General features: G+C 39.3%; 5 protein-coding genes across 8 annotated transcripts in view; 2 read left to right on the top strand and 3 right to left on the bottom strand.

Moving 5' to 3' along the window:
* Window positions 1-3,416: 3,416 nt before the first annotated feature.
* Window positions 3,417-39,824, bottom strand: esyt2a (extended synaptotagmin-like protein 2a). Of its 3 annotated transcripts, none has more exons than XM_052128553.1 (23): window positions 39,050-39,824; window positions 28,133-28,174; window positions 27,891-28,025; window positions 26,204-26,280; window positions 26,044-26,116; window positions 23,654-23,743; window positions 22,559-22,614; window positions 19,608-19,728; window positions 19,281-19,457; window positions 19,114-19,196; window positions 18,896-18,944; window positions 18,112-18,201; window positions 17,075-17,170; window positions 15,408-15,509; window positions 11,854-11,928; window positions 11,071-11,157; window positions 10,370-10,519; window positions 8,792-9,180; window positions 7,665-7,763; window positions 7,362-7,493; window positions 7,159-7,264; window positions 5,053-5,102; window positions 3,417-4,820 (listed from the first exon to the last, which is right to left on the bottom strand). In XM_052128553.1, exons 1-23 carry the CDS (start codon window positions 39,425-39,427, stop codon window positions 4,778-4,780), a joined length of 2,700 nt encoding a protein of 899 aa, XP_051984513.1. In that variant the 5' UTR covers window positions 39,428-39,824; the 3' UTR covers window positions 3,417-4,777. The 3 variants fall into 3 exon arrangements, with proteins under 3 accessions (XP_051984513.1, XP_051984514.1, XP_051984515.1); XM_052128554.1 differs by lacking the exon at window positions 15,408-15,509 and adding an exon at window positions 13,313-13,375 and having other exon boundaries at window positions 39,050-39,823; XM_052128555.1 differs by lacking the exon at window positions 15,408-15,509 and having other exon boundaries at window positions 39,050-39,823.
* Window positions 39,825-45,780: 5,956 nt separating this feature from the next.
* dip2cb (disco-interacting protein 2 homolog Cb) lies at window positions 45,781-98,310 on the bottom strand. 2 transcript variants are annotated; one of them, XM_052128826.1, is made up of 39 exons: window positions 97,957-98,310; window positions 79,796-79,867; window positions 78,092-78,196; window positions 76,333-76,458; window positions 76,070-76,255; window positions 75,500-75,634; window positions 74,999-75,136; window positions 74,650-74,769; window positions 72,221-72,418; window positions 72,036-72,127; window positions 71,764-71,874; window positions 70,815-70,938; window positions 70,567-70,676; window positions 69,955-70,057; window positions 69,740-69,804; window positions 68,738-68,831; window positions 68,392-68,511; window positions 66,647-66,761; window positions 65,898-66,037; window positions 65,585-65,721; window positions 62,545-62,753; window positions 62,315-62,429; window positions 61,171-61,372; window positions 60,578-60,678; window positions 60,393-60,473; window positions 60,095-60,218; window positions 59,480-59,601; window positions 58,931-59,042; window positions 57,006-57,115; window positions 56,500-56,630; window positions 55,952-56,120; window positions 55,644-55,814; window positions 55,432-55,461; window positions 52,825-52,886; window positions 52,604-52,661; window positions 52,440-52,514; window positions 52,170-52,344; window positions 48,550-48,673; window positions 45,781-46,934 (listed from the first exon to the last, which is right to left on the bottom strand). In XM_052128826.1, exons 1-39 carry the CDS (start codon window positions 98,033-98,035, stop codon window positions 46,682-46,684), a joined length of 4,794 nt encoding a protein of 1,597 aa, XP_051984786.1. In that variant the 5' UTR covers window positions 98,036-98,310; the 3' UTR covers window positions 45,781-46,681. The 2 variants fall into 2 exon arrangements, with proteins under 2 accessions (XP_051984786.1, XP_051984787.1); XM_052128827.1 differs by having other exon boundaries at window positions 76,076-76,255.
* A 7,765-nt stretch (window positions 98,311-106,075) lies between these two features.
* Window positions 106,076-110,865, top strand: marchf11 (membrane-associated ring finger (C3HC4) 11). Its single transcript, XM_052129285.1, is given in 5 exon segments — window positions 106,076-106,420; window positions 109,160-109,315; window positions 109,724-109,916; window positions 110,525-110,690; window positions 110,692-110,865. Coding segments are annotated over 5 exon segments (1,002 nt in total). The 3' UTR covers window positions 110,834-110,865.
* A 2,394-nt stretch (window positions 110,866-113,259) lies between these two features.
* myo10 (myosin X) lies at window positions 113,260-201,141 on the bottom strand. Its single transcript, XM_052129042.1, has 41 exons — window positions 200,753-201,141; window positions 190,399-190,497; window positions 188,372-188,530; window positions 170,207-170,394; window positions 168,570-168,707; window positions 168,333-168,457; window positions 167,236-167,249; window positions 167,043-167,127; window positions 166,228-166,331; window positions 163,847-163,976; window positions 159,853-159,971; window positions 159,010-159,156; window positions 158,805-158,905; window positions 158,605-158,671; window positions 158,435-158,527; window positions 158,013-158,081; window positions 153,826-153,908; window positions 153,638-153,746; window positions 152,483-152,563; window positions 142,738-142,862; window positions 140,479-140,593; window positions 139,327-139,433; window positions 138,989-139,213; window positions 137,660-137,699; window positions 136,613-137,527; window positions 135,411-135,531; window positions 134,025-134,268; window positions 133,797-133,892; window positions 133,587-133,680; window positions 133,447-133,502; window positions 131,306-131,448; window positions 130,897-131,088; window positions 130,627-130,784; window positions 130,398-130,521; window positions 129,524-129,824; window positions 127,981-128,188; window positions 127,746-127,882; window positions 127,530-127,647; window positions 126,825-127,292; window positions 114,476-114,667; window positions 113,260-114,087 (listed from the first exon to the last, which is right to left on the bottom strand). Exons 1-41 carry the CDS (start codon window positions 200,771-200,773, stop codon window positions 113,986-113,988), a joined length of 6,213 nt encoding a protein of 2,070 aa, XP_051985002.1. The 5' UTR covers window positions 200,774-201,141; the 3' UTR covers window positions 113,260-113,985.
* A 14,247-nt stretch (window positions 201,142-215,388) lies between these two features.
* basp1 (brain abundant, membrane attached signal protein 1) overlaps window positions 215,389-220,201 on the top strand; it is a 21,265-nt gene continuing 16,452 nt past the window's right edge. Inside the window, exon 1 of the mRNA XM_052129282.1 lies at window positions 215,389-215,653. Within this exon, the coding sequence (XP_051985242.1) occupies window positions 215,404-215,653 (250 nt within the window). The 5' untranslated portion in view covers window positions 215,389-215,403. The remainder of the gene's footprint in view (window positions 215,654-220,201) is intronic.

The following is a 220,201-nucleotide window of genomic DNA, read 5'->3' as shown; positions in this document are numbered from 1 at the left end:
TATTAGGCTACTTTAACTTGTATTAACATTTTCCTGTCATATTATCATTCTGATTAATCATTGTGGTGCAGATTGTCCCCCTAACCATCAATGGGTGTTTATTCAGAAAATTTTAGTTTCTTTAGAGCCAGGAGTCAATTAAATCCTTGAAGCTTCCAGCACAAAACTCCATATTTCAAATATTTGCATAAAACATTCTATATACATCCACATGAAACCAATATTCCTTTCACACAGAAAACATGTAAATTATCCCACCTTTAAAACTGTGTTGTTGTTGTTTTTTTTTAAAGCTGAACATTAAAGGTATAGTTCATCCAAAAATTAACATTCTCTCATCACTAACTCACCTCACGCCATCCCAGATGTGTATGACATTCTTTCTTCAGCAGAACACAAACGAAGATATTTTAGAAGAATATTTCAGCTCTGTAGGTCCAAACAATGCAAGTGAATGGTGGCCAGAACTTTAAAGCAACAAAAAAAAAGCACACAAAGGCAGTGTAAAAATAATCCACATGACTCCAGTGATTAAATAATGTCTTCAGAAGTGATATGATAGGTGTGTGTGAGAAACAGATCAACATTCAAGTTGGTGATTGAATGTGAAAGAATAGATTTTCAAGCAAAAAAGGCTTAAATACTGATCATTTTCTGACCCACACCTATCATATCACTTCAGTCAGGGTTGGACGGCTTACTTTAAGAAAGTATTCTGGGCTGAATACTGAATACGCTCTCTTAAATGTATTCAGTAAATTATTATGAATACATCACATAAAAAGTAATGTATTCAGAGTACAAGAATACTTTTAGAATACACATATATATATATATATATAAAGCCAAGGCACAATTGGAGGAATTAAGTGTGATATGTCCTTATTATCTTATCTGAAGTGCTACAACTTCACTTTTAACTAATCTAAATTAATCTGAATAGCTTGTGTGTTTAATGTGGAGTTGGACACTAATGTTTTTCTGTATGGAAGAAAGAAGACAAACAGAAGGCATTTTGCGGTCAGCTACAATATATTAATATTTTAACAACATTTTAATCTTTTTCTTAATCCAATATTTTATTGGACTGACAAAGAAAAAGACAGTTGGACACAAAATTAGATAAGAAATGCAAATAAACTGTATTTATTTTTGAGATGATAATATGATTATGCCATAAAGTAGTGAGGTCATGTGACAACAATGTATATTAATAATTTTTAACCACGCTTGTTTGCATATTTCCACATTTAGGCTGATTTACTAATTTAGTTTTCTATATCTTTTACTACCTTTATTTTGGGTGCTTTTGATTCTTTTGCTCATCCTTTGTTTGGAATTATTGTTTTATATATTGTTTGTGCATGACTTGGTATGAGATGTTTTAAAAACAAAAGTGAGAAATAGTTGAATCAACAAAAAAATGTTAATCACACAAACAAAGTGAGAAATAATATGAATATGCCTGTATGTTACAACATGAGGTTTTTCTGTCGACGTATGGACTGATCTAATTCAAGTCCTTTTCCTTCTTTCAGTCTTTGCAGTCGGCCTAATTTCTACCTATTCACAGTAGCCTATTATTGGCGTAAATAACTGCAATTTCTCAACAGTTCTGAAAGTTTCTGATAATGATACATGACTCACCAAATGCTTATCCTGAGCCATCAGTCTTTACTCAGCTGCATAAATGTATTCAGGGTTGGGAGGGTTACTTTTGAAATATATTGCTAATATATGCTGTAAAATGTCATTTGTAATGTATTCCGTTAGATTACTCAAAGTCAGTAACGTATTCTAAATACTTTGGATTACTTCTTCAGCACTGGTAGATTTTTTCACTTGTTTTGACTATAAATAATCTGCCAGTACAAGAAGACAAAATACACATGTTAAAAAAAACATTCTTTGAAAAACCTAAATATCTCATGCAGTGTCGTTTCTAAAACACGATAAATCAAATTTATCTTGTTTTAAGGATTTTTCGATATTTTACAGGAAAACAATGCAAAAAATATCAAGAATAAGATTTTTGCCCTAATACCAAAGGTCTTACTAGAAAAATTGAAATGATGATCCAACGTGAAAATATGATTGTGTCTGGTAACATGTGCATGTAAAATGGCTAGAAATAGCATTTTAGCTTAGCGTAAAGCTGACAATTTACACAAGGTTTATTTCTATTTCTTCTGCTCCAAACTTCAAACGTACTTCTCTGTCTGCTCATATGAATGTAACACATCATAAGAAAGTGTTTCACCGCTGTCCAAATGCACTTTGGATCGCATCATTTATATGTATAAATGTTTTCCATCTGAAAGGACTAAATATTAAATGAATCAAATGACAATAAAATGCAAAGTAATCTCTTCAGTAATCAAAATACATTTTGAATGTAACTGTATTCTAATTACCAGTGATTTAAATTGTAACTGTAGTGGAATACAGTAACTAATATTTTGTATTTTAAAATACATAATCCCGTTACTTGTATTATGTTACTCCCCATCCCTGAATGCATTTACACAGCAACAATCGCGGGAAACATAATGTATCATATGCGCGAATGTTCCATTTGAGGAAATAAGGTTGCAGACTGTATTGATACTTTTGCACAGCTGACAGTGCGCTGCTTGTTAGACATGCCAGTGCGGTTGCCAGATATTAAATCCGGGAATAGTTATACATGAATAAGATGTTGAATTTATTATTTGTATTTTTTTATGCCTACCATCAAACCTTATAATGAACGCGGTCAATTTTTTAAATATCTCAAAAGCACTACCCACAATTGTGTTTTCAATTAAGCCCAATTTTTGCACGAAACCTGGCAACACCGCACAGGCGCTGCAACAGATCTGGGAAAAAGAGAGCGAGAAGACGTGTTTGCAGCATGTATCTGCGCTGTTAAAAAAAACAATCAAGTTTCTCACTTGATTGACAAGAATTGTTTTCTTTATGCCTTATTTTGTGGTCATTATGAAAAAAGTATTCTAACAAAATTGTATAAAATAACTGTATTCTGAGGTGCTTGATGTAATGTAAATGTAACAGAGGCTGAATAGTTACTTTATTTTTGCATCCTGATTAAATAACGCTGTTACATATATTCCGTTACAGCCAAATCCTGGCTTCAGAAGATATGGATTTAACCACTGGAGTCTTATGGACTACTTTTATGCTGCCTTTATGTCCTTTTTGGACCTTCTGAGTGCTGGTCACCATTCACTTGCTTTGTTTGGAGCTACAGAGCTGAAATATACTTTTAAAAATCTTTATTTGGGTAATAAAAACTATCCCATTCCCTTTAATAATCAAAGATGAATCAAAACAGTTATCTCTGGTCAACTCTATGTGCATGGTGAAATCTAACTGCTTTTGGAAAGCCTTCAACACCAATGATTTGAATAGCTGGTATGGAATAAAATGTTTATTGAAACAAAAACTTGGACATCAGATACAGAGACTTTACAATCCTCTATCTGATGTCAAATATACTCACACATAAGTATATTGTTGGTCATAAGGCACAGGAAACCCATACACATGAATAAGGCAAGCTCAGCAGAGGGGTCCTCTGACAGCATACTTTTGTTACTTGTGATGATAAGTATAAATCATAATAATGAGCATCATAAAATCTGTCATAATATACACAATAAGTTATATATAATAAAACATTCTTGCTGACAGAAAGTCAGATCAGTTCAAGGTTAGATCACCTGCATACAATAAGCTCAACTCATTGAAAATGCAGGAGACTAAACCACAACCTTCACTTAAGATCAGACCACACACACAAGACATGCTTTTTATAAAACTCAAGAGACACAAATGATCATGGAAGGACAGCTGCTGTGGTAGTGTGTGAGGTGTGGTTTTAGAAAAGCTGTAATGTGACCGAGTGCTATAGAAAAGAAAATCAAGATCCAGAGATATGGCAGCATTTGATATCACACTGAGAATGACATACAACACACCCAGGGTCACGTGACACTGTAGCTGCCAGTGCATGTTCGAGCACTGACAGTTAGTTCTGTGATGGTGGATGCTGACACAAGCCCTGCTACACCACACCAGATAATATATACACACATACATATATACCAACACTTTTAGGTGCATATTTGGTTAAATCACACATTCGCACTTTAAAATGAGCCATGCACTTCTTTGGTAGATTTGGCTCCTGAAAGGAGCACACGTAGATATTAATTACATTATAACACTTTTCATTCAAAAGCAAGCGCAAGTTCAGTGTTTTTAACAAGAACTCTTAAAGGTTAAGATTTATTAATCTTTTCCAAATACTTTATTTTCTTACTAATATTTAATTTATATTTATTTACAGTCTGAGCTCCAATATAAATTATATAATATCTCCACCATCACTGTTTGAATAGTGGATGCTTTTAGAGTTTGCCATTTAAGAAGTTCTAATTTGAATGTGTAAACAGCTAAATCTACAGATGTTGCTTAAATGTATCCCTATTTTATTTAATTGTCTTAAGTATACAAATTTCTAAAATCTCACTCAGTCTTTCTTTCTGTCATGCTCTCATTCTCTCTAGCTTAGTCAGTGCACATTACATCCCTATCATTTTTTCTCCTTGTGTACAGTAATCTGTTTAAAGTGATAAAAACTGAATATGCAACCAGTACAAATTGTGCCCACATTCTAAAACACAAGGCTAATATATGACTGACGTTTGGAAATTGTGAAGGGATTTTGTAGTCATTTTAATATATGTAGGGTGAAGGAAGATGTTTCCTTTGATTAAGGAGACTGTCGCCTCCGTCCTTCCACTGTAAGCTCATACCTGTTATTAAAAAACACACATACAGGAATACACTTTAAAACACACATTCACTTTAATACAATATTTTTTGTGTCAGCTCAACTTCAAAAATGATGGTCTCATTTTCATGCATATTTACGATGTAAATCGATGTATTATTTGTTATACACACACTTGTATTTATGTAATATATTTGCTGATTCTTTGTAATAAAAAAATAAATATATGAATTATATATAAAAAAACATTTTACCATTGTGTTGAGTTTTTTGATAAATCCTCAGAGTTCAAGTCAACCAATACCTGAGACACACACAATCAGAATGTTGGCAATATATAATTGTTTTATATATTAAACAGGAGTATGTTAAGTACAAGTTAGGCAAAACAACAAATACTGTACAGTATGAGTGGGATGTTGTTTAAGTTATGGGATTGTGCAAGGTTGTATATGTTATGATGTGTGTGTGGAATGTTATTGAATAAAACCAAAAAAACTGACATTTATTTCTAATAAAGAAGCATGTGACTTCACTACTGTTAATATGCTCATCCATCAAAACAAAACGCTGTACATCCGGTCTTAAATAGACAGTAAAGTTTTAGCACTTGTTCTACATATCAAATGTAAATACTTGTTAATAGTACAAATAAAAAAAGGTAGGCCTAAAAATTATTATTTAAAATGTATATATATATATATATATATATATATATATATATATATATATATATATATATATATATATATATATATATATATATATATATATATATATATATATATATATATATATATATATATATATATATATATATATATGCATGTATGTATGTATGTATATATATACACACACACACATACATACATACATACATACATACATACATACATATACACATACACACACTGTCTACCAAAAATTTAGAAAAACTTTCATGGCTCATAAGGCCCAGTTTTGTTTTTTTTTAATAAATGAATAAGCATCATAAACTGCAAGCAACCTCCTCTTTTCATTTTGAATATCAGGGATATTACAATATTAATGATAACATTAAATTATATTTAGCCTTTGGTACACATCTTTAGTTTTGTTTTGATGAAGGGGTACTTGACCCTTACTGGTGTTATACATGATGTCAGACAAGCCATCCATGTTTTAAACAGCATTTAGGATGATATTATTGTTACTATATCAGTGTGTGGGATATTAGTTGTGTTGTAAACAGTGAATAAAAACCAAAATTGAAAAAGGAACAAAGTGTTTTTGCTGAATGTAACGAAAACAGGAACAAAGTGATTTTCAATGGTATCAGAGTGAAAACGTAATTTTTAAATGCTGGTAACCGGTTATAACCAGTTAATTTCATTCCGATAATTTTTTCATGAAACAAAAGTGTTTAAACACAGTAAATGTTCGGAACTACACCACTTCGTATTGCCCGTGAAAATGAAAAATGTACTGTGATCCTGAAGGAATCTGCTGCATCACACATTTCCTAATAGCCTGTTGTGGATGTAGCATTCTGTAAACGAAGACCTTTTTAATAACTCTCCAATTACTACATATACTGTTCATGCACGTCTAATCCAGATACAAGGAAAACATTATTAGAGGTAAAAAGTTCTCAGGTGTTTTCAAGTCTTCAATGAATTATTGTTAGAAATTATGTATTAATACATATTTGATGCTGCTGGGTTTTGACTGAGAAGCAGATATGTAATTAAAATATACATAACTGTTAATATAATTAACTGTTTGTTTGTTATGATTTCTATGCTGATAAATCCACCACAGAAGAAAAAACATATCGCTAGAGGCAAGTGGATTATTTTTAGCTTGTTTTTCCAGACCAGGTTGCTTGTTTCTCTAGCGAGATCTGGCAACACTCCAATTGGTATTTCACCCACCCCTTAGTGCAGAGAACTTTCATTTAAAAAAATTGTACTTTTATTTCGTTCTAACCAGTTACAATTTGGAAAGGAGGCTGCGGAACTTCTGAACCGGATGAAAAAAAAATGTATTTTGCTCAGAAAGCACATTTTGTTTTTATCCCTAGTTGCAAAGGGTGTGGCATTTTTTTTTATGTTATAAAAGGTATTTGGGATGTGTAGGTTTATGTTACGAATGGCATGTTGGATGTTATTTATGATATACATGGTGACCAGGATGTTTGGCAATGTTTGAGGGATGTCACTTATGTAATATAAACTGTATAAGGCGTGTTATTTAAATGATGTATAATACTTTAATGCCATTCATGCTATTAATCATGGGAATGCGATCTATGATATAAATGGTGTATGAGATGTTATATTTGATATGACAAATGTTTTTTCTGGTGTCAGGGATCTCACCTTTCCAAGCAGGCCTCTGTGTTTTGACAGGATTCCTCCTCCATTCTTTACAGCCACATCAAGAGTTCTTCTGTGTAACTCCACAAGTGATACGCTGAATTCAAACCTACACTCACATGCACACAAATAAAATCAACACAAAAAGAAGTTATTGCAATGAAAATTCAGAGCTGACTGGTTTTGGAGGGGGAAAGATGACTAACGTCTGATCGTAGACCGGGTTCACGGTTTTCTTTATTGTGTTTGTTTTTCTGCGTCCAGAGCGTCGTTTATCAGGCAGCAAATACAAACGGACATATGGATCAGAACCACTTCCAGTGGAAGAGATCAGATTTCTGCAAAAGCACAAACACATACAGTACTTACATACTGAAAACTTCCTACATACTGAAAACTTCCTGCATAATTCTTCAAAATGGTAAAAGTGGTGTGCTTTCTACAAGAACTTCTGTAGCACTGAAATTCTGAAAAATAAACAGTCAAATCTGTGTGTGTTTGTATTATACCTGCAGCTGTGTACCACAACAATTAGTCTGTTTCTCTGGGGACTGTGCCTAATGGTTAGCTGAATCTCACCCAATGCAGCGAAACCAGGCGAGGCACCACTGTGAACGCAAACAAATTCTACTGAAACCATCAGAAATAAAGGGTCTCGAACTGTCAACATCAATAAAACACATCTAAGAAATTTGTCTAACTATGATAACAATTTGGCAAAAATGAAAATTCTCTCATCATTTACTCACCCTCATGCCATCCCAGATGTGTATAACTTTCTTTCTTCTGTAGAACACAAATGAAGATCTTAAGAAGAATAAGCACTGTAGGTCAGTACAATGCAAGTGAATGAGTACCAAGATTTTGTCAAATAAATTCAGCATAAAAGTAATCCATAAGACTCCAGTGGTTTACTCAATGTCTTTAGAATCGATATGATAATTGTGGATGAGAAACAGATCAACATTTAATTCAATATTTTACTATAAATGTTCCTCCCTGCCCAGTAGGTGGCAACAGATGCAAATTGACAAAACACAAGAAAAAGAATATGAAAGCAGATATTTATAGTGAAAAAGGGCTTAAATATTGATCTCTTTCTTAACCACATCTATTATATCGCTTCTGAAGATATAGGTTTAACCACTGGAGTCTTAAGGATTACTTTTATGCTGCCTTTATGTGCTTTTGCAGCTTCAAAATTTTGGTCACCATTCACTTGCATTGTCAGGACCAACAGAGCTCAAATATTCTTCTAAAAATCTTTGTTTGTGTTCAGAGTAGTAAGAAAGTTATACACATCTGTGACGGCATGTGGGTTAGTAAATGATGAGAGAATTTTCTTTTTTGGATGAATTATTCCTTAGGGACAATTTTTGCATCCTTGATTTGATTTTCAGGGGCATGTTTTTTAAGAGGGCATATTTCTTCTAGCCATATCAAAATATACTTACTGTGTGTCATACTTTTACATATGAGATAAAAAATATAAATAAATAAACACAGAGGGTATTTAAAAAAAATGCTAGACATTTAGAATTTCAGTGAGACATTTTGTCTCTTTCATGGCTTTTTTGCCCCAAGCCCTCGTTATTTTTGACACTATGTGTAAGTCATGTCACAGAGCTGTACATACTTCTGTAATTGTTGTATAGTTCTCTGGAGCTCCAGGGTGGCGCTGGGATTGGAGATATCGGATGCTATGCTGGGTGTTGGCTCTTTATTATTCAGGTGCATTTGAGAACCAGAAATGGCAAGGCTAGATAAACTCCGCCCTGATTTAGCCAGACGGGCAGGCAACTCTTCCAATGGTGTGTTGTCTGTTAATGGCTCCAGCTGTGGGGAGGATGTTGGGGTTGGCTGGGTTATGGGTGCTGGGCTCAGCTGGACTCTGGGTGTTGAGGTAGGCTCTGAAACAGTGGGTTTCTGCTGAGGGGAGGGATTGGAGCTGACACTGGCGCTGGGACGGCGGATCTGGACTGAGGAGGGCTGATCCGATACAGCCAACTTCTCCAAACAGAGCACCTGAAATGAACAAACACACTTCGGTTATTGTGTTTTAGATAGACTACCAATTAAATTGTTGCATGGACAGCTGCCATGGAGCAAACATGGGAAAAAGGCAGTCAAGAGCATAATGTTAATTAGGGATTGTAGCAGTTCTCGAATTCATGAATAGCATCTACTGGGGTTTGAATGAAGACCTTGAAGTCAGAGGTGTCTTGCCCGTTAAACTGAGGAGAAAGATTTTTGAGTCAAATGGATTTTTAATGCAACTAAAAAAAAAAAAAAAAACATTGTGGACTAATAAAAATGTTGTGCCAAACTCCCATGGAGCACAAATGAATATCACATCAGCTTTTTTCCATATGCATAGTAACCACTGGCTGTCAAGTTCTGTCTAAAGTCTAAATACATTCAGTATTTCAGTAGGTCAGATTTGAACCCAGTTCCCCAAGCTCAATAAATGAAAGCTGTACCCGTAGACGGTGCTTTCACACTAGCACTTTTGGTGTGCACCTGGAGTCGAATGATGCCAAAGTTCGGTTTGTTTGGATAACGTGAATGCTGTTTTCCCAAACTCAGGTGCGCACTTGGGAACTGCACCCAAGTCCACTAGAAAAGGTGGTCTGGGGTATGGTTCATGTGAACTCCAGTATGATTCACTGCTGATATGAACACAATCACAGCAAATCACAGAAGTGAACCGCTTGTGATGACGTATAATTTGCGTCTTTGCAGGCTACAGATTGCAACTTTCATGGTATACTACATTTCTCATACCTGCTTGTGTCCAGATACACCACCTTCATAGAGCAGCTGACATTGCTAAACGCTAATATTCATCACATCATTGCACATTCAATGCATCCGTGGGAGACAAACACAAGTGTTGTTCTGTGCATGGCATGTGTTCATGGTAAATCCAAAGAGACAAACTTTAATACTTCACTTAGCACAGTGACGTCTTCTCGAGTTGCTACCAAGAACATTGATGATGTAATAGAACCGTGGTTCAGACCCAAAAAATATGATGTGAACATAGACCAGCGGGGGCAGGAGGAGGAGGGAGGAAAGGAACTCGGGTTCGGTCCAAGCAATCGAACCAAGTGTGAAAGCACCCAAACCTCTATGACTTACCATCCCAGATCTTTACCCACTATGCAACCACCCCCAATATACACATACACAAAACAGCTGCACGGTTTGTTACCCTAAGGGCCATCTTCATTTTAAGTGTAGCATTTGGCCCGGAGTTCTTGAGGGGGAATCTCTGGCTGATCGTCATCTGATCCTCCTGCAGCAGCTTAGACAGAGGAAGAGAAAACATCCCCAGAGAGCACTCGTGTTTCTCATCCTTCACCTGTGCGTGACACACACACACACACACACACACACACACACACACACACACACACACACACACACACACACACACGCACGCATTAGTGTGAATCTCACAAAAATATATTCAGGTTACCGCAAAATCGAAAGAAAACTAGAAACAAGATATGCATTTCCTGAAGGAAACACCAGTGCTTGCAAGGCACCCAAAATAGTATTACAGTTTTAGGTAAGCTTAAGTTTTAGGTTTTGATTCTGTGTAAATAAATTCTGCATCAGAGCCACTTTGCTGCCGTCATGACAATGAATATGCTTCTTGTTTTCGGCAGTCGGCAGGACACAAGAATCAACACAGAAGCACTGTGCAGTGTAAAAGTACCTTTAAATGGTTTAACATATGAAAGTAAGCAAACCAATCACAAACCAGTATGCAAATAAAAGCAAGAGAGAAGAAATTGTAATTCAATATACATGTATCATGATAACGACATCACTTTTGGTTACATTTTGAATGCTAAAATCCATTCAATGCAAGATATAAATTCCTTCAAAAGTTTTTTTTTTTTTTACCTCCACTTCAAGTTCTTGACTCTTTGGATTGTGAATCAGGAATGTGAATGCCTCCTCCCAAACCGGCTCGAGGGTTTTAAATCGTGTCTACAATTAATAGAGAATGTAAAATATTTGACCATTTAATATGTAGCAACAGTGAAAACACAAAAGGGCTGAGACCCAGGTCTCTATATTCCAATCATGAGTATAATCACAGTTCAGTTTAACTCAAATATCAGTAAAGAACTGCACAAATGGGATTTAAATGGGACCCATAACAGTAATTGTGTGGGACTCCAATAAAATGCATTATTGCCTTACACACCAAGACTCTCATTTTCTATTAATAATTGTAAAAAATATTCTGTGAGGACAATACAGCTCAAGAAATCTTACATATCTTTCTGCATTAAAAAAAAAACATGTTAAAGGACAAGTTCACCCAAAAATTTCAATTGTCACCAATTACTCAATCCTCATTCTGGTCACATGACACGAATAACAACATAAATTATGATCAGTTCATCATTCAAAGTGATTGTATGCCTTTAGAAGATTTTGAATATGATGTATGACACTTTTGGTTTCTTTATTAAGACATTATTACATTATTTTAATTAAATTAAAACTTGTGTTCTGTCAAAGAGAAAAAGTCATACAAAGTTGGAACAACATGAGGGTGAGTAAACGATAACAGAATTTTCATTCCTGGGTGAACTATTCCTTTAATACACAGTGAAATGTTTAGACATGCTTGACTGAATTTGTTGATCAATCCTGAATTTATGCAAGTGTGTTTACCTTGCTCTCGTAGGATTTGTGTCCCACAGTAAACTGGACCATTGGATTTGGATCACTCGTGACCTTCTTACCAGACTAAAAGTCATGAACACATAGTTTAATTAACATCCCTTTCACATTAAAAAAAAAAAAAAAAAAAGGAAAAAGACAGCCTCAACGAAACACTTGCTTATTAATAAATAACAATGTAGTCAAAAGGTGAACTCCAGACTCCTTTAAAAGCGGTTCTATTTTACATAAATAATTCGGCTCATGCTGAGCTCACATGAGCAGACGAATATTACTCACTTTGTCTCTGCAACCCCTCCGATATTGGACACTTCACTGGTGAGAATAAAATCAACTAAAAGGAATATTCTGGGTTCAAAACAAGTTAAGCTTAATCGACAGCATTTGTGGCATAATATTGATTACCAAAAAAAATAAATGACTTTGACATTCCTCCTTTTCTAAAGCAAAGAATCTGGGTTACAGTGAAGAACTTACAATGGAAGTGATAGGGCCAGATTTTGAACGTTAAAATACTTTTTCAAAAAGTATAGCCCAAGACATAAACAATATGCATGTAAACATGATTGTAGTGTGATAAAACCACTTACTAACCTTTTCTGTGTAAAGTTATAGCCAATTTTACCCTAAAATGACTGTAAAAGTGACAAATTAAACCACTTTACAGCTCAAATATAAACAAGTTTTAACAAAATAATGAATGTAAGTAAAAAAATAAATAAAATAAAAAGCTCCACATTTCTGCCTTTAAACCCTCCAAAAACTGTCCCCATTCACTTCCATTGTAAGTGCCTCACTGTAATCCAGATTTTTGCTATTTTTAAAGAAAAGGAGGGACAATTCAATGTTTAGTCGTACTCAAAATTATGCCACAAATGCTGTAGATTGAGTTTAACTTATATTGAACCCGGCATATTCCTTAACTGTGAATGGAGCATTTCTACAATGATGTTAGTAACTTAAAAATAATGCTTTTGCATAATGCTGCTGCATCCATGTCGCTGGGTGTCCATTCAAGTCCATGACTTATACTGCTTTATCAGCCAGCACAACATATACAACATATACTTTTAAATACTATATAACTAACAATGGACTTCAATCATACAATCAATCAAAGATTGTCATAATGACATAAAACATTGTTGAAATCAAGTACGGTCACATGTGTGTCTTGGCTGCTTAGTTGATTCATGAATTGCCTCTCATCTGTGTGTTCAGAGAACCCCTTACAGTCTGAATTCAGTGCATTTCAGACAGTCAATCACACTGTGTGTAAGATGCAGTTTTAGATCTGCATGCAGTTAATCAAAGCAGACAGACAGCACACATGGTACCTGCAGTGGGGAGATCTGCATGATTAACTTAATAATCATCCTGGTAGTCTTTCAACACCTGTCTATTGGATGTATGTGTGCATGAACTGAGGAAATCAGTAGTGCTGTGTTACCTTTGTCGATTTACTGGCTGTACCCTTCTTCAGACCAGCATAGTTGAATTCTAAAGGATTGCGCTTATTTCCCCAAGCAGAAAAGGACAACACACACAAATACAGGCAGGATTATTAGGAGGAGGGCATGCAGAATTAAATTTGTAATTACATAAAAACACGCACAGACACCATGGAATATTCAGTCTCTCTCACACAAACAAGCACATATAACACAATGAATTGAGGGTATAGAATTAAATGCATGTTAATTTGATGAAATGATAAAAGAGGAGGTCTCTTTTATTGTTTGTAGATTAATTGGTAAATCACTCAAACTTGTACTGAAGTTAATACAACAATAATTAATGTTCAATTAATAAAGCAGTCCTAACAGAGCACATAAATCAGATCACAGAATGTAAAAAGAGGCGGAGTCTCGTTACCAGTTTGCAGCTAGTCACGCACAGCCAGACTTTTGACTTGCTGCATAAAGTCTGGTCCTCATCGCAGCTTATTTGGTTCATTTTATTGTCATGTAAACCAACCAACTACAGTTTGTTTTGTTTTACGTGCCATTTACGGGTAACTGGCAAATCCAGTGAATATTTCATCCTCAAAAGCACATGTTGTATCATTTATAGGTACAAACCCTGTGTGCAGTTACCCCCAGTTAGTTTGTGGGTGTTCCAAGGCTGAGACAACTATTATGACCTACACTTGCTCAGGTATAAAAGGGCATGAAAGTTTTTATTCATCTCTGTTTAACTACTGAAGTCTGGAGAGTGGGCACAGGATAGTACACAATTTAAATGTCAGGGAAAGTGATATAAAACATTTTGAAGACCATGATGCACAAAGATGAAAGAGAAATAAACACAGCAATCCAAAGAGAATCAACAGGAGTCCAACCCACACTTCACTGAAAATGCAACACATCTGGGTGCAGAAATATATACCAGCTCATGGGAAGCTGATGATTCAAGATGTTTGAAGCCAATTCATCCATTCAAATGACAAATGAGGATGCTAGCTGATATATAGCTGATGCATTATAATGAATGTCTTGCAGTGAAGTGCCATGTGACACCTGCTTCTTTCAACATGCACAAAAATGACATTCTACTACACCTGAAACTAAACCTCACAGTTAACCTGTCTAACTGCAGAAGTTGTCTAATAGCCCCACCCACTCCTGTCTCATTTACATGTATTCATTTAGCAGATACTTTTATCCAAAGCAACTAATCTAAGGGATGAAACGCATACAAATAGTGCTTTTATGCCATTTATATATATATATATTATATATATATATATGGTGGTGGTGTAGTGGGCTAAAGCGCATAACTGGTAATCAGAAGGTCGCTGGTTCGATCCCCACGGCCACCATTATTGTGTCCTTGAGTAAGACACTTAACTCCAGGTTGCTCCGGGGGGGTTGTCCCTGTAATAAGTGCACTGTAAGTCGCTTTGGATAAAAGCATCTGACAAATGCATAAATGTAAATGTAAAATATATATTTAGATGTATTTATTTATATTAAAAATAATATTAGAAGAAATAGATATTTTTAATCTTTAGCTACTTTATCTTAATCATTGCATATTAATGTTTTATTACATTGTATATTTCAAATTATATATTTTTTTTTTTTACATTTTCCAAATTATTTGCTTTCATTTTAACAATTAAACCATATCTCCTCATAGGTATTCATATAAAAAGTATCCCTCAGGGATAATATAGTGTTATTGTAATTGTATTGTGTTGTTAGAAATGAGATGCAAAAAGATAACAAAAATAAAAAATTGCCCGGAACTTCCTCTTATCAAAACACCTCTTTAAAAAAATATGAGGACACGTCAACAAAAGAGGAAAACAATACACACTAAAACACCTCTGATGATATTGTGAAAATGTGGGTGGGGCCTCTATGAACATAAGCATGCTGAAAACAAGAAAATAAAGCATTAGGAGGAAGATTATAAGTGCAAAAGGGAAGTAGAGATCTAACAAGAAGACTTTGTAATCAGAGAAACTGGCAGTCGAGTCACAAAATGCAGGTAAAATTCAAGGTGCAATATAATATCAACATGCCAGCAAAGTGACTCACAAACATTGTCCTGTAGAGGGCAGCAGTGTTCTCACAAAACACCAGCCCAGCAGAGCGGCGCTCTTGCAGACACCCAGTGCCCACATGCCCTTCAAAAACACTCTTCAATGACAGGAAACCAGAGAGGGGCGACAGAAAGAAACAGAGGATGAAAGAAGAAAACCAAAAACAAGTGTAGACGAAGTGATTAGTGATAGACCGATATTAGTTTTTTAATGGCCGATGCCAATATCCAGAGTGCAGGGTGGCTGACAGGCCGATATATCACACAATTTAAAATAGTAAATAACTTAAACATAAAATTGCTCAATAATGAATAAACTCTTATTAAGCACTGTATTTACTCAATTTTTCACTACACTTGAACTTAACATACAATATAACATAAAATATTGTATTTTAAAATGGTACATAGCAGTTTCTTCTGATTTCTGTTTAGTCATAACATTTTTGTAATTTTTTTGTACACTGAGAAATTGTTAATATATTAGGAAGAAGGATACAGTACACACAGTAGTCCAGCAACTATGGATGGCATGAGCGCATTAACTATCGCATTTTCAAAAAAAATACAGAATCAAACCAATTGCACATACAGTTTATAGTGAATAAGACATTTACTTATAGCACACGTGAAGTGCTTTTACTTTGAAGTTGCACTCATGCGCTCGTACGGATCCAGCAGGAGCAAAAGCAATCTACTGATGGTTTAATCGGCCTCAGTGACCAGCTTGGATTGTCACGGACTGACTCTCTTTTTTGTTTTGTTTTTAGTATTTTCTCCCCATTTCTCCCCAATTTGGAATGGCCAAATCCCAATGCGCTCTAAGTCCTCGTGGTGGCGTAGTGACTCGGCGTCAATCCATGCATCTTATCACGTGGCTGGTTCAGCACATTACCGCGGAGACGTAGCGCGTGTGGAGGCTTCACACTATTTTCCGCGGCATCCATGCACAACTCACCACATTCCCCACCAAGAGCGAGAACCACGCATTATAGCAACCGGCCAAGTGGTTGCTTAAGAAGCCTTACTGGAGTCACTCAGCAGGCCCTGGTTTCGAACTTGCGACTCCAGGTGTGGTAGTCAGTGTCTTTACTTGCTGAGCTACCCAGGCCCCTGTCATGGACTAACTCTCTTGATTCGTGAATCAGAGGAACTTTTGAACCTGATCCTTAAGTTTTGATTCTGGCTGATAGAATACACGCTTCAGAGAAAGATATTAGAGAAGTGCTCGACGGGAAGAAAATGCTGGATTTTTGTGAGGTTTGTGAATTACACCCTTTAAACGAGATACCTGCATATTTGCAGATGGTATATAATATAATGTTTATTAATATTTGCCTTTTATCATAGGAAAAGAAAGTTAAAATTTACAGGGAACTGTAGAGGAGAGACATGCTTCATATGCAAGCAGGCGATTCTCAGCACCCTCAAGAAACAAATTGGCCAAATGGGAAAATGTATCCCCGAGAATTTAAAAAAATCCAAATATCAGCCAATTTATCGGCCTTGGATATATATCGGTTGACCACTAGAAGTGATATCAGATAAAAGAGTGAACGATTCTTAGGGAGAAGGTGAAGAAAAGGTGAAAGACAGGAAAGCAAGAAGGAAAGGAAGTCTATGTAGGTGTGTTTGAACGTGAGGTTTGTATGTGTGTGCTCACTGGCAGGTTTTTGGCTGAGTCCAGGTGCACCAGTAATAAAGCTGATGACAGTCCGTCATTTGCTTGCCCCTTATCTGCTTTAATGCTGCTTAAAACCTGAAATACAAAACATTAAATCTTTATCAGCATTGAATCTGTGTGTGTGCGTGTGTGTGTTTTGTTTTGTTCACGCTGCAAACAAATCCGATTTAGTTTTTGAATATAATCTTTAGGACTGACTCTTCACACTGTTGTTTAGCAAATCTGATCAGTTCGTGCAGTAGTGATGTAGGCATTAGACTTTCTCATACAACAACTGTCAGTGAGGAAAGAGTACGAGTTTTGCCTTTGCTCATGCCAATCATGACATCTCACAAAGGAGCTGAAATCAGGTGCATGAGAGAACATAAGAACCAGAGGCATTACTGTATTTACACGTTAATGCAAATAATATATTGGGTCCAAAACAGCTGCCTCGTTCACTTCTTCACTCACAGTGAATGTCATATATTTAGGTCCACACTGATTCTGCAAACACAGAACTCAAGATCGCCCCACAATCTGAACGCCGCTCCGTATTGACCTGGATTTATGCAATGTGACACGCTATTTGACAAAAAAGTAGTGGTGTAACGATTCCCTTATCTCACGAAATGGTTCAGTTCAAGATTCTTTAAACCAAGCCTTTGAAAGTTTTTTTTTTTTTAATTATTATTGTTATTACTTTTAATGCAAAACAGTTCCTTTCCTTAAACATTAAGCTGAAAGTATTGTTCTTAAAAGTGCTAAATGATCCATCAGAGATGTACTGGGACTAAAAATCACCCCAGAACAGGGCAATGGTGACCCCAAATGGAAATATTAGCTAATAATTCTGCTCACTGAAAATACAAAATTATGTTAAATGCAAATGCAGCTTACACACAGCCATTGACTACATACATTTAAAATATTTTTAAATATTGTAAGTCTACAGTCATTTAAATTAGCTTAGAACAAATGTCCATGGGAGGTCCCCGCTATGATAGTAAAAACGAATGCATGCAAGTATAAGTTACCTCATCGAGTTTATCAGGTGTAGAGAGCAGAGAAAGCCATTCAATTTTCAAGTGAAGCTTGCCTGTAGCAATATCATCAAGTACAAACCACTACAAACACAACACACAGACTTAGAAGGGATGTGATACAATAGCACATGTATACCACAATCATGTTGTAAATCACTTTATTAAATTTGATGTCATTTTAACATTTTTGTACAAATATAAACACTCAAGAATGTATCACGCTTAATTTATGACTGCAAGGAGTAATGCTGCATCATGTCTTGTTGGACTGTTGTAATTGAGTTTCTGAAGAGTAAAAAACGCTCATGCTTTGTCGATCTTGTTATTACAAGTTGAAATCTCTGAATTAATTTTAAGCTCCAACTTCTGTAACTTGACCATCATATAAAAAAGAACCAAAAAATGGCCTGAGCAGTTCTCTGTACTTCAGTATTTCATATGTTTGACATGCCCTTTTATTATAGCCAGTGTTACTAATATTTCTTAATTATTTTGCAAGAGCATATAAAGATGAATTAACATAGCTAAAGTATTTTGCTGCCATTTACAACAAAGATGCACGTGGATCCATTTTGGCATTATGAGCATTGCCATAGAAACAAATAATTTTTATTGAATCCGAGGACATAAAAAGCTCAGAGTTTATGTTATCATCTTGCATTTACAATAAATGAGGTGAATGCAGCATCACCCTACACTTTACATTTGGAAGCATGTCTATATCTCTTCTCTAAAAAATTACAAAAGTCAACCAAACAATACATGTTACTCGTACCTCATCTACTTTCTTTTCCTTTTGCAGTTCATCGACGTTGATTGTAATGCTAGAGAGAAGGAGAAAAATCAAATGATTGAATAAAACACAAATCCTGATGATCTTTGAGGTACAATACTGAAGGATGATGTCATGTGATTGTCATGTTCAATCAGTCAAGTCAATGTTAAATCAGTCAACTCAATAAGACAATAAGCTTGATTAATCAGAGCCATTACCCTCCCAAAAAATCATCCTTATCTGGGTCCTCATCAAACAACTCTATCGACAGATTCTGTCCTGGGTGATCATATACAAATGCCTAAAACATACACAAACACATTACTTAAGAATTAAGTGAGAAAAAAAAAAAGATTCATTTAAAGAGACCCCTACACACCCTTACCTCATATACTTCATTCCATTTAGGGTTTACACACTCTTTGATGACTTTAGATCGGAAGAGCTGGTTACCAAGCTGAACAACGCCATATGGGTCAGACTTCCCTTTTATCAAACCACCCAGAAACTTGTCCTTTCCTACCAGGTCCTGTGCCTCTAAGAAGTGAATCCGCAGAATGCCCTATACCAAACACACATATATACGTACATAATGTTTACGATATATATACACAGTACAATCATTATATACATTTGTGAAGGCGGGGGTGTGATCGAGCTCCGATCGGTGTTTTGTTACAACAGTATATGCATGTGTGTGTGTGTGTGTCACCTGGGGCATAGGAAAGCGGAGTTTAGCAATCAGTGCATCTTCTACTAGTGGAATAGTGATTTTGTTTGGCAACACCAGATAACTGTAGATGATATCCTGAATGATACTGTCACACAAGCCACTGTGAGAAAGAGAGAGGTAGATAGAGAGAGATCAGGACAAATGATGTCAAATTAACAATAAAACAAATCAATTACATTAAATTCTATCTTTCATAAACATGTACATGCAGACATGTATAATATAATATAACAACAGCAAAAAGTTGAATGCTAAAAATGACAACACAATAATTACTCAAAATACTCAAAATATTTGAAAACAGAAAATGTGAACTATTAATTAGCAAGTCTGTTGGTAGATTTTGGAACAGAATCTAAAACCAACAACCATTTCTGTTTATCAGCCAAGTGGGTGCAATTATCGGCTGATAATCTCAAAATGGCAAAATATTTTTACTTGTCTATCACTAGTTGCATGGACACATGTATGTCTTTTGTCCTATTCTGAGTTTAACAGCCCCTGGTTCTCACCCAATTTTATTGAATAGAAAATAGCAGATTGAACATTGATAGAATTTTGTTTTGGGGTGAACAATTCACTTTAATGTCTGTTCTTGGGAGCTGTATGTGCACAGATTGGCAGAGTTGAACCTTTTTCTTCTTCTACAAAGACCACCAGTTGAGGTAACAGTCAACATCCCTTTTTGAAGCATTATTATGTTGGCATGCTGTTATTCTACAGACTTGGTTAAGGCTTTATCCCAAATCCCTAAATCAAGACTTAAATTATTAATTGTAACTCCTACACCTAAGTCACATCCAGCAAATTTGGCACAGACCTTCAGACTGTTCTGACTTAAGGCGCAGTCACACCTACCTTCGCACAGCGAAGTTCTGCGGGCAAAGAAAGAGTAGGTGAGCGTTGATTGCATGTGAAATAAGCAAAAAATTACTGTCAAGCAGCCTTTTTTTGATGCTGCACTTTGTACTTTGGAGAGTATATACAAAAAGAAACAATTCAGTGAAACTGTGGACAAAGCACCGACACACAGAGGTCAATGCCAAACCAAGAAACTTCCTTTTGGCTGTAAAAGTTCACCAAACCCGAACTCCACGCGAAATCCGCGAGGAGAAATTCTTTGCCTAAAACTTAAAAAAAAAACAAAAAAAAACGCACGATTGTGAATCGAGCAGATTCCCATTGAGATGACTATTTCGCCCATGGAATTTCGCCATGCGAAGGTATGTGTGACCATGCCTTTAGTGTACTATGTCTTTTCTGACTGATCCGACAAGCAGCTTTCCCGTAGCAAACAATCAAATATTCCATAGACTTACATTACAGGAATGATCAAAGGAGTCAAGAATGTTCAAACTTCAACTGTCAAAAATTGTAATGTAAACAAACACACACAAGACCTTACTTTACACTGAGCTCTCTCTTGATCAATCGATCTATTTATCTACCTGTCTATATGTCTTTCTGACTGCAGGGCCTGTAAAACCTTAGTGTTTAAAACAATTTCAAACTTTTAGGCTAGGCAACATCAAAAAAATTGACAAACTTTACCAATCTAGTATTTATATTTTTCTCTCTTTTAGATCATGTGACATCAAAAACATTTGGGATAAAGGGGACAAAAATAGTAACAAATGTGTCCTACACCATACTTACATCAGCCCTCTATTTGCACTTTAGATGTGTGAATTTGAACACATTTTGTCTTAGGTTTTATTCTACAGTCATTACGATGTTCTTTAAGGAATGTTCCTGGTTCAATACAAGTTAAGCTCAATCGACAGCAATTGTGGCATAACGATGATTACCAAACATTATTTTCCGTCTCGTCCCGCCTTTTCTTTAAAATAAGCAAAAATGGAGGTTACATTGAGGTACTTACAATTGAAGTGGGAGGCAATTTTTAGATGGTTTAAAAGGCAGATATATGACGCTTATAATTTTATAAAAGCACTTACATTCATTCTTCTGTTAAAACCTGTGTATTATTTGAGCTGTAAAGTTGTTTAAATCATAATCTTTACAGCCGTTTTAGGATTTTAGGTTTTGTTGACATCGTCATGGCTATGAAGATGAAAACTGGCTATAAATTTACACATTGTTTTATTACGATTTTTGCTTCTTTTTTTTTTAAAGGAGAGATGAGTCGAAATACATTTTTGTGGTAATTAACATTATGCCACAAACGCTGTCGATTGAGATTAACATGTATTAAACCCGGAAAGTTCCTTTAATCTAGATTATCAGATATAGAGATCAAAGAATTCATATTGAAGTTAGCTTTACCATCACCCCAGCAGAGTTTCAAATTTGACTGTTTTAGGAGGGTGTGTGTGTGTGTGTGTGTGTAAGAGAGAGAGAGAGAGAGAGAGAGAGCAAGCGAGCAAATGGACAAAATCTTATTTCACACGTCTTAACCACAAAACACACAACACCAGCTCCACCTAGGAATATGACTATAAAGAGAGAGAGAGAGAGAGAGAGAGAGAGAGAGAGAGAGAGAGAGAGAGAGAGAGAGAGAGAGAGAGAGAGAGAAATAGGAAAGATCTAAGGTTACTCCACTGGGGCAAACACATTTAACTCTGTGTTTGGACTGAAATCTCACACAAATAGTTGGTACGTGCTGATGGGTCAACTATTATGATAAAACCCATCATTACAAGAGGGCGTTTCCACGGATCCTCAGATGTTGTCAGACAGGAAGAGCAAAATTTCTGAGACTGCAGTATGCATAATGCATGTGAGAGAGAGCGTTATATGTGCCACCTCAAAGCACAAAAAACATGACAGCATGTGTATGTTGCCTAGTCTACTTCTTGGTTTTACAAAGCTGAAATAATAATTTGCTTACAAAATCATTATACACACAAATACTCATCTATACAAACACACAGAACATTCTGTACTGTAGTGTCTTGTGTGTCACTTACTTTATTCCTGGGATGTCCAGCATGTTAGTAAGACCAGTCCAGTTTATATCCAGCAACTGACAGAGACAAACACACAAAAATGATTGAGCTATGGCTGTCGGATGGTAGTTGACATGACATGTCAAGCAGTGTCCTGCTTTGCAGCATGCTACATCTAAGACTATTTAAAAAAATCAATTATTTTATAATTATTATACATACACATGAGACTACATGGAACTTGTACTTTTAAGAATAATTTTCTCACACCACCTGACTATTTATGTGAACTGCAAAAAGCTAAAAGGTGATTAAAGGTTTAAAAACTTCAGTTATAGCACCTATAATCTGCACCAGCATCCAATCAGAACCATCCAGTTAAGAATTTTTACTCCGATTGGACACAGGCAGTGTATTGAACAGCTGCTGCTCTAATGGAAGTAGGTATAATAAAACGGTTCATGACACTTAAAGGGATAGTTCAACCAAAAATGAAAATTCTCTCATCATTTACTCACCTTCATGCTATCTCAGATGTGTAAGACTTTCTTTTTTTTGCTGAACACAAACAAAGATGTTCTACTAAAAATGTTTGTTTGTGTTCTACAGAAGAAAAGTAATTTGCATCTTGGATGTCATGAGGGTGAGTAAATAATGAGAGAATTTCCATTTTTGGGTGAACGATCCCTTTAAAGATATAAAGTTACGTTCCTTTCAGATCAATACCACCGAAGACAACCAATAGAAATGCAGTTTCATTACTAGTTAAGGATCACAATTTCTGATCATTTCAATTAATAGTTTAAAGTTTTGGGACAGCTTGAATGGCTATAGATTTAGAGATCTTGTTTGATTGCAGCAGTTTCTGAAAAGCAGGTAAGAGCAGTGTTTTGAGTTTAAGGAAAGCCTAGCAGTTAAAACCACTGGAGTTAATAGGGTGCGTGTTTATTAAATAACAGGCATATTCTCATAATTTCTTTATGTTGATTAATAGTCTAATGTAAGAAAGTCAGGTATGCAGTAAAACTGATTAGATAAAGACAAAAGAGAGAAAGAGTGTTTTCATTGGTGGTGTATGTGTGTGTGTGTGTGTGTGCATATGTTGAGATTACATACCGGTTTCTTGAGGAAGAATAGAGACAGTGCTCCAACAAGAGGCATGTCTCCTAGCAATGGCTCCATGATGACCCTTAACACCCCATTAAGCTACACATAAACAAAAACAAAACAAACTTTGGCACCAGGAACAACATACGCCAATGTTAGCCATTTACACAAAATTGGTAGCATAAAATATCAGGTAAGAAAATGTATATATTCCTAACAAGAAGAAGAGCTAACAACAAGGTCACAGGTTGGATCCCCAGACAACACAGGTAATGACTTAGCTTTAAGGCTCTGATGTCACTTTGATTAATTAATGTTATTGAAATGTAAAAAGACACAAATTGGATTTAAACGTGCCTCACTGGCATTAGCACTTTGGCATAACTTGGCATAGCATGTGTGCTACCCAGGGACATCGCTAAACTTCACAGGGCCAGAATTTTTTTTTAAAGGGTTGGCCCCCTATCTTTAGGGTTCAATTGTTTCCTGTAAATTCTTAACTATCCTGTCCAATAATAGGGAAAAAACTATGAAAAACATAAAAAAATTAACCAAATAACTGCTTACAGATTTTACAGTGATGGACATTATCAATGATGTCTGACTCTGATCTAATAAATTGGAGGCGCTATTCTGATATATAATACAAAAATAACCAAAATGTAAGATGAACAGATATCAGTGGACTCTCTGAGAGTTTTTAGGGTAACACACACACACACACACACACACACTTTCCTATTAATCTAAATGAGGATATGACATAATGCCCTAAAAACAAAATACAGTAACTATGGCAATACTGAAACTGAAAAAAAAAAAGTGTCTTTAAAGCCATTTTCATAACTCAACTATGACTAAATGTGTAATTTCTGTTTTGCTCTTGCAGGGCAGCATAAACTTCTATTGCTTTTATACTGATGATCATAATTACAAAAGACTAACCCCAACCTTAAAAGTAAACCTTTTCACTTTTTTCTAATATATACGGACCACGTTTACATGTACTTAAGAAAATGGTTTATTCCAAGGTTTTTGCAGAAAGTGGCATTCTGAGACGTCATGTAAATTAGAATGCTGATTTCCTTACACCGTGTCCTAACCAGACGTGACGTGATAAGATTCCAGCGACAAGCAACCTGTCTGTACACACCAGGCGTGACGAGACACTGCACTATTCATACACTAAAATGAGGATAACTGACAATAACATTTTGAAAACAGTAGGTTTATTGAATGCAACAAATTCTCACACATAAGCGCCATAACACTTTCAACGGCAAGCCCCGTGGGGATAAATACACAATCACACACATTGAAAAGTTACTTTATGAATTGCATCCTTATTCATTCAGTTACGATTTATGTTCATGTGGTACTCCTGTTGTTATTTCGCTGATCTCCACATAATGGTGAAGCAGAGAGAAAGTTAGAATGAGCCAGTATGTCTCCCCTCTACCATTCTGAAACTGTCTGTGTGTGTGTGTGTGTGTGTGTGTGTGTGTGTGTGTGTGTGTGTGTGTGTGTGTGTGTGTGTGTGTGTGTGTGTGTGTGACAGAGCTCCGGCTGAAGAAAACAAGACCTCAAGCACAACATTTGGTAGGTGTGTGACACCCTCACCCAAAAATTAAGTTGTTGTGTACCGGCTAGTGAGATGCCAGCTTTAATATACTTCAAGAAGAAGAATTTTAGACCCATTTGTTGTCTGCGCTGTCTGGCACGACGTCGCAAAAATAGAAACCATTTCAAAAATATAGAAGCCCTTTTACTGTCATGGCTGGTTAGGACCAAAAACTCTGATTAACATGGATAAGATACTTTTTATCGTGTGTCGTGTTTGGTCAGGACACGGTGTTACGCTGCTTAAGGGATTAAGAGAAGCAGTTTAACACACCTAGGTTTCTCTTGGAGAAATATAATATGGCCATGTAAACACATAAGCTGCATTCTGGTTTTTATTTGAAGAATGCACGTGTGAGGAACAGACCGGGATAACAAACAACATAGGACGGAGACCAACAACAAGTTAACACAGTGGAAAGTATAAAACATTTCTGGGAGTCCAGATGGAAAAATCACATACACTATAAACTATACCCATTTATACCATCAATGTAAAATATTGGCTGGCCCTCATGTTTGCGTATATGCCCTCAGACATTTGGGAAATCTCTGGGATTTACGTTAGCGGGAAACCCCACTGCTGCATCGCAATTCCAATTCAGGTCGCAATAGAAAGTTAAGGAAACAAACACAGCAACAACTTTGGAATATCTGGAAATAAAGCAAATCAACTGAGAATAAAATAGCAAAGTCTCGATTCCCATGGTTGTTATTTACAACCCCCCCCCACCCCCCCACGCACACACACACACACACACACACACACACACTCTTACCTGAATGCTCTTGATTCCTGCACGGCAGTAATATCGTTTGATGTCCACATCAATTTCTGTGTTTCCAACAAAACTGCACAAACAGAACAAGGCAAAAATATGAATTTCTGAACCCCAATAATGAGTCCTAAAGGGTAACTTTATTTGTGTGTGTTTTTACCTTATCTGTAGGTCCATAATAATCTGTCGCTTATCTACATTTTCCGTATAAACTTTCACTCCATCCACCCTGAGGGGCTGCAGAAAAAAATTTAAGTGATTTCATTTTTATTTCATTTTGTATAGGAGCCAAAATGTAAACAGAATACATAAATACGTCAATCAATATGAAGGGGTAAATATGAGGGGGTCTGGTGTTGGGAGTTTGTATATAGGTCGTACAGAGTGACTCCAGCCAGCTGTCCTAAGCAACCAAATTGGCCCAGTTACTAGGGAGGGTTGAGTCAAATGGGGTAACCTCCTCGTGGTCGCTATAATGTGTGGTTCTCGCTCTCGGTGGGGCACATGGATGCCGCGGAGTATAGCGTAGGCCTCCACATGCACCATGTCTCCGCTGTAACACACTCAACAAGCCACGTGACAAGATGCGGAGGCTCAGACATGGAGGCAACCGAGTCACTACGCCACCACAAGGACTTAGAGCGCAATGGGAATTGGGCATTCCAAATTGGGGAGAAAAGGGGAGAGAAAATAAAGAAGAAAAAAAAATCATGCAAATGTGCATGGTTAGAAATATGCAAATGTTTTATTTTAGGGGAAGGGTTAAGATTAGTATGTAGTTGTTATATTTGTATTTATATAAAAATAATAAAACTCAAGATGTTTTCTCATTTCACGAGTCACGTGCCCATATCATCTATAATCTAGTTGAGGTAAGAGGTTGCTTCTATACTCTAATAATTAATTGAAAGATTAGATGGGCGTGCTCTTTCCGAATTTATATTTAGTAAATTAATGTAGGGCGCTGCCGCACTAGCACTTTTGGAGTGCACCGGAGTCCAAATGACATCAAAATTCAGTTCGTTTGGGTGGTGTGAGTTCTGTTTTCTGAACTCGGATGTGCACCCATGAACCACACCAGAGTACACTTGAAAAGGTGGTCTGGGGCAGCGGTTTTCAAACTGGGGTCTGTGGAACATTTCTGAAAAAAGTGGGTGAAAAAAGCACATTATATAGGCACAATTAATCGTATTTTAACTGCGATCACAGTTTCTGCCTCTCGTGGTTAAGTAAGCATAATCGTCTGCGATATTAATGAGCCAGCAAACAGAAATGATCAGCCAGGTAAAGTTGCAAATTGTAACTCATTTTTATTATAGGCTGTGTCTACATATGACCCAAAAATATGATGTGAACGGAGACCAGCGGGGCAGGGGGGAAAAAATAAACTCGAGTTTGGTTCAAGAAATCGAACCAAGTGTGAAATCAACCTTAGTTAATTATCTGCATATATATATATATATATATACATACATACACACACACACACACACACACACACACACACACATTGTGTTTCCATATTTCATGGGACTTTCCATAGACATAATGGTTTTATACTGTACAAACTTTATATTCTATCCATAAACCTAACCTACCACTAAACCTAACCCTCACAGAAAACTTTCTGCATTTTTACATTTTCAAAACACATAATTTAGTATGATTTATCAGCTGTTTCCTCATGGGACGACACAATGTCCCCACAAGGTCACACATTCGGTTTTACTATCCTTATGGGGACATTTGTTCCATAAAGTGATACACACACACACACACACACACACACACACATACTGTATATATATATACACACACACACACACACACAAGTTTTTTACGTGTACCTTGTCCCCCATGTCTATCTTAGAGAAGGTGAAAGTACTGAGGTGTGCATTGGCTCCCTGCACAGCTGGTTCAATGGTCTCTCTGAAGAGTTTATCTACAAACTGACAAATGTATGGCCACATCTGCTGTACAGTCTGAAAGAGAAAGACCAAAGAGAGTTAATGCTCTGGAGAAGACATTTCTGGGTTAGCATAGACCCAGATCTATTTTTAATAAACTAGCCCACCACACACACACACACCTTGTTGAGCCACTCCACTCTCTCCACATCTGGAAAATGAACCTGAAACAGAAAGTAGATTTATATATTAAGCATTTTATTTAAATGTATTATTTGAATTCTCAGGCTGATTTTAGTACAAGTGACATACTTAGGCATAGCACGTCACCAGCTCACACCTCCTCACCTCACAAAACCAGGTGACATGCAAAGCTTTCAATGATGGTGAAAAAAAACTCAATGTGGAATATATTCACACTTCAGCAGATCAGCATGTGTTGGGATCTTAGAAACTGTTGAACATGTTACAAGATTAAAGCCTTAAAGCGTTTTTCTCATGTTTTTTTGCAGGAAATATTTTCAAACTGATTTCAATACCTTGTGAAAAATTCCCTTTTTATTTTAGTGCTTTTGCCCATTTTTACTGATAGGGACAGTAGAGAGGAGACTAGGAGGAAATTATTTCTAGTAACTTGCACAAAATGTATTGTAAACTATGTGTAATGTAATATTTTCCACTAACAGCTAGGCCACAGCTCTGACAAAACACTCTTTCTTAACCTTCCAATACTGTTAAGAAACTGCACCCTTCTTTTTGCCTTTAGGTCATTTTTGAACCATTTTGAAAACCATTCAAAATGGATACATTTTTGATTCATGTAAAATCTGTTTTACATACATATATTGTGGTCCCAAAGTGTGTAATGACAGGGAATATATATAACAATATTTAATGAATAATAATACAAACAAAAAGTAAAAAACTTTTGTTGCAGTGTTATAGGGGTTTAGGAAGGTACCGTAATAGTTCTGCCATCTAATGTTTTAGGAGAAATGTATATTCAATACGTCTTATAGGGGCCTTTAGCCCCATTGCAACCTATAATATAAAAACATATTTATTAACATATTACCTGTTCAAAACTCTCTCTCTCTGTGTTTGTGTGGTCATGCGCATGTAAGCACAAAACTCAGTTTGAGAGAAAAGTATACAACTAAGATGCAGTACTTTGTGAGCTTGTGTAGACAGCTTCACGCAATTATAACACAAGCCTATTCGTTTTGTAGCTAATACGGTTGCACTGCATGCTTGCAAGGTAGACATGATTCTCTCTCTCTCTCTCTCTCTCTCTCTCTCTCTCTTTCTTTCTCTCGTTCATCTCTTCAGAGTCATTTAAACTGTGGTAAGGAGAAAAGATCTAGAAGGAACGATGCAGTGATAGAGATGCCAGGAACACCAAATGGAAAATCCCTGACTTGTTTTTGGCTTTATTTTTTCTCATATTTTATTGAGGGAGAAAGCCAGCCTATGACTCAAAGCTGTGTTATTTCCTGAATATACACACGGAGAGCAGACAGCAGCTAAAGTTAGCCCACTAATTCCCATGGCCTGTAGTCATCACTGAGCCTGATCTGATATTACACAAAGACTACAATCTGTATACATGCCTTATCTCTGTCATAAACAAGCAAAGACAAACCTCTGGCCATAAAAAAGCTTCAAAGTCTACGCTAGGGCTCAGAGTCTCTTTCAAACACACAGACATACTGTGAAATTAATCCACACACACAGTAATATTTGTTAAAATAGGGCAGTATTTATTTAATATGACACATGCAGCTAGTCTGAGCATGCAATGCTGCATAAAAAAACAGTAATGTGTGATTTATCTGCATGGGTGTGTATGCCTGTTTGTGTTTCAGATCTGATGTTAGGCAACGTTATTTCCTATTTAAGCAGATGACTTTACCATACAAGAGACCTGCTGTCCAGTTGAGAAACATACCAATGCCAACACATCCAAATACATGCATTCTGAGAGTGACTGTAGCAATCAGGAAGTACCTCATATAGATTTGACCTCATTTGATGCCCGAATGACTCAAAGAGAGCCGTCGATTTTATTGAAGGACTTACAACTATAGCTGCTTAATGATTTGGTGAAATATCTCAGGCTTGTCTCTTTGAGATGAGTCAGCATGACTGGTGAACAGGTTAGAGGGCATTTGTTGTGCTATTTTAGCTTGTGTGTGTGTGTAGTGTCTGATGTGTCAGACTCAATGTAAGAAGTTGGTTGGACAACATTATGTTTGTTATAACACATAAAATGATAAGTCTTGTGGCTGTACATACTGTGTAGTGTGTATTTTTAATGCTGATCCAGTGAAATGACTTGTCCCATAGTCTTCCACTGTAAGTGTATTACCGTTAAGAAAATGTTGCTTCTTTTTTTCAAACTGAGGGATAAGAGAAAATTATGTTCTGAAGTAATCAACCGCATGCCATAGATCCTGTCGATAGAACTTAACCCCGAAACATTCCTTTAAGACAAGTTCTGTTGACAACTTGACACCTAAAGATCTTTACTGCTCATGTGATCAATCAAAAAGTTTGAATGTTTTTTAATGAATGTGGAGGTAAACAATGGTCTCTGCTGAAGGGAAACAGACAGACAGACCCCCTCAGCATTTTACAGGCTGACAAGACGAATAAGGGAGGAGATAGAGAGATCTGCTGATGTAAGAGAGGACAGTTCCAGTTTAATCAGAACCAACCAGCAGAGAGAGCTGACATGAGGGGGAGGAGAGAAACGTTGTCCCTATGGACACAGGGTTTCCTGAGGGAAAGAGCAGGTGGGAGAGGCTGTGGGTGAATCAGTGCAGCACTAAAGAAGCTGCTTACTTGTGATTTTTAATATAAAATCAAATAAGTCACTGGTAATGACAATACAGTCTACCTCCTTTTAGATATGCAAAATTAGAGTACTGTGAACTCAACACCACAACTGTATGGGTTTCATGAGGTGATTGGCACTGCACTAAAAAGAGCATTCAATTCTCCCAGTGCAAAAACAGAAGAAACAGCAGAAGAATTATGTATACGTGCTCTGATGATGGTTTAATGGGGCCAAATTTTCTATTATTAAATTTTTTCCTCTAAGTCAACTCCCTATGTTAGAATATTTTTCCTTTTGTGCCAAAAACATTAATAATTTAGTTTTTCATGACCATTTTCCACCCTCACTGCGGCCACTTCGATTCATGCTGCCGCCTTCACATGCGAAATGAACAGAAGCTCTGCTAATACACAGTCTGTGGGTTTGCTGTTGGTCCAACTACCCCAACTTTCAATAGTAAAAAGTATATAACAAATAATTAATCAGTCAGTAGATTAAAATATTTATATTATTGGGTGCACCTGGAAAAGCCAATTTCTGTCAGCTTGAATTATTGAATATTTTAATATTATAGATCTGCTGGTTTTGGATAACGTTTGCACAATTGTTTTGTTGTTGTTATTCAATCATAAAATAAATCAAAACTTAGGCTAACGAATGCATTTTATATGCTGTTGTTATATATATATATATATATAGATATAGATATGCCATCCAAACTTGTTTTGTGCACGTGCTCTCACTCACAGATACACTTGAACGGATGAGTTAGGGGCCGTTCACACCGAACGTACTATTGCCTGCATCTGCTCTGTTTTTCCATTGTTTTCCTGTGTAAACGCACTGGATGAATGGCCAAACATGCTGCACCGCGTCTCGCTGTTTCTTCAGTGTCTCATGGAGGACTGGCACAATTTTAGACACTGTGTTAAGTTAATAAGAGCTTTAGGTTTCAAAAATGCATGCCGAGACACCTGCGTTCCATTTCAGTCTACATTGTTTCGTTTTTTTAGCACAGGTATCACAAAGTTTTACGTTCTGAACAAGTTCAGGTAGCAAAGAGGGGACTGTTACAATGTTTAACATTATTCCAGATTGTTCTGCAACAAGCAAAGTTTCACCGCTTGATAAATGGCAATGTTTTTTCCCCTTCTGCTCTGTGCTGGGGGGCCGCCGTGCTTTGTATGTTTATTGTTACAATACGAATGTTGCCTACGATGCTTACATAAAATACAGCCTCAACATCAGAATATAAACTCCAGGTGAAAGTAAAGTAAATAAGACAGTAATATATTACTATTGTATACAACAAATCCTCAAAGTAACAATAATACGATCTCATACTGATAAACCGGACAACAATATATAATTGTTGGGTTATAATTAGGGCTGTCAATCGATTACGATTAATTAATTACATGGTGTCCCGATTAATTAATCACATTTCATCGCATATACTTGCCGAGAAAGCCCCTCATATAACAATAATTCAATATATAATGATGAAATAATTATACATAGTTATCTTTAAATATTTAAAAATTACATATACATATATATATATATATATATATATATACATATACATATATATATATATATATATATATATATATATATATATATATATATATATATATATATATTAAAAAATATTCAGATAATTAAAACATATTTCATTCTTGTAACAGAAGAGTTAATCATTGATAAGACAATACAAAAAGCAGCTTTAGAATATAATGTATTGTTTACTACCATATAATTGAACATAAGCCAATCATTGGCATACAGTTTACAGCAATCCATTTCACAAGTAAATTTTTAAATCAGTTGGAGATTTATTATGAGGGCTTGTTTAAGGACCTGTCAATGAACATCTGCGTCAGACATGCTTGTGTAGCGTCTAGGGTGCATTGCGTCATAAACAACATTTTAAGGTCACTGTGTCAAGTTAAACATAGTTTAATAATTAGAACACATCTTGAGATCCCTTAGTTCAAATATGCGCTCCAAATGTTTTGAACGCAAGAATGTAATGCATGTTTGTATCGTGCTGTCTGCTGGATGGTTGTTTTCTTCACTGTATAAACTGCACATTGCCACACAGCTGAAATTTCAATTACTGCCCTCTGGAGTAAATAGGTGGTACTACAAGCTTGCATTTCTCAGGAATCTTCCTTATTACGGTCCGGAGGAATTGCAATTAATTGTGTGAATTTTTTTAACAAGTTATTTTTAATTTAATCACACTGAATTAATGTGTTATATTGACAGCCCTAGTTATAACATTAATAAATAACAACTGAATTCCAAAATGTTACTGGGTGAAATTGTAGGTTTTGCATACAAACCAAATAAAAATAAAAAAAAATTTGTAAAGTGTAGGTAAATATTGTTTTTTAATCACTGTATTGTGGAAAAATGTAAAAAATGCATTAATTAATTTTAACTAGATTTGTATGTTTCATTAAACACTTTGAATGTACTTGACTACAATGGTTGATAGGATGAATTTAAAATTATGATTTAAAATACATTTTACATAAACATAATTTTAAGCAAACATTTTCTAAATGGGGCCCCGGCTTGGTCGGTTGCTTGGGGCCTCAGAAATCGTAAATCCGCCCCTAGTCATTCAGTTGAACTCCAAGTCCGAGCATCACTGAGTCGCACCGCAGATGTCAACCTCCTGACATGAGAAACGTATGAATCGCTTCTAAAGGTCTCTGATGTGCACGCTGTCAGCAAAGTCTTGCGCCAAACTCCCGCGAAAATATAAACGAGCAAGCATAAACTGTGATAGTAAGCATCTTTAACTTGCTGAGCTACCCAGCTCCATATCAAAGATCTTTTGATGTCACAGTCATTTTTATCAAACACTCAAAAACAAACATACTGTTACCAATCCATCAACTACACTCTTAAAATGTTCTTCATCAGCATGTATGGTTTTATGAAAAACATCCATGGAACCTTTCCACTGCACAAAAGGTTCTTTGTAGTGAAAAAAGTTTCTTTAGACTAGAAAAAAGTTCTTCAAAATTGTTCTTTTAAGAACCTTGGAAAATAATTATTCATTTGCATCTTATTTTGTACAGGAAGACGGATCCATGATCCGTAGGTTTTTATGATGGCTGTCAGATGTGTTTTTACACAGTGTTGAATTTCTTTTGGCCTACTGGCAGGATTCCTATGGTTTTCAGTTACTTTAAACAAATGAGTGTGCTGTCTAACCTGAGATCAAAGTTGTGGCATATTACTTCAGCTTTAAAAGGCCTGTGTGTTGAAAGTGTCATTGAGGGATTCAAAACTCCTCTGTGTTCACTCCACTTGTCGTAATTCACTCTATGGCATTGCAAGACAGGATGTTATTGTTCCTTCCCTCAGTTTTAGGCATGGAAACACGAAACATGAACAGGTATGCTGTGAAACTCAGGTTGGCTGATTGTGATACTTTGGATTGGTTGGCTACAGTTAGTGTTTTCCACCTGTTGGACCTGAAAAGGTTGTTTGATCGTGATAAGATTTGAAAGGTTACGTCAATTATTACGCTTATACGATTGTCACATAAAAATCTGCTTTTAGGCTTTTGTCTTTAAAACACTCTTGTGTGAATAATCACATTCTTAGGCCACTGATTAAGCATCCTAGAAACAGCCCAAGCTCTGCATAGTTGGTCTGAAAATGTCACCCAAGCCACCATTACTAGTTTAAAGCATCACTTTTAAACTTGTAACAGTAGTTTTTCAGTTATTAGTGTAACACATATTACATACATTATTACATATTATAAAATATAAAAAGTATCAAACTGAATCGAACACAGCAGGTTACGAATCTAAAAGATAGAGGAAATTCATCCCAACCTGAAAGGATGAATTTGACAGGGTACAGTATAATGAAGACAACTGAGTGATGCACGGATGCCCAACTTGGCTAAGTTACTTTCCAGTTAATTCTAGTTGTGTAGATTAGCTGATTGACTAGACTATGTTCTCAACTGGGAAAATAACAGACACCCAACTTTGACATCACTCGTTTTTTGTATTTTATTGTTTTGCTTTAACTAACAAAATATATGTCTTCTTTCCATGATCTAACCACGTAATTGCTGTTGCCAGCTATGACATCACTTTGTGGTGCTGATTTAATTGTATGACTTAAATTAGAATGAGCTGACAGAACACTAATTAGTCAGAAAGTTGTTTTGAAAACAAAGTTTATTTTTACAAATTTGTAAAATGTCGTAGAAATTAGATACTTCAGCTTTAACTAATGTAAACATATACAATTTTGGATTAAAAATGTATTAGTATATATGTACAATTTTATTGTTAACATTAACCAAGATTAATAAATTCTGTAAATGTATAGTTGATTTTTAGTTCTTGTTTACTAATGTTTTTAACTAATGTTAACAATTGGAACATTATTGTAAATCGCTACCCTTTTTTTTACAAAGACAAGTAAATATCCAATATTTCTCCTAAGGGCAAGTACATAATAGTGCTTAAAGTCGAGCCCTGGGATTGTTTTTTTTTTTTTTTTTTATTACTTTTTTTACTTAAAGTTTAAACTTCAGTTTTGGCTGGGTTGGATATTATATCGGTTCCATAAAAAGCAAATTAACTGCATAGTTTGGGACCTGTTGTTAATTTTTTTAATTAAAGGAATAGTACACCCAAAAATTTACTCACCCTCATGCATCTCAGAACTGTAAGACTTTCTTCGGCAGAACACAAATTAAGATTTTTGGAAGAATATCTCAGCTCTGTTGGTCCTCACAATGCAAGTGAATGGTGACCAGAACTCAGACAGACCAAAACATTTGTTTCTCACCCACACCTGATATATCCCTTCAGAAGATATGGATTTAACCACTGCAGTCTAATAGATTACTTTTATAATGCCTTTTGGGCCTTCAGAGTTCTGGTCAACATTTACTTGCATTGTGAGGACAACAGAGATGAAATATTCTTTCAAAAATCTTTGTTTGTGTTCTGCAGAAGAAAGAAAGTCATACACATCTAGGATGGCATGAGGGTGAATAAATTATGAGAATGAGAAAATGTTAATTTTTGGGTGAACCATCACTTTAATATTTTCGGAAATGTACCAAGGTTCCCTGTATAATTTATTAGCTAAGAGAAATATTCTTAATATGCGTAGCCCAAGCATGATATAACTACCCTGAAAAACAGGATGAAATCAAAAGGTCTGTCAAAATAAAAGTCCTGCTAACATGAAACTATTCAAATGGATACGTGAAAATGAAGACATAAAATTATAATTACTGTATAAAAAATGTAATATTCAAAAAGTAGCAATAATACTCAATAGCAACTATGTAATATTAAATGGTTGTATTATTATTATTATTATTATTATTATATGTAAGCACCATCACAAGCGCAAGAAGCCTTGTGCCAAATGTAATCATGTTTTCATTGATACTGTGAATCTCTGTTGTGCAGCATTTAATTTTACCAAAAATAAAATTGCAATATTTTATATAAATATATATATATATAAAAAAAATTTATTTGATTAAAGCTGTATGTATAAATTTTATTTAAAACCATTTGATCATAACATTTCATTAAAACATTTAACATGGAATCCAGAAAAGTTCAAATGGAAAATGCATAATTTGAATCTAGAAGACTTTATGCAGTTCTTTTAATCAAGTCATTTTCTGTGTAATTTCCTAAAAAAAATCTGAAGCTTTTTATTTATTGATTATATATCGATACCAAGGTATCAGGGCTGGTATTGTACCGAAGCCAAAATGTTGGTATCAGAGCAACCCTAATTGGAAGACCCTTAATTACTTTTGTATTAAAATGTTCTGCCTCTGACAATGCAAGAAAACGTTTATCTAAGGTTAAAATAGACGCACATCTGTAAATCTGTAAACTAAAAACACAAATGAGGATTCAATAATTAGGCCTGTTGCCATTACTACATTGTCTGATATATAAATCTGACTATATAAGAACAAATATAATTAGACTTCAAGTATTTTATTCTTGGAGCATTTATGTTCAAATTTAAATTCCACAAGTGGTTAAAAAAAAATAATTTCCATATGAGAAAATTGCCATTTTTGTCATATTGTAATATATATTGCATATATCTATATGTGACCTTTATATATCAGAAGGGAAAAAAATTATTAACATTTACTTTCAGCATAAATTGCCATTTTCAGTTTCGTAGCCTACTGTACTTCAAATTCGAATCACATTTTACGACACAACTAATGGGGATTTTAAGTGAATGTTAGGGATTCTGTGTATAAACGCAGGTTTGGTCTCATTTGCAGAACGCAGGGAGAAGATTAAACCTAGCTGTGATGTGTGTGTGCTGTCAGCGGTTCCGCGAAAGTTTAGACAAGGATTTTGATAGTGAACGCCCAACGTGGAGGAGACGAGACCGAGTCGCTAACAGTTACTATGGAGATGATACAACGGCAGCTGAGCATTTTGATAAGTTGCGACTGCAACACGATTTTCAAGCATATGTTTTGCCGCTGTCAAACATGAAGTAAAGCGATGGGATTCCCTATTATTTTCGGTTTGTTTGTTTTTTTAGAAAGTTGTTTAAAAAAAAAAAAAAAAAATGCAAGCTACAGCAACGCGGAGATTGGGTGAATTTTGAAAGAATTGTTGCGATCGCAAAATCCTTGAGGGACTGAAAACCCCCCGGCACACTTTGACCTCTGTGACATGATGCGTGTTTAATAAAAATGATGGCACTTTCTCCATTGCGATCGGTTTGGTTGACGCGGATGCGCGCTCGTTTGCGCTGTGAAGTATAACGGAGACTCGTATGTGATAAAAACCAAACGGTTTTGCGAAATGCGCAGAAATACAGTACGCCACTGATTTTGAATTAATAACGTGTATACATTATAAAACAAAATAGCGGTAAAATGCAAGTTATGCTTTGGAGAGAAACAAACGGCACACGTTCTCTTTCAACTCACCGGAAACAGCTCCACCTTAAACTGTAGGATTATTATGATCTTTGAAGAGTTTATAAATTGTTCTCGTGCGCTGGACAACTTGGGTAGTGTTTTTTTCTCTGCTTCAACTTGTCTCCGTAATTTAAAAAACGAGTTTCATCATGCAACACATTTTCACTGGGCTGTAAAGTGACGTCACTGATGGAGTTTCTCTGTGGTTGCCGCATATATACAACTAATCGATAATGTTAATCGATAGTTGTTGCATCCCTAATTTTATTAATCCTTTTCAGATAAATACTCTTTCCTGAGTGGGTCTGGCATGTTACTATAGTGACAGTGTTATAATTCTGACATCAAGCTTATTATTATGACATCACCAACCCACACAGAGTCATATGCTTGAGGAAATGTTGCCATGGTGACATATCAATGGGGGGAGCACACCATGTTCCATTTCTATACAATTAGTGAGCATGTGTGTATGAGTAGATGAACTGACTCTGTACCTGGAGGGCAAGTTTTATAAAGGCAGTGATCGTGTCCAATTGTTCGCCAGTGTTTGTATGTGTCAATAACTAACAAGTGAATCATTATATCCAACTTGTAGTATAAAAGTAGTTGGGTCATGAAGTGTGTGTGTGTGCATAGCGTTTTTTGTTTGGTTCTTCCAACTCTTTATTGTAACTCATTCATAAACCAGGACAGCTCAAATTTGCTTGAAAATAATGTGATTCTGAATGCTTTCTCCGATTTATTATTTCACTATCAGATCATATTATCAGGGCTGTAAACGGGGGGCACGACCAGATCGGATCGTTGGTCAATCTACATGGGTTTTTCCAATGACGTATTCTTACATTTTTATATTTGACTCCACAATCTTGAGTATTTGGTTACATCTTTGCATAAGCTCCCTAGTAAATCTCTACCAATATTGTTTACAATTGGCTAATATTGTAACTGAGATTATTTTTTAAGGCTATAGTGTTTTATGCAACATCTACTTGTATCAAAGTGCTTGCTGGGGCAGATTTTGATTTAAGATTTGATTTGTGAGCTTGATCACATAAATAATTATTTGAGTCATTCGGATATGTAAGTAATGAAAACATGCATAAACTTCTCACAGCAGCATCCCACCCCATAGAGCGATGATATACAGGTTGAACTGGGCTATGTATTTTAGAATTGGTGATATATGTCAAGGTTGGGGTCTGAAGTCAAACTTACCAAAGTGAATCATTAGCAGAATAAGTAATGTAAAGTACAGTCTAAAGTACTGTCACTCACCCACGGCGGCAGCTCCGATGTCTGAGAAGTCTGACGAATCGCTCGGTCCTCTTGCTCCAGGAACGCCAGCGCCTGGTTCACCCGAGCGAATCTGCTGCCATGGTTCCGTTTAAGCCAAAAAAGCACGGCGATGACGATGAGGATCCAGCTGAAGCTGAACTCTAGATATCCCAGCACGTAAATGGGGAAAATAAGCAGGAATGTCTTGGCGAACTTAATTCCCATCTGCGTGGCGTCCGTCACCGAAGTCTGCGACTCTTCCTCCGGTACCACCGGCTCGGGTGTTTTAACATCTCCTGGTTTCGAAACCGGACCGGGTCCATTCTGACTGACCGTTTGTCCCGGTTTGGGGTTAACACCATTTACTGACGCACTCATCTCCGAAGTAAAAACAAACAAACAAAACTAAAAACTAACCAAAACAAATAAGCGAGTTTCTATTGAAACATCTCAAACGTTATAAAAAAAAATCACAGAAAACAAAACGCGTTGCGTCGCTCGGTTCCGGGGCTTTTCACAGGAGCACAGATGATTGGATTAGCGCTGCTCCCTAAACTGCTCCCCACCCGACCTTGCCTTGTATGGAGCGGCTTTCGGCCCGTGATTATCCGCCCTTCCAACGAACTTTTAACTCGAGCTCGAGTCCGCTGTCCGTCTCAGCGCGCGCCACGTCTCGCAGTCACACAACCGTCCCCGCGCGAGCTGAGAGCGGTACCACCTCTCTCGCGCTTACCACATCCTGCATAATAACACACACAATGACCAAACCCTCTGCTCTGGGTTTACTCAGTAAGCTTCTCTCTGGCAGATCGAGGGTGGCGCCTCGAGCGTTCTCAAACAGTCTGTAAGCGCCATCGTGTGGACTCATCTATACTTGAGGACAGAGAACACGTGCAGTTTACACTATAGGTGCGTTCCATTCCGTAGTGTCCCTACGAAGTGCTCACTGTCACTGCTCCCTACTCACTGCATATCTGTTGAAGTTCACTTCACTTGACAACATTTGTTCATTTAGAAAACCGACGCTTGAGTCGCGCTGATCAAGATGACACGAAATACTCGTAGTAATACATTTAAATGTACAGTAAACAACTATATATATATATATACATTTATATAATAGGCCTACGTTGACGTGTAGGCTTTAAAAAAAATTGTTATACATTTAAATTAACATATTTCTTTAGACTTGTAAGTTAAATGATTGTTGCTGATTAATTAAAAAAATAAATGTTATGTGGTTATTTTATAATATGTGTGTCTTAACTGTTATATGACCTACTGCCATGATAATGGATGTAACGGTCGCATCTCGTGCGCTTTGCACTCGAGCACAACCCGCATAGAAAGCACACTTGAAATTAATTAAGCTTATTTTAAATGACAGCGTCTCAAACCCCTCTCGTTTGTTTGATGTTACCGTTTATTTTAGACAAACTACGTCAGTACTCTGCTGGTTCGCAATGACTGGTGTGTGTGTCTGTCTGTATAACCTACAGTAGGCTATTAGTACAATTTCTTTTTTGTGCAGACCAAACGCAAGCTTCAAAGGGCAATACTTAAGAACTAATTTAATTACAGTTTTACAGTAATTTGGGCACAAACTTTGGTGACACTTTATGAAAATTAAATGGTTTATGGGGTTTATTTGGCTAAAACCAGCCAAAGCTTGTTGTAGCAAAGTCTTTTTAGCAAGTCAATTCACTCGGCGGCCATCTTTGGAACGCTCCCAGGGACCTATTTTTACATAATGTGGTGACCCGTTTCCGCCTTATTTAGCAGCATAAATCTAGCAAACATTTTGTATATGATAATGTTTTAAAATATTGAGTGTAAGTTTTTAACATTATGCTTTTTTGATATTACCCTTGAATTAGTTTAAATAAAAAAATTACCACAGGTAAGGTGGTTTCGATTAGGCTACATTTGCTGAGCGAGTGACAGTAAATTTGGCATCTTCTCCCATCTAACTGTCTTAATCTACCGCTCTCTATTTTTTCTTCTTCTGGAAAGTCATTCAAATGTAATAGTGGTTAGTGAAAATAATATTTTCTGTGGTCTCTCATTCACCTCTGTCGAAGTTTACCCTGGAAACGTTAATGTGCGTTCACTGATGAGACTTGGGACAAAACACGTCCTGCAATTGTAACTGCTATTAGGTTTAAAATCGAAAGTATTTTAAATTGTAGATGTTATGATGGATTAATAATAGAATGTATTTAACACAATTTTCTCATTTTATTTAATGATTATTATGTCAAATCTATGGCACTTATTGTCTTCTCACTACATCACTACATGTGTCCACAGAGAAGGGTTCAATTATTCATATGCAATAAAATGGATAAAAATATATATATATATATATATATATATATATATATATATATATATATATATATATATATATATATATATATATATATATATATATATATATATTGAAAAGCTTGTTTCATCAAAAGCAACACTTAATCATTTCTCATATAGAGCAAGGTTGTTTTTCAACAACACATGCATGTTTCATAAGGTTTAAAATTGTGTCCCCACTTTTTGTCAACACTGTCATACGTTCATTAAAATGTAATAAAATCAGGCAATATCAGGGGCAGCTGTCACTCTGAAAGACCCCTAGCCACCTTACACCTCTGCAGAGTGCATCAATGTCAGACAGGCTCTGTTAAGTTTTATAGTTTTAGAATATTTTAAATCTTAATGTTAATATTCCCTGTGTCACAACCATGATATGTCAACACCCTCTTCTGATTTCTGAGGAAATTATTTGAAATATTTAGATATTTTTATTCTCCTGAAGTAGGTTCTATTAGCATCAAGCATCAACAGAAAAAACAAAATGGCTACTACATGAACTCCATATGTTTTGTGAAAGAAATTCCTAATGTGTCAATACTGTCAGATGTCAACTCCATCAGTCTGACGGTGGTGACAGGCCAATAACGGAGTTGACATTCAATGTGAAGTCGTCATGTTTTTGTGGTTTTCAAGTACATTTTAATTATATTAAATATAGAAATAGTGTTTAGTTTTTATAATAATGTATAAATACTAAATATGTGGTATGACAGCATATATAGCTTTTTTAGATTGATAGTTATCAACACTAGCTGAGTTAGTGTTGAGGGAACAAGATTCAGGGAAGCATAATATAGTCAAATATGATAAAAAATATTCAGAGTGCTGTTGTGTGTTTCAGCCCAGCATGGCTAGGCAGCATCTCTCATTGGAGGAGCATAGAAGGAGTAACAGAGAGTATCAAAAAAAGTGAAGAGAGAAAATCAGTACACAGCCAGAATTAAAAGAGGAATGTCTAAGACAGGAGAGACAAAGGTGGAAACAGAGAGTTGAGGAAGGAATAATAAACCAAATCAAGGATTTGAGTGAAAGAGAACAGAGGAAAAGGAGAAAGAACTGGAAGCATAGCCATAGAAAATCAAGAGCGCAAAGAATGGTCCTCTCAGACACAATTAATGATTAACCTCCACAAAGAGTTCACCAAGCAACACCCAGACGTTAGTCTGAGTTATTCATTTTTCTGCACTCTTCGCCCCTTCTATGTCACAGCACCCAAGCAGTCTGATCAAAAGACCTGTCAGTGCCAATACCATGAAAATGCAAAGATGATGCTTGAGGACTTGAGAGAACAAGGGGTTACTCAGAGTAGCAAGCTTGAGGATAGGTTTGAACTTATTTACATTTACACATGTGGCAGATGCTTTTATCCAAAGCAACTTACAGTGCACTTATTACAGGAACAATCCCCCCAGAGCAACCTGGAGTTAAGGGCCTTGCTCAAGGGCCCAACAGTGGCATCTTGGTGCTGCTGGGGCTTGAACCCCCAACCTTCTGGTCAGTAACCCTGAGCCTCAACCACTGAGCCACCACTGCACCACTAGTGTTTTTGTATTTGTTATTCCTGCACGTTTGTACTCGCAAAAGAACACCTATTGCAGCACAGCTGATCAATGTTGAATGGTGGGGACGGGTAAAGGACCAAGTGGCAGGAGAACCTAACTACAACACTACACTTGTGAAGCAAACTGGGACCATAGCAGAATTCATATGGTTGAGTGGTGGTGACTTAGTGGGCTAAAGCGCTAAACTGTTAAGCAGAAGGTTGTCGGTTCGATCCCCACAGCCACCACCATTGTGTCCTTGAGCAAGGCACATTGCTCCAGGGGGATTGTCCCTGTAATAAGTGCGCTGTAAGTCGCTTTGGATAAAAGCATCTGCCAAATGCATAAATGTAAATGTAAATGGCTGTATGAACACCTGTTGCGCAATGAGACAACAACACTTGTGTGTTTGGTTAAAAATCAGTCCAGAGAATACAGGAAGATGATAGACAACTGTGATGAAAACAGTGTAATCATGCATGTTGACTTCGCAGAAGCATGGTAATGCAAATATAGCTCTGAGGTACAGTCATGCCATTTCAGTCAGAAGCTCCCTCAACTCAATCTGCACACTGGTATGTACTACACAAAAGATACAAATGGTTGGCTTTTGCACTGTTTCTGAATCCAAACGTCAGGATGCTGCCTCCATTTGGGCATACATGGATCCTGTCCTCAAAATAATGACAAGTTTCCTAGTGCTCACACCATCCACTTTTGGTCTGAAGGCCCTATCAAATAATATAAAAACAAGAATAATTTCTCTCTTCCATGTGATGTCCCTTCAAGATTTGGTTTCCAAAGAGCAACTTGGAAATTCTTTGCAACTTCTCACGGCAAGGGAGTACCAGACAGCATTGGAGGGACGGTCAAAAGAACTGCAGGTAGTCTCCTTCTGCAAGGGAATGATATTGCAAGTGGGAAAACATTCTATGACATGGTGGGGAAGAGTCTTACCAACATCTTGGTGGTATTTGGCCCATTAGGATGGAATTCTTCCATCCTAATGGGCCAAGCACTCAGTTTCATCCAAAACGAGGAGCAAAGGATGTGTGCTTCATTCCATTCAAAAAGATCCTGATGAAGCTGACTGAGCCATCGTCTCCGAGTTGTGCGAGCAACACTAGAGATATATTTCACCTCTCACCTGAGGTGATGGACTATATAGAGGGGGAGCACATTCAGTTTCGGATATTTCAGTAGTCAAAGGTTACAGATAAGCAGCATGATATCAAAGCGCATGAGATACATTTTTTCATTCAGTTGTTTAAAAAGTTTAATATTACTTTGTTAGCATAGTAGACACACTGCAGACACATCATTCTGAGATAAGATATATATATATATACATCTAAATAATACAGTTTGTTTGTATTCTGATTGAGTGTGTTCTGATAATTTTTGGATCATTTGTTATGATCCTGAGATGAGATTCAATTTAAATTGACACCTAATTGTTTTTTTTTATCTTTATACAACTGTTTTTAAGTTACTTTGTTACCATAGCAGATGCACTGCAGACATACAGATCTGAGATGAGATAAAACATCTATAGATCATTTGTGTTCCAATTATAAATATCAAAATACTTAAATGTGAATCTTGATTAAAAGGTGTATAAACAATAACATACTTACTGTTGTGTTTGTTTTAATGCAGTAATTGTGGCACCTCTGTCAGATGAATATTTTGATAATATTTTATTATGATATTTCATATGTGTTGAGGAATTTTTGGTCATATGTGAAATTTGAATCTGTCTCCTGACATGAGAATGTGTATTGAAATCTTAAAAACATCTAGATTGCTGTTAAAGGTAAAGTTAAAATTCTATTACACAGCCCAATTAAAAAAACACAGACGGAAATCTATGAAAAATATACGTATATACATATTGAAAGTAATTTTTTGTGGCCCCTGTCAGCCTTGGTTAAAATGTATGTTTACTATACTTCTTAAAGGTCTAGCATAATGGGTAAAAATGTATTTGTGTTTTTGGTGTCTGATGGCAAAGTAAAAAGCACATTTTGATAAAAAAGAGAAAAGTTGGGAGGTTGTATCAAAGCATAGCTCAGTAGCTTAGTACATGTTAGATACATACATGTAGATTAATTTGTCTGAGCACAAGGTTTTATATTTTTTAATATTGGACCCTGTTTTGTCCCATGTCTCAAGAATCAGTACATTCCAAAACCCGGAGTGTGTCAAAGGTATATTGCAGCTACTATCTACTTGAATGGGGAAAGACCGAAATTTCCAAATCAATTGGTCAAGGTTAAGATCAAACATCTTTCAAATCAGCAGTAAAATCTGACCATACTGGTATCATAATCTGTGCTTCTTTACCTCAGATTATGCTAAAAAGCATTTCTTTTACGTTTTGTGGCCAATCATTTAAAAAAGTGAGTATTTTAACGTTTAACATTTACTTCTATTGTAAGCGCCACACTGGAACCCAGATGTTAATAAGTATTATGCACCAGATTGGCACCCGCCACGCCCCCGAGGTGAGGCCAGCCTAGGCACACGCCTATGTTGCCTAATGGGTTGACTGGCCCAGGGTATTCTGCTTCCCCTGACTGTATTTTGCTCTGGATCCCTTTTTTAAAATGTTTTTCCAATTAAAAAAATACAGTTTAGAATTTGTTCCCCTAGAATTGGTACTACCTTTAGAATACAGGTACCTTACTTGATACGTTGATGAATTGTGTCCACTAGATGACAGCGTGTGTAAAATGTGAGCCCTTCTTTAACAAATGTTGGCAAGACAGCTTTCTCAATTAGAATAGTTGAAAATATTTTATTGACATATGAAAAGACATTGTGACAAAATCAAAGTGCTCTAGTTTCTTACAAGGTCATGGAAGCTTCAAAAATAAATAAAGACATAGTAAACACCCACATTGTGCACATGTCCTCTTTTTCTGTCGTTCTTTCCATTCTTCCATTTCTTTAGATATAGACATAAAACAGTAGTGATCAACTTCTGTGGGGTAATGAATCTAGAATGCAAATTCTAGTTGACATAGCTCTATATACTCAGAGCAGATATGATTTTATTCGTATACATGATAAAATGGACTCAATTACATATGTTAGTCCAAACGAGTAATCACAAACATGATACTGCAAAGGCAAGGCAATATTAAACACAAAACTGAATTTCTGTACATAATTGACAGTTATGAAATATCATAAAATTAGTGTCTGTAAAATTATGACAAACATGCTTAATGAGTCGGTATGTGGCATTCTAATACAACTTTGAAAATGCATATCAAAGACAACAACAGCATAAAACAAATAATATGCCAAGAAAGAGCACATGAAAGCCCAAATATGACATATATTTATATTCATGATTGCAGGTATAAAACACATAAAATAACATGAATTTAGTTGGCAACAGCAATATTTATAAATCCCCTGTCCTTTTAAATCAAAACTTAATACGCAACTTAAAAAAATAAGCAACACTAACGAAATAATGGGCAACATAAATAAAAACTATATTAAAACCTTATAAGATGTGCTACAGGAGTCCTTAAAGTCCATTCAAGTCCCTCTGTGAATGAATGTGCTATTTTTAGGGTGCTCAATCTACAGCTAACAGGCTGACAGAAGTGCTGACAGTAAGAGGGTAGTGCTGGAAATGATTGTTGTCATGCCTGCATTTATGACAACGAGTCTCTCTCTGATAAATTGTGTTTGCATGTTTCTACATGTTGTAAGCCACGTATATGGGGTCAAGCTGGTCGGCGAGGAAGCCGTCTCGCAGGTGCATGCGCTGCTTCTCTCCGCGAGAGTTGATGGGAATTACGCTCGAGTCCACGACCACCACCACACCCACAATCAAGTAATGTTCCTCTAGAACCACATGAGTTACCATGGGAACCAGATCTAGAGCGTCCTGCTCGGAACCGTGCAATTCCACCACCACCACCAAGAGATTTGTCCATGTGAACACCGCACTAAGAAAAAGAGAATGTGTTAGCTCAAAACAAGTTGTGTGAACGCAAACGCTTCTAGCTAGCTCGAATTCATGTGCATTTGTGTTCTAAAATGTCTAAGTATTTGCAACAATAATTTACAATTAAAAATGCAACTATGCATTGCATTCTCAAGACTTGCCCCAAGAGGCGATATAATGAGCGTAAATGGCAAAAATTGCGTAAATAGTGTTAAATGGTGAATTTTCTCTTTTTAGCTGTTGAATTAGCCATGCCCCCTCATTCCGAACCCCACCCGCCGAAGATAATTTTGAGAACAAAACCGAGCAAAAGAGCAGCATTGTTTGTTCCTGTGGCACAATAGCACCCTCAACTGACAAACATGATGAATTATAGCCTCAGTGATGCGCTTCAAATAGACAACACTAAACGCTGAAAAGTGTCAATGTCTGCGGTCCGTGAACACATATTTGTTTGTTGTTTACAAAGTCCACAGCTGAACGAGAGAGATATCTCAGGACACTTGTTTCATTAATATCTTTAAGGAAGTAGGAACATTATTTGCATAGATTTCCATGAAAAAAAAAATAATAGAGCACCTTTAAATTTAGTTGTGATGTTGTCGACATGTTCATAGTTAGCTATATTTAAAGGTATAGACCTTATTCACAGCAGCACAATCTTTGATTTTTGTTGAGAATGACAACGAGGCTATGAGGGATAGACGTTAAGTCTCTTCAATGGGGTGTACTCTAGTTTAGTGTTTTTGGATCGTTCTGCAGACAAAACATTGAAAAAAGTTATGTTCAAAAACATTCAGTAGACAAAAAACTCGACAACATGACTTGTGGTAAATCAGATGTGATCTAGGAGCTTTTTACAACTTTATTCCATGAGTGCCATTGAAGAGATGGTAAGTATATCCCTCACAGCCTCTTTGTCATTCTTATTAAAAATCAAAGATGGTGCTAGCATGAATAAGGTCACCCTCATGCTGTCACAACCTCGCATGACTTTCTTTTTCTAAAGATTTTTTTAAGGATGTATGATGTGTTTTTGTCCATACAATGTAAGTCAATGGGGTCCAAAAATTTTCAAGCTCTAAAAGGCAGTATAAAAGTAATTCATACGACTCGAGTTGTTTTACCCATGTCATCTCACTGCTTTGGGTGAGAAACACACCACAATTAAGTCACTTTTTCACTACACCTTCGCTTGGAGTACAACTAATCGCTTTAAAAGACAAGGATTAAACCACTGCCAACCAGCCAACAACTTTTATGCTGCCTTTGTGTCCTTTTTAGCTTGAAAGTTTTGAACCCCATTGACTTACATTGCATGGACAAAAACACATCATACATCCTTCAGAATGTCTTTGTTTGTGTTCCACAGAAGAAAGTGATTTGAGTTTGAGACAGCGTGAGGGTGAGTAAATGATGAGAGAATTATAATTTTTAGGTGAACTGTTCCTTTAATGGCACATCAATTTTAAGGTCACCCTGTCACCCTCTACGTCTTGTTCTTACTGTCACAGTAACAAAAGAACATGTTAAGTATGCAAAACAGGACAGCATACTGGCAATGTATTGACCAAGCATTTTGTGCAGATGTGTATACATTAAGTGTGTGTATTTACCACTCTGTGATGTTCCGGTGTGCTCTGATGATGGATGTTTCAATGTCAATAGGATGGTATTTCATCCCTCTCAGTTCCATGACTTCATCCAGCGCTCCCACCACATAAAGGGCATCATGCCTCTCTGAAAACACACACACACACACACACACGAAGCAACTATTTTAACAACTCCACAGTATTGTTTTTTTTGGTCACGAATGACTCTTTGAAGTTAAGGAATTATTCTTGTTCACTTCCACTCACTGAATCATAAAACATTTACTGCTTTGTAAAGCATTGACTGATTTGATGGCTTTTTCCTGCCTTCAAAAACTGACAAAAGCATTGGTTGGTTGAACTTACTGAACTAATATGCACCTGCACTGAGCAAGTCTGAACGAATCAGTGAGAATGGCATTTAAAGGAATAGTTCACCCAAAAATGAAAATTTGCTGATAATTTACCATCCAAAAGGCCAACCAAGATGTATCTGAGTTTCTTTCTTCATCAAAACAGAATTTAAGATTTTCAGGGTTTCATTTCATCCTCCACTAAACAATGCAAGTGAATGTACTCCATTTTTTGATGGTCCAAAACATATATTTAGGGTGCATCAAAATAATCCACATGACTCCAGTCGACAAATAAAGTTCTTCTGAACCCAAATGATTGATTATTTTTAGAACCAAAACAATACTTATATACTTTTTAACTACAAATGTTCACTTCCGACATCTCTGTGATTGCGCTCATGAGAGGGATGACTAAGCTTGTTGGTAAGGTCACGCATCATGTAGAGGAGGCAGGAAGCATTTCATAAGTATGTGTAAGTGTATTGTTCAAATTGGTCGTTTGGTTTGTGTATTCCGGAAGCTTCAACCTTCAGATAACCCAAAGAAAATGCACGCTGGGAAAAATATGAACTTTTAATTGATTACCTATACATGATTATGAGTGATTGAAGCTCTGGGTTATCACGCTGAACCGGGATATCTGTACACCCCTACATTCTCTCAAATATTGGAGGGTGTGCAGTGAACATTTTACCCCTCAGGATTTCAGACCATCGAAAGAAACAAAAGGTCGATATCTGAATTCATCGGCTGTGCCCGTGCTGTTTTTCCAGCGAACTCAGGTATGTGAAAACTTTGTCAATGTCACGCCTCCCTCGGTCTCTGCACCTCCCTCAATGCTCCGCTCCTCATCACCCGATTTCTAATTCACTGCATCTGCACTCAATTCACTCGCTCATCACTGCCTGCATAAATAACTCACCTTCACGCCACTTCACTGTCAAGTCTCACACAAAGGACTCTAGTTTGACCACGCTGCTCTCATAAAGTGTTTATTTACCTGTCTGTATTTGCTCTTGATCTTCATCGATATCTGTTTAGTGCTTACCCTGCTGTTTCACCGGTTACCTTTTCTTTAGTTCTGTGGAGATCAACCTTGTGAATCCCTCTTCAGTTTGTGAAGCTTCTCTTCTGTGAAGCTTCACAAACTGAACATGTTAAGTATCAAGGGTACAGTTCTGATATCACCTGTACCCTTGATCTCACTGTGTAAACCCTGTAAATCCTGTGAATCTCAGTAAACCCTCTAACACAGTCATATAGTCTATATATTTCTGCTAAAGTAAAAGCACAAGTAGATAACGCAACAGCATTGCTCTGAAATAAAGGATGGTTATATACTGCAGTAATGTTTTTTGTATTATTTGGAAATTCTTTTTTTTATTTTATTTTATATTGACTGTTTTGGTTTGTGAACAGTGCTTGGTCTGTTCAAGTTTCTCTTGTAAACAACGATGAGCTTCCTGCCTCCTCTACATGATGCGTGACCTTACCAACGAGCTTACGTCATCTCTCTCATGAGTGCATGTCACAGAGATGTACGGAAGCAAACATTTGTAGTTAAAAGGTATATAAGTATTGTTTTTTTTCTAAAAATAATCAATCTTTTGAGTTCAGAAGAACTTTATTTGTCGACTGGAGTCATGTGGATAATTTTGATGAACCCTAAATATAAATTTTGGACCGTCAAAAAAAATAAAAAATAAAGAGTACATTTACTTACATTGTTTAGAGGAGGAGGCCTGAAATGAAACCATTAAAATCTTAAATTCTGTTTTGATGAAGAAAGAAACTCTTGGATGGCCTGAGGGTGAGTAAATTATCAGCTAATTTTCATTTTTGGGCGACTATTCCGACATGTCGTTCACATGTCACATGGAGTATCTGTTGACGGAAAACTCTAACACTGAGGGAATGACATGCATGTTAATTTGTGTGAACATGTTGTCAAGGCACAGAATTGTTTTAAAGGTACATTCTGTCAAGTTTTAGATAAAGTGGCACATATAAAAATAAATAAAATGAAGTTAATTTAGGCAAGAAATACATACATTAAAACATAAATACAAATACATTTTTAAAAGGACAAAGATGATTCCAGTTTTGCACCGTAAATGTAAATCACAAGGAGGTTAACCCATTTGACTACCCTCCCTAGCAAACGGGCCAATTTGATTGCTTAGGAGACCTGGCTGGAGTCACTCCGCACACCCTGAATTCAAACTTGCGATTCCAGGGGTTGTAGTCCCAAGGGAAATGAATTCAGTTCCAAGGGAAATGAATATCAGACCAAAGAAGGTAGCAGAATATTTTTTACAGATGTTAACTGCAGGTGCTGCACAACTACTGTAGTTCAAAAGCTTCCTGCACAACCAGTGAGGTGCAAAGTTTGTCAACCTGGTGTTCAGATAACAAACTCCACCTGGAAAAAGCTGAGGTGATTTTATTTGGGTCTAGAGATCAATAAAGGAAATATCCAACAAATTTCCTTAAGGTTGGAGATATGTTAATTGCATCCAAACCAGTCGTAAATTTGGGATGTTTAATAGATAATAAATTAACAGGGAAAGTACTACTGTGAAAGCCCTTACAAAGATTTGTAATAAGATTACATTTCTGGCCAGAAAGTCAACGTTACTAGATGTTCAGATTTTAAAAATCTTAGCTGGTGCTTTGGATATTATGACTATGCTACTTCCTTTTGGTACGGCAGCATTTCTCAACATACTGAAGTAAAAGCATGTTAACTACAGAAAGCATGTTAACATGTGTGTGTGTATATATATATATATATATATATATATATATATATATATATATATATATAAATATATATTAGATTTAGTTTTTTAAGAATGTATTATTTGTGGACTATGTTTGATTAGCCTCTGACACTGAAGTTTCCATATTTTAAGCTCACAGAGGACCACAATTTTAAATAAGCCTTTTGCTTCATTGTGTTTATTTATCCTTAACGACATTTTATTATTATTCATGTATATTTTGGTATATTTTTTTTTTTATAAATAAAAATGCAGCTATTCCTATTGGTGTGATGATGTAACCAACAGAAAGAGTCAGAATCAGTTAGCGAATCTGGAGTTATTTTTGCTGAATGGATTCAAAAGATTTGAGTAACTGGAATGAATCAAAATCCCCACTACTGTCCCACTGCTCAAACAAAATAAACATCTACATCTACATTCCCTCCATCTATGACAAAAAGAACAATAAACATTGAGCACCCAAACATACATACACACACACACACACACACACACACACCTCCACTTGCATCAGTGAGGTCGGTTCTGCGCAGGAACCCCAGGTATCCGGTTCTGGCCCAACCAGTCTGAGTGTCTCCAAAGCTCAACCTGGCTCCAAAATGATCTGAACGCACATTTTCCTCTCCGAATACAGTGAAGTATCCACTTGCATTCTGTGGACTATGGACCCAGATCTGCACCACAGATACACATTTCACAATAACTGTGAGAATAGAGACAGACACAAGACATTCTTTGATCTGCTAGATAAGAAAGAATATGGCCTAACCTCCCCTAAATGAGAGTCTCCAATTGGTCCCTTTGTCTCTGGGTTAGCAATGATGATGCGTACACCTGGTAAAATCTGTTCATGAAATGAAAAGAAACAAATCCTTAATACTGTTATGTTTATTTCTTTATGGACACCAATAAGGGATTGATTACCTGCCTTACCTTCCCTGATTCCATGAGAGGTAGGCTGTGTGGAGATCCTCTTTCAACCAGTCTCACCCTACAAACACAGGGGCGGTAACATTGACAGTGATTGCATCAGCTGGCAATACAATGGCACTTTGATATAAATTAACTGACAATGGTTCCAAAGAATACCAAGATACTATTTTCTGACTGGTAATTAAATTAATTATGTTCGTGTGTGTGTGTGTGTGCCTTGCCTGTCATGTCTCAGAGCTCTCATGTCCACATAGACAGTTGTGGGATCAGGTCCTGATGTCCCCTGCACAAACACACAAATCACCTTCGATAAATTACACTTAAATATCCCGTAACACGTACACCATCATGCTCATCTAACTTAATCAAAAGCGCAGGTAGTCCACATGTATAGTGCTTGGAGAGGATTCATCCAATCAGCAGATGGTGGAAGGTAGAGGATCTATAGCATGTTGAAATTTAATAATTTATCTAATTTAGCCAGGCTTGTCTATAAACTTGTGTTTCTTCATTCAACACTGTCCGGTTGTGTGCATTCATTGGGGTGATTCTCATGAAACCAGTCAAGAAAACGTCCTGGCTATAGTTATCCCAAAATCAACACAAAACATACAAAATGATAAAAAGCCTAAATTTAAAACCATTAAGATTGTCTGCATTGTGACATTATTTTCTGAACACAAACATATTTTGCAACATAATTATCATTACAGCAACACATCCGAAAGTTTAACTCTAACAATTCCCATTATTTTCAATGATGAGTCTCATGATTTTAAAGGGATTAAAGACTGTATTAAAAAGATGCTATTATACAATTATTTTTTTTTTAATTTAAAATAAGCAAAAAGGAAAGGCAGTTCCAAGGGAGTACTACTACAATGTATAAATACTTCACAATTTAAATACTATAACTTTTTAACGTTGCAGTATTGAGAAGTACATAACGACATTTTTTCCTGTTGTGGTAATGAGAATTAGGTGGAAAAATGTGTACATATCTGTCATGAAAATAATATATATATATATATATATATATATATATATATATATATATATATATATATACATATATATATATAAAATGTTAAAAAAGTTTCTTTTGATTTTGGAGTAAAATAGTACAAGGACGTTTTCTTCAGGTTTCGTCTGAATAATGCCATTATTCAAAGTAAAGACTACTTTATAATTTTTTAACGTTCCCAAAGCAACAATACTGTAAAAATGTGATCAGTGTTTTCTTACTAACTATTTCTTTGTTTGATTTCTTGTTAAACACATGCTTTATGTTGTTTAATTTATCTATTCATGTACTAAAACACCTTGGTTAAGGGAGCTTTTTGTATTGTGTTCTTTTTTCATATAAAAGAACAAAATATGTATGTGTGCACACCAATACATTATGTTCACAATACAGAGAGAGCACGCTGTTTAAAAGCAGTAACTTATACAGTAGCACATAAAAAATGGCAATATGTTGATGACGATTTATTAAAAATGCCTGAAAGATAATACATATTCAACTGCAAAAATTACTTTGGTTGGTCAAATGTAGCTAACATATAGATTTAAAGCAATATTCCGGGTTTAATACAAGTTAAGCTCAGTCGACAGCGTTTGTGGCATGTTGATCACCACAAAAATGTATTTACAATCGTCCCTCTTTTTATAAAAAAAAATAAAGCAAACGTATGTCAAGGTTAGAGTGAATCACTTACAATAGAAGTGAATGGGGCAGATTTTGGGAGGTTTTAAAAGGCAGAAATGCGAATCTTATAATTTTATAAAAGCACTTACATTAATTATTCCGTAAATATTTATTTATTATTTGAGCTGTAAAGTTTTTTAGGGTTTTAGGGTATGTTGACATTACAGCGTCATGGCAACAAAGTTGTAAAATTGTCTATAACTTAACACAGAAAAGGTTAGTAAGTGATTTTATCATACTAAAAGCATGTTTACATGCATATCCTTTCTATCTTGTGGCTATACTTTTGAAAAATGTAGTATTTTAACATTTTAACACCCCATTCAATTCCATTGTAAGTCCCTCACTGTCACCTCCATTTTTGTTTTTTTAAAGAAAAGAATACATTTTATTGGTAATCATTATTTTGCTACAATCAAATGCTGTTAATTGAGCTTAATTTGTATTGAACCCGGAATATTCCTTTAACTGTCAGCATTTATGTTGCTTGTTTACAGCTGTGAGACACCTAAATGTTGCTGTGGTAATCGCTACAGTAGATAGACAATCAGAATGACCATACTGTTGCAAGGATTAACGTAAAAACACACAAGCCACACGTAAAACACATTCACAAAATCGCCGCTAGGAGGCACAAATGGACAGGGTTTTTTGCCCCTTCGTTAGTCAGAACGACAGGCTAGAATAGTGACATGAATTTTAAAAGATGATTAAACAATGCAATAAATAAACTGTAACACTTAAGTTAAAAAATTATAACATTCTTATTTAATATTAACAAATTATTTATCATACAAAGGTGTGAAAGAATCCATCTTCAAGATTTGACCACTGTTTCAGGTTAGAAATTTGAATGATAGTAATTTCTTATATGTTTGTTTGGAATATACATCAAACATGAAAAACTATGTTTGATATGGTGCTCTGGTTGAGTACCAACTGTATGTCAACCATGGCAAGATGATGAACAGAAAATGATAAATTAGATGATTTACTCCCATTTTAAGTATTGCCCCCCCCCAAACATTGCAGTGTACATGCAGCCAATGATGCATGTCATTAATAGAAATCAAATCAAGTCTGGGGTTTGATATGATGATCAGTTGAAGATCAGCCATACCTGCTCAGTAAGCTTCCCCAACCTGTGAGGCTACATGAGAGAGGAGGAAGAGGAGAGGCAGATGTGATGCATTAATATGATGTTAAAAAAAAGAAGACAGAACAAAATTCACTACATGAAAAATGTTGCCAAATAAATAAAAAAAGAAAACTGGGGGTGTAATGAAAAATTGACATCAGATTTGGTTCAATATGAATATCTTCAGCTCTGACCTGTAAGCAGATTGCGAGATTGACCCTGCAGCCGAATGCAGTGCTGACCGCACGGGGGTGCAGCCCCACATCCTTAAAAAGCTTACAGAATGACTGAGTCAGAGAAACACGAGGCCTCTCCTCTGCCACAACCACACATGAACGCACACGGGTAAGATCCAGCCCACGGGCCTAAGAGAGAGCACACACAGCGGTATAATAAGAAGTAGATTTAATGTAAAACTGTCCCCTGGAACATTCAACTGGAAAATCAATTAATAAATAAACCAAATACTGAACATTGTAAAAATTTAGGTGTGAATACACACCTTTAGAGAGTCCGTGAGAGAGCTGAGTGATCTTGTGCAGAGCTCCATCACAGAGTATGAACAGAATGAGTCTCGGACTTTAAACTGACTGACGGCCTGCAACCACAGAGCTGGATTCACCTCTAGATCCATTGGAGATATGAGAACAGACTGCTGCCCTGCATACACACTATACACACACACAAACCACACAGATTTATATAAAAACAGAATGTTTTTTTGTTAGTGATTTAATGCCATGCCAGCTTCCGTGGCTATTTTCATGGCAAAACACAAGTAAAAATAAAACCTAGATAAGGTTTGTAAGATCTATTTTCGATAAAAACTGAAACCGATTCGGACAATGAATTCACCTGACTTTGTTAAAAAAAAATAAACAACATAATCCAATAAAAAATACTTTAGACACTGTCGACTCTGCCATGAGGCACATAATGGTGAATCTCCTCCTAAACAGAGGGTAATGCACAAAATATTTTGATCTTCAACATAATTTTTTTTTTAATATATCACTCAGGTGATGCAGAAGGTAATAAGGTGGGCCGTACCTGCAGAGACACCAAAGGACAAAGCCGAGGCCACAGTAGGGGTCAAGACAGACGGCCACCTCACGAGAGGGATACAACTCACATTGCAGTTTAACGGAGTGACACAGAGCACTGGTGGCACTGTGAGACATCTTCAGAGAGAGTGAAAGAAACAGATATATCTCCACTTCAATAGACAGATACATAGTGAAGGGTGGATGGGAATGGGTGCTAACTGCTGCACTACAGCTCTGGTTTATTAAAACATATTTAACAATTATAATTTAAATATTGATTTATTTAGAATTATAACATTATATAAATTAAGTCTAGTTCTACTAATTCAATTCTAGTTTTTAAAAGAACCTCAATTAAAATGGTAATTTCCAAAAATGACCACGCACTGAAAGACAGGTGAACATTGTGAATATTTCTGAAATCAATTCTGACACACCTACAGCCTATACATTAAATAACACCACCACCACCTCTTCCTTACACATTAGTAGGAGGTAAAAAAGCCAAACCTTTATTCCAGCGAGCATGCCAGTAGTGGACACACTGAAGTCCAGGTAGGCCAATGAGTCTGGGTCACATGGCTTATACAGAAGGGGACAGCGCCTTTTTGGCAAGTCATCTAACAAATATACAAATAAGCATATCTCCTTAGAAATTCTGTGTGGAGTGGAGTTTTCTAGTTATGGCATTTTCACCCACAGAACACCCTGCACCCTGTGCCCACCAAGTGCAAGCACCAAAACAAAAAAACAGCTTCATTGGTTATAACAGGCGTGATCCGGTTGTCCTTTCATGCCACTCACTCACAATTTACGAGCGGCGAAGGGGCCTTTCAGACTGTGTACCGTGAACAGGCCTGTTCTTCACACATTTATTAGGGATTTATATGGATTTCATGGTTGAGGATTTACACTTTCCTGGATTGTTACGTTCTTTGAAGAACATCTCTGAGTTGCTGTCATGGCAACAGGTCTGTAAGCTCAAACCTGTTTGGGAGCAGGCATTTTTACCCGTAAACAGGATTAGATTGCACCTTTATGCCCATTATAAACAAATATGATACATGAAGACTCACAAAATATTGCATTCTTACAAAAGCACCATTTTGATACACAGGCAATGATATATTTAGTATAAATATATATGAACAATTTCAAATAAAATAAAATAATAATATTGTAGATAATAATAGGTAAAGCCCATTCTGCTCATTTAGAGGGACCACTTTATTCAAGAGGGAGTATTATATACAAGATTATTTGTTTCATAGTCTTTTTCAAGAATGTTTTTCAAAAATGTTCAACATTTTATTTTCGCATACACTTTAGGGTTTTCTGTCTGCACTGCGCTAAGTAACATTATAAATTATAAAGTACATGATGGCCCTCTTACATAATAAGAAATCTTTCACGATTTCCCTCGTCATATTTTTTAAATGGAAAATAATGTTACACATTTAATTTATTCACGACTCTTAAGCCTTTTCTCCACTTTGGCCGTGTTACTTTTTTTAAGATTACTTTCTGTTTGGCCGGGGTTAACATTAATGTTACATCTTTTCATAAATTTTATACATTTTCATGGAAAGTTATGCAAAAAATGTCCTACTTCCTGAAATATATTAATGAAATAAGTGTTGTGAGATATCTCACTGGTCTCTGAAACAGATCTAGACTCTGTAAAAAACAAACAAAAATGTGTCTCTGGCACTTTCTGCCTGTCAATCATCTTGGGCGTTCTCATCCTGTTGTAGTTGACATGAATTATTGAGGTTTAATGCCATTTTTATGCCATGTTGCTCATAACAGTTGTCAGTTGAGGGCGCTATTTTGCTGCTGTTGTTTTTGACAACCGTTTCTGCTCGTTCTCAATAAAGCTCATTTGGTATCTTTGATGTGTGGGGATTTGGAAAGAGGGGACGTGGCTAATATAATATCTCAGATTGTGGAAATTCTTTGCTTACAACACCTTTAATTAATACAGAAATATGTTGCAGTATAAACTACTTTATTGGCCTATATATTTTATGCATATATTTACAATGCTATATATATACAAAAAGCAAATCTCTTATATACGTGTACTGTTAATCAAGAAATAAATACACAGTATAATGGTTTATATTGCATTCATATTTTTACTAAAGTTTATGACATCATTACATTGGCCTGTAATGTCAACGACCAATCACTGCATTACTGATCGTGGTTTTGAATATTAATACATGTGCCCTTGTCAGTACATACAAGAAAGTGCAATTATCTCAGAAAACTCAATCCAGATATAATCAAGTCCACGAATGTCTTTGAAGAACCGAATTATCACGATTAGAAGATCTAGAATACATCATATTATCTATAAGTTACAAATTAGATCTCTTCTGACCAGCACCTGACAGGTGTAACCTCTGAATAAAGACCTCTTAAATACTCACCGGTTTCCAGGATCGGAGGCCATGATTTAAAGTCCACAGCCACTGATGCATCTCTGGATCTCAAAAGTTTAGAGATTGCTTGGGTGGTCATAACATACACTGAACGACTCACCTACACACACGCACAGTAAATAGAATATATTATATATTTATTTTAAAAATTAATACATTATCAATCTACAAATAATGTAATTTTCTGGTATGGTTTGAGCCCCTTTCTACTGTTCTGCACTTACATTTATGCTCCAACATTGCATTCTAGGATTCTACTGTCATTTGGTATAGTAGCTCTACTTGTATTGTTTTCTCCCTTTGATTAATTATTCATGAATATGAATAATTGCTCATACTAGAATTCTAATTTTGTAAGCCACTATGGATAAACGTGTCTGTTGAATGAATCATTTATGTCTCACTTTTATAATATCAATAATCACCATTGTATTAATATTTTAATTAATTTAAAAATAAGACAGGATCACTTCTTAAATCATTTCATTTCTTTAATTATATGTGTGTCCGAATGAGTGAATAAAAAAGTGTTCTTACCTCTAGGATCATTTTAACTGTAGGTAGTGTGGTTGAGATATTCTGAGAGTGTGGTGGCCGTACAGTGATTGGAATACAGCCTGCATACAGACAGCCATAAAATGCAGCAATCAAATCTAGACCTGAAACACAGAAACATAAAATTAGTATGAAATGGGATTCCATTTGTAATCAAACAGAATTTAGAACATATTTACTCATCCTGGTTTGATGAAATTGTAACAGTACAGATGGAATGACATTTCATTGATATATAAAGTTTTAATACCAACAAGCCATGTTCAGAATGCATTGCTTTCATCAAGTTCATTTACAAATAGGATTTGATGTGTGTGCACAATAAACTGGAGTGAGTGGCTCTTGAATGTGTAACGGAGGAACAGGTCTGACTGCTCTAGCTGATATAATTTAAATGAGGTGGAACATTACAATTACCAGCAGCACAGAAAAACAACTACAGGAGGGATTTCTATTTTGAACTAGAGGTCAGCACAAAAACTGTGATAAATCACTTACTCCTTTAGTTAGTTCAAATAAAGGCATAAGTGATTAATGGCAGATTTCGTAGAGGTTCATTTGTAAATACAGGTGGATAGAGTGTGTGAGGTTGGATACCTGGAGGGAACACTAAAGCTACATGATCTCCATATCGAAGTTGTCCTCTCTCATACAGCAAAGTGGCAATTTTTTCAGCTCTTTTATGAAGTTGTAGACAGGTCAGAGAGCTTCCTATTGTCCCCTGAAAACACACACATTCATATCAACATAACCACACACACACACACACACACACACACACACACACACACAAGCACACACACGCACAAACACAAACACGCACACAAAATCCTATCAACTATGCACATACATCATGCTTTCTGTATGAGGAAACTGAGAGAACCGTGTGCATTACCCGTGAGTTGATGAGTGTGTACAGTATGTGTTCAGGTGTTGTCTGTGCTCTCCACTGTAACACTTCAGACAGAAAGAGAAACTGGAGGATATAAAAGAGAGACAAATCAGTCATCCAGTGAAAAATATATCTTTACACACACACAAAATGTCATGCCTTCATAGGCATACACACCCTGTGTTTACCTGTTCATTGTCATCTATATGACTCAAGTCTCGTCCACTGGCCTGAGCAATTCGCTTTCCTGCTACGAGATTGCCCACCATCACAGAGGCAGGACCCACCTCTGCAAAAAAAAAACCACATGTTTTGTTTTGTTTTTCAGATTAACAGTTTTTATTTATTCACATATTTGAACATAGAACAACAAAACATATATACACAGAATAAACATTAACCCCCACTCATTGCCAGGAGGTGGGTGGGGAGAGGGGTTCCAATAGAAAGGGGACCGATTAATATATAAATATGGGGTACAGCCATAAGCTTGAGGCAACATTTAGAGAAATATCCCAATTAAACACTTTGGACACTTTTGTCCATACCTAGTGCAAATGCAAGATAATGGAACCCACACATTTTTAATAATATCTGAATCCTACCCCTAAAAAGAAAACTTTTAGAACAGTATTTGCATTATTTATGAATATGTACATTTTCCAATTGAGGATGTCTCCAAATGCCCCCAAAAGGAGGTTTTGTCTGATTTAACTGGATTTTGGGGACAATTTTGTTACACATAAACACACACAATAATAAAAACAAAGTGCTTGAGTACCGGGTTGTTTCTGTCTGGGTTTGGGCAGGTTGGTTATACAGGAGTGAGGACACATGAGGATGCTGCAGGGGTGCAGCGCCCCCTCTAAGAACAGCTGTTTGGTTTCAGACAGGTGAATCCCACCCAGAGGGGTTTTTGGGAGGGTGTTAGCAGGGACCAAAGCCAGACAGTACACCCCAACCTGATGAATCCCATCTATAGCCTAAACAAACACAGAGGTTTGATCAGAAGTCTTTATAAATAGTCTTCTTAATACACAGAGAAGGAGCCCCTACTTCACACCTTCAATGACCAGCAGAACTAAGATTTGTAGACCCTCCTAAATTTAAATATACATTCCAAAAATAGTAATTTTATTTATACAGCAACATGCCACGTGTCTAAAAGGTATTTATGATCTAAAACAGGGTTGTATTGTTTGTTTTTATTTATTTAGACTTTGAACTGCTGCATGGTATAAATATAAATAAATAAATAAACAGCTAATTACAATTTATTGCAGTATGCAAATATTACAATGGCTTCACAATTAAACTAAACATACTATTAGTGCTTGGGAATTGTTTTCTAAGTCAATGGGTAATTTTAACCCTTATATCTAAAAAACGTGCAGACAGTATGAAGTTTACAAAAAAAATATATTTATGTTAAAAGGAATCATTCACCCAAAAATTACAATTCTCTCATCATTTACTCACCCTAATGAGATCCCAGATGTGTGACTGTCTTTCTTCTGCTAAACACAAACAAAGATTTTTAGAAGAATATTGGAGTTCTGTAGGTCCATACAATGCAAGTAAATGGGTATACTTATATATTGATCTGTTTCTCACATCTTATCACTTCTGAAGACATTGATTTAACCACTGGAGTCTTACTAATATTATGCTGCCTTTATGTACTTCTTGGAGCTATAAAGTATTGGCAGCCCTTTACTTGCATTGTATGGACCTACAGGACTGAGATATTTTTCTGCTGAAGAAAGAAAGTCATACATATCTGTGATGATATGAGGGTGAGGAAATTGTGAGAGAATTTTCATTTTTGGGTGAACTATCCCATTTAAGTTTCAGATTTTTTTGTCTAGGAGAGCTGTCACCTTAGCTCTGAAATTTTGCAATCCCATTTGTGTATGTGTGTTTACCTGCAGCACTCTGCTCATCCACTGATAACACTCTTCTTCAGTTGAATCTGGTCTCTGTTCAGCCACCAGCACAATCCTCTCATCATACAACACATTTACTGAGAATACCACTATCCTACACACACAAACACAGTTAGAAGAATGGGCAGTGTGTTGCTTGTAATCAGAAGTATATCAATAGTGTCACTGATCCAACCTGATATAACCCACAGTGTCATTGAAAAACAAACCTTCCCCTATAGATGAATTTCATGGGCTCCACAGCGAGAGCGGTTGCGATGATGTCATCAGCATTGTGCTTCCGTCCCCCGACCTGCATCAGTCCTTCCAGCGTCCCAGAGACAAAGATCATTCCACTCGGACCCACAAACCCCAGCAAACCCGACCGCACAAACACACAGTCACTAACTAAACCACCATCACATGACACTGGACACACCTGTATCACGGAGAGACACACACATATTTAATGACCAGCAGGGCATAAAATATAATCACAAAGTTATACCCTGCTGGAAAAATCAGGCTGTATCAGCTTACGAAGGTTATGATAGTTTTGGAACATGGCAGCTTGTTTGCAGCTGGTCCAATGTGGTCAACCGACCAACCAAGATGGCCTACTTGGTGAAAACAGCTGATTTGAACAACCATCTAGACCAGCTAATGGCAATAAATGACCAGCATGGACCCGAAGCGATGATAAAAAGTAACTTACTCTAGCAATATATTTGTTAGACACTACAATACAGTAAAGTGCAATTCTGAAAGTAAACAGTCCACCCCAATAAAAACAATAACAAGGAATTTGAATCCACAGATTTCTGCAGCACTTCCAGTATCATTAACGGATCCTTTAAATAGGGCTCTGAGTTAACATATTTTCAGCAAATAACGTGAAACGTTTATCTGATGTGACTTATCCAGACGTGTTGTTGATACTGAGCGCCTATGCGAGAGAGGCGATGAAAATGTATCATAGTTTAGATGCACATAATTATTTCCTCAGCGGAGAACTCCTGGTAAGTCAGGTCACTCAGTGGATATCTTTGGAACATCTACTTGAATGGGAAAAGACCAAAATCCATAAAACTGTTGGTCAAGATTACTATCAAAGAACATAATTAAAATCAGCAGTAAAATCTGACAAAACTGGTATCATAAATTGTGCTTCTTTACCTCAGATTATGCTAGAAAATATATTTCCCGGCTTGTATAGCTAATGTGCATGCGCGTTCTTTAACTGACAAGCGATGTTTGTATCTAAATGGTGATTGGCTTGTTTACCTGTAAGGCGGGACTTGTTCCTACATCTGTTGACCGTTTTGACATTTCGAAGACTTTACCATTCGCTGTGAGTGCTTTGAAAGGCTTAAAGGTGCTCGAAAATAAGGGTCATCCAGAACTCAATTTATAAGTAAATTTTATTGGAAATTCTGTTTGAAGTGATTTTACAGCATGACTATCATGATTGTTCTCCGTTCCAAGTGCCCTTCAGAGGGAGATTTATCACGTTTGGAACAAACAACTAGCAGGAAATGTTCAAAGAACAAAAATACTTCTTAAAATGGTCTATATGAAGATTCTGTCATCATAGCTGTTCCAAATATGTGGGATTTTTGTTTTCGCCATGGATCACAAAAAAAGATGCTAAAGATGTTCCGGGGTTCAGTACAAGTTAAGCTCAATCAACAGCGTTTCTGGCATAATGTTGATTACCACAAAACTGTATTTCTACTCGTTCCTCCTTTTCTTTAAAAACATTGAGATGACAGTGAGGCTCTTACAATGGAAGTGAATGGGGCAATTTCTGGAGGGTTTAGAAGCATAAATGTGAAGCTAGTAATTTTATAAAAGCAGTTTGTGATGAGGAGGAGGGCAGGGCCGGGCCGTGATTACGCACGCCTGGATCCCAATCGGGCTAATCAGCCAAGGAGGGGGATAAAGGCAGGCGGATGTGGCAGTTCGGGAGAGAGAGAGAGCCACATGCAGCTGCCATGTGCGTTTGTGTTTTGTCTTTATTTTTTTTATTTTACATTAAACATTACTTTGATGGTTCGTCCAGTTCCTGCCTGCTTTTTTCCCATTTGAACCCTGTTACACAGTTATTTTAATTCTTCTGTATTAACTCAATATTATTTGAGTTGTGAAGTTGTTTAAACTGTCACTTTCACAGTCATTTTTGGGTTAGTTGACATTGCATCGTCATGGCAACGAAGTTATAAAATTGGCTATATTTACACAGAAAATGTTAGTAAGTGATTTTATCACTTTAAAATCATGTTAACACACATATTGTTTACATCTTGTGGCTATTATTTTAGAAAAAGTGAGTATTTTAACATTCAAAACTGAAAATTCAACATTGGCTCACTGTAACCCAAATTTTTGCTTTTTTAAAGAAATGTAGGGGCATCACACCTGGAGTCACAAGTTCAAATCCAGGGCATGATGAGTGACTCCAGTCAGGCTTCCTAAGCAACCAATTGGCCGGTTGCTAGGGTGAGTAGAGTCACGTTGGGTTAACCTCCTCGCGGTTGCTATAATGTGGTTCTCGCTCTCGGTGGGGCGCATGGTGAGCCGTGCTTGGATGCCGCAGAGAATAGTGTGAGCCTTCACATACGCTAGGTCTCCGTGGTAATGTGCTCAACATGCCACGTGATAAGATGCATGGACTGGCTCTCTCAGGTGCGGATGCAACTGAGATTCGTCCTACGCCACCCGGATTGAGTCACTATGCCACCACGAGGACTTATGAGTGCAAAATTGGAGAGAGAAAAAGGGACAAAAAAGTAGGGGCAAGTCTAAATAAATTTTGTGGTAATAAACATTACGCCACAAAAGCTGTCGATTGAGCTTAACTGATTGAACCTGGAATATTCTTATTTTCACGCTGCTCTTTGCTATGAAATGAAAGTGAATCCACATGAACTCTGTTGAGCTCCAAAAATGACACAAACTGCTTTTTAAAGACAAATTTTATGGTGCCTTTTTGTCATTTTGTAGTTTGACAGCCCCCATCCCCCATTCAGTTTTATTGTATGTACTTGGACATTCTGCAAAATGTCTTTTGTGTTTCACAGCAAAAAGAAATAATTCGGGTTTGAAACAACATGGGTGAGTAAACGATGACAGACGTTTAATTTCTGGGTGAAGTGCTTAAGTCGAATAGTTCATAAGTTACGATGGTAAAATGCCATGTATGTCTTAAGCAGCATATTTCCCTATGGAACAGGACTTAGTGGATATATGATCTATAGGGGATTTTCACACCTCGAAAGTGTTCTTGCTCATTCCTGTCAGCCCATAATATGACGTTCCTGTGGCAACAGACGACATGCAGATCTCTCCAATCTCATCCGTTTTACACAGCTGAGGAACACCCTCTGGTTTAACAATGCACACCATCGCTGTGAGAGATGGAGAAAGTCAGTTTTACTATAATCATAAAGGTGTTTGATGAGGTCTGTGGTCACATGAGAAAAACAGCACTAAACTGCTCTCAGCTGGTTAATGAGGTTGATGTTGGAACTGAATAAAACACTTTGAGGATGTTCAATCGTTCATGCTCTCTTTGTCTCTGTACCTCCTGGCATAGCTGTGCCCACATCCTGTAGGGTGAGGACAGACAGCTTCTCTCCTGTGTCCACTCTAATGACCCCATGACTCAGATTCGTCATACTGAGGACCCCTCGTCCTGCCGGCTTAGAGCTGCCCTCCTGAGGCCTGGTTGAAAACAGATACACAAACAAATATAAAATAAACATGTCCATATTGTTATGTGTGGTTTGGCTTCCAGGAGCTGTAGAGGTTCTTGATCGTTTGTGATCAAGATCGTTGAAAATTTGTGGAAGCTTTATCATTGTTTTTTTTATCAGTACTTGAATCTATACCCACAGTAATCAAATTGTCATGAGATTCACATTTAATTGAACGGTCTTGTTATGCAATAAAATATCAGTTTGACTGTAGGATAAAAGTACAGTCTTTAAACCTAGACCACACACAAACACAATGAAATGTATTTTAATGATTGATTCACATGCAAAACCAAGCCCTTTTCACTAAATAAAAATTTGAGTCAAACCTGTTTCCTATTGGCTTTGTGTGTCCTTGTGTTTGTGTGAAGAATGTGTGTTGGCTTGGTTGTGTTGTTTGCATTATGTGACCACAAAAGGCAGAACCTCCCAAATTAATGACTTTAAACTGAAAACATATCCCTGATCCCAAAAATGACTTCCAAAAATGGCACGTGTATGTGTGCTGTCTGCCATGTTACATGCATGTGTTCGTGTGTGTCTTTACTGGGCAAACAGAGTTTGAGTGTATTTATACCTCCTGACGCTTACAGTGAGGGCCTCGGTCGAGCCAGCACATGGGCATATGACCTCTGACCTTAAGCCCATATTCTGAAACACATTGAGGAATGCGTTGCAAGAGGATATCGACCCTGAGAATGGAAGAGACACAATTTGTTAAATTAAATTTCAATTTACAGTATTTCAGTAGTGCTTTTTTACAATACAAATCATTCCAAAGTAGCTTTACAAAGGATTGAGCATTTAAATCCCTCTGCGACCACCACACCAAAGATGATAATGGCAAAGAAAAAACTCTAAGATGTTTAGGTAAGTTGAGAAAGAAATCTTAATCTTAACCCACACCCTAAACCTTACTGTGAGGTTAGGGCGGAGCCAGGCCATGACTATGCTCGCCCGGCCCCCAATCGGGCTAAACAGCCGAGGAGAGGGATAAGTGCAGCGAATGCGGCAGTTCGGGAGAGAGAGAGCCACATGCAGCTACCATGCGTGCATTTGCGTTCTGTGCTTTTTGTTAAGTTCTTATTAAATATTATTTTGACTGTTCAGCCGGTTCCCACCTCCTCCTTGCCCAACCTGTAACTGTGTTACACTTACATTAACATAAAACTTTTTGCACTATTATTCAAAGTATCAAACATTTTTCCAAATGAAGTCATTCCAAAATGTCCTCAAAGAGAAGTTTTGTCCATTTTAGCTTATTTCTGGTTAGAACTTTGTCCCCAAAATAAAGCGAAGTACACACAAACATACTTAAAGGGGTCATGACATGAGAAACCAAATTTGCCTTGATCTTTTGGTATATAAGAGGTCTTTGTATCATTAAAACGTCCTGCAAGTTTAATATTTTAAGACGTCCTCCCCATTCTAAACGAATCATTTATTTAATCAAGCTCAAAATACAGCTCGTTCTGGATTCATGGTTAGAAGTGACGTGTCGGTTAGAAGTGACGTAACAGCGTTCGCATATGACCGCCTCCAGCACAAGATAACTACGATTTAAGCGCAAGACAACTACGCTCATTTCAGTATCGCCGTGCGCCTCACAAGTGTTCAGTCGATGGACAGCGAGCTCTGACAGAGACTACTTGTGCACAGGAAAATTACGATGCCACACAGATGTGCTGTTCCTGGCTGTGGTCAAACAAAACCTCTGAATAAGCTGCCGAAAGATCCAGACGTCAGGGAAAAATGGATGCAGTTTATTTTTTGCGGACGTTCCAGTCACGGCAGTGTTAACTTAAGCGTTTGTTCTGTACATTTTAAGGATGACTGTTTTGAGAACAAATCTCAATATGATGCTGGCTTTGCCAGAAAACTGTTGCTCAAAGATAAGTCCGTGCCGACTATTCTGGGAACAACGACGACACAAACTGTAAGTAATCTATTTTAAACTTTAAACTACTTTTTAAAGCGCAATTTCATTCATTATGAATAATCACAGTGTTTTTACTTAGTTTACTTGCATATTGTTCTGGCTGGGGGCGTCAATAATTGATACATAGGCACTGACGTTAGCCAATCATAACAGTGGGCGTTAACACTGAAGTCTTAAATGGAAAACGCCCCCAAAACAGACTGTTTGAATCAGAGGATGAGAAACAGGGTGGGAAAAGGTCATAAATCACTAGATTTTAAAAGTTTTTCTTAAAAAAAAATATATTAATACTATAATTGCACCCAAAGGAACATAATAATACAATAAAAAAAACCATGTCATGACCCCTTTAAAGCTTGTAAACCAGTCACACACACACTTACAGGGATTTGATCCATCAGCGATCAGCAGCATTCTCAATGAGCTCATGTTGGTGTCAGTCTGATCTTTGTGGGCAATCAGAGCCCAGTGTAGATCCCTGCTCTTCACACACACCACCTTAGCTGCACACATACATAGAAAGACCTTAATTACAGAACAGGAAGATTATGACACAATGTGTGCCCTATTTTATTTTTGTTAACATCAGATCAGAGTGAAACATGATATTTGAACACTTACTGTAGGAGACAGGTAGCCTAGATAAACAGCCAAGAAACAAAACATCTACAGATCAACCACATACTGATGATTTAAATAGTGTTTTATGCTCTGTGTGTGTGTGTGTACCTTTGTACTGGGAGACTTTTTGAATCCAGGAGAGAGGATTCACCTTCATTAGCGCATATGGAACACTGACCACATGTAACATATTCAACACACTCTGAGAGAGAGAGAGAGAGAGAGAGAGAGAGAGAGAGAGAGAGAGAGAGTTAAGTTGAAAAAGATTTTTTTTAAGTTGAAAAAGAAAGAGATGTTTTTTAATGTAAAGAAATTAAAGGGATATTTCACCCAAAAATGAAAATTCTCACTTCATTTACTCACCCTCATACCATCGCAGATGTGTATGACTTTCTTTCTTTTGCAGAACATGAAGATTTTTTTTCTTCTCTGACTCTGTAGGTCTATACAATGTAAGTGAATGGTGACCAAAACTTTGAAACTCCAAAAAGCACATAAAGGCAGCATAAAAGTAATGCATAAGACCCCAGTGTTTAAATTCATATCTTCAAAGCAAAATGATAGGTGTGGGTGAGTAACCGATCAAAATGTAAGTCTTTAACTTAGTTCTTACTGTAAATTCCCCTCCCTACCAGGTAGGTGTTGATATGCAAGGAGAATATGAATCATCAGAAACAAAAGAAGAACTCTGAGAAGAGAAGGGAGTGCTTTGTAGGGCTGTTTGAAAGTGGAGATTTATAGTAAAACATTGACATAAATATTTATCTGTTTTTGTCCCACACCTATCAAATTGCTCCTGAAAACATTGATTAAACCACTGGAGTCGTATGGATTACATTTATGCTGCCTTTATGTGCTTTTTGGAGCTACAAAGTTCTGGTCATCATTCACTTACATTGTGAGGACCTACAGAACTGATATATTCTTCTACAACTCTTTGTTTGTGTTCAGCAGAAAAAAGAAAGTCATACACATTTGGGATGACATGAGGGTGAATATATTATGTGAGAATTTTCATTTTTGGGTGAACTATCCTTTTAATGTAAAACGTATATTGTTTTACAAAAGGCATCAGATAAATGACACATAACAAACATTAACTGATATTACCGCTTGAACACTGTGCCAAAGGCCGATGCCTTTCTTAAAATCCAACACATTCACCGTGGTCTCAGCTAAAACACACAAATGCACACAAAACCACTTAGAACATCTAGAACTTACTCATTAAGAAACAGATGAAAATGCACATTCATCGGAAGTGAGATACTTGCGCGTGATTAAGTGCATTCTAATGCGTGTGCAGGTGTGTGTGTATATCTTACCCTCGCTGTATCCGCAGGTCTGTGTGAGTGTTTGGCAGTGTGTGAGCATTGCCATCCTGGTCACAGTTGTTCCCAACACACTCCCATCCTTACTAGTCTTATACTGTGAATCAACCACGAGATAATTTAGCATATTTTATATTGTTAAATAACCACATAACACACCAACACTCTTGTAATAGCCAACACTCTTGTAATAGCTATCAGCAGAAAACTGTGCACATCTTATACAGCTAATCAACTTGAAAACACGCCCACTCTCATAATAACTCTATGAGATAATTGTGCATGTCTTATACTGTTAATTAATCACAAACATGCCCACACTCATAACTGTAAGGAGATAACTGTACACAACTTACATTATTTAATGAACGACATAAGAATGTGCACAATTATCTACTTACATAGTGGCCTTGTTTTGCGGTTTATTAATAATTTGAATAGCTAACAATGTTAACAAACAAAGTTAATTAACCACAAAGCCACTCTTATACAGTATAACTAAAAAATGTACTGTCACATCTTAAACTGTCAATCAACCACAAAAGCCAGCCACACATATTGAAAATGTAAATGACTCTGACACACACAAGAACACAAGTGTGTTACCTCTATATATGCAGTGTCATTGTTGGCATCTTTAATGAGAGGGAACCACTCTCTTGGGGGTTTAGACAAATGTTTGGAGTCAGTCAACACCCACAGCAACTTCGGCCATCCTGAACATACACACCCCAAAAACAGAGACATCCTCAATGGAAATGACTGATAACACACAAATATAACACCTAAAATTCAAATTGAATGATTTTCCACTACTGAGAATTGTGTGTAAGTGATATTGTGACGTCTCTGACCTTTGAACTGCATGACATCACCACTAGTGCTTTTGGGAAGACCTTTATGACACGCATCGCTAGTCAATGCAATGGCAACTCCACAGCTGCCCAATAGGAAGCCAATCTGTTGACTCCCAGCATCCTTTGAGTGGAAAGAGAGGGCATATTTCAGGCAAGTTCATTCTCAGTGTTCATTCCCAGTTTAAGTCCATACAATGCAAGTGAATGGTGGCCAGAACTCTGAAGTTCCAAAAAGCACATAAAGGCTTTAGTAAAGTAATCCATTCTACTCCAGGGCTACATTTACACAGTCAGTGCTTGGGATTGACAACCATATTTACTTACAGGTGAATCTTGAAAAGTCCCATTCATATAACAGCATACAGTAGCAGTTCGAATGCTGTCTGTATGAACGAACAACCGAAGTCACAACAGTATTCTAACAGCTTTAACCATTGTGACAGTGACTAAAAGATGGTGACGTCCATAACAACGGCATGTCTTTTCACAATTGCCACCACGTTATTAAATAAACGCGTGCAATCGAGTCACAAGTTCATCCATAGATCATAATTAACAGACAGTGGCAATAAATCCTTTTTAACCTTGTGCAGAGCACAGCTTTTGTGTCGCTCAGCTTGTGCCCATGAGCAGCCGGTGGAAAACAGTGGCTGAATCTTCGAATGACACGCAGCTCATTTTTCTGTATCTGTATCTGATGCCTGTATCTGTCTGTCTGAGCTTCAAAGGTCTGGCTACTATTCACTTTCATTGTATGGACCAAACGAGTTGAGATATTCTTCTAAAAATCTTTGTTTGTGTTGTGCAGAAGAAAGAAAGTTTCACACATCTGAGATGGCATGAGGGTGAATAAATGATGAGATAATTGTAATTTTTGGGTGAACGATCCCTTTAAGAAATGTTTTGAGAATTATTCAATCTTTAGAATAAAAGTAAAAGGAATTACCTTCTTTGTAAGAGGCACTTCAATTGGCACAGGAACAACTTCAGCCAAAAGACAGCCATAAAATGCCACCACGAATGCTGCTGGGTCATTATTTGGGTACACAAGTGCTACCTAACACACACACACACACATACACAGACACACAATGCATACAGAAGATATTAAGAAGTCTTCATTTTTCAGCAGTTTTTGATATATCTATATTAGTGTGCATATCTAATTTTTTATAGAGGTGCTATACTCTTATATATAAAAAAAATTATTTCTCTTACTCTGTCTCCAGGGTGGATAATTGGTTCTTGTTTGGTTCCTAGTTTGTGGAGAAGGTTATAGGCCAACTTCAAACTCTTGGACCAGAGCTTACCTAACATACACAAAATGTATAAACATGCACTGTCAACAAACCAAAAGGTTTTATTTTTCAAAGTAACTTTTATGAACATATGTCTTTGTGTACCATATGTAAGAGTGTATGGTTGTTTGGCATTGATGTGCGTGATGGTGAGACAGGGGGCTTTGGGTGCAATGGTTCCCCAACGCAGAAGGGCCGCCTCCAGGGAGGCCGGGCAGTTCTTGAGTCTGTCCAGGTCCTCTCCTTGTATAAGAGTTGACTCCTCCCTCTCTGGGCGTGGCAGAGAGGGATCAGGCTGCTGCACTGTACACGGAAAACATTCAGAAAAGGTTGGCAACGTTGCTGACATTATAAATAGATCTGTTTTCTAAATCACTGGGCATCATGCTCTAATATTATGTGAAGTTTACAGGAATAGTTCACCCAAATCATTTACTTACCTTCAAGTAGTGAGATAGTGAATTATTATCTTTCTTCCGTGAAACACAACCAAATATAATTCTCTTATCACATCACATTTTTATGTGTTTTGTGATCCATCGCCTTTGGTGTCACAACTGGCACAACTCGTCTTAAAAGAATAGTTTACCCAAAAAAGAGCTCATCATTTATTCACACTAATGGCATCTTCAACTTGTACATGTGTAACCGGTCCTAATCGACCCACTCCAAGAGGAATTCGATCAAGCGTCGCCGACATGGGAGGCGGGCACGCTAACAAGGAAGCTAAAGGCTACAGCTTCTAGTGTCAGTTGCTAGTGTGCCTTTTGAGGCCAGGGAAGTGAGGTTTACACACTGCACAGCACATAGCAACTGGCCACCGTTACACTCACCCCCCTAAACCTCACTCCCATCTGGGTCACGACACCACTGTAACCGGTCCTGCTCGACCCGCTCTGAGCGGGATTCAAACCTGGGTCTCCGGCATGGGAGCGGGTGCACTAATGAGGAGGCTAAAAGCTACAACCCCTAGTGTCAGTGGCTGGTGCACATCTTGAGGCTAGGGGAGTGAGGTTTACACATACCGCACAGCTTTCACATACCAGCTGGCTCCCATTACACTCACCACCCTAAATCTCACTCCCATCTGGGTCACAGTACCACTGTAACCAGTCCTGCTCAACCCGCTCCTAGCGGAATTAGATCCGGTGTCACTGGCATGGGAGGTGGGTGCTCTAATGAGGAGGCTAAACGAAAAAGCCTCTAGTGTGCCTCTTGAGGCCAGGGGAGTGAGGTTCATACTGCACAGCACATACCAGCCACTGTTACATGTGTACAGCACTCTGAGCATGCATCAAACACAAGGTGTAAACGAGCTTGAGAATGCACCAAGGAGATGCAGATTTACATATACTAAAAAAGGGGTTACATTTTTGTCTGTTTATCACCCAACACTGATTGCATTGTTTCAGAAGGCATGGATTAAACCATATGAGATGTTTAGATTACCTTTATATCATTTTGGAGCTTGAAAGTGTTGTACCCCATTCACTTTTGTATGGACAAACAGACATTGTATGTCCTTCCAAAAATATTAGTTTGTTTTCCGCAGAAGAAAGAAAATCATATAAGTTTGAGATGGCTTATGGGTGAGTAAATAATGAGAGAATAATTTTTGGGAGAACTATCCCTTTAAGGCTACAACTTGAATGACATTCTTCCTTTCTTTCTTCCTTTACTTTCACAAGCAAATATATCTTAATGGAGATAAGATGACTGTTTGTGCATTTTATGGACTTAGGTTAATGGTGACCAAAATGTCATGCTCCAAAAAAATTCAGTAAAGGCAGCAAAAGTTAATACATAAGACTCTAGTGGTTTAATCCATGTCCTTTGATAATATCCAATTTATTTTGGGTGAGAACAGACCAAAATGTAACTTCTTTATACTGTACATTTGGCCCATGCAGTCTCTCTGCACAATCATGATTTAACCCTCAAGCACTTTTCGGTTATTTTTGACCGAAATCAAATTTGTTTCTCAATAAAACTGGTTTCCATGGTGACTTTCCTTTCCATTTGATATCTGAACACACACCAATAAACTGGAGTTCATTCGGTCAGTCTAACTGGTAGAAATATAAATATACATATGAAATCATGATTGTCAAGAAGACAAATGATGTCAAGTTTTATAGTGAAAAATTAGCTGTATTTTGGTCTTCTCTCAAATTCGATTGATTCGCATTAGAAGACATGAATTACACTACTGGAGTCTTGTGGACTACTTTTATGCTTCCTTTATGTCCTTTTCAAGCTTTACATTTTTGTCACCATTCACTTGCATTGTATGGACAAACAGACATCATACCTCCATTGAAATATCTTCGTTTGTGTTCTGCAGAAGAAAGTCATTACTCTGAGAGTAATGAATTTCAAGGTCTTTGACCTGTCACTAACTGTGGAAGTGTAAGAACTATTTCTGTGAACTGGTGCAGGGTATTCAAACACCATTTGACATCAATATTTACATTAATTTACATTAGATTTGAAATAAAACATGCAGTCACAAAGAGAGAGAAAAACATTTCTACCTTCCAGCAGCTCTTCGAAGTCTTCCACAAAGAATTCTCTCAGGGGTTTTCGCTTGGGTCGCTTCAGTGTGTTCACTAACTGCTGGATTTTTGCAGAGACTCGGCTACTGACAGGCACACCTATATGAACACACATGTGATTGCAAGTTAATATAAATTCTCACAATGTTGATAATATTTTATCTAAAAGTAATTGATTAGCATGAACACTGAATAAAGAGTTTGTACACACTAAACACAGAGCTGCCAAACTTCTCTATGCAGAACTGTCAATACTGATAAAAAAGCCCAAATCCTAAAACAAACATAAAAACAGACACACACACACACACACACTCTCTCTCCTCACCGTCTCCTGTCTCCATCAGCTCAGCATTGCCATATTTGGGTGGAGGCTTGGTAATCATGGTAACCTGTGGGCGTTGCATAGAGATGGGGGTGGGGTCTGGCATGTAGCTGGTGATGTCAGGGGGGGCCGACAGACTGTCTGCATGGCACAAACAAACAGGTTAACAGAAATCAGTATATTACCATATTGCATAAAAAATGCTATTCCCCCCCCTGCAAAGATAATTCACAGTCAATTATTAGAAATGAGATGGAATCATTAAAAATAAAGCCACTCAGCTATAAAGTGCATACAGACATAGCTTTGATGTGTACATATCAAACAGTGCTATGAACCTCTAGACCTCTATTGACATAGATTTTAAATATGTTGATAAGAGACACATGCAAATATGTGAAAAAGAAATTAACTCTTTGTGTGAAGTGGTGTTAGTGGATGTATGTTAGCTGATGTTTGAAGTCCGTTGACAATATTTAGCCAAAAGCATTATGGTATACTGACCCTCAGAATCGAGAGATGACCAGGGCCGATCGTATTGGTAGTCACTGGAATGCCTGATGCCAACACCAATCTCAGCAGACACGCCCATTTCTCTTAAACCCCGCCTTTTCAGAGACAGATGAGACATCGGACCAACTGGGGGAGAAAGATAGAGGGGGAGTAGAAGGGTAATATAAACAATAGCAGTCATTGCAGTCATGTTAACAGTGTATTTTTAAGTAAACAACATGTGTTAGTGCATGCAGTGTTGATGGTGGCTGGAATGAGTTGATTACGAGGAGCTGATTGGCTGAAGTGAATTGAGTGGGAGGAGCTGATTGGATGGCGTAACTTTGAAACATTTTGAAAGTGGCCCAAATTGGATGTGAAAACAATCTAAATACATGTGTGTTTTTTCTGTTTCCATGCATGGAAACAACATATCTGTGACGAGACATCGATGAAAGAAAATCTGTTTTGATTGTTCACGGTACAAATGTGGCCTAAAAGACTGATTTATCACATGATATATGATTCCTGGCATTTGTGTGAACTGTATTTGCCACCATGTAAGTTTGTCTATTTACATACACTTACTGCCGTACGAGTGCATGTTCGTCTCTGCGAGTCGGACTGCTTTGGCAGAGCTGTTGCTGTGCGAAGATGATGACGATGATGTTGAAGGTGAGCAATGGAGAGCTCCCCTGATCCAGGAGTCCACACTGACACCCCCCGCCCTCCCCAGAGACCCCTCTGCGTCAGAGCCAGAGGACGAGTCTGCAGAGACAGGGTGAGAGAGCAGTCACAAACACGCATGCATACACACTCACTCTCTCACAAACACACTAACACACCTGGAGGAGTGCATGTGTCCATGGAGGTTTGACCGATGAGAGACCGTCGCTTGGATGGCAACAGCACGGGCATTTTTCTCTCATTGTGTCTCTCCAGAGCAGCCTGCACAGCTTCTGAGTGTACATCTAAAAAAGAGACATAAGAGATATAAGTTTAGAGAAATAACAGGGAAATACCTCAAATTTAACCTTAGAGGTTACCAAAGCGCTTTACACTGTGTCCCATTCACCCATTCACATTCACACTCATACACCAATGGTGGCAATCTGCTTGAGTCACAATCAGAAATCAACCACTGCTTTGAACAAGAGATTCCAGATTTGCTTGTCTATATCTGGGACAGAATTCTTAATATTCATTAATGTCAGGGCCTGGGTTGCTCAGCGAGTATTGACGCTGACTGCCATCCCTGGAGTCGCAAGATCAAATCCAGGGTGTGCTGAGTGACTCCAGCCTGATCTCCTAAGCAACCAAAATTGCCCAGTTGCTAGGGAGGGGCACATGGCGTAACCTCCTTGTGGTCGTGATTAGTGGTTCTCGCTCTCACTGGGGCATGTGGTAAGTTGTGCGTGGATTGTGGAGAGTAGCATTGAGAAGCATGTCACACACAGTGAGTCATGTGATAAGATGTGCAGATTGACTGTCTCAAAAGAGGAGCAACTGAGACTTGTCCTCCGCCACCCAGATTGAGGTGATTAACCGCACCACCACGAGGACCTAGTAAGTAGTGGGAATTAGGCATTCCAAAATTGGGAAGAAAAGGTGATACAAAAATTAAATAATAAAAAAAATTATTCATTAATATCTTGTCAAATGTGTGTTTTTGTTTTTTTGCATATCATTATTACCATTACTGACACTTTTTTTTTTTTATTAACTCTTTCCCTTTTTCTTTTTAAATTAATTGTGTGTATTTATCTTTTGGAAATGGATGGACCTTTTTCACATTTTCAGAAAATCCACTATTATGTTTCCATGACTTTTCAAAAGACTATTATGACAGTCAAAATAGAGAAAGATATCAAATTTACTGTCACCTCCTCACCAGCTGTATTTGAAACATACATGTTTTTTTTTGTTAATGCCAGGTTAGTTCGACACATATAATTATATTATGATTAAACATTAATTTAAAATTAAATATAAAAAAGATTGTATGCTAGATTAATGCTACTAAAATTAAGGTGGAAATGCATTATCACAATCTGTGAAAAGGATCTATATTGTATTTAAAAAATACAATACAATACAATCACACATTCAAGTACATTGAAATTCTTATAGAGAGAAAGAGAGGGAATGAGAGAGAGTTTATTTTTACAGTAATAGTACATCATGCTAAAAGCTTCTTAGCTTCTTAGTACGTTTATGTGTGTGTATTTATGGAATAAAGTTCAACGGTATTGGTGTTGCTCATCTGGAAATTTATTTTGAGAGATTATTTATTCAACAATGGTTTATCCATGCAGGAACACTATGTTACTATGTTCAGCACAGATTAAATCTAAACCCAACCAGCAATGCTGATGATAAATGACATCATACTGAAACATCTACACTTATTCATTAAATTAGATATAAAGAAAAACATCTTCCTGAAGACAACTTTGATTTTCAGAGTTTGCAAATCAATTTCTAACGCTTTCTAACTATATTTTATATTTAGTTGGGCGATTCTGGATCAATGGTGTAAACCATTATTATGACTCTTGGATTATGCTAACCGTATTGTGTGGCATATGTGTGTCTTTATCTCACCTGAACGGTAACGCTCATCCCTTGTGCCGGTGGACCGTCGCCGCTGGTAACGAGAGGATGAGGAAGATGATGAAGATGGTGTGACAGGGACACGGCGCTCTGCCCCTATGACAAACCAACAGGGACAAATGAAAGCTGAAAAAAGTGGTATGTGTGTACAGTAAGTGTGTGACCCGTTTTGTTAAGGCCTCTGCACACTTCCTACATAATCGAAGAATGTATGAGTGTGACGTAATTTAGAAGAAAATCTGGCCAGGAGTTTGTCTCAGTGGTTCCTAACAGCTCGTCAGGGCAACCTTTCAGGAAAACTTCTTACCGGCTACTAAACACCTTTTACTGCCATTGGTCTACGTCATCAGTAGGTGTGACCTGGAGCTCCACCTACATTGAGGCTGAGAGCTAATTCCCATTCAGTCTGTTAAGATCAGTCAACATGAACACACACTGGTGTGCAGAGTTATTTACAAGCTGGTGAAAACTTACCTACATCTGTACAATTGTTCATGCAGAGACCTTTAGCAAGAACATAAATTAGTCTGCAAAAGGAATAAAATCTACTCAAATTCTCTTAATTGCCTATTCACTGTTGTTTGATATGCTGCTTCACGCATTTGCTGTCTACACCCAAAAGCCATTCACCCAAAGTAAGATATGCCGATCACCTTTTGTCTGTATTCTACCTGTTAACACTCTTTTATACACCCATCTTTTCAGTATTATCAGTGTCATCATAAATTACAATAACAGAATATAATATGCGCATATTATGGCTGCGTATAGCGTTTTAGCGCATTGTGCCACGAATGCACAATGTAAACATTACAAATTATACATTATGTACTGCATGTTTTGTTGTTTTAAATCATTATCAAATAGAACAACTTCTTTAACCAATCTTGTGTGAATTCTACTCATACAATGAGGCTTGCAGTCATTGATAACACATTTTAATGTCATATTAGCTGATGACATGTAGTCTTGAGCATCCTCATATTTAAATGTACTTATAAACGCCTCTCCCAGCAGAGTGGCGTGTGCAGGGCTTGACATTAACGCTTGTCCGCATGTCCGGGACAAGTGGATTTTTGGAAGGGGCAAGTGAAATAGAATTTGACATCCCCGACCGGACAAGCAGACCAATTTAAACATCAACAACGAAAATATATCCAGCTATATTTGTGGTAGCCTAAGCCTATGTCACTTATTAGGACGTTTATATTCTTATTCTGCTGTTGAAAGTAATCCAGAGCACGCAATTTTATAATTCACTTTATTTTTTTATATAAAGGCTTTCCTTTATTTGACTATCATGCATAACATAAAATAAAGACCATATGACAATAGCCTCCTCCCCTACACTGTGCAGTTTACATTTCTGTTGCAGATAACTGAGTTGATTGCATAGGTACACTATTAGGTTGAGGATCGGTCATAATTTTATAAAAATTTACAACATAAACTTTGACATGTTACTTGAGCATGTAACTTAAATGTCCTTTCAAGTAACTTTTTTACTCTGACAAGTGAATGACCAATTTAATTGTCCGGAGGACAAGCACATGACAATGCTTAATGTCGAGCCTCACGGATTTCTGAATGTTCATAATCTGTATGTCGTTGCTCAGTTGTTTCAAACTTCTTTTCACCTCTGAACAAAAATCGTGGTGGGACCTTTAAGTATGATGTGAGAGATGTGAGTGTTACCTGGTGTGTGAGGTAGGTAAGCTTGTAAAAGTTTGGATCTCTTCTTCTCATAGCCCTTCTGTGTGATGTCACCTGAAACATACAAAGCCATGTTAATCGAACTAACATATAACTATACATATTATTATTCCGGGGAAACATCACAGTAATATTAATATACAGATTAAAGGTATAGGTCACCATAACATTAGAGCAACACAGATGAATAACATAACAAATCATGTTAATCTCTCTCTGTGTGTCTCAGAAATGAAGTTATAGAGGAAAAAACATTTGCATTTCATCAGGCTAGAATGACTACACTGTGTTTTTTAAGACACATACAAACACACGCTTACTGATGAAAGCAATGCATCTCAAATTAATATTTTAAACTGAATTATTAAGCATATGATTCAGGATTGTGTTTGTGTGGTTATCAAAGGGCCTTCTCTCATGTGACCCCAACTTTTTGAGCAACAGAGGGAGAGAAAGAAACTGAAAACAAATTTCAGTTGTTTGATTGCACATACACCGAGCAAGCTGGAGGGGAAAACCATAAAACCTCACTCAAAAAACTGGGTTACTGGGTCAATCTGCACTGAGCTTTACATAATATAAATACACATTCAAAGACTGGATAAAATATGCATGTGCACTGAAACCAAAGCAACACACACATATTCACAATCAAATCCCAGATAACAAACACACACATGCATGCTAACCTACACATACACACACTCTAACACAAGCTAACACACTCTCTGTGGCCACTTTGTTAGATATGGCTGCTTGTCAAAGCAAACAGCCAAACATCTGGCTGTAACTGCTTTTAGAAAGCACACAGATATCACCACAATGGTTTAGTTGCTTTTGGACTATCGGATCATTAGAACTGGCACATTATGACATGTGATCAGAGCAAATGAGCATAGAAGTATTATCAATGCAAGGATTCTTAGAAATGGAGGACCTCCTGGGATTAACATGCTTCAGTTCACAGAGAACGCTGTGTGAAATCAGCCAGATATGTGAAAGAACACCAGCTCAGAGGAGAGGATGGTAAAGCTCTCTTCATAACACTGCTTTGCAAAAAAGCATTTCTGAAATGCATGATAAATGACTGGAAGATAAGCATTCAATTGACAAGTGATCACCAATACTGGGAAAACAAGGATCAGAAAGCCATTACTTATGACAAATGTTCATGTCTGTTGCAATTATAAAGGTAAGAGGCCATAATTGGGCTGAAACTGCATGAATCCAGGCTTTCATAGCTCAGCAGACTTTTAAATAGAGCTCTCAATTATGTCTCATTCAAGTCTCAGATGTTTGTTCTAAAAAATGTAGGAGACAGAATTTACACTATTGTTTCTTTCCTTTATTGGACCTATTTTGCACAATGTGCAGTTTTTTCACATGCAAATAAAGTTAGGGCCCTACGATTTCCACGATGCAGAAAACACGGACAAGATCGCGGAAGCCACTCATAAAAATGGAACTACTATAAAACGTGGAACTTCATGGAATTTGACATATTTTGGACAAAATAAATGTATGAATGCATAATTAATCAAATATGTCCTGGTATGATTATTAAATTGAAGAAATTTTGACAGAAATATACATGTATCTACTGTAAAGTCAAATGTAATATTCAATGTATTAGTAATGATAACGATACAAAAATCAATAATAGTAATATTTAAGCAATGTATCATAAACAATAGTTCAGTTGTACTGAATATATGTTTTATTCAGTGTGGATATTTATACTTTGATACACTGTTGTGCAGAATTTTGTTTGACACAAAAAATTACTCCAATGTTTTGTTATGTATTGTGCTGTGAGGACCTGGAGTATGGAAAATGCTAATAAAAACAAAAAAGGAGCGATTTGTAAATTTTATTCACTCTGCACTACGTTGAAAGCACTACAACACATCTGTTGTTTTACCTTGTAAATGTAATTGTTTAATTTTTTCAATATACTCACATTTCAAATCAACACACTCCAAAAAAGTGCAGACAGTCAAGTGTTTACCACTGTGCAACATCACCATTTCTTCTAATAACACTTATTACGCCTTTGGGCACTGAAGACACAAGGTTTTAAGTTCAGCAAGCAGAATTTTCCCCCATTCATCCATTATGCAGGTCTTCAGCTGCGCAAATGTACAGGGTATTTGTTGTCATACTGTGTGCTTTATAATGCGCCACACATTCTCAATTGAAGATAGGTCAGGACTGCAGGCAAATCTAGCACCCACACTCTCTGCTTATGCAGCCATTCATTTGTAATCCAGGCAGTATGTGTTTAACATTGTACTGCTGGAAAATGCAGGGATGTACCAGGAAAAGACGGTGCCTTGATGTAAAAAACAAACAAAACAAAAATAATAATAATATTAATAATACTTTTACATATCTTTTTGCAGATATGCAAGTTACCTATGCCATGGGCACTGACACACCCCTATTCCATGACCGAAACTGGATTTTGGATGCTGATAACAGCTTGGATGGTCCTTTTCCTCTTTGGCCTGGAGAACAAGACGGTTGTTTTATCCAAAAACAATTTGAAATGTGAACTCATCGGACAACAAAACACGATTCCACTGTTCTATTTTCCATCTCAGGTGCCAAGAGAAGTTGTTGGTGCTTCTTGACAGTGTTGATTTATAGCTTCTGCTTTGCATAGTAAAGCCTTAACTTGCATCTGTGGATACAACGGTCAATGTTGTTGACTGACAAAGATTTACCAAAGTATTCCCAAGCCAATATCTTGATATCCATTACAGACACATGAAAGTTTTTAAGAAAATGACATTGGAGAGATTTGAGATGATGCGTATTCAGAAGTGGTTTTCCAGCAAGTCAACGGCAAACACATACTGCCCGGATTGCATGGCTGTGTAAACAGAGAGTGCAGGTGCTAGACTTGCCTACAGTCCTGAACTGTCCACAGTTGAGAATGTGTGGCACATTATGGAGTGCAAAATATGGCAAGGAAGGCCTCTTTGTAGCTGAAGACCTGCACAATGGGTGAAAATTTTGTTTTCTAAACTTGACAAACTTGTGTCTTCAGTGCCCAAAAGCTTAATAAGGGTTGTTGGAAGAAATGGTGGTTACACAGTGGTAAACACACAAATGTCCCTAATTTTTTGGAGTGCATTGCAATCATCTGTTTCGAAATGAGAGTATATTTAAAAAAAAACAAACAATTAAATTCAAAAGATAAAACATCAAACAAAGTATTGTTGTAGTGCTTTCAATATAGCAATTTACAAATGTACACTTTACAAATCACTCCTTATATTTTATTTCCATTCTGTCCAAACTTTTTAGGAATTGGGACAAATATTGACAATGTAAGAGTATATAGGCTGCAACAGTACACACAATTCATGGTTCGGTATGTACCTCGATTTTGGGGTCATGGTTCAGTACGGTTTCTTTAAATTGTTTATTTTGAAAACAGCGGCTGATGAGCAATAACTCTTATTGTGAAGGCTCATTTATACATGACTGCACTATGCATATTTCAACAAAATTACAATACAAAACTTAAGAGGCTCTTATATGGACATTGCATAAAAACATAATACAAGTTTTTATTTTTTAAGTACAATTATAATAATTTGACTTTAAAAAGACTTTAGCAGTGCAGATTTCTGTCCATTGCCTTTCAGCTCACCACATGTATTTACTCAATTTTCAATAATTTTTCAGGAAATCAGAATATCCACATTATCAGAGGAGAGGAAATTCTAGGACAATTGCTGCGTGTGCTTGTGGACACTACAGAATTCCTAAAATGCATTGTTGTAGGAACCTCATAACTGGGCTCAAGCGCATTAAGCAGATGCTTAAATCCTGTGTTCTCAACGACTGAGTATGGTCGCATATCTGCAGCAATAAATACTAAAATGGCATCCGTTTTTGCTGTCTGAGCTTGCAGTGAGAGGCTCCTTGAACGTCGTTGCAAGACTAATGCCGAGTTTACACTACACTGAAATCGTGGGCAAATTGGAGCTCGCTCCCGTGAGCAAAGATTGCAATGTATGAACTATCAAAGACGCGATTTGAGAGAATCGCCGATGCGTCGCCGATGTCAGCGAGATATCTAGAATGTTAAATATCCGGACCGGTCTGCGACTCCAAATCGTGCAGTGTGAAATGTGTTTTAACTGAATAAAACAGCAACTGAATGACCTACAGCCAATGAGAGAGAGCAAGAAGCGGGGCTCTGGAAGTTTCAGTGGGAGTAGTCCTGATGTACCTGCTACAGAACATTAACTAGCATGGCTAGTTGAGTCATTATGTTAGATATGCTTCCTACATACCCGACTTCGGACACACAGCCTTCGTCCTGTTCACTACATGTTGCCCAGTATCAATGTAGTTTACTGCAAAATTATAATGTTCCCAAACAACAGATTTTAGAGATGGTGGCCGATCTTCAATCTCTGGCTTATTTAAGTCTGACATATTTATATTTTTTTAGTTCCATCACAGTTGGGAAAAATAGCGAGCTTGCTAGTATAAAACGTATCCGTTAAGCAGTTTCTAGTGTACCGTGTTGCGCTCTGCTCTGTTAAGTTTTGGTTCCGTGCTGTCCCATGTTGCTACGCAATCTTTTTAGTCCTACTCGGTTTGTGTTGTTCGTTATATTTTGTTTTAATATTGGTTTCACGCATGCTAAGATATGTAATAATTTGTGTCACTGCGGGTACCATACCGAAGACCCTGTATCCATTCGATTCAGCACGGATACATGTACTGTTGCAGCCTTGTATATAGAGTTATGAAACACTTATGAATAACAAAGCTCAGATATTTTTACCTTGGAAAATTTTTTGAAATGGTTTTGAATTTATTTAGAAATGTTATGTTAGAAACTTTTAATTGCAAACTTTGGTATTTTGGCAAATCTGATCACAGTTTGAGACTTTGTTGAGACTGAATATAAGGCACGTGTGTGATTACTGGTAAATCAGAGAAGCACAAGGCTGAAGTAAAAGTTCTCCAATTAATCTGTTGCCAAAGGGACAAAATGAAATTTTTATTTTGCATGGGTTCTAACGTCATTTGAGTTTCATTTATCTAATTTAGCCATCATCTTGGCTGACCTTGTCCCTCTATGGTTACAGTTTACTACTGGATAATGTGAAGAGGCACAAAGTTCCCCTCAAGCATGACCCACTAACCTCACATCTGAGGATTTACATCTAGCCCTAAGCTCTCAGCATCTTTCTGAATCCAAGCTGAAAGGAATTTGGGTTGTTTTGGAAGCTAAAAGCGTGTTGCCCTGCACTAGACTGGAGGGCCTCAAAAAATGTCTGTTATAGTAATATCTTTATAAAAGCACAAATAAAATCACCACACACTCAAAAACACAAGAACAAACCAGACCTACACAAGCCCCACAATGGCCTTCGACCTCCTTTTCTGTGAGAACACTACAGCAATTCAATACCACAGTTTTCTACAGAGAGAGTTGGGACTTGCTCCCTCTGTACAAATGATCATGATACGAATGGCACGATAACATCAGCTGGATGGCCATCTGAATTTCTCTAAACCATCTTCATGACTCTGTGATTCAGTGCAGATCACATCATTCAGATATGTGACCCAACACCCATTTGACCTGAAATGCCTATGTATATTAATCATTGCATCTTTTCACCTGCCAAGGGAACCTCTAGAATTCAGACTGAGATTTATCACAGTAATAACAAAAGAACCACAGGGAATAATTACACTATAGACAAAACTAAAAGTACACTGTGTACGTCCTATTGATATTGTTTCTGGGTTTGTGTTTAAAAAAATTATTAATTTGAGTATACTGGGAACAATTATTTGACAATCACCTGTATGAGCTCTGATAAGGATCAGAAATGCAATATGAAATTATGCATGAAGACATTTGACTAGACCATTTATAATCATATCATTAACTTGAAATCTAGAAAACGATTATGATTATTATTAAAATTATGAAAGACCCCCAAATCCAAAATCCAATCCCACTCGTCCATTTTAGGAACAAAATGTAATTGCAAGATCTTTATGTTGGAGTGAAAATCACCCCTCTGGACATGAGTATTGGGATGATCCTGGTTTCCCCTTTTACAGATTTAAGACTAGCAGGTGAGAGCTTAACCCCCAAACTAATGCCAACACAATCATAAACAACATGATAAGACTGTATCTAGGTCAAGTCTTAAACACACACACACACACACACACACACACACACACACACACACACACACACACACTCTGATGCTCTGAGATAGCCTGAAGCTCTAAATGAATGCAAAAGCTTTGAAATTTTGGGAGAATCGAATGCTTGAGACTATAAATAAATATACTAGATAACATAACAAGAACAGCAATTATGGAATGATATTCCGGACATTATTCAAAAGGAATTGCAAATTGTATTTTCAATTGCGTTTTCAATTTGTGGACGCATAAAATGTGACATAATCCAAACGCAATTGCAAATCGCGCATTACGGTTTGCATTTTCGTTTAAGCGAACGCACAGTGACTGCCAGATTTCAAATGGAAAAGCAAAGTCCGTTTGCAACTGTGTTTCCCATATCTTACCAGTTTTGGCCCTGTCATATTTAAATAGCAATTTCAATTACCACATCTGCTTTTTCACTTTCTCAGCGTCGTGTATGTAGCCAGCCAAAACTCAAATGGAATACTATTTTTTATTTTTTTTTTTTTTTATTGCAATATTAACAAACAGACGATACATACAAGAAATACAAACAATCTTTCAAAACAAAAGAGAAATTATGGTTCAGAATACATTAAGAGAGGAAATGTGAAAGAAATTTAAATATATTCAACAATAGTCTAAAAAGAAAAGAGAGTAAGAGAAGAAAGAAAAAAAAAAAGAAGAAGAGGGCACAAAACTCAACTCAACTCAACTCAACTTTATTTATAGAGCACTTTCAAAACCACAAGTGGAACCAAAGTGCTGTACAGAAGGTATAAAAGTAAAAACAAAGACATAAAAACAATGCAAACATATTACATAAAAACTTACAAAGCATTGTCAAAAGCTAAAGTGAACAAGTAAGTTTTAAGCGCACTCTGAAAAGCACCCAATGAAGGACAAGTTTTTACAGACAGAGGAAGGTCATTCCAGAGCCTAGGAGCTGCAACAGAGAATGCCCGATCACCTTTACATCTTAAACATGATCGCGGAACCATGAGAAGCAGTTGATCGTTAGAGCGCAGAGATCTACTTGATTGACAACGGCTGATTAAATCACTAACATACTCAGGTGCTAGGCCATGCAGAGACTTAAAAACATACAACAAAGCTTTGTATTGGATTCTGTATCGTATGGGTAACCAATGTAATTTAATTAAAACCGGAGTAATGTGCTCTCTCTTCTTAGTGCCCGTTAAAAGTCTGGCAGCTGAATTCTGAACGAGCTGCAAGCGGAAGAGAGAAGCCTGACTCACACCCAGATACAATACATTACAATAATCCAAATGGGATGACACAAAGGCATGAACAACCTTCTCCATATCGTCAAAAGAAAGGATAGATTTCAATTTAGAAACTGATCTAAGATGGAAAAAACTATTCTTAACGACAGCATTGATTTGCCGGTCAAATTTAAGATCAGAGTCAAAAATGACACCAAGGTTCCTCACGCTAGACAATTTTTTCCCAGGAAACAACCCCAGGCAGTCATCATCCACACAGCCCTTATTTCCAAATAAAATCATCTCGGTCTTATCCTCATTTAATTGGAGAAAGTTATTCGCAAGCCAACACTTAACTTCGGCCAAACATGCACGAAGAGACTGAATGGCACATCTATGGCCATGTTTCAGTGGTAAGTAAATTTGAGAATCATCCGCATACAGGTGATACTGAATCCCAAATTTCTCAAAAATCGAGCCTAGAGGGAGCATATAAAGGGAAAATAAAATTGGTCCCAGTATAGAGCCCTGTGGAACCCCACACACAAGAGGGGCAACAGAAGAAAAATAATCCCCTAAACTGACTGAAAAAGTCCTATCCTTCAAATAGGAAGAGAACCATTTCAGGGCTAAGCCCTGAATACCAACCTGATTCCTAAGACGACCAATGAGAATGTTATGATCAACTGTATCAAATGCAGCTGTAAGATCTAACAAAAGCAGAACAACACGGTTTCCAGAATCAACACCTCGTAGGATATCATTAGAGACCCTCAAAAGAGCAGATTCTGTACTATGACCAGCTCTAAAACCTGACTGGAATCTATCGGCGATGTTATTCCTCATTAAAAAGTCATTAAGCTGTGCATGCACAATTTTTTCCAGTATCTTCGAAATAAAAGGCAATTTTGAAATCGGATCGAAAACTACTCATGTCAAAAGGGTCTAAGCCGTTTCTTTTTAGAAGGGGCTGAATAACCGCATGCTTAAAACTAACCGAACAACACCAGATGACAAACTAGTATTCATAATAGACAGAATACTTGGGCCAATGGAATCAAGTACCTTCTTAAACAGGGAAGAAGGGAGCACATCACCAGGGGACCTGGTGGGCTTCATATGAGCAGTTATATCATTAAGCTGCTGCAAAGAAACAGGCATAAAACAGGTTAATTGATTCAGTAGGGTCAACACGAGTAAAACAAACATTGAGAACAGATGAAATCTGAGATCTAATTCCATCAACTTTACCAATAAAAAAGTTTAAGAACTCTTCACACATCTTAGCAGAAGGAGTGAATGGAGGAGTAGTAGTCGGATGAAGAACAGCATTTATAGTCGAGAAAAGTACTCTAGAATTATTACAGTTTCTGGAGATGATATCAGAAAAATAATTTGATCTAGCCAATTTAACAGCTCTTTGAAATTCGTTCAAATGGTTCTTCAAAATCTCATAAGAGACTTGTAATTTATCTTTGAGCCATTTGCGTTCAGCCCTCCTACACTCCTGCCTAAGAGCGCGGGTAGTACTGTTCAACCAGGGCTGTGATTTGACTTTTTTTCCCTGACTTTAACAGGAGCCACAACATCTAAAATCTCTAAACAAGAAGAATTAAACTGATCGACCAACTCTTCCAAACCCATACAGGGAGAGTGTGACTCGGTCAAGGAAAAAAAAGAAGAGACATTAAAAGCAGCTGAAAAACTACTAGCTGTGCATGGATTGAGTATGCGGGATGGAACCGAGGCAGAAGCAATATTACTCGGCGCCACAAGGAAAGTTAGAACTTAAAATTACAGTCTTATGGTCCGAAAAAACAGTATCGACAATCTTCACGCTATCAACAGAGAATCCCTTAGATAATACAAGGTCAAGCGTATGACCACGTTCATGAGTTGGACCTAAAACACATTGCAAAAAAACAAATGACTCTATTAAATTTAAAAATTCTTTGACCAGGGGCTTTGAAGGGCAGCACACATGTATATTAAAATCCCCAAAAATTAGAATATTGTCAAAAGAAGAGACAATACCAGATAAAAGTTCAGAGAACTCTTGTATAAAATCCCCATGAAAATTTGGGGGTCTATAAATCAAAACACATAACACAGATTTAAAAAGAATTCAGCGTAATTAGCTGAGATTCAAAAGTGCAAAAGGATGCAGAAGGTAAAAGTCTACACCTAAACTTGTCTTTAAAAACAACTGCAAGACCCCGCCCGGCCAACAGACCTAGGGGTACTAAAAAAACTGCAACCAGGAGGAGAAAGTTCAGAGAGAGAAGTCATCTCACCAGCCTTAAGCCAAGTCTCAGTGACAAATAAAAAATCAATTTCATGAGAAAGAAAAAGATCGTTCAAAATAAAGGTCTTATTTGCCAGAGATCTCGCGTTAATCAACGCCATTGTCACTGGAGTAGGAGTGGTATCAGAAGAGGATTGCAGAGAGGAATCACAAAACGCCACCGGACTCCTGTCATGTAATAGAGAGCGAAGATTCCGACGATCAACTCCTCGATCTGCAGACCGTCGCCTTACGCACACCATCTGCGAAAACTGAGGCATCAACGCCGAAGACGGGAAGACAGGCACAATGTATGAACATCTCAGGTTCACGACCACGGCCTCCGCCATCGAAGAAGCAAGTCCGATGACTGGACACTTCCCGATCTTCTTCGATCTCACAAGGACTCCAGAACGCTTCCCACGCCTCCTTCGCCGTTTCCTCCACATACACAGACATCCCGGCAGGTAACACATGTTCCTCAATGCGACTGGCACATAATGCGAGTGCAAATGCCAATCATCTCTGGGATCGCAAAATAAACAATCAGACACAGCCGATCGAATATTAAATAGCGTCATGCAATCATATACCAGAGGGGAGCAAACAGAGCGCGTGATAAAACAAACAAAAAACATTACAAATAAAAGAAACAAGGACAGACTTAAGAGAGAATATTAAACATGGCACTAATTCTGGATGTTTTCATTGCTTTCTTGTTAACAGAAGTTGAAATTGTATTTAAATACATCTTCAATTCTTCTTTGAAAAAGCTAAAGTGGGGTTTACTTTTTATATATTTACATTTATGGATAAGAAACGTTCCAATATATAAAAGAAGGTTTATTCAAAAACAAGCATTAATTAGATTCTTGTTTTTAACATAAAATCCAAAAAGAATGTGTCTATATGATAAAGGACAATCAGAGCATCAATATTGTTCCAGAAAGACCGAGTAAAAAGACATTCCCAAAACAAATGATCAACAGTTTCAGAGGAGGCTTCACAAAAGAGCAGGAAGTATCAATATCATTTCTAAATTTCTTTAAAAAGTATTTAACTGGATAAAATCTATGAATAATTTTATAGGATATTTCTTTAACTTTATTAGTTAGAAAGAATTTCTGAGGATGTGACCAAACATATGACCATTTAATATCATCAAAAGGTTATTCCAATAAGAAATGGAGGAAGGAATTGAAGTAACAGGGTCCAAAAATAATGACCTAATTTTATAATTGGATTTATGTATTGAAAAACAAATAGAACCAACCACAGTAGATTCAGGGCTAGGGGAGAAACAGAAGTCACTGTAGCACTATTATTGTTTCTAAACAGCATACAGATTTCCAAAGAGATGGCCTTGAAAACTATATTGAATTCTTTACTAGATACTGGGAATTGGTATCCTGAAACAAAATCGAATAATTAAATAAATTACCTTCACTATCAAATAGCTGGTTTACTAATATCACCCCATTATTGAACCAGTTTTCAAGAAATAAAGATTTCCTCTTATGAAGAATATTACAGTTGTTACAAATTAAAAAATTGTGTGGCGAGAAATTATGCTTGTAAATAAGTTTCCAAGCCATAAGCATCTGCTGATGATAATTGGAAAGTTTGACAGGAAGTTTACTAATTGAATAATTGCACATTAAAAGAAAATGTATACCTCCTAATTGAGAAAAAATATATCTTGGGATTATACTCCAAATAGAAGATTGATTGTGAAGGAAGCGTTTAAGCCAATTAATTTTTAAGGTTGTTAAGAGAATCAAAATCAATGAAATTTAAGCCACCTTTATTATAAGAATTCAAAATAACTGATTTTCTAATACTCAAATGGAATACTAATTCCCTTAGTATTTCCATTTCCGATGCCTTACACAGAAACCTGTCAATCAGGGTCAAGGGTGGGATTATGCTATGGGGCGTGTTTGTCTTGGGAAGTGACATCACTCACAGTCGACGGTCAAGAGGTGATGCCCTGAACAGAGGCCGGTTTATCAAATCAAATCACTTTATTGTCACACTACCATGTACACAAGTGCAACAGTAGGTGAAATTCTTGTGTGCAGTTCCGAGCAACATAGCAGTCATGACAGTGACGAGACATATACCAATTACAATAAACAACATACTTACACAACACAATTTACATATCAAATTAACATATAATTACACAACACAATAATAATATACAATGTACAGTAAACAATACACACAATATACAATACAATAAGTAGGAGTATATGAAATATATATATATATATATATATCTATGAAGTAGTATATTGAGAAGAATATGTTGACAGTCCAGTGTGAGATTATAGATGAATAAAGTGCAGTGCTAATTATTGATCCTGATAGACTGTGAGTGATGTCACTTCCCAAGACAAACACGCCCCATAGCATAATCCCACCCTTGACCCTGATTGACAGGTTTCTGTGTAAGGCATCGGAAATGGAAATACTAAGGGAATTAGTATTCCATTTGAGTTTTGGCTGGCTACATACTAGTGTTGTCACGATACTAGAATTTCTTACTTCGATACGATACCTTGAAAAATATCGATATTCGATACCATTTTCGATACCACGGAGAAAAAAAACTGCCACTATATTAAGGGGGTAGAACTAAGTCTAGAACATGACAATGAGGTATATTTTACATGAACAAAATGTCCAGAGGTAGTGCACTTGTTCAAAAGCCTCTCAGATTGCCATACATTCAAAAACCAATAAAGTGCAAGTAAATAAAAAGTGCAATCTTTTGTATTTCCAAGTCAAATCAAATCCAATCTCAATGTCAACAAAAGATACTTAAACGTCAAGGGGTGGGGGTGTTGGGGTTGACTAGCTTTCATAAGGTCTCTCGCTCTCTCCCTCTCAGCCGTCACGCGCTATGTATGTTGTGTGCTGCGCTATCTATGTTATGCTGCGCAGTATGTTCTGTCTCACATGTGCTTATAGATTCCGGGAGATTTGAACTAATTTGCGGGCATCAGGGAGAAGCTATCAATATGCGGGAGACTCCGGAACTTCCGGGAGACTTGGGATGTCTGGCTTCATATCAAAAATATTTCCAGATAGCACTCCTGCTGTGTTCTTTATCAACCAAAACTGGTCGTGGGCGCGCATGCACTCGCCATCTTTACATTCACTTCACTTTTGCTATTTAACCAGAGCCGAATGAGACAAGTCGTGTGTGTGTGTGTGTGTGTGGTGTTTGTCAACGCGCCTTTGGAGAGAAGTGAAAGTGACAGCTCGGCTAGTATCGATACTTCGGGAAATTAGTATTGGTACCGTTCAGATATTTTAGTATCGATATTTGTCGAAATATCGATATTTTTGACAACACTACTACATACGCGACGCTGAGAAAGTGAAAAAGCAGACATGGTAATTGAAATTGCTATTTAAATATGACAGGGCCAAAACTCGTAAGATATGGGAAACACAGTTGCAAACGGACTTTGCTTTTCCATTTGAAATCTGGCAGTCACTGCGCGTTCGCTTAAACGAAAATGCAAACCGTAATGCGCGATTTGCAATTGCGTTTGGATTATGTCACATTTTATGCGTCCACAAATTGAAAACGCAATTGCAAATACAATTTGCAATTCCTTTTGAATAATGTCCGGAATATCATTCCATACAGCAATAATGATGTGTAATGATTAATGAACTCGTATAGTGCTCAATCACTAGTACAAAAGAAAAATACGTAAATGACTCTGATCTATTTGAGGCAGTACTGCAAGTTATGTGTGTACATGAGAGAGAAAAAGAAGAGGAGAGAATAAAAATAGCATTACGAAGGGCATTTGGACAGCTGCAGTTGCGGAAAGAGTAACTTCCCATGACAACCCAGTAATACACACACACACTCACATTAAGTATTAAAGTTTTTTGTCTTGTTTGTCACTTAAACGTTCATAGATTATTCACAATAAAAGCGCACACAACTCATATACACACACAAAACACAAGTTTTCAAAATTTTTACATTTTACAATAAGGTTCCATTTGCAAACATTAGTTAACAACAGTAGTTAACATGAACTAACAAATAAACAATACTTTTACAACATTTATTAATCTTCGTTAATCATTCAATTCAATTTCTACTAATACATATTTCAAATCAAAAGTTGTACTTATTAACATTAGTTAATGCATTACGAACTAACATTAACAATGAACAATTATATTTTCAATAACTAACATTAACTAAAGACATCTTTACACATTTGTCTTTAAGACTTTTTCATTGAAATATTGGCCTGGATATCACATGGCAACACAAAAACAGCCAACTGCCAAACCAGAGTCAGACTTTTTCCTCTTAAAGATAACTGATGATAACCATTTTAAGCTGTTTCTCAGCTCAAACAGACCTGATTTAGACTGACCTTGTTCACTGCCACCTCAGCATTCCCAGTGTCTCTGCATACTTGTCATGTCCTAACCCTTTCTTACCATTTCTTAGAAGAGAGTGCAATGATTGAAACAGGCTGCTAACTCATGAAATACCTGGATGACCTTCTACATCTGCCAAAATGTTCAGCACACAACAAAGCACACCGCACTAAATATTAGGGGTGTGCGAGACTAGTCGACAAATGGTACTAATGCTGCTAGTCGACATTGGAATTACTAGTCGTTCAACATTTTATATGTTTACGTTTGACTTTATATGTTTACAAAGGATGCACATAAATGACTGAGATGATAATGTTAGCTACATTTTAAATATAAATAGGGGACCTGTGTAGCTCAGGGAGTATTGATGCTGACTACCTCAAGACTACTCTCAAGACAAGCAAAGTAGCTTTGGAAATCACTTCGGTGGTGGTGCGGGAAGCAGATTTCCAAAACGTTGGCTTGCAAGTTGCTATGTATGTTTTCACATTTGAGTCTGCTTTAAATCTGTGTGTGCTTGTAAGTTATTTTCCCAAGGAGCGGGAAAATTTTACTAGTGCAGGATAATCGCCTCAGGTTAGTCAGGTCCGTCATCAAAAAAGTATGCTCTGAGTAAGTAGTCTAGAAAACAACAATTTTATGCTAGGTGTGCCATTTTTACCCTGCTGATCAAAAAGGCTATTTTCCCACAATGTGCTGAGTGCTTAACTGGTTAAACTATCTTTTATTCTGTGTGCACAATAAATATGTTTAGAACAATACATTAGGATTATAGTACATTTCATTTTTTACATCGTAATTGGTATTGTTTAATGCTCTTTACCGAACAGCTGTCATATTAAATCATAATGGACGTTGTGAAATACATGATGTAACAGGTAAAGGATGGGCAATGAGGAGGCGGGAACCGGCTGAATAGATTCAACTTAAAACAAACATAAACAGACACATATGCAACGTGACCGCATACATCTCTCTCTCTCAAACCGGCATCTCCAGCTGCCCCTTATCTCACTCTCCATCTGATCAGCTAATTCAGTGCCGGCCATACTCCATCACGGCCGGCCACGCCCTCCTCCTCGTCACACATGTTTTTCCGCACATTTTGCTCTCTCTTAGATTTGGCTTACCTGTTATTTATTTTATGACTGTTTTAAAAGGAATATTCAAAGTTAAATACAAGTGGAGCTCAATCCACAGCATTTGTGGTATAATGTTGATTACCACAAAAAATGTGTCTGTCCTTTTCTTTAAAAAAAAAAAATCAAATATCTGTCACAGTGAAGCACTTACAATAGAAGGGAATGGGGACCATTTTCTGAGGGTTTAAAGCTGAAATGTGAAGCTTATAATTTTATAAAAGCACTTCCATTTATTCTTCAGCAAGGACAACTGTTTGCATGTCGAGATGCTTTATCTGTTTCTGTTATGTATATTTTCTATTCATTGCTCGCAGAGTGTCTCGCTGGAACATTTATGGACTCCCATATGTAAACAGTGATAATTGTGCAGGTACCTTATGTCGATACCGTACTGACACCTGTACACATAAGGAATAAAAGTGATTGACATTCTGAAACACACAGATCACCTGTCCATTGCTGTTTCAACAAGATCCTTTTTCCTGGAAATATCAGTACTTCACTGATGCAATTCAAAACTTTGCAACAGTTTACATGGTTATATTCTACACGAGTGAATTAGCGTAAGTTTCTTTGATCAGTGAAAACCCTAATCCTCCAGGATGACTGTTCTGCCCCCCTAAGCCTTTGTCCTCAGAGCCAATCAGAACACAGCATGAGAGGCTGTAAACCAATGAAGCACTTGCCTGTAGGCAAGAAGGCCAATCAAATGGCAGCATGCGTGGAAACTAGGCCAGAAGCAAAAGCAACAGAATAGTGACAACAAACACCCACACACACACACAAATGGGATATTGTAATATATGACAAGCTTATTATTAATCCAAATGTCACACTCCCTAATTTTTTAAACAGTTCTAGTACAGAGCTAACACGGCTCTCATGCTCTTGGCGATGTTTTTTAAATTAAATAGCATTTTCAGTAAATAGCTCAAGAACAATGCATTCTTGGAAATATCTGCTCCTTATAAGTATTCAAGACCCTTTTTTGGACAGAGTCAGATGTCAACAGGAACATTCTCAATCTGAACTACTGACTATTTGTGCTGGAACAAGCATCATGATGGAGGTAAAAATTATTTAATGTCCATTTTTAGTATACAAAATAACAGAGCAGTCTATCATGCACACAGAAATGGTGGCAGATGTGCCCTAATAAGGGGAATCATCCTTGTCCATCAAATGATGCAATCTCTGTGAAACATGATGAACTCCAAAACACACACACACACTTATGCACTAATTACCCATGTGGCCCCACTGTCTTTCAGATCAGGATTATGTCCCCACTCACTGTCCTGCAGTGTGACATGCTACCCTTTTTTATAATCTCCTTATTTTATGATTATTGTAAATGCAGTTTTTAGTAATCAGATACTGATTAAGAGACAACATGCAATATTTTGTAGTCTACTTTTCAAAATAAATTTGTAACTCCACAGGACTACTTGAGAGCAAAAAGCCTAAAAAGTTATTAAAAATGGCAAAAAGCTTAAATAAAATGGTGACCAGTTAAAGCAGCTGAAATACTACATTTACACTTATAATATTCAGATTAGTGCATCAATATGTAATTTGCAATGGACAATTCTTAAAATGATGTTTTTTTTCCCATTTCCGAGTTGCCTGTCACCCCTATCAATACTTCCTTTAATACTATTTATAATAAAAATGAATATAAATGTTTGTGGTTGAGAATAAGGTTTGTTCCGGGTAAGATTAACCAAGTAATATTGCAGTTACCATGTTTTTTGTAATGAACAGTACTACAGTAATGCTACTACAGTAATATACTGTTAATATAGTAACCAAGTTACATTTTGTGGTTACTATGACTTAACCACAAAATACCACAGTGATACTATGGTTAATGTAGTAAAACCACGGTTAATTTTGTACGGTAAGATTGGGAGTAGGGGATTGTGTTGTGAATCTGTGGGAATAAACACAATAAACATACTGCAATGTTGCCCCTATACTGTATGCTAGTTTATAAATTAGGGATTTTAGTCACATTAAGAGATTAGATAAGAGACGACTCAGGGGTGCAGACATTATGGGAAGAATTGCAAAGAAAAAGGCACTTTTGAAACAGAAAACAAAAAAGAAAAGGTTAGAGTGGCAAAAGAAACAGTCATTGGACAACAGATAATTGGAAAAGAGTGTTATGGCTCTTGACCCCATTGAGCTTTTGTGGGATCAGCTAGACTGTGTAGTCAGCTAGGTGCGTGAGAAGTGCCCGAAAAGACGGGTGAAATGTCACACGAGTGTCTAGGCAAACAGACAGCTAAAATGCCAAGGATCTGCAAAGCTGTCATTGCTTCACATGGAGGATTTTTTGATGAGAACTCTTTGAAGTAGTTTAAGGAGTTCTAAAAATGTTTTCAAAGTGTAATAGTAATTTTTCACGTTATCAATGTCCAGACTATACATTGTGATCAGCTGAATGCCACTTTGGTGAATACAAGTACCAATTCCTTTCCATAGCAAAATCGGTACATTACTCCAAACTTTTGGCCGCCAGTATATATATGTATAGGCCCCACACACACACACACACACACACACACACAGACACGCACACACAGGGGGAGGGAGAGAGAGAGAGAGATTGCTTTTTGTAAATTCCAAACCACGTCTCCCTTCAAAATAGCATCCCAACAGGAGAGTGCTGTGCCACATAAAATCCATTTCTGTCACCAGAACCGCTTTGTCCGATTCTGCAAACGTAAACACAGCACACTCATGCAAATCTGGTCCAAATACGCAGCGCGCGCTCATCTCTACCTCTGTCGTTCACTCTCTCCCTCATGCTCCGGTAATCTCCGTCTAAACTGACCGGGCAAACAGGCAACTCACCCTCAGATAGCTCCAGCTCCAGTTCCGCGAGCCGCGCTCGCACCTCCAAAGGCAGCGGTAACGAATCACGGTCTGTCATTGCGATTCCTACACATCCGAGCCTCGGTTCCTGTGTGTGTCTCCCGAGCGCACGGTGTCAATCGTCTTTTACCGTGCAAAAATAGACCGCATGAGTGTACGCGCAACGCACGGAGAGCGAGCCGTTGGGTTACTGGATACGCGCCATCACCGGCGGGTTTTTCGGTAAGAGGACGTACTGGTGTCGCTCGTTACTGCTTCTAAATGTAGCGGTGAACAGGAGAGTGAAGCCGCCCGTATTTCCACTGAGGTGCCACCGTGCCCGCTGCTGCTGCCGTCGCGTTCACGTGACCTCGGTGCTCGTTCAAACCCAGACGAGGGCGACAGAGCGTGCGACTGTAACGGAAAGTGGAAGCAGATGTAACGACCTTCTCTAATATCAAAAACGTCCCGGGTGAATGTGGGGCGCTTTATGCATCATGCGTCAGTTTAAAAGTATAATATAATAATAAAGATTCACAGTTATCCATCAGTTTTATAACAAATCATGCTGTAACCGAGTGAATAAAATGACAAAAGCCACATTTAAACCTATTTAGTGACATTTGCTCTTTTTAAAGCAATGACATTACAGTACTGAAATATTTATGTAAAGATAAAATTAATCTACCCTCTTTAAATACAATATTTTAAGTATTTTTATGTTATTTACAAATTAATTTAATGCATTGTTTTCTATATTTAAATAATTATATTTGTTTGAATATATATAATAAAATAATTTAAATGTATAAAACAATTAAATTACTTTATTTGTAATATTAACATGACAAAACAAAACTGTTATTACATTTTTAATAAATTGTACAAAGAAATCGAGCAACTCGACAAACTCCCCCATCACAATGATTGCTGTCACTCACTGCAGGATTACACTGTTTGAGACCTGCACTTCGGCGCGAGCTCAGTGACGCTCGATCTGCACAAAGTTCTGCACTCTCGCGAATGCTCTCATTAAAAACAAAGTTGTCTAATCATCATAATAAATGAATTACTTCATTAGAACGTTTTAGTTTTGTCCTGTTGCTCATTTGCAGTATATTTAACACACAAGTGAGTGGTGCAATATGCAATGAGTTCGTCGGTTTTCACCATTACATAATCATGGCAGCCATAATCGTAATCAGGGCTGCATAATAAATCGAAAAACGAATCGCGATTACGGCTTTATATATATATATATATATATATATATATATATATATATATATATATATATATATATATATATATATATACATAAACAAAAACATATACACAAATCATTTAAATTGATTAAAAATACAAGAAATAAATAATATATTTTAAAATAATAAATAAGAGACTATATATACAATTTAAATGTCTAAGACTATATTTTGGTATTAGTTTTTCATTTGTTTGGAAATAAATGTAGATCTTTTCATTTGGAGTAACTATAATGCCTCCTGCAGGTGAGTGGTGTTCTGACAGCATCAAGAGTGCAGTGATGCAGTGAATGCTGAGAGGAACAAAGGCTTTTTATATTACAATGAGAACTATCCATTAGTATGATGTGACGTGTTTCTCCAGAGTATGCACCTGTCATGATCACCTGATTATCATCTTTCCCAAGACTATTGACATTAAAAACCTGTTTCTCCACTTTTCCAGTTATTGTATGTTGTTGACAGTGTTCTCAAAATCCAAGAACACACAGTTAAGGTGGAGCACAGACTACACAAATTTCCAGACTACTTTTTGGCTGATCCCAGGGTAAAGATTTTTTGTGCTCCGATCCCAGATAAGGAAGTGTTCTCCAACACTTTTGCCAAGGCAGAATGTTTGTTTCCTCTTATGTACGGCATGCTTAAAGATAGGAATTAGCAACATCTACTTTTTAGGTTCGATGTGTTTTATTGCTTTTGGTAAGCAAGTTATGTTCTAAAAGGCGTATATAGCCTCTCTGATAACCTTGTAAAAAAACACAGTATAAAGCATAGGCTAAAGTCATGAGCCAGACAGTAATAACCACCTCAGAGAAGCCATAAAACAGAGTGCACATGTGTCTGTGGCATAGAAACACCACATCAGTTCAGACCACGTGATGAACTTTGGTTCTGCACGAGCATTGCATTTATATAGGCAAATGTGGTAAAACTGCTGCACCCAGGGAGATGTGGAAACCTTTTAGGGCCCATTTGATAAAAAGAGGAGTTCAATAGTTCACAAGTTAATGTAATCCTGCAGTGAGGATAGGGTAAACATATGTGTATTGTGTCCCTGGCAGAGGGCTTGAGGCTCGAGACTTAACCTGAGCTTGAATGCCCCCCAAAAGAAGCCAAGAAACAGAACAGCAAGTCGCTGACATTGTAGCTTCATGAGACGCAGAAGTGATGTTTTGGAAGGAAAAAGAGGAGCCGACTGATTTTAACGACAGCTCCCCCTCCCAAAAAGAGAATGGAACCTGAAACTACATACAGGAAGGGAAGGGGATGCTTACCTAGACTTGTGTGCAAGATGGGCAGAGTTGCCAAGGAAGATAGAATGAATGCTTGCAGTTGCAGCCTCATGCTAGGGTCCACTTGGGGGAATTGGGGAGTAACATTTTGGCTGAAACACTGAAAGACTGTGGCAGAGAAATTAGCTTGTGGAGAGCTATTGTGTGCAGGAGGGATTGTTATGCCCTAAAGCGTGGGGCAGAAAAGGCAGGGTGTGTGTGTACGTATAACATCATTTAAGTTGGTTTGTCGTGAAATTAGAAGGCACCTAAAACTACGTACCCAGATAAATACCATAGTCTGGTGTTTATTTAACTTAGATGTATGGTTGGAATTTTGTTGATTGTTTTCCAACGTAATGCGAGTCATTTCGTTAACTCTGAATAATTTGACATGGGGTGGGATTCGCTTGTGGCCATTAATTCCTTAGGAGTATTAACACCACCTGCGGTACGATGTATGTCTTGCATATATGAAGCATCTAATAGCAATAGTTTTGTGAGGAGGGAATGCTCCACTCGACTCCCAGAAAATTGGAGCACAGGCTACGGTTGGTGCTGCGTGTTCTCCTTGAGCTCCTCCAGCTTTCACGCTGAGTTCCTCAAACTCTGGTGTGTGCGGAGTTTTCTCCGACGAGCTCGGGTGCTGCGAGGAGGCGAAACGTATGTCAAGGCGGGTGATGCTGTGGCAGTGCGTTTGTGCCAAAAATATCTGCATTGATTAGATAAGATAATCTCTAGACAGTCTATAATTAGAGTAGTGTCTTTGGAAAGGGTTTGTTTGTTGCATGATTGCCACTGAGTTCCAAATTGAAGTCATCTTCCAACATGAAATCGCTGAATAGATCATGCCCTAAACGAGCTGTGCGGCAATAATGCGGCTGACAGGAATCTCCTGTGCGGGAGGACCAGTTTGAAAAGCTCTGTTCGTGGGCAATGGTCGAGGCCGAATGCCAGAAACTCAATGCTACATAGAGGTAAGCAGCATTTATATACTCTTACTCTTGCTGTGTGATTGGTCGGATTAAATTAACTTGCTCCTCCTGAACTTTGTTAATAAAACACCATTAAGACACATTGTTAATGCACCTGAGACTCGTAGTGACGGATTAATTGACAGCTGCTGTCAGACTCTATGTTATTATTATTCCTCACACGGTCGCAAGACGACATGTAGGCCTACATGAATCTGGCGTGGTGAGCTGGAACCTGCTTACGTCAGCTGTCACCGCTTACGTCACGAAGTACCGCAACAGCCAATAGGAAAATTCAACTGCAGTAGCCACCGTTCAACCTGAAGAGGGCAGCACTCAGACGTTTTTAACACCATATATTGTAGAATTAAAACACTTTAAACACAAATGTCCAAAAAATTACTTGAATCAATGACCAGTACTAATAAAGCCCCATGCTTACAGATCATTAACTAAAAAAAGTTGGTTTAGGGTTTAGTTACCCTTTAAGTACTGCAGTGCATCTCCTCCTCATGGACTTCACCAGATTTGCCAGATCTTGCTGTGAGATGTCACCCCACTCTTCCACCAAGGCCCTTGCAAGTTCCCGGACATTTGTGGGGGAATGGCCCTAGTCCTCACTGGTCCTATCCAACAGGTCCCAGACATCCTCATGGGATTGAGATCCGGGCTCTTCGCTGGGAATGGCAGAACACTGACATTCCTGTCTTGCAGGAAATCATGCAGAGAACAAGCAGTGACATTGTCATGTTGGAGGGTCATGTCAGAATGTGCCAGCAGGAAGAGTACCACATGAGGGAGGAGGATGTATTCCCTGTAACGCACAGCATTGTGATTGCCTGCAATGACAGCAAGCTCAGTCCGATGATGCTGTGTCACACTGCCCCAGACCATGACGGACCATGACGGACAACCTCCAAATCGATCCCACTCCAGAATACAGGCCTTAGTGTAACGCTCATTACTTCGATAAACGCAAGTCTGACCATCACCCCTGTTGAGACAAAACTCACTAAACAAAATCATCAGTGAAGAGCACTTTTTGCCAGTCCTATCTGGTCCAGCGAAGGTGGGTTTGTCTCTCAGCCTATTGCGGACAGTCTGCGCATTGATGGAGGGATTGTGGATTCCTGGTGTAACTTAAGCAGTTGTTTTTGCTTTCCTGTACCTATCCCGCAGGTGTAATATTCGAATATACTGATCCTGTGCAGGCGTTGTTACATGCGGTCTGCCACTGCGAGGATGATCAGCTGTCCTTCCTCTCCCTGTAGCGCTGTCTTAGGCGTCTCACAGTACAGACATTGCATTTATTCCCCGGGCCACATCTGCATTTATGCAATTAATGAATGCATGTTCATGAATTGTTTATGGTTCATTGAACAAGCATGGAAAACATTGTTTAAACCCTTTACAATAAAGATCTGTTAAGTTATTTGGATTTTTACAAAATTATCTTTAAAATACAGTGTCCTGAAAAAGGAACGTTTCTTTTTTGCTGAGCTTATTTAATGCTTCGCTCTAATAAGGCGCTAACATCTAAATGGAAAGGTTTGACCAATCACAACGAAGTAATTTACATATACCCCACCTTGACAATTTAACCGAGTAATTTAAATCATTTCGACAAAATCATATAATAAATAGATTCAGCATACAAAATAAGTAAGGCTAAAATACATATTGTTTATATCGATGCTGTTCACGGTATGTTCTCATCTTACCACTAACGAAAATGTATTCATATATGAGAGCATACAAAGCTATAAAACAACAATCAAACAATTGAGATCTGTAGAAAACTGAAGACATCTAGTTCAGTATATTAACTACTCAAATCAGCACATCGGGGAAAAAGAGATATAATTTCTCTCAATTAAATGAAATAAGTAGCATCCAATAAACACTTGATACACATTATGGTGTTGTCGAACAACACATTGTTACTTGCTGAGTAATCAACGAATAGCACGAAGATTTTAATCTCTAAGCTTTTAAAATACTCTCCGCTCTTTTGCCTACTTAACTATATACTTGTTTTATTTGGGAAAATAACGTGTACTACGTCTACATGCCTTTAAATACACTCAGCTTTTGGTAAATTTCTGCTCGGTCTTAAGTACTTATTTCACAATGCAAATTTAAGATAATAATAATAATAATAATAAAATGCTTTTGCCAGACCTTTTCAGACTGAATCTTTATTTAATGCGGAACAGCAACTTTTGTGTTTTGATAAGTTTTGTCTTGAGAGAAATTATGATAATACTTTAAAATATAGTATACGTTAACATTAGTTTTACACTTTTACAGCATTCATTAATCTTGCAAGACTGATGTTCATTTCAACATATACTAACATTTTTTAAATCAAAAGCTGTATATGTGAACATTAGTTAGAATAATAAAGACTGTTAAATATATACAGTATATGTATATATTGTTCATTGTTAGTTTATAATACTGTACCTAATGTATTTACTAATATTAGAAAATGTAATCTTATTATAAATTGCTATTATTATACAATTACTATATATTATCATGTCTTTTTGTACTGATTGTGCCTTGAACTTAGTCAGAACTTACATATAGAATATTCAGAATTGGATGTTGAATTTACAGGTACATTTTTGGGCATTTTAGGCCTTAAAAGTTGGTGCACACTTGGAGTACATTATTATTATAGAAATAATTTTCTCAGCTCTTTGTAATATATTAATCGGACGACTGTCTGTTTATACGTAAAATCTTAAAATCATTAACATTTTAGTGCAGTAGCAGATTAAGCACCGTATTTGAAAATTACACATGAAGCTTACAAGGCTACTGGAGCAAGTTGTCTGAGTTCACCTTTGTATAAAAGGAACACCCAAAGGGCAGCCTGAACTGAAACATGTGGCCCTGCTGCACTGTTATGCCTGTAAAATCATGATAAATTATTCTGGGATATATTTCAATATAATCTGATTGATAATTGAAAAGTGGATATCTGTAGACATGTCAGAATAAAATGATCTTTCTTTCATGACAAAATAAACAATAAAACTATCAACCCTGTATAATTTATGAAGGGATGATCACAACCCAAAATAAACATTTAGCTTTAGATGGCACATTGCAGTTTTTTAACACTTAAAAAAGTTCACCCATAAATACAAAAAAAATTCATTTAATCACCCTTATGCCATCCCAAACTTGTACGACTTTCTTCTGCTGAATATTTTGAAGAATGTACAGTATGAGGTCTTTATGTGAATACAAAGTAAGTCAATGGGGTCCAAAAACTAACCTCCAAAAATGACATAAATGCAGCAGTAATGATTCGAATATGATTCGAGTGCTTTAATCCATGTCTTCAGAAGCTATATGATAACTTTGGGTGAGTAACAGGCCAAAGTTTAAATCCTTATTCAATATAAATCTTGATATCTACAGTCTCCAAAAACACGGCTTCAGTTGTGCAATTTTAAAAATGCAGACACGAGTAAAAATAAGTCGCAGGTCGAGTTTATTTTGGATAGTTTTAAAATGTACCATGGTCACCAAAAGATTGATGTGAACTCTAGAAAATGAAAAGTCTCTGATGTATATACAATGATATCAGGATTGAGTGACTGCCAACCAGTGTCAAAGCATCACCGTCTTGAAGTCTGAACTGTGTTCCAGTTGGGCCGCTTTTTAAGATTTATAGTGAATAATGACTCGTTTTTGAAACGTTTCTAACCGAAAGCAATCGTATCGCTTTAGAAGACATGGATTAAACCACTCGAGTCATATGGATGACCTCTATGCTACCTTTATGTCCTTTTTGGAGCTTAAACATTTTGGACCTCATTAACTTCATACATACTTCAAAAAGACTTTGTGTTCCACAGTAGTCGTACGAGTTTGGGACGACATGAGGGTGAGTAAATGATGGGGAAAAAAATTATTTTGTGGAGAACTATCTCTTTAAATTCATTTCCTGGTATAATATTTGAAATCTCATTTAAATTAACTTTAATCACCCTTTCATAAAGGAAGAAGTCATTTTGTTTATTTTTTTGATGGCAGTGGTGGCTATAGTATTATATTAGGTAGCTATAATACCAAGTTGCCACAGTTTTAATGTAAATGCTATGGTTACTTTGATACATCTTTTAAGGCAGTCCGTGCCGTGCGGCTCGCGGATTAAGTGGTCAATCGTATAAATCAGTTACCCAAACGACTTTCAGAAACAGCCTCGTCGCCGACCCTTGCTCGCCGTGCAACACTCACCCATTAGCACACCCAAGCTGTTTTAATCTGCACATTTCATACTTTTGTGAAGGGAGACTGTGGTTATGCGTGTTTCGTATCTCAACTGCACGGTTTTCAAGCACCGCGCCCGGGTGGAAATGTGTCTTCCGGGGAGAAGCCGCTTTCAGCCAACGAGACACGGAGCACAGCGCGCCAGACATCCTGGGCATCTGCAACTTTCAACAGAAGCTTGTTCCTTTCCAAGAATGCATGCGAGATACACGTCTATGGCCAGACGATACAACCTACGTCCCAGAGGACAGTATTGATTGAGGCCCGAGAGCACAGACTCCAGAATTTGCTGTTTCATTCTGCTTTAGTGTCGTTCTTCATGGATGTGCACGCAGGGGCGGGTCCGTTGCACGTGCAGACGGTGGAAAAGCCACCGGGAGGCGCCACGGTGACTGTCACCACCACACAGTGTCAGGTCGAAACGGTGGTGGGGCGTGACGCCGAGCTCAGCGAGGAAGCCCTACAGTCGGGCGCTGAGGCTCAAACACCGGCAGCGGTTGATCCAATCACAGAGATCGAGAGCGAGGCTGGCGCGCGTGCAGAGGCGGACAGACCGCTGGAGGAGCAGAGAGCGGGGAAATCGGAAACCGTGGGCTCCAGTTGCAGCAACGAGAGTTGCGTCCCGACCCCAGGCTGTCGGATTTGCTTCCAAGGAGCCGAGCAGGTAAGGGGTCATTCAGGCCGAGCGCGTATAACAGAACGCAGGTGTCTCGAAACGCTCTTTTAACAGTTGACGTACTTTTTTACCTAACACGACGTCTAAAAAACGAAGCGAAATGCGGCTCAACGGTCAAAGACATCCATCTAGCGCATGTTTAAATAGAAAAACTATGAATAAAGAGGGCAGACGAATGCATAGACGTGTTCGGTGTGAACGGCCCCTGACTAAAGCTAGTATTTCTTTATTGTTGGTTTATGTACACATGCGTCAGACCGATGTATTTGACAATCGTTTTTCAGCATCTCACACTATGAGCTTGCAGTAAAAACTCATTTAAAGGTTTTACTCATTTATAGCTATGTCTGTTTTAAAAAAATTTAAAAATGCGTTCTGGGGGCGTGGTGAGAATTTATTTGGTTTGTCTCTTTTTTCCCCATTTTTTTTCTGTTCAGGAAACAGCATATTAGATTCTGATGCACCACATTTTTAAACTGCCTATTTCAACATATTTAATTAGGAATGATTTTATGGTCCCTCTTTTAGGGGCCTGGGTAGGTCAGCGAGTATTGATGCTGACTACCACCCCTGGAGTCGGGAGTTCGAATCCAGTGTGTGCTGAGTGACTCCAGCCAGGTCTCCTAAGCAACCAAATTGGCCTGGTTGCATGGGGTAACCTCCTTGTGGTCGCGATTAGTGGTTCTCGCTCTCAATGGGGTGTGTGGTAATTTGTGCATGGATTGCGGAGAGTAGAATGAGCCTCCACGTGCTGGGATTCTCCGCGGCGCCATGCACAACAAGCCACGTGATAAGGCAACTTGTCCTCCGCCACCTGGATTGAGGTAAGATTGAGTAACCGCACCACCACGAGGACCTACTAAGTTGTGTGAATTGGGCATTCCAAATTGGGAGAAAAGGGGATTAAAAAAAGTGTTCCGTGTGAACAGCCCTCAACGTCTTTTATCTGTAAATTTAGCACCCTGGACAAGGTCCAAACATAAAGAAGGTGCTTCCGCTGGTAACGGTGGTCTATTATGTGGTTGTGTAGTGACTCTCCTCAATCCAGGTGGTGGAGGACAAATCTCAGTTGCCTCCGCGTCTGAGACCATCAATCTGCGCATCTTATCACGTGGCTTGTTGAGCGCGTTACCGCGGCATCCATGCACAACTCACCACGTGCCCCACCGAGAGCGAACCATATTATAGCAACCACGAGGAGATTGCCCCATGTGACTCTACCCTCCCTAGCAACCAGGACCATTTGGTTGCTTAGGAGACTTGGCTGGAGTCAATCAGCACACACTGAATTCAAACTCGTGACTCCAGGGGTGGTAGTCAGTGCCTTTACTCGCTGAGCTACCCAGGCCCCCTAAAAATGGTCTTTTGTTGCCACCTGCTGGCTAAAATCTTTAATGTCTTTTACACATCTGTGCTGCCCTTACAGTAGTTTAGAACGGCACAAGCAGAGTGATACACACAGTGAAGCGTCCCAGTGCTGATGGTGTGAGACATCAGTATTCACGGAATGTCTCTCGTCCAATCAGATTCGAGGACCGTAACTTGAACCATTGCATAATGAAAAATATGCTTAATTGACAGAATTTTTGGCATAATGTCTATTACCACAATAAATATTCTGGCTTGTCCCTCGTTTATTATTATTACTTTTATTTATCTTTTTAAATATGTGAGTTAAAGTGAGGCACTTGCGATGAAAGTTAATAGCACCAATCCGTGCTGATAACATGATTTTAGAGTGATAAAATCACTTTTCTGTCTAATGTTATATCCAATTTTACAAATTTAAAATGTTTGTAATTTTAGATTCTTTGCTGTGATGCTGTACCGCTGTAATCCTAAAACCATAAAAATGATGACAAAAAAAGTTGACAATGACTTCACATCTCAAAAAATACACAAGTTTTAATAGAATAATTACTTTGAGAGCTTTTATAAATGTATAAGTTTCACATTTCTGCCTTGAAATCCTCCAAAAATGTGACCCATTCTCTTCCATTGGATTTATTTTTAAGAAAAGTTGAGATACATTTTTGTGGTAATCAACATTTTCTTTAATGTGATTATTAGAATATCAGAAACCTCAATGATTCCTGATGCTTTGAACAGATATAGCCTACAATTTGAGTGTGTGTGTGTGTATTGATGAGGTGTCAGATCCATTAGAATACCTGCTGTTTGTTTCATCTCTAATGCTCTTCACTTCCTGCTGCTAATGTGCTTCAAGACGCCTTCTCTCTCTCTCTCTCTCTCTCTCTCTCTCTCTCTCTCTCTCTCTCTATGTGTGTGTGTGAGTGTGTGTTAATATGATCCACTCTGTCTTCAGACTCACTTTAGTTCTAAATGAGGATGTTTCTGAAATTATTCATGAATCCAATGATGAATCATTTCCTTTCCACTCATACCAAGCCAAATCTCTGTCATTATTCATATTATATTTCATTGACTTGTTCTTCTCATTCAGGAGACATACTTTGGCTTTGAAAAAAATCTCATCTGCTCTCTTGTACATGGTTCCACACCCTCAATACTCAATTTATCAGTAGTGGATGGAAAGACACACATCTCTCCTCCAATCTTAGATAACATTTTCTTTCTTTCTATTGCAAGTTAAACAGTATATGGTGATTCTCCAACCAAGCAGATGTCAATGGTCTGTCTTTAACCTCTATGTATATTATATGTGGCTGAGTGACATATCTATGTTTGTGTTGTGATTGGTTGTAGGGGGAGCTACTGAGCCCGTGCCGCTGTGCTGGTTCCGTTCGACATGCCCATCAGCAGTGTCTGCTCAAGTGGATCAGTGAAAAGGGCTCCTGGAGCTGTGAAATCTGTAACTACAGATTCAACATTCTGCCCATACATATCAAGCCACCACTGCAGGTAAACACACATGCATACACACTAAGGTGTGCACAGTATGTCTGTTATATATCTGATATTTGCATATCGATCAATATTAGCTTTATTTTTTATTGCCATAATTTTGGCGAGAGTTATATCATGGATACAAAAGCAGAGAGGAGTGGATACAGTGACACCTGGGATGGAGAGGTGCTGCTGTGTGTAGGGTGGCCAATGTGGTGGCCAGGCTTCTATGCTCGGAGCATTTTTTCCCATTCAAACAGTAAACTGATCCATCTTTTCTACTGTACATTATAATGATTTGGTGCCTGCTTTCATCTGAAGTACATCAAAGTTTATGCTTAAGCTTTATTGTGAATTATGAGGCTCTTCTGAAAAAGAGACCTGCATTGTTTAAACTAAACATTCAATGTGTGTTTTTGCCAGTGGCAGGCTGTCACCATGACGCTGGTGGAGAAAGTGCAGTTCATTGCAGTGTTGTTGGGTGGCATCTTCCTATTGACCAGTGTGTCGTGGCTGCTGTGGTCAGCACTGAGTCCTGAAGCACTATGGCAACGAAGTGACGTTCTTTTTCAAATATGCTACGGCATGTATGCCGTAATGGATCTTGTATGTATTGGTGAGACACAAATATCTACACTCAATCAGTCATATATATTCTGTGCTTATGTTTTTGTGTGCTATAGATGTGTGGTACTGCTGTTATTTGTCATACAGGGAGAGAATCTGAGCCCATTTCCACACTATTCCATTTAAGCTCCGTTTTCAGTTTCCTAACGTCATTCATTTTCCAAAGTGTACATTATGGAAAGCATTTTTAAAAGTCTCAGTTTTCGGTGGAGGAACAGGCCCTTCTAGTGTGGATGAAAGGCTTATTAGTGTGGACATGGCCTAAAAGAATGTGCAAGAAAAAGTGCAATCCCATTTGCTCTAAGAGCAAAAGCAAAAATCCACTTATGTTTCCATGACTTTCCAAAAGAGGAAAAAATAGAGAGACATAGATTATGACAGTAAGACGAGAGAAAAAATATTACAAAGCTAGCTGGATTTCTGCTTCTAAATTAAGACAGAAATGCGTCATCACAGTCTGTAAAAAGAACCCATTATCAGCAATTCTTTTTACTGAACATTTGTACTATGACTCATTCCATCCTACAGTAGTTTCCAGGAAGAAGATCTCAAATATCCCCACCAAACTGTGTTGTAAAATGTGTATCTGTGTTGCAGGTCTGATTATTCATGAAGGTGGTGCGGTGTACAATGTGCTGATGCGCTGGCGGGCAGTGAATCTTCTTTGGGACATTCAGAACTACGATAAAAGCAGAGACCTGGACAGCACACACAGTCCACACCGTAACATGTGGCTGCCTCTCACAAACACACATACAGTCTCGATCACACTCACACACAACCCGATTGGAGTCCTTGCCTCGGTGCCCCCTTCACCTCCTCTCCATGTGCCTGAACACAACCTCTGACCTCTCCCCACAGGAGAAAGGCACAGGCAAGCTTGTTGTAAGGGTTTTTTCAGTCTGACTTCAAATTAACTAATTCAGGGACCAATCCACTCTCCCTACACTGTCCAAAGATGGGTGTGACTAACAAATGGGAGGTGCCTAAGTGTTGGGAGGAGCCTCACTTGAAAAGCACTTTAGAAGTTACACAAACTGAGTTAAATATCGTATTGTTATTATGTTGTATTGTATATTGTACAAGGTTTTCAAAGTCTGGAGTTCACTGACTCTGGATCAGCCTTTGAGCATCAGAGTTCAACTGCAAAGCACACAGGCATATACTAAATTGTAATACAGGCACACGCACATAGTACCTGCAACATTTATTACTGTAGTTAAGACAAATGAATGTTTGTTTAAAACCAACTTTGGTTTTGTTTAGGTTTTTCTTATTTCAAAATTTTCAAATGCAGTGTTTTCCAAAAGATTGAACACACTCTGATATAGACATCTATAGACCAATGAGAAATTTAGACCGATGGGGCCACTATTAGAAATAGCACTTTGCTGTAAAGAACTGTTCATCTGTGAAATCAATTTGTTGGCAAACATAGAAGGCTAACTCTGTGTTGCCTCTGGAATTTCCTATGGGTTTTTATAACAGGGTTTTTCAATTTATGGTTAAAATAAAGTCTGTGGGAAAGATTTCTTGAAGATTCTTGGATGTTTTTGTGCAACATAAATTACAGTTACCGAAAACATGAATTTTATAGTCACCATGTTTTTAAAAAGGTTATGTTGCAAGATAAAGACTACAAATACCACAAGCATGTGAGTGTATGTGCCTGATGAATCTTATCTAGCAACATACTAAAAAACACAGCAGTGTTGGGATATAACATTTGGGGTATGACTGTAATTTATGTTTTAGAAGAAAACATTCAAGCATCTTAAATGAATGTTTCCCAGAGACCTTATTTTAATCATAAATCCTAAATTTCCATGATAAAAATCCATAGGAAAATCCTGAGCAATCCTTTGCTAATTTCCAAATGCTAATTCTCTTCCAGGTTTTTGTACTACAACCTGGAAAGCTCCATTCCTTCTTGATTTCTCACACAGATCATTCCTTATCGGATATGTCAGGGCTTTCTCTAGTGTGTAAGCATCTTACATCTCATGTCGTATTACAGCAAAAAACAAACTGGCTTTGTACTATTAGTCTTGACTCAAATAAAACTTATAGAGTTGTCAAATATTTCAGTAATCTTTGTGATGCTGCTAGCCTAGTGGTTTAATATCTGTGTTGGTCACACAAGGCTTATACATTTAAATTCCCACCCAGGAGCAAGTGATAATTTTAACCATTGTGGCCCATATCAACCTGAAAAATGTGAGTCTACTAAGTCCTTCTGGGTCTATTTTCTGTGTTGAGCTTAATAAACAGTTTGAAATGGCATTCACAACCCATTTTACTTTCGTAAGAGAAAATTAGGGAGGGTCTTGATTTTATCCATCTTAAATTGATTGGATTGTGAAAAGTGGTCTTTATATTACACGTGATTGGAGAAGAGGAGCTGAAAAAAAAAGGGGTTGGAGACATAAACCAAAAGTAAAGTCATTTCAGTGGCAGAGCAAGTTACTACATTGTTTTGATGAAAGATTACAAAGACAGACATTTTGAACATTTTCTCGAATAACGTGCACTGATGAATAGAGCACAATAAGATCAGGTACATATATTAAAGGAATTTTCCAGGTTCTGTACAAGTTTAGCTCAATTGACACCATTTGTGGCATAATATTGATCACCACAAAAATGTATGAATTGTCCCTACTTTAAAAAAAAGAAAATAAATAAGTCAAGGTTACAGTGAGGCACTTCCAATGGAAGTGAATGTGGCCAATATTTGGAGGGTTTAAAGGCAGAATTGTGAAGCTTATAATTTTATAAAATTACTTACATTAATTAATCTGTTAACACGTATTATTTGAGCTTTAAAGTTGTTTAAATCATCATTTTAGGGTTTGTTGACTACATCGTCATGGCAACGAAGTTATAAAATTGGCTAACTTCACAGAAAATATTAGTAATTGATTTTATCACACTGAAATCGTGTTTGCACGCATATTGTTTGCATCTTGTAACTATACTTTTGAAACAGTGAGTATTTTAACATTAAAATATTGGCCCCCATTCACTTCCATTGTAAGTGCTTCACTTGTAATCCAGATTTATTTTTAATTTGTTTAAGAAAAGAAGTGAAATTTTTGTGGTAATCAACTTTACGCCACAAATGCTGTTGATTGAGCTTAATCTCAAGAGGAGATCGGAAGTTCTTTTCCAAGTAAAGTTTCAGCTTAAATAGATCATTATTCCAAGCCATAAACATCATAATTCCTGGCCAGCACATTTGACTTGGTGCTAGCTAGTCACACAAACCTGTTCTGCACAGCACATCATTGGCTGAATAGTACAGAGAGAACACAGATGGACTGGATGTTTGTTTTAATGAATTTAAGAGACTTTTGAAATGTTGTTCCATTTATTGCCTATAAACTAATACACAGTAAAGCTACAAAATGAGAAAGATTTTCCTGTTGTTTTCATGTTTTATAGGCTTAGAGTAGAAAAATAATCAGAGGGAATTTTGGATAAATCCAATAGTATTATCACAGTCCTGCAGTTACACAGAAAAGATTTATAAAATATACAGCTCCTCAGAAATATATAACATACAATATAAACATTGCACATATTCACTGTCACATATAAAACAGACATATAGGGCACTCTGTGTGTGTGTGTGTTTGCATATGGGTGTGTATATTTGTGTGTTGAAAGGCACTACTTTATTTTTGGCTGGAGTTTCTGCCTGCAGAATTCCAAAGAAATGTGACTGGACTTCATAAAGTTACTACAACATATTAGGAATATTAAAGCAACACAAGGCCTCAGTGGAAAGACCTGAATGCATGGCACAATTTCAAGCACAACTATCTCAATGTGTGTGCATGTGGGGACATGATAGTGTCTTTTATGAAAGTGTCATGAAATTGTCTTTGGTTAACACACATGATTCTTTTGCACTTAGCATTTAAGGGTCACTCATTTTTTTGTAATTAATCTGTTTTGTTTGTTGGCATTTTACCTCAATGGCGCATTTACATATAGGTTTTGTGTGTTTAACAAACATGCTGCTGGTGGTGGTATTAAAGGTCAGGGATGAGAGATCACCAGTTGCTGTCATGGCTGCTGATGGATTGACAAGTGCTGAAGCGTTTTTTCACAATTAGACTGATGTAAGCCTTCATGAGCTTTGCAATGTCCATCACCTATACACAGATAAAAAAGGGAGAAACATATGAGCAGTGTTGAGTAAATTACTCAAAAAAGTAATCCATAACAAATTAAGAACTGTAACTGTAAAAGTAATCACATTACTAATTACTTTAAGTTACATTCTAAAACCTTTTTTTACAGATTATCCTTTGCTTTTCTGCTTAACGTCCCTTCATTAATGGTACTCTTTTGTCTGATCACTGAATAAAAAAGCTGAACTATTTGTGGTTTTTATGTCCATAGCACAAATGCTGCAGAATGAGTAACACAAAAGTGTTTAATAGTAAATAATGTATGCAATAGCAATAGTAATAGTAATGTTTGCCAAAGCAAGCACCATCCACTCATATACACACACATGGATGCAAAGAAAGTTCATACCATGTTGGTGTTGAAGAGCAGCTCACGTCCCTCCACACTGATCTTGTAGATGCTGGGCTGCGGAGCACCAAAGGACAGAATGACCTCAAATGGAAACGCCTCCAGAGGCCATGCCTCCCCACGCTTGTATACACACACACCATTGCGACTCACGCCCAACCACAGCTCTCCTGGATACACACCATCTGCACACTGACAAACAGAAAGATTGCATTCAGAACTTCTACTGACCGAAATGTGTGCGTACAGTCCAAAATTAACATTCAACAAGCATCAAATGGCCTGTTGGTAATTTTATTAGGCACTGTCATTTAATAACTGCATTGTCACAGGAGCAAAAATGTCTTATGGCTGGTAAATTTGTTTAATTCACCCACTGCTCAGTTCACGTTCTAAATTTAAGGAAGGTGTATGTGCATACATAGGGGAGACTGGGGGTGCATCTCAATCTGTGTTGTGAATCAGTAAATTATGAACACGAATTCGCACTTGCAAGGGTGTTGATCCACTGAACATTGCAACACTTATGACTCAATCGCATGTGACACGATCACAAGCTTGCACATTAAAACACAACTGTGTTAAACAACAACATCGCTGTATAAATGACACTGTCGTGCATTTTCGTTGTAGATTTTGAAAAGTACAGTGTTATTTTAAAATATAAATTACATAAATTAAGAAATAAAAATATAAAGGAGTGAATTTTTAAACTTCTAACAACTGCCACGGTATGTTTATGCATAATGACCCTTTCATGGTCATTATCGATATATGACATTACAACAACCTCTTTTAAAGAGAAAATAAGGCTTTGATTTCATTGTTTTGTACTTATGCTCATCTTAAGACATGACAATGTTTCCAGTAAGGGAATAGTGAGTAACGATGCTCCCTGGTTTTTATGGTATATCCTGGGAATTGGGAGGGAATGCTTCAGTGCACTGGAATGATTTTATGATTGAGACAGCCCTAGTAATGGCTGGCTCCGTGACCAGTGCCCTGATGGCTGAACTATGAAGCCGACTGAGATGCACCCTGGGAGTAATTATCATACGGGTAAGTTGTCACAAGGACTATATAACAGTAACAATGAGACTTGGAGTCAAAAGTCCAGTAACCGCGCCACCACGAAGACCTACAAAGTAGTGGAAATTGGGCATTCCAAATTGGGATGAAAAAAAAAAGGGTTAACTATATTATGAAGCAATGGTTTACCTAAAACCTGCTATTGGAGCATGTTGTTACAAAAGGTCAACTGTATCTTTTTTCATTGGCAATAATGGTGAAAATATTTGAAGCTTTTTTGTAGCTAAGACCTCTAGGTATGCGGCTATGCAAAAGTTGACTTTCAAAAATAAACCTACCTTGAGAAATATTCCCTGGAGTAAAATGTTCAACAACTACCCCTGGCCTCCCCTATCCACAGTTTTCTAGAGCAACCTTGAGTCTTGAAAAGCAATGTAAAAACTACCAAAGCAAAAGGTTCACGCAGAGAACAACCACCATTTAAGTAAGAGGTGGGGAATATCCAGCCACAGGACAGTATAAGGCACAAGAGACAATTTTACCCAGCCCAAGAGGCCATTTGAGTAATAATTTGAACAGCAAAAAATTGTCTTGATTCCATTAAATGTAAAATAGAATAAAAAAAAAAAATGTAATAATATTGATAACAAATTATTTGAAATAATAACAATGCAAAATATGGTTTAATAGAAAGACCTTTTTTTATTTTATTTCTTGATATGTAAACACTTTACGCATAGCCATTCATTAACGTATGTTAATTTCCATCCACAATCAGAAATTGCAAGCTACTGTATGGCCCACAAATAATTCTGTAAATACTCAAATGGCACATAGAAGAAAAAAGGTTCCCCACCCCTGATTTAAGTGTTGGAGTTGGGGTAAAAATGAATTTCAGGCTCAACTAGCTTACACTTCTTGGATTAGATTAACATCTCCTATTTATGGATCTAGCTGAACTGAAGGGGGGTGTCTTTGCTGGAAAGGTAGGACCCCCAGTTTGGGTTATATATAATTTTTTATGCGTGAACTGTGAAATAGGAGGACCACTTTATCTTAACATCATGGAAAGACGGTATTGCTTTTGCCTCTTTTAAAGGATACTGCGACTGGACTCATGAAAATACCCAAAGGCTTATTCTTGCTAATCAAAGTTGCCTATTATGTCAAAATGTGGCTGGAAAGCTTCTGATTTGTTATTTGTTTTGTTAGGACATTGATTGAAATGTAGATGCTGATTTAGTACATCCAGTCAATAAATTATCTTAAGGACGTAATGACGGGTGGGTGCTTGGAGCGCTCTTTTTTTGTTTTTCTTTTCTTGTTTATTCTTTGTTATTTTAATGCCGTTCGTTAAAGAGGTCTTATCCACCTTTTGTTCGTCTTGTATGCTTGTTTTGTATGTGGCCACATATGTGTGTGTGTGTGTGTGTGTGCGTGTGCTTGTCTTTTTTTATGTGTTCTTGGGGAAATGCTTTTTTTTTTTTTTTTACTTTTTATGGGATTTAAAGATTTGACATATGATATACATCACTGTATTGATGTTGAAAAAACATAACCTGTAAATATTACGACCCTGAGCATGTAAAATGTCTGAATATAGTAAATAATTTTTCATTTCTGCACTTAAACATAAGAAGTTTGGATAAACATCACGATGAGCTTGTCTCCCTACTCCTAAATACTAAATGCTGCTTCAACATAATTGGTTGTAGTGAGACGTGGCTAAATGACAAATCGTACATAGGTGCCTTAAACCTCGAAGACTATAAATTATATCATAAGGACAGATTTGGTAGACCTGGTGGTGGGGTATGCCTCTATGTACGTTCGAACATGCATGCCGATGTTTGCGATCTTGCTGTAAATGATAATCATACAGACTCTCTTTTTATTGAGATAAAAAATGACAAAGGTAAAAACATTATTGTGGGCGTAATTTACCGCCCCCAGATTCTGATTTAAATATTTTTAATAATAAACTAGAAGAAATTCTATTACACATAAATAAATTAAACAAAGACTGCGTCCTCCTTGGAGACTTCAATATTGATGTCTCCAAGGACGATGCAGTCAAAAACTTGATTTGTGAGTATTTGAGTCACAAATACTTCTACAACTGTTATTGACACTATTGTCACAAATATACGAAATGTTAAGCTTGAATCAGGAGTTTTACTTTCTGATATGTCTGATCATTACCCAATAATGCTGTATTTTAATTTTGATTATAAATGTTTACCCTTATGTCACCCGATAAAAATCGAACAATGTATCAACTTAAGGCAAGTCTGCAAGCTAAAGCATGGAACACTGTTTATTGTTGCTGTGATCCTGACACTGCATATGTTCTCTTACGAGAGGTTCTCTCGTATTGCGTAAGCTAGCTTACGCTACGGGAAAGATTAATCTTTTCTGAGATATTGAAGCCAAAAAATTATCCTTAATTTTGTATCATTTGTCAACGCAGTGCAGCAACTGCAGACCTTGAGCGGGCTAGCTAGCGAGCTCATTGGTTGCTCTGCGGCAACTGCTGCAGCCTATAGACGAACTTGGCGAACTCGCGTCCAATGAGAGGCGTCCGCGCGCTACTGCATTCAAAGCCCGCAAAATGGGCGTGGCTAGAGTGCATATAAGCGTAGTTCGTAGGCTGGAACCCTGATTTTCATCTCTTCAGCGAAGCTCTTTGCATCTCTGAACTGGAAGCCGCGTCGCCGTTCGAGGGGCATCTAGCAAGCTTGGACAGCGCTCGAAGAAGCCGGCCGTCTCCGCCACCTTCAGCCATCCTGCGAGCTACGCCATCCGGCGACGTATCCTTTTTTAGCGCAAGCTAGTTCTTAACGAACTTCACAAAAGAGTAACGAGCGTCTTTTTTAAGGTGCCTCACACCACTTGCGCTTCATGCCGCGCCCCTCTCAGCACCGGAGACCGCCACATCATCTGCGCTCTCTGCCTGGGACTGGGGCATGCAGAGCTCGCCCTCGCTGAAGGCGGATGCAACCTCTGCGAGGAGCTTCCGATGTCGACCCTGCGGGCTCGACTCGAAGCGCTCAGAACCGAAGCTGCCGCGCCGCCTTCCGTTCCGCCGCGCAGGAAAAAGCGCCGCTCCCAAAGGCTGCCAGAACCGGTGATAGAAGCGACTGCCTCGCCGGAGCCTCTCCCTCGAGCATCGCTCTCACCCTCCCCGCCCCGGGACGCGCAGTTGCCGCCCAGCGGCCGCACTGCGGCCATCTCGGAGGACGAGGCATAGGATAAGGGCTGTTCCATCATGGCTTCGGACAGCGAGGAGTGGTCAGGCTCCCACGCCTCCTCCTCGGCCCAGGAATCCAGCAGGACCCGCGCCGAGTCGAAGGGAACTAACACGTCTCCTCACACAGGCCGTCGACCGCCTCGGGCTCGAGTGGTCACCGCCCCTGAGCAGGCTCCCAACAGACTCGACGGCTGCTTTCTTCAGAGCCGTCGCCGCACAACACCCGCGGCCCGGGCCGCTCCCTTCCTGCCGGAACTCCACACTGAGCTTGCAAAGTCGTGGAACGCGCCTTTCTCGGCCAGGATCCGTTCCCACGTCTCCACCCCTTTCGCTTTGGTGGACGGCGCCACCGAGAAGGGCTACTCCTCCATCCCCCCGGTCGAGGATTCGGTAGCAGCACACCTTTGCCCGCCCTCCGCGAGATGGCGGTCTAAGCCAGTGCTCCCGTCTAAGGCCTGCAGAGCGACTTCCGCCTATGTTGGCCGCGCCTATTCCGCCGCCGGCCAAGCCGCATCTGCTCTGCACTCCATGGCCGTCTTACAGATCCTCCAAGCGGACCTTCTTCGGGAGTGGGATGAGAAAGGCAGGCACCCAGAGGCTGTTACAGATCTAAGAAGCACGACGGACCTCGCCCTTCGCGCCACCAAAGCTGCAGCCCAAGCTCTAGGGAAGTGCATGGCCTCGCTGACTGTGACCGAGAGACACCTGTGGCTAACGCTAGCCGACATGGGAGAAGCAGAGCGCTCCATGTTCCTCAACGCACCACTCTCTCCGACCGGTCTCTTCGGCTCCGCGGTGAGTGGCATTGTTGACCGCTTTTCAGAAGTCCAGAAAGCCACCCAAGCCATGAACCTCTTCCTGCCGCGTCGCGCTAGCTCCTCTGCAGGCCGCCCACGTGACCAGCCTCCTGCACGAGCCTCTTCACAGCGCCCAGCTCAACAAAGTCAGACTTCTCAGCGTCGACAGGGCGGCCGCCCTCAATTGCGCTCAGACAGCCGCCGCAGACCGCCGCCCCCCCGCGGGCCTCGGTCTAAGGTTGCGCTGAAACCTGACCAACCGAAGTCCTCCTAGCCTTGTTGAAAAAACGACGGCTCAGTCCGCGCCGGCCAGACCACCGTCAAAGCTTCGCCCCTGTCAGTCCCCTCTCTCAGGCTACTACAGTGGTGGATTCAGCAGCCAACAAGCCGGTGATACTGCCCGCTTGCCTGCACTCAAACGCCGTTTTCACGGCAACCCAAAGAAATCTTGTAAAGAGCAAACATGCCTTATGTGTACAAAATGTGCCCACAATCCAGTGTTCACCCCTACACACAAGCATTACACTTCCCGTGTTCCTATCAGAGCCCACTCACATAAAGCGGACACAGCCCGCTCGAGTGTTAGAGTCAATAAACGCGCCCACGAATCCGTGCGCGCGCCCCTTCTCTGGCCGCTCTGTCACACGACCAGCCTTATGTGTAGAAAATGGGCCCACAATCCAGTGTTCACACAAGCATTACACTTCCCGTGTCCCGATCAGAGCCCACTCACATAAAGCGGACACAGCCCGCTCGAGTGTTAGAGTCAATAAACGCGCTCACGAATACGTGCGCAGCACCCATTCTCTGCCCGCTCTGTCACACGGCCAGCAAACACTTCTCTGTATGTAAGTCCCGTGCCCGTGACTATGCTCGCGCATCACTTAACAGATGTGACTCTTTCCCCATTCAACTCAATCGGGAAGTCACTCACAGAACAGCCTGTCCCTGCTGTCTGCGAGCAGTCATGCATAAGCACAGTAAGCGGCTCACACATTCTGTTCAGCGGCTGTGTGCAGCAATCAGGGCGATTTGGCCAATCACCCTCTAGCTGCTACGCTTCAAAGCATGGGAAGCTATCCCAGGGATATCCAAATGGGTGTTAAGCACAATAAAACAGGGCTATTTGCTACAGTTCGATTGTCGCCCTCCCTGCTTCAGAGGGCGGCTCGAAACTATTGTGAACACGGAAGCAGCCTGCGTGCTTCGTTCAGAAATAGCAAACCTTCTGTGCAAAAGGGCCATAGAGAAAGTGCCGCCTTCGCTGAGCGAGTCGGGGTTTTACAGCCGTTATTTTCTTGTTCCCAAGAAAGACGGCGGCCTCAGACCAATATTAGATCTCAAGGGTTTGAACAAGGTGCTTGCAAAAAGACAGTTCAAAATGCTTACAATCAGGAAACTCCTCGCGCATACGCGCCAGGAGGACTGGTTTATCTCTCTCGATCTGAAAGATTCCTACTTTCAGATTCAGATAAATCCCCATCACAGGCCATTCTTGAGATTTTCCTTCGACGGCCAGGTTTATCAATACACCGTCCTTCCGTTCGGCCTGTCTTTAGCACCCCGTACTTTCACGAAGTGCATGGATGCGGCGCTCGCACCCCTGCGGAGTCAGGGCTTGTGAATTCTGAACTATTTGGACGACTGGCTGATTATGGCACAGTCACATACGGAGCTTCTGTCTCACAGAACAGTTCTCCTCAGCTATCTGAACAGTTTGGGTCTTGCAGTCAATTGGACCAAGAGCTCACTACAGTCAGGCAATTTCCTTCCTTGGAATAGAACTAGACTCCGTGGCAATGACGGCTCGCTTATCTACACAGCGCGCGCGCCGTGTTCAGCGACTAGCCGCGTCCTTTCAGATGAACAGCCTCACGCCTCTGAAAAAATTTCAGAGAGTGCTAGGTTACATGGCCTCAGCCGCAGCAGTACTTCAGCTGGGTTTACTGCACATGCGCCCGCTTCAGCATTGGCTAAACACCCGCGCGTCTCGCCGGGCTTGGGCCACAGGCCGCCAGCCAATCAAGGTGACTCAGACCTGTATTTCAGCTCTGCAGCCCTGGACAGTGGCCGAATGGTATCAGCGGGGAGTGACGATGGGAGCTGTATCTCGCCGAAAAGTCATCTCGACAGACACGTCCAACACGGGTTGGGGCGCGGTCTGCGAGGGCTCTCCGGTTTTGGCCTATGGTCAGTTCAGGAAAAGCTCCTTCATATAAATTGTCTGGAAATTATAGCGGTCGAGTGCAGCGCTATGCGCTTTCTCCGGTCATTCAGGGTCACCACGTCCTGGTCCGTTCGGACAACAGATCTGTGGTATCCTACCTAAACCGTCAGGGCGGTGTCAGATCCAGGAACCTCTTCCATCTGACGAAACGCATACTGAGTTGGTCCCAGTGCCACCTACGCTCGCTGAGGGCGACGCGCGTGCCAGGCCACCTGAGCGATGGCCCAGACAGACTGTCCAGAGACAATATTCCTCCAGGGGAATGGTCCCTGCACGCTCAAACAGTCCAGAAGTTATGGCGCATATTCGGCAGAGCAGAGATAGACCTCTTTAGCGTCAGAAGAGAACTCTCACTGCCCAATACTTTTCTCGAGCGAGGGCAGCTGGCCCAGGACTGGCCCAACTGCCCGCTTACGCCTTCCCTCCCGTCTCGCTATTGCCACAGGTAATGCAGAGGATCAGGGAAGCAGCGTCACTCAGTGCTCCTCATAGCCCCGCGTTGGGAGAATCAGACATGGTTCCCGGAGCTTACGCAGCTGTCACTGACAGCGCCGTGTCCCATCCCAGTGAGAGCAGATCTCCTCTCTCAAGCTCGCGGCACGATCTGGCATCCCCACCCAGAGCGCTGGGCGCTGCACGCGTGGGTGATCAACGACTACCCGTCGCTCTGCCAGAAGGTGTAATAAACACCATCATACACGCTAGAGCCCCTTCCACGAGAAGACTCTATGCGTCAAAATGGTCTGTGTTTTCAAAATGGTGCACCGACAGAGACCTGGACCCACGGACATGTGGGGTGTTGTCGCTGCTCGTGTTTTTACAAGAGCTGCTGGATAAGGGCAGATCCCCATCCACGCTCAAAGTGTATGTGGCGGCCGTCGCGGCATTCGCTGAACCCCTGCACGGCCAGTCACTGGGAAAAAACGAGCTGGTCATCTGCTTCCTCAAGGGAGCTAGAAGAATGAACCCCCCCGCGCCCCCCATCGGTTCCTATCTGGGATCTTTCTATAGTTCTCGAAACTATGAAAGCCCCCCTTTCGAACCGCTTCAATCCGTGGATTTGAAATACCTTTCACTCAAAACCGTTTTTCTGACTGCCCTGTCATCAGTCAAACGTGTGGGAGACCTTCACGCACTGTCTGTCAGCGCTGCGTGTCTTGAGTTCGGACCAAGTGACTCCAAGGTAATTTTAAAGCCTAGACACGGCTATGTTCCCAAGGTGATCGGTACTCCTTTCAGAGCACAGGTCATTTCCCTATCGGCGCTGCCAGCATCCGATAGCGAACGCGACGCCAAGCTCCTTTGCCCAGTCAGAGCACTGAGATTGTATACTGCGCGCTCCGCCTCTTTCAGACGCTCTGAGCAGATTTTCGTTTAGTTCGAGGGCGCACCAAAGGTCTGCCGCCTCGAAACAGACACTGTCTAGATGGATAGTGGACGCTATTGCTGCCGCATACGGCGTCAAAAGACCTGCCATGCCCGTTGGGCATTAGGGCTCACTCCACTAGAAGCATGGCCTCATCGTGGGCATGGTCCAGCGGGATTTCCATTCACGACATATGTGTGGCAGCGGGCTGGGCTTCCCTCCACCTTTGTCAGATTTTACAATCTGGAAGTGCCCGCCCTGCAGGCAAAACTACTAGCGGTTTAATACGCTACAGCTCCCCTGGTGAGCTGCACTGATGGGACTCATTCCACACAGACCGGCACCGCCGCTCTGTCGTTCCCTTCCCACTATGTGCTTATGTATTACACACACACTGGCCCGCACTCTTGCCGGCCAAATATTATTTCCCCACTCACAAGGGCTCCCCGGGTCCCCCACCCCGGGGCTCATGCAGAGGATGCTTGGCGCCGACGGTGTTGACAATGGGTTCCGTGAGCGTAAGCTAGCTTACATAATACTGAGAGAACCTCTCGTAAGAGAACGAATCGGTTACCTAACGTAACCTCGGTTCTCTCTAGATGAGGGAACAGTATTGGCGTAGCCGGCCGTGCTTCAGCGCCACCAGCGACTTTCGCTTCATTCAATGAAAACCAGGGTTCCAGCTTACGAACTACGCTTATATGCACTCTAGCCACGCCCATTTTGGCAGGCTTTGATGCAGTAAGCGCGCGGACGCCTCTCATTGGACGCGAGTTCGCCCCAGTTCGTCTATAGGCTGCAGCAGTTGCCGCAGAGCAACCAATGAGCTCGCTAGCTAGCCCGCTCAAGGTCTGCAGTTGCTGCACTGCGTTGACAAATGATACAAAATTAAGGATAATGTTTTGGCTTCAATATCTCAGAAAAGATGAATCTTTTCCGTAGCGTAAGCTATCTTACGCAATACTCGTTCCCTCATCTAGAGAGAACCGAGGTTACGTTAGGTAACCGATTAGATTTCTTGGTAAATGAAATAACCGACTCCATTCGTTGCTCCATTCCTATAAAAACTGTTACACGCAGAAGGGCAGGACACAAACCCTGGCTAACAAGGGCAATCTTAAACTCTATTAAACAAAAGAATAAACTTTACCAAATATATGTTAATAAACCACATATAGAGAATAAAACTAATTACAGTGTTTACAAGAATAAATTGGTATATATAATCAGGAAAAGCAAATATAGTCACTATTCTGAACTTATAAAAACCTCGCAGGGAGACTCTAAGAAATCATGGAAAGTGCTGAATAATGTTTTGAATAGGGACCATAAAGATACCGTGCTCCCAGATACAACAAATAATACTGATCTTGCTAATGAATTTAATAATTACGTTGTATCAATAGGGGCAAATCTCTCAAAAAACATTACGCAACCACATAGTGTCTCTTACCAACAATATATGTCAGGCAATTATCCAAACTCCTTCTTCCTAAAGCCTACTGACGCCATTGAATTGTATAATATCATAATGGCTTTGAAGAGCTCAAATTCTGCTGGAGAAGATGAAATTAGCAGTAAAATATTAAAAAGTACTGCCAAAGAAATAATTGAACCACTTACACATTGTATTAATCTTTCACTGCTCACAGGAACTGTTCCCAAAATGACAAAAATTGCAAAAATAATTCCGATTTTCAAAGCGGGTGATAAAAATGACATAATAAATTATCGTCCCATATCCATTTTACCAACTCTTTCTAAAATATTGGAAAGAGTGGTTTATAATAGACTTATTAATTATCTTAATACATTGAACATACTTAACCCATCCCAGTATGGCTTTAGGAAAAAACACACCATCTGTATGGCGATCCTTGATCTTACTGAAAAGATCAATGATGCCATTGAAAAGGGGGAATATGGTATCGGTATATTCTTAGACCTTTCAAAGGCCTTTGATACCATCGACTTTACCATATTACTGTATAAAGTGCACCATTATGGAATTAGAGGTCAACCACTGAATTGGTTCAAGAGTTAATTACACCAGAGGCAACAATATGTAACTATCCACGAACAGACATCAGAAAACAAACACATTCAATGTGGTGTTCCACAAGGATCCATATTAGGTCCTCTCCTCTTTATTATTTACATTAATGATCTGGAAAATTCCTCAAAGATCCTTCATAAAGTAATCTTTGCAGATGACACTAACTTGTTTCTATCACACAAAAAAGAATTTGAACTTCAACAACTACTTAACAAAGAGCTTCAGAATGTGGATAACTGGTTCAAAGTAAATAAACTATCTATAAACACCAGAAAAACAAACTACATAATATTCTGTCCAAACAAAAAACAACTTAATTTCGATGATCTAAATTTCCAGATTAAAATAAACGGAGAGGAACTAAAGAGAGTGAAGACGACTACATTTTTGGGTGTCTTTATAGATGATCACCTAAACTTTAAACACCATATTGAATATCTTGTCAAAAAGCTATCAAAATATGTTGGTCTGTTTTTTAAGCTTAGACATCTGCTTCCTCATGCAATATTACTTACTCTTTATAAAACCCTCTTTGAACCCCATTTAAATTATTGTAATATTATATGGTGCAATACTTATTACACTTACTTAAAAAAATCAGAAATTCTACAAAAAAAAATCATTCGTGCCATATCATGGTCTGATTCCAATGCTCCAACTCGTTCTATTTTTCTTAGGTACGGTATTTTAAGACTAACTGAATATAATATGTTTCACAATGCATGTACTATGTATCAGGTGGTCTTTGGATTGAATGGCAGTTTGTGTGAGCTTGTTCCCATCCGCTATCCCCGGCACACTTACCTCACTAGAAACAAGCATATTATTACTGGTAAAAAACGGAGATTAAAAAGCACTGGTATGAGTGTAGTGTGCCGGGGACCGCGGATTTGGAACGAGCTGGATGAAAATTTGAAAAATTCAAGCTCTTTTTTTTCTTTTAAAAAAAATCTCAAGAAACAATTATTAAGTTTGTATTCATCTTCTTGATGTATGTACTACTTCTCACTCTGCATGTATGTCAGTGTTACTCTTACAACCTCAAGGTAAACTGTCAACAAAATTGTACTTGTTAAATGGGATCCCATATTATGTGTTGTTTGAATGTCATGTATTAAATGTTTTATATGTAGGCCACACATTAATTCATTTTTTTTTTTTTTTTTTTTGATTGTCATGGCCCGCGAGCATAAGCTTTAGATAGCTTCTTTGGGGACCAGTTCACATGCATGATCAATTCTTTGTTTTTTGTTTTATCTTAAGTGCATATGAATATATGTGTATGTGAATAAAATTCTTCTTCTTCTTCTTCTAGTTGTTGGCTGTCATAACAACTTAAGGTAGTTAATCATATCAACATAAATAACCTTGGACCATCGCTTCTTGTCATCTACCCACTCAGGGGGGGGGCATCGTCTACTCAACTTTCTGAAGTATCGGCTCTATTGAGCCACATGTTTTTTGATGAGTTTTACAAATGTAGTACTTCAAACATCACATTACCCGCTAAGAATACACGTCGATGGGAAAACACTGGAGACCGTGTTTGAAAACAGGCCAATCATGGAACACTTCCGCATTCAGGAAAAGGTGGATATGTCTGTGTTTGTGTGTGTATTCTCACCTCTACATCAAAGAGGGTGGAGCCATATCCCTGCCATTCTTTGATGAGACTCATGTATTTGTTCATGGCCTGGTCCTGTTCCATACCCTGCAGCTTACGCCATTTCTCAACCAAACAACTCCTCAGCCCCGCCTTCTCATCTTGAAACCAAGCCTCTATGGATGCAGGCCCCTCCTCCGAGCGTTGTCGCCCCAGTGACCCTCGGAAGCTCCGTCTCAGCGTGCCCTCCAAGAAACTACCCCTTTTCCTTTCTGTGGAAGGAGTGGAACTGCTGTTGCCAGATGCAAAGCACCGTGCAGACTGCTGGACTCTAGCACGCAGACGGGCCATCGGGAACACCTGCTCCAACTCGGGCATGGGACTATGGGTAGTGTAGTCTCCTAATAGATACTGAAGCCGAAGAGCAGCCAGGAACTGTAGAGTCTCTTCTGGGGCTGGATACTGACACCTGATGACAGCTTCATGAGCCTGCAAGAGAGAAAAAGATTTGAGGTGTTTGGAGGTGAGCCATCACCTGTCTAAAATCTGATTTTAAGTTGACTAACCAAAGGTTAATTTATAAAAAAATATATATTTTAGAGATCAACCAATATATCGGTTTTACTGGTGCAGATATAATTTTTGAAATATCGGTTATGCTCAAAAAGGGGGTAGTTTGGAGCCACTGTATGTGTTTTTAGGGCAGATACTAAACTGAAATCTGACCTGCTCGAACATGAATGCAAACTCCACACTGTCGGTAGGAACATTCTCGGGTTCTAAGAAGCAAAAAAGTTTAAAATAGAACTTCCATCCCTCTCCTTCCTGTCCTTTATTTGCCAACCTGAGAAAAAACAGAGCGAGAGTGAGATAAACAGATTAAAGGCTATAAAAATGTAGTTAAGCTAATGCCTGACAATGGTGGTTTGGGGTGAGACTTACTTCTCAAACTTGGCGAGGATGTCAGCCACCACAGTCTTGCTCTCTATGGCTCTCTCTGTGGTGTCATTATATTCAAACAGAGCGAACATGTTCCTACAATTCTCCATGGAGAGACCTTTCAGTAGCTTCTCAACCACCTAGAGACCAGCAGACACAAATACAAAGGTTAACCTGAAATTGATTCATACTCGTAGACTTACATTGATGTGTTTATGTGTTTGGTTTGTGTGTGTACCTCTCCTGCAGTTGTATGTGAGTTAATGGTGATTTTACAAGAGCCTCCACCATGACAGTAGACTACTGATGTAATTTCCTGTCTGCTGAGAATGGCCCTCAACTCCTCCTGAGAAGGAACGTACTCACGTCCATGCACACGGCGCAAGGCGTCTTGGGAAAATGTAGCATACCGATCCATCTCTGTGCCTGGGTACAGCTCTCGTGTCCTGAGTAGAACATCACTATTGATTACAATGCTAGAAAGACTATTTTTTTGATGTTTCACATGAAATTCTGGTAAGGGTTTGTTCATGACTCCTTACTCAAAGTATTACACTTCTGCAATGAATTCAATGTACAGGTTCCATTCAAATATATAAGGTTCAGAAATGTTATGCTTTCTAGAACTTCAATCAATCTTGGCCACCGATTTAGACACACATCTCATTCCAAACCTGTGCATTCTGTCTCTCTTTAAAAATATTGTGACACCTAGTGGAGTGGATGCAGCATCACTCAAAATCAACAGTTTTCAGCTACAGATGTCATTGTAGAAATTCATTACACAATCAGCCATGATTCATTTAATCCAAGAGTGAAAGTGTCCAATAACAAGATGGTTAATGATATTAAGTAAATAGTATTCAGATGGTCTTGTGAATCTAAAATGGCAGCCCCCATGAGGGCTCCCCTCCCCCATGTAGAATAAAACAGCATTTATAAGGTTACTGATTTGACTAGTTTCATCATATCATGTGAGTGGCCATTATTTTATGTTTCATAATTACAATTTATTTCTTTATAGTACATTTTTTTAATGGGAAAAACATTACTGAGTGCACCTTTAAAGGAACATTCTGGGTTTAACACAATTTAAGCTCAATTGACAGCATTTGTGGCATAATGTTGATTAATACAAAAGATAATTTCAACTTGTCCCTCCTTTTATTTAAAAAAAGAAAAAATCAAAGTTACAGTGAGGCTCTTACAATGAAAGTTAATGGGGTCGATTTTTGGAGAGTTTAAAGGCAGAAATGTTAAGCTCATTTTTTAAAAGCAATTAATTCTTCTGTTAAGATTTGTGTATTATTTGAACTGTAAATTTGTTTAAATGGTCATGTTTGTTGTCGTTTTAGGGTATACAGTGTTACGTCCTCATAGCAACGAAGTTGTAAAATGGAATCTAACTTTACAAAGTTAGTAAGTGATATTATCACACTAAAATCATGTTAACACCACTGATCTATATATATAGATCAGTGGTTAGCACACATCTTGTTTACGTCTTATGGCTATACCTTTAAAACAGTAAGTATTTTTAAGTTTACGGATTGGCCACATTCACATTCACCTCGATTTCTGCATTTTTTTTAAATAAAAGGATGGACGAATCGAAATTCCTTCTTGTGGTAATCAGCATTATGCCACAAATGCTGTCGATTGAGCTGAACTTGTATTGAACCGGGAATATTCCTTTAAGGTAGGTTGACAGAGCAAAATACTCTAAGAACACATACTAAACACATACACTCATTTGCATACACACACACACACACACTGACCTCTTCATGTGGAATTTCAGGTATTTAAGGATGCTTCTAGAGGCGGGACTAAACGTGCAGCACATGCAAGCCATGATTTGCCAGCCACTGATATGGGCAGGCCCAGCAGGTTTTGGGGGGTGTGCAGTCTGCTTGATAAGCTGGCAGAAGAGTTCATCTCTCAAGGGTCTGAGGTCATGAACTGTCTGTATGAGACTCTGAATGTGTGGTATGGGATTAGCCTCTCCCTCCAACTGATGAAGAACACTGAAGAGCTTCAGGGCTTCAGCCTGCAGTGAGCTGTAGCTTCTCCCTTTGTCAGCTAACAATAACACACATACAGAGTGAGATTCAAGCCTTGCCATACCGGTAACAGATGCACTTTTCCATTAAGGGTTAATTTTTTTTCTCTTCTGAAGCAATATGATAGGTGTGGGTGAGAAACTGATCAATACTGAAGTCTTTTTGTACTATATTTTTCTACCTGCCCAGTAGGTGGCGATATGCGTGAAGAATGTGAGTTGCCAAAAACATAAGAAAAATGCGAAGTGAAAGATTTAGTGGAGATTTATGGTAAAACATTTCTTAAATATTAATCTGTTTCTCACTCACTCCTATTATATCACTTCTGAAGATGTGGATTTGAGTCGTATGGATTACTTTTATGCTACCTTTATGTGCTTTTTGGATCTTTAAAATTCTGGCCACCATTCACTTGAATTGAATGGAGCAACAGAGCTTAGATATTCTTCTAAAAATCTTAGTTTGTGTTCAGCATTAGAAAAAAGTCACACACTTCTGGAATGCCATGAGGGTGAGTAAATATTCTAATTCTAACTCTTTGGTATTGGACACTGGTGCACGCTGTGTATGTGTGTGTGTGTGTGTTACTCACAGCTATGCTGTGTGTCTCCATAGGGTAAGGGCAACAGTGCAGTATGTAGAGGGTGGCGTGTATAACGCAGTATTGGGTTCCTCTTGTAGATTTGCTCCACCACCTCTGAATTCAGACAGTTCTCCTGAAAGCACACATTCACATAACATAAAATACATAATTACAACAGCATATCAAGAGATTGTTACAAACTAAAAACATAAAATCTATCAGTGCATGTGTGTGATACCTTAATGTCCTGTATAAGTTGCTGTGTGTGTGTGTCCATGAGTGGTTTGCTGTCGATGACGGTCTGTACAGCACTGGCCCATCGACTAGCTTCTGTCTGCAGCTTAGAATACAGCCTGTATGAATGCTTACGACCAAATACGCTTACATTCCAGTAGCCTAGACACACACAGGACAGAGTTTAAGAGGGATTTGCTCATCTATCATGCAATGTTTTGTTGGGATACTTTTCAATGTTGTGAGTATACGTGTGATGGTTGTGTATGCTAACCGGTCTCCTTGAAGACTCTTTCGTCAGGAACAATTACAGAGCAGAGGCTGTTAAGCACTAAAGAACCCATTTTCAGAGCATTTCTTTCCGAGCTTTTATAATAATCTACAGAATTATGAGTCAGCACAAACCAACGCTTCTTCAATTTAAGATTGCCACGACTGCTGCCTCGAATCTCTTTATACAGCCAACCTGAAAACCACAAAAAGTAAGAGAGTTGACATACAGTATTTTCATATTCAAAAACTCAAGTTTTTAAAAATAGCTCGAAAGCATTTACAGGTGAAGTTGACCTTGGTGTTAAAGTAAGAGCAAACTTTTGATTCAGAAATGAACCTTTCCATTAAGTGGCTTTCCATTAAATTCAGAGCATGTCTTTTGACTTGTATATGAGTTGGTGAACTCTTACCCCTGACAATAAACTCTTGTCCCTGTACACGTGTGTCTCCTTTAGTGCGCTGCAAAAGTGTAATCCAGTGATGCATTTCTTCTGCTGATTCTGCCATGCAGTGCAGCAGTCGATGAGCTGTAATTATCACAAAAGAGTTTGGCCTGCAGAGAGAGAAAGAGTGACACATATTGTAATTTGAACACAACAAGGCAATTAGTCTCTACTTTTCTTTTCTTTCTTTCTTTTTTATCTATGGTCCTCATTCTTGGGTAATAATTATGAATTCAGTGCGCCAATTCACTTCCCATCATGCAATTCCCTTTTTACATTTTTTTGTTTTTGAAATTCAGAAATAAGATGCTCTTTTGTGCACCATTGTGGACCAAGTCCAGCATACTTATGATGTCAGATTGTTATGCTCCAAAAAGTATGTAAAAATATAAAAAAAGTATTTTGATCTTGCTCATCCCTTTTGGATTGGAAGCAGATGTGGCATCAGGAAAGTGTCAAAATAATATACAACACTGTGCAAAGGTTTCAGGCAGTGAAAAATGTTGTATAGTGAGAATGTTTTCATAAAGTTACAGTTGAAGTAAAAGTTTACATACACTTAGTTTGAAGTCATTAAAACTATTTTTTTAACCACTCAACAGATTTAATATTAGTAAATTTTAGCTCAATTCAATTGAGTAATGAAACAAAGATTTAACTGTTTGACCATATTGACCATCATTATTTTTGGAGAAAAAAGGGTGAGGCTTGCAAGCTGAAGAACACCATCCCAGCAGTGAAGAATGGGGATAGCAGCATCATGTTGTGGGGGTGCTTTGCTGCAGGAGGTACTGGTGCACTTCACAAAGTAGATGGCATCATGATGAAGGAAAATTATGTGGATATATTGAAGCAACATCTCAAGACATCAGCCATTCGCAAATGGGTCTTCCAAATGGACAATGACCCCAAGCATACCTCCGAAGTTGTGGCAAAATGGCTTAAGGACAACAAAGTCAAGATATTGGAGTGGCCATCACAAAGCCCTGACATCAATCCAATACAAAATTTGTGGGCATAAACTGAAAAAACTTGTGTGAGCAAGGAGTCCTACAAATCTAACTCAGTTACACCAGTTCTGTCTAGAGGATTGAGCCAACATTGCAGCAATTTATTGTGAGAAGCTTTTGGAAGACTACCCAAAAGGTTTGACCCAAGATAAACAATTTAAAGGCAATGATACCAAATATTAACAAAGTGTATGTAAACGTCTGACCCACTGGGAATGTGATGAAAGAAATAAAAGCTGAAATAAATAATTTTCTCTAATATTATTCTGACGTTTCCCATTCTTAAAATAAAGTAGAGATCCTAACTGGCCTAAGACAGGGAATGTTTTCTATGATTAAATGTCAGGAATTGTGAAAAACTGAGTTTAAATGTATTTGGCTAAGGTGTATGTAAACTTTTGACTTCAACTGTTTAATGATGAACTTCATAAAAAGTCCAGAAAACATAAAAAACGAAATCAATATTTTGTGTTTCCAATTATCCAAGGTACACTTGCACAGGTTGTTGGCAAATAAGTTGGCAGATAAATAGTTCCAAACGTCTTGGAGAATTTGCCACAGTTCTGTGTATTTAGGCCATCTCAGTTGCTTCTGTCTCTTCATGTAATTTTCAGACTGACACAATGATGTTGAGCTCCGGTCTCTGAGAGGGCCACACCATCTGTTGCAGGACTCCTTGATCTACATCTATTCTATTCTATTTAAAAAAGGAATGTTTGGAAATCTAAAACTGATTTTTACAATTCACACTGTTCCAGCTGAAGATATAAAATAGCCATCTTAAGACAAATGTTATTGTGAAACATCTAATGTACCTAAGACTTCTGCACAGTACTGTTTTCTCCCTTCATGTTTGAGATTAAACAAAGAAAAATCTTTAGTATTTATGCCCTGCAAATGAGAAAATCAAGCCTAAATAAGCCTCCTTTTATTGCTCATTAAAAAAGATACCAAAGATTTATTCTGCTGATGCAACATGCAAATAAAACAAATAGAGAGGGTGAGAGAGAGAAAGAAAATGATAGAAAGATAGCACGGTAACTAAAAAAACAGAGAGAAGAAAACATACGAATTGTGTATTAATCTGTGTGTGTTTACCTTTCTGGGTTGTCAGAGGCACATACAGAGTCAATCATCCCCACATCCAATGTGCCCTAAAGAAAACACACAAACACTCACGTTGTCTCATGTTCTTGTGGATAACACTCTTACTAATTGTCTTGATGAGTAATACTCACCACAGCATTATGAGGATTTGCTTGTTCATCATGCATCTCTCGTATTTCCTGTTCAGTTGACGTTTGCACCTGACTCAACATGCTGAACCAATGACTGCAGACCACACAGAGATAGCCAAACAGTATTATACATCATATATCAACTAAAAATCTGAAGGCCAGAAGCATGTAGAGATAAAAATGCACAGTGAGACACATAAACACACTTACCTGGCATCTTCTGCCGTTTCTGCAATAAGGTGGTATGTTCTCCCAGGCATTATAATGTCAATTCCATTCTCCTTTCCTGTTAAATCAATAATCTCTCTAATAGAACCAGAGAAAGAGAGAAATTGAGGCATTCATATAGTAAAATTAAATCTATCCATACATCCATTCATTAATTACTCTGATTTGGAATAGACTGAACCAGAAGCCTGGGTATCCTTCAGATCTTACTTGGTTTCGTGCATGTCCAGCATGCCTTTCATCCGCTCTTCTGTATCATTCTCGTAGTAAATTAGTTTGCTCTGTCGTAGGACGAACCAGCGGCGTCTCCAGTTGCGACGAGAGAGAGTAGAGGAGCCTCCACCTTTCTTGAGCAGCCAGCCCTGTTTGAGAGCCTCCTGTCTGCTGCGAAACCACAGAAAGGTTTCATCCTTCAACACACACCAGCGACGCTTCCAAGAATTCAACAGGCCACCTGCACACATTAAATGATGAGAAAGGTTTCAGATTTGGCTTGGATTCAAAGGCTTTGGCTTTAGAGACATCTTAAATGTTGTTGGTGTCTTGACACTCAGCAATCTTTTTTTCTGTCGGCTATGCATTAGAAACACATCATTTGACTTCTGTGCCTTTGCAGTGTAAATGTGGCTATAGATGGTTAAACCGATTAGGATAAAAAAAATATACATATATATACATTTTGTAGGTTCATTTTATAAGTGCAAATGTTACAAAGACATTTTTTGTTGTCAACTAGATTTTGAATGTAAGTATCACTGGCCACATTTACCTGCACTTAAAAAAAGGTTTATGCCACGGTTTTGCAGAATGTGGCATTCTAAAACATCATGTAAACAAGAATGCCTTTTCTTTACGCCGGGATTAAAGAGATAGTTCACTCAAAAGTGAAAATTCTTTCGTCATTTACTCATCTTCAGGCCATCCCAGTATGAGTTTCTTCTGCAGATCACAAATTTAGATTTTTAGAAGATTATTTCAGCTCTGTAGGTCTATACAATGCAAGTGAATGGTAGCCAGAACTTAACTAAATCTCCAAAAAGCACATAAAGGCAGCATAAAGGTAATCCATAAGAATCCAATGGTTATATCCACATCTTCTTAAGTGATATGATACTGTAGGTGTGGGTGAGAAACAGATAAATATTTAAGTCATTTTTTACTATAAATCTCCACTCTAACTTTCACGTCGACATTCTTCTTTTGTTTTTTGTTGATTCACATTCTTCATGTAAACTGACACCTACTGGATGGGGCTGGTCAAAGGCTGAGATTTATAGTAAAAAATATATACTTAAATATTGATCTGTTTCTCGTCCAGACCTCTCATATCACTTTAACCACTGCAGTCTTATGGATTACTTATATGTAGGGCTGGGCGATAAAACGATATCGTTATATATCACCTTAGCACATCTAAAGACATTATCAACAAAGCAAAGTTTAAATGTAGTCTGTACAGTAAAAGTTTCAAGCTGAATTAACTGTAGACGAAGAAGAAGTAGAAAGAAAGAAATAAGATAAATTGTAAGCAAGCACTGTAATTAAACAAACAGTGAGGAGTGGAGTTGAGAGTGTTGTGGGCAGGTTTTTATTTACCTTTAATATAAAGGAAACTGTGAAAGTAGGGGAGAGTAACACAGCTATAAACAGAATCTCTCCGGTAAGATGATTCATCGTCTGTGTCAAACCTATCAAAGTCATCTTCACTGTCCTCAAACTGAAAGAAAGAAACACACAGGAATATACAATCAGCAAACACTGATATAATGCACGAGTTGGTAAATATTCTGTGTATATAAATCTTGAAATACCCTAGTGTATAATATACACTCACTGAGCACTATATTGGAAACTATATGCTTATACTGGGTAGGGCCTCCATTTGCTCTCAAAACAGCCTCAATTCTTCATGGCATGGATTCCACAAGATGTTGTAATCATTCCTTTGCGATTCTGGTCCATGTTGACATGATTGCATGACACAAAGGTGTTCTACTGGATTCAGATCTGTTTTTGGCACCATTCAGAGTAAACTCTAGAGACTGTTGTGCATGAAAATCCCAGGAAATCAGAAGTTACAGAAATACTCAAACCAGCCCATCTGGCACCACTAATCAGGCCACAGTCGAAATCAATTAGATCACATTTTTCCCCATTCTGATGGTGAACTGAAGCTCCTGACCCATATCTGCATGGTTTTATGCCCTCCACTGCTGTCACACGATTGGCTGATTAGATAATTGCATAAATAAGTAGGTGTACAGGTGTACCTAATAAAGTGCTCAGTGAGTGTAAATCCTCGTGTATAAAATCAGACCTTACTGGTTGAACAGAATTTTAGCCAGTAAACACACATGTACCAAGCCAATTAGACATATTACTTAAATAAATATACCCTTGTAAGTCTGTTTACCTATGCAAAGTCGTGCATGTTAACACACTTCTGAACATTTTCTGACATTTACCCATTATTTGTTTCCCAGAATTCTGTTCTTTGTGGTATTTGTTATCATCATTTTCCTAAAAGGTATAGTTACCCAAAAATTTCAATTGTGTCATCATTTACTCACCCTTATGTTGTTCCAAACTCGTATGGCTTTTTTCCTTTCCTGGCACCCAAAAGGAGATGTTAGGCCTTAGACACCATAGGAATGTCATAAGGGTTTGGAACAACAAAGGGTTGAATAAATAATGACTATCCCTTTAACACCTCTTCCTACTGATTGCATTTTGTTCGTTCTTAATACCTTCTAAATCTCCACATCATAAATCTCAAAGAGCATGTAAGAGAAACTCACTGAAGACTGTTGCCCCTCTGAGCTGAAGCGGTACGTCCCTGAGCTGACACTGGTGCTGGTCGCAAAGGAGCTGCGGTGGTCATGAGACCAAAGGTCATTGTGGGGTGGGAGGCTGGGAGGTCGCATGATGATGCCACCCTCATCATAATCATCTGCATCAAAATCAGAGTCTTCATCCGGTGGGATTAGCTCCGCTTCCTCCTCCTGAACCACATGTGAGCTGCTGCTGAAGGGTGGACCGTGATAGGCTGAGGGTATGATGGTGAGCGGGATCAGGGGTGGAGGCATACAATCATTAGCATAAGGATCTTCTTCCGAGGAATCATCACTGGTGCGTATTCCACTGGTACGCTGCCCATCAGAGTGGCCGTGCTCGCTGGGGTTTGGTGAGTCTTTAAATCCGTCTTCCTCCACCCCGAGGCCTTCGTCTACTTCCTCCTCATCCTCACCTCTGTCTCCCCCCTGCTGTGAGCTGCCAGGCCCCCCCAAAGAGGTCTCGATGTTGCGTACGCATTCATCAATCTCGTCGAAGTTGAGGGAGGTGAGGAACTGTTGCGCAGCCTTGCAGGCCTCCTCTTCCAGCCTGCGCAGCTCATGATCACGTAACCACTGCAGACGCTGCAACGACTGCCCAGTCAGACTCTGCTCCTGAGCCTCCTTCTGCCGCCGCAGACCTTCAATCTCACGCTCCAAACGCAAGATCTCCTCCACTTGTGATGCCTGATTTGCTTCGCTCACAAACTCCTGGTCAAACACCTGCTCTGCCAGTGAACACTCTTCTACAAGGCTGCACTCAGGTGGGACGCTCTCAGCTGGGACAATGTCAGGTGGAATACTGTCTGGTGTGGCAGTATCAGGTAAGACATTTTGAATCTCTTCATTTTGCATCTCTTTCAATCTTTGAGCCTCCTCTGCCTGCAAATATGATTTAAATTAATGGGAAAAAATGGTTTCATATTTACAGACCTTTTAAATTTTTATGTAGCTAGCCTATATATATTGGTGTTATAATGTTGTGGTTATGAATTTGAAAAACATTTCACCAACCGCTCGTGCTAGGAGCTCCAACTCCTGCCGCAGTCTCTCTCTGACAATCAAGACAACATCATAAAAACATTAGAAACCAACAAATAAACACAAGTAACACAAAAGCTTGTAATAAATAATAAGCAATTGAACTGCAGTGACAGGAAGGAGAAATTAACTCTATGCTTTAAATGAATAGTTCACCCAAAAATGAAAATTCTCTCATCATATTCTCACCCTCATGCCATCCCAGATTTTTACAACTTTCTTTCTTTAGTAGAACTCAAGCAATGATTTTTAGAAGAATATCTCAGCTCTGTAGGTCCATACAATGCAAGTGAAAGGTGATCAGACTTTTGAAGCTCCAAAAATAACATAAAGGAAACATAGAAATAATCCATAAGTCTCCACTGGTAAAATCTATATCTTCAGAAGTGATAGGTGTGGGTAAGAAACAGATAAGATTTCTCTCTAAATCTCTACTTTCACTTTAACATCTGAAAGTCACATGTTGTGCCTATTTAGTTTCACTTTCACATCTGAAAGTTAAAGTTAAAGTGGAGATTTAGGGTAAAAAATGACTTAAATATTGATCTGTTTCTCACCCACACCTATTATATCGCTTCTGAAGACATGAATTTAACCACCTATGGATTACTTCTATGTTTTCTTTATGTGATTTTTGGAGCTACAAAGGTCTGATCACCATTTACCTACAGAGCTGAGATACAGTATTCTTCTAAAAATCTTGATTTGCAGAAGAAAGAAAGACATACACATCTGGAATGGCATGAGGGTGATTAAATGATAAGAATTTTTATTTTTCTGTGAACTATCAACTTAAATATATAATCTACTTATAGACCTTTTTCACACTCTGGGTTTTGGAATGCGCAAGTAAATGTTTGCAGGGTAAACTTTGATAGCAGTGAATGGGAGACCACAGCAAATATTATTTTCACTTTAACACGTTTTCTCTAAGACTAAAAGAAAAAATCCACTATTATGTTTGAATGACTTTCCAGAAGAGGAAAAAAATAGAGAGCTGTGGATTAAGTAAATCAGATGGGAGAAGATCCCAAATTTACTGTTACTCTCTCAGCAGCTGTAATTGAAACCCCCTCGCAGCTGTGGTAATTAAAAAATGAAAAAATAAAAAATATTCTAGGATAATATTGCAATAAGCATAATGTTATAAATTTACACTCAATATTTAAAAAATGTGTAATATAAAAAATTTCGAGATTTACGCTGCTAAATAAGGCGGAAACATGTCATCACAGTCTGTGAAAAAGGTCTATTCTGCTCCATGTAACATGGATTATACAAAAACATGCTTATTGGACCTACCTCTCTAGTGCCTCCTGTTCTGCTCTTTGTCTCATCTCCTCTTCCTCTCTCCTCCTCTTCTCCTCCAGAAGGTGAGTGAAAAGCCGTCGTGCCCTTTGACCTCTAAGTCTCTTCTGTAAGGTGATGGTGGCACAGCGCATCATCAGAAAGCGTCGCCGGCAATAAAATGTACGGTAGTTTTTCTGAATTACCACAATGCACTGCAACAGCCGCCTGTAATGCCTCCTACAAGATTGAGAGATAGATAATGAATGAGAGAATGATATATGAGTGTTGGTACCAAGTGTAAATGAGTGTGCATGCCTATGCATGTACTGTATAAGTGTGAGTGTGTTTACCGTGCTCTGAAGCCAAGTATATGAGCTTGGATAATAGAAGCTGCTTTGAGCACTTCCTTCTCTCTCTGTTTCTCCAACCGCAGCTCCAAACTCTCCCTCAAGAACACCTGAAAAGCCAATCAAAGCCAAAATAAACACCAGATCCACCAATCATGACTGATCTAGATTAGAAAACAAATTAGTAGATATGTTGATTAATTTTAGATCCAAAAATCTGTTAGATTGATTCCATAGATTCACCTGCATAAAATGTTCAGCAAAAAATAAGGGTTGCTTTAAAAGCAACCAAATCAATAAAATCAAATACCACCCTACATAATTTCCTGCAGAATAGTTACTAGGAAATACATCACATTACGAAAGTCAAATGCATTGCGACTGACATTTTATGCTGTCTTTTACATACAGTATACACACACTCATGTGATTTCATGCAACAATGTGCATTAGTGGTCGACCAATAGTGGATTTAGCAACTACCAATAACTAAGGTGGTGAAAAAGGCAGATAACTGAATAATAGGCGAAAAATCGATTTATGGAATGATAAAAAAAATCTTTGTCTTTCCTTACAATGGCACAGACACTGGGGAATAAAAAAGGAATAAAAATCCCCAAAGCAATTGATATTGCGTGAACAAAATCTCAATAATAATGAGAAAAATTAAGATTTGGTGCATAATGTTTAACTAATAAACAAGCCTGAAATATAGCTGGGACTCTTATTTTTAAATGATAGAAACTTACAATGCTAATATATATATATATATATATATATATATATATATATATATATATATATATATATATATATATATATATTTATGCATTACCAGATGAGGTTTATTGATGAGAAATAACAAAAATAATAATAAAAAGAAATATAGCGTATATCTGCATATAGTTCCAAAAAGGCGAATATCGGCACAGATTAATCGGTGAAAACCGATATATCAGTCTACCACTAATTTGCATACTCTCCTTTACTACAACATGCAAACACACACAAAAAAGCATTTTCCCAACACTTGATGATCACTACAGTAATGTTCTGATTAGGACCCTGAGACAGGACCCCAGACAGGACCCTGAAAATTAAAAGATAATTTCAATAGTTTTCAGCGTTGAGAATCATGAATATGATTTTGCTCACCTTGGTCTTTCCCAGCTGCCATTCAGCACTGTTGTTGTCATAGAGCTGCAGCAGGAGGAGGCACCGCCCCTTGAGGTCATCTGATGAAGCCCCGTCCCTCATCAACACATTGTACCTGACAAACAAATAAATAAATATTTTATATTCAATGTTTCAATATTCAAACAATATTAAACTTTTCAAAGAGTCAAAATAATGGCAAATAAATCTGAGAAACAATCAAAAACTGGCACTTCACAAGGGCAACTCCATCTATTGTTTATGCTGCATTAGAAAACACGAAATAATTTAGAGAATTTTAACTTTGGCAGCAATGCCCTCTGACGTAACAGACAAGTGAGTCCAGTTGTGCTTTCAAAAATCCAGCAAGAAATAAAATAACTTTTTGAAATAATAATTGGTATAGGCATTATGAAATGTCAATATGGTAATGGGGAGGTGGAGGGATGCTGGAAGAATCGTCCCTGGTGCAAGGGAAGCAGCCACTTATACTGTAAATATAAACCAGTTTACTCTGCAGTTCATAAACCACAAAAATGCTTGCCATAAACCATAATGATGCAAGTTTGAGAGTTATACATTTTGAGCAGGACTACAGTCAGGTCCATAAATATTGGGACATCGACACAATTCTAATCTTTTTGGCTCTATACACCACCACAATGGATTTGAAATGAAACGAACAAGATGTGCTTTAACTGCAGACTTTCAGCTTTAATTTGAGGGTATTTACATCCAAATCAGGTGAACGGTGTAGGAATTACAACAGTTTGTATATGTGCCTCCCACTTTTTAAGGGACCAAAAGTAATGGGACAGATTAACAATCATAAATCAAACTTTCACTTTTTAATACTACAAATCCTTTGCAGTCAATTACAGCCTGAAGTCTGGAACGCATAGACATCACCAGCCGCTGGGTTTCATCCCTGGTGATGCTCTGCCAGGCCTCTACTGCAACTGTCTTCAGTTCCTGCTGGTTCTTGGGGCATGTTCCCTTCAGTTTTGTCTTCAGCAAGTGAAATGCATGCTCAATCGGATTCAGGTCAGGTGATTGACTTGGCCATTGCATAACATTCCACTTCTTTCCCTTAAAAAACTCTTTGGTTGCTTTCGCAGTATGCTTCGGGTCATTGTCCATCTGTACTGTGAAGCGCCGTCCAATGAGTTCTGAAGCATTTGGCTGAATATGAGCAGATAATATTGCCTGAAACACTTCAGAATTCATCCTGCTGCGTTTGTCAGCAGTCACATCATCAATAAATACAAGAGAACCAGTTCCATTGGCAGCCATACATGTCCACGCCATGACACTACCACCACCATGCTTCACTGATGAGGTGGTATGCTTTGGATCATGAGCAGTTCCTTTCCTTCTCCATACTCTTCTCTTCCCATCACTCTGGTACAAGGTGATCTTTGTCTCATCTGTCCATAGGATGTTGTTCCAGAACTGTGAAGGCTTTTTTAGATGTTCTTTGGCAAACTCTAATCTGGCCTTCCTCACCAATGGTTTACATCTTGTGGTGAACCCTCTGTATTCACTCTGGTGAAGTCTTCTCTTGATTGTTGACTTTGACACACATACACCTACCTCCTGGAGAGTGTTCTTGATCTGGCCAACTGTTGTGAAGGGTGTTTTCTTCACCAGGGAAAGAATTCTTCGGTCATCCACCACAGTTGTTTTCCGTGGTCTTCCGGGTCTTTTGGTGTTGCTGAGCTCACCGGTGCGTTCTTCTTTTTAAGAATGTTCCAAACAGTTGATTTGGCCACACCTAATGTTTTTGCTATCTCTCTGATGGGTTTGTTTTGATTTTTCAGCCTAATGATGGCTTGCTTCACTGATGGTGACAGCTCTTTGGATCTGATATTGAGAGTTGACAGCAACAGATTCCAAATGCAAATAGCACACTTGAAATGAACTCTGGACCTTTTATCTGCTCCTTGTAGATGGGATAATGAGGGAATAACACACACCTGGCCATGGAACAGCTGAGCAGCCAATTGTCCCATTACTTTTGGTCCCTTAAAAAGTGGGAGGCACATATACAAACTGTTGTAATTCCTACACCGTTCACCTGATTTAGATGTAAATGCCCTCAAATTAAAGCTGAAAGTCTGCAGTTAAAGCACATCTTGTTCGTTTCATTTCAAATCCATTGTGGTGGTGTATAGAGCCAAAAAGATTAGAATTGTGTCGATGTCCCAATATTTATGGACCTGACTGTATCATATGTTTCGGGTGAAATTCTTGTCAAACCTTGAGCAGAAATCCTTGAATGTTCTCCGAACTGGAAACCCAGAGCGTCTGATCTTAACTGTCTCCAACATCCCAGAATATCTCAGCTGGTTGAGGACAACAGACTGCTCAAAACGATCTGGCATCTGCAAGAGAAAGAGACAGAGAAAAAGACTTTTAAACTATCAGAATCACCAATGAAAATTCTCAGGACAGTAAAAACTCTCTTAATTCTCTCCTGCTCCGTTTAAAATGCGCTTCAGCTGCAGACGACAAAGTTAGAGATCCTAAATCTAAATTAGCTGAATTAAAGTAGGGTTTCAAATATAGATTGGTTGGATTTAAGTGGATTCATTCTTTGAAAACATTAAGTGGGCCATTGTCACCCCTCTCCCCCTGAACTCTGACTCTGTGTGGGGGTGAGGTCGGAAACAGGGCGCTGTGATCCCCGCTTCTAAATGTCATCTCAGTGGATGGAGTGATGAACTAGAAGGACAGATGAATGAAAGTGAGATGAAGAGATGAGAGTGGTGAATGAGCTCTGTGAGAGCGAGGTCAACACACACACACACACACACAATCATTCATCATTGTTCGAGGAAAATTAACATACTGATACATGCAGCACAAGTCGCAGAAGACAGGATCAATGTCAGTGTGTGTGTGTGTGTGTGTGTATTTCATGGGGGGAGGGCAGTTAATTCAGGAGTCGGTGTCCAAAATAAAGTCTCTCTCTAATTCACTCCCTTTAAACTCTTAAAAACATCTCAGATGATTCTGAATACTCCAAAATAGCTTAAGTGCAACTTAATGAACACACATTTGCTGGAAAACATTATTGCATACAGTATGAAACATTACAGATTTTTTTTATCATGTTTAACTTATTTTAACTGATGCTTCCAAACTATCACATGCCATTCTCTCAATTTCAACAAATCAAAACATCACTACACATACTCCAAAATAAAAACACATGTTCAAGCAGAACATTGCGGATGATCGCAGTAATCAGAATTCTGCAAAACATGTTCATTCACTTCTGATGAAAGTTGTAAATCCTAACAGGCAAAGATATATGACCATCCATATACTTGCAGACCATGATACGAATCACATCGCAAGAACAACAGTCAAATAGAAATTCATACATCTGGCAAAGCCCTCAGCATCAGTCTAAATATCACAGTCTCAGTTCTGTTCATCTAAAGACACAATGTGAAATTTGAGCTCTTACTGTACAGAAATGTGTCCTTTCTCATCCTGTGACCATCAGAAACTCTGAGTTAGTGTATGTCCACAACAAGTCAGCGATCAACTGGTCAGCTCACACACACACACACCCAACCCCTCCAGTCTCATTCAGATTCAGCTGGTTGCCATGGTGTTCAGGGCCATGCTGTGCTCATTTGTGCACAATGGGGAGGGGGTGTTGCAGAAAAGTTGATTGTGTAAAAAAAAAGGGGCAAACCCTACCCCAGATGTTTACATTCAAAAAGTGTGGAAAAAAGGAGAAAGGGATGTTTGAGACAGAGGCATAGTTTCTCATTGAATGATTAAATTAAAACCGAAAAATACCTTGAGAAAAGTACTAAATGCTATGCATCTTTTTGTTGTTGCAGCAAAATTTATTTTTGAATCGCACATACTCAGAAAGCAATCCCTGCTTTGAAAAACATATACAGTAGTTGTGTGTGTACAATTTAATATTCTTAATGTCTTGTTGAAGGTTTATATTTTTTCTTTATTATTTTTTTATCATTTATTTTGTATTTTGATCATATATTCTTTTTTTTTTAATAATTTATTGTGTATATTATTATTATAATTACTGACACATTTCTTCTGTATCTCTTATTCTTTTGCAATATTGTAAGTCAAACAATCATGCTAATAAAGTACTAATAAATTTAAAAACATTTATCAATCAGTTCAATATTTGTTTTCAGTTAAATCTTATCCAAAAGAATGTTATTTTTATGTTATATATATACTGTTGTATGTATGTTCTATATTGTTAAATTATTTATTGTTTTATTATTATTATTTATGTAGTTAAAGTTATAAATTGTTCAACACTGCTTTGCCAAAACTAGTCTCAGCAGTCCTGTTAAGAAAGCTTAGCTGAAATTAGTTTAACATTTATATTCAGAGACCAAACCAAACGCTTTAAAGGAAATAGGTCTTTCACAAATGAGAATTATATCATTGTTTACTCCCCATCATGTTGTTCCAAACCCCAAATATTTTTTCTTCTTCCATGGAACATAGAAAGAGAAGTGAAGCCCAGAGTATACTTCAGTCCTGTTCGCATACAGGACACGTGACGCAATTAAATAACGCTCGAGCACTAAACGCGTGCAAAATGCGCCTGGAATTATGTGCACTAATTTGTTGGGTCCAAAAGGTGGCAACCCTCACATTTGAGCTGTTGCTGTCACAAAGATGCGCTTGAAGATATAGTCGCCGGTAATACAACAGGAGACGAAGGCAAAAAGGTCAACAGTGGATGTTTACATCGTATGTATAACTTGAGTGTTGAAAACAAAGACATCTTTATAGGTCTAAACTCCTGAAGAGAAATAGTCCGGTGTCACGTACAGATGTGGCACGCATGCGCCAACTGCCTGTGTATGCACATACAGTGAAATGGTGTATACTTTGGCAGGCTCGCGTTCGACTGTATGCAGACGCTGATCGTTCGCATCAAAATCGATGTATACTTTAAGGCCTTTGCACACCACCGGCGATGCGTTAAAATGAAGAAGAAAAAAAACAATAGCTGAAGAATGGCCATTTCACATTAAAAGGAACACAAATGATCGCCATTAACACATTCACGCCTTTACAACAGGTGCCGCTAATCGACAAGCAATTGGGGAGGGGGAACAATTGGAACAATACTGATTATATGCCACTGCCATGCAAATTGTATACACCCTTATGTTAAGTAAATTTGTTTCAAATCACTGCATACTGCACACATATCATGACTGTTAAAACAAATGTCGTCAATTGGACAATACTGATTGGTGTTATTTACATTGGTTCAAATCCATGCATGTTATGAATTAAACGTGATGACAACTGAACGCTCCAAGAGTCTATATAATTCACACAATAAAACACTGTTCAAAAGTGTCAAATAATTAAATCAATTTGTGATGAGAGCCCATATGTTTTTAAGCCAATTGATGCAAATGAAATACACATCCTCACTGCTGGTTCATGATTTCTTTCTCGACATACTTCAGCATTTAATGTCTAGCTTTCTGTGCTTTATGTGTGTGTGTTTTAAAAAAAATATATATATATTTTTAAATTGACATTATTTTTGGTTTTGCTAAGCGCAGCGGCTCCAAAGCTCATATTTTATTGGTCAGGGCACACTCATTGAAAAAAAAAAAAACCACTTGCTTTGTCGGTGCACGAATGTTCGCTGCAAGTGTGAATCCATTGTCTCTATTCAAAAAGGTTCACGTTTGGTGTGCAAGGGCCTTTAAGAAGAACATCTTGTTCCCTTCCGAGGGAACTCGCACTGCGTCGTTGAAAACGACTCTTTGGGGAACGCTCCTTAGCGTGCGCCTCTGAAGTATGAATGAAACTATTCCAATCCTGATTGGTGTTGCGTCATGGCGTAACATGTGACGGCATAACGGATGCATAAAAGTGGCGCCGCACACACACACATTAGCTTTCACTCTTCAGCAAGCGCTCTATGTATATTGTTTGTCTTATTTGGTGTTGTTTGTCCTATTTAAAAGAATTATGGCCACCGAACAGTTCAAGAAGTGCGTGCACCCCTGCCCTCGTTTTATTACGGGTAGGGACACACGCGATTTGTGTGTGAACTGTTTGGGAGCGCAGCTACGCACAGGCAGCTCTCGAGGGATCTGCCTGTGAAAGCTGTGAAGCACTACCCCTGAGAGTGCTGCGCTCCGGTTGGCGTGCTTTGATGAGCACGGTCAGGCTCGCGTTCCCCACGGTTCTGGTCCGCGTCTGTTGAGGCAGCGGCGATTGAGATCGTGGGGTTCGCGAGCGGATCTTGCAGATGAGAATGAGACTGCTCCGGCACTTTCTCATTCTTCGTTTGAGGATCCGAGCCTACTGTGAGTGGTGCAGAAGCCGGCGTCGCGCTTCTTCTGCCCATGATCAGGTCCCAATGCTTTCGAGCTCTCTGCTTCGAGGAAGTGGAAATGCTCAGCATTGATGTGGGCGACCGTGAGCCAAGCACGCCGGGTTTCGACCAGGCTTATGAGGAGCTGGTTCAGGTTGTGGCGTGTGCTGTGGCCAGACTTAACATTAGCTGGCCACAAAATGAGCAGGGAATGCACGTCGGAAGCAAATTAGGCGGCGTTTCCTGCAGCACGCGTCACAACCCCAGCGCCGGGGTTTGCCGTTTTTCCGATCTCCACGAAGAGATCTCGAGATCGTGGGATAAACCACATTAGTCCCGTGTCTCCACCCCCAGTGTGGTCGATTACAGCTATGTTTTAGGGGCACGGGATATGGGCTATGGGAAGATGCCTGGTGTGGAGGAGGCTTTAGCCGGTTACCTCTCTCCTGAGTCGGCATCTTCCCTTAAAACCCGGCGCTGCCTAGTAAGCCCTGCAGAGATACATCTGCATTAATAAGCAGGGCTTACATGGCGGCAGGTCGGGCTGGTTCATGCCTGCACTCAATGGCGATTTTGCAGGCGTACCAGGCCGATCTCCTGAAAGATTTAGGCGAGGGAGGGGCCAACTCCGAAGATATCGCAGAGTTGCGCAGAGCACGCAGATCTGTCTCTCCGGGCCACTAAAGAGGCGGCCACGCTATTGGCCGCTCTATGGCAGCTATGGTGACCACGGAGAGGCATCTGTGGCTAAATTTGTCGGGAATAAAAGGAAAAGACAGAGCTTTTTTGCTTGATGCCCGCTCTCAGCCCTCTGGCCTGTTCGGCGACGCCGTTACATCGGTTGTCGACAGGTTTCAGGAGGCGAGGAAACAATCTGCGGCGTTCAAGCAGTTTCTCCCCGTAAATCCAAGTCTAAATCAAGTAGGGTGGGGCAAACAGATCAGCCCCAGCCTTCAGTCAGCTCCTCGCACAGCGCAGAGCAAAAGGAGGCGTTCCTCTAGAGCCCCTCCTCCAGGAGCTTGGCAACAGAGGAAGCGGCTCCCAGCGAAGCCCTCCAGCCAGGGGGCTGACCTGAGGGGCGTCCTTAAGGCTAGGAGGGCTTCGGGAAGAGGTCCTAACCAGGGTGGTAGAACCTCAGAGGGCTGCCCCACCGCTGCAGAGCAACCGAGGTTGTTCTGCATGGCGGAGCCCTCAGGAAATCGGGTGTCGGTTTCCGCCATCTCTGGCGCTGGGCCACACCAATTTCCAGCGAACGCACACCGTGCCGTTAGCGTCAAAAGATAAAAACACACATCAATTGTGGTCACAAGAACTGTATCGACCAAATCCTGCCGGTATCCGCTTCAGGAGGTCGAGAACAGTCTTGAAAAACACCGAGACCAGCCTCGAGAGGCTGGTTCCCTTAGTAGATTTTGTAGAGGCATGGAATCATCTTCCCAACATATCTGCATGGGTCCTGCATATAATAAAATCAGGGTACAGACTGCAGTTCGGGCACCGCCCCCAAATTCTCTGGGGTGGTGCAGACTACAGTGGTTCCGGGGCAGGCTCAGGTGATGGAACAAGAAGTGCAATCTCTGCTGCTGAAGGAGGCCATAGAGCGTGTTCCTCATTCAGACAGGGAGTCCGGTTTTACAGCCGGTACTTTATAGTTCCAAAAAGGATGGGGGGTTGAGGCCGATTTTAGATCTCAGAGTTTTGAACCGGTCTCTGAGGAGGTTCAGGTTCAAAATGCTTACTATTCCTGTCATCGTGAGTCAGATCAGATCCGAGGACTGGTTTGTCACGATAGATCTAAAAGACGCCTATTTTCATGTATCCATCCTTCCATGTCACAGGAGGTTCCTGAGGTTCAGCTTCAGGGCTGAAGCTTACCAATATCGGGTTCTTCCGTTCGGCCTAGCACTATCTCCCCGCACATTCACCAAATGTATGGATGCAGCTCTTGCTCCACTGAGACTTCAGGGCATCCGTATACTGAATTATATCGACGACTGGCTCATTCTGGCCCAGTCTCGAGAAATGGCGGTTCGGCATCGAGATGTCGTTCTTGGCCACATTCGAAGTTTGGGGTTGAGACTCAACACAAAAAGAGTGTGTTACAACCATCCCAGTGCACAACGTTTCTGAGCGTTGTGTGGAACTCGGTTACGATGCAGGCACGCATGTCTCCTGCACGTGTCGAGTCCCTTATGGCGATGGTGGCGGGTTAAAGCTAGGCCAGGCCATCACTGTAAAGCAATTTCAAAGACTGCTGGGCCTCATGGCAGCGGCATCCAACATTGTACCTTTGGGCCTTCTACACATGAGGCCCCTCCAGTGGTGGCTGAAAACCAAGGGGTTTTCCCCAAGGGAATCCATTTCAGTATAATCAGAGTAGCAGCGCAGGTGCCTTAGTTCTCTGCTAATATGGAAGAAACCTTGGTTCCTGTCCCAAGGGCCAGTGTTGGGAGCGTCATGTCGCCGGAAAACCGTTTCGACAGACGCCTCCCTCACTGGCTGGGCGCTGGTCATGGACGGCAGCTTTGCCAGGGGTCTGTGGCAGGACCATCATCATTCTTGGCACATAAACTGTCTAGAGATGTTGGCTGTGTTCAGGGCTCTGAGGAGCTTCCTTCCAGACATCAAAGGTTACCATGTCCTAGTACGTTCGGACAATACATCAGTGGTAGCTTATCTGAACCGACAAGGAGGACTCAGATCGTGCCCTCTGTGCAGACTGGCGCATCAGATAATTCTTTGGTCCCAAGGAAAAATACTGTCTATCAGAGCAATATATATTCCGGGGTTCAGAATCAGGGAGCAGACATCCTGTCGAGGCAGGGGCTGAGGCCGGGGAATGGAGACTTCATCCAGAGGTGGTGAAGTTGATGTGGGACAAATTTGGACCATCGGAGTGGATCTATTCGGCGTCTCGAGAGCGTCCCACTGTCCACTTTGGTTCTCCCTCTCACATCCAGCCCCACTGGGGTTGGACGCCATGGTACAGGCTTGGCCGAGGCTTCAGCCTGTACGCATTTCCCCGATCGCTCTGCTCCGGGAGTCCTGGAAAGGGTCGCCAAGAGGGCATCAGTCTTCTTCTGGTTGCCCTGATGTGGCCGGCCAGTATGGTTCTCAGACATAATTTCACTCCTGATAGCTCCGCCATGGCAGATTCCTCTGAGGAGGGATCTGTTGTCTCAGGCAGGGGGCACAGTCTTCCACCCTCGGTCCAGAGCTGTGGAAACTGTGGGTCTGGCCCCTGAGGGGTTCAGTACCTAAATGCTGGTCTATCAGCGGGGTGGTTGAAACCATACTTAGCTCTAGGGCTCCGTCTACTAGGAGATTATATGGCCTCAAGTGGAATGTGTTCTCCACTTGGTGTAGAGAACATGAATTAGATCCAGTTAACTGCCCGGTGGCTTCAGTTCTGGAGTTTCTTCAAGATCGTTTCTCTGTGGTCTCTCCCTTCCACACTTAAGGTGTACGTGGCTGCCATTTCGGCGTTCCATGCACCACTGAGTGATGGGCCTCTGGGGAGGCACCAGCTGGTCATTCGTTTTCTCCGTGGTACATGGAGGATGAGACCGGCAACCAGGTCCAGGGTTCCTGCCTGGGACCTGGCGGTGGTTCTCGAAGGGTTATCCCTGGCCCCCTTTGAACCCCTTCAGTCGGCTTCGCCCAAGGACCTGACATTCAAGATGGCTTTTCTCTTAGCTATTACCTCTCTAAAGAGGGTGGGTGATCTTCAAGCCCTGGCAGTGATGCCAGCTTGCTTGGAGTTTGCCTCTGGCAGAGTTAAAGCCATTTTGCACCCGAGACCTGGCTATGTGCCTAAGGCGCCGTCTAACACAGCACGGTCTACGGTCCTGCAGGCATTTCATCCTCCACCTCATGTGTCGGCAGAAGAAGAGAGGCTCCATTTGCTCTGCCCTGTCAGAGCTTTGAGCGTTTACCTCGAGAGGTCCTCTTCCTGGAGGAGGTCGGACCAACTGTTAGTGTGTTTTGGGTCATCTAAGAAGGAGCTCCCTGCCTCGAAACAAACCATTAGTAATTGGATTGTTCAGGCTATTATCTCGGCCTACAAGGTGCGCAATTTGCCTTCACCTTTGGCCGTAAGGGCTCATTCAACTAGAGGCATGGCGTCCTCTAGGGCTCTCTTATCGGGAGTACCCCTCCAGGAGATCTGTGAGGCAGCCGGTTGGGCTACCCCGCACACTTTCATCAGGTTTTATAGTCTGCACCTCCCTAGTACACCTGGCGCACGTGTGCTCTCGTCCTAGCTGAGTGCCTGAGTTCAGTTTCACCCTAGGGCAGGCCTTTTTTCTGTGCGTGGCCTAGTGGGCATTTGTTCCCCAAAGAGTCGTTTTCAACGACGCAGTGCGAGTTCCCTCGGAAGGGAACGTCTCGGGTTATGACTATAACCCTTGTTCCCTGAGAAGGAACGAGACACTGCGTCGTCCTGCCACGCCCCTCAAGGCCTGAGAGCGGCTTGCTTCATCGCTAGGCTAATGTGTGTGTGTGCCGGCGTCACTTTTATGCATCTGGTTATGCCGTCACATGTTACGTCATGACGCAACACCAATCAAGATTGGAATAGTTTCATTCATACTTCAGAGGCGACGCTAAGGAGCGTTCCCCAAAGAGTCGTTTTCAACGACGCAGTGTCTCGTTCCCTTCTCAGGGAACAAGGGTTATAGTCATAACCCGAGACGTTTTGTGTTCTACAGAAGAAGCAAATACATCTGGCTTTGGATGACATAATGGTTGTTAGGTGAACTATCCCAAATATATTTATTTGATATTTTTATTGTTTCTTTTGTTTATATTGTTTCCCATAAACTACAGTTACTTTATTATACACATAAATGAATGGCAAGGCATCTCTCTCTTCCCCTTTCCTCCCTCAGCAGAGCGGGAAGTTGAACCTTTATTGATTTATATCAGTATAAATGTATGTACAAATTATTTAAAAACAAAAGTAGAATATAACAGAATTGATGTGAGCCACTGTTGCCTCTGCACCAACAATCAAACTACTGAACAAAGATATACATGACGCACACTCACACACAAAAACACACAAACATGCATGCAGCCTGACATCTGCTGTTGAGTTAATAGGCAGTCTGCTGAATGACCTCAGGTCCAGAGGGTACAGAACAGACAAGTGTGTAGAGTGTGCCTGTCTCTCTCAAAGGGGTCTTAAATCTCCATTCTGACTTTATGATGTCTAATCTCCTTCTGTCCTTTCTGAATGAAAACACATTCATACAAACAGGGAGAGATATATAAGAAAAAACAAAACTGCCGGCCTGTGTGAGGAGTTGAGTGAGAGGTGAACATTCGGAAGCTCCTGATGACAATAAATTAGTTTTTAACCGTAAATAAAAGAAACAAATGTGACAAGAGTGAGTGTGTACATTATGTGTCAGTTTTTTATATGTGTGAGTGTAGTTAGATTATAGTTTGGGGACAAAATAGTCTGTGGACCCTGATTCATAGATTTCACAGGCTTTTACTCAAATATTCTGAACTGAACCTCGAATTATATATATATTTGAAAAACTGACCAAATGAGGCATGAAATCCAACCATTTTAAGGCTTCTGTTTGGGCTCTGGCCAGGTAACTGACCTCTAATGTGTAGAAGTCTGTGTGTGACACATACCTTGTTGTGGTTGGGTTTAATGCAGCGTACAAAGAATGGATTGGAGGCACTTAGCGTGGACATCAGAGAGTGCAATGAATTCTGTGTAGGCAAAAATAAATAATTGTCCAATACAAATGCATTCCCTTTATACTTAGAATTAGAAATGATTTGTACTATAAGCGCTTAAAGGGATAGTTCACCCAAAAATGAAAATTCTCTTATCATTTACTCACCCTCATGCCATCTCAGATATATATATGAGGTTCTCTCTTCAGCATAACACAAAAGAAGATTCTGTAGGACCATACAATGCAAGCGAATGGTGATCAGACCTATGAGGCCAAAAAAATCACATAAAGGAAACATAAAAGTAATTCTCCATATGACTCCAGTGTTTAAATAAATTTTTTTCAGAAGCAATAAAGTAGGTGTAGGTGAGACAATATTTAAGGCCTTTTTTACTCTGAATCTCCACTTTAACGTTCACTTCCACATGTGACTTTCAGATGTATAAGTGAAAGTGGGGATTCAGATCTGCAATTCAGAAATTGGAATTTTGATCTTTTTCTCACCACGCCTATTATATCGCTTCTGAAGGTATGAATTTAACCACTGGGATCTTATGGATTACTTCTGTTTCCTTTATGAGATTTTTGGAGCTACAAAGGTCTGATCACCATTTACTTACATTGTATGGACCTACAGAGCTGAAATATTCTTCTAAAAACCTTTGTGTTCTGCTGAAGAAAGATCATACACATCTGAAATCTTTTTTGTGTGAACAATCCTTTTAACATACTAACTAACCATTGATGTTTATTAAAAATGCAAGATCAAAATACAATAATTTTTTTGGAAACTATGCATTGGTTTGTGCATTCTTTTAGTGGGATAACATGCAGATGTGGTATTCTTTCTAAATCAAGTTTTTAGATGAAATTTCAGACAAGAGGATCTAATCTAGACGGTAAGACAACCTGTTGTCCCTTTTTTCAATATACAAACATGTGCACTGAAAATATAGAGGTATAGAAAAATTATTTAAATTTTCATTGCCTTTCATTTGGAGATACATGTTAAATTACACAATTTGAACACTCATTTTGCCATTGTTTACCTGCACTGTTTATCTCTGATTCTGTGCAAAGCATTATGGTAGTTGTAGTTTCTTACCTTAAACTGAGAGCAAACTGTCGGTCTGCGATACTTTGAGCTGCACTTGACTGTGTCCTGCCCTGTCCAGGTGTTCATTCGCTCAAAGAGATCATATACAAAATCCAACCTAAGAGAACAGGAACGTGTAAACAAATGACCATACAGAGAACAGAACATGAAATCACCCACCTCACAGATGCACACACCTGCTCTCCCTGAGTAAGTTGAGAATGTCATCTCTGAAAGTATCTCTGTTCTTCTCCAAGATTCCTCTGACATCATACACAACCTGCAGACAAAAAACAGAATGTTAACCTGTTATATTACTGTCGTTCTCCATTGTTTACCCAAACACATTACACATCACTTAAAGAAATAGTTCACCCAAAAATGAAAATTCTTACTAACCCTAATGTTGTTCCAAACCCATATGACTTTCTATCTTATGCAGAGCACAAAAGCTTTTCAATACAATGGCAGTAGAAAGTACCTTATTTTAAAGTTTAAAAAAGGACCATAAAAATATGGGTATTCCATGGGTATGAGAGAAGACAAATGGGTTTGGGATGACATGAGGGTGAGAAAAGAAGACAGAATATGTATTTTCGGACTATCCTACTACAGGTAAATAGGCTTTACAATTTTCAATTTCCATATGAAATCACACACACACATTTTTTTTTCACAATATGTAAATTAGCCATTATATTATTAAAGAAAGCAAGAAAATTATTATTAGAAAATGTTTTGTTTATTTTATTGTGATCAGCAACCCAGTTGCTGCTAAATGTCAGACCATTTTGGCAAAAGCTTTAAAATATTGAATAAAACACTTTATGCAGGTGAATAAACATGCTTTAAAGGGGTCATGAAATGCAATTTTTTTATTTAATTATTTCCCTTGAGGTTCACTGATAATGTTATTCACATTTTTGCATCAAAACTTTCCCACCCTGTTTCTGGCCCTCTGACTCAAATGCTCGGTTTTGTGCTCAGCGGCTCCTTTAGGGGGCTTTCACATTGAGCATGTTTGCATCAGTCCGATTCTGAGTGTGACTGTTCCCTGTGGCCTCAGCAGCGTTGGTCTGGTTTCACACTCACTTGATTCTATCGAACACCGGTCCATTTGTGTTCATCTTACATCATCACAAACACGCATGGAGAACACAACACGACTCGTTTTGTTTTTATGTTATTTTGGTGCCATTATGCACAGCAGAGTGAACGGCAACTGCGTATATGTGCGCTTCATGGTGTAACACATCAGATGTCTAGGGGAATGCGTCATGCTGCTGCTCGCAAACAGCATTTTCAGGAATTAATTTGCATCTTTGTTTACACTGCACGCTTGCTCATGTTCATGTCCAAGGGGAAGTTATCGCCACTGTCATCTCCTTATATACCCTGTATTTATAACCTATAATAGTATTTATATATAGTATTTATAAGATAGATAGACAGACAGACAGACAGACAGACAGACAGTATTTATAGTGTTGATTGTACTTGTATGTCATTGTGGTGTCATTACTTTTTTGGGACTTTCAGGAATGAAAAGGAGTGCGCGCCCGAGACCGAGTTGCATTCACTTTCACTCAAATCACGCTACAGTTTTCACATTTTGTAAACAGCTATAGATTGCATGATAAATTCAAAAGACCACTTTGTGGTTGTCTGTCTTCATTAAACATGTTCGATAACAAGCTAAACTTCACAGTCCACATCTCAAAGACTGCAAGATCATGTAGATTTACACTCTAAAATATCAGGAAGATAAGACCCTTCCTCTCTGAACATGCCACACAACTGCTTGTTCAGTCACTTGTCATAACTAGACTGGACTACTGTAACTCTCTCATTGCAGGCCTTCCTGTATGTGCAGTTATACCTCTGCAAATGATCCGGAATGCAGAAGCACGTCTGGTCTTTAATGAACCAAAGAGAGTGCATGTTACACCACTCTTTGTCTCTCTCCACTGGCTGCCATTTGATGCACGTATTAAATTCAAGGTTCTGATGCTGGCATACAAAACATTCACTGGGTCTGCTCCAGCATACCTAAAATAATTTATGCAGAACTACACTCCCGCCAGAAGCCTGCAGTCGGCCAAGGAACGTCGCCTTGTTGTACCAACACAAAGTGGCACCAAAACACTTTCCCAGACTTTCAGTTTCACCATACCACGTTGGTGGAATGACCTTCCCAAATCCATCCGTGAAGCTGACTCTCTCTTTGTCCTCAAAAACCGGCTAAAAACACATATTTTCCATGAGCACTTAACCAGTCACAAAAAAAAAAAAAAAAAAAAAATATATATATATATATATATATATATATATATATATATATATATATATATATATATATATATATATATATATATATATATATATATATATTTCTTTTGCACTTAAATCTGTTTTGAATACTATTCTGATGCTAGTGAAACTTTCTAATATGGCACTTTTCATACCAATGTCTCCTTAAGATTTGCTTATGTTCTCCTCTTTTGTAAGTTGCTTTGGATAAAAGTGTCTGCCAAATGAATAAATGTAAATGTTCACTTATAACAATCACTTTGCTACACATGGTAAACTGGAGGCATGTTAACATATATAAATGCATCTATATTGTTTAAAATGTTGTCAAGCATCATCTTAATCTAGTAGCTTTTATCTGTATTAGCAATAGCAGCAACAGTGAGCAACTTATTTTCACATCTCCTTGATTAGCACTATGCTACCGGTTTGCAGTGTTGGGGGTAATGTGATAAAAGTAAAGTGTGTTATGTTACGTTTTGGCTTTTAAAGCCTTTGTCTAACTATCTTTAATTACATTTTAGATATCTATAATTGCATTTTGATGAGTCACAATTAAAATTTGACTAGTAAGAAAGAACATTAAAGATATCTGTTAATATGTTTTGCCTTGTCAAAACTGCATATAAGATATCTGCAATGACATCACAAATTTCTTCACTTGTCACGTCACACATCCACAAAGATGATTAGAGATATCTGTAATTCAGTTTTGACTAGTCAATATTATATTTTCAGATATCTAAATTGCCCTTATCCCTAGTCGATCTGCTGTGTTGTGATGTGCAATGCCTCTTCATTACACACTCCCCTGCACTAGCCCACTTGATGGCAGTGTGTAACAGCAACACAGAGAGAAGTACTGCTGTGTTGAAGTGATGAGACAAGGATCAGTGAAGTTTGTTTCTAATAATTACATGCCCACTGTAGACATGCAATGTGCAATTGACCTTTGAGCTAATGTAGAAGTACAATTTCTACAAGGGAAAAACTCTATTGTAGATATCTTAAATGTGAATTACTACTAGTCAAAAATGCATAACAGATATATGAAATAGGAGTTTTGTATAAATGGATAGCCAAATCTGAATATTAAATGATAAAAGAGCCTGTCATACAACGCTGCCAGTTAGCATCAGGAAGTGAGGAGGCGGAGTTCGTGAAGAGTCATTGGATGTCACAACACAGCAGATTGATAAGGATAAGTGCAATTTAGGTATCTGAAAATATAATTTTTACTAGTCAAAACTGAATTACATATATCTCTAATTATATTTGAGTATGTGTGACTTGTCAGATAAAAGTTTTAAATGCCAAAAAGGCTTGCGATATGAATACGATACAAACTGAAAGCCAGTGGGCTGGGCCAATGTTGTGATGACACATGTTGTGGGGCATGTACTGTAAATAAAACTGAGCAATGTCTCATGAAATTACAAACACACAGTTTTCAAAATGAGACGTTTCAAAAAGGTGGGAACTATAAATGCTCTTTTTAGACTGGGGAGGAAGTTGTTTGTTACTGTTTTTATAGTAATATTACCTCTAATATATCTAAATATCAAGGACAATTTTATTTTCTGTTTCAGGACCCATTTAAGATGCTGCATTCATTTTTCAGCAATATAATTTAATAAGCAAAATCAAAAATGATGGGTGTTTATTTATTATGCAACATATGAAATTGCATTTTCTTAATAAGCAAAATGTAATTTCATGGAAATGACTGTTAAAAGATGCGTACGGATGCTAATTTACTTGGTGTATAGTATAAAAGTATAAACAAAAGTATATAAAAAAGGTTATACATTTTGTTGGCTGTTATTTATATATTTTTCAAATGGTAGTTGCTAGAAAGAACTGCAGAAAGTTGAAGTAGATACATCTAACCAAAATCAGCCAATTGCAATTTATGCCAATCTAATAAAACAGATTACACACGCACACACGCACACACACACGCACACACACACACACACACACACACACACACACACACACACACACACACACACACACACACACACACACACACACACACACACACACACACACACGGGATGGTTTGCTGTACCTCTCCTGCATAGTGCTTGATTCCAAACTGATGAACTGCAACACGGGGTTTAATGTAGAACTGATTCCTCTACAGAGACAGAGAAAGAGATGAGATTAATGTTTGCAACACATTGATTATAATTCCAATATTTTCCAATAATAACCACCACACGTATTGATCAATGGTCAGTAGTTGATCAATATGTGTTTTTTCATGACTGATTCTTAAAACTTTAACTTTGCCCCACTCATGATTGAACCATTGGAACCATTTCATTTACATGTATTCATTAACAGACACTTATCAAAATTGACTTACTAATAAATCTAAAAGGTAACATAACAAAGGTTGTTTCTTTGCCTATAGATCATGCAAACCTGCTGCCATTCAGAGAAATGATAATGTATGTATGTATGCATGTTTGTGCGTGTAACACTTACAGAATGTTGGCTATGGAGTTTCTCCAGCAGTGTGTCATCAGTGCCTTTAGGAAAATGACTCTCCTCATTGATGAGAGCGAGCAAACCCAACTTCTGCAAAGACAACACACATGAAACTCAGATCTAGAGCAACAGAATCTAGACAGTATTGTGTTTGCATGTGTGTTTACCTTTTCTATGAGATCAAGGCATTCTCCATTGTCCATCCAGTTGACATCATCCCAGATCAGCCCTTCTCTGTGAACACAAACACACACACGCACAAAATTAAGATTCAAGAGATTAAGACGATGGCTTGTATATACTTCAATACCCGTGTATTAAAATCTGGGTCTGACTTGGAATGCGTGTGTGTTGAATGATCACTCACTTGTTGTACTCCAGCTGTTCCAGGGAGAAAATGTGCTTATTAAAATACTCCTGCAGCTTCTCATTTGCATAGTTAATGTTGAACTGCTCGAACCGGTTCACCTGAGAGAGGGAATGAATATAAGAGAGGAAAGGTGGATTATATGATTTTAGGAATATTCAATGAGCTAAAACCTTTGTGTGAATCTGGTCAGAATCAATCTCACCTCAAAGTTCTCAAACCCGAAGATGTCCAGGATGCCGATGGATCTAAAGTCTTCACTGCAAGTGATACGGCTGTTCAATTTACGAATGATCCACGTGAAGCATTGAGAGTAGAGGGCCATCGCCATGGAGTCGCGTGAGTCCACTGCCTATTTAACACATGTTAAATTTGTGTTCTGTTAGAGATTCTGTTTTAAACAGGTATTAGTTGTGATAGCTATAATGTACACAAATGCAATTCTTTTTTGTAATGTGATGTTTTAGAGTCTTTATCCAGAAGCTGTTTTGTATTGGGTTAAAGGTATAGTCCAACCAAAATAAATAAATAAATACAATATATATATATATATATATATATATATATATATATATATATATATATATAATTTATTCACCCTCATGATGTTCGCCATTCACTTTCATTGTATGGAAAAAAAAGATGCAATGAAAGTGAATGGTGACTAAGACTAGCATTCCTAACATCTCGTTCTCAAATTTCAAGTTTGAAATAACATTAAACCAAATAAACCATGGCAGAATTTTCATTTTTATTAAGTGACTGTAGTTACCCATGGAGTCCTCTAGAGGGAAGGAGAGCAAATTTAGGAAGTTCAGTCTACATTTATCTATGTCTTGAGACTATAGAAGTATTCTGGTGAAATCTACCTACTGTGTGTTTTTTTTTTTATATTCAAACTCGGTTGTGACTTGAGATTGGGTCTAGATTGGGTCTGTACTGGGCACCAGTTTGGAAATCAAACGCTATGCAGGAGAGGTACAGTACCACTGTTTTGTCTTTGACATCATTTCTTTGTGTAAGTGTTTAAGTGTATTAACTGTGTTACCTGCTCAACAGTAAGAGGTGTGCTGATCTCTTCTCCTCTGAGGATCATGGATCTGTGGGTCAAAACTTCAGCCAGCTGGGCACAATCCAACCCCAAGAGTTCTGCAGCTTTACTCAGAGCTATACAAACAAGGTTAAAAAGTAATGAATGCACAATAATCTACTCAATGTCAATCCATTTCAAACAGAAGAACTCGCTCAAAGAGACACATACATAAACAAATATACAAAAAGATAAAGAGAGAGAGAGAGAACTTGAATATTGATTATTTCGTATTATACCATGGGTCTGTTGAATGCTTGATTCTGATTGGTTGACAGACATTCTAAGGTGTGCAATTATTTTACAGTAAATGGCTATGAAGAAGTTCCAGGTCTTGACTGCATAACGGTTCCATATCAATTTGTCAGTTTATTTACGTTATTTCAAAGAGCCGTACAGGCTACCACAAAAAAATAACCAATTAAAACAAAGACACTGCTAAGAAAAGAATTACAGATAATGTCTATAATATCCTAAATGTATAATTGTTTTTGTTGAAAAGCACCCTTGCGCATCCTCGCTATCTTTTAATCTTACCCACACTCACAAGCACTGACACACATCCATATGCACACACACATTGAGACTCGCGCCATGACCAACAAACAGAGCCTTGATGTAAATGCACCCCAGCAGCTTGATCAATACAACAGTCTCTATTTTATCCACTTTACACCCTCGTGCTCCCCCTCTCCCTCTATTTCGCTGCCACTCACACTCTCACACACCGACACATACACATACACATGCGCACACACACACTTGCGAGCCGGCCACAACCTTAATGTCAATGTATCCCTGTGACTTAATAAAACAGTTGTGTAGCAATGGGAAAGCTATATACAAGAATGGCGACACTGAGAAATATACTAAAACTCACATTTTGGCAATTTGAAGTGATGTTACTGCTGACGAGAGCCGCACGTGATTTCTTTCAGTTTTTCTCTCGGTTACTCGCTCACACACAAACACTTCAAAGTGAAAGCTTCAAAGTGAAATTCAAGGACCTTCAAGGACTTCAAGCACGTTCTTATTTGTTTTCAAGGACTATGCTCGAGATGTCGTTAAAACAAACTCTTTATTTTTAATAAAAAGATTTTATTCATTCAATTTATTTATTTTTATAAAACACTTTTCCTGAATGAATTCCTGGTTCATTCATGATGAAATTAATGTGCAATTGAAGTGTGCTCCCTTAAAACGCTCTTCGCTTTCCAAAAAAAGTGAATAACTGGGTCCGTAAACAGTAGTCCAAAGTTACATGTTTTCTAAAGTCACACAACAGATTTATGTGAGGAACTGATTGCAATAGCTAATGAGTCATTCTCAAAAACAAAATTAATTTCCAATTTACAAGCATGATGGGCAGGGACGGATTACCGACCAGGCCAATGGGGCCAGTGCCCAGGGGGCCTTGACTACCAGGGGCCCTAGGCTTTAAAATTGCATGCTCTAGATTGGTGATCCCCCTTCTTGAAACCCCTTTAGGGCATGAACAACGAACACCCTAACCCCCACCCAGCTCAACAGCTTTTGGGCAGGAAAACGAAACCCCCCAAAAAACAGGGCCCCAGTGCCTTTTCAAGTCATAATCCGTCCCTGGTGATGGGAAATGACTTTCTTAGGACACAGTTTAATGTTTATTGGATAAAACAACTGTTTCGTTCTCTTCCAAAAAAGTTTCGATTTTTTTCTCTCTTATATCATGTTTTATGTGTATGAATTATATTTGAATATTCCCAACACTCTGACAGTTCGATCTCTTTATAGGATATGCGATTTGTATCATATTTCTGAAATATCTAAAATAAGTGTCTTTATTAAACAAAAAAATGGATGGAAAGAAATGTCTTATTGGCGAAATTAAGTAACAGGTAAATTGAATGTCTTTTTCATCATATTTATTTTCATTTTAAAGCAACAGAATTGAATTATATCCACTTTATTAGTAAGAGTGCAGTGTCTGATCCTATTAGTCTCGTAGGTGTCTGATCCACTACAAGATGTGAGAATTGTCCAACGTGTTTCACTCCTCCCCGACTGTAGCCGTCTACTCTCGTCCACTATCAAGGCAAGGCGTTTGGCATCTCAAATGAGCCTTTTGGTTCAAATAATGAACACTTCACTGCCAAGCGGACCAGAACCGGACCATATGACAAATCTACAGGTTTGATGTAATTTAAACCAGCTGCACCTCTAAACACACTCTGGTTCTATAAACAAAAATATGTGGATTATAAAGGCTTTTAATTCTTATAATGAACTGTTTTTTTTTTTGGCTGTCTGTTTGAAACTAACTTTTGCTAGTGTTATTTTCCAGTAAATTCACTTGCTCTGTCTAATAAAGGAGATGAAATAAAAGAAATATACACGGTGGCATTTTATTTATTTCACCATTTAACATGTACTGTATATTTTTATACAGTTTTTATTTTTTTGCTCATATTGTCAAATCAAACAAATATATAAACATGAAGCTTACATTTCTTCATAAAGTATAACATTTTAAAGCATTTAGTTTTGGTTTGCATCTTGAAAATGGGTAAAAGTAAGGCATCATTTTATTTAAAGGTGCTACATGTAAGATTGAAACAAGCGTTTGAAATGGGTACTGCAGTCCAAATTCAAAATATTGGAGAGTTGCCTGCCCCGCCCCAGACTTGAAGCTCATGCGGGTTGCCAGAAAGTTTTAAAGGATTTCTGGACTTTAAGATGTCTCCATCTTCCAAAAGCATCTCCAATATTTATCCTTGTTTTACTACGCCTATGTTCATGGTGGTTTCAGACAGATGGCGAGGCTTTTTGTGTCGGGTGGAATCTGTTATCTCTGATCCAGTTCGTTTGCTGGTTTTCATGGCTGTAGCACGCAGTGTTGTTTGCCTGCAAACTTGTTCAAATCTGGCTACCCGGCGGTGTCTAAATACTATTTGTGAGTGGGCAGTGGGCGGGATCACACAGGCCAAAACAGAAATTCTGGCCCGGAGTGGAATGGAAATTTCAAAGTAAAATATACTGGCTGTAGCATTGTTATCGGAGAAGCCAGTATTTCAACTTAGCATGTTTCCTAATTCTCTAATGACATATTATGGCCATTTTATTATTTAGTACAGTAAAAATATGACATATAGCACCTTTATGTAGCTCAGGTGGTAGAGTGGGTTGTCCACTAATCGCAGGGTTAGTGGTTCGATTCCTGGCCCACATGACTCCACATGCCGAAGAGTCCTTGGGTAAGACACCGAACCCCCATTTGCTTCCAATGGCAGGCTAGCGCCTAGCATGGCAGCTCTGCTGTCATTGGTGTGTGAGTGTGTGGGTGAATGAGACAGTGTAAAGCACATTGTAGGACAGCTAAGGTTAAAAAAGGTGCTATATAAGACCATTTACCATTAAAATATTTGGGATTAGGTACAGGTGATGGCCATTAGCGTCAGCCTTTGTGGGATGGCAGCATCTCTGAAGTGAAGTGTGTTTCCGAAAATAAATTAATACATTTAACTTGTTAAATGATTTAAGCAACATATTTAAAGAATTTCTATAATTCAATAACTTTTTAAGCACCTCTTGGTAAAATTTATATTTTCAAGGTTTTTCCAGGAGTTCAAGCACCTTGTACGATCCCTGTACTTAGATTACTCCAGTAAGTGCTTAAAAGCAACGTAAGCCTATGTTACAAGTTCTAAAGTGACGTTTTCAAACTGTCATCGAAGGCTTGGGCTGTAATTAGTTCCATTCACAAAGGTGTTTTAGAGATGAAACCAGAAAATGTACTGAAATAAAACCTCAAATGGTGCTTATGATTTATGATTATTAAATGGATTCATGTAAAAACAGGCAATATTAAGTAAAATAAGAAATAGATGAGTGAAAGAGAGATAAACAGATGAAGAGAAAACCTGAAAGAAAAACTAAGAAATCAAGCAACAAAGAAAGAGAGGAAGAGAGGGCTCACCTGTTTTGGAGCAGACCTGAGCTCCACCTGCTGTTAAAAACTCAATGTTCCCCATGTGCAGAATTCCAGACAGGAGCCTCAAAACCTCCTTGATGTTCTCTTCTCCAAACTGCATTGTCCTCAGAGCAATCTGACATGGAACACACAGTCAATAAGCATTTAAACACAGAATGAGAACAATGTAACCATTAATTATAAAACAGATAGTTCTAGCACTAAAATCTGATGAACTGAATTAAAATTCATTATAAAGATAGGGTCAATACATATAACTGTATGTACGCATGATGCTTGCTTGGCTATAAACAAACTACAGTTAAGCTAATGAACTGTATTTGATGGAGCCTTTATTTTTTTATGTTTTATGAGATGTACAGTACTTTATAATAGTCTTTATATGCTTTGTATATATTTGATTTATTTATGCTTTGTTATGCATATGCTATTTTGGTGTGTTACACTCTCTATTGAGTGTCACAGAACAGTGACGTGCACAGACCTTAGCAGGGACGGCCAGACGGATGAAAAAAGGGCACTGATATTTATATAAATATATATATATATATATATATATATATATATATATATATATATATATATATATATTTTTTTTTAATGAGTAGTAATTATATATACTTATTAACTATATATTACTTGATTTTTCTCCCCAATTTGGCACGCCCAATTCCCAAAGCACTCTAGGTGCTTGTGGTGGCGTAGTAACATGCCTAAATCCGGGTGACGGAGGATGAATCTCAGTTGTCTCTGGATCTGAGACCGTCAATCAGTGCATCTTATCGCGTGGCTTATTTAGCACGCTACTACAGAGACTAGCGCATGTGGAGGCTTCACGCTATTCTCTGCGGCATCCATGCACAACTCACCATGCTCCCAACCAAGAGCGAGAACCACATTATAGTGACCACGAGGAGGTTACCCCATGTGACTCTACCCTCCTTAGCAACAGGGCCAATTTGGTTGCTTAGGAGACCTGGCTGGAGTCACTCAGCGCATGACTCCAGGGGTTGTAGTCAGGGTCTTTACTTGCTGAGCTACCCAGGCCCATATTTGTGACTGTTTTGTTATATATTAACAGCAAAATATTGCTGATGATGCTTTGATAAGCAAGAAAACTGTACTTAAGTACAATTTAGAGGTACTTGTACTTTACTTGAGTATTACCATGGCACTTTCTTTTACTTTATACTTCCACTCCACTACATTTCAGAGGGAAATATTGTACTTTTTTCCAATGTTGACAATGTATAATAATAATGTCAAATATTCTTTGATAAAAATATTTGTTTAAGAAAGCAGCCATCTGAGTACCTTTTTATAGTCCTATCAGTGCGAAATCGGTGCACAATCCACATCGGTGTTCCGGGGCGAATTCCAAACTGCATTTTTTGCTTCCATGAAGGGCTGCTGCAGGAGTGAACTCCAATGAAAGCTCTTTCAAAATGAAAGTGTTAAAATGAATATTTTCTTGAAGGGCCCTTCCACAAGGCTGTTAGTGAAGGGTACATTCATACAGTAATGCCATGTTTCCTTCAGAGTACCCACTTCAAGGACTCTGCATTTCAGATTTTTTAACATGCGCTGTTAAAGGCACCTCCGCTTAATTTTCGTTACGGTCTGATTTACAAAGAAATCTCATAATTACAGATTATAGCTGTTGTTGTGAGATTATTATGAGATTTTTATTTTGCTTTAAACTATTTTAATTTAATTGTTAAAATTTCTCCCCGTTTTCTTTTAGAGTTGTGAACGAAAGGGGTAGGGGCTTGTGCCCCTGCTGACCCCGTTCTGTGCACGTCAGTCATAAAATGTGTTTGGAAGTACATGTTCTGTGGAACTTTTATAGAATACTTGGTGGATTTGTTTTATTTTAACAAAACAGAAATACTACGTGTTTAGAGGTATGATTTGCCCACTACAATATTATTTGATGGAATAACTGTTTATTATTGACACTTATCATCCATCCATCCATCCATCGTCAACCGCTTATCCTGTGTACAGGGTCGCGGGGGGCTGGAGCCTATCCCAGCTAACATTGGGCGAAAGGCGGGGGACACCCTGGACAGGTCGCCAGTCCATCGCAGGACACTTATCATATTGCCAGGATTTTATAAAAGAAACAAGCCATTTGAGTATATGCATTAGTGATTTTACCATGTTTAAGGGGTACTCTTCATGTCCTGCTTTGACCATGGTTAAGTAATTAACATACAACGCAGAGTGGTTTAATTATTTATTTAAATATTGAGAATGTACCTTCGTGCAGTTGGGTGTTTTTTTTATACAGTTTGTTAAGTTCAATGTGTTTGTGCTATACAACATTTACACAGCGATAAGTTGTCATGTTGTGACTACCATACCAGCACTTCCTGAAAAGTCTCAGTGTCATTAATGGCTTTGTCCTTCACACATCCTGACTGACACAGATAGTGAAAGTTCTCTGGTGGGGAGAGTGAGAACCCCTCTGTGAAGAGATGAGTTGGAGAATGAGAGATCTTAAACAAACCGAAACCGTATTAAAACAGTACTGATTCACTGTGAGCTTCTGACCTATCTGTTCAACTGACAGTGGCATCATGCATCAGCATGTTTTTGGTCTTAATGTGCATGATTAACCAGTCAAAGTTTCCTCTTTAACTTTAAAGAAAGTGAAAGTCGAACACAAAAACGAAAATGATAATACCAATAAATTTCAATGCAACGGTATAAGATTCCCTTCATCTTAGCCTTTTTGAAGGACAAAAAGTTTTTTAGGGACATTAAACAAATTTGTCCTCATATATCTTTATTTTTCAGATTTGAGCCCTCTTGATGTTGCAAAATGTATAAGGCACCTTTAAAGGAATATTGTGGGTTAAATACAACTCCAATTAGGATTCATGTAATTGAAAATAGAGTTTCACAATTCTGTTGTTAAACCTTCTGGCACGACCATCCCGTAGACTTAATAATGTTTATACAAACAAAGAAATGAAGCAAAAATAATTTTCAATGGCAATCAAGTGCATTGCACTGATGTTTTCAATAGATCAGTTTAAAGTTTTTAGGTATTTAACTTTAGGTAATATTCCTTTAAAGGGCAAGGAGTCTCCAATCTCAGACACAAGGGTCAAAAAGAGGCCTGAAATGGCAAACTGTGCTGTGGACAATAGAGAGGCAAACAGCAGACACTCACCCCTCTGTTCCGCACTGGTTCCAGCCAGCAGAGCGTAGAATATGTGATAATTTCTTTCACCAGGATTCTGACGCACAACTCGATTCTGACAGCAACACACATGCACAGAATAAAAGCTCAGTCTTTAAAGAATGAAGAAAGAAGGACAGTGACCCACATAAATGAATATGCAAAATGACATTTAAAATCTCACCTTTTCTAGTAGGTCTGAGTGTTGAAAATCACGAGTCAAGGCAAATAAGGTGAACTGACATCACTGCATTACAACATCTATACTTACATTATAAAAGCACTATAATGGCACATAAACATACACACACACATTGTGATCACTCTGGGTGAAAATTATTTGTGCTCTTTTCAAAGTCTGTTTATGCGGCACTGTCTTGTGAAGTTTCTTTAGAGGCCAATCTAGATAACATCATTAAATATGACTAACTTTTGTCTCCTTAGTGTCTAGTCACCTTGAATTACTGGATGTTTTGGAGAAAATAGTCTAAATACATTTTCTATACGTTTTAAACTGTTTTGTTCCAGTATCATTCTGCATAAAACAAAATGATAAAATAAATCAGGTTAATCTGCAATTTGTTTGGACAACAGTCGGGACAGCAGGCTGAACCAGGTGGATTTTGCTGATACCAGTAACTAAGGTGGTGAAAAAAGGGAGATAACTGATTAATAAGATTGTGTTTTTATTATTTTCTTACAATGACTGGCACGGACATAAAGGCTACAAGTGTCCAAAATGAAACAATTCCCAAAAGCAGTTTGTTGTTCAACTAAAATCGCAATAATAACCAGACAGAATTGAGATTTGGTGCATAATGTGGAACTTTTAATTACAAACAAGCTTGAAACACACCAGGGACTATTATTTTAAAATGAGGGAGACTTGGCCGTGTTACAAAGCTCTATATTAATTATTAACCAAATTATGCTTTTAATGGAAAATACTGTATATTCACTGGTTTGTATATATTTCACCAGATGAGGTTTAAAGAGGAATGACGCTTATTATTATTCATAATAATAAACCTAAATATATATATATATATATATATATATATATATATATATATATATATATATATATATATATATATATATATATATATTAATTTGTATTTTTGACAATAAATAATAGTTCAAAAAGCAAATATTGCCACAAATTAATCGATAAAACAGATATATTGGTATACCTCTAGTTATGTGCACAGCTGATGAAGAAATCTGCTAAGAACTGACAGCCCATACACACACACAAATGCACAAACATTTAGAGGATACAGTCCGTGATCTTTCCTCCCTGGATGTTTCCGTGCTGGCTGAAATGAAGCTGGATGAATTTCCCAAAGCGACTAGAATTGTTATTATGAATCGTTTTAGCATTTCCAAAAGCCTCCATTATTGGACTACAGAAAGAGAGAGAGACAGACAGACAGATAAATAAATAAAGACAGAAACATTAGCGTGTGAATACTGCTTGTACACTGATATTGTGCATCATGTAGTATGTGCGTATACCTGCTCTCCAGAATTGCCTCTTCTACATGAGATGATGCGGCCTTTCTTGTTGAGAGCTCCACACTTTGCTGACTCATTGCAGACAGAAAGCGCAGAATCATCTTTGTGCTCTCTGTTTTACCTGCTCCACTCTCCCCACTAAAACACAGTGTGCATACACAGACAAAGAAAAACATCAGTGCTGAAGGAGCAGAAAGAATTGTACTGAACTGATGTGGTCAGCAGAGGGCAGCTACATTCAGGTTTACTTTAAAGATTCAAGAAGCTTTACCTTGGTATGGTGAAAAGGGTTTACATGGCTAAAGATTGAATAAGTATGAGATGCATAAACAGTGGAGTCAAAAAGTCTGATACAACCAGAGAAAATGTTTTCTAAATTACAAATTATATTAAAGTTGAACAGACAAATGTACATGAATTTCAGACTGTCTTTGTATTTGGTTTGTCCCTCTTTTGATTAAATGATCAAATCAAAACATGATGATCCATCTAATCCCAACATGATTTGATAATGTTCCAAAGAGCTGCTTGTGTGCTTGTCATGGTCATTGTCAGACATTAGGGTAGAATGCTAAATATTGTGTATTCATTTTATGTCATAATATAAAACTTTATTTGCAGGTTAAATAGGATTTTGAATTAATACATACAGTACACTATAATATGCACAAAATGTATTCTTATTGCAAATTTATGCTATGTACATTCATGTTAATAGCAATTTGTGTCCCATTGGTTGCCCTTTTCATAAAGCAAGACTTATTTGCACTTACTGCAGTTTCACCTAGCATGTCTGGTAGTTTGTAGGAATTACATTTTCATTGGAATTCTTTGTTGTGGTTTTCAAAATAGCTAAAGAATATGTTCCTGAATTGTGTGTAGTTTTGCTGAGTTTAAGAAGTGTCTACTCCATTTATTTTGCTGTCTTTTTTTGGTAGCTCTTTCTCTCTATGCCTGCATTTTTGCTGAGTCTGTGCATGATGAGGGATTTTCTTAGTCTAGGGCTGGTTACAGTGGTCAGGTATGCTGCCAATTTGTATTCTCTATGTAGGCTTTTAGGCTTTCACTAAAGCTGATGAGAGATCTGCAGCACAATCTGTGCAGTGTGGAGAATAATCACAGCAGTCTGTAACCCTTGACCTCTGCATGCTTGTGTAATGAGTGCTGCCTTGAGTTTGACCTCACACCTTAGCAAGAGGTTAGAGGTAAGAATTATGGTTTAGGATTTTAGGGATCAGACTGCCTGACAATCAAATAAAAATAAAAAAACATAAGTGGTTATACATACTTCAGAGTTAAAGGTGAAGTGTGTAATTTTTAAATGCAGAGACAATTGTGAATCCCTTGAAAAGTGTAAACTGCCTCTGTGGTGACATCAAAACATTGCTCTATTTGTTTCAGCATCCTGATGCAGCAACATTGATTCAACCAATGGCGTGAGTTTGGGGCAGGACTACCTGTTTGCTCAACCAATGGCAGACTGGGGAAGTGTTTGGGGAAACCTGGGGAAGTGTTTGGTAAACCTGTTCTGAATCATTTCCTATGCTAGTGGCACAGAAATGACATCATTCAGCTTTAAAAACACAGTGCTGTGTAATGTACAGTATATGAATGTGTATGGTCATACAATAACATACCTAATGAGCACACACTGGTTGCTTGAGCGCTTCCACAGTGATCTGTAGCACTCGTTAGCTATGGCGTAGATGTGAGGTGGAATCTCGCCCAGGTGATGTCGACTGTATCGTTCCACTGTTGTGATATCATACAGCTCAGACAGACACTGATATGGGTTTACTGCTGCTAAAATAGAGCCGATATATGTCTGAAAACAGAGTGAGAGACAAAGAAATAGGGTATGATTGATATGTTTAGTCTATAACCACAAATTCGAAATGTTCTGTGCGTATGTATATGTGCAAGTGCACGCCACATGTATTTATGTGTTCTGAGTCTACTGACCTACTCCACTGAACACTGATGCAAATAGATTTGATTGGCTGTTGAGATGTTTAGATTTGAATACCAAATAAGTGCAAATTGTTGTCTAAACGGTAAAACATTCAGGTGACTTCAGGGCTCTTGACACACAGGGTCACATGTCAAGTGTGCTTGTAATGTTTGTGTAGGATTGTGTGTGTACATGCTGAGTTTGCAATTCACATTATTAAAAGGAGAATTTCTGTATTTTGTATTATAAAATGTTGATTTGATCATAAATAAAAGTATGATGGAGGATCAAACGTTCTGATTTATACAGATATAAAGGCAGGAACAAACATGTTGCATGTCTGTGTCTGTAAAAGTGTGCACAAGTTGCAGAAATGTAACAATTTAAACTAGTTCTAAAGGAACTTTAAAGGAAAAAACAGCAAAAATAAAGATTATAGTGAAGCCCTTACAATGGAAGTGAATGGGGCAAATTTGGAGGGTTTAAAGGCAAACATTTTAAGATTATAATTTTATAAAAGCACTTACATCAAATCTTCTATTATCTGTTGTTATTGCAGTTACATTTTTACAGTAATTTTAGGGTTTGTTGACATTACATCATTATGGCAAAGAAGTTGTAAAATTGGCTATAACTTAACACATAAAGGTTAGTCAGTCATTTTATCACATTAAAATCATGTTACTCATGCATATTGTTTATGTTTTGAAAAAGTGAGTATTTTAACGCTCCAAAATTCACAAAATCCCCAAATCACTTCTGTTGCAAGTGCCTCACTGTAACCAAGATTTTTTTTTTTTAAAGAAAGGGACGTCTACCGTAAATACATTTTTGTGGTAGTCAATATTATGCCACAAATACTGTTGATTGAGCCTAACTTGTATTGAGCCCAGAATATTCCTTTAAACGCAAAGGTCCCCAAAATATTTAATTATGTTATCATTTACTCAGCAGAATGACAGCCTCAGTGACTGAGATGTTGTTCTGCCAAACATTCCCCCGTGTTCCACAGAAGAAAGATAATTATATGGGTTAAGAACAACAAGAGGGTGAGTAAATGAAGAATTTCCATTTTTGAGTGAACTATGCCTTTAAGGTTGAAGCACACTTTCACACTCTTTAAACACGCATCATTATCTCAGTAAAATATATATTTTTTACAATTAAGCAAATTATTTCTCTGTGATTGATGAGAAATATACAGTATGTTTTTGATTGTTTACGGTTGCTCTTTTGCTGACATGAATCACAGTACTGGCTGCAGTGACGGTCAAACTAAAATCACATATCTCCCACCAAATTTCAGGTATAATAACTGTAATCAAATGAACTCTTAGCATTTTCTCGTTTATGAGGTTTGTTCAGTCAAATTTAAAACACACTCAACACAGCAGGTTTTATAGTAATATAAACGTCTCTGCTGTAGTTCAGCCGGAGGCAGAACTGAGACAGAAACAGAGGTGAGTAGAGTAAGGTTTAAAGCAACATTAAACTGTCAGTATGTGGTCCTCAGCCGAGGAAAGCCATCTCATTGAGACACAGGTGTTATCAATTTGTTCTGAATGGACTGGTGGAATTCACTCCTTTTTTTCTATTACAGTCAGTGAGATTCTCCCATGAGAACTTTGGCCATAATAAAAATAATGTGTACTGTTGTTATGAGTCTAAACGTGCAGGAGACATCTCAGGAATTGTCTTAGGCTATTTTTGGAATGGAATACAAGCACGCATCTTACTGAATACTACTGTACAGCCGTGGCCAAAAGTATTGGCAGTGACATAAATTTTGTGTTTAGCAAATGTTTCTGCTTCAGTTGTTGTAGTGTTGATTCACATTGTTTATAGATTATTGTGCAGAGTGATCAGATGCATTTTAAATAATTGCAAAAAGCTTAATTGGCCAAAAAAATTTACTTTATCACAAAAAAACCAAATTTCACAGTTTTTTGGTCCTGGCACAAAATGACCAGCCAACATCATTTCACTAATCATATCAGTAGCACCTGGGAAAGTGTAAACGAGTACTAGTCAGGTGAAATCACTCTATCATTCTGATTGGTTTATATGTGCAGACTATATAAAAGGAGGGAAGCAGTGCTTCCAATCATTGTGTTCTTGTTAGCAATGGTTACCTCTAAAGAAAGACGTGCAGCCATCGTCGCTTTGCATCAAAATGGCCTCAAATGCATTGAAATGGCTGCCAATAATATTGCACCTGAAAGAACCATTTACCGGATCATCAAGAACTTCAAGGAGAGAGGTTCAACTGGAGTTAAGAAGGCTTCAGGACGTCCCAGAGTGTCCAGCAAGCGCCAGGAAGTACAAGGATTGGACAGCAGAAGACTAGTGCAAAGATATTTTCTCTGATGAACCCCCCTTCCGACTGTTTAGAACATCTGGAAAATCGATAGTCCGGAGAAGAAATGGTGAACACCTGTGTCATGCCAACAGTGAAGCATCCTGAGACCATCCATGTATGGGGTTGCTTTTCATCCAAGGGAATGGGTTGACTACAATTTTGCCCAAAATCACAGCCATGAATAAAGAATGGTATCAAATCATCCTGCAAGAGCAACTTCTCTCAACGATCCAGGAGCAATTCGGTGATGATCCGTGCATTTTCCAGCATGATGGAGCACCGTGTCACAAGGCAAGAGTGATAATGAAGTGGCTCGGAGGTCATTACATTGAAATTTTGGATCTGTGGCTAGGCAACTCCCCGGATCTTAATCCCATAGAGAACCTGTTGTTTAACACTGTGGTCAATCCTCAAAAGGCGAGTGGACAAACAGAAGCCCAAGAATGGATCGCCATCGGTCAGGATTTGGCCCAGAAGCTGATATCCAGCATGCCAGAGGGAATTTCAGAGGTTATGAAGAACAAGGGTCAACACTGCAAATATTGACTCTGCATAAATTTAGTGTTTTGCCAATAAAAGCCTTTAAAACTTGAAAAACGCTTATCATTGTTTTCCAGTATACCATAGAAACATGTGAAATAATTATTTACAAATACTGAAACAGCAAATTTGCAAAACACAAAATTTATGTCACTGCCATTATATTTGCCTCGGCTGTATGCATTAAATACTGCATACTCCTTACTATGTAGTAGAAAGCATTGTTTAACTGTATGCAGTATGCAAAGAAAAACATGTTAAACTGTTTTATTCTACATTGTTCTCACATGATGTCACTATGTTGCTTGTTTAATATAGTGAATAGAGTAAAAGTCCATTTCAAGGCAAGTCAGTTCATTCAGTGGCTTTGGAACGTTCCCAGGCAGGTTGAGCAAGCGGCATAAAAGTACAGCTCTTATCTACTTGAACAGGGAAAGACCCAAATCTTAAAAACGGTTGGTCAAGATAACGATCAAAGAATATATTTCAAATCAGCAGTGAAATCTGACAAGAATGCCATCATAAATTGTGCTTCTTGAGCTAAGATCATGCTAAATTACGCTATTTTTCAGAATGGTTCAGCTAATGCATGTTCGCCAGTTGAATGACGGGCGATGTTTGTATCTAAAAGGTGGTTTTTGCCTTTTACCTCTTTTTCCTGTAAGGCAGGAATTCCTTTCCTGCATCCGTGGGCCATTGATTTTAATACCAGTGGGCTAAAAAGTCCTTGGTGGTGTTCAGTGATCAATTAGGAAATCAATTTAGTTATTTAGCATTTTAAATCTAAATTTGTGTAAAAATTGTGTAAAAACCTTGTCAGTAAGAGTCAAAAAGGATATGTTAAAATCCCTGTAGATATTGGACAGGCAAAGTTATGTCGAGCACATCGCATTGTGCACCGACGCACAGACACACCGACATATCAGCCAAACATCAGTATCCGACAACAAAAGCAATTATCTATGCTATTGTAACTTGGCTGATTGTTTAAAAACAGCTGATGATCAGAGCAAATTATTTCCTGTCAAAAAGGGACGGAATACAACAGACAATTAGCCCACAACTCATGCTGTGTATGAAAGAAGATGTCTCTTGTGTAGAATTACTTTGAATTGAGTGACAATGACAGCAGAGTTGCACTTTGTAAGCTCTCCATTGCTAAAATGTAATAAGGTGGAAGTACTGTTAAAACCTTTAACACAACTAATTTGATTACTCACAGAATAGCTTCACGCCGCAGGGAATATGAGTTTGCTGCAGAATTCAGAAATCTTACCAATTTAATGATTCTAAAACAAAAAAAAATCAAAGGCTGATGTTGGTATCGGCAGATGTTGTTGTAAATATAATATTTTTTTAAATGTAATAAATATATTGGCACACAAAATTTGTATTGGTGCATCCCAGCTTGCTTTTATTTTTGGAAATACAATCAAATAAGAAGTAAAGAAAAAGCTGTTAAAAAATCAGTTGATATCGTTTCCAGTTCATTTGTCACACCGGATTTGGATTGTTATGTCAAGCACATTTGAGTAATTGTAGCAGATCATCTGGGTATTCCATGCAAACTGAGTGCGCAAACATGCACACAATAGCTTATTGACAACCCAAGAAAACTGCATTTACATAAGATTGAATTGGATTATTCTCTGATTTTGATGTCAACACTTGCGCACACAGGATAAGTCGGTAAGAACACTGGTAGAGGTATTTACACAAAGTTTGGAATAATGTACAGATTTTGCTCTTATGGAAAGAAATTGGTACTTTTATTCATCAAAGTGGCATTCAACTGATCACAATGTATAGTCAGGACATTACAAATTTGAAAAATTACTATTGCAATTTGAGAAAATTGTTCAGAACTTCTTAAACTACTTTAAAGAGTTCTCATCAAAAAATCCTCCATGTGCAGCAATGACAGCTTTGCAGATCCTTGGCATTCTAGCAGTCAGTTTGTCCAGTAACGTATTCTAAATACTTTAGATTACTTCTTCAGCACTGGTAGATTTTTTCACTTGTTTTGACTATAAAAACTCTGCCAGTAGAGTAAGACAAAATACATGCAGTGTTGTTTATAAAACAAGATAAATCAAATTGATCTATAATCAATAATTGATGTAAACTGGCTAGAAATAGCATTTTAGCTTAGCGTAAACTGACAATTTACACGAGGTTTATTTCTATTTCTTCTGCTCCAAACTTATTTCAAACGTACTTCTCTGTCTGCTCATATGATTGTAACACATCATAAGAAAGTGTTTCACCGCTGTTCAAATGCACTTTGGATCGCATCATTTATATGTTTAAATGTTTATATCTGAAAGCACTAAATATTAAATGAAACAAATGACAATAAAATGCAAAGTAATCTCTTCAGTAATTAAAATACATTTTGAATGTAATTTTATTCTAAATACCAATGATTTAAATTGTAACTGTAGTGGAATACCTATACTTACATTTTGTATTTTATATACGTATTCCCATTACTTGTATTTCGATACTCCCCAACCCTGCGTGCATGTATATGCATTCTATGTGCATTTATAACCTTACCCTAATAAAGGAAAACTGTTTTGAGCCATTTCCATGACCACACTTATCAAACATAATCGCTGTAGGATCATGCATAGAAAAGCTTGCACTGAAACTCCACATACTGTACTGCACACACAATACATACTGCATTCTACATTCTTACAAAAATATTAAGTATTATGCTATATTCCAAACATAGCTGTCGACTTTCAATATGTGGAAGGTTTGGACAAGCAATATCTGACATCCTGCCCCAAAGACAGTCAGATGCCCCTGAGAATATAAGCACTACTTCAGAAATGCAGTGCCCACCTCATAACCTCCACTGGGTGTGTCTGCAAATGTATTTTAAAATATGCAACCGCAGACTGAAGGGTTTAATTGGGATGCACATCACCTCTCTCTCCATGACAATATCACTCTTTTTTTGTTGGGCTCTGTCCGGTGGTATTATTAATCTGATTAGATAAGTTCTTAATGCAGACTGTAGTCACAACAAGTTGTACAGTAAAATATGCACTTTTAAAGAGTGTGTGTGAATTATATGCCGTTGTTATACATGTTCCACATGCACAGACAGAACCAGATATGAGATTGCAGCTTAGAGACAGCTGAAAGTAACAGCTATGAATAGTAATGCATTATAAACACACACTCATTATACACACAAACACACACCCTCTCATTGTTAAACGGAGTGTGTAGGGTGAGAGTTGAAATATGATCGGACCCAACTGAAGCAGAACAATTTCCTGTAACACACACACATTACATAGAGAGAGAGAAATATCACCAGCCCCCTTGTGTGTGTATGTGTCTCTGTTTGATGTGGGAAGCTACCCTACCATTTTCTGTCCAAATGTAAGGGGGGAAAAAATGTCCACAGCTGTTTATAATCAGAGAGAGAGAGAGAGCAAGAGAGAGAGAGCAAAAGAGAGAGAGAGAGAGAGAGAGAGATCTTTGTGTTTTAAATACTGTGGAATTTGATCTCAGTGAGACACATTCCACAAGAAACACAATCACATGCTGAACTAAACTCATATTTTCATCATGACTCCTGTGTTTTTTTATGTTAGTGTTTATTTGTGTTGAGTTAGTCTAATCACTTTAACCTCAGTAATAAGTAAATCAATGCCTTTGATCTGTGATTCTGACTGGCTCCATATTAATTCAGAAGCATTTACACACATGAAATATATAAATTTTTTCGAATAAAATTCTGTTTTCTGAAAAAATAGGCAGACATTTCACAGACCACCAAAAACAGACCACATACACCACACACAAGTAGCATAATCAGTTCTGATTGCTCCCATATGTTCAGCAATTAGCCAATGAATTCAGCAGACCTGTGACAGCTGCCATGATTAGCCAAGCAAATCATTAGGTCTATCGAATGTGGAAGGGGTGCAGATTCCACCGAAATTCTGAGATTGTGAAATTCTGTGATTTTATATTTCAGCATTTACAGTTAAGTTGTGAAAATTCTCTAGAACAGAATGTAATTTTAAGACTTTTTCCTTTTTTTCAAACAAGTCATCTCCCATCGTTCTCATCTTCCATCATTAAGACAAACGAGTATTCCCACCATAAACTTATGCCACAGTTTGGGTCAATGAATACTTATACCATAGTTGTTTTTGTACTCTGTATGGGGATAGATGAAAGTATCCCCCCACACACTTCATTATCATACACACAACCTTGCATATTTATCCATGAGTGGACTTCCCGTTTCTTCAATTTCAGGCACTTTAATGTCCTAGGTGCTGTGGTTTTTAAAGTCAAATACAATGGGCCTCTCTTGTGACACAACGCACACAATGCCCACATCAGTGGATTTGTCGATCTGGAGTGCAAAAAATGGGCTGAGCCTGATGCTGTCTAACACTTGCACCTTCACATTCTGTGCCATGTCAGAGATGCGCCGACCCACTGTGTTGTCAGAGAGTGGAAGCTTAGAAGCCACTGCCTCTCCTAACATCAAAGAACATAGATCTTTGGCTGCCGGCAGAATCAACGTCTCTCCGATGTTATGTGCTTTGCCCGCCTTGGCAATACACAGCGCAACGTGTTATGAAGTTTCAGTGGCCTTTACATTTAATTTGACAAATTCTCTGACAAAATTTTTATGATGTTGAAAGGCTTTTCTTTGTAAAAACTCAAAAGTTTTCCCGCTACCTCAGCATGATTGGTGTCAAGGTGGCATCAACTGATCCTGTCCATGTAAATCCTAAACTTAAATACTGCTCATCGTATCGTTGTCTTTTCGGTTTGACACCTGAAATGGAAGGATTCAAATTTGGTGGTCTCAGAAACCGCTCCATTGTAATTACAAACTAATACGTCACGTCTGCTTTATTGTCGGGCTTGACAAATATAAGAGAATCTTCACAAAAGATTCTTGATGAATATTTTTCTTTTGCCTATTATTTTCAGAACTTTATGTTTTAAATATAATATATAGTTAAACTCAATACATATACATCTAATATATATATAATTTACCCAGACTTTCAATAATAAACTTGAAAATCCATTATAACAAAACAAATTATTACATGTTAAAACCATAATACTTTAAACAAAAAATCTTCAAAAATAACATTCATCCCACTGTTGTGGTGTAATTTCCAGCCTGATCTAATGAACATTACGTGACTGTGGCTAAATATTTTCCAAAACAAAATTAAAAACAGTTTCCCAGTGAAATGTTGGGGGTGCCAAAAGCGAGTAAAATGGTGTCAAATCAGACGTGGTTTTTAAGATGGATATAAAATAAGTAAAATTAATTTTAATGAGTAAAATGTACCTCTCTAACCAAAAATTTAACCTAACCCTAACCAGTAGTGTTCTAAAATCAAATGAGAGGTAAACAAAACAGACATCCTGAACTTAAACCAACAATTAAACGTAACCGATAGGGTCCAAAAAAAAGAAAAAAAATGAAAAGAAGATTTTCTTAAGCAAACAAGTCTTTCTGTATCGCTTCTATTAAACGTTTGTCACACGTGTCAGCTTGCATGTTTAGCTGGGCTCGAACCACGGTCTTCAGCACCAAAGTCCAACAGTCTATCAGGTGAGCTCTGGCGGAAGCTAATCACATTGAAATAAGTAGATAAATGTAGGTGGGTCTGTAATGCAAATGTTAAAATAAAACAGTTTGTGAGTAATAGTGAAAAAAACTGTTTCTAAAATCACAATTAGCCATTGTAGTCATCATTTGTGTGAAAGTGAATAAAACACTGTAACGAACCCCGCTCCTCTAGTTCGCTCCGCTTCCTCGAGCTCACACGCTCGCTCCCAATCACCCCCCTCGGGCTCTCATGCTCGCTCCCAATCACCAGAGTATTAGTTTCACCTGCACTCGTCCCAATCACTAGGTTATTCGTTTCACCTGCACCGTTCGTTTTTTCCCCTATATATATCACAACCCTTTCGTTTCACTCTTGTTGGTTATTGTTTAGTTTACCCCTTCGCTTTGCCAGCTCTAGTGTTCCCCTAGCTCCCCTGTCTATTCAACTAGCTTGTCTTATTCTACTTACCTGTTATACTGATTCTGATTTCCCCGACTTCAACCTTACGCTTTCCTCGACCACTCTTCTGTAGATTCGCCCCTTTGCCATATCCTGATTCCCCGGCTTCGACCTATCGCTCCCCATTACTACTCTTCTCTGGATTTGCCCTTTTGTACTTTTGCCTGCTCTTTAATAAAAGCAGTTTTCTTTTACATTGTGACTGTCTCTTCTTGTGCGGGTTACAGAATAACCAACCATACAGAAGACAGTCACAATGGAAGCCACTGAGGATTTCCGCAGCTCGCTAGAGCGGATTTGCACGGCGCTTTCTGCCCAAGGATCTACGGTTGGGAAACACGACCAGGCACTCACGGCTCAGGGACAGCAAATACAAGAAATACTGCATACGGTACGTACTATTTCCGATCAGTTTTTACCAGTTCCCCCTGTGTCTGTCCCTGTGCCCGTTGATGTTCCCACCGCATTTCCCAGTGCCGCGAGCTTTCAACCCCCCGAGCGGTTTGACGGTTCGTGGGAAGCTTGTCAGGGGTTTTTAATGCAATGCACTGTTTATATGACATACCACCCCCTTTTGCGCTCTGACAGTGAGAGAGTACATTTTGTTATCTCCCTGCTCTCGGGCAAGGCACAGCAATGGGCCACTGCATTATGGACCGCCGACAGCCCCCTTTTGATGTAGTATGATCAGTTTTGTCACCAGATTGCCGTGGTTTTTAATCACCCGGCAGCTGGCAGAGATGTAGGCAGCCGCCTCGTGTTTTTAAAACAGGCGTCACGCACAGCCGCTGCCTACGCACTAGATTTCCGCACTCTTGCCGCGGGTAGCGGGTGGAGCGACCCCACTTTGTTGACGGTCTACCGCCTGGGTTTGAATGACCAGCTCCAAATGGAATTGGCATGCCGAGGAGAATCGCTGGCACTGGAGGACTATATTCAGCTCTCCATCACTGTGGATAACCTGCTTCGGGACTGTGCTTGTCGGAGCCCCTCTGTCGTCCATGAGCCTTCTACGGGTCTCAACCCGCCCAAACTCGTTACTCCCGAGCGCTCTTCCACATCCGAGCCCATGCAACTTGGTCGCGCTCCACTAACCCAGGGAGAACGAGCTAGACGGTTGACACAGAGCCTCTGTCTATACTGTGGCACCTCGGGTCACCGAATTGACTCATGCCCAGCCGGTCCCCGGCGTTCCCTCTCCAAAAGTCAGGTGAGAACATCTGTCTTTCTCAACGTTACCCAGAAACAAGTCTGCCTCCCAGTAATGTTGAGTTTTAACAATGTCTCTTTTTCTACCCCAGCCCTAGTGGATTCCGGGGCAGCGGGAAATTTTTTAGACGATGGCTTGGTCCAGAAACTATCCATCCCACTCAGTCCGGTCGTGCCACCTCTCAGAGTTAACTCTCTAGATGGGGCACCTCTCGGATCGGGTCTCATTTCCTTCCGGACCATGCCATTGTCCCTCCAAGTGGGCTTGTTTCACACGGAGCTCATCCAGTTTTTTATAGTGCACTCACCCAGAGACCCTGTGGTTTTAGGCCACCCCTGGTTAGCGCTTCATGACCCCCACATTTCCTGGCGCACGGGGGAGCTGTTGCGCTGGACCAACCACTGTTTATCACACTGTATTTCCCTTCCGGTGTCCTCCACCTCCGTAGAGAGCCCCGAAGTGAGATCCCCTGTCGCCATCCCTCCTGAGTACTCTTCCTACGCTGATGTGTTCGAGAAGACCCAGGTTAGTCTTCCCCCCCATCGTAGCGTGGACTGCGCCATCGATCTCCTTCCGGGGTCCCCACTCCCCAAGAGCCGAGTGTACCCCTTAACATTACCCAAAACCAAGGCCATGGAGGACTACATTGACGAGGCACTCAGTCTAGGCATCATCCGGCCGTCCACCTCCCCAGTGGCCTCCGGCTTCTTTTTCGTGGGCAAAAAGGACGGCGGGCTTCGCCCCTGCATCGATTACCGGGCCCTAAATAAGGCCACGGTGAAGTTCGCATACCCCCTACCTCTCAACCAACCGTCCCTCGAGCAGGTCAGTAAGGCGAAGATCTTCACCAAGCTCGACCTCAGGAGTGCGTACAACCTTGTACGCATCCGCAAGGGGGACGAATGGAAGACTGCGTTCATCACCACCAGGGGGCACTACGAGTATTTGGTGATGCCGTACGGCCTCGCCAACTCCCCTTCAGTGTTCCAGTCGTTTATGAACGACGTCTTCCGAGACATGCTGGACCTCTTCCTCGTCGTCTACATAGACGACCTTTTAATTTACTCCGCCACACTCTCTGAACACACCATCCACATCTCTAAGGTGTTACAGAGACTGCGAGAGCACGACCTGTTCGTAAAGGCAGAGAAGTGTGCCTTTCACCGCCCCTCCGTCTCCTTCTTGGGCTACGTCCTGTCTGCGGGAACAATGGAGATGGAGACCGACAAAGTCGCCGCAGTCCTATCCTGGCCCGAGCCTAGTACGCTCAAGGAGCTCCAACAGTTCCTGGGTTTCGACAATTATTACCGCCGTTTCATTAGAGACTTCGGCAAGATCGCCGCGCCCCTCACGTCTCTCACACGAGGCAACCCGAAGTTCCTCACCTGGAACGCACCCGCCCAGCAGGCCTTCCAGGCCCTAAAGGAGGCCTTCATGACCTCCCCAGTCCTTCGGCAGCCCGACCCCACTCTCCCGTTCGTGGTAGAGGTAGATGCCTCAGAGGTAGGGGTGGGAGCTGTACTCTCCCAACCACACGGGACACCCGCTAAACTATACCCATGTGCGTTCTACTCCCATAAGCTGTCCTCCCCTGAACAGAACTACGACGTCGGGAATAGAGAGCTGCTGGCCATCAAGCTGGCCCTAGAGGAATGGCGCCATTGGCTGGAGGGCTCTAGGTTCCCCTTTGTCGTTTTCACCGACCACAAGAACCTAGAGTACCTCCGCGCAGCCAAGAGGTTGAACCCTCGACAGGCCAGGTGGGCGATGTTCTTCACCCGGTTTAACTTTTCCGTTACTTTTCGTCCGGGCTCCCAGAACCTCAAGGCGGACGCACTCTCTCGCCTTTTCAACCATGGCTCGGAATCTCCTGAGTCGGAGACAATTCTCCCCACGTCGTGCGTCGTCGCACCCGTTCGGTGGGAACTGACGGAGGCCATCCTGCAGGCTCAAGGCGACGAGCCCGCACCTCCTCAAACCCCCCCCCCAACAAGATGTATGTCCCCACCATTATTCGCCCTCAGCTGATGCAGTGGGTTCATACTTCCCTTTGTTCTGGCCACCCGGGGATTACCCGTTCTACCGAGCTACTCGCTAGGAGATATTGGTGGCCCTCACTCAAGGACGACGTCCACGACTACATCCTCTCGTGTCCGGTCTGTGCCCAGTCCAAAACACCTCGTCACCTTCCCGCAGGACTCCTCCAACCGTTACCTATCCCTGACCGACCATGGTCCCACATCGCCATGGACTTTATTACCGACTTGCCCCCCTCCGACGGCCGGACCGAGATCCTTGTGGTAATAGACCGTTTCTCCAAAATGTGCCGCCTGATTCCCCTACCCGGGTTACCCAACGCGACACAACTGGCCGACCACATGATCACCCACATCTTCCGAAACTTCGGTATTCCCGAGGAGATCACTTCGGATCGGGGTACCCAGTTCACGTCTCGCTTCTGGCGGGCCTTCAGTGACAGACTGGGTATCCAACTCAACTTCTCCTCGGGATACCACCCCCAGACCAATGGCCAGACCGAGCGTCTCAACCAGGAGATTGGCAGGTACCTGCGAGCCTACTGCGCCCAGACCCAAGGCAGCTGGCACACCTATCTCCCCTGGGCCGAATACCCCCAGAACAGCCTGGTCAGCTCTTCTACTGGTCTTACCCCTTTCCAGTGCGTCCTGGGCTACCAACCACCGCTTTTCCCGTGGGAAGCGGATCCCAGTGACGTTCCGGCGGTGGATGCCTGGGCCCGAAGATGTGCCCAGGTCTGGAGAGCCACCCATGACCGGATTCAACGCTCCACCCAGACCCAGAAGGCTAAGGCAGACCGCCGACGCCGTCCTGCACCCCTGTTCCATCCGGGCCAAAGGGTTTGGCTCTCGACCCGAGACATCCGCCTCCGTCTCCCGTGTAAGAAGCTAAGCCCCAAGTATGTCGGCCCTTTTAAAATTATTAAACGTATTAACCCAGTCACTTACCAATTACTTTTGCCACCCCGCTACAAAATTTGTCCTGTGTTTCATGTTTCCCTTTTGAAGCCCGTGTTCTATAGCCCCATGTTCCCGCCCATGGCAGCCCAAACACCCCCTCCACCACTCGATGTCGGAGGTCAACCCGCCTATATGGTCCGGGCCTTGCTAGACTCCCGACGTCGGGGGGGCGAGCTGCAGTATCTGGTCGACTGGGAGGGCTACGGACCTGAGGAACAGTCGTGGGTACGGTCGAGAGATGTCCTGGATCAAGCTCTCAAGCTAGACTACCATCACCAGCATCCCGATCGTCCCGCACCGCTTCCCAGAGGTTGCGCTCCTCGCAACCGAGCGCGGCCGTCCGGAGCCGTCCGTAGCAGAGGGGGGAGTACTGTAACGAACCCCGCTCCTCTAGTTCGCTCCGCTTCCTCGAGCTCACACGCTCGCTCCCGATCACCCCCCTCGGGCTCTCACGCTCGCTCCCAATCACCAGAGTATTAGTTTCACCCACACTCGTCCCAATCACTAGGTTATTCGTTTCACCTGCACCGCTTGTTTTTTCCCCTATATATATCACAACCCTTTCGTTTCACTCTTGTTGGTTATTGTTTAGTTTACCCCTTCGCTTTGCCAGCTCTAGTGTTCCCCTAGCTCCCCTGTCTATTCAACTAACTTGTCTTATTCTACTTACCTGTTATACTGATTCTGATTTCCCCGACTTCGACCTTACGCTTTCCTCGACCACTCTTCTGTAGATTCGCCCCTTTGCCATATCCTGATTCCCCGGCTTCGACCTATCGCTCCCCATTACTACTCTTCTCTGGATTTGCCCTTTTGTACTTTTGCCTGCTCTTTAATAAAAGCAGTTTTCTTTTACATTGTGACTGTCTCTTCTTGTGCGGGTTACAAACACACAGTTGTTGTAGCACCTCTAGTGTTAATTTCAACAGGAAACTGCAGCAAAATGTATAACACATATAACAATGTTAATTCTATGAGACTACGATGGTCATTTACACCACTCAACAATTTGGCCTCTAATATATATTTTTTTTTTTCAAAAGTTAGCATACTTGTTACTTGTTAACATGTCACAAAATATTGTAAGTGAAGAGCATGCTTGAGATTAAATATGGGGCAGAATATATTTATTGGGCATCATTGCTAATAAAGCAAAATATTTGCCAAATTATGCCAAAAATTTGAAAATGTAAGATACATAAACTGTTAACTATGAAATTAGCCTCAGCAAAACAAGGGAGTTGGACATTTAATTCCAATGAAATTGTAATTTTATATCAACATAATTTCCACCACGGAATTCTATTAAACACACAAAGATTTTGAGATGTGGTGGGATTTTTGTTTCTCGACTTTCAGAAAAATATTAGATAAATCTACTGTGATGCATATACATACACTGCTGGACATTGTTAGGAGACAAATAAAAAAAAGCTTGTAAGAGTATGAAAAATGTTTTAACGTGACTTTTTCTAGAAATCCATAGTGCTAAAAGTGACCGAAGTTGAATAAAGACCCACATATCTTTCTTAATAAAACCTAATTATAACCTATTTATACATTTAACTTTTTTTGGCATTTTCAGATATGAATTAAGACACTGTTTATTCCTTTTATGGACCTTTCTTCCTTGTGGGGATGCCCCCAACAACGCGGTGTGGGAAACAGCTTTAGTCATGTCGAAACAAGCGCTGTGTATTTTCTCATGAGAAGTGAAAGTAACTCTGACGTTATTCTGATAAACATCACATACCTGCAGAACACACCCACCTGCTCAAACTCACACACAAACTGAACCAATCACGCAGCTTCATGGTACAAACAATCAGACAGCCAGACAGTGTTCGTGTGCATAAGACAGAGAGAAAGAGGTGATTCATGTATTACATATGGCACTGATACTTATGTACCCAATGAGCAAATATAGACATTCAGTTTCATTCACTAACGCTTGGAAAACACAAGACAAACTAGAGCCTTTTTAAGAGGAGATTGTGAAGAGCAATACAGAGCCTCAGACTTTGGTCGTTCAGCTTTCTCTGTAAGAGCTGTCAATACTGGAATACTTTACCAGCAAACATAAGACAATGTCCTACTCTTGGACAATTTAAGTTACATCTGAAAATATGGTTAAAGACAAGACAAATTTGCAAACATTGAATAATTTGTAATCCGGTAATTTGTAATCATAATTTTACTGTAATTTATTATTGTTATTAGTACTATATTTTACATTGGCTGTTATGTTTTTGTCTACTGTCTATTGACTAATGTTTTAATGATGCTTTTGTAATTAATTTTATCTCCCCAGGGACAGCTAATACTGGGGCAGTCATCGACTGTCCATTGTCCCTGTTAAATAAACTACCAAATAAATAATAATAATTTAAACATGTATTAAAAAAAAACGTGTGTACTTTACATTCATATTTCAACATACAATCTGTGTGCGAACATTTTCACAAAGAAAGCATAATTCATCAGTAAGCAATTTTTCTGAATTTAGCAACTAAAAAAAACAAAACAATCACATCATAAATATATACACTCACTGGCCACTTTATTAGGTAAAGCTGTACATCTACTTATTCATGCGATTATCTAATCAGTCAATCGTATGGCAGAAGAGTACTGTATAAGATCATGCAGATATGGATCAGTAGCTTCAGTTTTTGTTCACATCAACCATCAGAGTAGCGAAAAATTTGATCTCATTAATTTAGACCGTGGCATGATTGTTGGTGCCAGACAGGCTGGATTGAATATTTCTGTAAATGCTGATCTCCAGAGATTTTCACACACATCAGTCTCTAGAGTGTAAAGAGAATGGAATGAAAAACAAAAAAGTACCAGTGAGTGGCAGTTCTGTGGGCAAAAAATGCCTTGTGGTCAACGGTGAATGGCCAGACTGGTTCAAGCTGACAGAAAGGCTACAGTAACTAGAAAGTTAGAAAATTTGATTTTTCCCCAAGAGTTGATGGTGTGAGTCTACACAACCCCATTACTACGTGAAAAAGCAAGTGAGGTGTTTGGCAACTCTATAACCTGTAAATCTACTTTGCTGACTAATTACACTTAGACATCAACACCATGGAAATCTATATGGAATATGCTAGACCAGAAGATCAAATACAAACTTTTCTTCTAATCTTTTTCTCAAGTGTGGAACACACATAATTTCCTTCCCCGTGCGTGTTGCCTCTCTCCCTCGTGATATACACAAGGGTTCAAATAAAGCCAGATTAGGCTAAATAGAGTTCCAGGCGAGGTTATTTTAACAACAGCAGCGGAGACACAGTGAGCAGCAATGTAGATGGAGACTAGCATCTTTCGCTAAAACACACTGCAGAAAATGAGAATAAAGCAAAGTGAAACTATTTTAATCTGTCTGATAAATAACGGTTCAGCTAAAGCAGGTTTATGACGGCAATTTCACCTTTTTAGACACCATAGAAATTCTTTCCATCTAAATTTAGCTTTATTAATCAGCATGTTACAGGCCTTTCAAGACAAGCAGTTTTTTTTCCAGAGATGTCATCAACGCTAGTATTATTAGTTAAAACGTGATTAGGTACAACTGCCGTCCATCACTCTAAACTCAGTCCATGTACGCCTACGAGAGCCCCTGCGAAAACTTTGCCTTCGGAATGATCAAGTCAAGTGTTTGTATAAAAAATTTTGAGACAGAATTACACAACAAAAATAATCTATAAAACAAACTCCAGCAAATAGGCGGAATAAAAACAAATAACTTGTAGATTCATCAACATAACTGTCACGAAGGTGTGCTCCTCCACAAAATAAACTCTAGCCACTAGGCGGAACCAGCACAAAAAGAAGGGAAAAAAGGTGCTAATTTTCCTCGGACAGTTAAACGAATGTTCAGTGAGCTGGCCCATTTGGCTGCCACATGAGTGCGCAGAGCACGCCGTTCACACATCCGAACCTCGCACAGCATCACATGACTCTGCTCTGTTCATGTATTAATTGGACTTGATCTGAGACAATTGAGACTTCAGAGCAGTGGTCTTGTTTTGAGAAGCAGCACCAGCATATGAAATCTAGAACTAGACTAACTGCTTTTGGCACAGATCACATCCCTGTTGCAAACAGTTGAAACAGCCCTGTGACAGGGCGGGGTCCAGGTCGTGATTCTACACACCCGGTCCCTTATCAGGCTAGTCAAGCCTCCGAGAGGGATAAAGGACGACTGGACCCCAGTCGCAACAGAGAGAGAGAGAGAGAGAGAGAGAGAATTTACGGGCAGCGGCCCCATGTGTGTTTGTGTGTGTGTCTTTTTATTTAATTAAATATCATTTATATTGTCAAGCCTGTTCTCGCCTCCTCCTTGCCCATCATTAATTCCTTTACAAGTCCCAAAGCAGAACAAAACACAGTACACTTTTGTGTTATACTGTTGTGTGGATGGGCACAAAGAGGCAAGGGAAGAAAGAGTAGAGAAAGAGAGGATATGTAATTAAGCATTTATTTTACTTTTACACATTATATAATGTGCAATCCAGCCACAAAGCCATCCAGCCACTTGCACATCAACCCTGTATCCTCAGTAACTACGGCTTACATTATGGCTTCAATGGCTCCAGATATCACTCTGTGTGTTGTGTGTGTCTGTGTGCTTTGGGGGTGTTTGGCATGTGTGTTTGCTCACATATATGCTCTTCTGTGTGTAGCGCAGGTGCAGGTTGTGCAGAATGGCCCCATCGTGCAGGTCCTGTAGGGTTGCCATGTCCTCGACCCCAGTGATACTGCTGCTGTGCATGGGGTACACTCTCTGCCTGCTCACCGCATTCTGTTTATAGGTGTACACCTGCAACTCACATTTACAACACATATAAATATTAAAGTATGTTCTCTTTTATTTGAGTATTTGTGTATATGTGTGTGTAATAACAGATTATTATTTAACCACAATCCCAATAATAACCAGAGTTTTTTTTAGATTTGTTGCACAACATGGGACTTTTAACTAAAAACAAGACTGAAACATTTTGAAAAGTCAGAGACCTGGCTCCAAAACAATACTCTATAATTAAGCTTTTTATAGCCTATACATTCACCACTTTAAGAGTTATTTAATATAGGAATAAGGTTTATTATTATTCACAAGATATGAAGTTGGAGACACAATGTGTGTGCCTCGCTTCAATTTAGATAAAAATATGGATCCTCCGCTGGCCATAGAGGAACACAAAGGAATCATAATAAAATAAAGAATTTATAATAATAAAAACATATTTCCATATATTTTTGCTGAAAAATATAAAAGCAAATTTTCAGTTTGATTAAAGTTTTGTTGTTTGTTACTCTGGTTTCCGAATCCTCCTTTCCTGAACTGTCACATTATTATATTTCATATATAATTTTTTTAAATTTTTTATTGTTTAATTGCATAATTTGTACAATTTACAAGTATTTATACTGATTTGTTGAACACGTGCTAAAACTGGTACTGTCTCATTAACAAGTGTCTGTAGATGTACACGTTAACGAGAGAGACTCGAATGGCCTTACATCATCTCTGCTATGCATTATTAGAATACAATTTTTTTTTTATTAACAATTGACTATAAAGAACAAAAAGGGCATTAAAAGAGACATTATTCAATGACAAAACGGTTGAGTGGATCTCGTCTTTGGAATCGCATTACATGGAACAGCTTATACTCTGAACACGCAGTGAAAGGATCTCGCTGCTGAATAGTCCACCACTACACTACACAATTACTGGAGAATTAAAAATGAACATATTCCAGTCAGTTGCCAAATATATACATTTGGTTGCAAATGCGAGTGATTTCTTCTCATTGTTGAGGAGGGTTCGCATAGAGTAAAAGACTGATCTTGGATTTAAGAATCAAGATCATTCACGATGTATCGAAAAATCCATATTTTTACCCACCCCTATTCAAAAAGCAACTATCGGCAATGATTAATCAGTAAAACCCATATATCGGTCTGCCTCTAGTGACCAATGTTAGCAACTAAATGTAACATGATTGTCATTGAATGCCAACAATACAATTTTAACCACGTTGTTTGGTGGCTGCTTACTCCCTGGACGCCTGGAACTAATGACAATTAAAGTGTTTCGATTTCCAAAAACCCAAACACAAATGGATACATGGACTAAAGCAGTGAAGTGAGATGGCTAAACACCGCAAACTGCCACGATCCAACGAGTACACATACAAATTATTTTACAAATAAATAGCTACAGTAGAGTAACATGATTCTATGAGACCAGGCTGTTATGGTGTATAGTCATCTATGAAGAATGCTCAGGCTTGCATACAGAGGGCCCTATACTGGCACTTTAAGCCAGAAACAGTAGCTAGAGACATGAGCGAGAAACATGCTCAACTGAGAAGAAACAGACTCAAATAATGCAAGAAACAGACATGAACCGATTAAAGCATGAACGCTACTAGTGTGTCTATATTTTGCATCAGTTCACATGCTGGCTTCATTGAGTTTGTAGGCCAGATTTTCTCCATGTACCTGATAGTCTCTATGACAACAAAACGTCTGCTTGCCTCTTTACACACAGAGAAATGTGTGTTTGTGTAAAATGAGAGCACGCCACCTGTTCAGCAGTGCGAATTGATCTGAGGTGCACAGAGCAGATGTTAAGCTACAATTCCTGTGTAATGCACACACCACCCAGACATTTCTTACCTGTCCATAGTCAGTGTTAAAGACCACCACTCCACCAGAGCACGAGTCCACAGTACTGGGCACATAATGATCCTCCACCCAGAGCCACACACGACAACCCTGCCAAACACAAACACTTGTTATTAATATACTGAACTATAGTACAAACAATAACACATAAGCAACTGTTTTGTAATCCATGCATTATTTTGCTATTCTGTATTGTGATTTTTAGAATGACAGTGTCTGGAACATTTTTGAATTTATCACATTAAACTTGTTATCACAATAAAGGACCTGTTTGAGAATCAGAATAAGAAAGAGCTTTATTGCAAAGTATGCTTACACATACATGGAATTTGTCTTGGTGACAGAAGCTTCCAGTGCACAATCAATACAACAACAAAATAGAGATAAATAGAATAAAAATAAAAAGTGAATAGAAAATATTAGTATATATAGACATACACAATAAGACAAAATATAAAAAAGAAAAGATTCTCTGGAATGTGCTGCCAAATGTCCAGCAGTTTGTCCCTTGTAAAACTGATTGGAATAAAATTACTATACACAAGACAAACAAACAAAAACAACAAAAGAATTGGAGAGCTCCACATTTATGCTGCCATCCACGGCACCATCTTGAGAAGAATCCATAGAACAGCCAATAGGACAGAAAAAAAAGGATTTCATTAATAAGTTTCTCAGTTGTTTGAAAGAACAACCTCTGAAGCGGGTATTCTCATCAGTAATGTTTGTATATTAGGTTTAAAATAAAAAAAATCTAATAAAAAAGGAATATTTTTAGCTGAAACTCATTAAAGGGATAGTTCACCCAAAACATTGAAATTCTCTCATCATTCACTCTTATGCCATCCCTGATGTGTATGAATTTCTTTCAGTGTATGAATTTCACTCAAATTAAGATTTTTAGAAGAATTTCTCAGCTCCTTTGGGCCATACAATGCCAATGAATAGGTGCCAAAAATGTTGATGGTCCAAAAAGCACATAAAGTAATCCATATCACTCCAGAAGTTAAATCCATGTCTTCAGATACCTATCATATCAGTGATATGATAGGTGTGGGTGAGAAACAGATCAATACTTCAGTCATTTTTTGCTAGGAATTCTTCTACCTGCCCAGTAGGGGGTGGTATGCATGTGAATCACCAAAAACACAAGAAGAAGATTGTGAAGATTATCTGTTTCTCACCCACACCCATCATATTGCTTCTGAAGACATTGGTTTAACCACTGGATTATGGATTACTTTTATGCTGATTTATGTGACTTTTTTTATCTTAAAATATTGCCACCCATTCACTTGCATTGTATGGACCTACAGAGCAGAGTCATTATTCTAAAATTCTTCATAAAGGTCAGCAGATGAAAGAAAGTCATACACATCTGGGATAGCATTAGGGTGAGTACATGATGAGAGAATTTAGATTTTTGGGTGATCTATTCCTCTTACACACATGTAAAAACTGAATAGCGCACAGACTGATGGCAAAAACACGTGGTGATCTGAACATGCATGAATGGCTGTGAGGCCCCACTGAAGCATGCAGAAATGAACTTTAACCCCATTCCCCACTTCCAGTTGGATACACACATATAGACATGCATGCATTGACACACACACTGTCTGCACTGCATTATACTACAGTATTGTTTTAAGTCCAGTCCCACATTGCATTGTGGGTATTGTAGTGGGTCATAGCCTGCTATGTGCACATGTACAATATGAAAACTTCTGTTTGCACTGATGCAATCAGAATAGAATCTAGACAGCGTAATTAAAAAAAATAAATAAATGCACAGCCATAAATATTATCATGTTTGGTCTCCAAATGTCAAAACAAGAAAGTTTTAATCCAAACTATGGAATGCATATATTTGAAAAAGTAATTGAAAGCCAGCCTTTAAGAATTAGCCTTAAGTAACTAGTTAGTAACCCTTACAAATTCACAATAAGTAACCTGTTACTCCACTTGTGTCCTCAACTCAGCTTCTCTTTGTTTACCTCTCTTAACCATTCATTCATGCTGTGGCATAAACTCAACAGCCCTTCATAAGAGTTGTTACTCTGAACAGCGGAAACACAAAGACACACACACAGCTGTTGAATGATCAGAATTAGCTGTTATAGAACAGCTGTGCAGCTGGACACACACAATCACACACTTTCTCTCAACAGACAGCCTCTGTACTGTGTGTGTGTGTGTGTGTTAGCTTTCCTTATTCTGACAGAGTGTGAGAGCAGGACCCAGCACAGAGGAATATCTCTAATTTCAGCAGCAGTTAATATTTTGACTCTGCTGAAAACCATGTAAAACAGGGCTGCAACAATTAATTGATAATAAATAACTGAAATAGTTTCAAAGCAAATGCCATTTGTGGTAGCTTTTTTGGAGATCAAAACACTTTAACTTCTTTAGTTCCAGGTTCCATTATCCAGCCACAGAACAATATGGTCCACATTTTAATAACGGTATCTCACAACAATCGTGTAAATGTTAGTAACAATAATCATGTTAATGTCACTATAAATGAACCGCCTCCTGGTGTTGGTTTGAATGAGGATGATAGCTAGTAGGAAATGAAATGAAGGGACAAAGATGTCACTTCCTTAAACCGACAAATAGTCCTTGAAATGGTATACAGGCTAATTTGTGATTTTCTTTTACCCTGTGTAACGGAGCTCAATCCCATCACTAAAAATGGAATCTATTGTATGTTTATCAATGCATGAAAGACACCTAAAACATGGATCATAGATGAAACAGTTTATTAATATAATCATTGTAACTAGTTTATTTGCTTTTGTTGACTCTGGTGTCCCTAGAAAAGAGAAAATTATGTTTTAATATCATATCGGATTACTGCAATACCAGCTAATGTGTGTAATTTCTTTGCCACTAGTGCCACTGATAAACTGTTCTCAAACATCTTTCCAAAAATGCCTCCATCTCCAAACAAACATATTCAGACCTGTCCCAAATTCAAGCCATTGATTGAGTCAATGTTGTTCTGTCAGGCTGGACGGGCCACTCCAAACAAACAGAGGAATTTTATAGCGCCAGATAGACAGTGTTTACAGATTGAGAAGACACAACTTACAAATGACCAACTTATAGTTGTCTATGTATATTTGAAAAAGTTACACACAGTTTAACAAGTGATCACCATCTCAATGTACTGTACATGAACGAATACTAATACATTGATGTTGATATTGAGTGTGACAGTATTCTCTTTATGATATTTACATTCCCACTCTTTACACTGAAAGTCTGACCTCATGTCTGCCTGGTGGGTTTGTGGCAGAAAGTCAAACAGACATACAGACAGTCAGAAAGAAAGACAGACAGACAGGCAGGCAGGCAGGCAGACAGGCAGGTGGAAATATAGACAAAAATAAAGACAGACAAACAGAAAAAAAGACAGACAGACAAACAGAAAGAAAGACAGACAATCAGAACAAAAGACAGACATACAGACAGACAGACAGTCGGTCAGACAGAAAGAAAGAAAGAAATAAAGACATGTATGTATGTGCCTTGAAGCTTTTCTGGGCATTTGTTCAGTTCCTGTGCTAAAACAGATGGCTCAAGGGAATCACAGGTAGCAAAGAATCCAACTAAAACATCATCTACTCACAAAACTACTGCACAACTCCCAAATAAAACATCAGCGAATCCTAATTTCTTTTCATGTTGAGATAAAAGAAAAACCTTTGAAAAGCCTCTCACTTTGAAGTTAAAAAAGTGCACAGTGCGTGCGTGCATGTGTGTGTGTGTGTGTGTATGTCCTTGTATTGTTTCTAAACTCTTAAAATAATATCAGAGTTTTGGAGGGCATTCAGGCTGGGCGGGGTAAAAGATGAAACAGACCAGAGTTACTCTGTAATCTTAATGCTGCTTACCGAGCATGTTTAGAGCTTTCCACATGCACATACACACTTCTCCATAGCTCTGTCTCCATCTGTCCCCCTCTATTTCTTTCTCTAATTTGGCTGCAGGAAGTGAGGGATCAGATATCGTTTGGGTCAACAGGAAGACAGGCCAGTGATGAAGGGCATTTCTGCATACTTTCATCCCAAAGACACCAAATTCAGCTCTCTCACACCAGTGTGACCTGGATGCATGTATGTATGGAAGGTTTAGGTTAGGTGTTCAGACCACTTTCATAGACCAAATATAACCAAACTTACTCACCAAGCAACTCACCCAAAACACACACACACACACACACACACACACACACACACACACACACACACACACACACACACACACACACACGCTCGTCCATTACTCCATAGCTACATGACCTACTTTTCCAAACACAGTCTCATTTTCTCTCTCTCGCTCTCTCCAACAGTGAAAAATGTGTGTTTATACTTCACAATGAGAGTGAGCAGTGAAAAAGATGGGCTGTATAAACTTGCACAGAACAAAGACAAAGATCATCTTCGTGCATCATACATGATTGTGTGTGTGCCAGGCTAATGTCCTTTGCACCTGGCCATAGTTTAGTAGCATCACAGAAATTGAATTGTTATGAATCATAACAGGAAGTTCCCTTATCATGTGTTTTCTTCATCTTTGTAATTATAATGCGTCAGTCATTTGTGAACAAATGCAATCAAGTATTTGTGTGCATGTATTTATTGTCTTGACGGTGTTGTTCCAGCAATGTTGAAAGATTTACAGTAATACGGAGCACTCACACAGTCTTTAACTTTCAGAACAAAATTGGATAAATACAAAATGAATCAACTAACAATTCTCGCCTTTGGTCTCTCTCTCTCTCTCTCTCTCTCTCTCTCTCTCTCTCTCTTCCACTTTCTCTCAATTAGTGTGAATACTAGGTGGATTTTGTATCCTGAGTATCAAACTCCTCTTTACAAGCAGCTTTAAATCGCTGTGCTGTGTAATCATTAAGCTAATCACAAGATTTAATGTGTGTGTGTGTGTGTGTGTAACACAAAGGATTAACTTACTCCCAGAAAGGGGTACATGGCCGTGTGTGTTTGTATGTGTGTGTGTGGGGGGGGCAAAATTATTCCCAGAAGTTAAAACAAAACCACAGGTCAATGGACGTCCTCTAAAGGTAAAAAAATTATTAGTAATTAAAGTAAATAAATGCTGTTATTCTTAAAATGCTATATATTTTAAGAGGTAGGGTTAGGGTTACAGTAAGTCTGTAATACTTATAATTGACCCTTCACTAAGCTCCACCCCACTTGGTTACCGTTGCTCATTCTGACAATCTTTGCTGAACTGGCCATAGGAATGAATGGGAGATTGCCGGGAACAGCGTGTTTTTGGCAAAATATTCTCATAAACTGAAAGGATATTATTTTTTTATGAGCTGGAACGAAGAGTGATATTGCAAAGCATTTTCATTAGGGATGGGCATTTAGAGCAATTTTGTAGTCATGTACTCCAGTACATAAAAAAATGTGTAATAGATTACTTTTAGGATTTAAGCTAGTAAAAAAGAGGATGACATACATATGAAAGGGTTTTTACAAATGAGCTAACTTCCACAACCTTTGAACCTGTTCCAATGTTGCTCACGGTAGCAAAGGCACAAAAGAAAATACATTTTTGATGTTTTTTACTAGTTGAATATTTAACTTCCTGAGATTCGAGCATGGCTGCTGTGTGCATTTTCCATTTCCCTTTTTGATTTGTAACTAATAGTCCCTAACTAACATACAAATAAATGTTTTTTTTTTTTATAAATATCTAATTTATTTGAAGAGCAAATATTTTTCCTAAAAATGTTGGGGACTGTGAAACTACTGTTAAATAAATCCAAGCTATAGAATGTCAGATTTTTCTTTTTCTTATTATGTTTCCAGGAGTGTTGGTTATTCATGTTTTTTTTTTTTAAACGTCATAGACATAACAGCTGATTTTCTGTAAAGCTTCTTTGGAACCATTTTTATTGGGAAAAGCACAAATAAAAATTTGCTGACTTGATTTAACTTTTATGTTTTTTCTACTTTGGTAACACAATTTTTAAATTCTCACTTTGCACTGTCAAACAAACAATTGATAGCCAGGGCTGAAGCATTTTACATATCAGAAATTACTAACACAATTAAATCTGATTCAAAATAATGGCCAGCATCATCCAATGACTGCCAGACATGTTAAAATAACATGTATCATTATAAACTCAGAATCTATGTACTGATTACCATTGTCACATGTCTGCCAATCGTGATCAACAGAACACTGTATGTGCAGAACTCAGCTGTAATTTAACATGAATCAGCTGCTTGCGCAGGAGCATTTGGCAGAGACAACATTCAGTGGCGCGTGCAACAGCATTCATCTGTCATCATTTGGACCGGAGCACGCTTGTTTACACTTCTCTGGCCATCGTTAAGTTACACTGCTTTCCAAAACATGAACCTGGTGAGCATGTTAGATTGTGTCTTATTCAATGAATGTTAACATGTTACTTACAATAAAAGTGCTACCTAAGATAAAAAGAAGAAAACATTTTTGGCCCCCATCAAGTTTTCATTTGGATAATCTTGCCACCGCAAGAAAGTAATTGAAGAGCCCTGCTCTATGTGATAATGCACAGTGAATATTCTTTGGATTTCTAAGGAAAAAAGCCCTATAGTCCACGTCAGTGGTCACATTGTGCCGTTTTCATGATAAATCAATGAAAATTTCAAAATAGCATATCAGCATTTGTGGCATAATATTGATTACCACAAAAAAATATTTTGACTCATCCCTCCTTTTCTTTAATAAAAAGCAAAAATCTGGGTTACAGTGAGGTACTTACAATTGAATGGGGCCAAGCTGTAAACATTAAAATACACACTGTTTCAAAAGTATTGCCACAAGAGGTAAACAATATGTGTATTAACATGATTTTAGTGCATTCAAATCACTTACTAACTTTTCTGTGTGAAGTTATAGCCAATTTTACAAATTCGTTGCTATTACATAGCAGTAAAAAACCCTAAAACTACTGTAATAATGACAGTTTAAACAACTTCACAGCTCAAATACCTGAGTTTTGACAGAAATATTAATATAAGTGCTTTTATAAAATAATTCGCTTCACATATCTTCTTCAAAACCCTCCAAATATTGGCCACATTCACATCCATTGTAAGTGCCTCACTGTAAAATCGATTTATGTATTTTTTTTAAAGAAAAGGAGGGACAATTTGAAATGAATTTTTGTGGTAATCAACATTATGCCACAAATGCTGACGATTGAGCTTAACTTATATTGCACTCAGAATATTAATTTAATCCATTCACAAACTCACATTTACTGCTTTCTGATCAGCTGCTTTCTCTTAGGACAACAATAACCTGTAGTGTTTATTTTCCCAGAGTTTCACTCCTTTCTGCTGAAGATGTTCAAATATTGCCTGCGACTCTGATTGGCCACCTCACAGGAAGAGCTTTACCTTTGCTTAAGCTCCGCCCATAGCGACTGCAAAGAGGCATTAACCTCAGTGACACTGCTGTGCAAACACAGCCATATACAAACACACCTAAAAAAATGGACATGTACGTCTGCAACCATAACTGCAAACAGAAATGTGTGCATGTGCATCAAAGCCAAACCAAAACACACAAACAGCAGAAGAAAATGGAAGGGCAGTATGTATACGAAATTAAACTGCATCTAAAGCTATGTATGAGACAGGAATCTCTTTTTCTCTCTAAGGTTAGTCATGTAGAAGTGATGTCTTTGAGACAGGCATTCACAAGCTCAGCTCTTCTCCGCATTCCATGTGCAAGTTTCGGCTGAATAGACTGACTTCCACTGCTCTTACTCTTTTCATAAACACAGCTCCTTTTGTTCAGAAACGATTCGCCCGCTAGATACGCAGCAGCCGGTGGATATTTGACACTATTGTGTAAAGTTGGTGCAGTTTGTGCTCAAGCAGCTACTGCTTTTTTTTCTGCCTCCCTTCATGATAACGAAACACTTAATAGATAATCCATATTTCTGATTCGGAGAAGGTGTGTTGAGTTTCGAGGGGATTTATTTAATTAGGGCCACACACCTTCACAGCTGAAAAGCACAGTCTGGCGGTCATAACGATCTGCCCTCTAGCCAATATTGGGAGCATTCACTTATGACGCACACAGCGACGACTCAAGGGAGAGGCTCGTGCTACTGATCATCATCTCGCGCTCATGTCATGATCAGGTCACGAGGGATGAATAATACTACTGTCTGATTTCTGTCAACACCAGTCGTGACAAGCATTAACCCAGAACTACTACTAAAAATTTTATTATTAATATTATTATTATACAAATACAGTAATATTATAATATACACTGATGGTCAAAAGTTTGGAATAGTGTACAGATTTTGCTGTTTCGGACGAAAATTGGTATGGTATAGTATAGTCAGGACATCACTGATGTAAAAAACAGCCCCATCACTATTTGAAAAAAGTAATTTTTGATCAAATCTAGACAGGCCCCATTTCCAGCAGCCAGTACTCTAACACCTTATCCTACACAGTTGAAAGCTATTTGGTTTGTTAAATGAAGCTTAACATTGTCTTTGTGTGTGTTTTTTTTTAAAGTTGCCACAATATGCAATAGATTGGCATGTCTTAAGGTCAATATTATGTCAAAAATGCAAAAAAGAAACAGCTTTCTCTAGAAACTCATCAGTCAATCATTGTTTTGAGGAATGAAGAACATACAATGCTTGAAATTGCCAAAAAACTGAAGATTTCACACAAAGGTGAACACTACAGACTTCAAAAACAAAGGACAACTCTTAAAAGGACAGAAAGAGATGTGGAAGGCCAGATGTACAACTAAACAAGAAAATAAGTACATCAGAGTGTCTAGTTTGAGAAATAGACGCCTCACATGTCCTCAGCTGACAGCTTCATTGAATTCTACCCGCTCAACACCAGTTTCATGTACAACAGTAAAGAGAAGACTCAGGGGTGCCTTATGGGAAGAATTGCAAAGAAAAAACACTTTTGAAACAGAAAAACAAAAAGAAAAGTTTAGAGTGGGCAAAAAAAAAAAATAGATAATTGGAAAAGAGTGTTATGGATCTTAACCCCATTGAGTTTTTGTGGGATCAGGTAGACTGTCAGGTGTGTGAGAAGAGCCTGACAAGACACATCTATGGCAGGTGCTACAGGAAACATGGGTGAAATGTCACCTGAGTATCTGGACAAAATTACAGCTAGAATGCCAAGGATCTGCAAAGCTGTCATTGCTGCATGAATACATTTTGAAGAAATTTAAGAAGTTCTGAATTGTTTTTTTCAAATTGTGAATGTGAAAAAAAATATTTCACTGTATATACACAGAAATGTATATATAATGTGTGACAATAGATCAATTATTATTATTATTGATAGTAATTTTTCACATTATTAATGTCCTGAGCTTACATTGTGATCAGTTGAATGCCACTTTGGTGAATAAAAGTAACAATTTCTTTCCATAAGAGCAAAAACTGTACATTATTCCAAACGTTTGGCTGCCAGTGTAAATATAAATATAATAACAAATGTATCATCATAGGCCAATAAATACTAAAATTAATCTAATCTGTGAAATCTAATAAATGCAATACGTTTATATTAAGTTGTAGTATTATACTAATGTTTTAATTGCATGCTTGTACATAAACTAATAAATAAAATAAAACAATACATATATTATTCACAAAAATGAGCAATATAAAAGTTCGGATGACATGAAAGTACCGAGATTATGTAATATTTTTTGAAACCTGATCTGTTTTAAAGTTTTATTTTGTAATTTACATAGGGAATCCACAAAACCCTTTATCTCAGAGCAAATGCTTACAAGCTGTCACTGGTATTGTGGATATAATAATGTTATAAGAGCTATATTTACTGAAAAGAGGCTGAGTTGCAAGACTATTTGTTAATTCAGCGAATGTACACGCTGAAGTGTGCACGCTGAGTGTTTATGTTTGGATGTCTAATAATAGCGGTGGAATGTAGAGGAGGAAATGAGAAGAAAGGTAAGTAATTGCCTGCGAGCTCCGCTGGGAACGGTCCCAAACGGCAGGAGCCCAAACAGTTTAGATCCGTTACAAAACCGGGCCATGTGTGAGCGAGTCGCGCGCACACACATCAACACACACATACGCACGCGCACACATGAACATTTAACAAACTATAGGAAAGAGAGCAACACAAGCGAAGAAAAAATATATACCTTGTAATTTTCACATTACAAATCAATGGAACTTGATTTAGCGACTTTCAGGCGTTTTGTTCTATGCAACAGAGATAGTGGAAAATCGATCTGGCAAACATTATATACAAATATGACAAGTATATTTTGATATCAAACTTACCTCGGTGAAAAAGTTATCCATTGTTCTTATAATTATTACTATCTGTGGTCCTCATAAGAGTCGACGAGCCGACTCATGAGTGACACACAAGGTGAAAAGAGCCAGACAAGTCCCTCACTCACTGCATCTCACTGTCCGGTAACCACTGAAGCTTATCTTTTTCTCTCTTTCGCAGAAACACGTCTTTGTTTCAGACCATACAGATGTAAGAAGCTCTCATGTGCCCCGCTGCAAGTCACGAGAGCAAGAAAAACAGGAATAGGCTATCTCACGAGCGCTGTGACAGGGGGGCTCGCGAGACCCATGTGTGTATTCGTGACGGGATGAAGATGCGGCGCGAGGACACTTTGTATGCCGGTGTGACATGCGCCTCCGTAAGCAGCGAGGGCTTCGTCTCCTGCCAAGTTGCAAAGACTCCGCTGAGTCGGCTCGCTGTCCTGTGGCTCCTCCCCGCGCACAGTTTAAAAGGCAAAACTTCTGGAGCCCCGTAGCCTTGCGCGCTCCGCCTGCTCTTCCCGTGTTGAGGACACGCGAGAGATAGTCGACGCAACTCCCGATGTCTTTTTCGTAGACTCATTGTTTGTAAAACGTAACGAAAGTGAAATTATTATTATTAAAAATTAAGTACATGATAGAGGTAAATGGGAATTGATAAATTATGTTGAAAAGTGCGTGTTCTTGTTCCTCGCTGCTGTCAACACACTGATCACATAGCCTAAACACATTGTGTTTGAGAAACAAAACACTGATTGTTGTCAAATGAGCACCTAGCCAATTTTGTAACCCTCCTCAATCCGCTCTTCTTTCACTCTGAACCTCATTCCAGAGAGCTGAAAATGTCAAGGTGTAATCTAATTACATAGTAATTAGGTAATTACATAATTACCCAAGTAACAAGTAATTAGTAATCTAATTACTTATTACTAATATTCCAATTAGTCATCTAATTACTTGGGTAGTACAACAAATTGTGTAGCGCAGTGTTTCTCAACCTTTTTTGGATGAACTTCCTTCCCTTTCGTACAAATGTGTACCAACACCTATACTACTCCAAGTCAAAATGAACGTTTTTATGCAAAGACGAACTTGATTAATATGACTTATAAACGCCCCCCATTTGTAACCTAACTCTCCCATCTCTACTGATCTGCTTTCAGCGCCCCCTGGGGGGCGGTACTGCCCCCATTGAGAACCACTGGTGCAGGTTTTGAGAGTAGTTACTGACTTTCAAGTAAGTGAATTACTTTACAGTGAATAACATTACACATCTTCTATAGCCACTTGTCCTATGCAGGGTCGCGAATAGTGCTGGAGCTTACCTAGCTGTCTCGGTAGAAGGTCCATCACAGGGCAACACACACATACATACACATTCACAATCAGACTCTCACTCACACCTACAGGCAATTTAGGGTCTCTAATTAACTTAACCTGCATGTCTTTTTGAACTATAGTGGAAACTGGAACATGGGGAGAACATGCATACTCCACACAGAAAGGCCCAGTTGTGCCGGGACAGTATTTCTAAAATAATACTAGGCTTTATATGTAAAATACATTATAAACATGCATTACACTAATGTGTAGAACTGTTTTGATTTTTTGAGACGGCTGAATGGTGTGCCCTCTAATGAGTCAATGAACAAGAGCAAATGTAGACATGATTTTGAATTCATTGAGCAGAAAATAAAAACATTTCTGTGAAATGTGTTTTAGAACGTATCTTAAAAATAATAGGAATGTGTCTCTGAATACGATTATTTTTTGATTATGTAATCAGTAAAGTCAGTAATCTGATTACAATTTTAGAGTAGTAGTGTTATGAATAATTTTTTTTTAGTTACTTACTCAACACTGGCGGCAATGGACTGATTGATCATGTGTAACCAGTCATGTGTAACACTCCCGATTTTACTGGGTTTCTCACTTTTTTCCACCCCCTCCCCTCCCACTGTACTTCTGATTTACAATTTCTCCCGATAAACTCGTGATTTTCTGCATCCACACTTTGCTCATGAGAATCTTTTAGACCTCCAGGTAGGGTAGCCACCTGTTCCATAAAATATAGGATGCAATTTTATCCCATAAACTGGTCAGATGATGTCACGGCTAATTACGAACTAATTTCACATTGATACAAGTTGGAAATTGTTCATACGTAAGGGGTCATCAGAAAAGTCCACACATTGTTCTGAAAGATGCTGTTACGATCCCGTGTTGTCTGCCCCGTGTTTTCTGTTTCACTCGTCACTGATCAAGCTCCATGTCACGTTTTCCTTGTTGTCCGCCCCGTGTTTCACTGTCCTTGTCTAAAAACTACAATTCCCACAATTCCCGGCCTCCTTCACTGCCTGCACTCATCATTGTTCTCACCTGTGTCTTGTTCAGTCTTCATTGTGTCTGTGTATTTAAACCCTGGTTCTTTGTTCAGTCCTTGTCGATCGTTGTTGTATGTTTATAATGTTTTAGCCTGAGCCCTCGTCAGCCACGGTCAGCGAGCTTGAGCCCTCGTCAGCCACGGTTAGCGAGCCTGAGCCCTCGTCAGCCATGGTCAACGAGCCTGAGCCCTCGTCAGCCCCGGTCAACCAGTCAGAGCCATTAGCCCCCGATGTCAGTGAGCCAGCGCCTGTAGCCTTGACCGTCCCTGAGCCAGCGCCTGTAGCCTCGACCGTCCATGAGCCAGTGCCTGTGGCCAAGACCGTCCAAGAGCCAGCGCCAGTGGCCATGACGGTCCAAGAGCCAGCGCCAGTAGCCATGACCGTCCAAGAGCCAGTGCCAGTAGCCATGACCGTCCCAGAGCCAGCGCCAGTAGCCATGACCGTCCAAGAGCCAGCGCCAGTAGCCATGACCGTCCAAGAGCCAACGCCCCTCGAGCCTTCCAAGGCTCCGCCTCTCAAGTCTCTCAAGTCTTCCAGGGCTCCTCCTCCCGAGCCTCCCAGGGCTCCGCCTCTCAAGTCTCTCGAGTCTTCCAGGGCTCCTCCTCCCGAGCCTCCCAGGGCTCTGCCTCCCGAGCCTTCCAGGGCTCCGTCTCTGGAGTCTTCCAGGGCTCCTCCTCCCGAGCCTTCCAGGGCTCCGCCTCCCAAGTCTCTTGAGTCGTCCAGGGCTCCTCCTCCTGAGCCTCCCAGGGCTCCGCCTCTCAAGTCTTGAGTCTTCCAGGGCTCCTCCTCCCGAGCCTCCCAGGGCTCCGGCTCTCAAGTCTCTCGAGCCTCCCAGGGCTCCTCCTCTCGAGCCTCTCGATCCTCCCAGGGCTTCGCCTCTCGAGTCTCTCGAGCCTCCCAGGGCTCCACCTCTCAAGCATCTCGAGCCTCCCAGGGCTCCGCCCCTCAAGTCACCCGAGTCTTCCAGGGCTCCACCCCTCAAGTCACTCGAGTCTTCCAGGGCTCCGCCCCTCAAGCCTCCTGAGTCTTCTACGGCTCCGCCTCCAAAGTCCTCCTTGGCTCCGCCCACCACGGTTCCGCCTCCTGGTCCACCCAAGGCCTTACCACCTGAGTCTGCCATGGCTCAACCTGCCTCTGCTCCGCCCACAGTGTCTCCCACGGCTCTGCCTGCCTCTGCTCCGCCCCCAGGGTCTCCTGCGGCCTTGCCTACGCCTCCTTCGGCACCGCCACCCAAGTCTTCGACTGCTCCGCCTCAGAAGTCCTCCTTGGCTCCGCCAGCTCCCCTAGTGGCTACTCCTCCTCCCAGGCCCCCTGAACCAGCCCTTGCCCTATGGCCACCTCCTAGGCCACCTAAACCTGTCCCTGTCCTGTGGCCACCTCCCAGACTTCGTGAACCAGTCCTTGCCTTGTGGCCACCTCCCTGGCCTCCTAAACCTGTTCCTACCCGGTGGAGTCTCCCCAGGCCACCTGACCCGGGCCCTGTCTCACACCCCCATAGACTGCCTGCCTGCCGTCTTGGTCTCCCTGGTCTACCTGTCGGCCCCTTGCGCCTCCGTGGACTGCCTGTCTGCCCTCTTGGCCTCCCTGGTCTGCCTGTCTGCCCCTGTGCCCCCGTGGACTGCCTAATTGCCCCTTTTGGCCCCATGGACTGCCTAATTGTCCCTTGTGCCCCTTTCGTCTGTCTGTTTCCCCCCCGGGTCTATCCCCTCACTCCTTGGTCATTTTTTTGTTTTTGTTGTTTTTGTGGGTCTTTTCCCCTCTAGGACCGTCTGGAATTCGGTCCTTTTGAGGGGGGCCTATGTTAAGATCCCGTGTTGTCTGCCCCGTGTTTTCTGTTTCACTCGTCACTGATCACGCTCCATGTCACGTTTTCCTTGTTGTCCGCCCCGTGTTTCACTGTCCTTGTCTAAAAACTACAATTCCCACAATTCCCGGCCTCCCTCACTGCCTGCACTCATCATTGTTCTCACCTGTGTCTCGTTCAGTCTTGTGTCTGTGTATTTAAACCCTGGTTCTTTGTTCAGTCCTTGTCGATCGTTGTTGTATGTTTATAATGTTTTCTAGTGTTTCTTGATGTTTGTTCATGCCTGTTCATGTTTTCTCCTGAGTGTTCGTTCGAGGATTACCTTGCCCTTCGTGTGTTACGATCCCTGTGTTCTCTGTTTTCACTAGTCACGTTTATGTCACGTTTATGTCACCTTTCATTGTGGTCTGCCCCGCGTTTTCCGTTTCACTCTCGCCAGTCGCGTCCCATGTCACTCTTCCTTGTTGTCCGTCCCGTGTTTTCCGTTTCACCGAACACGCTCCCTGTCATGTCTTCCTTGTTGCCCGCCTGTGTTTCACTGTCTCTGTTAGAACTACACTTCCCTTCGTCCTCACTCCTCATCACCGCTTATTGTCCGCACCTGTCGCCTATTTTGTTATCACCGTGTCGATCTATTTAAACCCTGTCGTTTCCTCTCTCCGTTGTCGTTCGTTGACGTTTCATGTTCGTGCTCCTCGTGCCTATGTTCCTGTACGCTCCTTGTTCTTGTTCCCTTGAGTACCCTGTTCGTCCGAGGTTAACCCTGCCGTTCTTCAGCCCTCCGTGGATGTTTGCTGTCTGTTCACTCCTGCACCCCTTCTGTCTATTACCCAGTGTTCCAGTTTAGTTTCTTTTCCCATCGTGGACCTTTCATTTGTTCCTGTGTTTGTGTCATTATTATTTTCTTGCTAATAAAGAACCGCATTTAGACCCGAACCTCACGTCTGCCTTCTCCTACCTTCACATTATCATAACAGAACGAACGACCCACTATGGATCTAGCAGTTCAGCAAGCCAACTTCCAACTACTCTGCCTGAAGCAAGGGGGCCGACCGGTGGAGGTCCACATCGGCGACTTTCTCGAGCTGGCTAACGTCTCTGACTTCCCGGACTCTGCCCTGGTGGTCTTCTTTAGGGACAACTTGAACCCCTCGCTGAGGGAGCGGTTGCCACAGGCAACGCACAGCTGGACTCTCTGCGACTTCCTGGAGGCGACCCTACTAGTGTGCGGCTCACCGCTCACTGTGGGCGTCGCTGAGGAGGTTCCTACCTCACCACCCACAGTGGAGACCCTCAGCCATCCCTGGAGCTCCCTGTCACACCAGCCCCACCTGTCAGCGAGCAACCCCCCACGCCAGTTGCTTCCCTTGAACTTGCACGGTCAACTTCCTCTGCCCGGAGGAGGAAGAGAAGACGGGCTTCCACCTCCCGGCCCACGCCTGCCCCGGTCTGCGAGCCAGAGCCCACGCCTGCCCCGGTCTGCGAGCCAGGGCCCACGCCTGCCCCGGTCTGCGAGCCTGAACCCTCGTCAGCCACGGTCAGCGAGCCTGAGCCCTCATCAGCCATGGTCAGCGAGCCTAGAGCCCTCGTCAGCCACAATTAGCGAGCCAGAGCCCTCGTCAGCCACGGTCAGCGAGCCTGAGCCCTCGTCAGCCACGGCCAGCGAGCCTGAAGCCAACTAGGAACAGTGTACCAGCACATACCACGGTCAACCAGCCAGTGCCTGTCGCATCAGCGGTCAGTGAGCCAGTGCCTGTCGCCTCAGAAGTCAGTGAGCCAGTGCCTGTCACCTCAGAGGTCAGTGAGCCAGTGCCTGTCGCCTCGGTCGTCCCTGAGCCAGTGCCTGTAGCCTCGACCGTCCTTGAGCCAGTGCCTGTAGCCTCGACCGTCCCTGAGCCAGCGCCTGTAGCCTCGACCGTCCCTGAGCCAGTGCCTGTAGCCTCGACCGTCCCTGAGCCAGCGCCTGTGGCCTCGACCGTCCCTGAGCCAGCACCAGTAGCCGTGACCGTCCAAGAGCCAGCGCCAGTAGCCGTGACCGTCCAAGAGCCAGCGCCAGTAGCCAGGACCATCCAAGAGCCAGCTCCTCTCGAGCCCTCCAGGGTTCCGCCTCTCAAGCCTCTCGAGCCTTCCAGGGCTCCGCCTCCCGAGCCTTTCAGGGCTCCACCCCTCAAGTCTCTCGAGTCTTCCAGGGCTCCTCCCCTCGAGTCTTCCAGAGCTCCTCCTCTCGAGTCTTCCAGGGCTCCTCCTCCCGAGCCTCCAAGGGCTCCGCCTATCCAGTCTCTCGAGTCTTCCAGGGCTCCTCCTCCCGAGCCTCCCAGGGCTCCTCCTCCTGAGCCTCCTAGGGCTCCGCCACTCAAGTCTCTCTAGTCTTCCAGGGCTCCTCCTCTCGAGTCTTCTGGGGCTCCTCCTCCCGAGCCTCCGCCTCCTATGGCTCAGCCTCCCACGGCTCCGCCTCCCGCGGCTCCGCCTCCTGCGGCTCAGCCTCCCGCGGCTCAGCCTCCCGCGGCTCAGCCTCCCTAGGCCTCGCCACTAGAGGTCCCTACGGCGCACCCTTCCTCGGCTCCGCCTTCGAAGCCTTCCAGCTCACCGCCTGAAGAGCCTCCTACGGCGTCACCTCCCTCGGCTCCGCCGCTAGAGCCACCCTCGGCTCCGCCTCCGAAGCCTCCCTCAGCCTCGCCTCCGACGCCTCCAAGGTCCTTCCCGGCTCCGCCTCTCCCGGCTCGGCCTCCGAAGCCTCCCTCGGCTCCGCATCCGGCGCCTTCCCCAGCTCAGCCTCCTGAGCCATCCTCGGCGTCGCCCCCTGAGCAGTCCTTGGCGCCGCCTCACAAATCTTCTACAGCTCCGCCTTCGAAGTCCTCCTTGGCCCCGCCTACCACGGCTCCGCCTCCTGAGCCCCCCTCGTTTCCGCTTCCAGGGCCCGCTTCGCCTCCTGAGCCTCCCTCGGCTCCGCCTCCCGGGCCTTCTATGCCATCGCCTCCCTCGGCTCCGCCTCCTGAGCCTCCCACGGCCCTGCCTACGCCTCCTTCGGCGCCGCCTCCCAAGTCTTCTACGGCTCCGCCTCCGAAGTCCTCCTTGGCTCCACCTCACACGGCTCCACCACCCTCTGTCCTGCGGCCACCTCCCAGGTCTCCTGTACCGGCGCCTGCCCAGAAGCCAGCTCCCAGGCCACCCAAACCAGTTCCTACCCGGTGGACGCCCCCAAGGCCACCTGACCCGGTTCCCTTCACACACCCCCAGAGACTGCTTGCCTGCCCTCTCGGCCCCCCTGGTCTGCCAGTCTGCCCCCCCGGGCTCCCTGGTCTGCCTGCCTGCCCTTGGTGCCCCCGTGGACTGCCTAACTGCCCCTTATGCCTGCGTGGACTGCCTAGTTGCCCCTGGTGCCTCTGTGGACTGTCTTTGTGTCCCTTGTGCCCCCCTTTGTCTGTCGGTTCTCCCCCCGTTCTAGCCCCTCTCTCTGTGAACATTTTCGTTGTTGTTTTGTCATTTTTGTTATTATTTCGTTCGTTAGGACCGTCTGGAATCCGGTCCTTTTGAGGGGGGCTAATGTTACGATCCCTGTGTTCTCTGTTTTCACTAGTCACGTTTATGTCACGTTTATGTCACCTTTCATTGTGGTCCGCCCCGCGTTTTCCGTTTCACTCTCGCCAGTCGCGTCCCATGTCACTCTTCCTTGTTGTCCGTCCCGTGTTTTCCGTTTCACCGAACACGCTCCCTGTCATGTCTTCCTTGTTGCCCGCCTGTGTTTCACTGTCTCTGTTAGAACTACACCTCCCTTCGTCCTTGTCGTAAAAGACCGCATTTAGATCCCAACCTCCCGTCTGCCTTCTCCTGCCTTTCCTGCAATCTGTGGCAGTGGGGGCGTGGTCAAGCGCTATCTGACCACAGAATGTGCTGGTGTTGTGTGCCGAGATTTACAAGCTCCTTGCAAAAAACACAATAGAGACTGCCCCAGACTGTGACACACACAGCGAGATTTACAGCAGTTATTTCCTCGTTCTGGAGAAAGACAGCAGGCCCATTGTAGTTCTGAGACGCTTGAATTATATTATTATATTGTGTGTATATTGTGTTGTAAAAACAAAGGGAATTGAAAGCTTACCTTGTACTGAAGACCTGTTTCCTGTCCTCCTTCCTGTAAAGTCCCGGGTTTCGGCACCAGTGTAAGGCTTCTCACAGGAAGGAGGACAGGAAACAGGTCTTCAGTACAAGGTAAGCTTTTAATTCCCTTTGTTTTTACAACACAATATACACACAATATAATACAAGCGAACTGAGTTGGCTTGTCGTCTCTCTCGGACTGGAGGCTCTGTGTCTGCTTTTATGCCGCTCTCCTCATGCTCACTGGAATTAGAGACAGGTGTTAGGCATAATTTAGCTCAGGTGTAAGCGCCCTTACCGCTTTCCTCTCCCGGACGGGCGCTTGACCACACCCCCGCTGCCACACAATCATAATACATGCTAATGTGCATGTTGTTGTAAGGGGCTATCTGAAAAGTCCACACATTGTGCTAAAACTGTTGCTAAAAAATTATTATTATTGAAAAACAGAAGGTTCAATATAAATGTTCAGTAAGATATATAAAATTACACAGATCAAACTATTTTAAATACAATCACAAAATTACTTATAAAGACAAGTACAGGTGAGATAATACATACAAAAACATAAAACACACACAACCTAGTTGAAACCTTTTACAATAACGCCAGGATTGGCTATGGATTTTAAGCCCCGCCCTTTTAAGCACTGAGTTGTCCGGTATAAAAGAAGCAAAGAATGCGATAGAGGTTGTTTCAACTGAATTCATATCTATGCTGTCCTGCTGCACGAATGTGTGGCAAGCCCTCACAGGTGTGTCAGACTGGGTGTTTAAAATGAGCACGGTCATACGATTCAGTTTGTATGCCGGCCACCTTGCTTCACCTGTGCTTTGCAATCTGTGGTCCGACCACAGAATGTGCTGGTGTTGTGTGCCGAGATTTACAAGCTCCTTGCAAAAAACACAATAGAGACTGCCCCAGACTGTGACACACACAGCGAGATTTACAGCAGTTATTTCCTCGTTCTGGAGAAAGACAGCAGGCCCATTGTAGTTCTGAGACGCTTGAATCGCATGCTCATAACATGTCCATTCAAAATGTTAACTCAGAAACAGATCTTATTGCTCATCCATCCTCAGGACTGGTTTGTATCAATAGATCAATTGCACCACGTTACAGCAGGCTTTTTAAATTTGCGTTAGAGGGAACTGCGTATCAATTTAAGGTCCTTAAATATCGGTGAACACCCAAATATTCATTTCAGTCTGTCTCTGACTCCCCGCACGCTCACGAAATGTATCGATGCGGCGGTCGGCCCATTGAAAATGAATGGTGTGCGTGCTTTGAATTACCTTGGTGATTGATTATTACTAGACAATCAGAGGCACTACTGAGCGAACACAGAGACTTGCTGCTTTGCCATATGGAAAATCTGGTCTAATGTCAACTGGCAAAACACACACTTTTCCCCAGCCAGTAAATCTCTCTTTTTGGAACTTGTCTCGACTCCTCATGAACAAGCATTTACAGACCATTCTTCAGTGTCTATCTCAACTCAAACTGGAAAAACATTACCACTGAAGTCATTTCAGAGAATGCTGAGTTTTATGGCGACAGCATCCGCTGCCATACCATTAGGTCTGTTACATATGAGACCTCTCCAGTACTGGCTATGTTCCACATTGCGCCTGGAGCTTCAGGTCCATGTGCATTGCGTTGACTCGCCAATGGCTGGCTGCTCTAGCCCCATGGACAGCCCCGCCTTCTACCAACAGGGTTTTATGCTGGGTCAAATTTTCAGAAGGAAAGTGCTGACCACAGATGCGTCCAACACAGGTTTGTGTGCAGTGTGAGATGAATGCCCAACTTTGAACTTTGGCATGTCAACCTTCTAGAGCAGGGGTGTCAAACTCGGTTCCTGGAGGGCCACAGTCCAGCAGAGTTTAGCTTCAACCCTAATTTAACACACCTGAAGCAGCTAATCAAGGTCTTCAGGAGTGCTTGAAGATTACAAGGAGGCATTTTGGAGCAGGGCTGGAACTAAACTCTGCAGGGCTGTGGCCCTCCAGGAATGGAGTTTGATACCCCTGTTCTAGAGCTACTGGCTGCCTTTCTAGCTTTGAGAGCTTTTATTCCGACATCGTGAATCACCACATTCTGATTAATTCAGACAACACAACAGTAGTGGTGTATATAAGTCCATGTATGGCCGGCAAAACTCAAGTATGCATTTCCCCCGGTTGCCTCCATTCTGTCATTAGCAAAGCCTGAGTGGACATGAAAACTGTTCTGTTAAATGCGCCGAAATGGTCCAATCAGTCTTGTTTTCTGGAAATGGTAAAAATACTGGACAGGCCTCCATGGAAAATACCACTGAGAAGAGACCCTTTCTCTCAAACACAAGGCACGATTTGGCATTCCCAGCTAAAGCTGTGATGTCTACACGTGTGACCTTTAAGTGGAGCACAGCGGATGAGCCAGAATTGGCTCAGTCTGTAATAAACACCATTTTACAGGCTAGATCACTGTCCACAAGATGCCTTTTCATACTGAAATGAAATGTGTTCACTAATTGGTGCTTTTCACATAGCAAAGAACCAGTGAACTGCCCCATACCTGAAATTCGTACATTTCTTTAAAAGCGATTGGATGCAGGATCACTCCGTCAATGCTCAAGGTTTATGTGATGACTATTTCTGCGTATCACGCACCTGAAGCCGGCACCACTATAAGCAAACATGATTTAATCATAAATTCCTTAAGGGGGCAGGGTGGCTAAATCCCCCTGGCCTGGCTGCAGTCCCTACTTGGGAACAAACTTTGGTCCTAAACACGCTTGCAGGGCCTCCCTTCCAGCCTCTGGACTATGTTGAATTGCTATGTTGAGTCACAGGCTTTCATTACAAATAAACTTCCTTCCCGACAGGATTCGTGAAGGGGTTAATTAATACTATATGACCATATTTCATATATATATATATATATATATATATATATATATATATATATATATATATATATATATATATATTCTGAGTGTTCCCCTCCTGGATCACCATGAGGGTCATTCACTTGCAACATACTCATGTCGGTTGCCGTCCTGTGGGACTGCTGCGTCATGTTTCCTCATCATGTTTCCTCTCTGGGAAGGTGGCCCTCCCAATGGGGTGGCCAATCCCTAGCTCCGTCACTGTGACAAAGTAAAGAAATTTACTGTGACAAGTTTGTTAACTCTCTGCAAGGAGGAAGTGGGAGATGGCGAGGTCCAACTCAAATGGTCTTTATTTTCCTTTAATTTTCAGTGCTTCACAAAACCCAAATAAGGATTTTCAGCGTAACAAGAAATGGTGATCACACGTCAACACACTGCTCTGTGCAGCTTTCTCTCCTCCTCTCCACTGGCATCTGGCTCACTTTTTAAACTGTCTCCAACTCCCACTGCAATGACAAACAGCTGTTAGAGACAATCATTGACAGGTTTTGATCCTCACCGTTCTCATCTCCCGATCTCGCTCTCCATTCACAAGCTGTCACTCGACCATGGCCCCATCACCATATTTGAATATTATGCATGTACTGTATATTACAAGTATTAATATTAAAGTATTTATGTTATAATTATGTACAGGCTACTTTTACCGGTACATATGACCTACTTATTTTCTTAAACGTGACTTATACACAAGACAAAGAAAATACCTGAATAACCTAGGTCAGATGATGGAGATGAGGGAGGTAACAGGTGTTTAACAGGGTAATGAATTCTGTTTTTATCGTTTCTCTTCACTCTGATTAGCTCTGGTTGCATTGCACACAAAGTATTTTTTCTGTTTTTGCCTTTATTGTTAAATGTGCGTTTTTACAAGGGCACCCCACAATATTACGCTCCAATATGGCACGCTTGCACTGCATAAACACAAGCGATTTTTTTTTTATCACGTCAGCTGAGAGAGAGAGAGAGAGAGAGAGAGAGAGAGAGAGAGAGAGAGAGAGAGAGAGAGAGACATAGGCGCAGCTTTACCAGGGCTAAAAATGCAGGTTAAGCTTTACGAACAGAGAAAAGTATTATTGCAGAGCATCTTGACATCTTATTCTGAGCGGCTGAAGGGAAGTCATGCAGGTGGATCCTAATGTTGATATTTACTGCGTGTCGCTAAAACACAAGCAGTTCGGCTTTCTCAGGCTGCGTTTCCACTGGGGTGGACGAAATCCCCTCAAAAGCGCTCACAGCGCTAGGAGAGATCTTGCTCCGCACCGCTGACAATCCTACGATCCACCTTGTGATCATGGCATAGGAATGAATTGAAAACGCTCTCAGCTTCGCTCACAACACGCCAGTGGTAACGTAGTGTCAGACTGGATGAACTTGCTAATGCTAGCTACCTTGCTATTCCAACCGCACCGCAAGACTTCATGACAACGGTTGCGCCCTCTCATCGTCTCTAGTGAGGAGCACGACAGAACAACAGTGATGTGGACAACAGCTCTGATCTTTCTGCGCTGTAATCTTGAATATTGTTCTCTAGCACCAAACATGCATCATTGCTGCCCTGTCCCGCTCCGCACGCGTTGCCTCTTTTCCCTGCATGTGTGTAGACATGAAGCGCCGCATGAGTTAACGTGGTTTCAAAGCACCTTTTAGACCAAAAGGTTTTTCCCTTCTAAATGTATCTTTATTAATCAGCATATTACCAGCCTTTAATAATAAACAAATCGATTTCTGTTCTAATTTTGTGAAAATTAATTTGATGTCTGGAATGGATAAGGAAAGACTAAAATTACTAGTTGGTAGACTAGTCTCTCACTTTAATGAAACTATAAAAATGTATTTTTAAAAAAAATGTAAAAGACGTTTTCTAAATTTTCTCTCGGGACACCGCTGAACCCACATTCTGAATCATTCCACAGTCACAAGGGCTTCTATGCCCCATACTTGGGTATCTGAATCTAAAGAAATATAAAAAATATTTAATTTTAATGTAAAAATATTCCAGCAAATACTGGACTGCTGTCTCATTGCTTCAGAACAAACAGAGGATCTTCTAACATTCATTTTCAATTGATAAACTATAAAATATTTTTATATTTTTGTAAAAGATCCTGTAGACCCCACGGCTATGGCCATCTCTGGACCCCCTGTGCAGTTTTTTAGAGACTATTTTGACTGTTTAGAATTGATTTGTTGTTCTATTCTTCCATCAACTTTGAAATAAAAAAAAGAAAGTGCAATGTGTATATATATATCGTGATAAATATCGATATCGAACAATATGAAAAAGATTATCGTGATAACAATTTTGGCCATATCGCCCAGCCCAAATACCAATTGTCTTCAAATCCAAATCCACAAACTAATAACCTCAAAACTCCTGCAAATCCATACACATTTAAAAACTTAATATTGGATTAAAGTAGTCAAAATATTACACAAGTAATACTGCACAGGAATTACATACTGTAAGTGGCACACACCTGGCTTTTTGCAGACTGTCTTCGTGAATTTCCGGATGAGACTGCCATCTGGTGGTCTTGTCTATTATATGAATGACACGCATGTATGTGCACGGCTTTAAAGGAATAGTCACCCAAATATGAAAACTCTCTCCTCATTTACTCATCCTCATGCCATCCAATACGTGTATACCTTTCTTTCTTCTGCAGAACAGAAACACAGATTTTTAGAAGAATATAACAGCTCTGTAGGTCCATACAAGTAAATGGTGATCAGAACTTTGTGGCTCCAAATATCTCATAAAGGAAACATAGAAGTAATCAATAAGACTCTAGTGGTTAAATCCATATCTTCAGAAGCGATATAATATGTGTGGGTGAGTAACAGATCAAAATGTAAGTCCTTTTTTTTACTCCAAATATCCACTTTCACTTTTAAATCTGAAAGTCACATGTGGTGCCTGTTTAGTTTTACTTTAACATCTGAAATTTAAAATTAATGTGGAAGTTTAGAGTAATATTGTTCTGTTTCTCAACCACACCTATTCTATTACTTTTTAAGAAATGTATTGAAACACTGGAGTCATATGAATTACTTCTATGTTTCCTTTATTAGATTTTTGGAGCTAGGTCTGATCATCATCTTTTGTGTTCTGCAGAAGAAAGAAAGTCAATCACATCTGGGATGGCATGAGGGTGAGTAAATGATGAGGGATTTTTTTTTTTTTTTTTTTTGTGAACTATCAAAAAACCTCACGTTTTATTTTTTGTACGCTGCAGTATAGACTAATTTCGCCAGGGGGCGCGCCAAGACAAATGTTGGATTTATAAGCGCTCCATAAGGACTATGATGCGCGTTCTCAGGTGTGAACTCTATACTAGCTTGAATTAATTGAGAATTTAGCATTCTGAATTCATCCCACATTTGACCAGCATTGGAACTATCACACTACACAGTGAACTGTTTTTCATGAAATATGATAATAAATGAATGTTGCGTGAACTGTATAAATAGTGTGGCGCGCAGCCGTGTGTCGTCTTGGCTCTCAGCGCGTCGCGCGCCCCCCGCCCCCAAACCGAATACGAGAGTGCGCGCGAGAAATGCACCGCGAGACATACACCAAACATCCCCAATAAATCCCACCGACGCCACGCGCACGGGAAAAAGGGCACTGAAGAAACAGCAGACGTTTGAGAAAGGAGCGACAGGAAAGGCGACCGCCGACGGTAGGAGGCTTTCATTCTTTCAGTAGATGTTATTGTTTGCTAAGGAATTTAATCTAGTTGGAGCGTCTGTGAGAAATAATCAGTGCCTTCATCTCCATTTGGAGAGCCGGAGCGCACTTAGGTAAAACCGGGGTGATCTCCAAATCAGTGCACGGTTTAGCAAATCGAAAAGAGTAATAAAGCGGTGAATAGAGGAATGATGGGCTATTCTTTTAAATACTTTGGTTTTCGATGTGCACATTAAGATTTAAAAGTGCCACAGAATTCACGCTTCTTAACTGAGAGTGGAGAGGGGCGTGTTCTGAGCAGACAAGCGCTGTCTCTGAGCGTGCATCCGTCGCCGTCTCATCTCTGTTCAGTATTTTTATTTTTTATTTTCAAATATGTAAAAACAATTGCTCAACAAATGAGTTGCTGGATATAATTCCCAATGAGTAAAACGCGCGTTCTGTAGCGTACATTGATAAGTTAGTGGCTTTTCAAAGAACACTTAATTTTATATGGAATGATAATGTTTTTTGTTGTTCTTGTTGTTGTTTTTTTTTATGATGCTTAAAGAGTATTTTTTTTTATTGTTAACAAAGTCGTGGATTGATGTTCTCTATCATCCTTTGTCAGAGAGTAGATCTGGCACACATTTTGCAGCGCTGTGTAACTGGTGCACACGCGTGCGCGCGCACACACATTCACTGATACAACAGAACAGACGCTTATTAATAATATACACATGTCAAAAAACTTTTGACTTATCAAAACTGGTTCCTACAGACATTTGACCCTATGTGATGCTGTAATGTTTGCAAAAATACATATATGTTTCTATATTTACTTACTCTGTTGAATAACTTACACATGCAATGCGGACATGATCTAATATTTTTGTATGAATGGGTCTTTTCTGAGCATGTTTATTATTTATTTATTTTTTTGTAAATTTATTGTCTCGATCTACACGATAATTGCCAGATCCTTTGTCTCTGCAAAGCACATGCGCACTGCGCGTAGGGTGTGGATGGACTAAATGTTTATTTATTTATTTTTACCTCCTATATCTCACAAATTGGTTCCAAAGGTATAACTGAACAATTTACAGCCAGCATCTGTATTTATAATTTGAGTACAAGCGTACTATTGGTATAATTGTTTCCCGCTATTTTCATGCCGACTATTAAGCTAGTGAAGGAATCTGTTTGCCGCAGACTATGAACCGAGTGACCGGGCGCTCGCGCTCGCCTCCGGTATTCCAGAAACTGTGAGGGGGTAAATCGAGTGCACGTTCACAGTCGACGTAAATTCCTGACCCAAGAGCATCACCACGTCCAGACACCGCATGCTGAAACCAGACAGTGTAATATAGCATTTGATCAAGTGTCTTTTGAACCCTTTTCGGATAAGACTAACAGCTGATTATATTAGTTTAGTTTGAGAAAAGGAGCGCGCGGTAACGATCCTCACGTTCACGCGACCCAATAAAAAAATCGCAACTTCAACCCCACGCGCTTGAACCTGTACACATCAAACCAACTCAGGATTGGGTGCTAATTTTACTTAAAATTTCTGAGATGACCGTTCAGGTTCATACGTTCAATTTTCCAATAAGGACGACTTATATCTACATGAGCACAGGGTATTTTGCTTTACTTTTGAAAAACGTAAGATTCCTTCTGAAATAAAACCGAACAAAAGGTGCGATCACCTGTTAAATATAGACATAATTTGACTCTGTTGAAATGTTTAAAAAATATTTCAAGAAATAAACAAATGGAAACAATGGAAATAGGTTATCTATTATTTGTGCATTGGAACTAAATACATATTCAGTATTAAGGTAAGGCAAAAAAAAAAAAAAGGTGCACCAAAACTCTCTATGTGCAGCTCTGTACCTTTGGTATAAGTATTCATGAGTTGAAAGAGCAGATTGCTAGATTAAATGCATTTGTATTAATTCAGATTTGTTGTATTAGGTCATCCTCAAAAACAAGAAATTAGGTGATTCACACTTGAGCTCAGGTGTAAGTGTGTGGTGCAAACAGTCACAGTTTCTGTTCTGTGTGACATGAAGCCACCCAGAAGGAAGTAGTGAGAGTGAGAAAAATCTGGAATGTCTCTTGGGTAGGCTACTTTGTGATTGTAGATGTGTTTGTGTGTGACAGAGAGTACATGAGATTTACACTCTGAATCAGTACACATTAGTTTTGTTGAAGAATGGATGTTTTTTCCCCCACTAAAGGCACATCAACCAATTACGAATCAGAAATGCTGAAGATTCATAGTGTGCTGAATTTGGTCATGAGTGTTGAAATAGTTATTTTATTTAATTACTTCCAAATGCAAGAAGATAAATCACACAACCTCTCAGACTATTTCATAAAGACAGTTTTCTTTATTAAACAACATCCGATTAAAAAGTCCAGGCTGCAATACAAATACTGCTCTCTCCCAGCCAATCTCACATTCGCTTATTTCTCCCAATTAGAGACAGCATTAAACACATCACAGTGCCATAAAAAAAAACTAAAACAAAAAATGGTGGTGGGGAGGGGTTGTGACATCACAAAACTCATGAATATTAATTAGGCTATGCACAGATCATTTCAAATGATCTTTTACTGTTTTGATAAATAGTAATTCTTGATGAATAATTCAAACACTCCAATAAATATTTTACATAATTTGATAACTTTATCTCTATATCTACTGTTAAATGTTAACTATTGGTTCAGGGATTTTGTTAGTCTGTGGATAAATACATGGATTACTGGTACAACTTAATCGTTGTACCAGTAGTCGTTTTTCACTTCAGCACCAAAATGCAAAAGTTGGTGTGGGCGGGCATCATTGTCGGAGGTGCGTGAATACAGAAATGGAGGAGAGTGGATACAGTGACACCCTGGACAGAGACGTGCAGCTGTCAGTGGGGCCAACCCCTAGCCCCTGTTGTGAACAACATACAAACCAATCGCTGGGTACCGTATGAAAGAAAGGCAGCATCAGCCGGAAAGCTTCCTTGTGGCTTTCACCACCCGATTGTCATAATAATCTTTTCCTCATAGATACCTCAGCCAAACAACGACAGTATTCATGCCACTGAGTCTGGTGATCCGCCATTTCCACTAGTGTCTCTAACCATCTATTGGACGTGGCGTGTCCCTGGGTCCCCAACCAGGAAGACAAACATAACCTATCATAACTAAAGTCTTCATTATAGCCTTTATTTCTCTTTGCCAGGTCATTTTTTTTACCACCACAAAACTTACGGTAATCAGTTGGCGGATGATTGTAGAGTGTGCGGCGTGGTAAACGGTGGTTAGGCATTTGAAGTTCATGACCTAACCATCTATGTCTGTGCATCTTGATGGCTTGTGAGAGTGAACTACATTGATTCTCTGAGAATCAATGAGAATCATAAACTTACCGATTATGTAAATGTGTAGAGACAAAAAATGGACATTACACACTTAACAACTGAGGATCACTCTGGCTGTCAAGTCGATCCGATCACAAACTCACATGGAAACACACACCCCCTTCTAAGAGACGTGTGACAGATGTAAACAAATGTGGACGTATGGGAGTGCTGCTGTTGATGCGGCTGGTACTATGTTCTGAGTCCAAAAATAAACTGTCCGAGCGCATTTGGGTGCAGTCTTGGGTGGAGAGCGGAGAATGTGACGCGAGTTGAAAGTGAGTGGTGTTAAATGTTTTCTTCACTTTTAGCGCATGTTTACCATCTCCATTTCTTCATGGTCCAGTGTTGTGGCCACACGCTGTTGATTTTCATTGGCTGCTCACCGTATGACTTCATAATTTAGTCATGGAGCATCATACACTACAATTTTCTCTCTACAATCCGCTCTAAAATATCAAATATTTTTATATCCTCCGACTAAATAGAATAATTTCACTATCTGTCCATTTTGGTGAAATTTTTTGACTTCAGAGTAACTGAATCATCTTCGTCCTATGTCAGCCTGCCCTGACCTTGTACGTGCTAAAACCATTAATCTTACAACACTGTTCTCACACATAGCATCAGAACTAAAATATACCAATCATTTCGAACTGAGCATGTTCACACATCACCTCTAAACTGAAGATTTCCGGTAATCTTCTGGAAACAGCTGTATGTGTGAAAGCGATTAGTTGATTGGTCTCGTGGTGAAGTTTTCACTTGAAGTACATGGAGTTCCCAATTCGAATCCACGTAACTATAACTTTTTATTTTAATAAACCAAGATTACGTCAATCGGGACACATTTGTTTGCATGTTGCTCTGTGTTTAACTGGACAAGAGCGTGAGCTACAGAACAGTGCAGTGAGTAGAGTGTGCAAGGGAGAACATCTCCGCTGTCACCTGTCACTTAACGTTACTTATAACAGCCAAAACAAGCATTCATAAAAACATTCAAAATAACACATTCCAGCGACAGAACGCCACTTACTATAACACACATGAACCATATGGAAGCTCAAGCTAAAAACTGGCGTTTTTCTTCTGCATTAGACACTTACCTGATGATAGCTATTTCAGAAAGTGGTAGGGACATG

Source organism: Xyrauchen texanus, chromosome 6 (genome assembly GCF_025860055.1).
Source record: "Xyrauchen texanus isolate HMW12.3.18 chromosome 6, RBS_HiC_50CHRs, whole genome shotgun sequence".
Lineage (NCBI taxonomy): Eukaryota > Metazoa > Chordata > Actinopteri > Cypriniformes > Catostomidae > Xyrauchen > Xyrauchen texanus.
The sequence above is the reverse complement of the archived record's forward strand: the minus strand, read 5'-3'. Positions and strand labels throughout refer to the sequence as shown.

Bases quoted from the DNA above. Each gene is read 5' to 3' on its own strand.
- esyt2a (XM_052128553.1), bottom strand. From the start codon at position 39,427: ATGAGTGCGTCAGTAAATGGTGTTAACCCCAAACCGGGACAAACGGTC. The intron at 17,171-18,111 runs GTAACTTATACT...TTTGTATTTCAG, and splicing joins CACCTGATAAACTCGATGAG to GTTTTAAGCAGCATTAAAGC. The intron at 9,181-10,369 runs GTAACAAACCGT...TGTTCATTTCAG, and splicing joins AAATGAAGATGGCCCTTAGG to GTGCTCTGTTTGGAGAAGTT.
- dip2cb (XM_052128826.1), bottom strand. From the start codon at position 98,035: ATGACAGACCGTGATTCGTTACCGCTGCCTTTGGAGGTGCGAGCGCGG. The intron at 79,868-97,956 runs GTGAGTTGCCTG...TGTATGTTTCAG, and splicing joins GGAGCTGGAGCTATCTGAGG to GTGACATCACACAGAAGGGC. The intron at 52,887-55,431 runs GTATGGCTGATC...GTGTTTGTGCAG, and splicing joins TGGGGAAGCTTACTGAGCAG to GGGACATCAGGACCTGATCC.
- myo10 (XM_052129042.1), bottom strand. From the start codon at position 200,773: ATGGATAACTTTTTCACCGAG. The intron at 152,564-153,637 runs GTAAGAAACTAC...TTGCCTACACAG, and splicing joins CAGTTTGCTCTCAGTTTAAG to AATTCATTGCACTCTCTGAT. The intron at 131,089-131,305 runs GTAAGAGTTCAC...TGTGGTTTTCAG, and splicing joins ACAAGAGTTTATTGTCAGGG to GTTGGCTGTATAAAGAGATT.